We start from the raw sequence: 288358 nt of genomic DNA on the forward strand, positions 1-288358 counted from the left end.
TTGAGGAGCACTGTGAACCCAAACCACCTGGGGCCTATTTCCCAGGGGCCACAGGGCACGAGGTTCCTAGCACTTAGGGTCTCTCCAGGAAGAGTTATGGGGGCTCACAGGCCCAATGGGTGCACAAGACCTGGGTTCAATCCCCAGAATAAAAAGTGGAAAAAAAAATGAGTATAAAACTAAGTGAATTCAAATGAGGAATGAAAATAATTTACAAGTTACTGTTTTAAAAACTTGACAAATACCCACATGGAAAAAAGCTGAACAAAGGCAAAGGCCCATGGCCTCCACACATGTTCAATGCTGCTGTGTTCCTGTCGCCTGGCTGTGTCCTCCCAGGAGGCTCCTGACTTCTGGGATAGGTTTAGAATCTAACACCTGGGAGCCTCGAGCATCCTGCCAAGTCGTGTGTTCAACACTGCTGTCCATGGTAGGGGCTGTTCCTGTGTCCCTGACCACCCTTTCCTGGGGGACTGTGGCAGCTCTCACTGGCAGCAGCGTACTGGCCAGAATGGACTCCGCATGGACGTGCTTCAGCCCTCTGACCTCCCCACACCTGCCAACTGCAAAAGCTGCCAGCTCTGGCCCTGCTTCCCCAGGCTTGCTCCAGCCCTTCCACAGGGGCCGAGGGTCAGGTCTCTGGTTTTAGTGGGAGCCCTCTTGGAAGATGGGAGTGGGAACATTATATAGAACAACACGTAAAGAACCTGGGGACAGTGGTCACAGACACCAAGGCCGCTATTTCCACTGTTTCATCTGCACACCTGGGTGATGAACACCAGGCGGCAAGTCTCTGCAAAGGGTCAGTGACCCAAACATCTGCCAGGGGTGACTGCCACACTTCTGGAACTAACCTTTATCTGTGCCCAAATGGATAGGGAAAGGAAAGTGGGAGCTGGTCCCAGTGTGTCCCTTTGACTCCTGGTCACACCAGCTGACCAAGAGGACAGGTAAATGCTGGCAGGCAGCACGATGGTCTTCCCACTCCCACGGGCATGTGTCTTCACCACTGGGGTTTATGCTGGTTGCACACCTCCCGTGGTTCTCTACTGTGCATTCTTTACATTGCAGAGCACGGAGAGTTTGCACGCTCAAGTCTAGGTATGAGCTGCTGGCCCGGGAGCAGGCGGGAAGCAGCCTCACCTCTGCACTGCCTCCCCCAACTCCTGGCTCTTAGCAGAGGCCCAGATCTCACTAAAAGAATAGCATTAGCATCCACCCACCCACAGTGGATATAAGATGGGGGGGGGGGGGGTTACAAATACTGTTTTACTTAATATTCTGCATCTATTTCAGGATCTAAGACCTTCCCACACCCTCTGACTGGAAGATCATTAGGTACCACCCTTTCTAGCTCCAAAGGCCTCAGGACTAGGGGATCCTATCTACTTGCTACTCCTCAGGCAGGCAGCTGTGAGTGGGGTTGCAGAGGAGACTCCCCTCCCCCAGCCCTGCAGACTCTGCCTGGGGAGTGGAGGAGTTCTCACAGCTTTCCCAGGTCTCTCTTCCTGTAGCCACCAGACAAGCTTCTGTGGCTGCCTGCTAGCTTCCCGGCCCCGCACCAAGCACTCTGAATTTCCTGAGCATTTTCCATCACTCTGTCAACTGTGGGCTGGTGGTACCATTCTTCTGCCTGATGTACAACTTTCAAAAAGTTTGTGTACCCTGCATGCCAGAGTCACCTGCTCCTCCCTCGAGCTGTCCTGAAGGAGTAGGCAGCTGCTTCACCAGTACTGGATCCAAGTCCCCAGGTCCCAGGCACCCACACACCCATACCTGGGGTCCTCAGGGAGGGTTCCACAGACACACCACCCTGTGCAATGCCTGCAGACCTCACACACACCAGGGAAGCAGCTGATCACTGGACACTCACTGGGCAAATCACCCCAAATCCCGAGTACTGCAGAGCACCCTGCGTTGTCACAGGCCAGGGATGCAGTGCGTTTATTTCCTGGCCCCCCAGGGCCCTAGGAGAACCGCCGAAATAGACAATCCAAATATCCGTACGATTGGTTTAATTGTTTTCAGCAGGAGAAAAAGAAGAATAAAGTTACAAGAGTCTTTTAATATTTTCACAATGTTAAACTAAAACTGAGCTCTAGGCTATGTGTGTAAGTCAATCTAGGACACAACGGGTTAAATAAGATTTCCTCTTTAAAGATACAAGAATTTCAGCTTCCCTTACATTTAACAAACTTCACAGAACAGATACTGCAGGGAACAAGCCCTTCCTCCCTCACTCAGCTCTCCCAGCAGGCTTGAACCTGGCTGCGGTCCCTGGGTGCATGGTCCCCAGCACCCCATTCCCAGTGCTTTGGGGACCTGAGGGGCTATGAAGGGCACATGGTGCCTCGCTGAGGATGGCCATGTGGCCAGAGGGCTGTGGCTTGGCAACAGCGGTAAACGCTGGGCAGACCCGGCCCCCGTGCCCTGGGCTGCCCTAGAGTGAGGCGCTGGTCTGGGTCATCAAGTGAGAATTAAGGCTGGAGATTCTGCAGTGGCTCCCATCTGCCGGGTGCAGAGTGGATGTAGGGTGGGAAGAACATGATTTCTTATTCGGTATTTTGGATCAAGACATTGTACTTGCAGGTCCACTGTTCATCTGGAGAGCAGACCTTGCTCAATTACACAAAGGAAAGTCGCTGAGCTAAACCGTTCACCAGCAGCCAGGTGTGGACGGCCCCTTGCCAAGCTGGGACAGATGGCGCATGTGTGGCACTTAGACCTGATTCAGGCTTTCAAGAGAATCCCAGCATCTACCCGGCCCTGCCCACCTGACTCCTGACGGTTCTAACCAGCCCCACATATCTGCCCCATTCAGGCCCAGGCTGAGAGCTTCCTTCCACCACAGCCACCGCTCAACCTACTAGAGCGAGCCACACCACGGTCCTGTACACCCGCTGCCTTCCCTTCCTGACCCTACCCTGAGGGAGGTGGCCTGCATGGAACAGGGGAGGAGGCTCCTGCCGGGAGAGCCACACTTCCCCAGTGACCCCGATTCTTGTGGCTAGGAAATGTCTTTTTAAAAACTCCAAATACAGAAATCTGGTTGCCAAGGCCCAGGCGCAGGTCTCAGCCACAGGGCTGCCACGAGCAACACTCTTGCCCTTGGCAAGCTGCAGCCAGAGCCAGTGGGTCATGACCACGGATCCTGTGCAGAAAAGGTGGGGATCATGCGTGGACTAGTCTTGAGTGGAACTAATTTTCAAAGTGAAGTTGTCCCTCTTCTTGTGTGACGAGCTTCCCTATAACATCAGGTAAAAAGCTTCCTCCATGAGAATCTGCCCCACCCACTTCCAGCACTGAGGGAGAGCGAGGCCACTGCCTAGCCCAGCCACGTGGCCAGTCTCAGCAGCCTCCCGTGGCCTAGGCACGCGTGGCCATCAGGTCCTGCTGGGACCAAGCAGAAGTGAAGAGGTGAAAGGCCGGGCACCAAGAGTTCCTGTCAAAGCCGCCCGTGTGGCTGAGAGGCCTGCGCCTCCTCTAGTGACTCCGTCCGCTCTGGACACTTTCCGCTTAAGGCTTTTGTAAGTTTGACTCCAGCAGTGACAGGTATGTGTTGTTTTAAATCCACTAGCCATGCTCAAAAAAAATATTCTTCATGTTTTAATTTTATACAATGGCTAGCAGGCACCTTAGTAACCAGCCAGAAATCAATTTCATCCACCATCAACCCCTAAACTACAGTACCAGGATGGCTGGCTAAAGACAGGAGACGGCCGGCTGTAGTCTGACGCGTGCCCAGTACAAGGTGTCTGGCTGACTTTGTCCTAAATAAGGCTAACATTAGTGAACTAAGAACAGCGTCGTGTGGTGGCCCTGCCTGGCCTTCAGGAGCACCCCTCCCCGATGCGCTGGCAGGAGCGCCCCACTTTCCGGTCCAGTTTCACCATTTTCATGATGGCTTCCTCGCGGCCACGGCCCATGTGGTCGAATGTACAGTCGTGCTGCTCGGGGAGGCGGTGTAACATACAGAACACGTAACCTGCAGGAAGGAAGCAGAAGAGACAGATCATTGGGGGCCTCACTGACATCTGCAAGAGGAGGCTATATGGCGGGGGATGCGAGATCAGTGCAAGGCTTCACGCTGCTGAGCACCCCAACATCTAGCATGGGTCCAGCACTTCCCACTCCCAGTACAAGGAGACCTGCAGCCCTTCCCCTGCTCAGAAGCCCTGGCAAGCTGTGGTAGCCACCAGAGGACAGACCTGGTTTCCTACACAGCTAAGGCCTGGAGGGCTGGGTTGGGGATAGAGTCACACGCACCTACAAGTGAATAGGGATCCTGACTGAAACTGAGTGTCTTCCAGGCCCGGAAAAGGTAATATACAGGAGAGGAGTAACTGCTGGAGGGCTGACTGATGTCATCTGCAAGGACCCTATGCTCTAGCTCCCTGAGAGGGCAGAGATGCAGATCTTCTCTCAGGACGTCTACCTGGGCTGCCCTCCAAGCTGTGGAGCAGCTGTAGGTCCAAGGGAGACATAGGACTGGCACATGAGAAGAGGAGGCCCAGGGACAGAGGCCTGCAGAGCAGGGAGATGTGTCAGTGGACAAGGGTGCTCTTCAAGCAATGAGGAGGATCCTCTTGGTGTATGGGGGTGACTGTTCCCTCCTAGCTCCCCAGTGAGCCTCGAGAAAGGCCGGGGTATGTGCAGGAGGAGACTCTGGCAAGAGGACCACTGCCAGAGCCAGCTGCTCCCTCTGTCCTCATCCCCGACCCTGGGCCTCGGCAGTGACGGCAGGCCTTGATGGATCCAAACACATTCCTAACCTGTTCTCACTGTGTCTGGAGCATCTCACGGCGGCCACTCCTCAGCCTCCGTCCCTCTGCAACTATAGACCAGCGGAAGCTGGAGGCCAACTGGCCAGAGACAACAAGGCCCTGAAGTGGGAGGCTCTAAATGTTATGATTAACTTCACTCAGACAGTCTTACACAGGGAGATGCGTGTGGAGGGGAGGGGGCGTCTTCAAAGACACAAGTACCAGCCACCTGCCTAGCAGATGCTTGCTTATGCTGTGTACAAGCGCATGTGCATCCATCTGGTAGGTGGAGGGGTACAGCCTGGGCCGTCCACTGTTGGAGAAACACATTATTAACTGCTTCCCAAAGAGAGCAGGGCATGTGTTTGACTCTAAATTGGGACTGGGTTTAAGGAAAAGAACAGAGATGAAATCTTCATCTCCTGAGAAGCCGAGCTCCCACTTGGTAGAAAGCAAAGTTAAGATTAATGAGCTTGTGTGTTAGAGTTACTGATAAGTTCATTATTCCCAGATATTGGATACCAGTTGCCTCTCCTGAAGGATCCCACAGCAGAGCCTGTGCCCTCAGTACACATCCTCCATCTAACATGCTCAACCATCTTTCAGGAGCAAAGAGCCCCCCTGTGAGAGAAGCTACTGCCAGATGGGGGCACCAACAGGTATTTCCGTCACTAAGCCCTGGCACAGTTCTGCTTATGCAGCACAGAGAAGGGCAAGGGGTACCTACTGCCCCTCCTTCAGGATGGTGGGGGTTCTCTCTCCTGAGCTGGTGGAGCTGTGGGAAGTCAGCCAGAATCAGCTGGAGCTTCCAGGCTAGCTCAGACCCCTCAGTCAAAGCAGATCCATAGGGAACACTGCAGCATGGCCCTCGTACAGACCTATCCTACCTTCCTCTGGCAAAGAGGACACACTGGCAGTCCCTGTCTACTTGGGTGCTTCGAGCCAAGAGTCTCCATCTCACGCCCCTGTCAGAAGCATCCAGAAGCCTGGCTCTGAACTCTGCAAGCCGGAAACATAGAGAGCAGCAGCTCCTTCAGGAGAGTAGGCAACATGGGGAGGAACCTGGGGAGATGCTCGGCCACTTCTCCATGGCTACACTGTGCTTATTATGTACACAGGTTTCACTCAAGTCCTGTTATGATCATTCACTAGTGGAAGGTACGGGATGGAACTTGTCCCTGGTGGGAATGCATACTGCACTGTGGGAGTAACTGGTGGGTGGAAGTTCATTTTTTAAAGCAAACAAAACAAAACCAAGTTTATTACAAAAAAGAACTGCAGATGATGCACAGGCTGAGCAGCTGGATTAATAAACCTCTACCTTCCATTCTTGGGAACACAGACCTTTCCAGAAACTGCTGCAGGGATTGTGAACTTGGCATTACTCTAGAGATGGGTGTTCTTGAGTGACAGACAAAAAGGACTTGAGGTTACTGCCTGCTGTTGGCTGGGCCAGCCTCATACTTCTCTAAGTCATTCACTAGAAGCCGAAAGGCGGGGCAGGAAGGCTGCAAATTCTAGGAGCCTCAGAAACACAGGGAGGACAGAACAGTTTTGGGTTCTTCATTCTTGAAAAGGTCAAAGTTGACAACAAAACTGCGATGCCATCGCTGTTACTTCCAGGACACCACACAGTTCTTTCCCTCCCAGCTCAAGTGAGACTCACTCCTGTTGCACGTGGAGCCCCACCCTCCTTACCCAAGGTCCCCCTTGCTCAGCAGCATGCAGTTTTGAAAGCAATTTCAATATCATGCAGTTTTGAAAGCAATTTCAATATACTGGCCATGGTGTAAGTGCTTGAAAGGACTGGGGGGGGGGGATTGAAGAGAACTGATGCTCACCCCCAAACAGAACACCTGGAACAGCAGTATTTGTAAAGACATGACCTGCCAAGAGCAGTTCAACCCATACAACCCCCAACATGCAACATGGCACCTGTCCCGAGTCACTTTCATTACACATGCACAAGGCGCTCAGGAACTTGTGTTTGTATCTCTGCTTACTGGCTCCGGAGCACTATCTGGGACGGACCCTTCATTTAAAAAGGAGGGCAAAGATGCAGCTGGCCCTCTAAGCATCTTGTTTCCAAGGCCCTGCCTGCCTTGCTCCTCCGGACTGCACCTTCTCTATGTAGACCAGCCACTGTCCCTGCTTCTGACAGGCCACTCTTAGCATGAAGAACAAGAGCTAGGGAGGTGCAACCCACAGGTGTACCAATCTCCACAACCTAGGATGTGGGTTGGAAGGTCTCCAGAGGGGCTGGGCAGTCCCATCGGCAGCCAGAGGAGACCTCTTACCTCTGCAGGCAGCACCAGGAAGAGGAGTAGCCATATCCTGCCAAGGGCCTGCCAAGCCTGCAAGGGTGGGAGCATGAGAGGAGGGGAGGTATCAGAGGCTCAGGGCCTACTGCAGAAACTTCTGTCTAGGAGGAAGTTCGCCAGGGGCAGACAGCAGGAGCGATCAGTTGATTCACCCTGAACACAGAGGTGGGAGGAGATGGGGGCTGGAGCAATGGCTTGGTAATTAAAATCACATACTGCTCTTCCGAAGGAGGACCTGGGTTTGTTTCCTAGCACCAACCATGACAGCTCATAACTGTCCTTAGCCCCAGTTCCAGGGCATCTGATACCCTCTTCTAACCTCCATGAGCACCAGGTATGATTGTGGTGGACATATACATGCAAGCACACACACACCTTTTTTTGGTTTTGTTTTTTAAAGTGGAAGGAAAAGCCAGTGGAGGCCCAGGTCTAGCACATCTGGATTCAGACACAGGACACATGGCTCTAGCCAACAGATGTGAAAATGATGTCCTGTGACTGATGTGTAAAAATGCCATCTGTTAGAAAGTTCTTCTCTCGGCCCATGGCCTTTAGTACTCACCCAGTTAATTCAAGTGCTCAGCCATAGCTAATGTCACAATAGGGGCTCAATGTTCTGAGCCTGGACACAAGAGCATGCACAGATGCCATCGTAGGCAGATAGGCCAAGGCAACCAGCACCTTGTTGTTTTTTTCCCCCGAGACAGGGTTTCTCTGTGTAGCTTTGAGCCTATCCTAGAACTCACTATCTAGACCAGGCTGGCCTCGAACTCACAGAGATCTGCCTGTCTTTGCCTCTCAAGCAAAGGGATTAAAGGTGTGCCCCCCCCCAACTCAGTGCCTTGTTTTAAGAGTGTCCAAAGTGGCAGAACAGCATTCCCTGCTTCACCCCTGAGCAAAGACTGACACACCTGTTGAGTCCCACCCTACCTAGTGCAGAGGTGGCCTGAGGCAGAACAAGGTAGCCACCTCACACTTCCCTCTTCTCAATGTTCCCTGCCACTGACCACAGGGATGGCCACTACAAAGGGGGCAGGGCAGAGCTGGGAGCCAAGCCAGCATCTCCCTCCCACCCTGGGATCTAAGCAAGATCAGTGCTCTTTTCTGCTTAGAATTTCCTTTTGTTTAACCCACACCTGGCAGAAATGTTGTTTACTGGCTTCATCTCGGAGTAAGCACACCATTTCAAGCTGGCAAAACTAGGCAGCTCCGAACTCTCAGGTTTTAATTAACTAGGCACTTGCTTTCCTGCAGGTCACCAACTTGGAAGCCCCCATGTGCTGTTTGATTAAAGACTGGGACAGGACAAGCCTCAACTGCTTGGTATTCCTACCTCACTTTTACACTTCCTGCTCATCTGGATTTCAAATTGTCGAAGGTTCAAGCAGATCTTTAAAATACTGCCAAGCCTGAGGCCTGAGGCCTGCAAAAGGCTGTGCTGGTGTGCATTGAGACAGCAGGGTGCAAGCTGCCCACACAGCATGCTTGCTTGTCCCAGACAGTTCTGACTTCCGTCAGCCTTACAAGGGCACAGCAAGTAGACCCTAAGTAGGACCCCTCAACAGCCCCATGGGGCCATCTCCAAATCACAGCATCATAGAGGTCAAACATGGTATCTTTAGTGTCATTTTAGATGAATAGTGCTGGGGATGTAGCACCCTCTCACAGCATAAAACCAAGCACGGGGGCACATGCCTGTAAGTCCAGCAGTAGGAAGGTGTAAGAAGATCAGAAGTTAGGGCTGGAGAGATGGCTCAGTGGTTAAGAGCACCGACTGCTCTTCCAGAGGTCCTGAGTTCAATTCCCAGCAACCACATGGTGGCTCACAACCATCTGTAATGAGATCTGGCGACCTCTTCTGGCCTGCAGGGATACATGCAGACAGAGCACTGTATACATAATAAATAAATTAAAAAACAACAACAACTGGTTTCTTCTAAAAAAAAAAAAAAAATCAGAAGTTCAAGATCACCCTTGGCTACAGAGTAAGTATGAGACCAGCCTGGCTACATGAGCCCCTATCTCAAGGAAACAACAAAAACAAAAATCAACCAAAGTAAATGTCCCTGACTTCTGTATCTAAAATGACCAGGAAGCTCCTTGGAAAAACAAGTCCCATTTTTCCAGCAAGGAAGTTTCTTAAGCCTCAGGACAGCTCACCGCCCCCCTGGCTCATTTGTAAGTGCATGTTGGGAACATCGGGTGGAAAGTGTTAGCCACTTACACTCCACCAGCAGAAATCCCTATTTTGTTTTATTTTTTTATAATTATAGCATGACCCAGTGCCCAAGGCAGAAGTTGTAGCTGAAATGTATTAACAGATCTCAATGCGTTTATTTCGTCAGACCTGGGAGCACGAAAAGCAGCTGCAGGTTTGGGGAATGGAATGTCTGCTTTACACCTCCTCCATCCCTGGCTTCCCACGGTAGAGAGAAAGTCATTATCGAGAACCAGAACTGGAGCCCAGCTCAGCAAGCTGGGCCTGTGTCCTGCTGCAGAAGAAAGGCATCATCAGGTGGTCAGGGTCAGCTGCCCCGGGCCCTGGACCAAAGCCCCACTGGGTCACCAAGCAGGCCTCCGTGGTCTCCCCCCAGGGGAAGGAGGAGTTGCAAGTCAGAAAAGTTACCAAAGTTGCCAAAGCCCCCTGGGATGTTCTAAAGCAGAAGCGTTCATCTGTCTTCCCCAAATCAAACACCCGAAACACACAAATGCAAAATAGGCTAACATAAGCAAAAGGAGACAGGACCTGAACTCGGAGCACATGCATGCACTGCTGGGCTGGAACCGCCCAGCACATTCATCTCGGGCTTGAGAGCGCCCGCAGTGAAGGCCTACAGTCTGTCACACACCAGCGGTAAACGACACGCCCCACCCTGCTGCTGGCCTTCACTACTGCTTCTCCTCCACCTGTCATGAAAATGTCCTCACCACTCTCTGCCCTGTCTTAGCAGGGTCCTCTGTCACCCACTGGGGACCCTCATTTTACCTGACCTCTGTCTGACATTCACCCTCACCTCCACCTGCCATCATGGGGGAGGGGAGTAGAGTGGCCACACCATGAAGGATGCTGCAGCTTGTGAAGATTTTCCTCCAAGCAAGCCTTTTAGCCCTCATGCATGAGGAGGAGGAGCCGCTGGGCTCAGCTATGTGGAGCTGAACATTTATTGACAGGAAATGGCTCACAGAAATTTCACCACTGGAAGTTCTACCTCCTCCAAGCCCTTTAGGAGCTGAGGGCATTGGCCCTTGGGAGCTCCCACATTTCTGGCTGTTTGTTTCTTCTCTCACTGGCCTCCATCTGGGCCTGCAGTAAAGCACTGTGGGTTAATAAGAAGCTGCTCTGGGGTGACCTACCTGCTTTCAATGGGTCCTGATATGCATGGCGGTCTCTTTCTGAACCTCCTCGTCCTCTACAAGACATGGGGTACAGCTTCCAAAGGCTGGCCTACAGCTGCAGTGTAGCTGAGAGGAAGTGTGACCCTTCCAGCCCAGACCAAAGAGAAGCCACCCTGGCGTCAGCGGTGCTCAGCTCGGCCACAGGGTTCCCAGGGAACTGAGCCCCAACCAGCCACCCCGGAAGCATCTTTGCAAGCAAGAACCAGCTCATTCCATAACTCATGTCCATGGGGCAATGAAGCCAGTGGGCATCAGACTGAAAAGGCCACGGTACCCTCCTCTCCGGAGCACCTCTCACTGCCTCCCACCACGGGTTAGGTCACCCACCTGACCCAGCTCAAGTCCCTTCCTACAGGGTCCTGCCCTCTGTCAGGTGACCCATTAAGAGTGTGTCTGGGACACTGAGTACTGGCCTTGGGCTCCAGCTGCAGCTCTGACTACTGTGTGGCTGAGACTGCCCTGGGGCTTCTCATAATGGACTTCGCTCTGTCCTCACAGCTGAGGCAGGGCTGTCTGGCTCTGACAGTATCTGCCCACCTACCTTCCCTGCTCAGTGGAGACTCAGGCACCCTTCTCCTCCCCAACTACAAACCTGTTTCCATGGGCAGCTGATGCATGCTCAGTGACCACCAGCTCAGTAAAGATTCCTGCTGAGGAAATGCAAACTGCAGAGAAGCCCCATTTAATATATGAGGACTACCCAGAAGACCTGGAAAGCATGCAGTGGTCACACCAAGGGGACATGAAACTTTCTAAGGACAAGGAAGAGCAGCTCTCCTATAGAGTGAGTGTGTTTCTCAGGCAGAGGCAGAGTGTTTCCAAGTTTGACCACAGAGATCTTCACACTAAGGTGCTGGGCTAGAGAGGTAACGGATGCAGGGGAGAAGCAATGGCTGTTGTCCCTGCCACAGTTGCACGCAAGCTGCACCAGCATCAGACATTTTTGTGTGCTACTTTTAAGGTGAAGTCTCTACAGGTGTGTGTGTGTGTGTGTGTGTGTGTGTGTGTGTGTGTGTGTGTGTGTGTGCGTGTGTGTGTGTGCGTGTGTGTGTGTGCGTGTGTGTGTGCGTGTGTGTGTTCGCACACGTGTGGGCGCACATCCAAGACTGACTTCAGGAGTCTTCCTCAATTACATTCTGGAAACTTCACTCATTGAGGTGGGGTCTCTCACTGAATCCATGGCATGGCATGGCTAGTCTAGCCAGTCACCTTGCTCCAGGGACCCTCTTCTGAGTGCTGGAAGGCATTTATGTTGGTTCTGGGGGTCCAGACTCTAACTGCTAAACCATCTCCTCAGCCCCTATACATGCTTTTTGCTTTCTTCTAAAACTCAAAACGGTCACCATGAGATGTGTACAAGTACAAGCACACTTTTCAGTATTTCACAAAATCTGATTTAAGGACCATTTGCCTCACATCTGCTGTCCATTCTTGAAGATTGGGATTTGGGGAAGGAAGCTGGCCTCCTGGTCCCACGTGTTTATTTAGTTTATGTTAACACACTTCCACTGGGGAACAAGACTTAGACGAGTTCAAATCTGAAGTCAGACGCAATGGCTGTGAACTAATAACCCACTGTTCAGACTGTGAGTCTAAAGCACTGCCCTCATAGCCCTAGCTCATGGCACGAGGGGGGGGGAGGGAGATGGGGTGGACAGGGCTCACACACAAGGACCAAGTGGCTGCAGCCTAGAACTCAGCCAGCCTTCAGTTCTTATCTGGGCAGCCTCAGCCCTGAGCACCCCCGCAGCTTGGGGCACCTGCTCCTGTGGTCCCCCCTAGCTCTTGGGCAGCACCTCGATCTTGAGAGAGAAGAACTGCTCAGGCTGGGCCCTCCTTAAACCCTCTCCCCAGGGTTAAACTCCACACACATGCTGAAAATTCTGAAAGCTCTGTCTGCAACGCCACACTCTATTCCATTATTTGTTTGAGACTGGTATCATCCTAACTCCTCACACTCAATCTCTGAGTCCCATGGATGCTCTTCCCAATATTGAGTGCGCTCTCTTTTCCACAGCTACCATCAGAAGGCAGTTCCCAGGACCCCCGCCACCATGCACTGACTCCCAAGTTGCCAAAGGCTCCTCACAGCAGCAGAAGGTAGGTGCTTTCTGCCTATGACTGCCAAACTCCAAGAGTGAATCCCAATTTCCTGCTGACTGCACTGCATCCCTCCAGGGCAGCCCCCATGGATGCCTCTCTCTCACACACTGTCCTAGACACAAGTGCCCCTCCGCCATGAACTTTTGCTCACTCAGGCCTCAGCTTCAGGATCTCTTCCTCATGAAGAACTCCTAGATTCTCATGGCATCTTGGACTACTTCAATTACTTGCTACAACTGTAATTTTAAAGCTATTTGTGTAAATTTTTTTCATCTCAAGGTCTATTTGGCAAGACTTCACAAAGCCAAGGATCACAATTCTGTAATTCCCTACACACCCCTGGCACCTCAGATAGTGCTTGTTTCTTTCAAAGTAACAAGGCTTGACAAAGCAGCAGAGGTTACAATGACACTATGTCCTCTCAACCTAAGGGACAAGCAAAGGCCAGCCGTGATTTTGAGGGGATGACTGCATCCTCACTCTCTCCTCCTAGCAGCCCCTACCAGCCTGGCTCCTGGCATCTGTGCTTGTCCATGTTTTGTGACGTCACCCTTCTGACCCTCCCACCTTATTTAGACAAAAGAGGGAGATGTAGTGGGTAGCTGTTCTAACTTTGATCTTGAAGGACCGCTCCTAGTGAGGTAGCAGGTAACTGTTACACTGCCCATGACCTTGAAGTACATGCCCCGGTACATGGCTGGTCCGGACCCTTAAGACCTGGGATATACCTACGCAGCTCTCTTCTTTGCTTCCTCATGGTACTGGATGCTGAGATCTTGGACCAGGCAAACCAGCTTTCCCAGACCCTATGATAAACCTCTCATGGTAGTAAGTTAACCCCCAAATAAATTCCTTTGCTCATTAAATAGACTCTGTGGCTTTCTGGCATTAAATGGCAAATGCCCACCCAGCTACTACTCATCTCAAATCCCAGAGTCCTCTCCTTCCCTTCCCCTCACACGGGCCTTATTATTCTCATGAGTGGTTTCTTCAGACAACCTCTAAATCATGTCTTGTATCTGCCCTTCTCCCCATCACATGCAAAGGTTCCATGGCAGGAACAAGCACAGCATGCTGAAGGAACAAGAACAGGGCTGGAATGCAGAGGCCAATGACTCCACCATGGCTTGCTAGGCCCCCTCTCTTACAGCATTTAGAAGGGCTTTGGAACATATGGGCTGATGTTTAGGATAATTAAACCTGAGATCTACTTGTTTCATACTTGTTAATAATGTAATATATGAATATAATAAACTTCAAATTATATAAAATAACAATCACCAAAAAAGTCATCTCATTTTCTGTTCCCTAGAGGCTAAGCCAGTATGGCCACCAGCCTTTAAGTATTCTGGAGAGCCTATATACACCATCATTTCTGCTTCTCTCCCACAGGGGTATTTTAAAAATGCAAACCAGATCATGCCACTCTTGTGCTTAAAACCCTTCAATGCTAGGAGTAATAAAGTTGCCAATGCCGACAAGCCCCCAGCTTGTACTCTTTTGCACTGGGCTCCACCCACACCATCAGCTGTCCCACACTGTCCCACACTATCTTCTTGGTTCAGGATGCCTCCTCCCAGCTGGCCAGCGTTGACTCCCGCCCTCATCACTGTCACGTTATGATACCTTGGTGATGCTTCTACCTGAAGTAACTGAAGTGGTCCACATCCCCTCTGTGCTGCACGCCTTCCCCAGAGAACAACAGCACACGGCAGACTGCCATCCCACTCTCCTGACTCCCTGAAGACGGCACAACAGATAACTTTAACAGGGGACTCAGTAAAACAGAAAGGAGGTCCTCTAGCAGGAGGCACCCTCTCCCACTCCAGAGAAGCCTGTTCTAGTTTCACGAGTGACCAGGGTGCAGCAGGCACCATTACTGATTGATGTGACATGTGCATCTGTGCACTCACAGGTCTGTTCTGTTTTCTGCTGCTATGATTGGTCCAAGCACCTCCTCACAGATTCACACGCAGACATATCAAGATAGTGTGAGGGCTCTCAGGCTCACACTCAGCTGTGTGGACAGTGAAGAACTAACCTCATCACAGGCTCCCACTGATGTTCAATTCTCCCTCTCCCTGGTATTTTGGTCAGTTACTCCAGATTCAACAGAAAATTAATCCTGGCACAACAGTTCAGCTCCAGGGAAAAGGAATTCAATTGAAACAAGGGTATTAACATAAATCTGGGCCCTTAACTTGTAAATCTAGAGGCTTCCTTCTCTTCCTGGCTAAATCTGTAATTTGGCAGGGCACAGTAGAGGAGCGTGTTGACTCAGGTGTCCCCTCCCAAGGGCCAGGGACGACACAGATCAAGAAGGAAGATGCTGACATGTGTGGAACATCCTGGTGATCAAGAAGGAAGAGGCTTGTTGGCCTCACAAAAACTCTAATGATAGCTGCCATACTGCCCCCTGAGGGTCCACAGTTCTTGTCTTTAATTGGAGCATCCTCCGCCTGTCACCCCACACAACAACCCAGAACCAGCCATTTCCTAGACAACTAAATACTCAACAGGAACTTCTGGCTTGAGGAGAGTGTTGGACACAGACCTGCTCCCTACAGCCCTGTAGGACCTTCCTAGAAGACATGCCAGTGAGTGAAGCCTCTGGAAGGCTACAGGAACAGCTGGGGAATCATCACAGGCCCACGTGACCGTCTTGCAGGCACTTTAGCTTGTGCGGGAGTGGGGGTGGGTGGGTGGGGGGTGAGGCCTCTGATCAGACACAAAGGGGAGCCTGACAGCAGGGGAGTCTCTGGGAGAGACAACCTGGGACTGGTGACACCCAAAGAGCAGCTATTTTGCAAGCACTTCTCTGTCGGCAAAGCCTCCTGGGGAGAAGAGGGAAGAGGGTAACCCTTTGCACCATCCCATGCGGCAGGGCAGTTGCTGAGAGGCCAGCTACCTGGCTGTTTGGAGCACTCCAGTGAACCACCATGCCGACAATCACTTTTTTTGTTTTGTCTCAGAAACCGGCTGTGTCAAGTCTATCTCAGCAGACCTGAAGTGTGGAGCCCTCTTCCCCCCCAGGTCAGGGAGGGATGCAGCTTCGCAGCCGTCCAGCTCAGACCTCTCATGGCCCTTGCAGGGACTGAAAACTGTAATGCCCACCATACCGGCACCATGAGAGCCAACAACCCAGGAACACATCACACAGTGATGGGGCTGAGGCTCATGGAAGACACACTGGCCTTTAAAATGCTCTCAGGGAGATCAGTTTTTGCTGCTATTACCATAGGATAGTAGTGTTCTGTCTCCTGCAAGCAACAAGGTAGGAAAGCTGAAGTGGTTGCCTTCCTGGAGTCTGTGTCTCCAGGACTGTGTTGTGTGGCCTCATCAAGACCTTGGTCTGCTTAGGTCAAGGTACTTTCCAGAATAAGACACAAACTTTACTGACACTAATCTTGGAGGAAAGGTGGTACCAAAAAAACCCATCTAACAAAGGAGTCAAGTGTCAGAACTGGGCCATTGAAAGGAAGCAACAGGCTCAAGGAGTCAGCAGGGTTTACTGGCCATCTGCACATGGTATTCATGGTCTATGCTGGCTGAGCAGAGGGGAAAGAAGCCACTGTTTCCTGTGGCTAATGAGTGCCGAGATGCAAGAAACCAGCTGCAAACAGAATCAGCGTGATCAGGCATGGGTAATAAGACGAAGCATCCAGGAAGGCCAACCACACAGGGTGCCCTGCAAGGAGGTCCATTTTCATGGGCAGTGAGGACATGAATCAGTACTGGCAAGAACAGAACACACACGTGGCAATGCCACTGCACCGCCTATAACCCAGATGTAGGAGCGACGGCAAGGAGGGCAATGATACAGACCCCGCCCTCCAGAAACGCTGTGTTTAGACAAAGTTTCAAGTGGCAGAACACACTTAAGAACAGCATGGGAGGGTGGGGTTTGGGGACATGGCTCAGTGGTTAAGAGCATTTGCTATTCTTCCAGAGGACCCAGATTCATTCCCAGCACCCACATGGTGGCTCGCAATCAACTATAACTCCAATGTCAGGGGATCCAACAGCCTCTTCTGGCTGCAGTGGGCACATAGTTCACATACATACAACCTAGGCAAAACACTTACAAAAATACATGAATCTGTCGGGTAGTGGTGGCGCACGCCTTTAATCCCAGCACTCAGGAAGCAGAGCCAGGCGGATCTCTGTGAGTTCAAGGCCAGTCTGGTTTACAAAGGGATTTCTAGGATAGCCAGGACTATTGCACAAAGAAACCCTGTCTTGAAAAACCAAAACCCAGAACAAACAAACAACATGAATCTTAAAAACAAAAACGGTAAGCAGCCAGAGAAACCACAAACACCCCAGCAACTGGTTCTCACACAGCAGGCCTCACACATTCTTAGCATTCACTAACCTCTAAAGGCTGAAAAAAATGGACAGACTGGGCTGTGGTCACCTCTTAAACATTTAGGGTGCCCAGTGGGACAGTTTGGAGACCAAAAAAACAAGATGTGGACTCAAATCCTTTAGCACTTCTGATTACTTTATTTCAAAGTAGTGAGTACCTATTTCTAAAAACCATGGTATCCTTATTCTACAATGCACCCCCCCCCCCCACGACAGGGTTTCTCCGAGTAGCTTTGTGCCTTTCCTGGATCTCACTCTGTAGACCAGGCTGGCCTGGAACTCACAGAGATACGCCTGGCTCTGCCTCCCGAGTGCTGGGATTAAAGGCCTGCGCCCAGCTCTACAATTCATTTTTCAAAGTAAAACTGACACAACCCAAGTCCTAAACAGAGGCAGATGATGAATGGCACTATTCCCTATGTCCCCACAAAATTCCCAATCTGTTCCCAAGTTACTGCATGTTACTGTACACCGAGGATGGGGTTGGGGTGGAGCCAGCCAGAAGAATAAAAATGGCCTCCCCACCTTGCAATGCTTGCAGTCTGGAAAGAGGGGCAGTCATGCAGCCAGAGGATTTTTAGCATATGTTCACTTGATCAAGCAAGGCTGTATTAAAGGAGGTCAGCTTTGGCCAGGGCTGACTTGGAAAATGTGGAGACAGACTGAGCCCAGCACCTACTCTATCCGGTACTTGACTCAGTCGGATGCTCTGTCACCATTCTTGCAGCCCCAAGGGACTGGGATATTAGGTGGTCTAAGCCACTGTCCTTCAGTTGGTGACAGACAAGCTCAGTAAGGAGGAAGAGGCCTGGAGGGACACCTCTGGATGGCAGACTGAGTGGAAACAAGGCATGCCACAGGGTTAGTATAGATGTACCTCAACAGGCGAGGGTCTCCTGTGTTGGCAATGTGCCCAGTTGTTGGGTTACCGCAGCCAAGTATCTAAGGCTAGAGGAGGAGACAAGTGTGGTCCCACACAGCAAGCTGTGACTTCGAATTTCTGTGAGCTGAAAGAACCCAAAGTGTACTTTTCCCCAAAGTTGAAAAATTAAAGCTCTAATCATATAAAATAATTGGATTAAACAAAGCAGGCAACCTCACCCTATCTCATAGTTTAGTCCAGAGACCACTTACAGGGTCCTAGATCCTAAGCGGAGATTCAGAGACTCAACTAAATGGACGTTAAAGAGTCAAAGATACTGGTCTGGCTGAGAGAATAAAAGACACAAAGAATTCACAAAGAAATGTGGGGTCATGTGTGGACAGGAGAGCAGGAGGGGTAAGAAGGAGGTGCACCTACTGAGGCTGAGGGCAAGAGGGGGCACTGCCATAAGCACTGAATAGCCACACCAAGTACTACTGTCCACAGCGTAATCCAGGAAGTGACCACCTTTCCACGTAAACAAGTGAAGCTGTGAGATGGCAAAATCTTCCTCCAGGCCACACATGGCTTTCTCTGCTAAATCATTTGCTTTCGTAGTCTGTATGCAAATGTTTCCTACACTGTCCTTGACACATTCCTTAAATACAACTCCTAAGGCTCACTAGGGTGAGGGCAGCTATGGGAAGTGCACCCTAAGTCATGCTTAATGCTGAAAAGACTTAATTTCAGCCTAAGACCACAAAGGCAAGGATACTGGAGGTGCACTTAGCGTTTAAATCTATCGTGAGAGAGAGAGAGAGAGAGAGAGAGAGAGAGAGAGAGAGAGAGAGAGAGAAAGGAAGGCAGGCACACAGACTGGCAAAGTGCAGATGGCATTTTCACAGGCAACATGTCATGTGTGTGCAGCATCTTTCAGAACGGAGAACTAACAGGGAGTCTGGCCAGGCTTCCAGGCCAGAGATGCCCCAGGAAAATCAACTGTGTGCTAAGGGAGTAGCAATCTTACAGAAGGCACAGTGCAGTCTAAGCACAAACACACAGGACACCTGAACAAAGATATATACTGGAAATATAAAACATGGCTAAGATAATTTAAAAAACCTAAATGAAGAGAGATATTTGTATTTATGGGTTGGAAATTGTTAAGATAGCAACTCTGAGCTGTTATCATCAGACTCAAAAGCAGGAGCTGCTTCGGGGATGGGGGTGGGGGGTGGGGGGGTGTCCTGTGGTCTTATCCCACCAGCCTGATGGGTTCTGTTGTGATAGTTACTCTTTTTGTAAAATGAACAATGTTTCAAAGGTGAAGGGATGCTTCAAGATGTCTGGGCAGTCAAGCACACGGAAAAGATGCTCGTGTGTGCAAAATGTTCTCTGGTTCAAGGAGAAGAAAATTCATAACACTGGGTGGGCAGGTACTTGCTAGGCAGCCAGAGAGAAAGATGAGTACTGAGTTTGCCAAGGGCACTAAGAAGCTAGAACAGAAGCTGTGAAGAACGAGGAACTGACACAGGACACTGGGAAGGCTGTTGGCTGCAGCTGATGTCAGATGCACATTTACCACTTAACATTCCACCCCACATATTTACCCCATAAAAATTAAGGTGCATACATGTCTGTCCACCTAAAGACTTACATGAAAATGCTTAATGCAGCTTATAAACATGGGCTATCCCCTCCCAGTGTGGCAGCATCAGAGGAAGAATAACTAGCCAATAGCAACATAGATGACGCTCAAAAAATAGCATGTGACACAGACCTAATATCGTATACTGTGAATCCACTGATACTAAAATTCTAGAAAAAGCAAAACTCTGGGGCAGCAAAGTGAAAGGACCAGAGAGGCAACAGAGTCCTTCCAGAAGCCAAATGGTGATGACTACTCAACTTACATGAATTTACAAAAATTTTCTGAATTGCAAAGTGGGAGAATTTTATGGTATGTAAAATGTTATGGTACATTAATTTTAAAAAACTTTAAAAAATCTTTCTGAAAAAATAATTAACAAAAATAATTTATTATGAGATCAAAACTGTAAAATATCAGTAATTCTTTCTGGAATAATCCCCTCTTGTCTACAAAATGTCATCCAGGCAGGGTAAGCTGTCCAGCAGGCTCTAACACAGTCACAGTGCTGCCACTGAGAAGCAAACCTCCATGTCATGAGACTGGTGTCAGCAGGGGAGGGGGGGGGGGGGAGACACGGGTAGCAGACATATTCTGGATGTTCTGCACCTGAGGAGCTGAGCCTCTGGTGCTTGTTTTGCTTGGGGTAGGGCAGCACACCAACCTGGCCACATATGCACAGCAGGCTGGGCCTCTGGAGTGGGTGCAGGTCTGACACTTCCACTGCTGTGATGACAAGCAGGACAGGGACTCAGCACTCTTGCACATGAGGGGTAAGCTGCTGTTTCCCAGAAGCACAGTGCTGGGGAGAAGAGGAGGTGCAGGGCACCTCTCAACCTGCCGCGTGCTTCCTAATATCCTTTGCTTCTCTCGTGCACCCTAATTCCCACCAGTTTTTTTTTTTTTTTTTTTCCTTTTGGGAGTACAGACAAGACACATCTTCCTCTTCAGCCACATGCAGCACACACCCCAGCTGCCACCTTGGAGTCTTCATTACTAGACTCAAAAACAGGAGCTCCTACAGAGTGGATCTCTCTATCTCACCAGCTAAACCAGTTCTGGCTATGGTAGTTAAAGCTAGATCATGTTAACTACATCCAAAACCACTGATGGTGCTTACTCTGAGCCAACATCCAACCTCCTCACCCCAGAACTGGAACCTTTCTCTCTCTTCCTTCCTAGCAGCTCCTCACCACCTGATGTCAGTTCCATCCAGCTGCAGGCGCCATCTCTATAGTCTAAGCCACACTCTTCCTTAACTGCAGAAGCCAGTCCAGAGTCGTCCAGGTGGAGGGAGGCCCCGCCCACACCCTCTGAGCGTATCTTGTGACTTGGTAGCAGCTCTAGCAAAGGGCTGTCTGGTGGCAGGTTTGTCTGGTGGCAGGCTTCTGTTTCTGTTTCAGTTAAACACACACACACACACACACACACACACACACACACACACACACACACACACAGAGAGAGAGAGAGAGAGAGAGAGAGAGAGAGAGAGAGAGAGAGAGAGAGAGAGAGAAAACCATGTGTGCATGCTTTCCTGTCAGGCCCAGCAAACCACTGCATACAAAAACCATTTTACAGGTCCCTGGAGAAGCAGCTGGTTCCAGACAGGGGAGCAACCTTAAGATTTAGACACATCTTGTTAGGCCAAAGAGTAAGGACCTGCACCTACTCCTCCCTCTGGTCACTGGAGATGGGAGCCGGGCCGAAGGAACTTCAATTTGGCCAAATGTGAGTCATGAGAACACTGCAGATGGCACTGACTCATAAGCCAGTGGGGTGGAGGGAGGAGTCCACCCCAGTCACAGGTGAAAAGGGAAGGAGGAGGCCCCACTTAGAGAATGCTGCTGGCACCAAACGGCAACTGTGGAATCAAATCATTGTGAGCTACATGAGGCTGGTTCACGCAAGATTCACGACTAGGTGTCAAGCCTCAAGGACATCTTTGGTTTGTTTGGTTTTAGACAGGGTCTCCCTATGTGGCTTTGGTTGGCCTGGAACTCTACATATAGACCAGGTGAGCATCTAACTTGTCAAGATCTGCCTGCCTTTGTCTCAAGAGTACAGAGATTAAAGGCATGTGCCACAGTGCCCAGCCTCTCAAGGACATTAACCTACTGTTACAGCAGGTGCACTGCAGAAGGTGGAGAAGAGCTGGGGTGTGAATGTGAATCAAATGACGTTAGTATTGAGAAGCTGATGGAAGAAGCCTCCTACAAGAAAACTGAGCAAACCATCACCACAGTGTAGTACTGTAGCTGGCTGATAAAAATGCAACTAAAATCATTAAGCAACAGACTCCATTAAGCCGGGCAGGGTGGCGCACGCCTGTAATTCCAGCACTCAGGAGGCAGAGGCAGGAGGATCTCTGTGAATTCAAGGCCAGTCTGGTCTACAGAACAAGATCCAGGACAGGCACCAAAACTACACAGAGAAACCCTGTCTCAAAAACAAAAACAAAAACAGAAAGAATGAGAAAGAAAGGGGGGGGGGGGGGAAACAGACCCCAAATGAGGGATGATCTAATTATAAAACCCATTAAAGTGAGTGTGCGCGTGCGTGCATGTGTGCAAAGTGGGACATGCTTTAAAATGTCCATACTGTAAAACAGAAAGCTTTTAAGAATTTTCTACGTCAAAGCAGACTAGGACACTAAACCTAATGCCTCATCAAGGACAGATCGTCACTGAAGGGGGAAGCAGCTTGGGAAAAAGCATGGCACTGTCAACAGACACAAATGGAGCACAGGTGGCAACCCAGGGCAGCACTGGTGTGAGTTCCCTGAAGTAGACTTATGCTCCCGTGACTGGTTCTACACAACAGTGTCTGTCTGTGTTCCCAGCAAACAGTTTACAGAAGGGGAGGCCATGACGGTCACAACTAGCTCAGATGGCCCAAGGGGGGAACTATTTCCAAATAGAGTTGAAAACAAGCCCTGGAGACCACTGCTAATTTGATTGGATGGGCCCAGAGAACCCTTTCTTTTTTTCCTTAAAAAAAAAAAAAGCTTCTAAGACTAAGGGTGTCCAGAGTGGTTCCAATAGTAACATGGACTTGTTTTACTGAACTAGAACCTCTGGGAGTGGGCCAAGAAGCATGTCCCAACACACTGCCAAGCTAGTGCTCACGGATATCATAGTTAGCCCTAGTCTATGAGCTCATCCTATGTGTCCCCTATTCCTCACAAAACTTAGCAAAATGTTTTGTAAGGTCATCTCAACAAACACCTGTTACTTTGGTCTGTGAATGACAGAGGAAAAATGACCACAGAGGTGTGTAAAGACAACAGACTGCAGAGGTCCAGCCACAGCATCGTGGGTTTTCTGAAGAAAACAGAAAACCATCAGGAAAGTGAGATTACCATGAGGTCCCAAAAGCAGCACTGGCTGTGTGGAGTTGGCTAAGTCACCACATACTAAAAACGTGCAAAAACGTACACAGTTCTTAATTGACAGGTAATTCTGTGGTCTTGAGAAGCAATCATAAAGCCATGATGAGGGGATGGGTCATAGCACACAGATTCATGGCCAGACCTAGAACACCCTCTAGGTGGGCCTTAGGAGACAATACACCTCCAACAGGAATGATCAACTTCATCACCCTGACAAGTGGAAATGCAACAAGCAACCTATTCCGTGTGACTGTCTTCTGTCCTCAGAGTCAGGCTGTGGAAACACTCTAGGATGCAGGAACATCCCACCCATACTACATGCCTGTTCTAACTGAAACACAGGAAGATTTCACAGGAAAAGGGCGTTTCTTTGGTATTGTTGACTTAAAGGTTATCTAGTCACAGTGAGGCAGAGAAGAATTCATCTTTAAAATTCACCCCTTATTGAAAGCTCAGGGAATGTCCTGGCAATTAACAATTCCTATCACCTACAGCTGTCCTATGTGAGAAGGCTCAGAACTCGCCTTACAAATTGCTCTTTTGAAGATCAAAGGGAAGCTGAGTGTGTCTGTGTGTGCTCTCGATGAGCCTGTAATTTAATGGAGTTTCAGAGAAGGCTTCGCTGCAGTGCTGGGTGACAGCCCCGGGGCGGAGGATTCAGGGAAGCTTGGCCACTCTTCCCTTGGAGCATCTTCTCTGCCTTTAATTGGCACCTCATTAGAAATTAATGAAAATGACATCTTCTGTTCTTCCTGCTCTAGGCATCGAAGGCTACAAAAAGGCCCATCACAATTCATAACACATTCAATTTATATAGCAATGGCTCTTAAGCATTATTTATGAGATGTGAATTTCTTGTCAGCAGTTAATAACCTGTACAGAACGGAAGGGAATGGAAGAGAAGATTGCAAACATACATAGAGGAAGATTTTGCTAGAGTCGGGAAGTGTTCTGTTTTGAGTTCAACTACTTTGAGTTTTCACTTTCAGTAGTAAATACCACATTTCCCTCTAACACCTTCCAGGGCAGTTAGTGTCTTCCCAACACTCCATGCATCTTAAGGAAACCAGCACACAACCCACCCTTTCCTAGAGGCATCCAAGCAGGCAGGAGGGAGGAAGACAAAGCAGTTTGTCAAAGCCAGCCCCAGAGCATGTTCTGCCATCCTTCACCTTTTAAACAGCGGCAGGTGACTCGGTCTTTTTCTTCTGGGCTCATGGTATAAGCTCTCAGCGAACCAGAATGAACTCCAGTGCTCTGGCAAGGATTCCTCTGAAGGACTCTGATCTTGGAATTGGACAAGGCACTACAAGTTGTCAGGTAACTGAGAAAAAATGTGGGTCTATGGTGAACCCTACTTAAGAGACCCAGCCTTCTGGCCAGGAGGTGAAGAGCTAACTGAGACACTTTGATGGTACAGCTGGCCACAGTGAAAGGCACAAGGCTATCTAATAACTATTTCTGGACTTTTTTTTTTTAAGCTGGGTGCTAAGACCTTTGGAACCTGAGTGGTTTGCATCAAAGCTGCAGGGTGAATTTGGGGCTCTGTGAACTCTCCCTCGCCTCCCTCAGGAGGAGAGGCAAGGCAGCAAGCACCCAAGGACCAACTGCTTCATCTATCTCAGCAAGTCCTGCATCCTACCAAGGACCAGTCACTTTTGAGGAGAAAACAGGAACATTTCTACCACTCTGAGAAACAACCAGCCTACATAATAAGAAAAATGAACCAGGGAGGCTTCTCAACACAGCTAACAGAATGAATCACTGAAAGCCACCATAGCTCACCTCAACATAGAAGCAAGAATCTACAACCTCAAGGGATCATATAGAGCTGTCAGTATGGAGTGAAGCCACCAGACACCGGAAGTTCCTTAGCTCACCACAGAACCCTACCTTGCCTCACCAGAGCACACCACGGGATTCAGTACAAGCTGAGTCTACAACCCTGCTGATAGTGTCTGCTCCCACCAACCCCAACTCTCTTTTTTATACTTTTCCATACACATTTCACAGCAAACTGAATGCCATACTCCATCTCCCTGTCCCCACAGCTGAATGTATACCAGGGAGAGAGTGACGAACAGAGGGGTCATGCCAGAAACAGCTGTTCCAACCTAATGTCCACGAGAAGCCAGTCCATCCCCCTGTTTCCCCATTTCCACAGCACAGAAGACAGACAATGCCACCAAAGTCCAACTGTACAACGACACAAGGAACTGCTCATCCCCTCGTGCCAGCAACCATAATAGAGGATAGCCAAAAGTGAAGGGGATGGTAAAGCCCATCCATTTCCGGGAATAGAAGATGAAGAGTTCTGAGAGGCTCAAATCACGCTCAGAGTCTCCAGACGACACCTCTGTTCCTCAGATCAGTTCTTCTCATAGCATGTTTCAAAAACAGGAAATAAAAATGGGGACAGGAAAACTGTAAGTGAGCCTACAATAATCCAGCTACAATTCTACCTTTGTGGCATGATCTACGTAGTCAAGAAGAAAAGCCGCATTTGCCTATGTTTTGTTTCAGTGTGCAAGACAGAGCTTAAAAACTGCATCCATGTGCAGAGCCTTAAGAGGCGGCACTGTGCTGGAGGACGAAGGAGGAGGGGACCTTCCAGCTGCTTCAAGGTGTTAACTCCCCGATCAATCAGTGAGGGTTCCAAAAGGAAGACTCCTCATCAGAACATAGTTGAAAAGGGGTGGGGACAAAGCATCTGTTACTAAACGCTCATCCAAGGTGGGTTCAGTCTCTCAGTTTTATGGCACATAGCAGACTCTTGCTAGTCTGTTAACTTCTAAAGTCGCCAATGAGAAGGAAGCAGAATGGAGAGGAGGGAGACAGTCTTGTCTGAGACAGCATGGGATCAGAAAGGTGCTCACCACAGCGACAGGATCCCAGTTCCTGCTGGACCAGCTCCAGCTTGGTCTGGCACTGGAAGCACCTACGCCGACTCTTCTGCTTCGACCGGCTGCTCTCCTCAGGTCGCTCAGTGCTCTCTAGTAGTCTCGGCCGTTTCACAGGTGAAGCCTCGTTCTCAGACTGTGAATCTGACCAAAACACCACATTTGGGGAGGAGGGTTAGTGCCTGACTACACAGTACTGTCTAGAGTAGTGCCAAGCACACATCTGGCCTGGGACTGCTCCTGACCAGGAGCTAGACCAGTGTGAGCAACACTGGGACACGCACATACTTCAGAGCTGACTCCTGACAAGCCAGCCTGAGCTCAGCGGTCAAGAGCACTGACTGCTCTTCCAGAGGTCCTGAGTTCAATTCCCAGAAACCACATGGTGGCTCACAACCATCTGTAATGAGATCTGGTGCCCTCTTCTGGTGCGCAAGTATATATGCAGGCAAAACACCATATACACAATAAATAAATAAATCTCTTTTTTAAAAAAGCATCTCTATGTCAGATTTCTGGAACTAGATGTTTTCACAAGGAGAGCATTCCAGATAGAGATGGGTCCCGCTTTACAGCACCCCTACCTCACCAAACTCCAGTGCTCATCTGGGCTGGCTATTTACCTATTCTTGAGTACTTTGTTTTTGTTCTAAAGACAGAGTCTCCAGCCCAAGCTGGCCAAAAATCTGCTATGTATTAGAGCAGTGGTTTCCAACCTTCCTAATGCTGCAACGCTTTAATAGTTCCTCATGTTGTGGTGACCCCCAACCACCAACATTATCTCACTGCTACCTCTTAACTGCATTTCCGCTACTGTTATGAATCACAATGTAAAGTCCTCTATGCAGGACATCTGCTATGCGACCCCTGTGGTGGGAGGTCAAAGGAGTAAGGAGTTGTCACCCACAGACTGAGAACCTCTGTATCAGGAGACGACCTTGGACTTCAATCCTCTTAGTCCTGCATCCCAAAGGTAAAGATAGAGACATGTAAGTTTATGCAGAGCTGGGAGACAAATCCAAGGCCAGACAAACACTATTAACTGAATTATATCCCTGTAATTTTTTTCTTTTTTTGGAGATTTTATTTTAAACTGGGTAGGGAGGGGGACAAGGAGGGGTGGCACATGTCTTTAATCCCAGTACTCAGGGCCTAGTCTACAAAGCAAGTTCCAAGACAATCAGGGCCACATAGAGAAACCCTGTTTCAAAACAACAGTAAAGATTTTATTTTAAACATGGAGGTGGGAGACACAAGAGTATGGGTGCTCACGAAGGTCAGAAGAGGGTGTCAGATTCCCTGGAGATGGAGTTACAGGTGATTGGGAATTGAATCCAAGTCCTCTGCAAGAGCAGCATACAACACTTTTAACCACTGAGTCATCTCTCCAGCTCCAAGACTGTTAACTCTTCCAAAAAAACAAAATAAAACAAAAATTGCACACTATACTTGCTGTGCTTGTTTCGATCCCAGGGCTTATAGGATTCTGCACTCCCAGATGGGTGAGTGATAACCAGTTCTAGTGAACTTCTAAGCACACTAGCCAGGTTCTAACACAGGTAAAGCCCTACTTGGCACGAGCTCTGCTTGTTCCCAAGCACTGTCCCTGCCTGCACTGGGGGAGGGCGTGGCTGTGGCGGATGGATTCAGCACCGTAGACCTGTGACAGCTGTAGGAAGGTATGATAACCAACACTTTTATCTTCACATTACCTCAGAAAGTATCTACAATGCAGCCAGGTTTACATCAACTCCCGTCCTCGGCTCAGGCTGGCTGGTCAGAATTTGCTCTGAGGTACATGCTTATTCCAGTGAGCAGTACACCCAGGGAAGGGACCCGGCCACTGCTCACACACAGGGCTCCTACATCCTGAGCAATGGCTACACTGCTTCCTGGGAAGGAAGGCATCTCTGGCTAAAGCTCCAGGGTAGTTCTGTTCTGTCACCAGCTCTCACCTATAGATTTACTTGCTGTGGTCTAAAGCAGCCACTGCACCAAGCCTAGATCATCAGGAACCCCTGGACCCTTCCCTGACCACCTCCTTGCTTCAAACCACTACCAACCTTCCCCCAAAGAAGAGGTCTAAGTGCTTATCTGCTGTGGATATTGCTCTGTATGCTATGAATGTGCTGCTCTGAATGACTGATAAATACAATGCTGATTGGCCAGTAGCCAGGCAGGAAGTATAATATACTTGGGATAAGCAGAGAAGAAAATTCTAGGAACAGGAAGGCTGAGTCAAGAGTTGCCAACCAGACACAGAAGAACCAAGATGTAAAAGTACCGGTAAGCCACAAGCCACATGGCAACTTATAGATTAATAGAAATGGTTTAATTTAAGATATAAGAACAGTTAGCAAGAAGCCTGCCACAGCCATACAGTTCATAAGCAATATAAGTCTCTGTGTGTTTAATTGGGTCTGAGCGGCTGCAGGAGACAAGTGGACACTGGAGAAAACTCCAGTCACACTTATCAACAATCTCAAAAGGTCCTGCACAATCTGCTCTTCCAAGCTCTCTTTGCCACTGTGTCTTGAGCTGCTTTCTCCCTGTGCACCACCCACCCTCACCTTCAGACTGTCTCTTTCCTTTCAGTTCTCTCTGCACAACAGTGTCCCCCCCAGGGCTACATGGAACCCTTTAGTCTTCGCTCCACAGGCAAACTTCAACTAAGTCTGATTCCTGGATTATCACACATGAATCACACTACCCTGGTCCTCTCTTGGCCTGCCTTCTACTCCTCCTGTGACGGTTAGTCTTGTTAATCTGACTAGATAACCAGGGGTTAGTAGGGCACACTCTGGCTGTGTCTGTGAGGCAGCTCTGAGACAATCTTTGATAACAGTCCCATCCACTGGAGTTTTCAAACGATAAAGAGACTGGGTGGGAAGTGGTACAACTGTGAAAGTCAGGGCCTGGCTGGGGAGGGAGATCATTGCTGGGGGTGTCCCTTGGAGACTGTCTTGCCCTATGAGCAGGATGTGAGCTGTTCCACTTGCCCTCCCTTCTGCAACAGATGGAGACCAAGAGACTTGCCTGCTGGATGTCGGTCAAAGGAATGGAAACCACATATCCCTTAGCCCTGTTGGGGTTAAGGGGACACATTCCCCTGCTTATTGACTAATAGCCTCCCATTGCTACACTAAGCACTGGTTGAGTGAGCGAATCCTCTCCTGGCAGTCCATGTGTTCTCCTTGAAGGGCTTTCTGGGAAGCTGTGGCCCGAGGACATGTTGGCACAGGCTATCTCTGTGCCTTTCCCCAACCTGCTCGGTGTGCAATGGAGGCTGAGCTTTACTGGCTCCAATAGCAGCAGAAGGGCAGTGTGTCCACAGCTCCAGTCCCTGCCACCCAGGACATCAGCGTGCACACGCACGGCATCACTCTTCACAAGTATAAGCTTCACTGCTCATCTCATTCAGTTCTTCCAGTCCTGTATGACATTTCCCCAACACAGACCAACTAAATAAGCCCTCCAATGAAAACAACTGAAAGCAACTGCAGCCTATTTTCCAGCTCTGCTGAACAAAGCTGTCCAGACCCAGTTAGTACGGCTACTAAGGCTGCCATACAGGCCAGCCCCCTCCTTTTGCTCCACAAGAGCAAAAAGCAACAATCTAAATGTAAATCATTACAAAGCAGCCAGCCAAGAGAATTCACCTCGCATGAGCCACACTGCTCTCCTGGGGGTCTTTTTCCACAAAAATGGCACTATTTGTGATAACAACCCTATTTAGATACCTAACAAAAACCTGTACTGCTTGTCCTATTCGAAGTATCTTTTTAAGAAGTGTCTCTTAATCTGTGATTGATACAATATGGAAGCTGAAAATTTCTATATTTTAAAATTTATTTGGAGGAGGAGAGGACGGGAAAGTGTGTGTGTGTCGCCCATACTACATATATGTGGAAGCTCTCTGAGGTCAGAAGAGGGTTTCAGAATCCTTGAAACTAGAGTTACAGACAGGTAGTTGTAAACCAGCTGGTGAGAAACTACACTCCAGTTCTCTGCAAGAGAAGGAAGAGCTATTTACCTTTGAACCCTCTCTCCAGCCTGAAAACTTAAAAAACAAAAACAACAAAAAGCTTAGTATGGTGACACACCACAGTTTTCGTCTCAGCACTTGAGAAGTAAAGGCAAACAGATCTCTGGACATTCAAGGCCATCAGGGTCTACACAGCAACTTCCAGGCTAGAAGGGCTACATAGCGAGATCCTGCCCATAAATAAATAAACAAGTAAATAAGTAAATAAATGAAGCTGAGTCACATAGTGAGACCTTCCCCATTAGTGGATGAATGAATGAATGAGTCAGCAAGCAAGCTAAACACAAAAGGTATACATGATGCCAATGTACTTATCACATGAAAATGACCCTCAGCTCATGGGTCTTTCACCCACACCTCTGGCAGGTTCATATGCCGGGACATGCACAGAGCTGGAACTCAAGCTCTTTTGAGGAGTCTGGCCCAAATGGTTAAGTGCGCCATCTTCTGTGGAGCACAGTCTTTCATTGCTAGAGGAGACTTTAATTTCAGATGTCAATAGAGCAAGGGGAAAGTCCTATGGCATATACTGGCATCAGGGAGGGGATGTAAAGAAAAGCCTTTGCTTGGCATGCTGCTGTGACTAGGAACCAAATTTCCCGTCTGCACGGTCTTACTGCTAGGTGTCTTCGCTGACACTTGCTTTGGTTTGATGGGGTCCCTAAAGTTAGGACGGTCCAGGCATCAGACAATATCAACAATAACTCTAGGGAACAAATCTCCACGGTCCCTCTGACCACTCTAAACACTGAGAAGTTAATGTTCTTGTAGGCAATAGAAAGAAGGTATTCTTGGAACAACAGGTCAAAGGGAGGCCTGTGGTGCTGCCAACAGTTTCTGCTACAATACACCGTCCATCCTAAAGAACTAGTTGTTCTTCTGAGGGCCCCAGCATCTGCATCAGTTTACAACCAAACATGTGTACAAGCTGTGCTGTGAGCAGCAGTCTTATGTGACTCTACACCAGTGGTTCTCAACCTCCCTAATGTTACAACCCTTTAATACAGTTCCTCATGTTGTGATGATCCCCAACCATAAAATTATTTCGTTGCTACTTCATAACTAACTTTGCTATTAGCAATTGCAATGCAGATATCTGATATTCAGGACATCTGATATGCAACCCCTAAGAAAGGGATGTGACACACAGGTTGAGAAGCACTAGATGAACTGCCCAGCAGACTGTGTCTTCTTAGAATCTCTGCACTCTTCCCAGACACTAAGGGATCCACAGTGTTGAAGCCCTGGGGTACAATGACTTCCTCTGCCCTCACTGATGGTCTACATTAACTGGAAAGAAACCCTAGTGTCCTCTAATGTTCCCTAATGCAAGGAGAAGTAGAAGGAAGTTACCCATCCAAACTGTCTGCGGCATGCTGCCATCCAGGTGGATGAGTTGTATGCCACTTCTTAGTGAAGCAAGTCATTTTCTGACATTTTCTCACAGGTCAACTTGGTGTTTTAATTAGAAGCTAATGAAATAAACAGGAGTCTACAGGCTCAGCATCAGGCCTATGGACGAATTTTACATCTCCTTTGCTAATTAGTTAATGAAACCTTGTGCCTGGGGTGAGCTGCCTAAATAAGAGAAACAGATGTCTAGTGTAGGGATTCTAATTACATAATACTGAACTAAATAATTCAACTATTCAATTATAAATTTTAAGTCAAGTTAGAAAAAGACTACCAGAAAAGACCAAAACACGAGCTAACATTCAAAGACCCATCTACTGTTCACCTGGAGTCAACTGTGATTATCTGCCACCTGCTTCTAAGTTTCAGTCCCTCTAACTTGAAGCATTTTCAGTTTGGGGAACAATGGCAGAAACTATCTAATTACTCTATTTGCATATGCTGAACTTGGGCAGTAAGGGTTAAATGTGGCGAGCAAGGTGAACAGAAATAACTCTCACACTCAGCTCTAACTGTCAGAAGAAACACGTCCTAGAAAGGAGCATGCTCATTAGCAGCAGGAGGAGCTGCAGTGGCAAGCTAGACACGGTCCCACCCCAGGAGTCAGGAGTGACTTCTAATTAAGGTCCTTCATAAAGCGCCAACAAAGCACATTTCCCTCCCCACACCCCGAGTGTTTCCTCTTGAGAACTACTCTAGGCTGGGTATACCCACACAGGCTGCTGCACTCCCATGCCAGGCTCACAACTCTCAGCACTTTAGTCCCCTCTTTCTCAGCCAGTGTTTAACAATGACAAAGACACCGCGTGAAATCTTCTAAGGAAAATTTCACCTATTTTGCCTGTGTCCAATTTCTTGGTCTGAAGGCAACCACTGCTCAACATGTGACAGAGGAAACAAGTACAGTGTTTTTAAAAAACAAATGTCTACAGAGAGAAATTCCTCTAATTGGACTTTGCTAGCCAAGTACAGACAGTAACTAGCACCGAGTCTCTCAACTCAGGAATACATTTACAGCGGAAGCCTGACGGCAACAGGGCTGCTGCTTCTCAAACTGTTTTGTCTCCGACAGAGATGTACGTTTGTTCCCTGCTGTCACTGTTCTTGTCTTTATTACTCATGTTCTCTCCTGAAAATCTCCAAATGAACTGTGTCAGGCCTGTCAAAATTGCAGCCCGGCTCTCTTACTCTCCTGGCACTGTGCAGCTGCAGCCCACGCCCACCCCAGGCTGCTAACAGTAGCTGTGGCCTGCTGACGTCTCAGGCAGACTCTCACCCTCTGCTCCAGCCAGCCCTCAACACAGAACCCCAGAGCCAGAGCCCCAAAGTGCAACAAAGAAAACAGTCTCCAACCCCTCCGCCCACGCCTTTCACACCTCTAAGAGAGGAGCCCGGTTAATCTCAGGCTCTGTGGCAGCTTTTGAGGTACTCAATCAGTTTTTTTAGAACCTATCACAGTCTCTTGACAGATTGACATTTATGATCCCAACAGCCTGTGCAAACATCAGAAAGAGCAATAATTAATGAACCCTCACACATCACTGCTGTCTCTCCTTCTACCATTTAAAGGAGCTTAAGCTGCTAAAACCTCTGTCCACGAAAACCACCACCCTCCCTGGAACACTGATAAAAGAGACTTGAAAAAGGCCTTTTTTACAGGTTTCTTCCGATGCTTTGCTTTTGGAGCATGTAGAGGGATTAGATTCACCTTCTCCTGACATTTTGCTCTGTGCATCACAAAAACTTCAAGACCGTGAACTCCCTCATTACCCATTTAAAAAATTATTTTTTGCACTTGGTTCAAATGGGATTTCCCCTTCCTCTGTTATATTTCTAATGACCTTAGAATAATTTCAGAGTAACAAGTTCAATAAACAAACAAACAACAAAATAAAACATTGCACAGAGAGAGAATAAGATTCTAGAGGTTGATGACTAAAATCTTGTAAAGAATGCTTTCATTTCTTTAGAGATGAATTCAGCTTACATTCAGTTAGATACCAGTTCTAGATCATAACCACTTAATAGTCAACTGTTCACAACCTGCTAGACAGCACAATTTTTAGCCACAAACCCCACCCACCTTCCAATCTCACTCCTTACTTCACCCTATTTTCTCTGGCGATTTCTTCTATGCTCTTAGGTACACAGGGTGGGCTCATCCTCTTGCACACTCTATGATCTGAGTACACACCTCTGCTTCTTCCCCTGGCTGATAGTAGAAGATGGGGAAACTGAGTGGTATAGCACCATCAGACTCTTGAGAATGCATCAAACTTTGAGGGTCTCCACTCCCAGGATGCTCAAAAAGCAAACCACAACAGAAATCTTCCAGGGGTAAATGCTCTCATCTAACTGTCCACATGGCAGCACTGTGAAAGGTGCTTCTACACAAATGCTTTATTATTAACACCACCATGAAACCCAAAGCATGCTAGAAAGTACCCTATCACTAGGCTGCCCTCCATACTGTAAAGACTTCTCTTGACTAAAAGACATTTTTTACAGAAGCAGTACATGAACTTTTCAAATGTCTTTGCTAGTTTTCCTGTGGAATGTGCCATGTCCCAAATTTATGAACCTACATAGGATACTATCATTTAACTTTTAAGAAAGGAAATTAATTGCACACTTCTCCTCTAATTCATATTCAAAACCAAAATGAAAAAAAATTCAGCAGGCACTCAACAAGCCCACATAGAGCACACAAAGGGGAGGTACCCTGTAATTTGCCCAGGTCCTCTGGAGTTTGTGGAGGGAGGAGTCCTCTGCCTCCAAAGTGCCTGACACACACTGAACATGGGGGTCAGGTCATCTACACCTTGTCAAGGAGTGGATGTTTAACAGCATTTATGAGGTGACCTAACTTCTAGTACTACTTACTCATCACTCCTTCAATCTGATTATATTCTCTGTGACTAATGTAAATCACTCTTCTAAGTATCCCCTTTCACTTGGCTTGTGGAAGGCTGCCTTTCCCTCCTGAGCTACCATGTGATACTGTTCATAACAGCCATTAAACATGCATTCATTGTTAAACAGCTCAAGTTGCTTTTGGGGGGGGGGGGGCTTTCAAGACAGGGGTAATTTGTGTAGCCTTGGCTGTCCTGGAACTCTAGACCAGGCTAGCCTCGAACCCAGAGATCCACTTGCCTCTGCCTCCCAAGTATTGGGATTAAAGGTATGCGTCACCACCGCCCGGCTAAGTTATTATTTTTTTAAAAAACTAAGAAAATACTTATATTAAAAACATAAATGAAAAGCATAACCAAGTTTATTCTCAATAATCACAATCTCATTTAGTAACATCCTCAGTTTATCTGAGCTATGTAACTGATCAGGCTTCTAGATTAATGACTACTCTGTGCAAACTGACATTAAGCACCATCCATCCATCCATCCATCCATCCATCCATGGCCTAGTAAGTGGTTATTGACATATGAACAGAGTGCTAAGAACACAAAAAGTAGAAATCCTATACTTAAGAGTGAAGAGAGGGGTTGGGGATTTAGCTCAGTGGTAGAGCGCTTGCTTAGCAAGTGCAAGGCCCTGGGTTCGGTCCTCAACTCAGTGAAGAAAAAAAAAAAAGAGTGAGGGGAGTTGATTAAGGGAAGAAAGGAAATATCAGAAAAGAGTATCACCTGAGCTCAACCTTCAATGTAATCAAAAAGGAAGGTGGCTTTGGTTCCCATGTGTCACCCTGGCCATCTCTATTATGCCCACCTAATGTACTACGTCCATAGTGAGCAATCACTCCCCAGCCTTCTCTTTATCATAAGATCTAAGTGAACCATTTCACAGAGTGTGAAAAAAGGCACTTGAAGAGCACATCTGAGGGGTTTTGCTTGTTTGTATGTTTGATATGGTAAGTTTGACATGAAAATGAAAAATGTTGGTTATTTTTTCCCTTTGAATGACACCACCTAGTTTAATTCCACCCTCACCCCATCCTGGGAGTTCAACACATCTCATTCAGTATCAGTGGTCAGCTCAGTTTTCCTTCTGTGATGTTTAACATATTGATCTGTCCACACAGGCCTTCATCACCAATTTTTCTCTATCAATAATCTTAGAACTTGTTACACAGTTAGAAGAAACAACAACAACAAAATGTCATGTACTCTTTCTTCACCCACTTTCCCCAGCCAGGCAACTGATAGAGATATTTTCAGACATACAGCATTTCTATAGCCACAGAATCCTTCATGCTGCTTGTTATTTTCTTATGGAATTTCTCTGTTGCCTAAAACGACCTCAAAGCCAAGTGCTCAGATCATAGGCATGCATTACTCCGCCAGGTTTAAGACTGCTCTTTCAGAATCACATCAACTTCCAAACCCTTGTTTGCTGTCTTATTATCACTTATCTGTCATCTGTTTCTATACTTTCGTTATTTCAAGAATGCTTCCAGATGTATACACATGTATATATGAACAGAATCATATAACATGTAACCTTCTGCCCAATGTAATATTTTAGTTTTGTTTGGAGACAGGGTCACACTGTATAGCCCTAGCTGGCCTGGAACTTGCTACGTAGACCAGGCTGGCCTTGAGAAGTTACAGAGATTCACCCATTTCTGTCTCTTTCAATGATTTTTAAAACCATTCAACAAAGTAGGCAGACATATAAATGAAGAGACTCCTTTTGTTGAGCTTCTGCAATAACAGCAATCAAATGCTAACATAAAGTACATATATTTCACATAGGTTAACTAATTTATTTTCTGCAAGGCTATGAGGTAGGTATTATTATTTCCTGAATCTCACAGATGGGGACACCAAGACACAGGGTAAAGGAACTTCCCAGTTCTCGGCTGGAACTCTCTGTAGTGCAGGATTCTGAGCCGGAGGAGCCTGTCCCTTAACCATTCTGTGGTCCTGCTAGCCATGAAGACTCTACCTCCGCTCTTGCGCAGAGCAACACTACAGGATCGAGCTCCCCCTCCTCTCTACACATATAAAGGCCCAGTGGTCCCGAGAACAAGGGAGGGACAAACTCTGGCCCCAGCGTGGGAATGAAGACAAGCTTCTCTCATTGTCTCAGAGCCTGACCACAACCATCATCAATTTCTCTGGGAGAGCTGTCTGTCCAGCCACTCTGTCCACGGCTCTTTTAGAGTATGATTTACACGATGTATGACTCTGTTCTTCCCATACCTGCTAATAACGCTCTGAATTTCTGCAATTATAGTAATTTAACTTATAATAAAATCACCCCCCCACCCCCCCCCCCACCCCGTCTTTCTTTCTTGACATGTTAACTTGTACTATCTGTCACATCTTGGGCTTAATATTAGAATTCAATCACTGTCATGTTACTGTGGGAAAAAATCCACACTCAATCTTTACTGACTACTTGTAGGATGGTATAAACAGCTCAGAACCAAGTTAGGTAACTTCATTTGAAACTCTATTTTAACAAACAGGAAAGGCAAACCAAGTCACCTCAGCTTTCCATGGCTCCCCACAAGTCAAGTCAAGGTGCTTCAACTCCCTGACAGGCTCTTCCAGCTTATATGCCAAATAGCCTTATAAACACACACGCACGGACGCACGCACGCACACGCCAGTAGTCCATAAATCCATGAACTTCTGAGGCCTGTATGTCACCACCACCACCTTGGTCTGTGAAGTGCCTCTTCTATTTACAAAGAGGGCATGACCAGGTGCTAAATCCCAAGAGGTAGGTAGTCAGGAGAGTCTGTGAGGCCAGCAATAAACACAGCAGTCCTCTTCTGGGGCCTGGCATCACTTCCTGAGTTTGGCATCTGCATTAGCAAAACCATTCATGCCAGCCCAACTGAACTATATCCCCATAGACCCTCCACTTCTTATTCAGACTGCTCAACAGCCTTCAATCTACAAGCTTTTCTTCTTATGACCTCCTTGGCTAACTTAAGAGTTCAGTGTTATAAAGCACTGATTTTTACAACTATCAGCACAGTAGAGCAAACCACAGAATAAGGAGACAAAGAGAGAAAAGAAAAACGGAGAAACTCAAGGAGCTAGGGACATAGTTCAGCAGAGTGTTTGCCTAGCATACACAAAGCTCTGGGTTTGATTCCCAGCACTGTATAAACCAGGTATGGTAATCATATTTGTAATCTTAACGTTCAGGAGATAGAGGTCGTAGGGTTAGGAATTCAAGGTCAGCCTCAGCTATATAGTGAGTCTGAGACAAACCTGGGTTACAAAGGAAGGAAGAAAAGAAGGAAGGAAAAGAGGGGGAGGGGAGGGAAGAAGGGGAGGGGAGATGGCCCAGCAGACATGAGCACTGGCTGCTCTTCCAGAAAACCCAGGTTTGATTCCCAGTACCCAACAGTGGCTCACAACTGTCTGTAACTACACTTCCTGGGGATCCAACACCATTTTCCAGTCTCCTCGGGCACCAGGCATGTATGTGGTACACAAACCTATATGCAGACGAAATATCCATACATAGAATTATTTTTTTAAAAAAAAAATTTAAAGATAAACTCAAGAGATCTGGGCATGGAAGCCCAAATTTAGAACCCCAGAATTCAGGAAGTTGATGGAGGAGGGGAAGGGAAGAAGAGAGAAGGAAAGAGGAAGGAAACCCCAGGAAAAAAAATCACTACACGCCAGCCACATGCCTTCTAACTGTTATCTCTTGACTACAAATCAGAGGTGAGAATGAAAATCCAAAGATTTGAATTCATGAAAACAATCATCTTGAATTTCTGCTGTACAACCTTCTTCAATACTACCAAAACAGTAAGATTTATATCTTTATGTATTCACAGAATAGATACAGCCACAGTTATTTTCATGGAATTATGTACAGGGTGGGTAATACTGTTTGCATTTAGTTTCTCAAAACACAAATTTAAGGGCTAAGCTTCCTAAAAATGTGAAGTAAATCTTCTATGCTCCAACCCCATTAATCTGGAGGTTTTCACGTAGGCCTCTTGAGTCTTGTAACTGTTTGAGACAGTGGGTAACTCTGGTAACTACAGCAACTTCCTCCCGCTCCTGCCTAATATCTGAAGAGGGTTAGAAGGCAGAGACAGAATCAGGTTTCTTCAGAAGATTATACTCCAGTATCTTGGTCTCCAAAGCATCAATGACTTGCCCAGGTGTGAGCCTAAGCTGGTTTTTTGTTTTGTTTTGTTTTTGTCAAAAAGATTGACAACCCATCTTTTACGCAGAAACACTGACTATAGGAGCAGGGAAGGGAAATGGGTGAAGATAAATGAGATGCTACTCCAAGTTTCAAGAGTTATTCTAAAGTCACAGACACACACTTTCATTTAAACCATCCATTTTACCCTTCCTTGGAGGGCTTTTTAAATCTTCAACTGTTTTACCGATTTGACTTACAATGTAAGCTTCCAGGTAAGGTACAGCATCAGCTACACTGCTGGCTACATTGGTGCTCAACACAGCAATAATGAAGGAAGAGAAGAGTTGACTTCTGTAAAGGCAGGTTCCTCATGATGGCAATCCTGTCCTGAGAAACTGGCATCTAGGGGATGCGTGCTACAGGTTTAATGAAAGGGAAAATGTTTGAACATTTTTATTTTGCTGGTTAAAGAAAATCAGCTAGAATGCATGACTGAGTGGCTGCTAAAATTAAACAGATCATTTGCTTTTAAACTATTTCTGTTTCCAATTTAGCACTGAGCTTAATTCAGTTGCTCTTCCAACCTATCACTTAGCTTCTTCTACCCAAAAGCTAGCCTTTGACTCATTAGTGTTAGGGAAAATCCTTAAGCCTATGAATAAACAACCTAGGTGCCACATTTCAACAACTTCTGAAGTGAGGTTATGCTGAACCTAACTTCACTTTTCTCTCCTGTGCCTAGAAAGAACACTGTAGCCTTTTCTCAATCAGAGCCAGAGCAGCAGGCATTCCATACTTGTGACTGCATCAATCATGGGCTCTACCAAGGGTACCAAGTGGAGAAAAACCTTAAAACAAACAAACCAAAAAAAAAAAAACAACAACAAAAACTGCCAGACAATGGTGGCAAAAGCCTTTAATCCCAGCACTCAGGAGGCAGAGGCAGGTGGATCTCTGGGAGTTTGAGGCCAGCCTAGACTACTGGATAGTGAGTTCCAGGATAGCCAGGCTACACAATAAATTCTGTCTCAAAAAAATAAATAAAAAATAAACAAATAAATAAATAAAACAATAGTCTGTAAAGGAGAGAGAAATAACCCCATTCATAAAATAAGCTGCTAGAAAATTAAGAGGTGAAGAATTAATAAAAATTATTATTATGAAAACTGTTTGCCACACATATTTGAAACATGTAACTCTTTTTATTTATTTATTTTTTCCCAAAACAGTTTCTCTGTCAAACAGTCCTGGCTGTCGTGGAACTCACTTTGTAGACCAGGTTGGCCTCGAACTCATAGAGATCCACCTGTCTCTGCCTCCTGAGTGCTGGGATAACAGGTATGCGCCACCACCGCCCAGCTGCTCAATTTTCTTTGATGAAAGACTTATCAAGCTGTCCACACTTCGAACAAACGTACTAAAACTACTCTGTATTACATTAAAGCTAAACTTTAAGTTCTGAAAATTGTATCATAATCACATAAGACTAATTCTTGGTTTTAAGAAATTATACACACCGGGCGGTGGTGCATGCCTTTAATCCCAGCACTTGGGAGGCAGAGCCAGGAGGATCTCTGTGAGTTTGAGGCCAGTCTGGTCTCCAAAGCGAGTTCCAGGAAAGGCTCCAAAACTACAGAGAAACCCTGTCTCAAAAAAAAAAAGAAAGAAAGAAAGAAAAGAAAAGAAATTACACATTAAAGATTTTATGTGAAAGAATAGTGAATCTGCAACTTACTCAATAAGGGATATAGGTATGTGTAGAGATAAACAGAGGTAGAAACACGTGGTTAAAAACATCAACTCTGAAGAACTAACTGTATAAGAAGAACCTGGGAATTTTACACACTCCCCTAACTTTTCTGGTAAGCCTGAAATTACGTTCAAAAAGAATATCCCACACATAATATACCAGAGTAACCAAGCTTGCAGATGACTGGCAGAGAGCCTTCTGAACTTCTTCCCAGCAACACTGACCACACTTACGGTATGATGGGAAAACTTGTGATAGACAGTTGAAGCTGACAACAGGAAGGTGATCCCTTTCCAGGTTGGTGAGGGCTACTCTTACCTCTAAGTATGCTTTATGATCTGTCACAGACTTTGAAGGTCACTCCTAGTCTGTATTCCTCCAAAGCCAATAAGGATCCATTTTTAATTATGTCAATTACTACAACTTCTATTCTAGGAATGAGGACGGCCAAGATTTTACTCTTCTACAAATGCATTTATCAACAGGTGTCCTGGGGAAATGTAGAGCTGAATCAGTTACAAGACCTTCCAGTTTGTGCCAGGCTAGAAACAAATGCACCTACGATTCAGCTTCTAGTGCACTAAGCTCTCCCCAACCATGTATCTTTTAAAAGCCACCTTGTATATTTAGATACATAATTCAAACTATGATGTAATAACATTATCTTTGTAGAAGAGTTCAACTTTTTCTAGGGAAAAAAAAAAAATCAGCAGCTGCCAGTACACTTTCTATCAAGTGAACATGTGCTACATTCAAGGTATAAAGGCCATCAAGATTATGTTACATCCTCTGCCCTCACTGAATTAACAGAAACGGACACACCAAGCTCAATGCCCTACTTCTAGCTTATACATGTATGCATTTTTAATAAGTTCTGAAAGGGCAGATGAATGTGGGAAATGCATAACAGGTAACTAATTCCCCCATCTGTAGAGTTAATAGAGATGTGGTTTATTTAAAATTCCAAGTTGTGGTTCTGCTATTTGGGAATGGCTTTCTGAAACTCTGTAGGTGAACAGTGGTAATGAAACAGAGAATTCAGAACGGCAGGGAGCATAAGGCCAAAGAAGCTTTTATAGCAGAGTATGTGCATGTACCAAAAATAATTACACACATATAGCGGGAGGCTGGTTAACAAAGTCCACAGAGGCACTTGGCTGTTCAGATAACTAATCACAGTATGAGGTCCCCATGACAAAATGTCTCCAAGGTTAAACTTTCTGATTTTTAATCATAACAACCAAATTTATTGGCTAAAGTGTTTCCTCGTGTTGTTGGTTTAGATGCAAGTCTTCTTTTAAACCATGATTTTTGCCACACAAAAATGAGTAACCTTCTATGGGCCCTAAATTGTGCTAAAAGAGAAATACACAAGTGTACATGAAAAAACAGAGTTTGAGAAAGAGACATGTTTGTCTTCAAACACAGCAAGCCTGTGAAACCCTGAAAGGAATGCTTTTCATTAATATATACACTGACATTAACTTTTAAAACGAGGACTGAAAACACAAAAGCACAACAGAACAAACAAAACCTGAACAATAGAAAGTCAAAAAGGAGTTAGGGACACAGCTCAGCGGCAAAGTGCTTGATGGGGCGGGGTGACGACGTGAGTCAGGACAGGGACACTACCATACAGCCGAAATGTATTTTCTGACTCTTTCTCAGAAGGAATTTGAAAAAGCATTTAAAAAAAAAAAAAAACAAAAACATGAAGAATAAACCTATTTCAATAAAATAATTGTATGTAATTAACATATTCAACAGGCAAGAAATTTTTTAAAGGATTTTGTGTGTGCGCGTGCATGCGCTCACACCTGTTATCTACAGGTGTCCACAGAGGCCAGAAAGGGAAGCTATGGGCAGATGTGAGCTCACTGACAAGTCTCTAGAAGAGCAGCAACTTCTCTTAATCAATGAACCATCTCTCCAGCCTCAGCAAAGAAATTTTAAACAAAGTTCTAAACATGTTCTCAGTGGGCTATGGAGATTACAGCTGACTTTGGCAGCTACAAGCCACTGTGAGCAAAGAAAACCCCAAGGCTGGTCTCAGAAAAAAAAAAAAAAAAACCCAGGGTTGGGGATTTAGCTCATTGGTAGAGCACTTGCCTAGCAAGCGAAAGGCCCTGGGTTCGGTCCTCAGCTCTGGACAAAACAAAACAAAACAAAAAACAAGAAAAAACCCCAAGGTCACCCAGGGTGGCCTCTATATAGCTGAGGGCTGGTTATGAACCCCTCATCTTCCTGCTTCAACCTTCCAAATTCCGGGATTACAAGCATCTGTCTTCAGGTTCAAATCTTACTTTGTATGGAAAGGGGAAAATCTATATTTGCCCAATGGGAAAGCATTTACTATAGACTGAAGGACCCATCTCTAATATTACTTCTTCATTTGCCTGGCTTCTGACAATAAGATTATCATATATCAGGTGTCTTTACCTACTATATAGCTAACGCATCAAAGAAAAGAGTGACAGTGTCTCCCTTCAGCCTGTATTTTATACAACAAAACTACAATTTCTCCAGCAGCAAGAAGTCTCCTGATTGTGACAAAGAGCTGAACAACCAGAACACTTGACTTCTGGGATCAAACTGGGACGCCCTTCTCAAAAGCACTCCTTTGTGCTCTATGCCAGCGTGTCTCCAGAGTCTGAATGCTGGGGTTGGGAGTGCTCAGAGCTGAGCAGCACTGCATCATCTCAATTTCTCAAGCACAAGCTATTTACATGACACTCTGAAGTTTTCTACTCACACAAACCACAATCCTCCTGCTAGTCTCTGACCCCACACGCCAGTGGCCCTTTATCATGCCTAATGATTCTAGGGTTGTGATTTAAGAATTTCTCAAGCAAGAGTCACCTCTTTAAAGGTTACCTCATGTTATGCTTGCTCTTGTGGTTGACATGACCTTCTCAGTCCTCACTTAACCTATCTTATTTTATGTGTGTATGTGTGCACACATGCAAAGACCTGAGCATATATACCTGTGTACCACATGTGTGCAGGAGCCTGCAGAGGCCAGAAGAGGGCATGTGATCCCCTGAAAGAGGAGTCAAAGGCGACTGTGAGCCACCCAATGTGGGTACTGGGAACTAAACTCAGGTCCTATGCAAAAGTACTCAGAGCTATTATTGACCACTGAGCTATCGCTCTAGCTTTGGTCTTTTTGAAATAAACCTAAATTATTTGTCAGCTGTTCTCTAAAGCTGGAATTAGTTGTATTTGTTTCTGAATTTAACCTGTCTCTTTGTGGCTGAATTCCCAGGGGCAAGCAACATCACTTCTGCATGTTGTAGATTCAACTATAGGACTCTGTCATGGTGGTTATTTAACAGATAGAGCCCTACCTGACCCTAGACTCCATAGAAACATCTGCTTCTGAAGATGTGCTCCAACCACCACAGCAAGCAATCCAGTAAGATTACGGTGTTAGTTGGCCATGACAATGAAGTATTTCCAGAGATGTTTATCTCATGAGGTGATGCTTTAGACACAGATGCAGGCAGGAGGAGTATGAGCAGCCCACCCACTGGCAGGAGAGGCAATGGGACTGTCTCTCTTGAGATGGATGAGCAAGCAGGAAAACAGATAACACAACTTGTCCTGAAAGCAAGCATCAAGAAGAGGCAGTAAAACCCCATCAGCATACATCATCCTCTCATGGCCCAGTGTCATCCCAGCCTCTATTAGCTGCCGCTGCATCAGCGCAAGCCCCACACATTTTATCCTGTTTGTAATTGCTGATGAGCAGTAATAAGGCCTCCATGCCTCAGCTCCGTCCGTTCCACTTCGGCACCCACCTATTAGGTAATAACTTTTATTTACAGCCTTGCTTGATGTGCTGTTCTATTAGTATAGCCAGGAACCGAGTAGGACAGGGAAAAAAAAAAAGAGTCTCCTTAATGGGTAGTATCATTGCCAGGCACTGAAGATTTATACCTCAGTTTTGGGGCTGTTCTACAGTGCTCATTCTGGTGAGCCTGCTGGGGCCACAAGGCTACATTCCTGTCCCAATGCCTTCTAACAAGCACACACATCTAAGCAGCAGCACCTGAACAGCACTGCCTAGATCCAGCCAACACCTAGAGAACACAATAACACCAAAGGAGGAGTAAGGTAGTAAATGTCTCCACATCCTTCAGAAATGGTGTAGGCTCAGGCATCTTACCCCCGTGGAGCAAAAGAACAGCTAATCAGTGGGTGTTTGGGTCTCTTTCTCCTTGGTAAGAGTGCAAGCTATGATAAAATAAATTACCATAAATTTTTTTTTTTAAATGCTCTAAGTGTGTTCATGAACCTAAGCAAACTGAATTTGCTCAAAGCACAAGGACAGGAAAGGTTCAAATTCAAGGGTCAAGTGTTTCCTTCATCCACCCCTTCCCCCATGCCATTCTAAAACAGCAACAAGCCACATCAGATGCTAAGCTATAACACAGACTCATGCAACTGGGGGCAGGACAATGTTGCTCCCATTTAAGGGCACAGTTAAAAACAAGGACGTATTCCCTGGCTTTTTCTGAAATCCATATACCATATGTGATTTTTAAACTCAAATGCCCAGCATCAAGTCATCCACGTATCTAGCCTTAGTCCCTCATTTCATTCGCTAACACAAACAATTGAGGCACACTGACTAATAGAAAAACAAGCCAGTAATAACCAATACAAAATACAGCATAAACCACTTCCCTTTACCTTCTCAGCTATTAAAACCCACATCCTGGCTGGAGTCAGCCACTATGACATACCATCATAGACTTCAGTGGGAAGTACTTATTTAATTGGGCATAACATGGCAAGGTGGTACAATTAGGAAAAAAATTTGCAACTTTGTCAAATATTTTATATTCATTTTGCCCCCCAACTCCAATGATCAAATGAACTCCCTGAAGACCTAAGATGATGAATGCACAAGGCAAAAAATTTGTTAATACTTTTTTCCTTGCCATGGCAGATTTACTGTTTTGATCTTTCTTCAATGGTTACATTAAATGCAAATAAAAAAGAAAGGTTTATATCTTCCCTAATATTCTACTGATGGGAACTTGCGTATTACATAAGTAGGTCAAATTTCTAATTTTCTGTCTCAAATGCTGAGACTGCAGACCTAAGGATGAGCTCTATCTGGAGAACCAACAAGAAAGAAAAAGTGACATACAGTTGAGCTCACACCTGGAGAAGAGAGGACAGGATGTTATTTTTTAGCAGAGCCACCTATGGTGAATACTACTGACTACTACAGCTTGGATCACTGACTTAGTTTTTCAGGGTCCAATGTACCAGTTGAAGTGTTTTCATGAATCCTGACTATGTGGAGTTCAACTACACAACCACAGGTTCTGTGAGATGTGCAGGACACCTCTGATTCAACACGCGCCCCCCCCCCCCTTTAGCTTCTCAATCAGTTGAAAGGATTTTATAGTAGGTAACACATGGCAATGGAGTATTCCCTTTAACTGGCTTCTGAACACTGATGTGAAGTGCATTTAGCACATCAGTCTCCTCTTAACTCCCAGGTGGAAGGGGCTTCTTCTACCTTTGTCAGAACACACAATAGTATCACAAGCAGGCTTCCTAAAAGAGGGAAGAAAAGGGCTAGGGAGGAAAAAAGAAACAATGAACAATACAAGGCTATTCTAGTCATGTCATTTTGTCATTGAACTGAAAGGAAAATAGATGACCCAAAAGGATAAACATGTGTAGGGAAGAGGAGGAGAAAACCTAGCAAGCCAGGCTAAACTGCAGAGACAGTGCTTTCTGGGAAAAGTATCTTGATGTTTAAAGGGACAGTTTCTAATTCCACGTGCTTTCATCTCAGGCCCCACAAATAGTTATCTTACTGGCTACTCTACTAATTATAACTACACTTCAACATACAAACAACACTTTAAAATCATCATTTTTCAAGTGTGTTGGGAGTATTCTCTCTTTAACATGCATGCTGGAAGAGAGTAAAACGGAAGTGTGGATACAATGGAGAAAGTCTGCTGGCTGTGGGCTCCAGTCAAACCTGCCTGTCAATATTTTTTCATCTAAACTTCAAAGAAAAGAGGACTGTAAAATAGAAGGAAAAATGCCTTATGGGGTCGTCAGCTAAAGAGGGCTTTCCCTTTCCCATATGCCAAAAGGTCTACTGGATACACCTAGTGCACCAGGTGGGAGGCCCTGAAGAATGCAGCCCCCTGAATCACTGCTTAAAGACCCTGCTATATAACAGACTTTCTCCAAGGCAATCTAAAACCAGGCATGGCTCCCTACCCTACCTCTTTGTCGAGGATAGGTGTTTGTTTGTTTGTTTTTAAACCTGCCTCAAGTCAGAGTTATCTGGGAACAAATTCAGTTGAGAAATGCCTCCATTCATACTGTCTGTAGGCAAGTCTGTAGGGCAGTTTAATGACTAATGATCACTGTAGGCATAGGCAGGTCCAGCTCACCAAAAAAGACACTGCCTTTGGGCAGGTGGTCCTGGATGGTATAAGAAAGCAGGCTGAGTGCACCAGGAGAAACAAGCCAGTAAACAATACTACTGCTCCACTGCCTCTGCTCCAGCTCCTGCCTTGACTTTCTTCAGTGGTGGAGTGTGACCAGAAAGTTGTAAGATGAAATAAATCCCTTTTCTCCCCCAAGTTACTTTTGGTCATGGACTTCTATCACAGTGATAAAACCCTAAGACAATGTCCACTCCAATTTCAATTGTGAGGTTCATGAGTATCACACCCCAGAAAAAAGGACTTTTCTTTTGTTGTAGGTACAAATAAATCTTTAAACAAGAAAGCCTGAGAAAAAGCCGAGCTTCCCACCTTTCCTACGAAACACTTCAACCCCCAAAGTAAGGCCACATGGGTTTCTACATACAACTGGTCCTGCGGAAGGACGCTGGCCAGAGCTACAGCCACCACCCATGCTTTCGGTGCTGCGTGGTGACCAGGGAAGATGAAGGACAAGAGGAATTCTTCTCGTGGCTTGTTGCCAAGGAAGCAGACTCTCCTTTACAGCACATCTGATCTGGGCAGGATGGTTCTGAGAATTAACAAGGAAACGTGTACAAAACACCCAGAGCTCTCTGAAGAAATGTGGACTCTGCAGTCATCTGTAGGTGCGGTATGCTTTCACACTCATTCTCTAGCAAAGGCAACCCAGGACACACAGAGCACCTTTTAGCCCTTTGCTGACAGACCCTTTAGTGTTCAACCAAGACTGAATAACCTTTCACTTATTCTTTTCTGATTAAAAACCAGCATTATCACAATGCTGCTTATTTTTACCTACCAAGGGTTACAGTAAATATAATAATAATAATAATAATAATAATAATAATAATAATAATAATAATAGAGGCAGGGGGATGGCTCAGCAGTTAAGAGCACTTGACGCTCTTGCAGAGGACCTGGGTTTGGTTCCCAGCACTCAAATAGTGGCTCACAACCCTCTCTAGCTCCAGTTCCAGGGGACAGGATGTCTTCTTCAGGGCTCCTTGGGCCCAGTAAAACATTTGGTGCATATCCATATATGCAGAAAAACAAACACAAAAATAAACATAAAATAAATCTTAAAAAAAAAAAAAAAAGTTCTGCATGGCTAAAACCCAGATTCAGAAAGTCTTTGCAGCAGCTCAATGAGTAGAATTGATCTTTAATTTGCCATTTAGGGCTCCTATTTGCAATCTGCATCTTAGAGCTACTACAAAGGATTTCCTGTGTTCTGTCTCCTCCCTCTCCCTCTGTCCCACCCCTTTGCTCACAATGATGACTGTAAGCCAAGCCATCTCTCTATCACCACCACCACCGCACTTGCTGCCCATCCAAGTTATAACATTACCTACCCGAGCCTAACGTACTCACTTAAAATACAAACTGAGATGCCCTATGTAACCACTCAGGCCTTTACTAGGCCAGACAAAAACAAGTCTAAAGCTGACCTTCAGACCCAAACAAAACAAAAAACCTTTAATAACTGCACAATCCATATGCCTTTCTATGTTATTTATGTATACATATACACCTGGCTTAAAAGATTATGTGTGTGTGTGTGTGAATTTACAAAACATGAATTTTAAATGGCTGAGATAAAGGCTTTTATTAGTGTTCCTCATGTCTTACAAACTACATTATGTGCAAACTTACTCACAGACTACACCAGTGCCCTTATTCACATACTACACCTGTGTGTCTTTAGTCACAGACTACACCAGTGCCCTTATTCACATACTACACCTGTGTGTCTTTAGTCACAGACTACACCTGTGGTGATATTTTATTTGTATGTTAATAAACAAAGTTTGCCTCGAGATCAGAGGTCATAGCCAGAAGAAAGGAAAGAGGGAAGGAAAGAGGGAGGGAAGGGAGGGGAGGGGAAGGGAAGGGGAAGGAAGGGAAGAAAACCAAAAAACTCTTACAATTTTCAATGAGTAACAGAAAAGGTGTCTGAAGGGCAAGGCTCCTCCCTTCAAAGTTTCCACCATTTAAAAAAAAAAAAGGAAACTCAATGACACACCTTTAATCCCAGCACTCAGGAGGCAGAGGCGTGGGGATCTCTGAGTTCCAAGACCAGCCTGGTTTACAAGACAAGTTCCAGGACTACACAGAGAAACTCTGCCTCAAAACAAAACAAATGAAAAACTCAAAACTCCTTAGAGACTTCCATTAAAATATGAGTATCTGAAGAGAGATCCTTCAGACACCCTTCTGGAAAAGGGCCAGGTAGGGGTCAGATACCCAGGCACAGGGATTACCTCTTGTGGTAAGAGGGGGAACCTGGCATCATCCATGTGGTATTTGTTGGTTTTTTTATAGGCACATAGAATTAAAGAGTTATAGAGTTTGAACCAAGGTTTAAAGGAAAACCACTATTATCATTACCACCTCCTCCTCCACCACCACCACCACCTCCACCGCCACACCACCACACTACCACCACCACCACCACACTACCACCACCACCACCACACCACCACACCACCACACCACCACCACACCACCACCACTGAGCTCAGGTGTGGTGGTGTGTGAAGATGGAAAGGTGATACATCAGGTAAAGTAGAGATGCTGGGGTGTTGGAGAAGCCAGGAGCATGAGATGTCATCAAGAAAAACTAGAGCCACTGTGAGGAGCTTGTTCAAGGAAGAGACTACAAGGGATTGCAAATGGCAAAGCTGCCCAAGTCTGCTGGAGTTCAGAAGATGCCACCACAAATTCTGAATGGTGGACATGCTGCTCACAGGTTTGGCATTTTCCCGGCTGGTTTTTTAACCTGCTTTGGACCACCCTTTCCTTGCTAAATCCTCGTAACTCCCTTTGGAAAGATGTATATGTAATCTGTTCACCTGGATATTGAAGTTTGCTTGCTGTCTCAGATGAGACTCTGGAGTTCTGAATTGTGCTAAGACTGTGGGGATTTCTGAAGGTGAATTGAATACATTTTAAATTGTAGGTTGGTCATCTGTCTTTAGGGACTTGAAACAGTATGCTATGGCTGCAATTTAAAATGTCCCCTATAGACTCGTGCTTTCAACAGTCTCCAGCATTTGTGCTATTTGAAATTGGTGGCAACTTTTCTTAGAACATGGGGTATGGAAATCAGTCACAAGCAGAAGGTCTTTAGAGGCCTTGCCCACATCTGCTACCATCCAGTCCCTGGCTCACAGTATGCACTATGTAAATAGGCTCTACTTCACACATCACAGCTTCCTTGCTATCATGGATTGACATCTTTCTGAAACCAGGAGCTGTTGTAGAATATTATTTTAAAGTGTGTTATTTTGTTTATGCTGCATTTGTTTAACTCTGTGAAGCTGTGTTACTGTCAGAAGTGAATGGACAATAGCATGACAGGAGAAAGGATAGGCAGGGCTGGCAGACAGAGAGAATATATAAAAGGAGAAATCTAGGAGGAGAAAGAAAAAGAGGCAGAAGGTAGACAGGATAATTTAAAATAAGAAAAGCTGGCAAGAAACAAGCCAAGCTAAGGCTGGGCATTTATAATTAAGAATAAGTCTCACCAGGCAGTAGTGGTGGTGCACACCTTTAATCCCAGCACTCGAGAGGCAGAGGCAGGCGGATCTTTGTGAGTTCGAGGCCAGCCTGGTCTACCGAGTGTGGTCCAGGAAAAGTGCAAAGCTACACAGAGAAACCCTGTCTCGAAGAAACCAAAAAAAAAAAAAAAAAAAAAAAAAAAAAAGGAATAAGTCTCGTGTGTGATTTATTTGGGAGCTGGGTGGTGGGCCCCCCAAAAGAGCAAAAGAAGCCAATATAAATCTTCCTTCCCCTAATTTATTTCCACCACATATTTTGATAACATTAAAAAATACTACTGCAGTTATAAATAATTAAACAATGAACTATTCAACAGCTACTATGTGAGCTGTGTACAATACTCTTCTTACACGGAGCCTTATTAGTCCTACTTTATAGATGATAAACAACTTTGAAATGTCGACTTACTTTTAAAAGGAACAAAACAAACCACATTATATAAATGGCTAAAAAAGCCAGGCAGTGGTGATGCATGTCTTTAATCCCAGCACTTGAGAGGCAGAGACAGGTGGATCTCTGACTTCAAGAGCAGTCTGGTCTACACATCAAGTTCCAAGACAGCCAGAGCTACACAGAGAAACCCTGCCTCAAAAACAACCAACCAACCAAACACACACAAACACACACCACTGAAACCTGGTTTTAGAAACTGCATTTTTAAACTACATTACTAAACACTGTTACCAAATCTGTGTTTTGGTTTTTCTAAACTTCAATCGATGACATACTTTTCTACTGGGGGTTGGGGGGGGTGGCAGTGTGGTGGCACAAGCATACAATAAAAATGTGGTAAGTAGTAATATGATGTAATGTAATACAACAGGTTTTAGCATCTGCAACATTGACATTCAAGTCCTATCCACAATACTCATTAGCAATCTTACTCAGGAAATCCACTCAGTGTCCTAAGTACCCAACATCATTTCATCTATGAAAGAGAAATGAGAACCATCTTGCAGAACTGGTCTCTCAACCTCTCACTGGCCAATGAGGACAATAGAACTCACTCTAAGGCAACTGTTCTGTACCTCAATCAAGCAGAGAAATGCACTTCATCTGGTAGAGCTCGTTCACTGCGCACAGAAGTAATGATAGCATGCTAGGACTATCACATACACCTGTCTCAAAGCTGGCCATGTGGAAGAAAAAAGTAAAATCAAATTCTTTAAGAGTTCAGCACCTGGATGTGACTGAGTCTGCACAAATACGGTCTGCATAAACATCCACAGCAACCATATTTACAGGAGCTAAGTCCTTAAAGCTGCATCTGAAACAGTTTCTATTGTTTCTGTTTGACAGTTTTAAAGGACTAAATTAAGTTATGAAGACCATCTTGACTGTGACCTTTAGAAAACAATATAATATGAATACAAACCTTGAGATATTTTAAACAGCAGGTAGCATTACTAGAAAGGCAAACCATTTAAAATAAGCCATAGGCTAAGGGAGCAGTGGGCATTAGAACTTCTTTGTAAAGGGCTACAAGATTCATGACTTCATGCTGAATAAAAATATCACAGATGCAAAGATACTTGGGGCATCATCAATCTGAGAAAACTGGTTTCAGCAGACACCATGGCTTTACCAACAAGTAATTTCCTAAAACTACTAAGATACTGTAACAAACTGGTACTTACTTCTGTGATAATGCTTCCTTATGCTTTCATCATTATTTTTAGGAGATCCAGGACTTAAGACAACTGGGCAATACTCTGCATTTCACATCTTGTTTTTATGTCTTAACATCCTTGTGATATTAGCAAGCTGGTCGATTTCGATGCCCACTTACTTGGAACCAGCTACCAGCACTATTCAGTCAACAAGACTCCTAGAAACCTCACTCTCACTTCTACTCAGACTTTACCCAATCCCAAGTACAAATGTATCATTTTGTAATTGACTTGGGGAAAAAAAAAAAAAGACAATCCCCTGGAGTATGTATACCAAGTAAGAACCAGTGGCTAATTTCTGGGAAGAATTCAGGTAAGGATGGTGTACATACCTGCACCACAGGATCTTTTGGTTGGTGTGATTAACGAGACATGAGCTGTGTCTGTGCATGGCCCACCTAGAAACAAACAAACAAACAAAATACAGGCCCATCAGTCAGGTACCTTCCACATGCACATTAATGCCACCATGAATAAGAAAGAGAAACCTACAGAGGACAGGCTCCACTTGCAGATATGCTGGGAGTGGCAGCAAGGAGGTGATGACCTGCATGGATTCCTTTAAAGAGCTTGTATTTGAGCTTAGCAATGGTATCCAGAGTCCCAGCCTTTCTACAGAATAACGTACCTTTTATAAAACAATCTGAAGTCTCACATAATGTTAAGAAGTTAAAGAATAAAAATGTAATTAGAATTCAGATCCAGGAGAGAAGAAATTACCCAAATTTTAGGGAAATGACTTCTTCCACTAAGCAACCAGGGAAGCATGTGTCCTTTTTCAATCTCAGTGGTCATTATATTTGGAATTTACTGTAAAGCTTGCCTTACTCAAAGAGCATTCCCTAAGGAATAGCAAAGGGCTTATCAGAAGAAATAAGGATTGTTTTAGTATATAAAGAAAATACTGCTGATCAAGGAGGGCTATTTCCTTCCTACTAAGAAGCATGGACGAGGTGTCTTCATGAGGTCTTGGTGGGCTCAAAGATTTGGTCCAGAGTGTGAAGAGTTTGGTTAGCAGAAGGCAGCTTGAACTCTGCAGGATAAGGACTACCAACACAACATGAAGTCAATACTGACTACCTCTCATCAACGGCTATGGCCCGCCTTGGAAAACAGGAAGCTGCTGTACAAATATGGATGCCAGTATCTCTCAACTTGCCCTGTGAAAGCAATATTGGTGACCACAAAGGAAGAGAATGCATAGGCAGATGTTATGTTATTCTGAAAGGTTCTTTAAGTGACTGACTAGCAAAGGAAACAGTTAATTGGCACAGTTTTATATCATTATAGCATCTATGACAAGAGTTTATATGACATAATGGCAACAACCCTTACACGGTATAAGTCACAGAAGGAACATATGTAAGGAAGGAAGAATCAAGGAAGTGTGCTGTTAACTTCCAAAAGCACTTGACAAATACCCACGGTGTACCAGACAGGTTAGTCCCACAGAGTTTGCAATCTTATTAGGAAGACAAGCTTTATGTACATAAGAACAATACACAGCAGCAATAAATGGCTAGACAGAAAAGAATCAAGTGCCAAAGCATCAAATAGATATTGAATGTCACGTGCAATTAAGAGGAAGAACATTCACCACTGGCCAACATCACCTGAAAAATGCAAGAGTTTGAAAACGCAACAAAAGTTAGAAAAATTCAAAAGACCAATTAGAGGACAGGGTATTTCAACTGAATGTTTATTCCTACAAAGGTCACCTTCCCCAGGGAAAGCTTAAATACACTATAATCTGAGATGCTTAGAGGGCACCTGAGATTGAAAATGAGCAACAGGCAGAGGCAGTGAGCCAAGCCGTACGCAAACCAGACAGTGTCCATGTTCTCCAAACTTCTCTGAACTCTGACTTGTGGCTCCTGTACTTTGTTGTTCTTACTGGCAGCACCCCATTTGTGGGACACAACAGGCTTTTCTCGAAGATGGCATCTGCCACTCTCATCTCTTTCACAATAAAAAGCAACAGTAAAGCTGTCACTAGCCAAAGGGGTCATGAACCATCTCGGTAAAAAGGCTTCATACACTGTGAGGCTTGCTATTGGGTCTCATCACCTTCTCTTTCATGAAAATTCCTGTCATCTGTCACTGTCACCTGTTTGGTCATGACTACGTGGACATTGGACATTTAACAATGCTGGTGGATTTAATTAGGGAAGCAAATGGATTTTTAAAACTTTTTAGTGGAGGTATAATATAAAGGGACTGCAAAGAATAGAATACAGGTTGAGAATCCTTTATACAAAATACTTAGGATTTAGATGTTTTTAGTGGATTTTGGAATATTTCACACATAATGTTATCTTGAGGGTAGGAGGTCCCAAGACTGAACATCATATTCCATTATACTTCACCCAGACCTTGTACACATAACCTGAGCTAACTGTACACAGTGTCTTTAGTGGCCCAAGACATGAGATCAAATGTGGAATTTTCTCTTATGTCTTGTGTCTCCCAAGCATCTCTGATTTTGGAGCACTTTGGGTGTTTGGATTAGGGACACTGTTTTAGCCAGTTTTATGTCAATTTGACACAATCTAGAATCATTTAGGAAGAAGAAACCTCAACTAAGAAAAATGCCTCCAACATAACAGCCTGTGGTGCACTTTATTGATGGATGATTGATGTTGAAGGGTCCAAGCCCATCATATGGGTGGTATTACCTCTAGCCAGATGATAGAAGGAAGCAAGCTGAGCAATCCATGAGGAGCTACCCAGTAAGCAGCACTCCTTCACAGCCTCAGCATTAGTTCCTTCCTCCAGGTTCCTACCCTGACTTCCCTGTATGATAAAGGCCTCTCAAGCTGTAAGATGAAATAAACTCATTCCTCCTCAAGTTGTTTTTGGTCATGGCGTTTAATCATAATATTAGAAACATAAATTAAGACAGATGTTCAAGCTGTACCAGAATGAATTATGTAAGATCCAGGTTTGATTCCCAGTCAGGAAATCCAATGCCCTCTTCTGGCCTCTGCAGGCACTAGGCACATACACAGTGCTTATACATACATACATACATACATACATACATACATACATACATACATACATAGAGAGAGAGAGAGAGAGAGAGAGGCAAAACACTCAAACATAAAATAATTTTTTAAAATACAGACTCCTAAGCACTGAATATGAACTCTTGATGGAACAAGCCAAGCAGGAGACTTATGTATATTTCTAAGCAAGCTGGATAAACCACAAATACTAACAGTCCAGTAGTTATAATATATGATGGATTTTCTTTAATTCCTAGTTCAGTATCTGGCCAGGACCAAGGGTTCCCACAACATAGTAAGCTGTGGAGAAATGCTGTGGATATCACTTCTAATTGGCCAGTGGCCAGGCAGGAAGTATAGGCGGGACAAGAGAGAAGAGAATTCTGGGAGGTGGGAGGCTGGGGAAAAGAGATGCTGCCAGCCACCGCCATAACAAGGAAAATATAAGGTACAGGTGAGCCACGAGTCAGGTGGCAAAGTATAGACTAATAGAAATGGGTTAATTTAAGACAGAAGAACTAGATAACAAAAAGCCTGCCACGGCCATACAGTTTGTAAGCAATATAAGTCTCTGTGTGTTTACTTGGTTGGTTTTAAGCGTCTATGGGCCTGGCAGGTGAGAGAGAGTTGTCCTGACTGTGGGCCAGGCAGGACACTCTAACTACAGAGAAAAGTCAGTGAGAGTGTATCAGAATGTTTTCTTAAAGGACAGCAATAAACCATCCAGGGAAACTATGAGAAGGGAGAGACTGTGGAATCAAAACACTGAGAGAAATGTCTGGAACTCATGAATTAACACTCCATGCCTGCAAATGCCCAGGTAATTATCAAATCAAGGAAATTTTTACCTCTCCTGAAGGTTAAGAGTTTACCCTTTAAGCTGGATGGTGGTGGTGCACACCTTTAATTCCAGCACTCGGGAGGCAGAGGCAGGCAGATCTCTATGAGTTTGAGGCCAGCCTGGGCTACCAAGTGAGTTCCAGTAAATGCGCAAAGCTGCACAGGGAAACCCTGTCTCAAAAAACCAAGTTTACCCTTTAAAAAAATTACTCATCAATGAATTTCTGTAGGCTTTGGCAAAAAATGCAAATAACCTCCTAGCTACAAAGCATAGCTCAATATGCATCACCATACAAGTGTTCTCCAGAGGCTTGTTAAGCCAGCAGCCTAAACCAATGTATTCACTCCATTAAAGTACAAACAGAACCACAGTTGAGCCAAAAAAAAACCTGACAGCAATAGTTAACTGGCAATGATAATATATTGCAGTTTTGATAATTGGGCAATATTATAAATGGAAAGCTTGAAATTGGCAGACAGTAATTTATGAAACACTTTAAAACACAGATCAAAAGCTGGTGAGTACCATACACACATCCTATAGTAATCATGTGTCATCCAAACCACATACTCTTGAAGGAAAAAATAAAAAGGACTACCCTCTAGAGAGGATAATATCTACTCTTAATTAATTACAAATCAGTTCTTAAAACAAATGTAGGTAATTATGGGAAGGGTTTCTGTTAACAACAAGAAAAATATGGTATGTGTCTCGTGTGGTTCCAATAAACAAAATGGTACTGAGAACTGCTGGCAAGGGTCAAAATGGAGGTGTCCACTCCACCAAAAACAGGACCTGTGTTACTTTCTGGAATCTCTAACACCCAAGGAGCTGCCACATGTACCTACAGCACACTGTGAGCTCTGCTCCATTCTTGACCATCTTTATTCTCACTAAGAAGCAGGATACAATTGTGAGTAACAAAGGGTGAAGTGAGGAAGTCATTGTACAACTGTAGGTTAGGTAGGAGAGGACAGGAAACACAGAAACTAAATACATTTCTAAGCAGAGGAAATTACAATCACGATCTTGTGAAACCACAGAGGTTCAAGACAACTGGTGATGCCAAAAAGGCTTTAATATTTAGTGCTTACACTTCCAAGACAAGTAGCCCAGACGCTAGCAGAGACCAGTGTGTGTCTCACTGAGCAGCTCAGAGGACCCTTCTACAGGTATAGGAGGAAATTTAGTGCAGAGCACAGAGCACTGCTGTCTAGGAAACCAGGAGGCTCATGGAGTGATCACCATGGCACAAGCTGCAGGCACTGCCATCAATTTTGTGTTACATCTGCAGCCCGTATTATGGCAACTTCAGAAAGACAACTTTTGACTGTTTGTGTCTATGTTAAAAAAAAAAAAAAAAAAAACACAAAATTTCTTGTTTAATATGTTGGGCTCTGTGCAGGCTGGTTTTATGCCAACTTGACACACACACTAGTGCCCTCCCCCATCAATTATTAATTAAGAAAATGCCTTACAGCTGGATCTTAGGGAGGCATTTACCTCAAGTTGGAGATCAGCCTAGGCTATACACAAAAGCAGCCTGAACTGCCTTTCAGCCAATCATCATGTATGCTTTTTGATTTCCTTTGCTAAAGTGAATAACTAATTTTTCCAAGATCCTTCATTATCTAGAGGTGTTTAATAACAGACTGTCACACTGCATTTGATGTTATATTCAGAGGACTCCTTTCTAAAATGCCAACTTTCTCAACTGACTTTGTAATTTAACGCTTGGGGGAGCCTGTAGTTTGTAATCAGGAAGTCTACATATTCTTTCTTTTATTCCAGGGTTGTTTCTATGCTGGTATTAAAGGTGTCACATGTAATGCAGGCCCACATGTGAAATGTCAAGAACACTATGAAATGCTATTCCTCAGCTGTATTCCCAATAAGCAGAAACTTTTTTTTAAATAACAAATCCAACAGAGCAGCGGATTTTCCTGGGGAAACAACTGATTTCAGCTCTGTGAATTTGAAGGCATGCAACAAATTTGCGTATTCATTCACTGTAACCCAGTGGTTCTAAACCTTCCCAATGCTGTGACCCTTTAATACAGTTCCTCATGTTGTGACCCTCCAACCGTAAGATTATTTTTGTTGCTACTTCATAACTTGTAATTTTACTACTGTTATGAATTGTAATATATATTTATCTGTATTTTCCAATGGTCTTAGGAAACTCCTGGGAAAGGGATCATGACCCAGAGGTTGAGAACCACTGCTGTGACCTGTTAAAAAATCAGGACTACACAAAGGTATGCCATTAATTATCAACATTCACATTTCATTTAGAGTGAAGTAGCAGAATTCTGAGATTTTTTTTTCAGTCTCCTATAGTTGTTGAACATATCACAAAGCCGTGTTCAAGACACCTCACAGTGCAATCAATTCCACAGGCCATCAGACTCCTGTGACTGGGGGAAGAAGAGGGCACTGGCATAGAGGACAGCCACACTTGGACGAGCGACGCTCTCCAGTACTCAAAAACCAAAGGCAAACAAGTATGAAAAACAGTTTTTCTCCTTTACCTTCAAGTGGAGAACAATCTACTCTAACAGGTTTTGTTCGAACAGCTGCCATGGCTGGTTATTTTTGGTCCTGCTCCCACAAGCCTTCACTGCCTGAAGTTTAACCATGTCCTGAAGAATCATCAGAAAAAATGGGCTGTCAAGGAGTCAGTTAGCTAGAATCACCAGATACCCAATAGCCAACTATTCTACACTATCAGCCTTCCAAGGAAACTGCAAAACATTAATACACAAAAATAGCCAGTTCTCGAGCAGATTTACAACACTTCAATTTTCTTCCTTAATTAACATGACATTTACATAACAGTATCTAATTAATTCCCAACGAAAGGCACCGTGAGCTTATTAGCAATGTATCATCCGTTTCTAAGCAGCTGGTCAATCTCACTCCACATAGCCCACACTATTTACTTTGCTACGGCTCACTTTCTCAGGCTCACCATTCTAAAGGTGACCTCAGACAGACCCAACAGCCATAATTCTCTCTCTTCTCTAGAGATTCAGAATTGCTTGCTGATGAAGCTTTTCAAAGCGGTAAGGGGATCTGAGCAATGCAAACATAAAGTTGTATCTTGCTGTGGTCATGTTAAAAATAAAAACTTACAAAAATACTCAAATAATCTACTTCTTGAGTAATAAAATAATCTCTCTCTGAACGCCTTCAACATGTATGTGGTGATTTAAAACACCAAAGAATAGATATTAATAACAACCAGGGACATACCAGGCTGCAGAAGAACCAGTCACCTTTCCAGAAAAGCCCTCCCCGCCTTCCACAATCACCCTCCACCTGCAATTCATGAGTTAGTATAACCAGAAAGGACATGCCTAATCTATCTACATAACTAGGTCTGAAAAGGTCTGCTGATTAAAAACAAGTAAACATAAAGATATAATGGGTGGGAATCTAAGTTAACAGAAAACGAACACAGATGATAGCCCTCACATTTCTCCAAATGAAACTTCTAAATGGAACCATTTTTAAGACATGTTACAAAACTTAAGTGCTGATCTCTCTGTCAGAAGTTCTAATCATAACTTGCTATATGACCTCTCATAAACCCCTAACTTAGATCTGAATGGTATAAGGAGATTTTCAAAGTGGGCAAGGCCTTACTATTGGCATCTTACTGATTATATTCAACAAAATAATAGGACTATCACATCCCACCTCCCTAATAATTATAGTACTGGACGTCTCTGCAAACACTGTGAAATGTGTGTGTGCAGTTACCACCATGTTTGCTCACTAGAAATAAAATTCTTCCACAACACCTTCCCATGGAGCAGCACCCAGACCAAATGAGTTAGGAGTGCTCCCCACACGCCCAGACTCATGGATCCTTCCGAGGAGCACTATGAGCGGCCGTGCTAGGATTGGAGGAGCTATGGAAGGACCACTGTCTCCTGGTCTGTGGTAACACCAAGGTCAGGAGCCACAGAGGCAGAGGTGGTTCAAGCCATCTAGCACACCAAGTGTTCAAAAAACAGTTTTACACCAGATAAAAACAATTCAAGCCAAAAACCATGGGATAAATGGAAGAACTGTGGTGGTATATTGTGTATCCTAATAAACTTGCCTGAGGATCAGAAGACAGAACAAACCACTGGATTACACATAGAAGTCAGTCAGTGGTGGCACACACCTTTAATCCTATCACTCAGGAGGCAGAGATCCATCTGGATCTCTGTGAGTTCAAGGCCACACAGGGCTACATGAGATTGATCCAGTATAGGAGAGAAACAGAGCCAGGCAGTGGTGGCACAAACCTTTAATCCCAGCACGTGAGATCTCATGCCTTTGCTTGGGAAGCACACAAGCCTTTAATCCCAGGAAGTAATATGACAACACAGAGAAAGGTATATAAGGTGTGAGGAAACAGGAACTCACTCTCTTGAGGCTGAGGATTTTGTAGAGGTAAGAACTAGTGGCTGACTGCTCTGCTTCTCTGATCTTTCAGCTTTCACCCTGATATCTGGGGCTCTGGGTTTTTATTAAAAGACCATCTAAGATTTGAACAACAAGAACTGTCCTACTAATTAAAACAGTTGATTTTTTACAACATTTACATGTTAATCTAACATGACAGTTCCTAAACTTTCAGTCCTCAAGTAATCTTTATATTTAAAATGATTGAGGATCACAATAAACTTTGATTTACATGTACCATACTCACTATCTAAAATTTAAAAACACAAAAATACTGATATTTCATTTAAATTAACAAAAACAGTTACATTTGAATATGAAAATATTCTTTTATGAAACCATTATTTTAAAAAACTTGGAGACCCAGGATTAAAGGATGGCGTTCAAGTTCTTTGCTGCCCCTGTGGCGTGTCTGCTAGAGCTCCCCGCAAAGGGCCGCACTCTTACACCAGTAAGGACACAGAAGGACTTCAGAGATCCTGAGAGGGACACACCAGGTTCTCAGACCTCAGTTTAGAACTCCCGGCACGGCACACAACAGTGGACCCTAAGGTTGACAGATTTTTCCAATTCTCCCACACTCCTCTCAAACCAACCCTCTCAGGTTACTCTTGGCAGAGATTGATCCATGCATGCAGTGTAAATACACTGGGTTGTTTTTTTTTGTTGTTGTTTTTTGTTTTGTTTTGTTTTACTATCTGAAACTATGTTAACATGTAAGTAAATAAAGTAAAGTGACATAAATCCATAGTCACCATTTTATCTAGTTTGGCTACAATGTTTCATAGAACTTAACTGGCTCTAGGTAAGCAGCTAAATGTGTTCAGTATCAGTTCTTCAGGATGAAAGTGTGGCAAGCCTAAGAAATGAAGCAGTTAACTGAGATGTCATCTTGGGGATCAAAACCAGAGCCCCTTTAGGAAAAGTTAAAAAAAAATAAAAAAGTCATTTCTAATTTTAGACACTGCTTTTGTTTCCTCATGACAAGGCACATCTAATACGGATATGGAAATCAGGGCCTGTCATTGTCTAATTTAGGCTCTGATTCTGACTATTTACAGGTTTACCTACGGCCCAACTGGGATCTGAAAATCTGCATTTCTACCATCAGCACAAGTATGATTTTCATAACACTGCTGGAGATACTCAGCATTGGGAGATTTCTTTTCCTCCTTTTTCCTTCAAAAAAAAAAATTAACAGACTGAAAAACTTGTTCAGAGGTTAAAAGCACTTGCTCTTGCAGAGGACGTGGGTTTGGTTCCCAGCACTCACATGGTGGCTAGTCACAATTGTCTGTTGACTCCAGTACTAAGGAGATCCAATACCTTCTTCTGGCCTTCACAGACACTTCACACACATGGTAGACACGCACAGATGCAGGCAAAACACCCATACATATAACATAAAAACAAATAAAATAAAACAAAGGTAGTAAAACCATTCTCATAAATCTTGTCTTCATTGGGAATTGCAAAAAGCTGGGGCACCCTCCTCAGAAAAGGATGTGACTTGTGTATGCTTTTCCTAAGAGCATTAGGAAGAACGAAACAAAACATCTATCCAGACCACAGGTGCTATCCCATGGAACTTAGAAAAAAACCATGGATGCAGGGGCCTTTCTCTACCTCACTGCTCAGTCCCTCCAAAGCCCACTGTACTGTCAGTAGCAGTGTTCTGAGGGGCACTGAATGAAAGGCTCTACACACAGGCTACATTGCCAGGTCTTAGGGAATTGTCTTTGCCATGAGTGGCTAGGAATGTCACAATCATGTAGTCAAAGGACTGCACTGGTATTTTGAAATTTTAAAAATTCTTTACTAAAGTGGCACTCTGATAATGGACCAAAACGTGAAACGGCTTAGAAAGCGATGGAGAAAATGAGTATGAAATATAAAGTTACATGGTTTTTTTGTTTGTTTATTTGTTTTTGTTTTTGTTTTTTTGGTCCTGGCAGCCCTGAGTTTTCAGAGAATTGCATAAACACAAATTATATCTCTACAAAGATAAACTAATGACCTTTAACATACCCAGGTAGAGCCCTCTCTCAGGACTTTTCTGCTGAACATTTGCCATAAATAAAGCTTGGATTGAGTTCACAGTCGTCAGTGTGACCACACTCCCTGTACCTACACAAGGCCAAACAAACCAAAACAGCAGCACAGGCTAAACTGGTGTGACACAACATGGTTGTCCACGGTGGCCTTTACCTTTAGATAAGTGCAGAGCACTTAATCAATTAAGAGACTCTTCTGAGCCTCTGGATTTGCAAAAGGCTGGTCAGTGGCAAAAGCACTTCAAAACTGAGTCTGATCAGCAGTAACTGGACAGTTTTACAGCCATCAAGGAAGACTATGGAAACAAACCTTTTAGGTTTCAGACCTTAGAGACCCTGAACAGTAAGTATTAGAAGCTTGTCTTCTTTCTTGCAGAGAGGAATCTAAAAGGGGAAATTCAGAAGACAAAAGAAAGACCCATGAGCAGAAACTTCCCTGACAAGAGGCAGGTGGCTACCCACACAGGGTCAGACGGGCAACAGAGACATTTGTTACTAATACTCTGAGATGAACTGTCACAACGACACACACATACTTCAAAATTTATGTCTTGAGATTACTGAATTTTACCATTAAACATTAAATGTGTCATTATATATTATTAATAAATTAAATAGCAGCTACTTAAAATTCAAGCAATGAAACCTTTTAACGTATCAAAACAAAGTGGTTTTTTTGTTTGTTTGTTTTGAGACAGTGTTTCTCTGTGTAGCCCTGGCTATCCTGGAACTCACAGAAATCCACCTACCTCTACCTCCCAAGCTCTGGAATGAAAGGCATGCACCACCACTGCCCAACCATAAAGTAGCTCTAAAAAATACCGATATTAACAATCCAACTTCTCTACCTAATTAACTAAGAACTGACAGAGCACTGCCTGGACAAGTACCATGCCAGGGGCTCTGAAGTCGAGTAAAACAGAATAAACACCTGAGGCTCAAAGCTGGTAGAGAGAGATCCAAGTTTAGAAGGAACAACAAAGACAATTGGAGAGCGAGTGTCCCAGATAAGAAGTCCAGGAGTCCCTTGATGGAAACAGTCAAGGATGAATGCAACAATTCTGAGTGGAATGGTTCTATGAATGCCGGGTAGACTCTGGGCGGGGCAGAGGAAGCACTAGTTCTAGCAAGAGCAGGCAGATGAGCCACACTGAGGGCTAGTCTGACACAGGACTAAGAATCTGAAAGAGGACATGAATTTGGGAGGGCCACGTATTGTTGGGAGGTGGAGGATTTGGGGAGGGGGTGAAATGAGAAGTGAATAAGATCAAACTACACTGAATGTACGCACACAATTCCAAGAATAACAATATTACTTAAAAAAGAATCTGGATGCCCACACTAGAAGTGGCGAGTCAACAAGAGAACTTCCTATTCCAGCATGACTACCACTGGCAAGCGCATCTGACAGGTTGTACGAGGAAAATACCAGAAGCAAGAAGAGATTAAAGATATAATCCTATGAATTAAAAAAAAAAAAAAAGTGGCAATAGCAACTTCCTAGATTTAAACATTTTTCAATCTATTAAGTACTTACAGGATCATAAAGAAAGACAAACAAGGAACCATAAACAATAATACAGGTAACTTAAAATTAAAATTTAGGGCTGGGGGGGGGGGTTCAGTTGGTAAAATACTTGCTGTGTAACCATGAGAAGCAGAGTCTAGATGCCCCAGTACTCACTTGAAGTCAAGTTGCTACAAGAGCCTGCCTGTAACCCCAGCATGCAGGAGGCAGGCAGAATCCCTGGATTAAGCTGGCTAGCTAGACCAGCAGAATATGTGAGCTCTGAGGTCATGACTCAGCCTCATGAGCATAGAAGACATACAAGACAGAGTACAAATTGAAGATGTCAATCTTGGGTCTCCACATACACCCCACCCACCCTGCACACTATCCTTCAAGATCCCCCCAAAGATACTGCAGAAAGCATCCAACTTTGAATCACTGTGTTTTCCTATACATATTCACAATGAAGTTTCATTCATAAATTAGGCCCAGTAAAAGATTAACATGAACAGTAACGGCATAGAAAACTTACAGTTGCAAGAGAACTGTCAATTCAACTGTTACTGGGGTTATGTGGCTATTAGTAAATACACTGAAGGTCCCTTGGCGTAAGTACTGAAAACTACAGCAGTCAACTTGATAACCCAGGCCATGGTGTCTGCAGGCAGCAGCACACACAGCATTGTCAAGTAGACACAGGAAGGACTCCTGGGCAGGAGAAAGTGGAACTACACAAAATACACAATTTGAGAACTGACTTACCCAGAACACGTGAGGCATTCCTACACACAAGCAAGGTTGGGGAACAAACTAAGCAAAGGACATGGACAGGCAAATCAGCCATTTCTGTTACCCAGAATTTGAAAATGATGTCGTCATACTTCATATGACTACTTGAAGGCAGGATTTGAAGTTGAGAAAGAGGGAAGAAGAGCAGCAGGCGGGGAACTTGAAAATGGTGGTTTTGCTTTAGCTGGGCATTTTGACAAGTTAAAGGTCAAATGACACTGCAGGTACTTGAACAAGGTACAGCAGAAATACTCTGTACAGGGCTGGGGATTTAGCTCAGTGGTAGAGCGCCTGCCTAGCAAGCACAAGGCCCTGGGTTCGGTCCTCAGTGCTGAAAAACAAACAAACAAACAAGAAATACTCTGTATAAGCAAACACACAAGTCCTAAATCCTGACAAGAATTACCTTAAAGATCATCCACAATGATTCCTGAATGATAGCTATTTTATTCAACAAAGCACATAATGGACATTACCAAACTGCACTGCAAAGTATCAATCCTTTCAGAACAAGGCCCTAATGAAAGCAGCATGCTTTGTAGAACCAGCCTTAGGCTTAATAAATAAATATACTACAGGAAAAAAAATCTTTAAATTAAAATCAAGAGACATTTAAAGTTTGGGCATTCTTTATTACGAGAGAGAATCTTCCACTTTGAGACTATTATATATCAGAAAAGCTCCATCTGTTGTATAATTATCTCTGATAAACGGCTTGATGCTTCGAGCTTCATTAGAGAAAAAGGGAAGAGAAAGGCGCACACAGAGAGAACTGTAAATAAATCGTCCCTCCATATTTCACTTAAAACCAGACCAGCAGGAAGTCATAAAATATTTTTAATAGGTAATATTTTCCAAACACTTTACTGGAAGCTGCTAGCTTGCTCTGTCCAATATCTGCCCCACTACAGAAGCCACTCTGAAAAGGGGCAAACTGGCTCCCTTTAGAGATTACTAGAAATTTAACTGGAAAATTAAATAAAAAACTAATCTACTTGGTGGCAGTGATATTCACTTTGCAGAGAGCAGATCAGGCTTTGCTAGAATCAACAACAGACTATAAAGGAAATGGAAAAAGACATTCCAATCTAGGGATGATGATTTACCTCTGTAGTTCTAGCATGCAGGATTGCAAATATGAGACAAGTCTAACGAAGCTCACTGGTGACAACACCCACCACTATTTTTTAATCCCTGGTAAGCTAAGGTGTCACCAGAAACAAGGTTCCAGGGAAGCAAAGTGCATCTTGCTCTACCAAAATAATTTAGGCACAACACAAGAATGTTCTTATAGCATCATTTTGGGAATTAATGTCATATATTAAAGGAAAACTCAAGACTTTGAGACCAGCCTGAGCAACTTGTCTTAGTTACAGTTACTATTGCTAACAAAATGCCATGACCAAAAGCAAGCTGGGGAGGAAAGGGTTTATTTGGCTAACATTTCCACATGTAGTTTATTACTAAAGGAAGCCAGGACAGGAGCTCATGCAGGGCAAGAACCTGGAGGCAAGAGCTGATGCAGAGGTCATGGAGGGTGCTGCTTACCAATTTGCTTCCCCTGGCTTGCTCAGCCTGCTCTCTTATAGAACCCAGGACCATCAGCCCAGGGACGGCCCCACCCACAATGGGCTGGGCCCTCCCCCATCAATCATTAATTAAGAAAATACCCTACACCTGGATCTTATGGAGGCATTTTTCTCAATTGGAGTTTGCTCCTTTCAGGTGATTCTAGCTTGTGTCACGTTGACAAGACTAGGCAGCGCAGCAACACAATCAGACTCTGTCACACAGCAAAGCAAAAACCAAAACTCAAACCATAGGAAGACGTGATTCAAACAAACAAGCTAACAAGGTAACTTAAGGAGCTAGAAAAGGAACAAACCAATCAGAAAAGTATTAAGGAGAGGAAGAACCAAAGCAGAAACAAAATTAGGACAAGAAAGTCAAATCAACAATATTAAAAATAGGGGAAATTAGTCAAATAAAATCAAAGATAATAAAAAGAGGTATTTATTACTAAAGATGACCTAGAAATACAAAGGATTAGTAGGAACTATTACAAGTAACTATTCACCCACAATCTAGAAAACCTAAAAGGATGGATAAACTTCTAGATAAACCACGGAAAAGAGAAAAATCTAAATTAATCAACAATGAGTAACACTTAGTAACAAAAAAGAACTCACTGCTCAATTTTACCGAACCTCTAAAGACTATAACACTAGACATTCTTAACCCACTCCACAAACTTAAAAGGAGAAGGAATTCTCTCAAACTTATGTACAAGATCACATTACCTTTACACCAACGCCAGACAAGAACACACACACACACACACACACAAAGAAAATTACTGACTATTATCTCCGATGAACACAATCCGTAAACCTTCTTAGTACTTTAGTACTTAGTACAACCCCAACATATAGCACATCAGAATGATTATAAATCATGACCAAGACCTGCATCTGAGTACAGATGGTTCAAGATGTGCAAGTCAGTGAGTGTGTGCATCACACAACAGACAAAGAAAAGATAGTTAATAAAATTCAAGAGGTATGGTGGTTTACTGAGGGAGGAGGACTGTTGTGAGCTTCATTCAGATTCAGGCCAACTGGGTTATAGAATGAGACTCTGAAAAAACAGTAACAAAATCAACCATTTCCACAGTAAAAGCTCTGATTAATTAAGGCATATAGAAAGATTACATCACACACAGTAAAGGTCATGTGTTCCAAACACAAAGCAAACAACACAGCCAATGGGGAAAAGTCAAATCCACTTCCCCTAAGGTCTGAAGACAAAGAGTCTATTACCAACACTGTATGGAACTGTAAGCCCTAGCCAAAGCAATTATGCAAGAGAAAGACAGACCATCCAAACCAGAAAGGAGGTAAATTTAACCATCTGTAAATGACATGACCTCATAGGTAGAAAGTTCTCAAGGCTTCACCCAGAACAATTAGAATTGATAAATTCAATAAATGTTCATGACACAAGATCAAGTTAAAAAACAACAACAGTGCTTCTTTATCAATAAGAAACTTGCTGAGAAAGAAAGTAATCCATTCACAATAGCTACAAAACAAAACAATATAAGATCTAGAAATAAATTTAACCGAGTATGTGCATAATCTCAAAACACCAGTGAAGGAAACTCAAGATACAGAGAAAAGGAAGAGAAAGAGACACACCTCCTCTCAAAGAAAGATATCCCATATCATGAGTTAGAAGCACATTGTTCAAATGACTACACTACCAAAGCAATATGCAGAGTATTCACAATCTCTACCAAAATACTAACAGAATCTATTTCTTCACAGAAATGGAAAACAAAACAGAAAATTCTTACATAATTCACAAAGTATCTACACAAGCCAAAGCAACTGTAAGCAAAAAGAACATACCTGGAGGCATCATACACTCCAAAAAATGCTCACTCCCAAGTCAGCATAATGCAGGCACAGACCACCAGCACAGAATAAAGAACTCAGAGAAGGCCACCACCTACATGAACACCTAGTGTGCTGTGGAATAATCCTTTTGTATACTACAAAGATTTGTCACTGGGACTGGTTAAATATAAAGCTGACAGGCTGGTAGCCAGGCGGGAAGTATAGGTGGGACAACAAGACTAAGGATGCTGGGATGAAGGGGGGCAAAAGCAGAGGAAAGAGGAAATGTAGGAAATGAGGTAGCAAGCCTTGAGCCATGTGGCAGAGGGAAGATAAGAAACATGGTTTAACTTAAAGTTAATAGTTATCTAGTAACATCCTGAGCTACTGGGTGAGCATTTGTAATTGATATAAGCCTCAGTGTGTTTTGGAGCTGCTGGCGGGACAGAAACTCCCACCTACACTAATGGAGAAAGAAAACCATCAATAGATACTGTTGGGGAAGCGGACACTCACTGCAGCAGGACTGAACCAGCTGCTCAGCACCCTACATAGAGGAACATGACAAAGTAACTAGGCTGGGAAAGCAGGAAGTAACAAACAGGATGACATCAAACCCAAAAGCTTTTAACTGCAAAGGCAGCCATGGGCACAATTCAGAAATAACCTACTAGTGGGAGAAAACGTTTGCAGAGTATCTTTTAGTTAAAATCCAAACGATAAGGAACTCAACTCCAAAGCAAGCAAAACTTCTCAAAAGAAAATAGAAAAGTAATCTACAAATGTGTGGGGGGGGGGGGGGGGAGAGCCATTACTAAAAATCAGAAAAAATGCCAACTAAACTACAATAAGACACCACTGTTGTTTAAAGCACTGTTACCATACAAGTAAGAGGGGAAGTGAATATTGGTGAGAATATGGAGAAGGTGAAACTTTCATACTCTGCTTGTAAAGTATGAATTACTGTCCACTATGGATACAACATGGATGCTGACAACTCCATTATGGTCTACATACAAAGAAAAACTCACCATGCTTAAGAGAAACCTGCATCTTCAGGGATCAACTTGGGTGTCCATCCCTATACAAATGAGTAAAATGTGGTACATACACATAATGGAAAATGCTTATCCATTAAAAAAATGAAGGATATCCCATCACTTGCCTGCAGAACATTAAGTGAAATCACACGCACTCACTCATACACCCACCGCCGCCGCCGCCACCACCACCACCACTTCTTCCCACTTAAATGAATGTGGATACTATTTAATTTTTAAAAAAGGAGGAGGAAGAGGAGGCTGATTTCATATAAGTAGAGACCAGTGCTTCCCAAATGCAGAACACAGGTGTGGAGAAGGATGGTCAGTAGGTACGGAGGATACCTGCATAGTATCCTTTATCATAACTGGATAACTACAGTTGACAATATTTATTTCAGGGAGACTTACTGAAGAGAAAAAAAATTTGCACATTCTCAGCACAAAGCAGTGTTTGACATGAGGGCTGTGCCAATCACTCTTCTATGCATCATATACTATATGCATGCAGGTGCTGAGACATCATGCTGTATGCAACCAGTATGGCCCCACCTCTCACTGGCCCTAGGATAGCTGACCCTACCCCTTGCTGGAGACTGCAGCATGAGATATTCCCCACCAACACTTGGGGAGAGACAGCCCCACCCCTCACCACAGGCATGAAAGAGCTGGCCCAGATGGCATGGGCCTAGGAGAGATGGCTCACTCCTCCCTCACTAAAGGGAGCAGTAACAGTGGGCCAAACTAACCAGCTCAGCTACCACCTAGACCCACATCCTGGGCCTTAGGTTGGCCCACCCTAACATCTACCCCATCTATGACCTGCTGTTGCATGTGAAGGGACTGATCCTGAGGAACAATAGCCATAGGATCTCCGTAACGGGGCAACAGCAGGATATCCTAAGATTTTTGGTGAGGGTCCAGTGATGATGGTGTGCCAGAGGCCTTGAGTCATTCCAGACCAATGACTCATTGCAATGAATATCTTACAGGTGGGGTGTTGTGTGATATTTTGTGTTCTGACAAATAAGCTGGCCAGGAGATCAGATGGCAGAACTATTAACCACAGAGGCCAGGCTGTGGTGGCACATACTTTTAATCCTACAATTTTGCAAACCTGGGCTACAAGGCTGAACCAGTCTGAAAGAGAAACAGAGCTGAGTGGTGGCAGTGCACACCTTTAATCCCAGCACTAGGGAGGTGGAAACAGGAATATAAGGCAGGTGGAGACAGGATCTTCCCCCCAGTTCAGTTCAGTTCAGAGAGGGAACAAGTTTCTAGTAGCTGCTGCTCTGCTTCTCTATCTTTTAGCTTTCACCCTCGATGTCTGACTCCTACTTTACAGAGAACTATGAGGATGAAATGACTTAGCCTGTGGAACATACTTGGAATAGCATCAGGTACCTGGTGACGCACCTACATTAGGACTGCTATGAAAAGTCCTTTCATTACTATCTGAATTTTGTTTACAGTGCCTTGTTGAAAGGTTTTCAAATGTTTATATACTCTCCTACAATCACACACAGCTTGGGAAGGAGAGCTATTTGTGCCCAACAGACAAATGTTTGTTCAAAGTGTTTGTTCAATTTGACCTTTACTGTATTGTTTAAGACAACAGTTCTGCCAGGAGGTGGCAGCATACACCTTTAATTCCAGTACTCGGGAGGCAGAGGCAGGTAAATCTCTGTGAGTAGGAGGCCAGCCTGGTCTACAAAGCTAATTCCAGGACATCCAGGGCTACACAGAAAAACTCTCTGTCTCAAAAAACAGAAAGCAACTCTTACTATGTTTCAGTTGACTCCCCCCCCCAATTTATTTATTTATTCATTCATTCATTCATTCATTCATTCATTTATTATGTATGCAGTGTTCTATCTGCAAATGTCTGCATGCAAGAAGAGGGTACCAGATGTCATTATAGATGGTTGAGCCACCATGTGGGTGCTGGGAATTGAACTCAGGACCTCTAGAAGAGCAGCCAGTGCTCTTAGCCACTGAGCCATCTCTCCAGCCCTCTTGGTTGATTGTTAATTGACAGTAAGAAGTTGAAGATAGATTTAAATGACACTCATTCTCTTGATTAGAAAAATAAATTTAAAACTCGCAATAATTCCAGATCTAGGCAATTAACAAAGAATATTTACCAAATACCACAAGTTACCTGGTGCTTAGCTTTGGAATAACAAGCTCATTTCCTATCAATTCCTATACCCATCTCCACTCCTCTCTATTTGAAGCTAGGAAGGACCCAGAAATAAAACGACGGTCCTTATAAATATCAGCATAGCCTGCCCATCTACCTTCCTTACTGCTAGGCAAGCCACAGCTAAAAAGCTTTGAAAGCTGTGGCACCATCAGCCCACATAACCTTACCTGGGTCTCCACTACTTGGAGATACGTGTCTCACAACAGGACTTCTAAAATATCCACCACACCACCTTCAACAAGTCCACACTGACCCCAAACCCAGCACCCATCTCCTCAAGGCAGAAGAGTTGCTTTCACCTGGGGACAGCAGAAAAACCCATTCAGCAGAGTTTCTACAAAGGACTGTATGCTGCTGCCTCCATCAAGCCCCAAAATTGTCATATGCCTATTTGGAAAAAAACATGCCAGATCCTCTTTCTTGAAAAAAGCAGCTTAGTCGTAGGCAGATATCCAACCTTCATTTCTGTAGAGCACTTAACCTGATACCTACTGTCATGGGCTAAATACTCATATACTGACCAACCACAGTAACACTCAGCAAAGACTCCTAAATCAATGTACAAACCACAAAAACATAAGTCCAAATGGCCATCAGCTCAGGGCCTCAGCAGCCTTTTTCCATGGCAGGTGTCAGGCTGCAGTGGTTCCAAGTGCTGACCAGAAGTTCTGTGACCCTGGAAGAGGTGAACAGGCCTCTGTGCTTCAACTTTTTCATCTATAAAGATGGGCATAACTGTCCCCTTGACGTTGCAATATAAACTACATGTTACATTAGAAGAGAGTTTACAATATAGCAAACACTGTCTTTGCTATTATTCAAAGTCCACGCCTGAGGCTCACCTCTATTCCTTGGCTTCTATGATCTGCTGTCATTCTCTTCTCTTAGTTTACCTCCTCTGTCACTTCTGCTACCTAAATTAGAGGAAGCAGAAGTCCACCCTCAAAGCTCTGACCCACTGCGTCTCTCTTAGAGTTACACTGTCTAAAGCTAATCTCATTTCACGGTTTCTCAGGTTTTTAAAGATCTGGTGATTGCAACTTGCCAGTGTGGACTATGATGACTCAGTGTGTGTTGTGTTCTTCACTTAGGGAGGTTGCACTGAGTGGCGCAGCACCGAGTGGTAAAGGCTGACCTACATGGAGAGACAAGAGTCTAAGCCAGTGCTTCTCAACCTGTGGGTCGTAGCCCTTTGGGGTTACATACCAGATATCCTGTATATCAGATACTGGCATTAAAATTCCTAATAGTAGCAATGAAATAATTTTATGCTTGGGGGAGTCTCCACACCATGAGGGACTGTATTAAAGGGTCACAGCATTAGGTTGAGAACCTTCTGGGGTTCTAAGGTCTAAGCCTTCTGGATAAAATGCAAATGTACAAGCTAGAGAGAGGAAGGGTGCTGGATACATAGCAAATAGAATGCATCTCCAATCACTTTTGTGGCCGTGGACAAATTATTTGATTTATTTGTAAATAATGATAATTTGTCCATGGCTACAAAACTGGGTTGTCATGAGCAAAAAAAAAAAAAAAGGTACAAAACATGTCTTGGGCCTGAAAGTGCTTAGGTGATGAGCTTCAAGTACCTCAATCTCATATGCATTTTGGTTGACTGGTTTGTTGTGGCCTAGTCTTGGCAAATGCAGCTCAATCTAGGTTCCATCCAATGAGATCCTGACCAGCTCCAATCATTCCCTTAGGCCCTTTAGGCTTTAACTTTAGGCTACAGAGCTTTAAAGAAAACTAGGTAGAAACAGATGTAAGTGGAGAGTAGGTATTTTTCTAACATGGTCATAGCTTTCATCAGCTCCTTGATAAGCAAGTGGTCTATAATTCCACTTGCTCTCTTCGTAAATGATTTCCACACTTTTCCTAGTAGCACTGAACAAGTTATAATATTAAAGTCTCTCTTTCTCTGGAATGCTACCCTTCATTATATACCCATCTCTATTCTCAATAATGCCGTAGTGCTTCTTCCAAACAATAGTGACACTATCACCTTTTATTGATCAGAACCACAGCTATTGTTCAAAGTCCCAGTAGCATGGTTGGGCAGTCAAGCTTCTATCTCTTGGTCATAAGTAACTTGTCCAACTTCACATCCTTCATGAATGGCCCTAAAGGAGTCACTAGCCAAAGAGGAGCACCAGGCAGCTTTCCTCCACAGCTCACGCTACATGTGTAAAGCACCTCTTCACAACAGTGTCTTCAGTACCATTTCTGAGTAAGCCAGTACCCTTCAATAGCATTTACTACACAGGCTGGCCTACCAACATATGTGCAGACGGCCATGCATCAGGTTTTCAACCCCAGAATTCTGAATGATTGGGCTGGACCACTTCTGATGTAGAGATCTGTCCTGTGCAATGTAATATATTGCTCTGAAAGTGTGTGTGTGTGTGGGGGGGGGGGGGAGATGCTCACTCCTATTTGCCATCCTCTGATTTAATGTGACAAATATATTAAATGTCCCCGCTAAACAATAAATTCTTTAAAGATCTTTTTTGTTTTATATTCTCAATATAGCTCATGAAAGGATTTAAATATTTGTTCCCTGCTAACCTTCCTTAAATTAGTAGACTGGATAGCCTAAAACTACCACATTTCTAAACATTCATTAAACTTGAAACACTAAATTCCAACCTTAAACAAAGCATGAGAGGCAAAAACTGCTTTCATAATACCTTTCTAAATTTGAACAAATATTATGAGTTACAGCTGTGTCCCAAAAGAAATAGTTCTAGCATTATAAAGGTTAACTAGGCAGTATCTTTACATATCACATACAAAAGAATAACAAGAGAACCAATGGTATGGCTCAATAGAGGCACGTATACACAGGACTGACTAACTGGGTTCAATCCCCGGGCCTCACAACAAAAATAAAAGAACCTATCTTCTACTTTCTTCACACAGTCTGTGATTTTATTACCCAAGTTAAACATTTAGTCAAGGCCAGTTAGCAGAGGCAAGAGTTCAAGCTAAGGCCATAGATTCTAAATGCTTACTATACATTACAAGTCTTTGGGCTCCCTTCTTTTCAGACAAACTCAAGGAAAATAATAAAGACTAAAAGTGTTCTTTAAATCCTCAGCAGAAGGCTGATGAGATATCTCAGTGGGTAAAGGCACTTGTCACTAAGCCTGAGGACCTGAGTTTCACCCCTGGACCATGATGGAAGCAGAGAACTAACTCCTGAAAATGGTTCTCTGCCCTCCAGATGCACTATGGCAAGTGTACCCCCACACACAAATAAATCTCCTTAAAATGTATTTTTTTTCTTTTCTTTTGTTTCTTTTTTCTTTTATTTTTTAACATTCCCAGTGGATTCTAATGTGAACCCAGAGCTGACAGCTACTGCTCCAGACGGGTTCAAAAACTTCATGGCCTTATATAGTAAATGTAGAAGGCTATTCCTAAGAAGACCTTACATCCCAGGGAAGGACCGATACTCCGCTAACTTGCTGAGTACTAAACAGAACCTGAGGTTAAGCACCCATGACCAAGGCACTCACGTAAAGTTCCTGGGCTATTCTGTGACTCTTGTGGCTAGGGACTTACATTCCTCTTTACTCGGTGAAGTTACATTCAGTTCTGTCGGAAGTGACTGCTGACTGGGACTAAGAGTTGGCGTGGTTATGGAGGTATTGCTGTTGTCACTGGTGGTCTCTTCAGAAAACAAATCTGATTGGCTGTTACTTGTACTTGGGGCAGAATCATCGTCTGGTTGTTTCTTTTGAAAATCTAAAGAGAAAAGGAGGTAAGAAAGCTGGTTTAATTGAAGAGCTTATAGCCAGAGTAGTCACTAGAAAATTTATGTTAGTATCAATGTTACATGCAACAGCAACAAAGGCTAATGTGGGTAATTAAATGAAAAGCATGGAAGTAAATCACCCATTAAAAAACAAACCAAATACACAACCAAATGAATGACTTGTAGAAAATGACATAAGTTAACTTTAAATTTAAAAATTAAAACCCTTTGTTGTTCAGATGACGGTAGGCACTGACTTCAACACTGAACTTTGAAAACCAAAAGATGCATGTTAGCATTTCAGTAGAAAGAGAAAGAGGAAGAAGAAAAGTGACTGACACTAACACTGAGAGACCGGAAGGAAATGGCAGCACAGCAGACAATGTATTTTAAATGGCAGCAACTGTTTATCGTCATGTATACCGTCATGTATACCGTCATGTATACCGTCATGTATACCGTCATGTATACCGTCATGTATACCGTCATGTATACCGTCATGTATACCGTCATGTATACCGTCATGTATACCGTCATGTATACCATCAGTAACGGGGTAAACACAAAAGAAACGAACATAACAGCAAAGAAAACACAGATGAGGAAACGGGCTCCACTTAGCTTACTACAGACAAAGACACAAGGAGGGTGGTTTTCTAGTTAGGGGCCTCTGATTTCTTAAGTCGATGATGGGAATACAAATGTATTGTTACAATAGTTTCTGTATAATTTCATTTAAAGAAATTCTAGCTCTTGTATGAAATACAGACTGCATTTATCAATTTGAAGAAATGATCTTTAGAATTCTACATGGTCTTACCTTGGAAGGAGAGAAGCCACAGCTATCATGTTCTTTAGCCTTATCAGAACCACTACATCTTAACCCAGTGGGGTAACAGCTCATCTATGACACAATGGGTGTGTCTGCATAGCTCACTCATTCCCATCAGTCCTCAGGAGAGCGCTCAAGCACAGGCAACACTACTTAGTTTGTAAGTAGTTAAGAGCACGTGAAGAGCAGAGCACTTCACACTGACAACAGCTCATGGAGAGCACAGCGTGTAGATGGGAAGCTCACACAAGAAAGAGCCCTCCAGGTTAAGCCCCACCCATTTCCAGCACTGTTTCTTTTGTGTATTTCTCCTAGCCATTTCTTAGTCAATGTTTTGACATTTTCAAAGTGATTTATTTACCTTTATATTATTGTATAGTATTTATCAAAAAATGCTACATAAAATAAAATATTGCCCTTTATATTTTATAATATAAAGTATAAAAGATTTTTATATCATCTCATTAGTACTCCTATGTCAAGGATTACTGTGTCTTTTCCATAACTGTTTACCAAACAACTGGGAATGTTATAAGGCCCAACAAGACATGAAACAGAATCCAGTGCATTGAACTGGAATCTAGTACATTCTTCAATTCCTCAAGACAGACACAAATTCACTGAAGCACAAGAACCTGCTGCACTAATTAAGCATCGTTTTTTTCCTTCTGGCCGCATGCCTGCCTCAAAGCATCCCTTGCTCATTCGTTTCATCCATCACCTACTATCTGACTAACACCAAGAAACAGAGTGAGAAGACTTCCCAGCACCCACATGGTGGCTCACAACCATCCTCTGGTCCAAAAAGATTGACTTACATATTTGAAAATGGGCATCTGCAGCTTCTTCCTTCCTCCCAGGTAACTGCAACTGAAGACTGCTTCCTTACGAGACCTCCTACCCAGACCAGACAAGCTCTCCTTGTTATGCTGTACTTAATAAAACACTGGGTTCTGAGAAGCCAGGATATGGAGTAGGTGCCCTCTATCAGACGAAGGATAGCCCACTCGATCCCAGCTTTCTGGATACATGTCTGTTGTTTCTTAAATTGTCATTTCTTCATTCCTACATTTTCCCAGTCAGCGTTCCAGACCCAGCAACATAGGACAACACAGCAGGTCCTATCTGTGCACTTTCTCAGGAATTAAACTAAACTGTTTTCTACTCTTCCTACTGTCTCATGGAACTAGCAACCGCATTCACTTGCAGCTGAACTCAGATGCCTGGGGATCATGTCCTCAACCCTCCATCTCAAGCCCCAGCAGGCCTCCTCATTCACAACCGCTGACATTCCTGACCACATGCACATCTCTACCACCACTCTGCCCTAATAGCTCATCAGCCCTACTTCACAGAAATTCTTGTGTCCTCTCTTGGTTCACTGTAACCCATTCTCCACAAAGCAATCAGAATGATTATAAGAAACAAAGAAATAAAACTCCCATAAAAGCCCAAATTTTTATGTCAGTTCTGTACCTAAACCCTTGAATGTCCCCCTACCCACATTGCCTCTACAATCAAATCTAAGCATGGCGACCGAGAGACTCTAGCCCTGTGGGCGGAAGACAAATGCCCCAACTTTACAAAGGAACATTAGGTGACTGTCCAGGCTGCCAGCTGTCTCTGTCTACCCTGCAAGACTCCTGAAAGTTGCTTGCATCCTTCTCCCAGTTCTCAGGTAATATTATATCCTTCTGAGGTCTTTGATGTGGTTAAAGACTAGATAGTTATAATTTCCTCAGTTATGATAAAAGATAAGTTAGATATAAAACCTTAGACTCCCAAATATAAGATAGATAGGATATCTTTTTTAATATTTTAACTATAATTCTTGCTTGATAATTGTTTTCTTATTTGTAATTTTACTATGTAAAAGTTAATCCTCCTTTTTTAACAAAAAAGAAAAGGGGAAGTGCTGTGGATATCACTCTGTATAAATACTCTGCTGATTGGCCAGTAGCCAGACAGGAAGGATAGGGTAGGCGGGACAAGGAAGAGGAGAAGGCTGGGAACAGGAAGGCTGGGAGAGGACACTGCCAGCCGCTGCCAGGAGAAGCAACATGTAAAGACAACGGTAAGCTACAAGCCACGTGGCAAAGTATAGACTAACAGAAATGGGTTGATTTAAGAGTAAGAGATAGACAATGGTAGGCCTGAGCTAATGGCCAAGCAGTTTAAATAATGTAAGTGTCTGTATGATTATTTTATACGTGGGTTGTGGGACTGCGGGAGCTTGGTGGAACCTGGAGAGAAGCTCTCCAACTACACATCCCCTTAAGAGAACACTTGTGGGGAGAGTGAGATGGCTCAGCAGGTAAAGCATTGCCAGACAAGTCTGGTACTTGGAACCTGATTCCCAGTGCAACGAGAGAACTGACTCCTAAAAGTTTCCTCCCGCCTCCATACATGTGCAGTGGCACACAAAGTCAGTTCCTCACTAACACATCTCACACCACACACATGCATACACACAAATAATATAAAAACTGAGGGAAAATGGCTTCTGGCTACCTTTTTATCTTGAGCCACTGATCCTGCTCGCCTGTCCCTACCCGTCCTCTGACTTCTTTGGTCTTCTCAGCACTCTAGGCTTTCCCCACATGGCGTGATGGAGACCTAACCTGGGGACCCAAACCACTCACCTTTCAACACGACACAGCACTACCTCAGTATTCAGATCACCCACTGAGGGTGGTAATGAACCCAAGGGTGTGGTCCTTGTCTAGCCTTCACAAGCCCTGGTTAGAAACTCAGATCAACCAAGCATAAAGGCTTACCCATATGCAGAAGGCACTTAAGACACATAATAGACAAATGGACATCTTAAGCACTGTAGACCCAGCCCCTAACATAACGCATGCCATGTAATAAATAATCTAGATTTGTTGAGCTTAACTACTGGATTCTGGTGAATACACAAAGTTTAAGAATATCAGTCTTCTAAGACACTAATGGATTTTAAATTGCTATAAAATTTATTTATAGAAAGCAAGAATGCTTCCACTCACAGTACAAACATTAAGTATCCCTGTCAATAAACAGATAGATATCTAGGTTTACAAACTATTCCTGCCACCCCCAATCCTCTAAAAACCTCAAAAAAAGTCTTTCCAACTACTCAGTATGGGTAACTAGTGTCTCTGAAGTTGCCTCCTATATGATCAGATTCAAACACAAAGTTGTAAACTTGTGTTGAAGAACAGAGATGGCATTAGATTAGCTCCCAAAGCCTGTCCTTAAATGCTGTTTTCAAAAAGAGTCAGCAATATATAAAGCTGACACGGTTTGTTCCTATGGGCAATTAAACTTATTTTACAATGTGGTTTGTCACTGAAATTATAGAGGCTAGAAATTCTTCACTCTAGGTAGGAGACTGTTCTGAGTGTGAACTACCACAGGTGTCTGCAAGAAAGCTTGCTCCTTAAACAGGCATTTATTGTGCAGACTATACAGTTTCTCATTTACAAGGAATATATTTACATCTAACATTACAGCAAATACCTAACAGTACATTAGTATTATTGTTAACATGCACCAGAGACACACTTACCTCTTGGTTTAAAAACAGTATGTCTCAAATTGTTTGTAAAAATTGAAAATACAAGTTTTGACTATTAGGACATTAACTTAGTTTCAACATAATGTGCATTTGATAATGTATGCATATATAAATACAACTCAATAACAGACCAAAGTGTTGAGTGAAAAAAGTTAAAATGGTAAACAGTCGGGCTAGAGAGATGGCTCAGCGGTTAGGAGTACTGACTGCTCTTCTAAAGGTCCTGAGTTCAATACCCAGCAACCACATGGTGGCTCATAACCATCTGTAATGAGATCTGGTGCCCTCTTCTGGCCTGCAGGGATACATGAAGACAGAACATTGTATACATAATAAATATATCTTTAGAAAAAAAAGTTTCCATAATCTAATAAAAAAAAATGGTAAACAGTCAAGTTAAAAATCTAAAAAAACAAAAAACAAAAACAAACAAACAAACAAACAAAACACCTGCTGTGTTTTGAGACTTTTATTTGGTATTGGGGATGTGGCTCAGTGTACAGCACTTGCCTGCATATACAATGACCTGGATCCTATCCTCAGGACCAACATCACCTCCAAATAAAGTATTCGTTTGTTTTCTTTTCTTTTCTTTAATTTTTGTTTTTTTGTTTGTTTGTTTGTTTGTTTTCGAAACAGGGTTTCTCTGTGTAGCTTTGCACCTTTCCTGGAACTCACTCTGTAGACCAGGCTGGCCTCGAACTCACAGAGATCCGCCTGGCTCTGCCTCCTGAGTGTTGGGATTAAAAGGGTGTGCCACCACCGCCCAGCTTTCATTTGTTTTCTTATAGCTAATCCTGGTCACATTAGAACTGGCCTTCCTCAAGCCATTAGTTGATGCCATTCATTAACAACTGAAATGGCACAAGTGTAGTATGGGCCTAACAGCTGTAAAGGTTGGAACCTGAAAGATTTTTGTCAACTCAAGCCTAAGGTTCCAAATGCACCACAAAGATGCCCCATAAAGAACTAGAAAAACATTTTGGAATAAGTTAGAAATGAAAGGTCGTCCTCTTTAGAAGTTCACTGTTTTTATAACTGTATCCAGTTGTTAGCCTTCATTCTGATATAACTTTATTGTGTTTGCTTGAGACAAGTTCTTACTCTGTAGCTGGCTTAGAACCCAACATTATATTGACTGAACCAGTTATATCTGGAAATATGTATGTATATACAAATACATATATGCATGCATTAACAACTAATGAAAAAAAAAGAGACCATGAATTTGACCACAAGTGGGGACGGGTATATGGGAAGGTTTGGAGGGAAGAAAAGGAAGGGAGAAATGTTATAATTAAATGGGAATCTCAAAAACAAACAAGTCACATGTCCAGACGCAATGATGAAGGCCTTGTAAGAAGTGGCACGGAGAAAAGCAGAAGATGTGTGGGAGCCCAGCTGCTGTGGGAGGGTCTGTGTGTCCGATGTGTGGGAGCCCAGCTGCTGTGGGAGGCTCTGTGTGTCAGATGTGTGGGAGCCCAGCTGCTGTGGGAGGTTCTGTGTGTCAGATGGGTTGCTCTGATTGGTTAAAATAAATAAAATGCTGATTGGCCAGTAGCCAGGCAGGAAGGATAGGGTAGGCGGGACAAGGAAGAAGAGAAGGCTAGGAACAGGAAGGCTGGAAGGAGACATGGCCAGCCGCTGCCATGAGAAGCAACATGTAAAGACACTGGTAAGCCACAAGCCATGTGGCAAAGTATAGACTAACAGAAATGGGTTAATTTAAGATAGAAAAGGTAGATAACAAGCAGCCTGCCACGGCCATACAGTTTGTAAGCAGTATAAATTTCTGTGTGCTTTCTTGGTTGGGTCTGAGTGACTGTGGGACTGGCGGGTAAGAGAGATTTGTCCTGACTATAGGCCAGGCAGAAAAACTCCAACTACACCCAGTGACCTGTGCACAAGAAGCTCTATACTGATATGATAACTACTGCACACAATACTGTACACACACACAGGCACATTCTCACTGCAGAGAAAAGAATACAGCTATTATATTTTCAAGAGTGTCACAGACAAAAAGAGCCTCAAAGAAATCAGTCTGAGTTTGATCTAAGTCAGATCTCAAATAATGACGCTGATCTCAACTTTGGCTGTTCTACGATATATGGACAAGAGATAATCTAAACTTTCTATCAGGATCATTAAGTTCTATTATGACCTTGTAACATCCAAGTATGTGAGCATAGTAAGCCCATACTAAACCAATGCTTGCTTATTGACAACAAAGTCTCATTTGGGACCACTATGGTTTCCAGGCAATGTTCTAAAGTACCTGTAAAATTCTGTAACTGATAGTCTGACTCCTAACTCTAAAAATTGTGCTTTGGCTGTCATACTATGTTGATCTTACTTTGGTTATGTCTAACTGGCTGCCACTCAAGCTAATAAATGAATGTATTAAAACACTCAGATCACTATAAGAGAGAAACAAGCTATTGGTATTCCAATGTGGTACACCTGCATCCATACAAAACCTGAGAAAACTTTAAAAAGATCCTAAACACACAAAAATGGAGCCAAACATGGCTTCCAAGTCTCATGTTTCTCATACCAGCCGCAGTAACCAGATGTGTCTTCCAGCTGCCTACAGGAGGAGCCAGTCACCAGTCGCCATGCACTAAGCTAAGTTACACCAGCAGCAGCTGACATAGCAGTTTAAGATTCGTCTCAAGCAATCAAAAAACAATACAGATGCTCAGTAAAGACAGATCCAAACAAGAAAAAACTTCTAAACAAGCAGCGTGTTTAAAAATATACATAGGCTTGGGAGAGAAAAGAAAAAGGATAGAGACAGTCATTGATTAAAAAATAGTTTAAAAATAAGAAAGTCCTTAAAAAATAGAGTAAAAAATATAATAAGCCACGTAAAGATGGAAAATACAAGAGTCTGGATTCTGTCTGTTATTGTGTTGTCTTTAGATTTTTCTGATTGCTAATAAAGAACAAAAGCTGCTAATGAGTGGGCCGGGGGGCCAGACCAGGGCCATGACAGGTTTCTAATAGCCCTGTCAGGGACCAGGCCTTATGTAGCATGAATCTTAACAGATCTTATTAATAAAAACAAACCTGGAACCAGGTATTGGGGTGAATACTGGAAGATCAGAGAAGCAGAACAAGCCATAGTCACCTCACCTTGCCAATTCCTCAGCTGATCCTGTTTCCTCAGACTGGAAGCCTCTGAGTCCTCATCCGAATGGATCTCACCTGAACTGCTGCTCAAAAGCCTAAAAGCTTAGCCAGCCTAAAAGCTTCTAGTTTCTGGTCTTCACACCTTATATACCTTTCTGCTTTAGGCCATCACCTTTTGAGACTAAAGGCGTGAGTGACCATGCCTGGCTGTTTCCAATGTGGCCTTGAACTCACAGAGATCCAGAGGGATTTCTGCCTCTGGTATGCTAGGATTAAAGGTGTGAGTGCCACCATTTTCTAGCCTCTGTATCTAGTAGCTGTTCGGTTTTCTGATCCCAGATAAGGTTATTAGGGTGCATAATATTTTGGGGGCCACAATAACACCACATTTTGCCCTTTTTTGTCAAAAATTTTAAAAAGCTTATAACTAATACAAGAAAAACTATCCAATAAGTATATACAATATATACAGTCAAGAATTACATTAACAAAGTCCAGTCCAGTAACATTTGATAAATTGGCTGGAGCTGAGCAAGTTCTCAGGAAGACCACAACTAAGAAGCAACCAATCAGCAGGCGCCCCACAGCCTCTGCTAGCTCAAGATAGCTATCCCTACCCTGCCGCTGGAAAAAGTTCCTAACCCCTAGAGCTACCTACCAATCCTCTAACAACCCATAAAAATCCACCAATCAGCCCCCAGACTAACCTCTCCTCCCTGGAATTCCCCCAACACCATTTAAAAAGAGCCTGGGAGCTTCTCTCAGGGTTGCCATTTGCAACTTTGTCAGATGGTTTGACCCCAGCATGCTGGTAATTCTTAATAAATGCTCTTGATGACTATATACATAAATGGTGATCTTTTATGGGACTTCTCACAGATGCTAATAATAAGATACACTGGATTATGAAAACTGCAAATTAAACCAATTTATATATTTTGAACATCTTAACTTCAAAATGGGAAATCAAAAGGTGTGATGCTTTGGGAGAGATTATGCTTTTCTTTCCACAGAAATGAGAGGTTGTGGATTCATTCCACATTGATATGGATCAAGCTTGATCAGGGAAGACCCCCCACCCCCGAAATCCCAGCTACAGACATAAAGAAATAAACCTAGAAAACCCTACAAGACATGTCATGTGTATTTTACCTGCTCAAACTTAAGACCAAAAAAAAAAAAAAGAAAAAAAGAAAAAAAAGAAAATCTTTGACTTGTGCACACCATGTATTCCATATTGTAATGTATGTTACCTTTAAAAGTTTATGTATTTTCAGAACAAGGGGACCAAACACCAATGAAAGTGGATGGCCCAGGTTATCCAGCATTTCAGAATGCCTCTGTTATAGTCTCCTCAGAATTCTACATCAAAAACAGTTTCAAGGCTGCTGGCTGGCATGATCCAACCTCACAAACTACTCTAGCCAAGACTTATCAATTATACTGATTTTCTCAAGGTTCCCCCAAAGATATCAGTGACCACAGACAGCAAGTAGTAGTCTACAAAATGATGTCCACATTCCCAAAAGATGGGTTATGGATGTTTGTTATTTAAGTGGGGGTTGGTTACAAGTTGTTATTGGTCACAGTCAGAAAAAAAGTTAAATTCAAAAATCTCTTTCTAAAGGAAAAGAGGATATGATATAGAAATGATGAGATAAAAGGGGTAGATTATTGAATCTACTTTAATCTGAAAACAACTATTAATCTCAAAATATTTTACACTAGTATGGATTTTGGCTTACTGATACAAATTTAAAGCTAATTTTGTTATATTGTACATACATTTCTATTCTAGTTTAAGGTATTGTAACTATGCAGCTCATTTAACAATGCAACATAAATTTTTAGTCCTTGAAAGTTATTACTACAAACTATTTATGATAATAAAGAAATGCAGGTTGGTAGTTAGTCATCTAATCAAGCTTGTAGTCATATTAGGTATATTTTCAAGGTCAAACAGAGATGTATTTTAGATAGGCAGGTGGTCTTCAAATACTTCAGAGGCCTACAGAAAACAGCATTTAAAATTATTTATTAACATAAGGCTTTTCTTGATAGCGAGACATGTAGGCTCCAGACAACACTAATTTACTTCAAAGAAGATGATGATGGACATGATGGACATCAAAGAAATTCTGTATTGAGTTTACTTTTAAAAAAAAAAAAAAAAACGGTTGATTTATTGATTTATTTATTATGTATACAGTGTTCTGTCTGTACATATCCCTGAAGGCCAGAAGAGGGCACCAGAGTTCATTACAGACGGTTGTGAGCCACCATGTGGTTGCTGGGAATTGAACTCAGGACCTTTGGCAGAACAAGCAGTGCTCTTAACCACTGAGCCATCTCTCCAGCCCCCGAGTTTACTTTCTTTATGGTAAAAGCTAGCCATTTGGACAAAGAAACGGCCCTTGTCTCAATTGCTGACAGTATACTGTCTAAACTGGACCAGCAGGATGCAAAAGAAACTGCCAAACATTGCCAAGACAAGGTAGGACAGTCCTTCAAAATTCTTTGCTTCTCAAAAATGTCTCTCAGATATTCCATGCCTATAGGCCAAAGATGAATGTCTTTAGATACTAAGTCCCTTATACCCAGTCACATAATACAAATTGGTTTATCTAAATTTCACTTAAAAACAAGTGAAATCTTGTTAAACTAATATATTTGGAACTATACTATTTTTACTTGCAAGCATGGACAATGCACCCTGAATAGGAAAGGGAAAGGCAGATGCCACCCATCTAAAATTATCTTCAAAATATTGGTGGTAACACAGGCAAATTCCTCTTGATATCAATAGTAACACAGAGTAAGTGATTGTGTTCTGTGCAGGTTGAATGCTCATGATCTCTCACTCCTATTCAATGCATCCCAAAAGCTTCAATCTTGCATCAGAGACACAGTACTTAATAATCCTGGCTAAGAGAACAGTAAGGTGCATTCCAGTCCTCACCATCAGTCCTTAGATTTACATACAAGGGCCCTGGTTTCTAATAAGGGATGGAATAAACAGCCATGTGAAACACACCTTTTCTTGGTTGTTTCCAAAAACAACTGTACACTACTATCTATCTACTTCAGAGCTCATTCGATGGTCACATCATTAAACCAGTTTTGCTTTGAACCCTGGCAAGCTCAAATGTCAGCTTACACTAACCCTGATGATTGGACAGACGTCTATGGTATGCATAGTCAGAATCTTCTCATCTTACATTACATCAGAATTTTACCTTTGTGCAGATTTCTTCATTTAAAAAGAAAAAGTCATTGTTCTCAGTCATATACATATGAATCACATACACATACATATAACTTTAAAACTGATTGCTCAAGTATTTGTTTTAGAAATAGATCATAATAATCAAATAAAAATACCAAAATCCCATTTTTTAATGTAAGTGATTTCACAAAGAAAAGCATCTAAAATGGCAAATGTTAATACCTGCAACAACAATCATGGGAACAGCCTTGGGGCCAGGGCTATACATTCCACTGTCTCTTCCAGAGCAGAGAACACACTTAGAATTATCAACCAAGGTATTAGAATTTCTAATGAGAGGCCATAGTTATGGATGACTTTTTTTCTCATTTACATGTCCAGGCAAAGAATACAGGCAGAAGAAGCATCTACTAAACAGAACTGAATAGTTTTTAAGTTAAGACATGTCAGGTTTAAGTAATAGATCCAAAAATGCTCAGAAAGTACTGGATAGACACAATGACCAAAGTGGCTAAGCAGTGCAATTCCCTATGAACTCCACCCTTCAACTGTTTCATATAGATCTAAAACAGACCTTTTCACCTTAAAATGCCATCAAGAGAAAATCTCCTGGGTGCTGGAGAAATGGCTCAGAGGTTAAGGGCACTGACTGTTCTTTCAGAGGTCCTGAGTTCAATTCCCAACAATCACAAGGTGGCTCACAACTATCTATGAGATCTAATGCCTTCTTATGGTGTGTAGGCAAACATGCAGACAGAACATTGTTTATACAATAAACCTTAAAAAAAAAAAAAATCTCCCAAACACAACCAGCCCCAAAGCTCCCATCTCATGGATGATTCCAAGTTCACTCACTCAGCTAGGTGTATGAGTAACACTGTAGTACAAATTCAAGGGAAAGGGCTAGCATGACAAGGAGAGTCTGTAGCACATTCCCAATTTCCTCTCTAATTTGAATCTATCAATATGATAAATTCTATTCATGTTTCCTCTTGAAAACTAAAACAGAGAATGACAAGGAAAATCACTCTCTCTCCAGCAAAGTCCTTGCTGTGTCATTAAAGAGTCAGGAGTGAATTGAGGCTAGAGCACTCAAGCAGTCAGGTCCTTCTGCAAGACACCTAAAGGACCAATGCCACTTAGTTCAGACAAAGGTATGTCACCCCACAAAGCTAATGGAGACTGCTGATCAGTCCTGATCTCAAGTTAAAACTGCAGCAATACTTTTTAATGGAATCAATCATATCCATGAAACAGCCATCACAAACAGGAGTGTATCACTGTGTAGTGTACCAGGTCAGTTTAACCAGCAGAGTTGATGGAAATGTACATCAGTGCCCTTGGCTAGCCTGTGTGGCCCTGCAGCCTGCTTCCTGAACCACGGAAACACAGGAAGCGGGGTAAATCCGGCTTACACTAGTATCAACTGTAACGAAAGGGGCCAATTAAAGCCTCTGGAATAAAATTTTACTGTATGAGTTTTTATTAAGCTGCCCAAACTATCTACATACAAAAAGTTATTCTGACTAACTGACAAACCAAATGACTTCAAAAAATATGTTGAGCAGATTCTGACACACACAAAAAAAAACTTATAGAATTATCTACAACAGTGTCTTTGTTTTGTTTTGGGGTTCATTTTTAAACTGAAAACACTATGGAGGGCACCACCTGCCTTTTAAACAAAGAGAACAGAGGGAGAGTGAAGAGATATCTTGCTGGTTAAGAGTACTTGTTGCTCTTGCAGAGGACCCAAGTTCACATGGTGGTTCACAATCATCCATAATGCTATGACCAGGGATCCAGCACTCTCTTCTGACCTCTGCAGACAACAGACATGCATGTGATGCTTATATAAGCACCAGGCAAAACATTCATACACATAAATTTTTTAAGTTTAAAAACGAAGTTTAAAGAAGTAGAACAGAGAAATTATTAAAGTGTACTGAACACAAAAAGTTTAAATTTAAATTCAAGTTTTTGGTTTTTTTTTTTTTTTTAAGTTTTTTCGAGACAGGGTTTCTCTGTGTAGCCCTGGCTGTCCTTGTTCTCACTCTGTAGACCAGGCTGGCCTCGAACTCACAGAGATCCATCTGGCTCTGCTTCCCGAGTGCTAAGATTAAAGGTGTGCTCTACCACAGCCACAGGGCTGTTATGAAGTTTTATTAAGTACTTGAAGGGATAAGCTTGAAGGGATTTCCAGTGTCCAAAAATGGGACAATTTTAGTATCAAATGGCAATAAATGTAATGGATCATAACCAAATAAAATAGAAGCCCATGTGTTTATACAAGTCAAAGAAAAAGTTCTTCCTTACAGCGGAAAATACACTAACAAAACGAAACTATATAGCTAATAAAAAGCATGAGTGGTACCAACACTAGTGGGTAATACTTCCATGAGAAAAAAAGGTGTTTACATGGATGCAAAGTATCTCCAGTAAATTCCTTGTCAATCAGAAAATTAATGCAATGGCTTCACAGTGCAGGCACTGGTGGATACCACCTTAGTCGTATGCCTAATGACATGATGCCCTGAACACTTCAGTGATACTTCCCCCAAAACAGATTCCTTGAATCAAGACGGGGCAGGGGACCAAACACAAACTTAGGAGAATATCAAAGGAAGCAGCCTATACTCCTTACTATGAAAGTCACGAACAACAAAAATAGGCTGAGGTAATACTCCACACTAAAAGAGGCTTAAAGAAATATGACAACTGAATGCAGTCAATGAATTAAGACTTTGAGTTGGGCATGGACAGACACAGAAAGGATATAATTGGAACAAGTAGTAAAACTTATAGACTGTGGGGTTTGATAGCAGAATTGTACCAAGATTCAATTTCTGGTTTTGATGCCGATACCACAGGTATCAAGAGAGCTCCTTATTCTTTTAAAAACATATTTTTTTAAAAAAAATTAGAGATAAAATGTCTTCAACTTAAGTTCAAACACATTAGGAAAAGATGCCTGCCTGTTCATGTGCCCCATGCATAAGCATACTCACAGAATAATGAGTCAGTAAAACAAACAACGCTCAACCTATAAAAAGAATACATATGAGGCACCTTGGTGGGTTTTGGTTTTGGTTACATGGAAGCAACTTGAACATCCACTGACATATAAAAGAAAAATTGTTACATACAATGGAATGTTGAACAACCTTAAAAAGAAAACAGATTCTGTTTTATGCTATAATATTAAGAACATTATGTTAAGTGATATAAGCTCATCAGACACACACACAGAGACACACATACACAAATAGTGAATGATCCTGTTTACAAGTGGTATCTAGAGTAGAGAAGCTCAGAAGTAGAAAGTAGGAATAATACCTGTTAGGATCCTTTAAAAAAAAAAAAAGAGTAGGGAATTGTTTGATGTGATGTGTTATCAGATTTGCATGGTGAATGTTCTGAAGGCAAGTTGCAACACTCTCTGTTAAGATGACAAACTCATCTAGAACAAATTTTTCCAGAATTAAAAATGTTAAGTTGTTTTATAAGTCTAACACAAAAGCGGCTACTTCACCATTCTCTATAGTGCTAGCAACCATAATGTTCTGTAGAAGAGGCAAATGTGCATGCACAGAAATTGACAACAGTAGAACATGCAGGCTTACGAAGTGCTATCTTTAATATACTATCTCTGCATAAAATAAGGCTTTTTAGGTGTTTTCTAGAATTTGTGTGTCCACTTTTTTTCTCAAAAGTCTCAACTGAAATTCATCAGACTAGACTGATCATGTCCAGGAGAGAATGAAGAGGAACAGTAAAGTTGCATAATGACTGAGGAGGTTTTGTTGTTGCTATTTTGTTTTTACACAGGCATGGTCTTCAATACTGTTTAAAAACAAGACAGAAACCATGACAAATATGATTTGTCCACAACCCAGAGCTAAGCCTGTTCTCTGACATACTTGCACTGCACATGTGAACTGTCAGGGAGCTGTGGCTTCTTCCCTGGTGCAGCCTTGCCTTATAACAACCTTCACCACGACTGTGGGATATCCCCTGTAGGCCATGTATTCACAGCTGCATCATCTTGCACTCTTATTTGTTATGTAGACATTTTAGAGAAATGGTATTCAACTGCATGTTGCTCACTAAAACTAGCTTTCTTCAGTGCTGCATTTTACATACATCTGTACTAAATTATATATATTTAATATACTTCATTTAAATTTCTGAAAACAATTCCATTTTATAAATTTATCCATCTTCTTGCATCTTCTGAATTAAATCATTAAAAAAATGAAAAAAATTTAAAAACTTGACAAAGAATAAAGGTAGGTACGAAGCCAGGTGCAGTGCTGCACACCTTTAATGCCAGCACTCAGGAGGCAGAGGCAAGCAGTTCTCCATGAGTGCGAGGCCAACCTGATCTATAGAGTTAGTTCCAGAACAACTAGGACTGTTAAACAGAGAAGCCCTGCCTCGAAAAACAAAAATATAAACAAACAAATAAATAAATGTAAAGAGTGAAGAGGTCATTTAAGTCAGACAGTCTGCATACATTTTGAAGTTGGTTATAGATTGTCTCAGCCTTCAACTTGCTAGGAACCAATATCAGGCAAAACTCTGAGTGAGATTCTACAAACTGTTAGATCATGTCATTCTTTCCAAATAATCTCTATTTGTCCTAAAGTGAATTGCAAAGAAATAATACTTATAAAAATTCTCTTTTAAAATCTATAGTTTAACAACATACAAAGAAATAGAGAAGTATGTAATTGGCAAGCTCTTTGTGAAACTTAAGAGACCTAACCATAGAGCCTGTTGATCCCAGACTGAGAAACCTGATGCCTTCTTTCCAACCTACCCCAAATTTGTCCCATTACGCTCTGTGGTTTTACCTCGACACTAAAAACAAACCTAGCTAGATCTCAATTAGCCTGATCTTCAAACCAATCAAGTCTAAGCCAGGATGTGACCCCAAGAAGAGCACAAGCAGTGCATACAGCCCATCTGTGGTCGGCCTTGAGTGCACGCACTGCAATTAATGAAACCTAGAACATCAAAGACTGATGCTCTCTGGCAAAGGCAAATAGCTATGAAATCTCTGCTGATATCACGGAAGAACCGCCGATAGTCCTCCATCTTATAAACCATGCCAGAAATGATTCAATTAAAACATCAGGTGGGGAGAAAAAGAAAAAAGAAAAGAAAGAAAGAAAAAGAAAGGGCCCATTCCTCTTAGCAAGGAGTCTACACTATTCCAGAGTTAGGCATATAGAGCCTGGAGTTAAAGATGGCTAGGAGATTCATCTGGCCATTGGATGCTTCTGGCCTATCCAATGGTATTCCTAGACTCAGAGTTAGCCAGTAGAAAAAGAGCCCAGTATACCTCTGCACTCACCTGGAACAGACCTTCCACAGCTTGGAGCTGGTGAGAGGAGGCTACAGTTCACAGATGCCCAGGCTCTTGCTGGTCTTATCAAGATTTAATAACTTTCTTGACTAAGGATTTCTCCATTTGCTGCCTGTCCTTGGAACTGCCAGAGACTTTGTTCTGTTTATAGATAATTTTCAGTAAATGGTTGTTTTCACTAGGGAGAAAACTACAACAGCGTCCCATAAGTTTCATACTCAACTATTTCAAGAGAAATGAAAGCACAGGTCTGTGGTAGTAGAACCAACATCTTTTGTATATATTACCAGTTTACTAAACAATTTACACTGCTTTAAAAAAAAAAAATCTGTATATTTTTACAATAAGAGAATATTAACAAGGAATTCCTACATAGTAATTATAAGCAATGTAAACTTAAAATGTCTTCCATCTAAACAGAGATATTGATAACCAAGAATACAGGCACCACCATGCCGCCCTTTTAGGGATGATTTTAATGGGTTTCAAAGCTAAGCTACACAATCACTAAAATACTATATATACATTTCCAGCCATGTATCATCTTGGTTGCTTAGAAACCAGGCCTGAATAAGCAGAATTAGAACAGCAGAAGGAAGAAATCTTTGTTAAAAAGAGGTTCAAAGAAAAATGCCTAGACTGTGATTATCTGTTTTGAAAATGAGTCTATAAAATAAACAAACATAATGAGGTTTAAAGATCCAACCGCATTTTAATTCTTACAGCCCTATAGCAGCACACCATAACTTATAGCTCATCAAAGAAAAGGAATGTGTCTGCATAATCCCATGCATCAGTGTCCAAAAACCACCAAGAAAGGTCAACCTGAGACATAAAAATATTTAATCTCCATTCTATTCTGTATCATAACATTGACCAGATTTTGTAAAGCAACCATTAAATATGTATATTTAAGGAAGAATTTTAATGAGTAAAAATGCAATTTTTAAAAATGCTACAAATAATGTAATACCTTTTAATCACACTTAAAATGATGCCTGGAACTGGTTCTAGTCTGTATAATCCATGAATATATTGGATTATATCTAAGCAAAATGTGATCTTTGGCAATGAAGCAAATACAAATGCTCATGTTAGACAGTATCTAAATCAGCCTCTTAGACTATACATGTACCCTCAAAAGGAATAAACTCTAAGAATGAATGTCTAAGACAAGAAATTCTCACAAATTGCTGTTCTTGTATCCTTTTTAAAGGAGGGGATAAAATGATTTTTTAAAGGCTGACAATGGCTATAATTCCTGTAGGGAATAGTAAATTACTTCAAAAACCAGTAAGAAGTATCATATACTATTCTCAAACCTTCCAGCATGTTCTCCCTTTGAGACTCTTACCGTTCATTTGTTTGTGAGCTACAACCTTGTGAAAGTTATACAATCTGCAAGCAGTCACCATTTCTCTGGCTGTACAGAGATAAAGGAAGGACTCAGTGCACAGCAAGGACAGTGCCCTCCATGTGCCATGTGTCTATGGACCCCCTGTGCTGCTTTCTTGATGCTTGTACATCTGCAGTTCCAACTGCTTGATGTTCCCTTAAAAGCCACAGTAAACACTTAATGTCTAAGAAGATCGACCTTTCCTTGAAAAGACCCTCTTCTATTGAACCTAATTCTAGGACTATGTAAGTTTTATTTAGGGTCTAATGTGACTATCTTTGAACCACAGTAGATTCAATCAGTGGGAGCTACTCTCCTCACCTTTGTCCTACAGATGACCTCCCTGCCACAGACATCATCAAACACCTTCACCTCATTTCTTATGACATTTATCCTGCTTCCACTTCAGCTGACAATTCTGAAGACAATAACCCGATTCCTCAGAAATCTTCCACTCTCTGTTCTAGTGACACCCTACTTTCCTCCCTTATTCTCAGAGCTCTTTCCTTTCCTTATTCCCAGCTGTCCCCACTTTTCTTTCCCAGGCTCCCTCATGATTCACTCTTGCTGATCTTATACTCTTTATGTACATCAAAGCCAAACACACACGGTCCACTATTTGGACAGTGTCGTCAGTCCCCACTCCACTTATAATCCTTTCTTCTGCTCCATGGGCTCTAAAAAGAACCCAGCAAACCTAGATCAATTCCAGTATCTGCTACTAATCTTCATTTCCAAAATTTGTTAGAAAGATTTGAATGACTGGACTAGGGTCAACTCAAGTCAACAAGCTTCTCTCCCGTCTCCACATGCTGGTTCTTTACCCTCGATATACATATATATCTACATACACACACACACACACACACACACTGAAAGCTCTCCAATGACCCCCAAGTGGGCACTTCTTTGACTCTGCCCTCCAACTGTTACAATTTCATTCAAGCTTCTGGAAACAAACCCTTGCTTGACTGAAGCTGAGAAAGAGGTGTACTTGGAACTAACAGAGCAATGTTTGCATGGCAAGAACTAACAGCACAAAATAACCATCACTAGTGGCTCAAATGGACCATGCCCCAGAAAGCAAACACGGGTTGAAATGTGTTTTCACATTTCTTTAAATGGGAAGTGATTTCTTTTTGTAAGGTTCAAGGAGGACTAACGTCCCCAATGCGAGAAACTCTTCCACATACCAGAGGAGAAAGGTTCGGAAAGCCTCGTGTTGGGTTGAGGGCACAGACTGGTTAAGGATGTGACAGGTATAAAGCTCTGCTCCTGTACCTCATTCTCTTTAAGAACTCTGGGCTCTGGAGACTGCCTCACAAGCACAAGGGCCTGAGTTCAATCCCTACTGCAACCAAAAAAAAAAAAAGCCAGCCATGTGGCCTACACCTCTAATCCCAGCAACGGGAGACAGAGACAGGCAAACTCCTGAGGCCCGCCGGCCAGCCAGCCTAGCCAACCAGTGAGGTCCAGGCCAATAAGAGATCCTGTCCTGAGGGAGGTGAGTCAGGGCTAATGAAATGACATCTAAACACACAACACATAAAGAGAACATAAGATTCAGAATTGTAAAATGCCTTGTTAATTTCTCGTTCCTTGTAGTTTGATCTTCGAATTCATAACATTAATTAAAATATAGTCATTACTATGATTTGTTTAATTTAAAATGGTTAAAAACACTTGTCTTCCTTTAATTAAATGTCATAAACGTAAAATAAATACCACTTGATGAATAAGCTGTACTTCCTCTTCAATTCCATTCTTCCTTTTAAAAATGTCTAGATCACAGGAATAGTGGCACACACCTTTAATGTTAGCACTGCGGAGGCAGAGGGAAGTATATTTCTGTGAAATAGAAGTTAGCCTGATCTACATAACAAAGTCCAAGCCAGCCAGGGCTACACAGTAAGTCCCTGTCTCTAAATTTTTTTTTTCTTTCTGAGGCTGGAGGGATGGCTCAGTGCTTTGGTTTCCAGCACCCACACCAGTAGACTCACAACAATCTATAACTCCAGCCCCAGAAGCTCCAACACTCTATACTGCCTTCCTCAGGTGCCTGCATGTATAAGGTGTGCACACACACAAACACACACGGAGACACATAAAATAAATAAGTCTTACAGACCAAAAAATGGCTTGATCACATTTAAGTGCCTTGTAGAGAGACTCACTACATTTTGAACACCATTCTTTAGAAGCTCAATGTTTCTCACATAACTAAAGTTCCCACTTGGGGAAAAGATCAACTGTCAGCTTTTGACAACAAATCCTTTAAAACATTTTTCCTTCTGATCTTATTTCACAATAGTTTTTAAACCACAATAATTTTTTTTCTTTTTTCCTCCCTTGGACTTTGGTGACGAACCCTTCAAAATACAGTTTTCAAGTTGTTCTCACAGACATTGGATGTGCACCCTCTGCTGGCTTCACAAAAATTCTCTCAATGCTCCTCTGGATTCCTTCCTAACCAAATGGCCACATAAGGGTGGCAATCACATTGTGAGATATTAGACAACCTTCAGGAAAGCAATTTAGTGAAAATCTACTAAGCCAGTCAAATTGGACTCCCTCCATCTGGGTTAGTCTTATACTTGAACATCTCCAGCTTACATAAAGAAGAAGCAACACCTCTACTAAACAAAAATACTACAGAGTAATCTGGAACATTTGAGTTCCAACAAAAGGAAACAAAACAAAGTGGCACAGGTAAATTCAAACCTGTTGCAAAAATTACAAGAAAGAACTTGGGAGAAAATTCTTGTTGTTTTTCCAGAAGTTCAACTTTGAATTAATGGTCTTTCAGATCTAAGAGGACAAAAAAGCCAGAAAATTGATGCACAAAGGCCATTAGAAGCTATTCTTTTAAATTTTATGTCATTTGCCAAATATTCATTTTAAATAATAAAAAGTACCTTTCTAAACAAAAGTTTCAGTTCTGCTTGCTTCAATAGCCAAGAAATAAATTACGATTATTTTGCCAGTGCCACTAGTAAAATTCCACAAAAATTGTGCCCTATGATGAACTGAACTATGTCTGAAAGACTTCTAGAGAGAACAGAGAACATGAAAAGTCTAAAGACTTCACACTCAAGGCATAGTCACTATATGTGAACAAGAGTTCGATCAGTTAGGAGTATTACCTTAGAAAACAGAACATGGCATAATTCATTGTCAAAATATACATTTACAGTCTTAATGAAAGAGGGGAAGGGAGGGAGGGAGAGGGAGAGAGAAGGGGGAGAGGGAGAAAGAAAATGAATTAACAACTGATTAAAAAAAAAGGTAAGGGACAGATGTCACAAATATACAATCTCAAAAGTAAAACTCAGCCGGGCGGTGGTGGTGCACACCTGTAATCCCAGCAGAGGCAGAGGCAGGTGGATCTCTGTGAGTTCGAGGCCAGTCTGGTTACAGAGCTAGTCCAGGACAGGCACCAAAGCTACAGAGAAACCCTGTCTCGAAAAACAAAAACAAACAAAAAGTAAAACACAACAGTGTGGACTGGCATATAAGAATAAGAATAAACAGAGAAATTGGAGTGCACTGAGTGGAAGGATGAATGATCTTTCCAAACAGAGCTGGGTTACCACTAGCTATCACAAGCATACTGTTCTAAAGACCTGGTTAAAGCACCCATGACCCATTCCTGTGAGCCTTGAGCTACTTCACAGGTTAGGAAAGAAAACACTGCAATAAATGGAAGCTCCATTAACTACATCAAACAACTGGCTAGTACAATGACATCAATTCTAGCTAGAGAACATTTTAATTTGATTTATGCAGAGAAAAGGCAAAATGTCTAAATCCAGGGACATAGAGGCAGTTTTGTGAAAAAGCATGGACTCTTCACTTGGGTCTGTAGATGTCCACTGGGTAACTCAAGCATAATGGAAGCTTCACATCTCTACATTTATTTTGCAACTATTTCCTTTGCTACTTTAAACTTTGGTCAGATTTATGTTAAGCATGTATGTAGGTGTGTTAAATCACTTAAGGAATCAGAGTGCCTCCTCAAGCAACAACTGTCTGTCCCCTGCATGCCCCCTACCCTCATAACAACAGGGTCTTGCTGAAGCAGACAATGATCACTCAAGAGCACAGCCTGACCAGACTGCTTAGCTCTGCACATGCTTCACACCCTCCCTAGTTCTTCCTACAGATCTATAAACCTGAACCTCTTGCTAGGATCCTCAAGGACAGAGCTGTGAATGAACACTGATCCCCTTGTTTCCTAGTGTGGCCAGAGACTACCTATCATTCCTTTGTTTATTTGGGACTTAAGTGCCCTGGTCTACTGGGATTCCCCAAAGACAAGTGCCACCAATGGCCTAAGACTCAGTATGTGCACCTTTTGTTAAATAATGAAAACTGGCGAAGCTGAATTGATAGTTCCTAACCTATCTCTGATTTCATGTGACCATTTTGCTATACATGAGTCTTCTATACTACAGGATGTTTTGTTTCTGTAAAGAGTAAATAAAAGCCAAAACTCTCTCTGGTTTCCCATATTAGATCTAAATAAATTATTTCAAATGTAGTTCCCAGGATTAAACTCTTGGCTATTCCTGACAGTCATTTTGACTAATGTATTGAAATATTTTAGTTAGCAAGTGCCTCTGTCTTAAAAAGAAAAAAAAAAATCCCATTGTCTTTATAGCCAATAGTCTTTAGACCAACAAAGTAAAGTAGCTGTATTTGTATCCAAATGTTTTGATGACAATCAAGATTTAGCTGTATAGAAGAATAACAACATAGGTCCCGTCTAAAACATTCACAGAATAAAGCCAAGACTTTTCTTTCTAGTGACTAAATTACTTATCCACTCCGAACAACTCTGAAGTCACTGGAATACTGCTCACACACAAGGGTATCTGCTTGGTTCCAAGAAGAGAGACAGAACATATTTTGTGGTGTTTCTGAGCTAAACCAAGGCCAGGGACCCCACTGGACTTTACCTGCTCACCACTGTCCCCCAAATCAGGTCATTTTTCTCAGCTATTCATAACAAGCTTTTGAAGAGATGCAAACAGTTAACAAACTAGGTCTCTCAATACATTTTAAAGGAAAAGTTGTTCAGAGTTTTGTTTTTTGTTCTTTTCACCTTTGAGTAATATAATCCATGTCTTTCCACAGTTTGCTCTATCATTTAAGGCCTTTGTCATTGTATTTCCATGACTACTGAGCAAAGGCCAAATGGTATTTCTGATATAATGTAATTGTTCAAAAGATGCCCTTTACAGTATTATTACTATTGAAGAAATTTTCAAACATCTGACACACTCAGTGACAAAATGATTAAAGGTTAACATATCTGCATATTGTGAAGCCTGCATTATTGATACCATTAAGAACATCCTAAGTTGGAGGAGCCTGCCTGGCATGTGCAAAGACCCTGGGTCAGATTCCCTGGGTGGGTGGGTGAGTGGGTAAAGCAGGAGGGAGGGTGGGATCTTTGGGGCTGGAGGTATAGCCCAGTATTAAGAGTTTTCCAAGCACACACAATGCTCTGGGATCAATCTCAACCAAGACAAAATGGGGGTGAGGGTGGGAGTGGTAAATATGGCAAGATGTGCCTATGATCCCAGCATCTGGGAGGCTGGCCTGGGTACAAGAGCAAATTCTTGTCTCCAAAACAAAAACAAAAAACAAACAAAAAAAATCAAAGAACAACTTCAAAGAAATTCTTTGCTATAACATGTAACTGTTTTAGCCATTACATTATAAGTATACTTTTGAGTATTACTATAGTAACATAGAATGATTATTATGTACAAAAAAATACAACTCTTAGTAGAACACTAATCTATAAATAGGATTCCAATGAGGCAAAACACACATAACAAAGGAGGTACATTTCTTTGGATGTGTTGCAAGCATCCAAATGGGAACTCTGCAACAATTAAACATGATTCAAATTAAACTACCACCTTTGGGGAAGGTTATGATTATCTTAGTTCACAGTTGGGAAAACTCAAGTTCCAATTTTAAGAGACAGGTGTGCAGGCAGGTCTTGAACTGAAAACAGGAATGACTGTACCAAAGAGTCTATTTTATTGTTTCTAGAAAAGCAAGGTGAAATGTAGGACTCACTAGCATAAAACACAGGTTTGTTAAAGAGCCAGAGAACAAAGTGGTAAGAAGAGTAACTATGGAAGGTGAACATCAAACTACCAAGTAGTAAAATAATGAATGAAATCTGTAGTAAATCCAAGAACCTACGAATTAATCTAGAATTATTCTGAGAGAACAAACAAGGAGACAAACAGAAGTATGAAGCACAAAGAATAAAAAACAAAGTTAAAATAAAAATAATAAAAATAGTTAAAACCCAGCAACTTGAACTATTGAAAACTTGAACTAGACTTGATCTTGGCGCTATAACCCTGTCCACTGGTCTTATTCTTGATCTATCACATTCTTAATTGAATTTCTGTCAGTGGGTAGCCAGCCATTCCAGTCTTGGCCTGCAAGTTCCAACCCCCACTGAGGCTTCATTAATGGTCACGCCTACAAGGCAGAGCTGAGAAAGGACGCTGAAGATCCAGGATCCAAAGGAGAGGGATCTCTTGGTGCCAGGACCCTGGACGCTGGAGGTAGACCGAACAGAGTTCTCCAGAGAACACTGCCGGACTGCGCCATACCTTTGCCAGACCCTACAACCTACCTATCCCTTCATTTGTAAGTTACGCCACAAAATAAACTACGTGGAGTGGCCTTAATAATTTCACCAATATTTCTGTTTCAATGTCACTCCACGAATTTAGCAAACTACGTGCTTCTGCACCGTCCTCCTTCCTCTATGTTTCTGTCATCCATTTGGGGTCTACATTCAACAGTCAATATTCATTTTACAATTCTGTTGCCCTTCTTCATTCCCTCTACCAACTAGATAGCATTCCCCCATCCCTTGAGGGTTTTGTTTGTTTGATGGTTGGTTTAGGGGATTTGCTTTTGTTTCTTTTGGTAATTTTTACATGCAAACCTGCAGGTGAGAGGATCCCTCAGGTTTTATTTGCATGAAAACATCTTTTTCTCCTTTCATTATGTTTGGATTCTAATTTGACAATTACTTTAAAGATGACATCTCACTGACTTTTTGGATTTCAAACTCTGGGGAATAATCAGTTGTTGATTTTATTTTTTCTTTGAATAAAATTTGTCCTTTTCCATAAATGCTTTGTCTAATTATGATTTTTCTAAAATTCCCTGTGTACCGCCCGCCCCAGCCCCTGCTATCAGTTTTCCTGTAAGCACTGGTGTATTATTTCTGAGTAGTTCATATTTTGATGGCAGATCTACAGAAATTACCCAAACTGGATCACAGTGCGAGGGAACGACAGAGACAGCAACATTCCAAGGCAGCTGTATAAACTGTCTCATGTATCTGCAACTGTACTAACAGAAGGGCAAGAGGAAAGAACAGACATGGTCCCTGAACAAACAAAGCCTTTCCTAAACTTACCAACAAGATGCCAAATCCCAGTCTAACACACCAAGAGGACGTGAGCCAGGACAAACACCAATACTAAAACAGACAGACACACATATATGTGGTATGCCTTGGTGTCTTAAATCTCTCTCTCTCTCTCTCTCTCTCTGTGTGTGTGTGTGTGTGTGTGTGTGTGTGTGTGTGTGTGTGTGTGTGTGTTCGTGTTCATATCCTATTTAAAAGCTGAAAGTGAGGTAAAAGAGAGTCGTGAGGAAAGCTAGAATACAGACAGACAGACAGACAGACAGACACACACACACACACACACACACACACAGTCTAAAGAATAACCTAAGGTTGTTGTATAAAAGCCATAACAAAGTAGAGAGTGTCACATTCAATACTGAAGACAAAAAACTGTCAACGTATATTCCTAGAGCCAAATAAAATACATAGATTTTAGTATGAAGGATAAATAAAGACCTCAAGTAAACCTGGAAAAAAATGTAAAGAAGAATTTATTGTCAACAGAAGAAGCATGCAATAAGAAATGCTAAAGGAAGGGGTTGATAAAGGTGTTTGTCCTCAAACCTGACTGCTTGAGTTTAATCCCCAGAACCTAGATGGGTTGAAGACAATAGGATCCTTCCTGTAAGCTGTCCTCCATACACACAGCATGGCATGCATACACACACATGCACATAACTAAATAAACGCAATAATTTTTTAAAAGAAATATTAAAGGAAGTTCTTCAGGCAAAAGGAATTTGATGCCAGACAACTCAAACACTCCCAAATATGTCTCAATGTAAGGTAAATGTTGTTGTTGTATTCGCTCTGGAGGCATTATTATTTACCATCTTCAGTGCTCTGGCTAATGCCTTTCAAGAGGCAACCTAAGGAGGAAGGGTATCTAAGCTTATAGAGCCCAGTCCGTCAAGGCAGCCAAGCCACAGGAACATAAAGCTTCCGGTCACGTGGCATCTGTACTGAGGAGGCAGAGGAAGCATTCCAGTTCAACTCTTTTCTCCTTTTAATTCAGACTAGGGCCTGAAGCCCAATGCAGAATGGGTCTTCCTCAGTTAAATGGTCTGGAAAACCCCTCAAACACACCCAGTATGTTTCCATGGCAATTCTAAATCCAGTCAAGTTGACAATTGGTTAATCCTCACATAGATACAAAGGATGTAAGGATACCCTCTTGTGTTCAGAATGCTTAAGGATTGTTGTTACATTACACCCTCACCAGCACTTCATGTCTTCCCATCTCCCTGATGACTACAAATTATTCTGCATATGCATGCTTAACCAATTAGATATCCTCATTGTTAGGTGCTCACATCTTCTACTGTTTATACAGTTGTTAAAAATTTTAATAAATTTCTACTTTTCTTTGGAGTTTTATTTATTTGATTTTTAATGTATGAGTGCTCTGTCTGCCTATATACCTGCAGATCCTATTATAGATGGTTGTGATCCACCATGTGGTTTCTGGGAATTGGACTCAGGACCTCTAGAAGAGCAACCAGTGCTCTTAACTACTGAGCCATCTCACTAGCTCCCACAGGGTTATTTTTTTTTAAGAGGAGGGCTGTGTCAACATTTAAATTAATATATAGATATTCTTTACATATTCTAGATATGTGCCTTTACTCACTAAGAGATTAAACCAAACATAACCAGAATGCCATGCTATTAAACAGCCAATTGTATATATTACTGAGTAAGAAATCACAAGGAAGATAACTCATTTTTACTATTTACTTATTAGTTCTGAATAACTGATAATAATGTAAAGATAAAGTGAAAGGTAAAACTAAAATCAGAATTCTTATTTTTCCTGATATCAAACAGCTGGAAATGTTAAAAATCTACTTGTGAAATAACTCTCATCGTGGGCACCAGAGATAAGTCAGGAAGGTAGCTTGTGAATATACAGTTCAAAAACTACTTTTAAGAAAAGCACTGTTCATGTTTAAAGCTGTCAAAGGATAAATAAAAGACCCTCTATTTAAAAACATGTGTACTGTTGAAAGATGATCTACCTCAACTCTACAAGGTATGGTTGTATGGCTCTGTGATCCCAGCACACAGGAAACAGTTACAGAAGAATCTGTTTCCAAGGCATCCTTGGTTATACACCAAGTCTGAGGCCAGCCTTGGCTACATGAAATCCTGACCCAAACATAGAAACAAAAAGAGAGGAAGGCGATGGTGGTGATGACAAATAGGGAGGCTTGGTTACACTTTCATGTGTTTTCTATTAACTGTAATTTTTCTCTAGGGTAGGAGTTCAGGTCCAACTGAACTATCTATATGGGCTCAATATTAAGAGTCCTACTGACTCCCTATTCCTATGACTGTCTAAGGCTCAAGGACAACTAAGAAGAAGAGAATTAAAGTCAAACCCACTAAAAATACCCATTAAAGTAATTCCTTACCAGCAGAAAAGGAGGTTTGATTCTCTTCCATGCTCCCTTCAGAGAGGAAGGAAAGCAGCTGAAATCTACCCTACATAAGCCAGAACAAGATCCAACTGCACACTTCAAGCCAAGAGGAGAAGCTGCAACTTGGAATTCCCTCACCGGCACCTTAACTTTGATATTATTTTGTTGCCGTGCCACAGAGCGAGATCAGTTCAGTGAGTGGATTATTCACCGAAGAACCTCCTTAGGTAAAACAGCCTTTAGTTAGAGTAAGATGGTGCCTGCTGATTCTAACCATGCAGAGCTGTAGTTTGTGCAGGAAAGTAACTCAGAACAAAGACATCTTGACTAGACAATAAACAAGTGTGAAATATAAGTAATATAATACAGAAAATTTCATGTAATGTTTTGCTAAAAACTCTCTTAATATGTTTTCCATACAGACATTTAATGCCTACAAACCCTGCTCAAAATTTATAAAGGAAACTATACAGTTTTGTTTTCCAATCCACAAATGCCACTGTCTTGTAAAAGGTTTGTGTGCAGAGTGTGTATATAAATTAAAGAACAGAGAGAGGGAAAGGCAGAGCCTTCCTGAGATTGATGGCCTTTCTGGGATGTTGGCAAGGAGCATACTCACAGGCTTCTCTAGTATAAGGACCACTCCTGCAGAAGAGGCCTGCAAAAGTAACACAGGAAAGGAATGCAAGCAAGACTCGACAGCAGGAGTACTCTGCTCCAGAGGGCTTAGCTGTGATTACCCAGGGACTGCTTAGGGACTCCCTAAGACCTTTTGCTGAATCAGTATTGTGCTCACTGTCATGCCCCTGCCCCTCCTAAGACATGCAGATGGGTTTAAAAGCATTTGCAGGGAGCAACAGCCTTTTTGTACAAATATTAATATTTTATGCCTACCAAGGTAGCTGGTCATGAAGAAAACTTTCTCTTCAAAATTTTACTTTCTTCAAAATTCCTTGCTCCTCTCTCAAAGCTCCTGAAAGCTGGAAAGTTCTATACATCCCACTGGATTTTTTAGAACTGTCATTAATACTTAAAGACTAAATTCCAAAGCAGCTAAACAACATATTCCAAACTTAAAATGCACCATTTAAGAAGAGTACCATGAAAGATAAGGCTGTTGTCTAAAATACATTTACAAAACCAGGTTAGCTTTCTGCTATTCAACTGTGGTTCTTTTGAGAGGGACCTTGAGGAGTCTCCAAGTCCTACACAGACTGCTGAACAAGGAAGGACTGTGGGAAAGATGACTGTCAACTATGAAGCATTCCAAACACTGCTACTTTCAGAAGAAGTATTTTCAAAAGCAGGAGGAAAAGTGACATGGAATGCAATCCCCATGTTCTGCGCTGCTAACCATGGCTAATCCTGAGCAATCAGAGCAAGGAACTAGCATGCATCTACAAATAAAAGCCTTCTGCTTGAGGAAAGTGTCCATTATGCATCACAAGGCTCTTGGCTTTAGAGCCCTGGAGCCATGAATAACTCTTACCCAGAGCAGGGAAAATATGAAAACCAGGAACTCCTTATTTCCACAAAAAAATTAAACCAACTCCCTACTTAGTCAACACAAACCAATTAAAAAACTTGACCCTAGAACTTCGTCTACAGTGAACAAGCTAATATCAAGATAGAAACTGAATCTAGTATTATACTACTCATAGACACAGACACACACACACACACAAAGAGAGAGAGAGAGACAGAGAGACAGAGACAGAGAGATAGACACCATTATTTTATAAAAATGCTGTAAGAGGTACCATACATAATAGATGTTCACAGTCAGATGTGAAAACCATTTTAAGCTCATCTGAAAGAGATGTGCTACCTCAAAACAAAGTAGATAGGAAGAACCAACTCTTGAAAGTTGACCTCTGACCTACACACACATAGTACATTTCTCCTCCCCTCCCTATCCTCCGTCACTCCCTTGTCCCTTCCTTCCTGTGAGTGGTAACTCCCACTCCCAGCTCTTAGGAAACACCAATCTAGCTGACTTTTTAAAGTTGTTTGGAAAGGTCATGGAAGTGAAATCATACACTATATGGTCATTTACGTCTTCCTTCTCCCACGCAGTGTTTCAATATTCTATCACTTTTTATTTCCACATAACATTTTATCTATTGGTATTACTCTGGTTTAAACACTCATCCAATAATGGCTATATTGGCTAATGTCGCCTCAGCTATTATGAGTGGCATTGTCAAAACAAACACATATACACACTCTCTCTCTCAAATACCTACCTACTGTTCAATTCTGTTGGATGTACCTACCTGTTAGCTCAACGACAAGGTTGAGCAATAAATTTTTGGAAAAAGACATATTAAACACACTGATGTCTTCAATTGAAGATCATGAAAACTAAAAGTTTTTCTTTGTCCCTAATAATAGAATATTGCACAGCAACAGTACATACTGGAGACCAAAGACAGAGTAGCAAATGTGAATGCTCAATGTAGCCACCACTTACTTAAAATGCTAAAGCCACATTATTATTATTATTACATCTTGTTTGTTTGTTTCTTTTTTGAGACAGGATTTCTCTGTGTAGTTTTGGTGCTTATCCTGGATCTCCCTCTGTAGACCAGGCTGGTCTCAAACTCAAAGAGATCCCCCTGCCTCTGACTCCTGAGTGCTGGAATTAAAGGCGTGTGCAACTTTTGTCTTGACCAAATACTGACAGTTTTCTTATAAATGTATGAAAGTGATCTTACATTTAAATATTTTTCCTCTTGCCAAAAAGAAATGCTTCCTTGTTGCCTATGTCAAAAAGTTGAATTACAGGGCATACATCCTAGATTCTAAAACTTTCTAATTTTCTTTCTGAATATTTTAAATTGAGAAAATTACATATTTAATAACATACAATATGTTGTTTTGAAACAGGTACTATGTATGGCTAAATCAAGCTAAATAACGTGTCACTCATGTACCTCTGTTTTTATAACTTTTTAAAGTACTAAACTTCCATGTTGTTAGTAAAATGTCTTAGGACCATCAGCAGTGATGCCTCATCAGATCAACTATGCCCAATGAAAAGAGGAATGTCTAACTGAAAATACATTTCACACACATGCACAGGTCCCCCACTCGTGAAGTTTTCTGAATAAAAACAATAAAAAGAACACACATACACACACCCCTTGCCTTACAGGCTCATGTTGAGTGAGTATATGGCTAGGCTAACACGTCCCACAAATCATACAATACAGAGGGTGACACACATCTCTTTCTACAGTTCTGTGAGAAACTTATGGGCAACTGCAGCCGAGACAGCAGAGAGTCGCAAAGCTACCAGAACCCTCAGCTCCTGTAAAGTTCTTTCGGTCTACACTTAATACTATCAAATCGTGCTCTATCAAATAGGACCAAAGTAATGGCGACCCTAAAGTCAATTATTACAAACTAATGAAAAGTATTTTCTTTTTGCCTGCTCTTACAAAAAAATCTGACTAACTGGCTAAGAAGATGAAATGCACTCTAATCAGTCTTTAAATTCAAATAAAGCATATCTGAATTTCATTAAGACTTAGGAGTTACGTGAACTAACAAAGTCCCTTTAAGTTCTCTGAGCCCATTTCCTCATTTATAAAAAAGAGAGTAGGGCTGGGGAAATAGCTAGTTGGGAAACTGCTTACCCTGCAAGCATGAAGACCTGAATTCAAGCCCCCAGAAACCATATAAAAAATGCTAGATGTGGTGGTACATGTTTGTGATCTCCACAGTTTTAAGCCACTACTGAAAAGGCAAAGAGAGGAAGACCCTTGGGGCTTGCCAGCAATCCAGTCCAGCCTAATTGGTAAGTTCTAGACCAAAAGAGGTGGGGCTGCATTCTTAAAGGCAACTGGTAAGGTTGTTCCCTAGCTTACACACACATACACTTATGAGGATACAGGAACAAACAAAGACAACCACCACCACCACCACAAAAAATGAACGGATAGGGTGAATTACTTTTTAAATTTAATGTGTCTGGAACATAATAAAACACTCAATAAATGGTAACTGTTGTTCTAAAAATGCCTGCAAAGCAAAGAGCTGGCTTGTGTGTGCTGTAGGCTTAGGTAGAAGTAACTACCTTTATACACAGCATCTCCAGGGACAAGCAGAAGCAGCCCCAAGCAGCATGGCACTGAACTGACATTAAACTCACAATCAGAGGCATCTCCTTCTCTTTTCTTTACAGCCTTCTTGCCTGCTTTGGACAAAAGGAAAGTGCAGCAGATGCTAACTTCAGAGAAGCAGGTGTGGTTCATTACAGGGCCTCTCAAACTCTGATGTGCAATAATTCTAACATTTTGTTAAAATGCTCGCTCTCCTTATGATTTATTTGGGTAGGTCAGGGACAGGGTCTGAGAATGTATTTCTAACAAGATCCTGGGACAAAGGGTGTTGTTGATATAGAAAGCAGTTTGAACAAGAGTTTACAGGGTGCCACACCTTAAAAAATGTAACAAAAAAAGTAATTTTAGTCTTGATAAGGATACCTGATGTCCAAATCCCAAGGCTAGAAAGGTAGGGACACTGTCCTAAGTCCACTATGCTATACAGACTCATATGGAAGTGCTGATGGCTCATCAAATGCTCACCTAAGCTCATCCCTGTCTGCCAGGGAACCATTGCACCCAGTGGTGAGGATGCTACTCTCCCCACTTCAACAGATGGTCTCAAAAAACAGAGGTGTTTGTAACTGACTGAAGAAAGCAAGGACTGCCTGGACAGTGCTTTGGAGTGAAATCTAGGTGGTGTAATGGCATCCCCATCACCATTCAACTTTACCTTCAATGTGGTATGTGCAATGGGTGAGGAAGTGAGGCTTTCCCTTTGCTGCTGGTCATGTTTCACCCATGCATCTGCAGATGTCTACTCCTAAAAGAAAGATTATAGAACCACAACCAACCTGAGAAAAAGAAAAGGGAAAAGTACACACAGACAGGAAAACAGAAGTGGGACTCTGCGCTGTCACTTAAGGAGGCAGTTCCCTGCCAGGGTGTACCTTACCCTTGGGGGTATAATTGAAAGTTAAAGTTGCTTGGTTTTATCAAGAGAAACGCGATGTGGAATCACTATCATTCCCCTCTCTGACACCTCTCTCACCTCAACCTTTTCAAACAGGGCACTGAAGCAGCAGACTTAATGCTCACTGGCTTTCACAGACAAACCATTAATCTTCTCCACATTACTTATCACCACAGCTAGGATAATATTTGCTCTAATCTAACAGATTTTCATTTCAAAACCAATTGTAAAGCTCAGCAGGGTGCTATATACAACTTTAATGAGAGCTTCTAACCCAACACTCCTCCAATATGTGCTGCTCAGAACTGTTGAATATTACTGGTTGCAAGTTGTGGAAGGAAGCAAGGGAAAGGTTAACCAAGACCCACAACGTAAGCAATTCAGTTCCTTCCCTATCTTTTCTAGTTATAGAGGTATGAAGCTCTAATAAACCTGACCCACCTGATGGCAGAATTTACATTTCCCTTCCATGCCATCTACGACAGCTTGGCCAACTCCTTCACAGGTCATCCTACATCTCACCCCATGGCTCCCTAATTAATGCAGAGCAAGAGGGCAAATCTGCAAATCTGTGACAGCTGTTTAATGGGAGAGGTGGAAAGGAGTGGACACATCCTGGCAGTGTGCTTAATGGCTACACAAACACCAGTCATCAGCCTCAAGTGATTCTGGCAGAAAATTAACTTAGAGATACAAAACTCATTTGGTGAGAAGACCTGCAGCAATCTACACAATACGAGACTGTGTAATGGGGAAAAGGGGCAAAATGAGAAGAGGTGCTTTCTAAATTCCCTTTAAGAAAGAAGCCCCCCCCCCCCCCATTTTTCTCACATGCCACTGTGTGGCTCTCTTACCTTAATAGCAGTGATCTTCACTCTGGAAAACAGGTGCTACTACTCAAGTGTAAACAACACCATCAATGACATTGTGCAGATTTCTTTGTTATTACCACAGCGTCATTTAAGCACTGTACTTTATGAGATAATTTGGAACATGCTTTTATCATCAACTTATTCTACTGTCTAAATTGTTTGTCCAGTTTCTGTTGAGGTTACCGGAAGGAAAGAGAACTGATAGGTACTGAACACAAATTATGTTCTGGCTCTAACAAGAGTCAACATACCTATTATCTTGCAATTTCCATAGCCTTGGAGATAGTTACAAACATCCTCATTTTACGAGTTGGAAAATAAGATGCCTAGATACATTCACGTTTCCACTACATGTAACAGTTCACTAGCAAAGCTATAGCCGCTGTTTTTATCTAAGGGCCACTCCACAATTAAAGACAGGTTTGGGGGTCTTTGTATTTGACTCTCAAAGGTACAGAAGAAGGCAGAATTAAGAAAATGAGAGAGAGAGAGAGAGAGAGAGAGAGAGAGAGAGAGGGGGGGGGGAGAGGGGGAGAGGGAGGGGGAGGGAGGGAGAGGGAGACGGAGAGGGAGACGGAGAGGGAGAGGGAGAGGGAGACGGAGAGGGAGACGGAGAGGGAGACGGAGAGGGAGACGGAGAGGGAGACGGAGAGGGAGAGGGAGACGGAGAGGGAGACGGAGAGGGAGACGGAGAGGGAGACGGAGAGGGAGACGGAGAGGGAGACGGAGAGGGAGAGACTGACTATGCATGTGTGTGAATTATTCAGGAGTCCACTCAAAGATGACATTATTTGACCTACTTTATTTTGAAAGCCACATTTAACTTGCTATAAGATTCATGCTGTATTAACAAAGTGGCTTCTTGGGCACTAACAGTGCAGTCTTAGTTCCCCAACAAATATAGACTCCCCGTGTCTGCAAAGGAGAGATCATACACACAATTTCCCAGGAAAAAATACACTTTAAGGGGAAAACAGAGGATTAAGCAGTTGGAAGGAGAGAACAAAATTCAAAAATAAGGATCCAAAAGTGTTGACATGGAAATCATTTTCTACAATTTGAAAAAAAAATAGTTAATAAATATTTATATAAATCAAATAGTCCCATAGATTTGGCTGAAAGGTAAAACCTAAAGGAGGTAATTAAACCCTGAAAGAAAAAAAAGAAATGTACATCAAGAAAAGGATTGGTTTTATTTGTTTAAATCAGTAGAGATATCTCTCTCCAGGAGGGCACAAACATCAGGTCTTTCCTTCAGGCAATCTTGCAAGCATCAAATATGGAAATTCTAAAGGTGTGTTTTCAAGGAACAGTTTACAGTTTAATATAAAACGAACAGTCTCAACTAAAGTGTCATTAGAACTATGTGAACAGTAGCTAAGTGAGACTAAGCAAATCAAGCTTTCCGACTTCATTTTACAAACACTGAGCTAGCTCAGGAACTCATGGCTCACTGGACACACTAATAACTACCTTCAAATACCAGCTGAAATCATTGTGGAATGGAAAGGCAGTATTTCTAACTGAATGCCAAACACTCTTTTGAGAACCTGCTTCATTTGGTTCTTCAAACCGTATATAAAAAAATACCCCCACATATACACCCTACCACTCACCCTCCAGCCCTCGGCCTCAAGTTGTGAGTTACCTTAGGGACAAGTGTTTGATCAGTTCAGGGAAAGATGCATGAAGATAATGCTGCATTCCCACCACACAGCTGGGCTCAGAATCTTTACCACCCTTGGCTGTGGGCACCTGTCAAAAACCAAAGCTTTAAAATGCCTACAATTCTATCAAGGAGAACTTTTAAAATGAAATGTCAAGGGCTAGAAGCGATGGCTCTTCTAGAGGACCTGAGTTCAGTTCCCAGCACCCACACCAGGAGGCTCACAACCTCCTGTAACTTCAGTCTCAGTGGACCTGATGCCCTCTTCTGGCCTCTGTGCCCCTGTATTCACATGGTACACACACACACACACACACACACACACACACACACACACACACACACACAAATCCTTCTTTAATGAAATGAAACTTCAGATGGAGTGCACTTCCTCACATCCAAACAGGATGAGTCTGACCAGGAGGTCAGCAATGGCATGTTAGAAAAGAGAAGAACAAGAAAATGAGGGAAAACAATAATAGTAACAGTTCTACCCACCTCAGTGCAGCCTGAATCTCATGCAAACAAGGTTTCAGAAGGACTTTATGATCCTATACTGAAAATCACCATTAAAAATAACTACCTCACAAGTTTTCTCCCCATCCATGAAACACCATTTCATTTTTTTGCACCTATATCAGTTTTACTTAATTCATAATCTTCTCCAGATGTCTTATTTAAGGTTTCTATTGCTATAATAAAACACTGACCAAAATCGATTTGAAGAAGAAAGGGTTTGCTTCAGCTTACAACTTGTAGTCCATTACCCAAGAAAGTCAGGACAGGAACTCAAGCAAGGCAGGGACCTGGAGGCAGGAACTAATGCAGAGGCCATGGATAAACACTGTTTTACTGGCTTGCTCCCCATGGCTTGTTTAGCCTCCTTTCTTATAGCACCCAGAACTACCAGCTCAGGAATAGCACCGCCCATACTGAGCTGGTCCCTCCCACATCAATCATCAATCAAGAAAATGCATCACAGGCTTACCCAACTGCGAATCTGGGAACATTTTCTCAATTGAGGCTTGTTCTCCCCAAATAACTCTAGCTTATGTCAAGGTGACATAAATCAGCGTGCACACCGGACCAGCCCACTAAAGATAGAAGTTTTAACTAATAAAGATTGTAAATACCTGATTTATTTTTAAGAGTGTTTCTTTTGGGGGTGGTGCTTAGGAAAGCACAGTAACTAAGATAAGTTTAATGTTGTCTTGTAAGATTTTAATTGTATCCAATTACAAAATGGGCTAAAGAGCTAAACAGAGAATTCACAAAACAAGAAACACAAATGGCTAAAAGACATTTAAAGAAATGCTCAACATCCTTAATCATCAGAGAAATGCACATCAAAACGACTCTGAGACACCACCTTACACCTGTCAGAATGGCCATGATCAAAAACACTAATGACAGTCAATGTTGGAGAGGATGAGGAGCAAAGGGAACTCTCCTCCACTGTTGGTGGGAATGCAAACTTGTACAACCACTGTGGAAATCAGTAGGGCGGTTTCTCAGAAAATTGGGAATCGATCTACCTCAAGACCCAGCCATACCACTCTTGGGCATATACCGAGGAATGCTCAACAATTCCACAAAGATACATGCTCAGCTATGTTCATAGCAGCATTATTTGTAATAGCCAGAAGAACCTGGAAACAACCTAGATGCCCGTCAATTGAAGAATGGATTAAGAAAATGTGGTACATACACACCATGGAGTACTATTCAGCAGAGAAAAACAATGACAGCATGAAATTTGCAGGCAAATGGATGGAACTAGAAAAGATCATCCTGAGTGAGGTAACCCAAACCCAGAAGGACAAACATGGTATGTACTCACTCCTAAGTGGATTCTAGATAGAAAGCAAAGAACAATCAGACTGCCACCCACAGAACCATAAAGCTATATATATGACACGGAGGACCCTAGGATGACTGCTGCTTATAAGAAGATCTGGTTTTACTCAATTACTGAGCAACCCTCAATGAAACATTACACCATTAAGGACAATGAAATTCCTCATTGGGTTTCTGAGCACTGAGTGCACCCTGTGGCTGCAACTGAAGCCCAACATGGCAGAAACCTATTGGGCCTTCGTGAAAAACTCTCCCCTTCCGATGCCAATGGGGATTGAAAGCCCAATAGGGCCAGCTTTGGCAAGCATTAACGTAAGCCTAGGAACTGCAGCCATGCAGCTGGATTCTCCAGAAGAGCTGCCAGCTTAAGTCGTGCTGGTATCAAGAATAATGGGCCTCGGCAGTTCGTGTCCCTGGAGTTGTGTCCATGCCAATGGATACCCACATGCTCCAAAAGAGAATTTGACATCACGGCTGCCATTGTTGCTGTTATAACAGTGATGACCACTGCTACTACTGTTTGTGGGATTGCCATTTCATAACTGGTTACTACAGCTAGCACAGTGGAGACCCTGGCAGCAAAAGTAGCTACCACAGTTAACTAACATTTCATCCTACTGGGCATGACAAATTTAAATCAATATTTATATACATTTCGATTGGCTTTGAAAGTTATAAATTTACAAACTCAAGTTCCATTTGCTCTCAGGATACCATCTTACAAGGTCTCCAGTTTGCAGTAAGGCTCGTTAAGGAAGAGAATGGCTCAGCTGTCTTTAGCCTACTGGCTATGGGTGGGTTAAGACTTCTGTTGGTCTTTTCTGGGTCGAACACACAAATTGCAAGCCCAGCACCACTTAGAGATCTTTGGCAACAGTTAACTCTGCAGCTCTCACAGGACTGAGCCTGTATGATAATGAGTATTCAGAGACGGGTAATACCTTGAGGGGGGCAGGGCGCTCACCAACCTAAGACAGAACACCTGTGTGGCATGGACAGGTGTCTCCATGACGGGTAAGGCGACCTGCTGACATCCCATGCAACCTAAGTCAGAAGCTCATTTTTTATTAAAAGTGGGGGACCTATAGGTCCCTGGCCCCCGTTTTGGGTAACTGTTGTATTGCTTGCTGACTTTGACCTTGATATCCTCCCTATGCTAATTCCCTGAGAGATTCCACCCTCCTGAATGCTTAAGGGAAGCTCCTTGTCTGTGTATCCAGCATATTGGGCGTTAACAGCTTAGATGCAAGATTGTAAACATCAGAAGCGAGGTTGGGGACTTAGCTCAGTGGTAGAGCACTTGCCTAGCAAGCGCAAAGCCAGAGCCTCAGCTCAAAAAAAATCAGAAGCGAACTTCTGCCATCCGGGGTTCTCCCATTGTGCTGTAAGCCTGTATTTAAGACCTCCTCCCTCCTTCAATAAATGGCATTCAAAAAGAAGGAAGAAGGAAGGAGGAGAAGGAGGAGGAGGAGAAAGGGAAACCCACAAAGACAGCTGACCGGTACTAGTTGGTAGTTGGAGCTCACTAACTCACTGGCAGCTCAGGAACCTACATGGGACCAAACTAGGCCCACTGAATGTGGGTGACAGTTATGTGGCTTGATCTGTTTGTGGGGTCCCTGGCAGTAGGACCAGGATTTACCCCAGGTGCATGAACTGGCTTTTTGGAGCCCATTGCCTGTGGTGGGATACCTTGCTCAGCCTTGATACAATGGAGAGGGGGCTAGGCTCTCCTTCAACTTGGTATGCCAGACTTTATTGACTACCATGGGAGGCCTTACCCACTCTGAGGAGTGGATGGGGGTAGAGTGGGAGGGAGGTGGGGAGGTAGGAGAAGGGGACAGAGGGGGAACTGGGGTTGGTAGGTAAAATGGAAAAAAAAAATTTAATAAACAAATATATTTTAAAAAAATATAGCAAAATCAAAAAAAAAGATTTTAATTATAATTGAATCTGAGGTAGCTTTGATTTCAGAAAACAATTTAATATGTTCTCTGAGTGGGCATGGGTTTTGTATTTTAGAAATCTTTACTTACGTAATCTGACTGAAAACAAACTGCATACGTGTTTGTGTGTTAACACACTGTCCCTTCATTAACACAGCAATTAGAACCTAGAAATTACCATCACTTAAGGCCATCAACTATATCCTTTGTAAAGCTAGAGTATACTGACGGCTCACCACTTTGAGTATATCTTTCTCCATTTTCAAATCTTCTGGCACATCCCTAGGTTAGTATAATTACTATTTCAAAGATAAGCCCAACAAGGCTCAAAGTCAGTAGCTAGTAGGTGCACAGCTAGGATTTGAATCTAACACCTAAGTGTTGAACCACTGCCTTTGGCTTCACAGTTAGCATTCTCTGTTCAATATACTAGTGGTGGCTGAATTTGGGGTCCTTTCCAACATATACATCCAGTTACTCCACCATACATCTTCTAAAGAAAGGTATGACGAATAGCATGATTATCTGCACCTACCATGCACCTTTGTTCCGTCTTAGTACCTCACTCTATTTGCTTTCACGTCTCAAAAGGGAAGAACAGCCAGCAGGTCAATCTAAGGCTCAACGTAAACTACCCTTCAGGCCTATTCACTTCTCTTGTGCAGAGGGAACTACTCTCTTGAAAATCTGAGTCAGGACAAGGTTCCAATCTCTGGTCGTACCTATTTCTAATAGTAAGCATCCACAAACAGGCAGCCACAAAGCATGATTTTTGCATTTTTCTAAACTACGATGCAGTACATACCCCATCATTCAGAAACTTTTTAGCCATGATTCTAAGATGCAGTCCATGTAGACAAGCTGCATGGTGTTCAATCTACAGATAAATTCACCTGCTGCTAGACAGTTTGCTTCCAACTTTTCTACTAACGCAAATCCTCCTTCTGTACATATTCTTATACTAGTCTTGTATGTACAAACATTTCTGAGGCATGCACTTAGAAACACCAGGCCAAACCAAATGAAAGCTTCCCTCACCAAATACTGTCATGCTGCTCATGGAACAGTTCTCAATTCCCAGCCCCAGCAGCAGAGCCCACTCAGTGCTCACAGATAGCTGGTATTGCCAGACATTAACTTCTGTGGGTATAATAGTGTGAAATTATCTAAGTGTTGTTTTAATTTGCATTTCCCTGATTAGTAATGAGATTGGGCATGTTATCATAATAGTTGTATTTTTAAAAAGAAACTACAAAGCACAGCTAACTAAGCATCAAGGGTACAGGTACAATATTAAATGGATTAATATGGAATTTTTGCACCCTACTACAAACATCAAATAGAGTTAAATTTGTATCATCAGTCTTGGTCTAGTCATTGTATTGTTCAAAAGGAGGAGATTAAAAATCCAAGGTATTTGTCAACTAAACAATGTAATTTAAAAACCATCCAAGCTCTTCTATGGGAAAAAAAAATCATACACGAATGAAAATCAAAGAAACAAAAAATACCACTATCCCTTTACTCCAAAAGGCAAACAAGAAACGCCTCCTGAGGCATTTGCTTGTTTGGTTTTGTCAAGACAGTGTCTCTCACTAAGAGGCTGGCCTTGAATTGACAGAGATCTACCTGCCTCTGTCTCCAAGGTGCTGGGACTGAAGGCAGGTGCAACCATGTCTGACTCCTACTGGTATCTTAACAAAAATGCCTCAAGTACAAATCCACATCTGTTAAAAAAACAAATGCCTTAAAAATGTAAATTGAGGGGGCTAGAGATGGTTTAGCAATTAAAAATACTTTCTGGTCTTCAGAAATATGAATGTCTGCAAGTTCACAAAAAGGAAGATATACACATGCAAAGCACTTTTAAAGGTTTCAAAAACAAAAAGCCAATTTATTGTTGACATATGGAGAAGCATCCAGTCACTTTTGCTTACCACATTCCGTGTGAAACAAGTCTTATTTTCTGTGTTCTCATGGGCATCAATACTACATGGGCTAGCAATCAAACCTCAGAAACACGCTCAAGTACACCACACACTGAGTCCTGATCACAAATGGAGACTCCAGTCACCCCCCTCTCCAGGCTCTGCACTAGTTACTGAGTTGAGCAGCATAGCATGGTGCTATGTCACCAAAGTCACATTTCTCTCTACTCTTGACATGATGCTCATATACCCACCATTAGAGTCATTCCTTTCAGTCAAAAGGTCCTAACTTATTGTGCAAATATGTGGCTAGGGATACAGACTAATTCACAACAATACAGTGTATATAGTCTATAGGTACCCAAGATGGGAGGTGGAAATACGCTGAGCTAAGATGGTGGTGATCGGGGTGACTGGAATCACCAAAAGCTCTAAATGAATTAATTTTAAGGAGTGTGAATTATCTTTCAACAAATTTCTTTGTAAAACATCAACCTAATTTACCATAGTAGTTGAGAGCTGAACACTGGAGCCAGAAATTGTTGATGTAGCATGAAGGCACAAGTAAGGAAACATGGTTAGTGCAGGAAAATTCAGGTGCTGGGTTTCAGAATGAGCACCAGAGTAGCAATACAGAGGTCAGAGGAGAAGGAGACAATGCACTGACTCACAGCAGAAAGGGAAGTAAGGTCTTAAAAGCATGCTTTACAAAGTAAAAGGCAAGGAGGAGGCACGTGGGGGGAGGGGGCATCCAAGGGCTGGTCATGAATATCTAATTTCCTTAATATAAACTATTACTAACATTATTGTTGTTCTTTATCCACTGACTTCCTGATTTTCTTAGTTTTACTTCTTCAATCATCTTAGTATCTTAGTACTAAAGTATCTTAGTCAACCAGCTTCTTGACCAATAAAACTACCATTCACAATGACATAAACACACAATATTAGGACACCTCAGACAATAATGTTGACAACTTTCCTTTTTTAATAAACAAAAAATATTAGTGCAGAGAATTGACATGTCCAAGGATATTAAGTAAAAACCAAATAAAAATTAGAACAGGTTTCTGACCTAATGCTGACTCTACAGCCCCCTATATATCACTTATCTAAGAATTTAGCTAAGTTCAATTACTTCTTAAAGTCACATAGTCATGTACATATACATGTGACTCTTACATATAATGTATACACACATCACACACAGGTAATGTTTTCTTAAATCTACCCACAAAGAAGTACAAAACAGCCAAATCTTGTTTTAAGCACACCCAGACATCGGTGCTGTCACTCCCAATCCAGAAGCAAAGAGAACTCTGTCGTTAGGTTGCAGTTTATCTGAGGATAGCAGTAATGTCTAGGTCCATACACTCTTCAGGGCTCTGAGATCAACTGTTAGATATGTAAAACAAGCTGGTGGGAATCTCTATCTTAATGTGACTTTGCAGTTAAGCACTCACCAGCTAGTTTTTATGTTCAGAAAAGTGTTTAGTTAGACAAATCTCTGCCTAAATTAACAGTCTACCACAAAGAAGTTAGAACTTTTTATCATCTCTCATTCGTACAATTCTACTGCAACCCACAGGTATTAAAAAAAAAAAAAAAAAAAAATCCAAAGGCTGCAGACAAAAGCTAGAAGCACACCCTGAACCTATCATGCAGTATAAACAGAGTCCCAGATAAGTCCAGCACAGAGCCCTGTTGACGTTCAGTCAACCTCATCCCAGTCCTACTCATTTGACTGCTGTGGATATCGCTCTGTACAAATAAAATGCTGTTTGGCCAGTGGTTAGGCAGGAAGTATAGGCAGGACAAGAGAGAAGAGAATTCTGGGAAGTAGGAGACTGGAGAGAGACACCACCAGCCGCCGCCATGAGAAGCAACATGTAAAGACACTGGTAAGCCACAGGCCATGTGGCAAAGTATAGACTAACAGAAATGGGTTAATTTAAGATAGAAGAAGTAGATAACAAGTAGCCTACCATGGCCATACAGTTTGTAAGCAATCTAAGTTTCTGTGTGTTTACTTGTTTGGGTCTGAGCTACTGTGGGACTGGCGGGTAAGAGAGATTTGTCCTGACTATGGGCCAGGCAGGAAAACTCTAACTACATTTGACTGAAATGAAAATCGACGTTCTCACTCTCCCGTACCACCCCTTACAATAGTCACATTACACCAGGAACACCAAGAAGTGATAAAACATAAACTTCAAGTTTCAGAGTAGGGGTTGGGGATTTAGCTCAGTGGTAGAGCGCTTAAGAGCAAGCGCAAGGCCCTGGGTTCGATCCTCAGCTCCACATACAAAAAAAAAAAAAAAAAAAAAAGTTTCAGAGTAGGTAACACCATCCTAGTTACACACTGTAACGACCACTCATTACATCTGATCTTCTAAAATGTATCCAGACCCCAGCGGAGAAGTTGTGGCACCAAACACTGACTAGAGGAGACCTATCTGGCCCTAAAATCCTCTGGGAAAGCCCCCACAAAGGAAAATAACCACATTCATTTCCAAACTGAATCTAGATGGTGGCAACACGTGTGGGGCTATGGCAAGATCCAGCAAGAGTCCCGAATGCATTTCTGGCAAGTTCTCACAGTCTAACAGATGCATGGGAGAATTTAGAAGATCATTTTGTCTCTCCTGATGTAAGTATTTTCAGATATTTATACTGTGGGTTGAGGGTGGGAGGTAAATACTGGCTCTTTTATAACCTGATATCCAACAGCGTTTGGGCGTTATTTGCTGCTGAGAGATGGAAAAAAGAATCAGATATCAGTGGGAAATTAGGCCAAAAGCATTTACCCCCTTGTTAAAATGCCACCTACACTTTCCCTACAACAGTGCCTGGCAACACAGACCACACACTCAGACTCAAAGAGGTTAAAATTTTTTCTTTAAATTTTAACTATTCGTTAGGATTATAATTTATTGGGCTCAAAACTCACAAGTCACAAAAAAGAATCTAATGATGACTCCCCTCCCTCAGACCCTACAGTAAAGCAGTTCCCCTCCACAGACGCAGCTCCAATACTTGCTATGATGATAGCACAGATGTCCAAGGAAACCAATTCTAGTTATGAAAGTCAAAGCTGTTCTGTGAAGATTATGCCTGTAGGCAAGTTTCACTGGACTTCTTAATTATCAACAGACTAAACCCTCTGAATCCTGGATACAAACTTATAAGAATGATTATATATTTAAATTCCTATCAGTAGTAATTCCATTGTGGCTTTTACAAATCATGTATTACATGTACATAACAACTCCAAATCTGTGCCTTCCACGTGAGTCTTCAAAATGAGTCTAAGGACTGCTCAGGACTTTGCCTGCCCCTCAGATGCTTGCTTAGTTAAGCTTCCAGTGGTAAACATGTGGGCTGAGGAGAGAGAAAAGAGACAATGGAGTGAGAGAAGAGCTGAGCAAGGAAGGCAGATCTCTGCTTAGAGGACAGTTCTCATGCTCAAAATCCTCTCTCGCAAATCAACTTAATGGTTTTGACAAAAAATGAGATTACTTTCCTGCTTTAAGAAATGTTCCTGGATTTGAAATTTTACCTGGGTTTTCTTAAATATAAAACCCAGTACAAAAATATACACTTTCCCCCAAATCTTATAGATTCACCAGTTTGTCTGATTGGTAAAGTAACTGTACATCAACCACATTTTCAATAATGTAGTTCTCAAGGCCTCTCTCATACTGTGTCTTTAGGTTAGTCTAACTGGCCATTTTTAAATACTGTTTCCTCGAATAATCCTGGTTAGGGAAATGTGTGTGTGTGTGTGTGTGTGTGTGTGTGTGTGTGTGTGTGTGTACACATACATATATATATACGTATATATACGTATTATATTTATATTTATATTTATAAAACTGAAGTCCCTGCTTCCCGAAAGGTTCCTAACCCTGTATCATTAGCCTGAAAGGCCCAGAAATTACCTGTAGTGTGTCAGGAAAGCAGGTTCTCGTTGGCAGGTCTGGGGTGGCACTGCAGACTCTCCAACAGCCCACTCAATCTACTGCAGCCGCCACCTGGACAATCTCAAGAGAACTGCATGTCAATGGATGGATACCACCCATCTCTTAGAGGAAAAAATCTCCATTGAAATGGGCAGAAATTGGTTTACTTGGTCATTTGTTCCAAGTTTTCTACCTTTCTCTCTAGCTGTTGAGGCTAGTATTAATTTTAACAATAATCTTACCACTAGCCAGAATTAACAAGGCTGACACTTCAAAATTTTTATTTTACATTGTTATGTTATTGTTGAATTTAACTATGATCGTTTCAATGTCGATTCCTAAATCCTGAGCCAAGGACTAGATAACATTCTATAACTAAGTAAAGTTAAATGGAAAGACTAAGGACACCATCCTCTTTTCATCTAGTTAGTGTTGTCTAACTTACCCAGGCTGTAAGTCTATATTGAGAGTCCCCTTTTCAATGTCCAATTGAACAAACTTAAAGTCAGAAAACCTTTGCTGGCCTCTACCACCTCTCTTAAAATTTCTAACTACTTAATGCTGGACAAAAGCCTGGGAGGCCCCAAATTCTAATTACTTCACACCTCTGCCTTCTCTGAGAAATGGACTCTTACTAGGACTGGTAGGAACGTCTACATAATCTATGAAAACTACCGTGGCCTCTGAAATCCTCCCAATTCCCAGGTATGGCTTACTTTACTGCACGCTATGTTGGCTCCAGTGTGCTCAATGACACACACAGGCTACAACTCACTAAGGTCTTACATTCTACACTCCCTCCTCTCTGAACAACCCTCCAGAATCTAAACCATCCTCAAAACCTCAGCATGTGTGCTGTGGAGAAGCATGTAAGAGTGTAACAGCCTATATGAATCACAACACTGAGAAACTGCTTTAGCTGGGTGCATCAATGACCCTGAACAAGGACAAAAGCACTAAGAACGGCAGAGTTCCAAAAGAAAGCCAATTTTTATACTTATTTAAAAAGGACAGCTTTTTAATCAGGCAAATTCACATGTTCTCTCTCTCTCTCTCTCTCTCTCTCTCTCTCTCTCTCTGTGTGTGTGTGTGTGTGTGTGTGTGTGTGTAATAAAAATTATTTAGGGTGAAAAAAAATTGGTGTGAAATTTCTCACCATCCCATATTCTATTACAACAGAAGAACAGACACAACAGCTGGTCAGTTTATCTCAAGTCCACTGAACTCAATGTCTTACAGGCACGTGTGTGTATGCTGTGTATGTGCTGGGTGCATACAGAAGATGATCACTTCTCTCTGGGACACGACGATCCATGTTGAAACGCTCTCTTCAAAGAAAGAAAATTTAACCCATGTTATGAATCCTCAGTGTCTATCTGGCGGGGCAGATGCTACAGCTAGCTGGTCTGCTTTCAGTGAGGACATGCTGCACACCCTGAGGAAACTACTGTGACTTAACAACTCTGATTACATAACAGCATTTCTAAAGGATTTCAAAGAAGCAAAATTATAGGCTTAATAAAACTGCCTAATGCCCGGTGGTGGCAGCGCACACCTTTAATCCCAGCACTCAGGAGGCAGAGGCAGATGGATGGATCTCTGTGAGTTTAAGGCCAGCCTGGTCTACAAAGCAAGGTTCAGAACAGGCTCGGAGAGAAAACAAACAAACAAACACACACACACACACACACACACACACACACACACACACACACACACACAAAACTGCCTAATATCTACATATTTACATACATACCCTCTGATCTATACATTCAGTTTAAGAGATTATAACAACATCAAAATAATCTACTTTTCCTGATATGCGCTTAAGAGCTGTTTGAATCCTACTTTTTAATATTCTTGAAAGCTAATCAAATTAAAAAAAATCTTAGCTGTAATAAAGCTCATCTTCTGGCAAGTCATATTTTATTACCAATGAAGAATTCAATAACTATAATAACTTTAAAGGAATTTTTAAAACCCTATCTCTGCAACTGAAGTGATTATTTGATTTACTGTATCCAGATTCCTGTGATGTTCTGTATGGACAGAAAGTCATGCATCCTCTGGCTAAGGATGAAGACTTGCTCATTGCAATGTTTTGAGAAAGACAGCATTTGCCAACACTTTCTTGCTTTTAACAGTAAAGAATTTTACCATATATGCTGAAATATATATACAAATAGTGATTTATTTATAACCAAGTTTAAAAAAAAAAAGAGTTCTTGATGGGTTCTCTATACAACCATAGTGCACACCCTTAAGAAACATCTAGCACCAGAAAGCCAAGTGCCACAGAGAGTAGATTTAATCAAACTAATATTTTAGCCTGCTAAAATATAGATTATGCCAGGCGTAGTGGTGCACACCTTTAATCCAAGTCTCAGGAAGCAGAGGCAGGTGGATCTCTGTGAGGTCTAGGTTAGCCCAGGCTACATAATGAGACCCTAAATAAATAAACAAGTAAATAAACTCTAGAGTATACTGCTAGACATGTATTAAATGCTTTTTTTCCAAAAACGTCCATATCTTATAAGTGTGCAAGACCAGTTTTTAATCCTTTATTTTCCTTCTCTTCAGACAGGGCCTCTCTATAAAGCCTTGGCTGTCCTGGAACTGCTCTGCAGTGCTGAGATTAAAGGTGTGCACCACCATGCCCAGCTCCCAATCCTTTTGTTTTAAGAGAAGGAAGGAAAAAAGCACATGGGTAATTTAGAGCAATAAGGTAAAATCACAACCAATATGGTTTGTATGGAGCAGTATGGTACAAGCAGAGCTCAAGAGCCATAGGCTGCAGCACTGAATATGCAATGTCTGGCTTCGTGAGACCTCGCTCAGCTTCATTAATTCTGAACCTCAAGTGTAGGAACTGTTTCCACTGGAGTTTTTCCCCTCCCCAATCAAAAAAGGATCTTATAATAACCTTATGGTCAAGAAATCCTTACCAAAATACTGAACAATCCAATTAAAAAATGGGCTAAAGAGCTAAACAGAGAATTCTCAAAAAAAGAATCAAAAATGGCTGAACATTTAAGGAAATGCTCAACATCCTTAGTCATCAGAGAAATGCACATCAAAACGACTCTGAGACACCACCTTACACCTGTCAGAATGGCCATGATCAAAAACACTAATGACAGTCAATGTTGGAGAGGATGAGGAGCAAAGGGAACACTCCTCCACTGTTGGTGGGAATGCAAACTTGTACAACCACTGTGGAAATCAGTAGGGCGGTTTCTCAGAAAATTGGGAATCGATCTACCTCAAGACCCAGCCATACCACTCTTGGGCATATACCGAGGAATGCTCAACAATTCCACAAAGATACATGCTCAGCTATGTTCATAGCAGCATTATTTGTAATAGCCAGAAGAACCTGGAAACAACCTAGATGCCCGTCAATTGAAGAATGGATTAAGAAAATGTGGTACATACACACCATGGAGTACTATTCAGCAGAGAAAAACAATGACAGCATGAAATTTGCAGGCAAATGGATGGAACTAGAAAAGATCATCCTGAGTGAGGTAACCCAAACCCAGAAGGACAAACATGGTATGTACTCACTCCTAAGTGGATTCTAGATAGAAAGCAAAGAACAATCAGACTGCAACCCACAGAACCAGGGAGGCTACATAGCAGGGGGACCCTAGGATGACTGTGGCTTATAGTAAGTTTTGGTTTTACCTAATTACTGGGCAAGCCTCAATCAAACATTTCACTATTAGGATAAGAATTTATACTGTATTAAGCTGAAAATAGAAAAATTAATTAATTAACTAAAGACAAAGAAATCTAGTCTCAAAAAAAGAGCCAATACAAAATGCGCTGGCATAAACAATAATTGTGTCAGTTAACTGCATTCAATTGGCAGACAGAGGAGAAAAAAAGAAAAAGAAATCCTTACATATTTTCAGTTCCAATATGCAACTTATTTTTTATTTCACACAAGAATTTTACAATTCAGATATATCACTATAGAAACAGGCTACCTCTCAAATACATAAATGACTTAGCTGAGATTTGAAGCCAGAGAGATGGAGCCTTGTGGACCTTGCTTAAGAGCTGCTCTTCCTATATGACATGATCTGATCTGGGAAAGTATGGTGCTATTACAGCGTATTTTTGGCAGGCAATTGCTAGTTATTATTGGCAATGTAATAATGAATGCCTATAGTCACTTTTATATACTGGCACTATAAAGAAATTAAGATTTGATTGCAAAGCATTATTCCTAGAAACCATCTGTCAATGTCTAACATCTTTTGATAAAGCTATTAGAGCTTTATCTTCAAGACTTAAGTTCCACCCTTCAAAGCATCCTTAGGTAGGTCTATATAGGTACATCCATAATACAACTCAAAATAAAATCATCCCACATGGGGCTCCTGGGGTTTGAAACGGCACTAAAGAAATTCTGAGCCAATCTGCTGAGCAGACACTCACTTCTGATCTTGCTCTGAATAAAGGATTCCAAGCCATGGAGCCTTCAGAGGCTGATTATCTCACTGGAAGCTGTCCATCAAGTCTGTTACAGGGCAAGCAGTTGACTGTCCACACATACCTACATGTATTTGTGACGTCAAGAAAATAACCAGCTTAGAGTTGGAAAAGTTCAAGTCTATATTTTACATGTTTTAAGTAAGCCCTAGATAACTTCTAAGAGAAGATCCTCAGAAGAAATGCCACTCTCCTTATATCTTTACAAACCGTGATCAGCAGAAAAAACAAATGTTTGATCTTTAAATGATGCAACACAGAGGTTGTGAAGTAATTATAGATTCACTTTTCATATCCTTCCCATTCTGCAACAATGTTTTAGGCTAAAAATGTTAATTTTGGCAGTTATTAACATTTATCTTCTACATTCAAATATGCCAACTTTTAGAGTACAGGGTAAGAAGTGCACACGAAAGCAACTGTAGTGACCACAGTCTAGTTCCATCTGAAGGAACCCTCGTGCCTTGTCCACCTGACATGGCCCCAACAGATACACAACAGAAAGCAGACGGGAAATGAAACCCACAAAGGAGGAACACTGTTCACCTCCAAGGCAGGGGACATGCTATAAGCCATGTGCCAGAAACCAGATTCCTCCCTTGCTCATACTCTTCCAAGTATGTGCAGATGTCCATCCCCTTGTCCACAGTTTCACCTCCTATAGTTTCATGTACACATAGTCGGCTACAGCACAAAACTAAGTGAAAAACTCACAAACCAACAGTTCCTGACTTTTAAAACTCTGTCTCATTCTAAGTAAGTAGTATGATGAAATCTCACACCATCCTGCTGTCATGAAGTAACATGCCTCTTGTCTGGCACAACCCATAGAGAGCTTGCTCTCCTTCCTCCATACCAATACACTCAGACATTTAACCAAAGGATGAAAATATTTTTTAAAGCTGTAGTGTCTGGGGCGGAAACTTGGCTCAGTGGTTAAAAGTACAAACTGCTCTTCCAAAGAATCTTCCATCATCACCTACATGGAGTGCTTCAAAACTACCTGTACATCCAACTCCAGAAGATTCAACACCCCCTCATGGCTTCTAAGGGTGTGTGTGCACGCACACACAATCTTATTTTAAAATGTAGTATCTGTACTAAGTCTATACAGTTTGTTTTTTTTTTTGTTACTAGTACCTAACAATGTAATACAGCAACTACTTATATAGCATTCAAAGGTATCAGGTAACATAAATAACCAAGAGATGATTTAAAATATGTGCAAGTGTATAAATTGTAAACAAATACCGTGCCATTTTAAATAGGAGACTTAAACACAGCCAGATCTGGGTACCTGTGGGGATATCCCATGTACATTGAGGAATGGATCTATGCATCACTTATCTGGTATTTATAGATTTCACAGGCAACCTGGTTATCAGACTGACTCGTAAGCATGGTGCTTGTATAGAAGCTAACGGTGTAACAATGCTCATGCTGTGTGCCTCTCAAGAGTACTGTTACAGTTATTCTATTTACTGTTAACCTCTTGCTGGGCCTAACTTACAAATTAAGCTTTATTATAGGTATGTGTAAATAGTAAATTATGTAGTGAGTGTCTTAGAACATATACATCAAGAATAAAAGAGACCCCATGTTACGAGAAATCAACTTCAAAACACTTAAGATTTCTGTAATGAATTGCAAAGCTGAATACACCTAAGAACTAGGATACTCACTTGAAGCCTTCAGTGGCTTCTTCTCCAACCTCTACATTCAACATTCCTATTATCACATGTATTAAACACAAGACTCCAAAACTCCACCAAGAGACTTCTACAAAACCTACAAAGCTGAAAGGCAGGTATAAACCCACCAATTGGGAGACTGAGACAGGGAGAGGGGCTTACACCCAGAAAACCAAGCCTGGAAAGCTAGCTGATGACCTAGGCCATCCTCTGGCCTGACGCGAACTATGAAAGAATTATGAAAATAGGATGTTTCCACTTCAACAGCATTAGAGTCCAGAAGAAACCAGTAATGTTCTGATTTAGGCTACAGATGACCCTTTAGTGACAGACAGTGTTAACAGCAGCCCTTGGAGCTAGAGAAAAATACATGGAAAGGGGATGCTAAGATTGTATTTCTGAAAGATAAAGATTCACTCAGTGATCATTAATTCTACTTGTAATCCAACAGAATGTATGGCTTGCTGCAATTATAAACTTAATACTATAGTTTAAAATAAAGCCATACACTTCTGCAGATGTAATCTTGACACCTACAATGTTTTCACAAAGCATGGTAAGTATTTATTGTTGTACTATGCCTACTTCGTTTATAATTACATAGTACTATATTAAGGGAAAACCAAATTTCTGAGTATTCTAGAATTCAAACTTTTATTAAATTGTACAAAACTTCTGAGGCTTCCATCTAAAATGCTCACAGCTGGTGGTACTTTCACTACTAAAAGCACATACCCATCTGATAAAAGAACATGCTAAATCAAGTACCCTGTGTCTGGTGATCAGGGACTGCAGGCTTTCCTCCAAGAGTGGGAAAAGAGCTGTCTACTACCAGATGATCACTGTGTATCACATGCACTGGCCATACCTATGGAGCACTCTGTCAGATAATCTCACTTTCAAGGGTATTGTAATCCAGCCAGTCAAACATAGCTAGTTCCATTTACACATGTCAGCCAACTCTCACCTCTGAAATATTCTTTTTACTTTATTATGTCAATGATTTCAAACACAAAGAGAAATAAGTCTAATAAAATATGAGTGACTTCAAACAAAACTGAACCTAAAAGATTCAAAGCTCACCGTGAGCCCTAAAATTTTTACTAAGTTTGAGTTGTCCACATTTCAAATAATGAGAACCTTAAAACAAACATCAATCCAAAAAGCAAAAAGGAAGGCAGAACATAGTTCCTAAATTCTTCACTCACTTACTCGTCGATAGTTAGCCTAACAGAAAAGGCATGACATGAACTCTTTCTGTATGCTGCTAGTTTTTAGTCCTAAAACAGAGAAACTGACTTCACTTTCATTAACTGACCTTCCCCTAAGAGATTGCTATAGATAAGGAATACACAGATACATGTGCATGTCTGGTTTCCAATAAACCAGACCTCTTGCTACACTATCAGCATCATGCCAATTTAGGGAATTTACATATGACCACAGAATGAATTAGTGGCTGAAAAGGAACTAACAATAATAACCCTGTCATTTCAGAGTCAAAAGTGATTGTATTCACTAAAATCCAAAGGTCAGACCCACTTGCCATTAGCTTTCTAAAAGACAAAATTCTAGTATATTTTACAATGCTCTGTTCTACAACAAGATACCTAAAACACGAAGTAAGTTAGACACACAAGAACATCAAGATGGAAAGCATGTGATCTGGAACACAAGCTCTCTCTCCTAAGATACATTTGCATTCCTTTCAGGTTCTCACACCAGAGTGCTGAACTCTCTGTTTCTACAAGATTGTATTTCTTAACTTAAAAGTTGGTACTATCCTTTGAGGTAAATACAGTACAATCTATTTCAGAAGGAATAAAAATGAATTCAAACACTTTCCATTCTAAGGTTCTAAGTTCCTTTGGGACCTTTTTAGACCTCTTTGCAAAGGTATAAAAGGTATAAAAGCAGCACTGTGATTCTCAAGTGTCGACATGCTCCAAGTTTACAAGTGGACTCAGAGTAAACTTTAAGTCTTGCCCAGTGCATGAGAGAAAGATTTGATGCTTATGTTTTCATGTATGGACATTTCTGATATTTAGAAAGGAAGAAGCCTTAAGTAGAAGGTAAGCAAGAGGCCCACAGTAAGCACCTATGTACTTTCCATTCCTTTATCAGCCTGTGTGAAGGGCAGATGAAATCCTTTTTGTTTCTTAATTTCAAAATGAGACACCTCAAAGCTGACCCTCAGTTACCCCCTCCTTCAACAATGGCACATCTCCTAACTATTCCTACAGAGCTCTATGGACGAGTTATGAGCATATGGGGCCATATTCTCATTCAAACCAGCATGTTAGGTTGCTTTTATTTAAACATCTTTTCAACTTTCTTCTGGAGACAGACATAAACAACTGGAGCTCCATTAAGGTGGTGGTTTGAATAAGAATGGCCCCCATAGACTCATACCTGAATGCTTAGTCATCAAGGAGGAGTTGGTGCTACTTGTGAAGGAGTAGGAAGTGTGGCCTTAGTGGAGGAAGTGTGTAACTGGGGGTGGGCTCTGAGGATTCAAAACCCCAAGCCAGGCCCAGTATTACTTCTTCCTGCTGCCTACAGATCTGGATGTAGAACTCTCAGCTACTTCTCCAGCACCACACCGTGCTCCTCGCCATAATGATGATGGACTAAACCTCTGAAACTATAAGCAAGCCCCAACTGAATGCTTTCCTTTACAAGAGTTGCCATGGTCATGGTGTCTCTTCCCAGCAACAGAACACGGACTAAGACAGTAGGTTTCTCCGTTTGAAATTTACTTCCCCACTCCTTCCCATACTGATGTGAATTCACAACAAGCCCCCATGGTTGGGACCTAGACACTTCTGCCTAGTTATTTCCGGTTCAAAATAGCCATTTCCGGGTAAAAACATCTCGTGTGACTAGGACCCATGGCTTTGCGTGGTTGCGTAAAGCGCTCGCAGCCATGTAATCTATGTGTATGCGTGGAGGAGCCACATGGGTTCCTGTTATAAGCCGGCGCCATGTTCCCCCGGCCTCACTCTTTCCCTTGACCACGTGTATTTTCCACAGGCCTGTTCACATCTGTCTCTTTATTTCCTATCTTAATAAAAACTCTTGTTAGTGGATGTGTTTCAGAACGTTTCCTGAAAGGGTAAGAACACCACCAAATGACTAACACATACCCCCACACCCTCTTTTTGGAAGGGAGTCACCGCCATACACAGGCCATGATCAAAAGCAGAGACTCTTTCTCTACTTAAGGATGAAATTTCTAAATAAATTATTTAGGATTCTAAAAAGCAAATGTTTCTCTCTCCCTTTTATTTAATGATTATACTTACCTGTAGAACTGTGAGTGTCCTGTATACTTTGAACAACAAACTATATTGTTAATTCTGTTGCTAAGACTGTTAATACTTAGGTCACTGGAAGCTCATTCAACAATCCTACCAATGTAGAGATTTTTGAAAAGCATTCCCCTACTTGCTGGCAATGTAATACACTTCCATTTCATTTTGTATATTTTTGCCTGAACCTATGTGCAGTTCCATTACTGTATTATTGTAATAGTATTAGAAAGAAAGATCTAGGCTTCACTATGATCTGTTCCTGCGACATCATCACCTTAGCCCTTCTCCATTAGGGAAGTAAGAAAATGTCTGTGCATGCTAGTTTGGGAGAAATGCTACCTTTTTTTTTTCTTCCTTACAGGGGTCTGACGTGTCCTCCTCCTCCTCCTCCTCCTCCTCCTCCTCCTCCTCCTCCTCCTCCTCCTCCTCCTCCATCACCACCATCACCACCACCACCACCACCACTCTAGACTCCACCCTTCTTCATCTTGTCTTCAATTTGAATGTACCACCTAACCTTATCCTGCCCTGCCTTAGGCCAATGAAGTTTTATTTATCAACCAATCAGAGCAACACATATTCACAGCATCCAGAAAGACATCGGACAGAAGGAGGAGTTGCTGCTTTGGGCTTTATTCATGCTTCAATGTGTGATGCTGAGGATATATGTCTCCAACACCTGAGTGTATATTCACAACTATAAACACCCTACACAGCCATCTGCGTCCATATTAAACTATGATAAATACAGTTGCACTGATGCCTCCCCTCTCTGTTGTCTTACTACAAAGACCATCCTAGCTGCTTCCCCTTATTCATCTGTAAACTCCCCCACAAACAGAGGGAAATATGGTTTTCCTATCCCTCTCATTTACTTAAGTTTTCAGCTCCAGAATACATGTAAAGCAGAGTCAGAATCATTCCTCTCTCCATGGAAAACATCAGTACCAACTATAGTTCAGTCAGTACTTAAGAACATTTCCTGAGCTTTTAGTATTAGAGGCCCCACTTATTTCTAGAGTTACAACACTTTCTTTTTTCTCTACCTTGCCCTACTCAGTAAGGTGGTTATATACAGTAAGGCTGATTTGTCACATGCTGCATCCTGGGACATCATAATTTCCTAAATGATTTATTTCTTAAATTTATGGACATCAGGCTTACTCTCTGTACTGCAAGGTGTACATATTAACAAATGCCATGTGCCTGTCAATCAATGTCACAGGTAACTGGTGGTATGTGTTCCCCGAAATATTGTGCACCCTAATAAACTTATCTGGGGTCACAAATAGAACAGCCACAATATTAAACATAGAGGATAGGCAGTGGTAGCACACGCCTTTAATCCTAGCATTCCAGAAGCAGAGATCTACCTGGATCTCTGTGTATTCAAGGATACATCCAAGCATGGTGACTCACGCCTTTAATCCCAGGGAGTGATGGCAGAAAGCAGAAAGGTATATAATGCGTGAGGACCAGAAACTAGAAGCTTTTAGCTGGTTAAGCCTTTAGGCTTTTGAGCAGCACAGTTCAGCTGAGAGGCATCCACTCTGAGGAAACAGGATCAGCTGAGGGATTGGCAAGGTGAGGTGGCTGTGGCTTGTTCTGTTTCTCTGATCATTCAGCATTCACCCCAATACCTGGCCTTAGGTTTGATTTTATTAATAAGACCATTTAAGATTCATGGTACAGGTAACTGCTTCACCAATCTGGAATTCTGCCATGCTTTATGAACTCAACCCTTGTCTCTGCACTAATGCTTTGGTTTTCCATTTCCACAATTATATCAATGAAATCACATGAATACAGCCTTTCCACATAAGTTCTTGCCCTTGGAAATCTACCATTAAGATTCATCTGTATCTAGATCTAATCTCAACAGGCAGGAAGCAGAGGCAAGCGGGTCTCTGTGAGTCTGAGGCCAGCCTAGGCTACAGAGTGAGATCCAGGAAAGGCGCCAAAGCTACACAGAGAAATCCTGTCTCGGAAAAAAAAAGAAAAAAGAAAAAGAAAAACTTCATCTGTATCTAATTGTGGCTTGGTAATTAATATTCCATCATGCAGATCTACTACAGCTTGTATTTATTTACCCATATTTTAATGGGTGTCTGGGTTGCTTCTAGGACTTGGAGATCACAATAAAATTTATCTAAATATTCAAATGTAGATTTTGTACAGATCCTGGTTTTCAGCACTATCTCTTCTTCCTGGACAATCTTCCAACTCTGCTTTACCCATCCGTGAAGTCATCAGTCTTTTCCCGTCAGTATAATGAATCACTTCAAGAAGCCTCTAGCTAGCTAGGACAATTTCCACGGCACATCTGCCAACTACTCATTTCAAAGTTCACCTGTTAATTCAATACCATTAAGAAGTATTTACAAAGAGCCTACTATGTGCCAGGCACTACATGATTACAAGTGAAAATGTGATCCTGTCCCTCAATGAAAGAAAGAAAGCACTTCCAATGAGTTTACCTGAATCACAAAGCACCTGAAGAATACATCAGATATTCCCAAGCTTTGCCAGCAGTCACCCCTTCCTGCAGCTGCTGCCTTAACCTCAAACAGAAGGCTTTGAGGAGAGAGGTAAGAGCTGCCTGTGTGTTTCCTTCAGACTTTGGTCTTCTGCCTACTACGCGTGTCAGCTGACGTCTGCAGTCGATAGGACCCGCTACCGTTCTTCTCGCCAGTCAGCAGGCACTCCTGTGCGCTCTGTCAGGGCAATGCAGTCCTTCTCCCACCTTGACTTTCCTTATGAGGAACAGACTCCTAAATCAGCTACCTCCCTAAAAACATAACATATTGAGAGCTGCATATCATCTCTGCAATTCTTCCTTTTCTCCTTACAAACAAGAAAACTCAATATTTCCGCTCTCTACTAGTATTTATAAGCAAAAGGACTAAATGATACATTTCTTTCTGACCATTTTCTTCTCCTTATCTATGTTATATAATAAAGGTAACAAATTTCCATAACAAGTTAAACAGTTTGGACTCAAATTTTGGAGAAAATGTGACCTACTTCCAGGAATTTACCCTACAAAAGTAACTCAACAGCTGAATATGGTGCCTCAGACTTGTAGCACAATCCTCAAGAGGTAGGAACATAGGAGTCCTGGGTCAGCCTGGGCCACATAAGACCCTTTCTCCAAACAAACAAATGCAGACAATGTTCATTTGACATTACGTATAATAATAAAAGTTTGAAAACAACGCCAATATAAAGAACAGTAGCTATATGAGGTCAATAGCATGATGTGCAACAATTACAAATAATTTAAAAACAAAGTAGGAAACATGCCAAGTATCTGGCCCAAGAGACTGTAAACTCAAAATCACATTTATATAATGGAAGAATGTATATATGCAATCAATTTTCTCCTTTAAATTTTCAGTAAGAGAGAGAGAGAGAGAGAGAGAGAGAGAGAGAGAGAGAGAGAGAGAGAAGTGAGTGAGTGTTTTGGGGGGAGGGTCCTTTAGTCTGACAAACCACAACTCAAAAAATTAAAAAACGCAGAGCTTGGCATGGTGGGATTAGGGGTTATAAATCCAGTAAATCAACAGAGAAAACAAGATCCTACTGCCTGGCTGAATTCAGGCTCTCTAACTGAGAGATTCAATAATCTACCTGCACACAGGTACCTTCACATTGAAGACACCCACCCTTCCAGCAAGAAAGAACTAAGCACATCCAGAACAAGCACAATCAACATTCCATGTGCTCACCAGGTGACAGAGTTCAAAGAAAGATACTATGAATACAGCATGTCTTAAAGCAGTTGTGTTGCCTGATATGGCAAAACCACAACTTTTAAAAATGTATTATCAAAAACAATTCACCTTTTATGAGTGCTTGCTACATATAAATTTTTTTAGATTTATATTTAGGATAATTTGAAAACATACTTATTCTAACTTTTTGATATTTCAAATACTTTGGCTACTCATTTTATTGACCAGTTATTTTATGTTTTACTTATAAGTTTTTGTAATTAAATTTCATTCAAAGAAGCCTGCTTTATTCTTGTGCTCCCTAGCACCAGTCACAGGACGTACCATATATTCAGCAAATATTTATCAACTAAATTCTTTAAGCATTTTTAATTCCCAACCCAGTTACATCATATAACAATGTGACTAAGAGATAATTATCATTGAACATTACTAATGTAATTCTCCAAAAGATAATTGTTTTCTTCTAGAACCTTTCATTAATACAAACCCAGTATGGTGTACATAAGAAACTCAGTGCTTGCATAGCTAGCTACTTTGGAGGCTGAACAGGAGACATGCGTAAGCAAGGAACTAAAGACAAGTCTAACCAACACATCTTCCTTTTGTCCAAAATGGAAAAAAAGAAAAGAGGGAGGACAGCAAAGGGGGAGGGGGGAAAAGGAAAATCAAATGTACATAATTATAAAAAAAAATTAAAATAAAATAAAGACTAGGCTGTAAATGGCAGATCAGGCTGATGACTTATTGGCTGAAAACGCAGTTAGAAAGGCAGACAAGAGAAATTTCCCTCCATCTATGACAGACGCTACCATTTTATTCAGGTCATCTCAAGCAGATGGGGACAGTTTATGAAATGTGACTCTGACTAGAGGAACAGCAAAGACGGCTCAGTGATTTAAGAGCACTAGCCGCTCTTCCAGAGGACCAGAGTTTGGCCTCCAGTTCCCACATGTCAGCTTACAATCTTCTCTAACTCCAGTTACAGGGCATTTTGACACTCTCTTCTGACCCTCATCGGCACCAGGCATGCTGCACATACATATATGCAGTCAAAGCAATCATTCACGTAAAATAAATCTTTAAAGAGAGAGGGGGAGGGGGGAGAGAACTGACTGGAGTCAACAGTTGCACACTGCAGCCACAGAAGCAGACCCACTCAGGCATCTCTATCATTGCCATGCTGTCACCTTCCTGTTAGCTTCCCACTGGCTCTCCTGGGATTTCTCCCTATGCACAGAGCTGTCCAACCCATCCACTGACAGGGCAGTCAGAGCCAGGGGGTCAGCTGGAGAGCACGCTCTAAATCACAATCACTAGGATCACCCCTTCTCTGCTTAGATAAGCACATCTACTGGCCATCAAAAATCTGTGAACCCTGCTTGACATGTGGCCACTAAAGATGAATGTTTACTAGCTATAGAATAGCATCTGCAAAAATCTGGTGCTGTAGACTCCTGGTAAATCTTCATTGTTGAAATTTCTCTAGGGAGCCACATGGCACAACAAACTGCTTAATCCATTCTGATTTGTAACTAAGCAGCTGTGCTTTATTGACGAAAATTGTAAGAGTTACAAATCACATATTTACTATTATAAAGGCATCTACATTGTATTTGATAAATATAGACACCCTGAAGAAGTATATAGACACCCTGAAGAAGTTTAAAAAAAAAAAAAGTACACCTTACACCCTGTCAAGCACACAACGTCAAAACAATGAAGAATGCTAACACTCCAACTCATAATTAGTCATTCTACTGCTGGGGTTAGTGACAGGCAATTTCTGGGGGGAAAAGTAATGTCTGAGTTTGTAATAAGCAGCCTCTCTCCATCACACAAGTGGATACTTAACTGCTTCTGCCGGCTCATAAATATTTCCATTCACACACAAACACAAGGTGGTCTACCTAACACGGTTTGAGCGTAAACTACTAAAGGAAAAATACAACTAAGTCCCTTGCTCAACCATGGGAACAGACCTTCGAACACAAAGCATACCCCATACCACACCGCCACCAGTAACTTTAAATTCCAATTTGGGATCACAACATTTGGTATCATAACACTATAAGCACCATGTTATTTTTTTCTGACAGAATGAACACATACCAACACACACCAAGAACTTGTTCACTGACACACACACACAAATCTTGTAAGTAAAAATATACAAGTCAAAAAATCAAATTGTCGAACACCTTTAATCCCAGCACTCAGGAGGCAGAGCCAGGCAAATCTCTGTGAGTTCGAGGCCAGCCTGGGCTACAGAGTGAGAGCCAGGAAAGGCACAAAGCTACACAAAGAAACCCTGTTCCCTTCGCCACCTCCCCCGAAAAAAAAAAATCAAATTGTCTTCCTGACTCTAAAACATGCCACCTTATTTCAATGGTAGTTAATAATGAATTTATCTTTACTGGTGACATCCAACCTTTAAAGAAGGATTTTCAGTTTCTTTACAAAAGAGAAAAGAACTCAGTTATTTGATAAATATATATTTAAAGTAGTCATTATTTTCTGAAAATTTTGATTTTTCTAGTATGAAAATGATCAACTAAACATTTTAAAAACAATTCTTAAATACCTGAGTTCATACCAACACCTTATTGTTAGTGATAACAGATAACAATCTAACAATTCGGTGTTACTGAGACTTTAGAAGGGCAGCAGAGACGGCTCAGAAGTTCAGAGCACTCATTCCCCTTGCAGAGGACCCAAGTTCACATCCCAGCACCCAAATGTCAGTCACAGGCAGCTGTAAGTCAGTTCCAGGTGATCTGATACCCTTTCTGATCTATGAGGGTGCTGCACACATGTGGTGCACTTACATATTTGCAAGCACTCATACACATGTGGTAGTTTGAATGAAATAAACACCCCACACCCCCACCTCACCCCACACCCACATCCCCAGTTAAGTCTATAATTTTAATACTTTGTCCCCATTTGGTGGCCATCTGGGCAGAATTAAACAGTATGACCTTGCGGGAGGAAGTGTGCCACTAGGTAAGGGCTTTAAGGTTTCAAAAGACTGGGGTCATTTCAAGTTTGCTTTCTCTGCTGTTTGTGGATCAAAATGTAAGTTCTCAGTTGCTACTCCTGCACCCTGCCTGCCATGCTCCCCTCCATGATTGCTGTGGATATCGCTCTGTGTAAATAAAGTTCTGATTGGCCAGTGGCCAGGCAGGAAGTATAGGCGGGACAAGAGAGAAGAGAATTCTGGGAAGTAGAAGACTGGAGGGAGACACCGCCAGCCACTGCCATGGAAAGCAACATGTGGCAAAGTATAGACTAACAGAAATGGGTTAATTTAAGATAAAAGAAATAGATAACAAAAAGCCAAGGTAGATAACAAGCAGCCTGCCACGGCCATACAGTTTATAAGCATATCAGTCTCTGTGTGCTTTCTTGGTTGGGTCTGAGCGACTGTGGGACTGGCGGGTAAGAGAGATTTGTCCTGACTGGGCCAGGCAGGAAAACTCAACTACACATGATGATGATGAACTCCTTCCTACTCCTCCAGAACTGTAAGCCCCAAATAAAATCTTTCTTCTCTGAGTTACCTAAAGTAACTAAGACTATATAAAACAAAAACAAATCTTTAAGAATTTAGAGTGCTAGATGTGGTGTATATATCTCTAATCCTAGCTACTTTGAATATAACAGAGTGAGGGTCACTTTGAGCCCACTAATTTAGGACCAGCTTGGGTAACACAGCAAGAACCTCTGTACACATGCAAACACACAGACACACACACACACAGACACACACACACACACACACACACACACACACACACACACACCACAATATATCCAAGTTGTTTGGGAGATAAGGAAATCACAAGTTCAAGGTGATTAAATGAACTAGAACATATAGAATAGAACACTATAGAAAATTTGACCAAAACGTCTTCAAACCCTGTCAAGAAAACTGAAAGTCAATCAAAGTTTTTTTAAAAATAAATAAATAAAAAGTACTATGATCAGTCAGGCGGTGGTGGCGCACGCCTTTAGTCCCAGCACTCGGGAGGCAGAGGCAGGCAGATCTCTGCGAGTTTGAGGCCAGCCGGGACTACCAAGTGAGTTCCAGGAAAAGGCTCAAAGGTACACAGAGAAACCCTGTCTCGAACCAAAAAGTACTATGATCACTGAAGATTATAAGCAAGTGCTGAATCTCTGATTGGAGTTTAAATTCAAAATCAGTTCTAACTGATGTAAAAGAAGTGTTGGTGGAAATATGAGTAGTAACTGAATACCAGACATTAACGAAATGACTGACATTCTCTGAGGTGTAACAATGACATTATCGTCCCATGAAGGAACAGCCTTGTTCTCGGAGTGTATGGACTTATGGATAAAGCATCAGAACGGCAACAAGGCAGAAAAGCAGATCACAGTCAGAAGAAGGGAACTCATGGGCTGAATGCTAACACTGGCTTGTTATAATCGGTGAGTATCTAGGCACTCACTGCTCCAGGGTTTCAAGTTTTCTATAGGCTCAATTTATGTGCAAAGTTTTGGAAGGGGATTACCTGCCCCACCCCACAAAAAGTTAAACCACCAACCAGTGATTATGTTCTAGATGGAAAAGAAATTCTTGACTATCTAAAAATTAAGTTCAAAAATTAGTATGAGCCCCAAAGACTACTCTCAAGAATTAAGCTGTAAAGTAGGGGAAAGTAGTCAATCAATCGAGTTCTACTCTTCTCATTCATTACTGTTCCTACTCCAAATGCCAAGCAACTAACTCATCAACAGCAGAAGATGAGAAATTAAATGCTGGTGTGTGCTGGGCAGCTGAGATATCAAATTATTTCTATTTTTATAAGCATACCAAATGCTGTCTAGAAATACAAACCCAAAGTCAGCTCTTCAAGGATGAGTGAGTGTTGAAGCCTGGACTGAAAAAACAACACCATTCCTAAACCTTAATAGAAGAAAAGCATCAATTTAAAGAAACCCAGTCAGGAAGAGAAAGGTCTTTAAAAACTGCTAATCAAATTGCTCATTATAACTTTACAGGAGTTATCAAACAGTGCAGTACTGTGAGCAAAAAAAAATCAACAGAGTTCATGTTCATCAGATAGGCTGAGAAGAAAAGTCGCCTCCTGGGGGAGTCCATGAAGTTGCTTCCTGCATCTAAATGCAAGACTGAGAGCAATCTGCCTAGTCTGAAGTAAAAGGGGCTGTAAGTACAAACAACATTCGGTATTTTTATCTGCCTGTGTTCATGGACGTAAACACGGGTTACATGCAGAGTGCTCAGAAGACAACATGCAGGAGTCAGCTGCCTCTTTCTACCATGTGTGTCTCAGGAACTGAACTCATCACCAGGCTTCTGGGTAAGCACCTTTACCCACTAAGTCCTCCCACCAACCCCAAGTATACCCAATAATAAAAGATTTCATTATGAACAAAAAATGTTAAACCCCTCCAAAGTTGTATTTGATTATATACTGAAATCATTCATTCACCATGGTGGGTTAAAACCATTAAAGTAAAAATTCACCTTCTTTTGCTTTTGCTAAGGTTTCAACTTGAGTACTAACAATATTATGAATGCTATCACATACCTGGATAGCAGCAGCAAGTCAGACATTCCAACCAAAGATAGCATGATAAAAGAAGCATTGCCAGGCAGTGGTGGTGCACACCTTTAATCCCAGCACTTGGGAGGCAGAGGCAGGCGGATCTCTGTGAGTTCTGTATGCCAGCCTGGTCTACAGAGGGAGATCCAGGACAGGCTCCAAAGCTACACAGAGAAACCCTGTCTCGAAAAACCAAAGAAAAAACCAACAACAACAACAAAAAACAGACCAGCACCAACTGACATTTACTAGATGTATGAAGCAGATCTCACCTTTATTCTGGTCTTCAGAGGACACTAAGAAATATAGACCCTGAGTGCAAAGCAGGGGAACCCTGGCAGGGGCAGGGGGCAGGGACACGGACACATAACAAAGGGCCTCAACTCACACAGCTAGTTAATATTAGAACAGGAGTTTAACATCAACCTCTGGATTCTGGGACATAAGTCAGGTCTACAGCAGACAGCCTTGTGCTGTCCAGGATTCATGTTGCTGTAAATGTGCTACAAAGACCAAACTCTGGAGGTAGGTGTCAAGCAACAGCCTGCATTTTAACAGGCTTCCAAGTGATGCCGGCCCAGCACTGGGGTTTGTCCTACATTAATGACCGTCATCCAAATCGTCCCCAAGAAAGATAAGGATGGGAAGCCAGAGAAAAGCTTAGTTAAAGCCCCTGCAGTGTGCTGGTGTTCCTCAAGAGCCTCTATGCCCCAGGCTGAAGAGCACTGAGGCTCTGCGGGTGCAGCCTGGACGCTCCAATTTTCCCTTCATCAGGCCCATCACCAAGAGTAACATGTCACTTCATTTAACAACCAGATTACAGATATAAATGCCAGAAATGGTAACTTTTCTTTAATGATGTTAGTAGGATAAAGGCCTAAGTATGAAATGATCCCTGGCCTAGGAAAGATAAATTCAATAATATTAAATATCTTCTCCACCTCCCCAAAATAGTAAGTTGAATAACAACATTACCAAAAAGATTTAACAAAATGTCCTCTCCTCTCCCCCTCAAAGCAAACAAAGCCTTAGGGTAGTGTACTTTTTGCAACAAACATCACAAAGGGCTAATTCTCAGTTTTTAAAACTGATTCCTTAAGTCAAAGAAAAATTATCACTTAGGGGAAAAAATGAAGTAGGTGGGTCATGCAGCAGACTGTAATTGCTCAATTTTGCTCCAAGTGTTTATTACATGTTGTGTAACAGTTTCCTCTGAGATTGAAACATTCCAAGCTGCAGAGAAGTCCCCTTAAACAGGAAGGTAGACAACTCAAAATAGCTTCAGGAAGTCTCTAAAACTGAGCAGATCCACTAGGCCCCTCCTTGCCACAGTAAACAATAAAAGCTGAGAGCCCCTCTCAGACAGAGCAAAACTGCAGAGAATCTCTGACAAGCTGAGCTTCAAATAAGACTGAAACCAGACTGGAAGACTCAGAAACCAGCTCAGCTGCATGGAAGAGGTTTAAATCAACTGAGACACCTGGAAAGGACACTCTTCAGCCTGCTGAGCTGCCTGCAAGCTATGCAGTGTACTCCAGGTTCCCAGCTGTGTGAGCCACCACTCATGCTGGGATAAACTTCGGAGATGCAGCTATCTTGGAATCATTTCTGCTCTAGTAAGTAACCCCATTAAAACTCATTGGTTCACCAAGATGAACTTAGCTGGTATCCATACTTTGATCTGTCATGGGTTCCCTATCTGGGGTGAGCTGACATGTGTGTTGCATGTCACAGGGGAAGTTCTGTCACATAACAGTAACGAAAGTTAAAATTATTTCCCTTCTACCACCTGTACCAAACAATTTGAAAACATAGGTAAAGTTTGGTAAGCCTGGTTGGCTGGGGGTGTGAATAGTGAAACACCTGCCTTGCAGGCTTCAAAGCCTAGGGGAAGAATAAAGGAGAGACGGAGGAGCCTTTAATCCCACCCAGCACTCACTTGGGAGGCAGAGGCAGGTGGATCTGTGGGTTTGAGGCCAGCAAGTTTCAGGACAGCTAGGGCTACACAGAGAAACTCTGTTTTGAAAACCAAAGAAAAAAAGCAAAAGAGAAAAAAAAAAAAAAAAAGAGAGAGGGGGAGAGGGAAAAGGAAAGAAGAGTCTAGAGAGATAATTCAGAGGTCAAGAGCACTGGCTGCTCTTCTCGAGGACCCAGGTTCAATTCCTAGCACCCACTCACAAATGTCTGTAACTACAGTCCCAGGGAATCTGACAACCTCATACAGACAAAACACCAATGCACATACTTTATTAAGAGGCAAACATACTTAATATTAAATATTGATTTGTTTCCATAGTTCTGCCAGCTTATTCCTCTCACTCATTTAGGATTTGGCCTCTGCTTAGATTATTAGTCTTTTCTCTATCCTTTTCACATTTATTGTCTACTCTTTGTCAGGGACTCTTAGGTCCCGCAAATGAAGCATAAACAGCTTCCTCTGTGTGTGTGTGTGTGCTTGTCTGCATGTTTTTATAAATTATTTTTGCCTGCACCACCTGCATGCCTGATGCTTGCAGAGACCAGAAGAGGGTGTCTGATGCCCTAGAACTAGAGTCACAGATGATGGTGAGCTACCATGAGGGTGCTGGGAATTGAACCCAGGTCCTCTGGAAGAGCAGCCTCCTAACCACTAATCCTTCTCTCGTGTCTAGGTTTTATTCATCACGAAGGTATCTAGGTGAACATGTATACCCTTAAGGAACTCATCAGAAAATGAAACTCCCAAGGTCTGTAGCTTCAAAGAGTCTATATTCTCGTGGGAGAACCAGTAAATAAACAGACAGTACATAAATCTGTAGTATGTGATGGTGGTGGGAGTTACGGAGAAAATAAAGGGAAACATGCTGCCAGGGAAGGGTTGTAGAATGTGTGTTTTTCTGTTTCATATAAGGAGGGCACTAAGTGTCCTAATGTGGTTCTTTTAACAAAAATGCCATACTGTGTAGCTTGGACAAGAACCACATTCTTCACAATATAGAAAGCTAAGCTATCCACCATCAAGGTGGTAGCCAATTTGGTTCCTAGTTTTCAAATAGAAAACAGGAAGATAGATCCTTCTCTATCTTCCTCAGGTATCTTTTCATAAGGAGAGAAATCCCTATTTTAAGATGCCATCCTCATGATCTAAAGAGCCTACTCTCAATATCATCACACTGGGGAGTGAGGCTGTATTTATATTCTTGGTGAGACGCAGCATTTATTCCTTGGCAGTAAATAAAGACCAGGCCACGTGGTCATTTGTGGAAAGAATGTCAGGTGAAGGTGATAATAGCAGCTGAGACTGGAGATTGTTCCACCATATTCTCTAGAACAACAGTGAAGTGAACTAGTATTCCAGGGTGCAGTGTGAGCAACCGAGAGACACAGGTAAGATGGGGTCAAGAGTAGTCAGAGGCTTGGTTAGGTAGGTAGGCCTTGTCAGCCTGAGTGACAGAAGCCTTGACTGTGGATAAGATATGAAGTCAGTGTAGAGTTTGTATAATGTGATCATACTTAATTATTTGAGCTGTGTATGGGACAACAGGATATAGAGACAACATTGAGAAATTACTGCAGTGATTCTGTATCACAGTGATGTTTTGGACCAGAGCTCTGGACTTGCTAGGATTGTATTTTTACAGTGAAGGTAGACCCAGCAGGTGATGAGATGTTAAAAGGAACCAGGATGACTCTTATGATGTTCACAGTCAGAGAAGGAGTTATGAAGAGTTAGGGTTGGTACATAATAAGTTTAAGATGCTATTAGATTTGGGTAGAACAGCTAACAGTTTTTGATGATGTTTGCTTGGAATTAACTTTTTGTTTAGGCAGAAATATTGTAGTAATAATATTTGTTGTGCTTTAGCACATCTTTAATCCCAGCACTCACTCGGGAGGCAGAGCCAGGAGGATCTCTGTGAGTTCGAGGTCAGCCTGGTCTACAGTGTAAGATCCAGGAAAGGCGCAAAGCTACACAGAGAAACCCTGTCTCGAAAAACCAAAATGAAATAAAACAAAGCCTGGCTTCAAATGAGACAAGGAGATGAAAAAAGCATTTAGAAGGTAATATATTTTAATTTAAAAAAAAAAAAAAGGCCCTATGGACAGAAACTATATTCAGAGAAAATGAACAGCTTGAATTACATGGAGAAAAATAATGTAGAATGTCAGGAATGAAGAGACAAATAAGCATGTTTCAGAGCAATGACATTTCTGGGGGGTAGAAATGGGACAGTCTGCAACAGATGCAGCAAGATACCACAGGAAAGACAAAGTTGGCAGGAACAGAAAGCAAAACGTCAAACTGGAGATGCATACTGAGCACACGTGTTTACACAGCTTACTGGGGAAGCAGCATTACAGTTCACAGTCAGTGAAAGAGAAAGAATCCTATATGTTTTACCGTTATCAGGAAAAAGCATTAATCACACAGTCCAATGGGGTAATGGTGCAGCTGTGGAAGGCAAAGATAATGTCACGGCGAACTCTTGATTCTAGAGTTTTCTACATTTTGGCAAAATGAATACATTCATCTAATATGACATTTAAAACATGACAAAAATTAACTTATAGTTTATTTTTCTGACTCCAATAACTTTCACCAACCAGTGGTTTTCAAAATATGCTCTGTAAGTCTAATTGTGCTCAAATAATTACAACAGTTCTGGCCTACCCTGAGAAGCTTGAATTTAATCCATCAATTAAAATTGCTAAAACTGTGTAATTTAAAAATTTAAGCCGGGTGGTGGTGGTGGTGGTGGTGGTGGTGGTGGTGGTGGTGGTGGTGGTGTGGTGCACGCCTTTAATCTCGAGAGGCAGAGCCAGGTGGATCTCTGTGAGTTCGAGGCCAGCCTGGGCTACAGCGTGAGTTTCAGGAAAGGCGCAAAACTACACAGAGAAATCCTGTCTCGAAAAACCAAAAAATAAAAATAAAAGGCATATTCAACAGTATTAATACTCCTTAAAGGAAAGGCAGTGGATACCAAATAATGGGCAAGAGTCACTATACCTTTTTGCCAGTTTCCAGTGAGAGTCTGAGTGTGAACCATCTGGACAGGCTTATCTGGCTCTGGCTCCTCTCACTCACCAAACCAACATTGCTAAGGAGTGACCTCAAAAGTTCTGCAGTGGTACAAGCAGTGCCCAAACAGGGTGAAAGATTTAGATTCTTTGGGGCAGGACTAAAAGGCATTCAGTTTACTATATATTACAGGTTACAGCAATCTGGAACTGCCACTCCAAAGGGACAATTTCACTGATATGATTACTACATAAGAACATACTTATAGTCACATCATTACCAAAAGGAGTCTCTGTTAAAGTTCCTACAAAATGATGAGGCTGGGCTACAACTCAGTTGGTGTAGATAAATAACAGCCCTCTGGATTACCCCCAGTATTTTCTGCAACAAGTGTGGTAGTACAGGCCTGCCATCCTGCCATCAGGCAGTGGAAGGAGGAGGAACAAAAGAAGTTCACGATCAGAACATATCCAATCCAACCTGACAGTTCTTGTCTCAAAAAAACTGTATTCTACAAAATGAAATTATTTCCCTACTAACTTCTCATATGATTATAAATCTTTTGGGCAACAGTCACCAACTAAAAGCAATGAAAAATACTGCTACTGTACCATCTTTCTGAAACTCAGAAACTCGCCCCTCTGAGTACACTATGCTAACCCTGACTCATCAGAGCTTGGAGCTCCTCAGCTACTCACCTGAGGCCTGCCTCTCCTTTGTCCTGTACTTATTGCCTTCTAGCAACTGAATTTAAACTTCACTGTAACTACCACTATTTGATGGAAGTCAACTTCCATTCCAATCCACTGATTCTCAAAGCTAATACCTTCCCTACAGTCAGGAAATATAAGTTTTTCAAACTAATACATTGTAGACTGGATACCTCTTATCTTTATATTTCCTGTGCCTTGAGCATGTAGTAAACACTAAAAAATAATCTTTTCACTGACGCAGCTGTGACTTAGGCTTCTTAATAACAGGATAAACATGGTGGGGGGGGGAATCTTTGTTTTTAACTAAATACTATATATTAAGAGACTGATGAATACAGAGGGAAAAATACTCTCCTCGGTAAAGGCTGGCTCAATAATTTGATACTTATGCTTTCTTCAACTATTTCCTTTTCTTCAGTAATGAAATTTTCTTGGACAGTAAGAGAATAAATGATTGCTCAAAATGGTCCCACTAGTATACTACCCAAAATTCTGAGGAGACAGAGTTCTGGCTTGTTTTGTTCATTAAAACACTTATTTTTACCCACTAAAAATCAGGCTAAGAAACCTGCATTTGGCAGGTTAAGACATCTGACATTCAAAACTGGTGACATTATTTTTCACACTCCAAAGATGGCATTCCTTATGCATTGAAGACATTGATGGTAACTTATAACAATCTTCACTATCATCCTGAAAGACCTTAAATTTTTTCCTTAGATAGCACTGATGGAATTAGTGACTAGCACAAGTCACTAAACATACATAGGAAATGGGCAAGTAACAGGTTAATGGTGGGTCCCATGACATGAATAACAAGAGCTAGACCAAGAAGAGGACCTGTGGGAACCCAAGGATACCTGCCCAATTGAAAGAAACAACATGTATTCCACCACAGACAACCACAGCCACACAGAAACTTAAAAGGTGGGGCCCAGGAATGCTATTTTGCAATGAGAAACCAAATCTTCAGAATTTATATGAAATTTCCCCTATTTTAAAATGTCAGTCATCAAATCAAACATACCTGCAGAAAATATCTACTTTTATGTTTCCCATTAAAGTACAATACTCCCAGGAGAGCTAGTTATCAGTCTCTGTCTAGAGATACTAGCCAAGCGGGGTTTCCAAAGACTTGTGGGACAGGTGGTACAAAAAGACAGAGTTCAAGGCCATTTCTCAAAGCCCCAGAGAGGTACTGTCTCTCCTGTCAACTATAGTGATATTTTATTTGTACTGAAATGTGATTTTATTTGTATATTAATAAAGTTGCCTTGGGGTCAGAGCAAGCCGTAGCAGAAGCTGGGGGGGGGGGGGGGGGGGGTGGCGGTGGCGGCGGTGCAGGTGCAGCACACCTTTAATCCCAGCACTTAGGAGGCAGAGCTAGGCAGGATCTCTGAGTGTTCAAGGATACATCCAGCATGGAGACACACACCTTTAATCTCAACACCAACCATAGAAGACCTGGCACTGAAGAGGAGGTCATGTGGCTGGGTTTATAACCAATGAGAAGGCAGAACAGAAAGTCTATATAAAAGACAGGACACAGGAAATAGCTCTCTTACAGAGAGGAAAGACAGAGCAGCAATGAAGGGTAAGGTTTTCAGCTCTCAGCTATTGCTCTGACCTCTTGTCTTTTTTTTTTTCTTTTCTTTTTTTTTGGGGGGGGGGGGGGGGGTGGGTTCCGAGACAGGGTTTCTCTGTGTAGCTTTGTGCTTTTCCTGGAACTCACTTGGTAGCCCAGGCTGGCCTCGAACTCACAGAGATCCGCCTGGCTCTGCCTCCCGAATGCTGGGATTCAAGGCGTGCGCCACCAACGCCCGACTGACCTCTTGGCTTTTAACTCTGCAACTGGCTAGGTGTTTCTTATTTAACAAGATGGTTACATAAACATTTGGTGCCCAACGTGGCAAGAATTCATTAAAAAACCACTTGGCTTGGCAGTGGGTCCAGCTTCCCGCCTGGGCAGGCCTAGTTCGGGCCTAGCTCAGCTTAGGACTCGGGCCCAACCTACCTTAGCTACAAGCAGTTACCGCAGTTGGAGTTACTTGCTTAAAAAGCCAGTGCTACGAACAACTCAGGCCTGCAGGAGCTACCGCTAATTGCAGTAGCTACATGCAACTGCAGATAGGCTGCTTTTGGCTGAAACGCCAGCACTCAAGCGGGAACATGTGGTTGGATTCAAGCTTTTAGCCAGAACGTGGCTACGCTTTCTCTCTGGATTTCCACCTCAGAGGCTAGGTAGCTGTTTTGAAACTCCCTCGGGTTTCTGCTGTTCTATGCAGAATTCGTAAGTCAATTATATCAGATATTTTCAAGGAAACTATTTAAAAGAGATTTTTTTTCCACATTTAAAAAAAATGGGTTTTATGTGTACATTGGAAGAAAATTGGGCTTTGTTTGAAATTTTAGGCAGGCTGATAATGGAACAACTATATGAGAAGATTAATGTTGATCGAATTATGTAAATTATTATTATTATTATCCTTATTTTACAATTTAAAAAGATAGTCAATTTAAGTGCCAGGATAAAAATTTTAGAAAAATTTGTTAAACCTGTTAAAATGAATTATACAGAAACTCAAACAGAAGAAATTAACAGTGAAGTTGTTTCAGGATTAGATTATAAGGTTACAGAAAGAAAGCCTATTTACACACAATCACCCTTAATTTATCCGGTAACCATACAACAGCTACCTGGTCAAGTGAATACACAATATGTTTGGACTCCAGTTGAAATGTTAGACTTACTAAAGTTTAAGGAGGCAATAGAATCTTCTGGCATGCATTCCCCACATGTAAAGCAAATGTTAAACTCCTGGTCAATTTATAATAGGATTATACCACAGGACTGGTGGGAGCTGGCACAGGCGGTTCTGGAACCCGGACAGCTGCTCCAGTGGCAAATGTGGTTCAAAGAGGAAGCTAAAAACATAGCATAACAATGTAGGGATAAAGGTATACAAGTCTTCCAGGATCAGCTTGTTGGAGAAGGCTAATATGCTGTAGCACAAACACAATGTTTACATGATATCCATACCCTAATTCTATGTCGAATGGCAGCCTTGAATGCATGGGACAGAGATGAGGAACCAGGAAAGAAAACTGAGTCATTTACAAAGGTTATACAGGGCCCAAAAGAATCTTTCACAGATTTCTTACGAAGATTGACTTCAGCAGTAAAGAGAATGGTCCCAAATTCAGAAGCTAGCCAGATAACAATCGAATCTTTGGCTTTTGAGAACGCAAATGCAGCATGCAAGAAAACAATCAGGCCATTAAAGGCAAGATCTGCACCCTTAGAAGATTGGATTAGAGACACGGTTAATGTTGAGGCTCATGATCATGATAATATGTGGATAGGAGAAGCAATTTCAAGAGGTTTGAGGAATGTCAGATGTTTTGGATGTGTAAAGCAAGGACATCTGAAAAGGGACTGTAAACAGGGCACTTCTAGAAACAATGTTTCTTCAAGGAACAATGGCAACAGAATGCCCCTGGACCAACGAATGTAGATCAACAAGGGACAGACGAGGTAATACTTTGCCTCAGTCTTCGGGGAAACTCCCAGAGGGGCCTCAGGCAGGCCCTACAGTGAATCCAGTTCAGACCTTTCCTGCAACTGTAGAGGAGACCCCTACTCAGAAGCTTCCAGTCTGAGGAAATAAGAACAGCTGAGGAACTGGCGAGGTGAGATAGCTATGGCTCGTTCTGCTTCTCTGGTCTTCCAGAGTTCACCCCAATACCTGGCCTCAGGTTTGTTCTTATTAATAAGACTCTTTAAGATTCTGCTACAGTCAACCTGCCCTTACGCAGTCTTAAGTCTCTTCTATCTGTTCCTCCTTTTCTCTCAGGGTTGTTCAGGCTTTCCTATTCTGCTGTACTTGTGAACTTACAACACCAACTAAAACATTTCATCTTAAGTTAAAGAATTTCTAATTTACTTTTATCCCAGTCCAAGACCGTTCTATAATATATTTCCACTTATTTTTTTAAGATTTATTTATTATGTACACAGAAGAGGACGCCAGATCTCACTACAGATAGTTGTGAGCCACCATGTGGGTGCTGGGAATTGAACTCAAGACCTCTGGAAGAGCAGTCGGTGCTCTTAACCTCTGAGCCATCTCTCCAGCCCCCCCCCCCCCTTTTTTTTGTTTTTTGAGACAGGGTTTCTCTGTGAGCTTTGTGCGCTTTCCTGGATCTCACTCTGTAGACCAGGCTGGCCTCGAACTCACAAAGATCTGCCTGGCTCTGCCTCCTGAGTGCTGGGGTTAAAGGCATGCGCCACCACCGCCCGGCTTCCATTATTTCTTTATCCCTTACCTCACTTAGTTTTTTATATATCCCTGTTTTCTTTACAGAAATATTTAAAACTTGTTTTTCAAAAAGCTTTTTTGGGGCTGGAAAGGTGGCTTAGTGGTTAAGAACACTGGTTACTCTTAACAAAGACCCAAGTTTGATTCACAGCACCTACTTGGTGACTCAAACCATCTGTAATTCCAGTTCTAGAGAATCTGACTCCCTCATATCTGACTCCAAGGACCCCAGACATGCACCTGCTACACAAACATACATGCAGACAAAACATTCATACACATAAAATAAAAAAAAAACCTAAAAAATTTTTTAAAAACTTTTTCAAATAGCTCCTGAAGCTGACTTAGCAGAAACAGTGATTTATTGAAATCAGTGGACTACCTCCTGTTAATTTCTAGGTGTCCAACATGACTCCAGTCTGAGGGTGAGCTGCTCTTCTAGAGAAGGTAAGGCTCTATCTCCCTAGGAGCATGTGGGATCCTGGGACCTGCCCAGTCTCTTCCCAGACGACACTGCTGAATGCACCTGCTCTTGAGACCTGTCACAGCTGTGTTCTTCAGTGCAGTCTCAAAAAGCTCAACATGAAACTGTCTAAAACCAGGCTGCACCTTTAGCCGTTCTCCATGTAAGATTTGAAATGCTGCTGTCCTACTTGGGTGGGTAATGGGCATTTACTGCACTGAGCATACCCAGGGATGAGGACTCCAGACACTCGGAGACATTTTTGAAAAAGTCACTGAAGCTACATCAGGGGAAGCAATGCTTTATTCAAACTGGGAAATCACACAACTCTAATGGCTGCAGAAAGTACAACAGCTCAGCCTATCATCAAACCAAGAACCCCAGGAGTGAGGACAGTTCGGATTCTAGTTTGCTCTCCTATATCATCTGGTGTAGCAACTAAAACTGCAAACACCTGAACCTACCTTACCATAGTCCACACTTCTGCCACTGGAATACACTCCTGAGACTGTACCTACAAACTGTTACCCTTAGAGCCTTAGACCCAGCTTTGGTTTTGAGTATTTTCTGCAGCAGTTCTGAGAAACTGTTCAAAATGATCTTTGTTCTTTGTTAAGAGTCACGCTTTCCACCCTGTTGGAGCCTGCTAGGTTTCCTGTGGGCTGTACCCAGCAGCACCGCATAAGAGGTTGATTGGACCATGGGCCTGGGCACCAGGGGACTGTAACTAGCAAGGGGAAGTCTTTTGCTCCACCCCTTGGCATTGTTACAAGTAGACCTTTGTAATAAAGTTCTGGGCCGGTGGATAAGGATCCAGGTCCACCTGCGTCTATCCTGTGTTTTCTCTGTTTCTCTCTCCTTATTTCTAACTAAGTCTCTTATCCCTCATTCCTCAAGAGTTCCTGGGGTAAGTAAGTGTGAGGGCTGGTTCCCCACAACACCTTATCTGGTGGACAGAATGAGAATGGCCTCTATAGAGTCATAGATTTGAATGCTTGGTCACCAGGGAGTGACACTATTTGAAAGGACTAGGAGGTATGGCCTTGTTGAAGGAAGTGTGTCACCAAGAGCAGCCTGCGAGGTTTCAAAAGCCCATGCCTGCAGATCTGATGTAGAACTCTTAGCACCATGTCTGTCTGTCTGCCTGCTGCCATGCTCCCCACCATGATCATAATGAACTAAACTTCTGAAACTGTAAGTGAGCCAGCCCCAGTTAAATGCTTTCTTTTCTAAGAGTTTCCTTGGTCATGGTGTCTCCTCACAGCCATAGAGCACTTACTTAGACACCTTCTAACTGTCATATTAATACGCTGGATTCATTTTATACAGCCACAGCACTATAAAAGTTCAGTGATCTTGTTTTTCCTGTATCTTTAAAGCATTTTGTTATTCTGGTAGTTATTTTATCATTGCTTGTCAATTCTATCAACTCTGCTTTTCAAAAGAGGACAGTGACAGCAAGAAAGAAATGACAAAACTGCTACAGCAGACAATGAGAGAGAGAGACAGACCTCATCCTGTAGCTTTCGCTACAGTGCCCACGGCATTTGCATCATCTTTCAAGGGGTGGAAGCAGCCTGCTGACATTGTCTCTGCTGCCTGATTTTAGTATCCACGGAAGATCACTAAGAACACAGAATTTTTCATTATCTGCCCATGATGGCAACAGAGGAAGATGGTGTGTAATTATTAGACAAGCAAGATGAATGCAAACAGAAAGCCTCCAGGCTAAACTGTGGTCTGCTCATTCAGTCAGTCATCGACAAAGCTCCACCATGCAGCACTTCTCAGTGTGGGAAGAGATCACTCAATTCTGCTCAAACTATACAAAGCAGTATTTATCCATCTTTTTATGACACTAGCATACCCAAATTTACCCAATTCAAAAGCCTACTACATTTACACTCTAAAGAAAATTCCTAAAGGTTTTCATTACTGTTCATTACTTTTTTTTTGTTTGTTTGTTTGTTTGTTTTGTTTTTCGAGACAGGGTTTCTCTGTAGATTTGTGCCTTTTCCTGGATCTCACTCTGTAGACCAGGCTGGCCTCGAACTCACAGAGATCCACCTGGCTCTGCCTCCCAAGTGCTGAGATTAAAGGCGTGCGCCACCACCGTCCGGCTCATTACTCTTTTATAATTCATTAAAAACAAGAAAATACACCATGTTCAGATAGTGAACCCAGAAGATTTTACACCTATTTTCTTTCTCTAGTCCCGACCTTTGTTCTCTTGAGGGCTGCTATGGTCTTTACGTCACAACAAAATGTATATAAATGGCTAAATTTTCTTTTATCCTGAGAAAGTGTTTCTCTGTGTAACAGCCCTGACTGTCCTGGAACTCATTTTGTAGGCCACGATAACCTTGAAATCAGAGATCCTCCTGCCTCTGCCTCCTGAGTGCTGGGATTAAATGTTTTATCATACAAACCAAGCAACCAAAAAAAAAATAAAAAAGAAAAGAAAACTTTTAACATAAAAGTATTTCCTGTCAGGCAGCAGTGGCGCATGCCTTTAATCCCAGCACTCTCGGAGCCAGGAGGATCTCTGAGTTTAAGGCTAGCCTGGTCTACAGAGCGAGCTCTAGGAAAGGCACCAAAAGTACAAAGAAACCCTGTCTCGAAAAAACCCAAAATAAATAAATAAATAATTATGTCCCTACAGTGCCACCACCCAACATCAAACACTGTACGTTTGGTGTTTTATACCAAAAATATATACACATGTATTATATAAATGCTTCTTTTACAAAAACTGAAATATAATTATCTTTCAGTTTGCTGAACTATTTCAAAGTAATTCTTCGAGTATTTAAAATGGTTGGAAACTGTAAGATTCCCCCTAAAGTAACAATCAGCATTTCTGGGAATGCACTGAAATGAAAGACCACTGAAAAGACACATCTAGAGATTAATATGGGACCCACATGAGTAAAAACAGTCACCACACAACCATCTCCAGTAGCTGGAGATGAAGCTAGCGGCAGAACACGGGGGTCCAATACAGATGAACTCTAAATTCAATCCCCTTTGGCAGGCTCTACCCACCCACAAGAAGAGATACCATTTACAGAGACGCATCATTCTGAAATCACAGTAAGATTCTCTTCTTACCCCAGATTTCTGAGTATGCACTGCCCTTTGTAACACATGATCTGTTTTTTGTTAAGTATCCCAAATTTCTTGGAATACAAGTTATCTATGAACAAACTAGAAGCTCCTAACTCAGCCCAAATTTTTCTTCCCATAAACCTATCACCCATGAGCACTTCTATCATCTTGTAGGCTCAAGTACCAACTTAGATTTGGTTCCTCCCTAGGCCACTGATTTTACTGTCATTTTAAAAAGTGTGTACTTTAAATTAACTCCTGTCCCGTCCCTTTGCTATGCTCTCTTGGTTCCCTTAGATGTATGTACCAATTGTGTATATACAAATTTGCAATCATAAGTGTGTCGGGGTGTGTGTGTGTGACAGAGAGAGAGAGAGAGAACACGCAGAAAGTACAGAAATAATTCCTATTTTATTTTCCAGGAAGATTCTACTTTACCAAGCATGGTACTACTTACCTTACAATTAATTTTAATATTGCAGCAGGGAAATTTTTTCCCTTTATGTTTTAATCTGGGGACAAGAGCAAATCCAGTAATAGAACGTCAGCATTAATTTGAAGGAAGATGAAAAATGACTTAATACTGCAGCAGAATTAATACTGTACAATAGATCATGGCACCATAAAATTTGACAAATTCATCTTTGTATCACTGTATATTCCTGCTAATAGAGCAGGGCATACTGAAACATTGTTAATACTTTACTGCACAAAGGCCCATCAAACTGCACTGCAAGAGGGTGTATGTTCTTGCAGGAGGCAGGAAAATTACTGTCCTCAGCTGTCTGCAACTTGTACTTCAATGCAGGAGGGAGGAGGATAGAGGCCAAGTGACTTCAAGCAGAAAGCAACACTTGCTAGAAATCAAGTGGTATAATTCAGAAAATGAGTTGATGATTCCCAAGGAATCTGCTTCCACTTGAAGGCCCTTAGTCCAGGAATAAAAATTGAAAAACAGCAAATGATATGAGAGATTCTACTTCAAAGAGATCTAAACAAGGTACCAAGCCAACAGGCCAAACAGGAAAAAGCATCTACTAGGGTCCTTAAACAAGCACATACTACAGATTTCTGTTTTTGTGTAAGATACACTAACACAAACTGGATTTGGCCTCCTGCCTGAGAAAACCAAATAATTCAGACATGATGAGGCAGAAATTTCTAGGACTCTGGACATCTGGCAAAAAGAAAGCAAAGTACACAGTAAAAGGTGAGACACAGCTCTCCAATTGTCTTTGCTCCCTCCAGTCCTTGAAGACAGTTTCCAGGCCTTACACAGAGAAAGGAGGATGAGGAGGAGCCAGCAGGAGATCTGCTTCACAAACAAGTGACCTGGCCCTGTAATATTCTGTTGTGACTCTCTTAAAATATGATCTCAGCTAAAGAAATAAGGTTAAGAGTCTGGTGAAAACAAAGTAGAATTCATAGGACAGAGTAACAGAGAAACATTTCCTATGGATGGACACACAGAATGCACCCACGGACGTTCGCCAGGAAATTCACAGGCTGCAGACGACTGCATGTATGTGAGATCACCATCATAAGCCTGGAAAAGAACCAAAAAGGGGATCTCACAGAACAGCGTCTCAGTGTTGCCTGTCCCCAAAGTCAGACTACAGAAACTGGTGCTGCACACATGGCACACTTAACCTACCTCAGAAGTAAAGGATAGCTCATCCTTGACTAAGCACCACTCAGGAGTATCATATACTCCTTTGAACAGAAACTGAAAGAAGGATTCCAAAAGGTGAAACTGTCTCCAAGTCCTTGCAGTGAGCTCTCCACAGTTTTAGGGAGTTAACCTGCATCCAAAAGACTCGAAATTCCTCTAACTTTCTCACTCATATCATTTCCCACATATATTGTTAAAATGATTCTAGTATTCATTACTGTTAATTTCTATCCCCTTTACAAATCAAACTCTTAATAACTTTTAAAAGGTTATTATGACACTGAATAGGTTTGGGTGCATTAATAGAAACTCTAGTTCTGATACATTTGGGAGCATCTCCTCTTTGGTAAGTCCTACCTCCCTTATTGAGGCTTCTCAAAACAAGTAACTTACGCTGCTTTGTTCAGCTTACAAGACAAGTGTAGGAGAACAAACTGTCAGACAACAGCAGTCTAAGATACCAACAGTGAACTTATCAGCGCAGCATCCAAACGTGCTGTGCTGTACATGTTGGAACAAAGGCCTCCCTGCACCTCCACCCCTACAATAGAACCCGGGACCTTGTGCATGCTAGCCAAGTAGTCAACCACTGAGCTACATCCCCTACCATATAAATTAAACTTTAACATAGTGTACATAAGGGGAATAAGTACTATATATGAAAGATCCAGAGCTTCCCACAGCTTCAGACATCCTTGGAAGTCTTAGGAAATGCCACCCATGACAAGGTAAAGCTGCTTAACTGTTAACTGTTCCCCAGAATAAAGCAGAGTAAGAATTTTGGTACATAATGCTATGAATAAACATCTGTAGCCAAACAAAGCTGCTAACTACACAGAGGGAAGTAAGGCCCATGAGAAACAAGTAAGCCACAATGGCAACCAACCTGACCCAGGTATAAGGATCAGCAGAGGGAGGGGTTAAAAGAGCAGAACAGCTTTAAAGGGAAATATACAGCATTCAACGTCTTCATTAGGAAACCAAACAGCAAATCGATACACAAAGTTTCTGCATTAAGAAACTAGAAAATGAAGAGTAAATTCAATTCAGAGTAAGCAAAAGGAAAAATATAAATATTAAAGTGGAAATCCATGAAATAGCTAACAACACACACAGATAGAAAAGCAATAGACTCATAGCTGATTCTCTGAGGCTGATAAACTTAGACTGATAGAGATGGGGAGGAGAGCACAAACTGCCAGGACCAGAAAAATGATAGGTATTTTCATAATGGATTTATGGAGAGTAAATGTGTAATACAATTATGAACTTCATACCACAAAAAAAAAAAGTCACATCAAAGGGATACATTCACTGAAAAACAAACCCCAGAAGAAGCAGGTAACTTGAACACTTCTTTATTAAAGTAACTGCATTATAGTTTTTAAATTTAAAAAAACTCCACAATAAGGGTTGGGGATTTAGCTCAGTGGTAGAGTGCTTGCTAGACAAGCGCATGGCCCTGGGTTTGATCCCCAGCTCAAAAATTAATAATAATAGTAAAAAATAAAAATAAAATACCAGATGAATTTATTAGTGATTACCAAAGAGTAAAGAACTATTAAGAATTACAAATTTCTCACATATAACGGAAGAGTAGAGATCCTTTCCAATTCATTTTATGAGGTCATAAGTTTTTTTTTTAACAAAACCAAAGATAATATAAAATAAATCTATAGGAAAAAAATTCATAAAGAATATAAATGCAAAACTTCAAAACAAAATTTTAGTAAAGTTTTGATTAGGAGTCGCCAGCTTGAATTTGCTGGCAGTGCTGAATTACTCAGACTGGCTTGGGTGGGGGGAGGAGCAGGAGGTGCACAGAAGCTGGACTGCAGCATTACTGCTGGGACTTTTAGAGCAAAGCCACTTTTAGAAAAGACTAGCAGACTTTGAGAAGCTAACCATGTACTCACAGTATGATCTAGATGTTCTTCCTAGACACAGACTAAGCTCAAGAAAAGGAGTATGTATCCACGTAAAGTCTGTAATGAATATCCACTGTAGCTTCACATCCATCAATACACAATGAACAAGCACTCTGAGGACTGCAGCACAACAGACACCACCAGATGGATCGACCTTCTGTTGCTGTAACACAACACCTAACAGCAGGGTGATGCTTTGAGCTCACATTTGTTAGCTCACAGTTCTGAAGGCTTAAAGTGAAAATTCAGATGTCATCTCCTGAGCCTCCTCCAAGTTCAGTGGCTACACATAACACTGTGGATAGCATCATAATGGGAACAGGAATGAGAAAGAAAGACAAGTAAGCAACATGTGCAGATAGGTTCCGAGGAGATTGACAGGTGTTGTAGAATAGTTTAAGATGTGTTACATTTGTTTATGATGAGGAACATTTGTTTAATGATGCAAAGATGCATTGCATTCTGTTGTTGTTGTTGTTGTTGTTGTTGCTGTTTCAGGACAGGATTTCTCTGTGTAGCTTTGGAGCCTGTCCTGGATCTCACTCTGTAGACCAGGCTGGCCTGGAACTCAGAGATCCGCCTGACTCTGCCTCCAGTGCTGGGATTAAAGGCATGCGCCACCACCATCTGGCACGTTGCATTCTTTGATATTGCATTTGTTTAACTCTAAAGCTGTGTTTGTCTACAACACCTGATTGGTCCAATAAAGAGATGAACTGCCAATAGCAAGGCAAAAGAAAGGATAGGTGGGGCTGGCAGGCAGAGAGAATAAATAGAAGGAGAAAAAGAGCAGAAAAAGGAAGAGAGAAAAGAAGGGGCCAGCCACCAAGCCACACATCTAACCACGGACTAAGAGTGAAAGAAAGATACACAGAAGTAAGAAAAAGGTAAACCCCAGAGGCAAAAGATAGACGGGATAATTTAAGAAAAGCTGACTAGAAATAAGCCAAGCTATGGCTAGGCATTTATAAGACTAAGCCTCTGTCAATTTCATAAATATCATCTAATATGATTCACAGTGAGTTATGTATAATGGTCACCAAGTTGACAAGACGCCACTACATTGTCACATCCTTTCATGGCTCTAGAGACTGAGGCAGCGAGGGAAAAACTGGGATGGTATGTGCTAGGCTTTCTGATGAAGAATCATCAAACCCTGGAACCTCAGTGTGTTTATTATATATAGTGAACAAGAGGCAGAGTTACTGTATACAGCTGAACAAGGTTAGCTAATCTAGGTAGAAGCTGTCTCAGCAGGAAGCAGTCTTCAAGTCATAAATATCAGGGGAGAAAGCTGTGGTGGACATTTTCTGCACACACCTTCACAATTCACACTTGGATGTCCCAAGGTAGGCTATGCGAACCCTCTGAACCTTGTTGTGGAAGGGAGAGACAGGGTTCGATTTTTCCCATGGTTCTGAGGCTATGGGGTCCTGGCATGGCTGTGCGCATGTCAACAAGACACATGCACTCAACACTTCACTCACTAAGGCTTCTACAATACACTTTCTTTGATTTAATCACATATGGTGCTCAGTCAGCCATCATCTACACAGACTAACCAAGAAGAAACACTAAAAGACATTTTCTGTTCTAAGTGTTACTTACTTATGGGAGTTTTGTTTTGTTTTTTTAACTTTTTTTTCTACTAAGATGGCTTGTTCAGTAACTGTATAACACTTCACTTGTGAATAATAATTTTTTTAATTTATTTATTTTTATTTGCTTTAGTGTTTTGTCTGCATGTATGTTTATGTGAAGGTATTAGATCTTGGAGTTACAGACAGTTGTTAACTGCCATGTGGGTGCTGGTAATTGAACTGGGTCCTCTAGAAGAGCAGTCAGTGCTCTTAACCACTGAACCATCTCTCCAGCCCAATAACTTTTTTAAGATTTATTTTTAAATCATGGAAAATAAAATTATATTCAAACTACAAAACATATTTTTGGTCATTTTCACTGTAGTATGTCTGTCACATGTCTAATATTAGTCTAATGTCAAGATAGTAATTTATCTTGAAAACTCTTTACCTTCCCAAAATGACACCCTGTATCCATTAGTAAATTCCCATTCCTGACATCATTCCCTGGCAAATACCATTCTACTTTATGTATCTATGAATGGACTAGTCTAGATTCCTTGGGTAAGTCATACACTTGTCCTTTTGTGATTGCTTATTTCACTTAGCATAATGCCCTCCAGGTTCACATATGTGGTGGCAAGACAGCACGAAGATGTTCAAAGCAGTATGAAGGTGAATTCTTTGATAATGACGTCAGGTATTAAGAACTGACCAACGAAGTGATCTGACTTGAGAAAAGGAATACTAACTTTTTATGCTCCCCTTACCATAACCATCAACACACAAAAACAAGTAGGAGAGGATATTTTAAAGGAAAATGCATCTCAGGGAATGGAACACTTGATCTTAAGTTAAAATGTATATCTCTAATAAAACTTCTGTTACATCAGAAGGAATTTTCCCCCCTCCCCCAGGCAAGGTTTCTCTATGTACCAGTTCTAGCTGTCCTGGAACTCGCTTTGTAGGCCAGGCTGCCATGAACTCACAGAGATCCGCCTGTTGTGGGGGCCCACAGAGGCTCCCTAGTAAGACCTTACTCAAGGTCAGAGATTCTGAGCTTGATTTACCCAGCAGGGCTGCATAATGGGATGATTTGTCCACAGGCGTGGTTACTAGGTGTTTTGAAGGGTCTACACTTGGCTGTATGCTGTGCTTTGATCTTGAAAGGGGGAGGTCTTTTATCTCTCCCTTTGGTAGTGTATAAAAAGCCCATTAGAATAAATCTCGAGGCAACTGGATGTTGACCCAGGGTCCTCCCGAAGCTATCCTGTGACTCTGTCTTTCTTGTTGTCTCTGCCTATATTTCTATCTAATACTTCCTCATTCCTCTCTCCTCCCCCATAAGAACCCTTCAAAAGGTGGGAGCTGGACTCCTACCACCTACATCTGCCTCCCAAATGCTGAGATTAAAGGTATAAACCACACCACCCAGTCTTTAAGGGACTGATAATGTAGGACATTCAAATCATCTTTTAATTGATGCATGCAAAAAAAATCCCATCATAAAATGTAAACAACTCTTATCTGAGAAAACATTAATATTTCAAAAAGTAGCACGACTTTAATCCTAGCACTTTTAAAGCAGAGACAAATTAACCTCTGTGAATCTACTACCCTTTGTAAACTGTTTTCTCATCCACAGAAATTTCTAACCTGACAGAATCTAAAGATTTCTAGTATCTTAAGATTACTAACATGGCTCACGGTAACATCTGAGGAGTGGGAGGAGGGAGGAGGGGGAACGCGTGGCTGATATGTGAAGTTAATTATAAAATAAAATATTTATAAAAAAAGATTACTAACATAATATACTCACACAAGGAGAAAGGAAACTGATGCTGAAATATACATATATATATTTTAAAGATAGATCTAACCGACAACAAAAGAAGACCAAGTGGCTGTTTCCCAGCATCACCTCAGACCACTTTCAACACCTTTCACTTAGGAAACACCTGGGAAGAACACTGGTATTTTACACCTAAAGGCTCTAAAATTCCTTCTCTCAGGGAGTACTGGACTAGATTTCCTAAAAACAGAAACAATGCTAGGCACTCAAATGTGCACAAAGTAGACAAGCTGGGCGACAGGAGCAACAAGCTTTCAGCTGCCAGTGTAACTTGGGACCAGTGTTCTAAGAACTCCTGGTTACAATGCATGGAAACTAACAGCTTGCCATATCACATGCCATGAATCAAAGGCACACCACTGTCACTTCGCATAAAGCTGGCAAATCAGCAACTTCTACAGATGTCAGATACTTTCAAACAAAATCATCTGCCCTGGTCTGTTTAACACCATATTGACCTATTGCTAAGCTGTTTATCAATATAGAACAGACTTAAGCCTTACTGTACATTCACTAAGAAAACTAGTGGGATAATTATCAATAGTGGGTGTTAACATCCAGAATGAAGAATGGGGCACTTAATGATATCCTGCTACCAGGACTCTTCAAAACATTAGGAGATGGGGCCGTAGTGATGGCTCAGGGATTAAGAGAACTGTCTGTTCCTCCAGAGGTCCTGAGTTCAATTCCCAGGACCCACATGGTGGCTCACAACCCTCTGTAACTGTAGTCCCACGGGATCCGATGCCCTCCTCTGATGTGCAAATGTACATGCAGACAAAACACCTATATACATAAAGTACATAAATGAAAGTAGTTTTAAAAAAAATCAAGGGGACTTGCAAGATTTTTATAGGACAGAGCTAGAAATATGATGTTTAGTTTAAGTCCAATTAACTAGCTGCAGCTCATTTTTTTAGAAACTTTCTTTAATACGTACTTTTTAATTGAACTGCTTCAGAGATGTATTCTTACTCTCCCTACATGGGTTCACAAGCACCAAAATGTTGAATAAACTCATTACAAACTAGTTACTCATCTAATTGTTCTTTTGACATTATTATTTCAAAGCAATTGATACAATACTATTTTTCAAAATAATCCCTGTGCAAAACAGAAAAATATATGCAACAATACCATTTAACTGGGCCAGTGCTAAATTCTAGTTTATTTAATATATCAGATAAAAATAATTCTGTTTTTAGAGTACATGCAAATATAATACCAAAGTATGGTCTTTCTTGAGGGTGAATTGGTAAATTATAACTAGACTTCTAGTCTTAAGTCATTAATACCTAATATTTGCCACTATCAGCTAAAGATAAAATAGTATCCCACAAAATCTAGGACTTCAAATTAATTGTCATAATTTCATGTATCTCTGGAACCTTCATGTGCTGGGACAATGACATCTAAACAGTTACTAGTTTCATATGTCCACCCTCCTCAACAGCAGCAAGCAAAACTCAAAAACTACAGCAGTCATTGGCTGAAGGTCTAGGAATTTAGAGAATTGACTACCCATGTCTCAAAGGACCACAAAGAGAAAAGGGCAGACTTGTAATGGCAAAGCTTTAAATTGATGAAGTCACATGAGGAAAGTTATAAAACCACTCTATGGAGGTAAGTCCTTATACTCTTTTCCCCCAAAGTACTGATCTTTCCAACAGATCTTTGTGAGTCAGAGCTAAAGCCGTATCTTTTTATTCCCAGATGAGTGTCAGTCCCACTCAGGGGTACAATGTTTTATTTAAAATGTATTCTTGCTCAGTAACCACTTTGTTCTAATTGGCAAGGCAAAGCCAGGTCTCTAAAGCACATAGCTCGTTACATTCAGTTTGGATTACAAAAGCATACGATGAAACAAACTGCACCGAAATGTACGAATTAACAGCTCAGGAGTATGGGACAGGGTAGTGGAATTAGACTGCAATTTGGAACAAACTCCACAGGGAAGCTGGGGAACAAATCACTAGTGTCCTTATAAACCATACAAGGTTTCCAAATGAGCAAATACACAGCCAGAGGACAGGCTTTTCCATAACTCAACCAAGCTGCTAAATATGGATATGAGGAAACCAGTTTCTTGAACATGATTATGCATATATGTATGAGAATGGGAATACCAACAAGGCAGTTTAACAATCAAAACCTACAGTTACTCTGTCTAAATAGGAAACTCCTTTTGCCTTCCCCACTGACAACGCACCAACAAGCCCACAATTAAATCACATTTCCAAACATTTTTTTTAATCTTTTGAGAAGCTAAACACAGGAGACTAAATTAGAAATAAAGCTTTGCTATGCAATACAGAGAAGAAGGTTAATGAGCTAAAGTTACATGAAAAGGCACAAGAAAGAAGTTAAGAAATGAAAATCTCACCACAAAAATAGAAAATGCTTTAGACAAAAACACTCCCCCATCTCTCTCCTCCAGCCCCCCACACCCTTCCCAAATTAGCTAATCTGTGAAGCTTCCAACACACTTCTCTGGAGATTTAGAGACAAATTATAACTGAACTCAAAGAAAGGAGCATAGAAAAAGCAGGAACTCTATGCTAATGCACTGGCATGGCTATAACCTGCTATTCAATGTTCTCTAAATCCACTTCATTGGAGCTTTTACAATTCCATCTACTCTATCGCCATCATGCCTAGTCACTGCATACTACGGGGATGAGGAGGAGTTCAAATACCTAAAACCAACCTTAAGTCTTCACTCTAAAATCTTATCTTGGAGTCGTGACCTGCAGTTTCCTTCTCTGTAAAATGGAGATAGGAACCCAGTAACATTCTGAGATCATATGAGATGACACTGTACAAAGAAAGGGGCGTCATAAGATAGAAGAGCTGCAGCAATCTTTGTCACCAGGACAATGACTTCAGACCTGAAAGCAGAGATGTAACTGTTCATACTCTTCCTTCATCTTTTTGTCACAGTTATTCTTGTTCACTCCCAAGTGCCCTCCTTCTTACACTGTTTGATGGTGTACTGGTTTTTATTTTTCTCGAAACAGAAGTCCTGTATTTCTATCAAACCCAAAGTCTTAAGGGTCTTTTTCATTCTTGTATCTAATATAAGAATAACCCAAGAAAGTTTAAACCACCCTTTGATGTGAGTTCAGACTGATCTACTTTAGACTCTAGGAGTCAACAGACACTGTGGGCTTATGATATAAAACTTTATAATAGTAAACATCAAATTTTAGTTATACGTTAGTAGCTGAAAGATAATGTCTTTTTGTTTCCACTTGAAGTCCCTTCTGCAGGTAAAAGATTAATTTCAAAAGTGTTATAATCAGGGAAAGTATCCAAAAATCCACAATGTTAAACAAATCAAGAAATGCTCTGAGCACCAATAGCTATTGGAGTAAAAGCCACAGCACACACAAAAAGAAAACCCCAAATCCCCATGGTGCTCATACCACCCTGAGTCTACCACCACTTATTCCCATTCCAGTCAGCTAAGAGGACCCCCTACACCTAAGCCTGCTCCTCCTGATCCCTCACTAGTCTCCTGAGTACACACAGCACAGGAGACCTAGCAGTTATGTCAGGCTGCTCTTATTACTTAAGAAGCTAACCAGCTCCAAACCAAGCAATTCTCAGATCTGGGAGGTCTCTGGAGTACAAGCCCCCTATTTGTTTTCTAAGTAGTTACATATTCCTAAAGTGGACTGAGTGATGTAATACTCCCACCTCCATCTCCAAAATGTCCACACACAACCTGTAAATATGAACCCTTTTTTTTTTTTTTTTTAAAAAAAAAGGGGGGGGGGGTCCTTGTACATGTAATTAAGTTAAAGATTCCTCAATAAAAATAATCCTGAATGAGGAACAGTTCTAATTCCAGTGTCACTTGTCCTTAGAGACAGAAGACAGACTCACAGCAAACAGAAAGCCAACAGTAGAATGCCAAGGAACATCAGGTTATTGGCAAAACATGGGGTGATCTGTTTCTGCAGTTCTAGGAAGAGCCAAGCCTGGCTGATACCTTGAGTTAGGATTCTCAGCCTCTAGAACTGAGAAAAGAAACCCTGTAACAGGATACAGTTAAAATGGCACAGATGATAAAAGCCAGCAATATAACTGAAGCAGAATGAACACTGTGTAGCATCTTGCCATTGAAGGACTCCTGCCTACCATGTGTGAGGTCTAATCCCCAGCACTATAAGAGAAACATCTTAGTAAAGTACTTGCCATACAAGCATGAGGACTTCAGCACTCATGTTTATTAAAAAATAATAATAATAATAATAATAATAAAACGCCAGGCATAGGGGCACAAACTTGTAATCCCAGCACTGTGGAGAAAGAGACAGAAGGATCCCTGAACTGGCAAGTTCCAGGTCCCACTAAGAGATCCTTTGTCAAAAACCATGCTAGACAGCTCCTAAGGAGTAACACCCAAGACTGACAACTGGTCTCTGCACACACTACGAGTACACATACACAGAAAAGGAAATGGATAAGACTGATTTTTAAAGAATGAAATTTCATTATGACTTTAAAATTTAAAGGTGGATCTCTGTACGTTAGAGGCCAGCCTGGTCTGCAGATCAAGTTCCAGGACAGTCAAGGATACACAGAGAAACCCTATCTTGAAAACCCAAAAGACAAATAAACAATCAAATAAACAAATAAATAATGTTTAGCTACATTTTAGACTGGTCAGCTAATAATCAGTAATTCATTAAGGCTTATTTTTAATAGAACTATTCCATGAATACTAAAAAAAATTGCTTTCACTATGAATAATCATCTCTCCCTGGGTTACTCAGTTTTATGTCAATCATGAAGGAGTGTATGTCTTAAGTTATTCTTAAATGGTAAATAGGTCTAAATTATCGTTATCATTTAGCTGTGAAATTTTCTTTACAGATGCATGTGTTTGAACACTTGGTCTTTCATTGATAGCTCTGTTTTGTGACATTGTGGAACCTTTAAGATGCTGGTTCTAGTTTAGCCTGTGCGTCACAACCCCTTTAAAGTGGAATGCCACTCTCACAGGGCTGGCTTAAGGCCACTGGAAAACACAGATATTTACAGTATGACTCATAACTAGCAAAATTACAATTATGAAGTTGCAATGAAAGTAATCTTGCCGGGCAGTGGTGGCATACGTCTTTAACCCCAGCACTCAGGAGGCAGAGGCAGGCGGATCTCTGTGAGTTTGAGGCCAGCCTGGTCTACAGAGTGAGATCCAGGAAAGGCGCAAAGCTACACAGAGAAACCCTGTCTCAAAAAACGCAAAAAAAAAAAAAAAAAAAAAAAAAAAAAACCAAAAAAAAGTAATCTTATGGTTGGGGGTCTGTAGTTAGAGTTTTTAACTACAAATGGTGCCCAACATGTTGGCAAGAGTTTCCACCTAAAACCTGAGAAAAAAGATTCTAAGACGGAGCTAAAAACAGCTTCCTAGTTGTCTCCCTCAAGTTAGCGGCAGCCTGCCGGTTTGAGCTACTATGGCGGATTTCTGACATATGCGTCTGACCTGCAGTGTGGCGTGAATGAGGAGTCTACAAGCAACATTTTGCTCTGCTGCATGGTGGATTTAGCCTTTGCGAGTTAAACAAAACAAAAACAAAAAAGGGTTTCTGGGCTATGCGCTGCTTTGATAGAACTGCTTCTGATAGTTGATGGTACACATGGCTCCAGACCCAGAGCTGGCAGTAAACTGTACCATCGCCATGTTGGGAAGCTGAGGTGGGTGGAGCCAGCAGCCACAGCGGCATTTCAATCTTACAAAGATGGATATTACACAAAGAATCTGGTTTGTGTTGTCTTTGGGATTTTTAACTGCAGAAAAAGATTTGACCGTAAAAGCTGTTGAGTTAAACAAATATGTAAATTTTAAAGGTACCTTGACTTCAAAATTTGGATATAAGGATATGTTGCTTTGGAAAAGAGTCTCTGCTTTTGTTTCCACAGAAAGCCAGAGGCTGTGGATTTGTTCCAGATTAAGATACATCAGAGATTTGATCAGCCAAGACCACCTGAAAGGTCTCCGATGACACCATAGCCCAGATGATCCAACATCCAAAATGGTTTCAAGGCAACTGGCTCAAAAGACTCACGGACTACTCCATCATCCTAAAATTTTCTTGTGTCCCCATAAGATACAGCGCCCCCCACCAGCAGGAAGTAGTAAGAAAAACTACGCCCACATTCCCAAAATTATCAAACTGGCTTTGGAGATGGAATTGGCTCACTCCTTCTCTAAACCCAGACATATTGCTAAAACAAAAGGTTAAGAGATTCTTGTGTCCCTCTGGTGTGGGACAGAGAAAAACCAATATTTTTATTTAAATCAGTTTGATTATAAATGAGATCTCTTTCTAAAGAAGAAAAGGGGATATGATACAGATATAATAGGATGAAGGGGTAGATTAAGGAACTTACTTCTAAAGAGCAACAACTTGTTTAAAATGTTTTACATTGGTATAGATTTTAGTTTATTGATACAAACTTAAAGTTAATTTTGTTATACTGTGTGTATATTTCTACTCTTGTTTAAGGTATTATGTTTGTATAGCTCATTTTAAATTGTAATGAACAATTTAAAATAGATTAATAATTGATCATCTATGATAATCATACTCATAGCCATGTTAGTTAAGTCTTCTAGGTATACATAGAGATATTTCAGATAGATAGGTAATCTTCAAATACTTCAAAGACCTACAGAATATGGCATTTAAAATACTTTTAAAATTTAGACTTTCTGAACAGTGAGACATGTCTGCTCCTGGCAGCACCGATTTACTTCAGAGAGGAGGATGGGCATTGAAGACACTTCATGTGGAATTTATCTTCACCTTGACAAAAACAGCCATTTGGGCAAGAAACTGTTCTTGCCTGGACTGCTCGATCAAGTGGACATGCAGGACCCATACAAAGGTGACCACTGAACTTTGCTTGACATAATGGTTCTTCAGGTTCCTGCTTCGCAGAGGAAACTGCCAGACATTCTACAGGACACTGAGAGAAATGACCGAGAGACTCTAGCCCTGTGGGCTGAAGACAAATGCCCCAACTTTACATAGGAACATTAGGTGACTGTCCAGGCTGCCAGCTGTCTCTGTCTACTCTTGCAAGACTCCCGAAAGTTGCTTGCATCCTTCTCCTGGTTCTCAGGTAATATATCCTTCTGAGGCCTTTGATGTGGTTGAAGACTAGATAGTTATAATTTCCTCAATTATGATAAAAGATAAGTTATATCTAAAACCTTATACTCACAAATATAAGATAGATAGGATATCTTCTTTAATATTGTAACTGTAATTCTTGCTTGATAATTGTTTTGTTATATGTAATTGTACTATGTAAAAGTTAAAACCTTCCTTTAAAAAAAAAAAAGAAAAGGGGAAGTGCTGTGGATATCGCTCTGTGTAAATAAAGTTCTGATTGGCCAGTGGACAGGCAGGAAGTATAGGCAGGAAAAGGGAGAAGAGAATTCTGGGAAGTAGAAGGTTGGAGAGAGACACCGCCAGCCGCCACCATGAAAAGCAACATGTAAAGACACTGGTAAGCCACAAGCCATGTGGCAAAGTATAGACTAACAGAAATGGGTTAATTTAAGATAGAAGAAGTAGATAACAAGAAGCCTGCCACAGCCATACAGTTTCTAAACAATGTAAGTTTCTGTGTGCTTTCTTGGTTGGGTCTGAGCGACTGTGGGACTGGCGGGTAAGAGAGATTTGTCCTGACTGGGCCAGGCAGGAAAACTCTAACTACAGGGGTCACATGAGGAACTGTATTAAAGGGTCAGAGCATTAGCAACATTGAGAACCACTGGTTTAGATGGAGGAAGTGGTTGCTGGGGTGGACCTTACTTAAGATACAAGCAAACAGCTTCATATTCTTATCACCACAGTGACAACAGCTACCACGTCATGCTCCTCACTGTCACAGACTTTTGCCTCTCACACTGTAAGCAAAAATACATATTTGTAATTAAAAACAAAATAGCCCCTTCTTTAAGTTGTCTGTCAGATACTCTGTCACATCAGTAAGAAAACTGTCTACTATGATTGATTGTTCAGAGAAGTATTTTTCTTTTGGCCTAGAAATAGTGAGCACGTTAGTGTTGCTTTTTTAATTTATTTTATTATTTTATGTGTATGGGTGTTTTGCACATATGTCTGTCTATACACCACGTGCATACATGGTGCCCTCAGAAGCCAGAGGAAGACCTCAAATCCCTGGAACTAGAATTAGACAGTTCTGAGCCACCAGGTGGTTTCTGGGAATTGAATACAGGACTTCTCCAAGAGCAGGCAGTACTTTTAACTAATGAGCAGTCTCTCCAGCCCCATAAACAACACACTTTAAAAAGCAATGTCTAGGTATCTTTTAAACTAGGTTACCAGTGCCTACGAGCTATTCTTTCAGTGATTTCCACTTTAAAGTGTATAGCTCACCTTGTTTGTTTGCTCTGCTCGTTTTGTTTTGTGTTTCTCTGTAGCCCTGACTGTCCTGAAACTTGCTATGTAGATCAGACAGGCTAACTCATAGATACCTGCCCCTTTGCCTTCTGAATGCTGGGATTAAAGGCATTCACCACTATGACTGGCTTTTAATGAGCATTTAAAATTAAAATAGCCAAAGCAATCTTCATGCTGTCTTGTATACATCTCGTGTCAATAATATATTTCCTATGCTTTTCTATCTTCATAACGAAACAATACACAAATGTATTTTTAAAGTTCATTTTAAAGAATACAAGTACTGCATGAGTAGGCAAAAACAGAGAACAGAAGAGAAAAGTCATTGAAAAACTTGAAAATACTTTTTTTTTTTTTTAAACAGAGTTGTTGTATGGACTCAAACTTGATAGTCAGTCAAGGATGACTTTAAATTTCTGAATCTCCTGCCTCCACATCCTAGGTGCTAATTTATACCACCATGTCCAGTTTATCTGGCTTACTAGGGATTGAACCCAGGGCTTCATGCATACTAAACAAGCTCTATCAACTGAACTACATCCCAGCCCTCTCCTAAAATTTTAAAGGAAACCTGTATAGAAAGGATGGACAGCCGGGTGGTGGTGGCGCATGCCTTTAATCCCAGCACTCGGGAGGCAGAGGCAGGCGGATCTTTATGAGTTCAAGCCTGGGCTACACAGTGAGTTCCAGGACAGGCTCCAAAGCTACACAGAGAAACCCTGTCTCAGGGTTAAAAAAAAAAGGACACAGAACAGCAGCAACAAATAACTATAACCAAAGAAAGTAAAACTGTAACAAATCTAAAGAAACATGAAGACCACAAACTGACTCAGTTGATTTTTTTTTTTAAGCTGAGGATCGAACCCAGGGCCTTGCGCTTGCCAGTCAAGGGCTCTACCACTGAGCTAAATCCCCAACCCTGGGTTGATGATTTCTTTAAACATTCTATTCATTGGGGACCTGAGACAGTTCTTTATACACATTTGCTGTGAGCTACCTTATTCAAAGGTATCTGGTCTTCTCAAGGGAAGATCACTACAAACTACAATGGAGATCACTCTGAGGGATAGATCTACAATCTACTGCAAACTAGACCTGCTATGTTCATCTGTCCTGCTAAAGTTCTCATCACTGAAGAAATATTTCTTTATATCTGTAATTACAGCTATCAACAGAATACAGCCCTCCACAGAACCTGGCATGATGTGTTTAAAATTGGACAAAGTTCAAATTTACCATTTCTTTTAAAAACCTGAAGTATTGACAAACTGTTAATTTTGCACAGATGCAAACTGACAGTTTCCCTACCCTTACACACACACACACACACACACACACACACACACACACACACACACGCCCAAACTTCCCATCTATCCCCTAGTTTAGGTGCAAATGTCAAGGTATAAAGCTTGCAGGATGACTGTTTATTTGCCCAAATAGCATAATAAATCCAAGATGAAAACAACAACAACAAAAAATGCCTTTGAAGAAAAAAAAAACCAAACAAACAAACAAACAAAAACACTTTGATTAGATTCTTCTGAGCCCTGTTCTTGACTGGGCTTTCCCGCTGCCTATATAACCATAACAGACACACACCAATATAAAGACTTCAACATTAACAGCGTTCTAAGTAAAAAGTTTGCATCCTTAGAATTACCCCCATGCACAACCACCCATCAAGTTTGCCTCTTCAAACCTAATGACTGACTACAAAAAGAATGCATTGTTCTAGTCAACACTCACAGGCATGTCCTAAACATTCTCAGAGCATTTACTAAAAAGGACTTAGAATTATGAATTTTTCTATGTCCCTTTGAGATATGTATGTATTTCCTCCAACAACTTGAGAGTGTCTTTCTCAAGAACTTGAAAGCCAAGTTTTTAAAATGTAATTACCAAGTGTATCCATCTCACAGATCTCTAGAAAGGCAGATCACTAACTTTGCATACCACCAGCTCATACAGAGTTGGCCTGTCAACATACTGCTTCATTTCTGTATTTCTACAGAACCTCTGCTTTGTCATCCATGCCCACATTCTTGAACTCTCCCTTTAAAGGTCCCTGCCTCCACTGTGTAATCTGTACTTGAGTTCAGTTTATGATATACCCTGTTGTCTGCTCCAACAGTGTATCACTAAAATCTATCCATAACACTCTACGTAGTATCCAGCTTTGCTTACCTTTAACAAATTAAAGAGAAACTAAACATATCTCATCAGTAAAGAGTGAACTGAGTTACAGAATATCACTGGCTATAAATTTCTTTTTCAGAAATTAAACTGGAGACTGTAAGTTCAGGAAGGAGTCACAATGCAAGGACTCAATCAGTATATGGGGATGATAAAAGTCCTTGGCAAGTACCAAGTCCCAATCCTATGTTTACAAATGATGGATCTAAAGTCCAAAACAATGAAGTGACTTACCCAAGATGATTTCAAGGAGGGATCTGATTAGAAGGAGCTAACTCAGCATGACTCGCTTTCTGACTCCAACATGAAAATATTCTTCCTGTGGTATTCTCATTGGTAAAGCAACATTTACTATTAATCATTTAAGTCAAGATCAGAGATTAATATACAGGACCTTACTAAACCAGATATGTTTTAAAAATTCCTCTGCACCCCAATACAGTGAGCAAACTATATTTGATGTAAGTACACATGAATTCCATTTCACTCAGAGAGGAGAGTTCAGCAATCTTAACCAATACATGAAGCGCCCAGTGAAGAGAATCTGCTTTCACACATAAAGAAAACAAAGCCCCATGCAAAATCTATAGGAAGGCCAAATAATTTAGATAATCTTAAAATAACCAAAGAGAAAAAAATAAATTGTTGGGAAAAATTAAACAAAACAAAACAAAACAAAAAAACACCCAAACCCTTTTCTGCACTTACCAGCAAAGCATTTGGAACAGAGATTCATAGTCTTGCTGGACCTGGGGCAAAAAAAAAAAAAAGAAAGAAAGAAAAGAAAGAAAGAAGAGCTAAAAATTCCATATCACTCTAATCAAAACAAAAAATTAAATGCAGGCAAAGAATTGACTGGCCAGACAACTGCTCTAATAAGCTAATTAATAGCAAGTCTGGCCAGCTGTCTATCCCATCCCCAACAAAACAAAAGCAAACAAAACTAAAGTAAAATGCATGGATTTTATTTTTTACCTTTGCATGAGCCAATGCTTTATTTTATTTGCTGTAATTAACAGCTGGGGCAGCAATAAGTTTAGGAGTCAATTTATCTCACAGAATTCACCACAGCCTCTCTGTGATGAGCAGAGATGCCTACAATGGAGTTTCAAGCTTTCTCTCATAATCACAGGCATCTGCTTTCCCCATCTCTACAACTTTTATCTCCTCTTCTTTCCTCTCATTCAGATCCTGGTCACATTATGACCTTGTTGTTTAAAATTCTTCCTTCAGCTGCTCCCAATCAAATTATTTTTCATGTCCTTTCATCTGTTAATAATAGCTATAATTCACTGAATACTAACTTGGATGGGTATTTAACATACATTATCTTATTAATCACCGGTCTCCCTAAGATGGGTATTACCATATTGCTTGTTTCACTTGTTTAAAAATTTCACATTCCTCTGTATAACAAGGAAACGCTCACAACTGGCTACAAGTAATGAGTATTAAGGAAATGTTCTCCAAGATATTCTTAAACTGAGGGAGTCTTAAAAACCACAGCATACTCTCTCATCCCCACCTGACCTATGAACAGCTTTCCCAAGATCCTCATCTAGAGACTGCAGATGATGACCTATCTGACCTCCTCCTTCACAGCACAGCACCTGATAGCACACAGCCATCCAAGGACTACAAAGACCAACTTACATGCCAGGTGCAACTCCCTGATGTGTACCTGACCCAGCCTGTTCCAAGCATACTCATTCTCAGAGCTCCTCCAAAGACCTCTGAGAATACTCTATATCAGGCAAGCTGGCCTATTTGCAGCTTCATTCCTAAGCAATTTTCCCCCAACACTAAGCCTTTGGCCAGAGTTGCCCTGACAAATACAATAAACCAATTTCTTCTGTCCTTTTTACTAAATTTTACAATTTAAGCCTAAGATCTGGATGTGGTGGTGCATACCAATCATCCACCACTTGGGAAAAAGGAGGTTGATGCCAGACAGAGCTCCATGATGGAATCAATGTCAGCCTGGAATACACAGCAAGGCTCATAATACCAACAACCACAACTTTAAAGGGAGGAGGATGAGAAGGAGCCTCCCACACAAGTATTCACTATCTATGCCAAAGATTTTAGAACAGTAAACAAATGGTTCTCATCTAACTCCAGAGTCTGTTCTTTTCACCATGAAAAACAAAGGCTTCTGCTCTCAACAAAAGCTGAAGGATGTACACCAAAATACCAGCCTAGCATATTAGCAGTTCATGAAAATGATCCCACATCTACAGATCTGGCCTATGAAGGACAAGTCTGCTCTCTAGAGGATAAAGGACAGCAAACGCTGGCCTTCACCTACACAGGACTAGACTACCGCTCATTTCTGTGAACTGAGGCTGAGACTGAAGGATTCTTCTGTTACCTTCCCCTTCCTGATGTTTTCCCTTCTTAATGCAGTATCTAAAGAGCCAGCGGCCAAGGTCTACGGGAACCTTGGGCAGCCTGCACAGGGCCAGCAGCAGTGCAGTTGTGCGCGCTAGTTTAAAATCTTGTTCCACAAAACTGGTAAGGAAAAAAAATTCAGGGGGGACCAAACAGCATTTTTTCCTCAGTCTCCCTGACCTCTCTTCAGATAGTTTTTTCAACGTGTCAAAATAGAACTCCCTCTGAGTTGGCTGACTCCTCTTACACCTTTATAAACAGCAACACTTCTTCCCAGTTGCTCAAATCAAAATCTCAGGTGCAGCTTTAACTCCCTTCTTTTCTGTTTTCTGGATGACACTGAGCAAGACCCACCAGCTCCACTTGCAACTGTACTTGTTACAAACCTCTGTCCCTCAAATCCTCTGGCCACCACTAACTCTCACACTGTAAATGACTTTCCATTGTCTACTGCCTCCTTACAGCCAGGGCAATCTTTTAAAAGATGGGTTATCACCCCCTATCCCTACCCCCCCCCCCCCCGTCAGGGTTTCCCTGTGTAGCCCCTGGCTGTCTTGGAACTTGTGCTACAGACTACGCTGGCCTTGAACTCACAGATCCGCCTGCCTCTGCCTCCTGAGCACTGGGATTAAAGGTGTGCACCACCACCCAGCCCAGCTTGCTATTTTCTTAATCTAACCATTTGCTTCAGCCATTCGTTTACAATCTTCTTTTACAGTCCGTACGTCCTCTGTGGTCTGGCTCTGCCTACCTCCTTTCTATTTTAACCACACTGGCCTTTCTGTCCCAGGATGCACTGTAGAGCCTTCCTCGTGCTGTTCCTCCAAGTCACTGTGAAGTGGCCCTACGTAGTTCAGAATTCTCAGCAGTTTCTCAATAACTACTTCAATCAGTTCCACTTCTTTTCTCTCACAGCCTATCAAAGTATATCTCAGCACTTGTCTTTTTGATGTTTTGTTTTTGTTTTGAGGCAGAGTAGCAAGAAGCCCAGGCTGGCATCAAACTTGCTGTGTAACTAAGGATGACCTAAAGTCCTGATCCTCCTGCTTCTCACTTTCCAAACCCTTTGATTAGAGGTTCATGTTACTACATCTGACTTGACGATCTTTTAACAATAGGTAGTGCCATTAATGTCATAAAAGCAACAATCCTCTTGATCACTTTCATTTGTTATTTTCTTTATTTCATGTGTATATGCATAAGGACATACAGGTAAAGGTCAGAGAACAATTTACAAGATCAGTTCTCTCCTTTCACCAAGTAAATTCTGGACATCAAACTCGGGTAGTTAAGACTGGCAGCAAGAACCTTTACCAGCTAAGCCATCTTGCTGGCTCTCATTTGGTATTTAACAGGCAACCAAAACATACAAATAATATTGAGTTGAATCCTTTCTGGATGCCTGAAACTATGAAAAACCTACATAGAATGTTTCATGTATATTGTAGAGTTAAGCATTACCTAAAACTCCTGTGGTTGTCAGGCTCCCACCCATCTAGAGCTCTAGGGACAATGCCACACTATTCATGAGTCAAATGGCAGAAGACACTATAAAAGGTTTCTTTGTAACAAGACAAGGGTTTAAAGCTAGGTTAACAATGTTACTGTTTTGATAAAATTATGTTTAATGTTCTTCACTGGTTGTACAAATACATAGTTCTTAATACAAATTGGGAGGGAGGCAAACATGTAAGCAAAAACTAAAGACAGGTTATAATTCTACCTCATGTCATTCTACTAACATGAAATGCTTGCTTCTTTTTTTAGGAATAGACATGTATAACTAAGAATTTACTATATTTAACAATAAGTTATGTGTAGTGTGCTCACACCATAGGGCCACGCTTTCAAATATAACAAATATTTCATAAAGAAACCCATCCAAATTCATGCTTTCATTTTACATGCACACTGACTACTTCTGGCCCACTTCTCTTGCTGCTCTGTAGTGCCCATGCCCTCCAGGCGAGACAGTGCTGTAGACCCTCTTAGCCCCCTGGATGTTCACTGTATTCAGCTGCACTCTCACCGTTGCACGTTCTCCCAACTATCTCTCTACTATAAACACAGACGTTCAGACATAAGTCTCTGGTAATGAACCTGTGCCTGAATTCTTCTTCTTTAAAATTGATTTTCAGAGTTTGCTAGATGAAAAAGTGTGAATTTTTCATACATGCTGTGAAGTTACTGTCTGGATAAGTTTTACATACTTCTTTTAGTACATTCTCACCAATACTAAGTATTTCTAATTTCAAATCTTTGCATTAAGGAAAGAAAAATTATTATCTTGTTTAATGATGTGTTTTCCTCCTCCCCAATTTGGTATAAAGAACAATTTTAATTATATCAATTTGACATCGATTTTTGAGGATATTAATTTTTTTGGACATTAATTTTTCAACCATGAAAAAAAATCTCAAAATGGAGGCAAAACTGCTCTCTGGTTCTCCCAAGCCCCAGCCCAGATCCAGCCATCACCTCCCCCCACACCAGAGTGGGAGGGAGAAGTACCATGATTCAGAGGAACTCAGGCAGGTGAAGAAGTTGATTATTGGCCATCTGAACTTTGAAATTAGAAAACAAGGGTTTTTGGATCTTCGTGTTATATACATGGGAGAAGGGGGAGGTGCGTGCATGTGCATCTATGTGTTTGCATGAACATGCAGGTAGAGTGAATGGAGAACAGCTGCCCTCAGAGAGGACCTAAGTTCTGTTTCCAGCACCCAGTTCCAGGGTATCCAACAGGCTCTTCTGACCAGAGGCACCAAAACATATACGAGGTACAATCATACATGCAGGCAAAACGCAAACATACATGCAGGCAAAACGCTGGTTCACATAAAAATTAAAAAGGCAAGGTAGCAGAAAACAAGCCGTGTTGACCTTTAGCCTCTGTACACTCAGGCGTAGGTGCAGACACCCGAATCCAAAACAACCCAGCAGCTTTGGTCTTGTAGCTTGGAGAGGTGGATACAGCAATGTCCACTCAAACATACGAAGCCGACTGGGTGCAGTGGAACAAAGAGCAATTGCTAGAGAAGATTCTGTAAGGCTTGTTGGCCATCTAACAGTGAAGACAACTTTTATTGGTGGTATTAAATGAAGACAGAGAAAAAAAAAAAAATTGAGCCGGGCGGTGGTGCACACCTTTAATCCCAGCACTCAGGAGACAGGCAGGCGGATCTCTGTGAGTTCGAGGCCAGCATGGGCTACCAAGTGAGTCCCAGGAAAGGCGCAAAAAGCTACACAAAGAAACCCTGTCTCAGAAAAAAAAAGAGAGACTATTTTGAAAAGGATATCAAGACTAAAAGACAAAGTTTAAAAAAAAAAAGGATCTGCTTTTACAATATCTGATGATCATGATTCAGCTGACAAGGTTTTGTTTAGAAATATCACACTATTTTTGTTGTTTGTTTTTCAAGACAGGGTTTCTTTGTGTAGTCCTGGCTGTCCTAGAACTTACTCTGTAGACCAGGCTCACCTTGAACACAGAGATCTGCCTGCCTCAGCCTCCCAAGTGCTGGGACTAAAGGCGTGCACCACCACTTAGAAATATCACACTATTAACAGGCATAACTGCGGTGTGAGAAGGCCATTCTCAACAAGATGTGCAGTCCACTGAATCACCCAGAAGTCATAGGAATAGATAGATCTAGCAACTTTTGAGTTGTAAAAGAAACTTTAGTAGCTGAGGAAGTAAGTTTGACTATGGGAGAAACTGTGATGATGTGGAGGCTACGGTAGAAGTAATGGAAGAGAGGCAGTTAAGAAGAGCGTGGTGGGTACACCTACAGCTATAGTGTTGGTTCAAGTGATAAAGGAGGCCACTGTGGAGACCAGGACATGAATACCAAGGTGGAGGATAGGCTATGAAGGTAGAGGAGAAAACGTCTATATAATAAAGCAGGAAATGTTGGTACAATCATGGTACTAGTAGAAATATGAATTCAGAAATTATAGTGGACAACAGCAATCAAATTATGAACTGGGGAAGGGGCAGTTTTGGTGAAACTGGTAATTTTTGTGACAGATAGAGTAGCAACAGGCTTTTAAAACAACAGGAAAGGGCTCTGGTTCTTACCAGGAGAGAACATGGAGAGCTGTCAACAAAGCTGCAGGTTACTTTAAGACAGTTAACTCAAAGACATTTAAGAAATGAATCCTAGTTAGAGCAGCTACTGCAGTTTTCAACAAGAACTTCCTTGTTCAGGACTGTCACAACAAATCTGCAGCAATCACTTACTCCAGTAAAGTGTTAAATTGATGCCACTCTTCAAGGTCTTGTCATTTTTCCTTTTGCTCTGGCTGCAGTGATCACACATCCCTGTAAACTGTGGTACTGTACCAGGATTGAATACTAAGGAATTTTTTTAATTTATTTTTATTTTATTTATGTGTATGTGTGTTTGTGTCTGTCACATGTGTGCAGGTGCTCTTAGAATCAGCTTGATGGAGGTGCTGGGAACCAAACTCAGATCCTCTAGAAGAGCAGCAAAATATTCCTAACCACTGAGCCATCTCTTCAACCTCTACAAATTTTTAACTTTAAAAAAACAAAAAACAAAAAAAAAACAGGGGTTGGGGATTTAGCTCAGTGGTAGAGTGCTTGCCTAGCAAACGAAAGGCCCTGGGTTTGGTCCTCAGCTCCGGGAAAGAAAAACAAAAACAAAAACAACTTCAAGATAATTCATTGTGGGAAATTAAAATAACATTTTCTAATTAGTCTGAATTCTAGAAATCTCTATGATTTTTATGAAGAGTACTATCTCTCTGTACCCAAAATGCAAACACATGCCATTGCCAAGCCCTCCCCAAAACTGTCAGTATAAATATAGTGATAAATAATCTAGTCCCCCTGTGCATTTTCCTCGGCAGCTGTTTTCCTGTAAAGGGTAAACCTGGAACACTAGAAAACTGAAAAATAAAACATGCCAAGCTCACTGGGCAATGGTGACACACGCCTTTAATCCTGGAACTGGAGAGGCAAAGGTAGGTAGATATCTGTGAGTTCTGGGGCAGCCTAGGCTACACAGAGAAACCCTGTTCAAAAAAACAAAACAAAAAGCAAAATTAAACAAAAAACATGTCAAGCTCTTCCAATATCCTGGTAGTAACTTTTCTAGGCTAGAAATGAGTCTAAAACAAGAAATATTTAGATTCTTCTACAAAGGGACTTCTTTCTGGTTTTGTTTTGGTATGATTTATGTAGTCTGGTTTTGGTTTCCTGAGACAAACTCTCACTCTGCAGTCCAAGCTGACTTCGGATCTGTGGCACTCCTCCTGCCTCAGCCTCAGAAGCACTGGTATGAACCAACAGGACCAGTGAGATTTCCTTGTTCCACAGCAAGCACTAATCTCCCAATGCTGATCTTCCTTTAACCTCCTTTAACAGCTGGCAGATACATGAGAGGATGAAAGAAAGAAAGAGGACAAAAGGAAGAAGAGGAGGTGCAATGGAACAAACAGGTTCACTCTAAAAATAATTTCAGTTGCCTTAGACATGAGATTAGATGATTAAAGACTAGTGACAATCTGCCTTGCCACCTAAAACTGCAGTCTCAATCCTACAGCAAACAGGAAGCAGCAGTTCTACTAAATTATCAGTCCAGCTCGTTCCAGGCAAACAAGAAAAAAGCCAGTTCAAATAGACGGCATCTTAGCTAGGGATGACAGGGGAGGCTTTAACTGCTGGTCACCCTGCTGAAACTGTTGTACATCACTCAGCCATTCAAATGACGGCTGCAAATTCTTCTTTCTACAGGAATATTCAAAGGAAATGACAATTTGTTAATAAGGAGGATTAGTTCTAAAGTGCAACAATGCCAATCCTGCTCATTTTAAAAATTAATTCAAATTAAATACAGCAAGACTAAGGAATAAATCGTTAAAATTCTAGAAAGATAATGTACAGCAAAGCAAACGATCAAGAGTAACAAAACTACCAATGAAATAGGTAGAAACATTTTCAATCCACCCATCTATTATGAAGCTAACATTCAAAACATTTGAAGAGCAGGAACAGCAAATAAAACCTGAAAGAAAACTGGGGAAAGGACTAAATGAGATATTTCTAAGGCTGGAGGGATGGCTCAGAGGTTAAGAGCACCGACTGTTCTTCCAGAGGTCCTGAGTTCAATTCCCAGCACCCACATGGTGGCTCACAACCATCTGTAATGAGATCTGGTGCCCTCTTCTGTATACATATAAATCTTTAAAAAAAAAGATATTTCTCAAATGGCCAGCAGGCAGCCTGGCATGAAGGTGCATGCCTCTAATCCCAGCACTTGTAAAGCAGAGGCAGGAGAATCTCTGTGATTTGGACCTTTCCTAAAAAATGATGGATGGGGGCTGGAGAGATGGCTCAGAAGTTAAGAGCACTGGCTGCTCTTCCAGAGGTCCTGAGTTCAATTCCCAGCAACCACATGGTGGATCACAACCATCTATAATGAGATCTGGTGCCCTCTTCTGGTGTGCAGACATACATACAAACAGAATACTGTATACATAATAAATTTTTAAAAATGATGGATGGATGGACGGATGACAGATGGATAAAAATGGCCAGCAGATACATAGAAAAAATAAGTAGCCAGACGGTGGTGGCAACGCCTTTAATCCCAGGCAGAGGCTGGCGGATCTTTGTGAGTTCGAGGCCTGCCTGGTCCACAGAGAGAGATCCAGGAAAGGCGTAAAACTACACAGAGAAATCCTGTCGTGAAAAAAACAAAAAGAAAAAAGTACCAAGCTAATATAAATCCATCTTCTCACCCCTCCTAGATGGCTACTGTTGAAAATAGAAAAGATGACAATGGAAAAAAAATAGAACCCTGGACAGTTAGTGGGATGTAATTAGTACAATCAATTGTGGAAATCAATAGTATATGTGTGAGGAGGTAACAGAACTGTCAGTTATCTTGCTGTGGCCATTTCACAATGAATTATCAGAATGTCAAGTCATAAATCTGTCAAATTAAACCATTTCTAATAATCTAAAATTTTATTTTAGAATCAAGAAAGAGTATCTTCAGACTACTCCCAAATTAGCTTTAGTCTCCTTTGTACCTATGCCTGTCAACAGCATGATTAAATGAGTTATCATTTTAAGATAGTATGTGTTGAAAGCTTCCATAGTTACTGACTCTTGTTACTAAAATCCTCATTTTAAAGGGTAGAGTGGATGAAGGACCTCAAAGGGTGAGACATTTGTGGAGGCTTACTTGCAAGTAAAAGAGACAGTTAAGGTTTCAGCAGATGAAGCCTGATTCCATCAAGTGCATTCCTACTATACTAACTACACAGTTAGGAAACAAGTATGTACATGTCCTGTGCAAAAGTAAGTGTGTGGTTCTTAAATCAGATGACAGATGTGTCGAGGAAGTCTGAGGCTTCAATGAAAGACACAGAGATCACATGCATTCACATTTATGCTAAGGTAGCCAAGTTATATTTAGGATTCCATGTTTTAACACATTGTTTCAATTATCTATCAGTCTCATCATGAATTTGAATGAAAGACTTCCCAAGCTAAGGTAAGCTAATCTGCCCTAAACCACAAGGGCAAAGCAAATAGCTCCGTATTAATTACAGAAATTATTGACATAATACATTCTCACTTCACAGGCTTAGATGTAACCTTCCAGAATTCTATCCATAATTCATCAGCACTATAATGTGCAGTTTCAGAGATGAAGAGGGAAGAAACAGGCAACTTTACCAGAGCTTTAAAAAAAAAAAAAAGGGAAGGAAAAAATTCAAACCAAAAATGGAAAACCAATCTAGTCTGATGGGTTAATTAACTGGTCTATTCAATAGGAGATTATTTACTGTCAAGAAAGTTGTTTACTGAATTCAAATACCACGTTAAAATCAAAAGCAACTCCTACAACAAAGTCCACTCCACACTTTGCCACAGTAACTCTCCTCCACTTTGAAGTGCAAGCCCAGGACCACCTGTGGGACAGACTCAGGAAACAGGGCTGTGATTAGCACTTCTGCTTCCCAACTACAGCCCTGCTGCATGTGTTCTCTAAGGTGACCTTTGCACTTCTCCAGGGAGGAGAAAGGGGCGGGGAAGAGGCCGTCCAGCCATCTTCCCTTTCTCCTACGCTCTTTTTCTTTATTACCTGAAGAGGCTTTTCTTGGTCCAGAAAAATTCCTTCTCTAATTTATTTCCAAAGTTCTCAAAGATTAAGTAATCTAGAAAGAAATGTTTCCTCTCTCAAAATACTAGAGTCCCTGGCCACTAGCCACATTCCCTACCCCAGCCATCTACCTCTGAACCAGCTTTTGTCAGCTGATTCTCTGTTCCACATATCTGAATTTCTACACTTTCTGCCTGAGCCCTCTTCTGAACTGTTCTATAAGAAGTCCCAAATACTCCCCTTACTCTTCATAGATCTGGCCCTAAGTTTCAAAGCAGCCTTACATAAAATTGCACTTATGTGGTATATTTACCAAGATCTCTAAGGAAGAGAAATGGGCATCTTTTCAAGTGCATATTTATTTAGTGTGCATGAGCCTCCAGAGGTCAGAGGACAGGCTGCAGGAGTCGGCAGCCTCCTTCACGATGTGGGTTCTAGCACTCAAGCTCAGGGTGCCATGCCTGTCAGCAAGTGCCTTTCCCAGCCCAGCCACTGCACTGGCCCAGGAAGCCTTGTTACAGTAGTCCACATGGCCCTCAGTGTATAATTATTTTAAGCAATGGAAACTCAAAACAATTTGATAAAACATTACTGAAATAGGATACTATATCGTCAGAAAGTTTCATCCTAGACATTACTTACCAAACAAAAAAAGTACTCTATGAGTTTTGGTTAGTTTTCAGAAACCTATAAGGTGGGTAGCTACAAAAGCTTGTTTTTGTATGTGTAAGAAACAAAGCCCAGAAAAACAAAACAAATGAACTAATTAAAGGTAGAGCTGGGATTCAAACCTTAATATTGCTCAAGATTAATTCAAACATAAAAAGGAAATAAATTGCTTCTGTTAATACCTTTGTAGCAAAAATCTCTATGAAGAAGCAGCTATGTGAGAAGAAGAAAACGCCATCTTTCCCAGCCTGTCTTAGTAGTTTTTCAGTTGCATACATAATCCAGAAATGACATACAGCATTACTTCCTTCCATAAGAACACTGTTCATTTATTGTTCTCCTTACCACTTCCAGAAAAACCAAACCTAAGATAACCGGCACCATTCATTTCAAAGTCAATCAACAAAGTGGGAGGAGAGGCTCTAGCTGTATAGAAGCACCCAAAGAAAGGAATTGTTTGTTGTTTTAATTACAAGCCGTAAGCCCCATGTGGTAGTTTGAAAGAAAATGGCCCCCAAAGGGAGTGGCACTATTAGGAGATGTGGTCTTGTTGGAAGAAGTGTGTCACTGTGGAGGCGGGCTTTGGGGTCTCATATATGTTCGAGCCACGCCAGTGAAGACCACTTCTTGTTGCTTGCAAGTAAAGATATAGAGCACTCAGCTACTTCTCCAGCACCATGTCTGCCTGCACACCATCATGTTACACCAGATGATAATGGTCTAAACCTCTGAAAATGTAAGCCACCCCAATTAAATGTTTTCCTTTATAAGAGCTGCCGCAGGGTCATGGTGTGTCTTCACAGCAATAGAAACACAAACGAAGATAACCCACAAGACACATGTGAGAACTATGATTGGTATTTAAGAAATAAAAATAAAAAAACTTATTAGCATTGCTCTGAAGTACAGGAATTCAGCATTTATAATGTAGCTATGATGTGATATGTTGTACCTTTCAGAGCACAACTGAAATCAAAATATGCTTGAGTATTTGCATTAACTCATGATACTCCACTATCAAATTGTACCTACTCTGCATTTGAGCAATCTTCTATGAATCAAGACCAACCACCTGTGCGTGTAAAACACACACACACACACACACACACACACACACACACACACACACACACACACTGAACTCTACAAAACATGTAGGATTGTGCCTGACAAACCAGAATGAAAGAAATTTCCCAATAAACAAATCTAAGTAAGCCCAATATCTACTAAGACTTCAACCATGTGCCTGACTCCGTGAATACAGACAGAATGAGACCCATCTAACAAAGCTCATTAGCCAGGACACCAGACACTAAGTGGGCTGCTATGGAAGCAGCCATCTCTTCTCAACACAACCCTTATTTTACTTTTAGATATGAAGACTCTGCTTCACCCTTCCCTGCGGCATTATAGGATTCTCACTTTGTCATTATCAATCCCTTAAAATTCCAGTTTTCATTTCACATGGAGAAAATGTACATCCAGGCAGTCTCTATTATTATTTCAAAGCAATTGGAAAATCCCAGACTCCCTATTTCCACTGGGCTGAGACTTTCCAATATGCCTAATAATGATACTTTATGACCCAGAAGTTCCAATGAATTGGTAGTAAGAAAACATTGATCTGCTTCAGTGGCACTGTAATTGGAATGGTGATTAAATGCATCATGTTAAATTTACCCTGGGCCTTTTCCAATGTGGCAAATATAAAATGAGCTCTCAGCACCAGCAGACCTAAACTACTCTCTTTCCTTCTAAACTGATATTCCTCCTGCATGTCAAAGGTGGTCTATTTGAGTGTCCCCATTAATAATTAGGTGGTATAACATAACAAACTATATAGACCCATACAGGCTTCCACAGAATGTACACTGTCCAACATACTATGCTGTATTTAGCAACTTGGGACAGCCTTGTGTGTGTCAGAGCAGTGCATTTGCACCACTATAGTTAATGGTCTGTCAGCATTTCCATTATAAAGCAATTTTCAAAGGTTTATTGCTCTGCTGAAGAATTTGCTCTGAGCTGAAATCTGGCATTCCAGAAAAGCAAAAACTGTAGCCTGTAGCTGTTTATTCCTTTCCAAGTAGGCCAAGTAGGTTGTTTTTGCTTTCCTTTTTTTTTTTTTAAGTTAGTCTGGTTCTTTGTTTCAGAATTTCCTCATAGAGCCCTATGGGAATATATATAAAACAAACCCCACACCTCACAAAGAGGCTACTGTTTCATAATAGCAACTTGTAACAATGTGCAAGGTATAGAGCATAGATCCCAACTCATGTATAAAAAGTAATTTTTTAAGTAAGTCTATTTCTCATGAACTGCAAATTTTAAAAGGCTTTTCTCCAACCTATCTAGTTATGATGAATTTATTCATGCTGTGACAGTATCTGACAAGAGATGTGAAAAAATCAACAGACAACTTCACCATCTCAGTTGCAAAGCCTCCTTATCCTTCCCACTCAAGAAACACACTGCACTTGGCCTAAGGTGCACAACACCTGCTCAATTCTATCTTTGGCTACTAGTTAAAGTCAGTAAAAACTGGTAAAATTGAGGGAGCAAGAAAGAGTAGTAAAACAGGAGGGGGGCCTTGAAAAGAAAACTAGAGTATTTGGAAACCAGACAATCATCCCCAAATTGGAAAAAGTACAGAGAAAAACTGTGGTAATTTTAATTGTGGTGCATTTGTGTGATAAACTACTGATTTTATTCTTTGAAAACATTCCTGCTAATCTGAGAGCTTCTCAAACTATCTTATGATCAAATAAAGTATAAATATCAGCTGTTCCAGCACTTTAGTTTCTGGTTACTCAACCTAACATGAAAACATAGATACTTATATATTTCAAATTACAGTATTTCTCAGTTACATCGTCAATCCTGATACTACTCTACCCAATGCATACAAGACTTGTAAGCTAAGCACTTTTAGTTGGAGATTTATTGGGTCTTTGTGATTGTCCAGCAAGCTCAAGGCCCCAGGTTTGTTCCTCAGTACCTAAAAGGAAACTTTTCTAAGCTTTAACATTCTCATATACAAAGATTCTTCAAATCTAGGGACTGCTGATCAGAGCAACCTTTTAAAAGCACTTTTATTGGGCATGACTCATGCTCTTGGAGGGGGCTGAAGTAGAAAGATCGTGCCAGGTTGAAGGCCAGTCTGGGCTACAGAGTGAGGTCCAGGACAACCAGAACTATAGTGTCTTAAAAAACAAAACACTGCCAAAACACAAAAACAAAAAACAAATTCATTTTGTGGAGCCCAATAAAGATTGATACTTGATGACACAAATACAGCCTACTATGCTTTGCCAATTTCCCAACTTGTCACTAGCTGAAATTTTTCTAACATGTCAAACTATTTTCAAAGTAAAAAGAAATAAATAACAATTCAGAACAATGTCTATACAAGTAAATTGTGATTCATTCCTGATTACATATACTGTGAAGAAGGGCATAAAGGCACCAGAAAGAAAGAACTAACAATATAGTCATTGGAGTCACAGGACCTATAGGGCTGGAATGGAGCTCAGTGGTGGATGATTTGCCTAACATGTACAAGGTCCTGTGTTCAATCACCAAACTAGATGGATGGATGGATAGATGGATGGATGGATCGATGGATCGATGGATCGATGGATGGATGCTTGCTTGCTTTATAATCCTTCCTCATACGTTGCTTTTAACAATATTTCTTCAAATAAATACTTTATAATTCAATTCCAAATTAACCCCACCTTTGCCTTTGATGACATGAACGACTCTCCAAACTTACAAGTGAAAAATGAAAAAAAGCAGGGGGCTGGAGAGATGGCTCAGTGGTTGAAAGCACTGATTGTTCTTCCAGAGGACCTAGGTTAAATCCCAGCACCCACATGGCAGCTCACAACTGTCTATAATTCCAATTCCAGGGGACCTGACACATGACAAAACACCAATACACATAAAACAAAAATAAATAAATTAAAGAAAATGGTTTATAGCAAAGAAAAGTGAAAAGCAAATGTACTGGATCTGGAGAGATGGCTCAGCAGTTAAGAGCACTGGCTGCTCTTCCAAAGTACCCAAGTTCGATCTCCAGCACCCACATGGTATAATACCCAGGGTATCTAATACCCATTGTGGGCACCAGACACATACCTGTTGCACAAACATATATGGAGGCCAAACACCCATACACATGAAAGAAAGTAAGAATATTTTTAAAGCAGATAAAGTAAGATAACAAACTAGAAGAGTAATCAAGAATGGTCTTCAGTAGCTATAATCACTCCTAGTCAACTGACTTAATTCATGGAATCAGAGGTACAGATAAAGATAAATTCTATCTATCAGTCCCCAGCCAGCAGGTCCCTCTAGTACTGAGCTGAGTGAAAGCTGTGAATCCTTTTGGCTTCTGACAGAAACCTCAAGTAAGGCTCAACTGGCTGTTCAGATGCACTAGACTACTTCAACCAGCTTCACAACTTTCCTTTAAAAGGTTCAACTTCTTGCCAGGTGGTGCACGCCTGTAATCCCAGCACTCGGGAGGCAGAGGCAGGGGGATCTCTGTGAGTTCGAGGCCAGCCTGGGCTACAGAGTGAGTTCCAGGAAAGGCGCAAAGCTACAAAGAGAAATCCTGCCTTGAAAAACCAAAAAAAAAGTTGAATTTCTCTAAAAGGCTAGCTGAACACTGAGGAAGTTACTGATTGTTTCATTTCTATGTTCAAAAGACAAACAGCCTCATTAATGATTAAAGTAACAGCAAAAGTTTTGTAATAGCCTTTCATTTCTCAGTCATTTGCCAATCAAATCTTTACTTTCTCAGGAGGCCCCTTTCCATAAGTTCCAAGTAGGAAACCATTTACTATCTGTTTTTAAGAAAGAAGGTTCTGGCTACAATGATAGAAAGAGAATAAACCACTCAAAGTGGGATGGCTCTATTTTCAACTTCAGCTCTAGGGAAGACCACAATGGCATTTTCTGCAATAAAACTTACATGCTTTAAAAAAAAAAAAAAGTGTGTATAAAAAGGTATCAATCAAAGTTATGATTCATCCCAACACTTGGCTACTAGATAACACAGACTCTCCCCTATAGAAGCAACCATTCCTTGTAGTTCCTTCCGTGGGATACATTCTATTTTAAAATGGAACTCTCGGATTCTAAAACTTGTAGTAGCACTTCCTAATTTTTCTTCTTCATCCCTAATCATCAATTAGGTTGCAAATATTTATTTACATTTGTTTGTTTGTATGTTTTGTTTTTCCAGACAGGGTTTCTCCGTATAGCCCTGGTTGTCCTGGAACTCACTTTGTAGACCAGGCTGGCCTTGAACTCACAGAGATTTGCCTGTCTCTGCCTCCAGGGTGGGGTGCTGGGATTACAGGCATGCGCCGCCACTGCCACCACCACCATCCGGCTTTATTTGTAGTATTTATGATTAGACAATATTTTATTCCTATTACATCACCACCTGAAACTAAAATAAAAGCTTCACAAAAAGTATGAAGAGCACTGAATTCCTAGGGCATGAAGCACTGCCCAGAACAGAATGCACCCTTGACAAGAACTGGCCAGGTGAGTTAATAATCTTGTTATTACAAGCCCCCCAGTGAGGCTGTATGCAAGCTACTTGTTCGACAGAACACTGGCACTTCTCCATAAATAGGTTAAGACTATAGAAACATCACACTCTACTTAAGGAGCTAAATAAATTTAAAAGCAACTATGATTGTGACCACTCAATATTACCCATTAATTTCAACATAAAGGAAGTCTGCTCAAATATCACTTGTAAAATTACATTCCCCTGAGGCTTTCTTGAAAATGAGATTTCTTCTACAAGTCTACGCAAAACAATAATTTATAAACAGTAATTTACAATTTCAGGAATAAAATTAAAAAGGTAGTTTTCCTGATCAAGGTACAAATAAACCACATAAATCAAAACATTAACTGTAAGTATGGTAGCCAGGTGTGGTACACACTGTAATCCCCACACTAGAGGAAGCAGACACAGGAGCTACACATCTGAGGCCAGCACAGGCTCACTAACAAAAACCTTATCTCTTTAAAAGTATGGTAAGAAATTCCCACTTATATGCACAAAGGTGTACAATAGGCCTTCTGTTTCAATGTTAAATAACTGAACAGTGAACTGGTAAGTTGTGAATCAGCAGCTCCATTGGTAGTGTGCTTGTCCAGCATGCAAGAATGGGGTTCTGATACCTAGACCTGAATAGAGCCAGGTATGGTGGTGTACACATGTAATCCCAGCCAGAAATTCGAGGTCATGCTTGGCTATATATTGAGTTTGAGGCCAGCCTGGGCTGCACCAGACCCATCTCAAACATCAGTAATGAGGATAAATAGCCATAAAACAAGACTGGCAACAAGAATAAAGTGTGTTGAAACCACAAAATATACATTGCAGCTATCTAATTCTACTTACATATAATTACATCTATGCTAGCGTGCAATAATCTATAAAATGTATCACAAGATATTCAAGAGTATGTATAATACATCAAAGCACAGATCAGTTAATTTTGTAATTATTCATTACAGTATGATACATTATCAAAGAACACTGGCTGAGTCAATTTGATACACAATAAAAAAATGGAGTTTAGGGTTGGGGATTTAGCACAGTGGTAGAGCACTTGCCTAACAAGCACAAGGCCCTGGGTTCGAGTCTCAGTCCAAAAAAAAAATGGAGTTTCATCATTATTCAGCATCAAATATAAATATGCACAACAAACCCAAAGGAAATAAACCAGAAATAATAAAATTATGTATTTTTAATTTTGAAAAACAGTAAAAGTTAACACTAACCACATAAAGATTGGTAAATTATATTTTGTTAACATTAGAGAATAAACAAATCAAATTAAGGAAAAGGCTGCAATACATATATGATGTGTGTGTGAAATATAACCTTAAATTCCTATAAAATTGTTAAGAAAATTATGATCTCACTTTAAAACAAGCAAACACCTTGACCAGGTTCTTTTCAATTGTGAACATGTATGTAGTCAAAAAAGACACATGGAAACCAGCTCTAAATCACTAGACATTAGAAAATCTAAGTTAACAATCACTGTCAGATTGGGGGTGCATCTTTGATACAGCCTCTACCAAAATAACTAAAGCAAAGAATTGAAAACAAATGTTGGCAAAGGTGTGCACTAGAGTATTAATATACTAATTCTAGGAGAGTGGAGTGATATAGCCATTGTGAAGAAGCTAAACATACATAGCCTACAGCTCACCAACTCATTCACAAAACTAAGAGCAACATTCACTGCAGCATTATCCCTAACAAAGGCTGAAACAATGTCCAGCCACAAGAGAACATGTAAGCTGCTCTGTAGTCATAACATTCCATAACTGGTACAACAAATAACAATAAAGACAAACCCTACTGAGATAATGCTGAATAAAAAAGGGAGGGGAAGGACAGTAGTGATTCCAGGTATCTGTTTACAGTATGTAAGCTTAAATACATGGTGACAAAGATGAGAACAGTAGTTCTTTATGGAGAGGGTTTTGAGTACATAAGGCTAAAAAGATTATATGAATGACAGAAATACTCTTTACATTGATTTGATTAATTAAATGACTATATTGACACAGATAACAAAATAGAAATGTGCATTTTAAAAAAAATTCATGAAGTTGTATATTTAACATACTATACATTAGAAATCATACACAAGCTTATAAAAGAGGATTCGGTCAACACTATACCAACAAATGTAATTGTTTAAAATGTAAAAGTTTAAAATATAAACTTCTAAGATTTTTTTTAAAAAGCTAGCAAAAATTGAGACTAGAAAATCTAACCCATCCTATAATATTAAAAAAAAAAAACTTTAAAGCAAATTTCATATGATTCTAGGGGGTTTTACTGGCAATTTCTACAAATAATATAGTAAGTCAACCAAACATACAAACAAAGAACAGAAAGGAAGTGACTCATGTGAGGAGACCAGCATAACCTTGACGACACCAAACTCCACAAGGGCATCATACGCATGAAAAGGAAATTTACAGACTATTTTCACACATGGACAAGAAAAAAAATTTTGAAAAGCAAATTAACAACAAAAGACAACAGCCAATGAGGTAGAGTTTACTCTCACAATCCAAAATTGGTCTAGCCTTCAAGCATTAATGTAACAGACCATATATTAACTTAATAAAGGAACAAAAGATATAAGAATCAGTTAAGCACTATTATGTATTCATGATCTTCAAAATCACAGGCACAGTAAGAAAACAGAAAAGGGGCATTGAAAAAATTATGCAATACCAACAACAAACACCAAACTTAGTAACAAAAAGCACTGAGCACTAAGCCAGGAACGGTGGCACACGCCTTTGATCCCAGCACTCGGGAGTCAGAGGCAGGTGGATATCTGGGTTTGAGACATCCAAAAAGACATATAATGCTACCTAGTGTGTATAAGCTCTAGATGGTTTCACATGGCAAATAACCATATGAAAAGATGCTCAGTGCCTTATTCGGTTAATTAAAACAAAGAGACACCACCACACTTTATTAAAATGACCAAACCCAAAACACTGAAACACTACAAGATGCAGGTTAGGACGTGGGAGCAACAATGCAAAACTCTGGGAGAATGCCTGACAACTTCTGAAAAACTAAACTGTACCATGCAAGCCAACGAATGTTGCTACTTACCTAAGTGAGTTGAAAACTTAAGCCAGCACCATACCTGGCACACCAATATTTACAGAAATTTTATTCCTATATGACAAAACTTGGGCCCACCCAAAATATCAAGCAGCAACAACAGATGAACTGGACTATAGCAATGAACTATATCAGTCATTGCAGAAAGCGAGAGCGGGGAAGGAGGGAGGGAGGGAGGGAGGGAATGATAGATAGATAGATAGATAGATAGATAGATATAAAGTAGGTAAGTAAATAGATAAATGGCTAAGGTTACAAAAAGAAGTGGAAAAGCCTTAAATGCACGCTATACGTGGAAGAAGCCAATGTTAAGAAGCCACACACAAACCACTCCAACTGTGTGACACACTGGAAGAAAACCTAAGGAACCAATACAGTCCTTAGGTTTTTAGAGTCACTGCCAGGGCTTAAGTGAGAGGGAAGAATAGTCAACACAGAGGACTTAAAGAGCAGTGAACTACTCTGTGTAATATGAGATTTGTGTTATAAACATCTGTGCAAACCCAAAAAATGTAAACACCAACAATGAACCCCATGTAAACTCAGTGGCAGTACTATGAAAGCAATACAATCTAATGGACACTGGGGGCGTACTGACAGTAGGCAGGTGGAATGTGAAGCCATCATGTGTATGATTCTGCTCAATTTTGTTGTGAATATAAACAGCTCTAAAATTTAAATCTATTAATAACAAAACATTTATAATAAATATACATCTCGTTTATATAACACCCCACAAAACAAATATCTAGAAAAATCAGTGAAATATTAGCAAGATCTCTATTCTACACACCATGAAATTTAACTGATAAAATTCAAGAAAACCTAACTATATGGAGTGAAATATGATCAAAAATATGATGAAAGAAGATTGCTATCCCAATCAAAAGCTTAACAGGATTTTCTTAGAAAACTAATAAACTATTTCTAGAAACTTACGTAAATGTAAATGGCCAAATATATATAGCCAGGACAATCCTTAAGTTGGCAGACTTATTCTATCAGGTACCAAAACTCTGTAAACTGTAGGGTTTGTTCTAGAGTAAGTACAGATAAACTAATGGCAGCTATAACATAGTACAAAGAAGCTGGAATATCAAACCAATCCAAACAATTACTAGAAACTCATAGGAACAAAAATGACATTATCAGGAACAAAAGGCATCAGAACAAGTATTCTGTTTTGCATATGTTCAAAAAGTTAAACTCAAAAGATATTACCACAACATTTGCTCTATAATGAACTCATATATTCACAATAAAACATATGAAGCAGGGTAACAAAGAGGCAAAGTGCCTTCGAATGCCTTAATATATGTGCAACTGGAGTAAGAGGCAGAAAAAAAGTACTTGAACATAGCAGTAATGTTAGAACTTTGATGAAAACCACAAAATTACTCACCTGAAAATCTCAGTGAACGAACACACACACACACACACACACACACACACACACACACACACACACAGAGATTTAAGACACCAAGGCATACCATAACAGCATTGCTTAAACTCAGAAACACAAAAATTTTTAAACAAAATCACATTAAACACAGTACAAAGATGGGAATGGCAGTAGATTTTCCACTAGGAACAGCACTTCCAGCTCCCTGAATAAAAAGCTGCTAACCTACTATTCTATGTTCAGCAAAAATACACTCAAAGGGGGACCAGCTTTTCAGGACATATGAAAACTGAAGTAATTCCTTCTCAGCAGCCCTACATAACAAAAAATTTAAACTATTTCTCAAAATATTCAAGGAGTAAGATTACATCAAAGGGAAATATGGACCTACACAAAGGAGTCAGCCCTGGAGAGGTCAATAAAGTGGTAATTACCCACCACCCTTTTGAGCAAAACTAGTAACAATCTCATGTTGGCTTTATTACATATAGAAGAAGAAAAAAAAAATACTTGATGAAACGCTGATAAACTGAAGAAGTAGGGGGTGAGACCTTCTCAGGCCATACAGAGTTGCACAGAATCAGAGATTAAAAAGATTAAAGCAGTCACTAAAAATAACACAACACAAAGCTACACCTAGATGCCTTTCACCAGGCTAATAAAGTCAGCTTCTACTGGTAGTTTGGGGGGCATTTTTATTCAAGAAATGACACTGAACTTTATTAAGTTTTGTCATCTTTTAATACTATCATGTTTTTTTTTTATTCTGTTGACAAGATACTATAGTAATTTACTTCTGGAGATTAAACCGACCTTATACTTCTGAAATAATCCTGTATGAACATGATATGACTATTTATTGTTTACTTGATTTCCCAGCATTTTGCTGAGGATTTCTGAATCCATATCCCTAAGAGACAATGGTGTGATAGCACTGCCTGGCAATTCATGCTCTCTCTCCTCCCTTTCTGCCTTCACTTTCCTTTCCCACACTCATCCCTTCCCCTCTGCCTCTCCCCTGACTTTCTCTCATTCAAGCACTCCCAAGCTCTCTGTGTTTTTAAAAAATGAATATTCATTTTCCTTACAACCGACTGGTAAAATTCCTTGTGATTGCATCTAGCAATGTTCTGGGGGGCACTTTGATTATCCAGTTCATCTATTAATTTTTTATAGGTCTTTGAGTCCATAATAGTAGTCTAAGAATTTGTAGACTCCTTCCTGTGTTACTTGTTACCATGCAACTTGATTACATAGTGACCTTTCTAATTCTGTAAGGCTGGCGCTAACATTCCCTCTTTCATTTCTAAACCTAGTATTTTAAGTTTTTCTGTGAGCCTCATTCAATCCAGGGACTTATTTGCTAATTTTGTTGATACCTTCAAAGAATGAGCTTCTGGATTCACTGATTCTGATTGTTTTCTGCTGGCTATTTCATTCATTCTTTTCCATCTTTATTACTCCCTTCCCTTTGTTCACTCCTCTTTTTCCAGTGTCTTAAGGGGACTGAAGAGGAAATGGATCTGATATCTTCAATATTAATATAGGCCTTTTCCCTCTTGGCATTACTTTAGAGGTACCTCACATGGAGTGGGGATTTAGCTCAGTGGTAGAGCACTTGCCTAGCAAGCGTAAGGCCCTGAGTTCGGTCCTCAGCTCTGGGGGGGGGGAAAAAGAGGCATCTCAGACATTTTGACATGTTGTGCCTTTATCTTCATTCTCCTCAAAGCATTTCCTGCTCTATATTTTAGTTTCTTATCTGATTTATTGGTTATTCAGGAGTACTTTGTTTAGCTTCCATACTGTTGAGTTTCCCAAATTTCTTCCTATTACTTCCTAATTTCATTTTTTTTAAAGATTTATTTATTTATTATGCATACAGAAGAGGGCACCAGATCTCATTGCAGATGGTTGTGAGCCACCATGTGGGTGCTGGGAATTGAACTCAGGACCTCTGGAAGAGCAGCCAGTGATCTTAACCTCTGAGCCATCTCTCCAGCCCCCTAATTTCATTTTACGTGGTCAAGGACCATATTGTGTTATTTCTATCCCTTTTAATATTTTAAGGTTTGTTTCATCATCTTATAAATAGTCTGCCCTGGAAAATGTGCCCCTGGAAAATGTGCCCATGTATACTCTGTTGAAAGGTAAGTGTGCTTATGTTGGCTAGATCCAGTTTGTCTACAATGGTGATCAAATCTTCTTTTTCCCTAAAACAACCTGTCTGGCTGTTCTCTCCATTCCTAGTAGGGAACCAAAGTCTCTATTACTGTTGATTCACCCATTTTTGTCAGTTTTGCTTAAATTATTTTGGTGCTATATTATATGAAATAAAATACTAATTAATAAGTAGATAAACTGTAGTATATATGCATACAATGGAATCACAGTTGACCATAGAAAAGCAAATACTCTTATGTTGCACCCTATAGTAACAATGGTGTAAACCTGAAAACATACCAAGTAAAAGATGCTATTCACACCGGGTGGTGGTGGCACACACCTTTAATCCCAGCACTGGGGAGGCAGAAGCAAGTGGATCTCTGTGAGTTCGAGGCCAGCCTGGGCTACAGATTGAGATTCAGGAAAGGCGCAAAGCTACACAGAGAAACCCTGTCTCAGAAAAAAAAAAAAAAAAGTCTGATTTATTTTTATAAATTATGCTATTATAGAAACTAGAATAAACCATTCAAACATTTAATTGAATTTAGAATAATTTCTGCTTTATCATCTGTTAATACTCAAATTCTCAAAAACTTCAAAATACCAGACCAGTGCTTATTTTAAAATGGAGCAGGCTGATAAACAACACTGCTTCGTAAATTAGCAAAGTTAACAGCAAACCTTACAGAGGTGCTGGCCACTCTTCAGACGTTGTAGGTCCAACAGAGTCTTTACTTCATAAAAGTTACTACCGATGAGAAAAAAGTTTATAAAACCTTTGAATTACACCCAAACAGCCCAATGACATGAAATGGTAAGGTTAACTGCTACAGAAAAGCACCTGTATCTCAAAGAGTGACAGGCTTTCTTCACAGCCATGCATCCTGGAAGTCAGCAACAGAGGAACAAGAGACAGGCTACCAACTCTCAGGCCTACGTCCTTTCTATCCAAATGCAGTCCCTCTTTATAGACAGCTTAAAGTCCAAGTGTGAGTAATCAAAGATAACTCAAAAGTACTAACACTGCAGGGATTCAAACAACGGTGCCACTTACTTAACAGCCAAAAATAAAGGAGCCTAGAGAGATGGTTAAGAGCACTTCCTGCTCTTCCCAGAGGTACAAAGTTCAGGTCTTAGCAGTCACATCAGACAGTTCACAACAGCCTGTACCTCTAGCTCCAGAGGATTCAATGCTTCTTTCTAGCCTCCACAGGCACATGCATACACAAAGCATATATTCATTTATACACATACACACATACACACACACACACACACACACACACACACACACACACACACACACTTAAGAAATAAAGCTGAAGGAAGTTGGAGAAATGGCTCAGTAGTTAAGTACCTTCACTGTTCTTGCAGAAGGTCCAGGTTTGATTCCAAGTATTCACATGGTGACAATTCCTAACCAACTGTAACTCCAGTTTTGAGGGATCCAATACCCTCTTCTGACTTCCATGGGCACCAAGACAGCAAGCAAACACATGGTGTGCATACATACATACAGGGACACTCACACATAAAATGAATAAAATTTTAACGAAAATCGAGTTATATTAATTAACTGAGGAAGGACTTACAAATGTGTATGTGTAAAGTTTTCACTTAGAATTATCAATTACAGAATGATTACTGCAAAGCAATGCCTGTTTTTGGCTGAAATGTGAATACAGAAGAAACTAACGTGATTCCTGTATTATGAATAGCTAGCTACATTTCTTGAGCAAAAGAAAGATGAGGGCTAAATTCAAGCAGTAACAGCAAACTTAGGGAGTAACTATTCAAACATAAAGCCTATGGGGCCACTTTACACATGGACATAACAAGGCCTAGGCATAGCAGCACAGAGACACCAATACGGCAGCGTCACCACTCTTTAGCAATAATTCATGTAAAAATGGCTGTGACAACAGTTCTGAAAAAAGAACTAAGCTTTCTCTCTTTAAGATTTATTTTCATTCTCTGTAGTTGCGTGTATGGGGAGGGTACACTGCAGGTGCCAAAGGCATTGCTGGACCTACTAGAGCTGGAATTAGGTGGGTGTGAGTCATCTGGCAAGGATGCTGGGAAGCGAACCTGGGTCCTCTGCAAGAGCAGAGCACACCCTTAATCGCTGAGACATCTCTCCAGCCCCAGAAGTAAGAGTGAGAGATGACTCCACAATCACAGGAGAAAGCTTTATTCCCTAGTAAAAGAAAAACTGCCAAGAAGGAAGGTCCCTTCCCCCTTTCCTTTCTTCCAGCTTCAGAGGCCCTCATTTGAGGATGGGCATCTGGAACTGTACCTACCAAGAGGACAAACAAACTAAAGAGCTGCTGAGCCCACTCTAAGTCTTGGTTTCTTACTAAATACGTGAGGTTTAAGCCCATGCTGCTCAAAATGGCAGTATATGAAGTCTTGACAGTACAAGTACGCTCTGTACAATGAGGGAGACCTTTAGACCCTTCCACTCCCACACTGCCAAATTATTCTACCATCTAAATGGAAATTAAGACAGAATGCACTTTCACCACATTAGAAAAAGCATTTAGACCATGTTATTAACCCACCTAAGCAAAAACTCAACAACATCGAAGAGAACAGTTTATACAAGTCCTCTTACAACTACACCCACCCCATTTTAAAGGTTACCTTTCTGTGGATAATTAAAATTGTAGATTAATTTAAGCCAGGCATGGTGGCACACACCTTTAATCCCAGCACTCAGGAGGCGAGGCAGGTGGATCTCTGTGAGTTTAAGACCAATCTGGTCTACAGAGTTCCATGACGGGCAGTGGTGGTGCACACCTTTAATCTCAGCACTGGGAGGCAGAGGCAGGTGGATCTCTGTGAGTTCCAGGAAAGGTGCCAAAAAAACACAGGGAAACTCTGTCTCAAAAAACAACAACAACAAAAAAAAAAGGTCACTATTCAAAGTGAGTTCCAGAACAGCCAGGGCTACACAGTGAAAGCCTGTCTCCAAACTAAAAATAAATAAATAAATAAATTTTAAAAAGTAGACTAATTTAAACAAAAATAAAAATTAACATAATCTGAAGAATAGCATTATTCTAAAGAGCTGTCAAATTACAAATTTCCAAGGGTCCCAGAAGAGTGTAGGACAATATAAAGGAGTCTAACAAGTAGTCCCATGCATGTGTAATTCAAATAGTACAGAAACAGTACACCCTAAAAGAGTAAGTCATAAATGGGTGTGCCATTATGCGTTCCTACAGATAATGCCATAATTATGCAACTACAATTCAGATGTTAATTCCCTTAGAATATAATATCTGACTTCATTAGACTATTCCACAGCTCAGCTCAGCTGATCTAGTACATTATCAGAGACTGAGCTATATTACATTTAAACATACAAGTCTGGTTTTAAGAAAATTTGAACAATGCACAATGAAACTATTTTTCATCCATCTATTAATTTTTTCTAAAGTTTCTATAAAACTTTAATCATACTTTATAACAGAAAAGCTGAAATGCACATATAATACGCATAGATGTCTAGCTGTGAACTTGAGTTGCTTCTCAGAAGATAAAACACAAGAAAAGGCTAATTTATGCTCTGTTTTGTAACTCTTCTATTTAGTAAATCACAAGAAAAAAGAATTTATGAATATCTTTTTAAAACAGTAAAAGAACAGTAAGAACATGAGCTGGAAGGTGCCTCAGTGAGTAAAGTGCTCATTCTACAAGCACAAGGACCTGAGTTCAGATCCCCAGTACCCACATAAAAAGTTGAGCATGGTGGCACTTATCCATAAACTCAGCAATGCCTATGTGCTGGGGCTTGGGAGTATACCTACAACACAGTAACCATAACCAGTCTAGTCAAAACAGCAAGGTTCTAGGTTTAATTAAAGACCATATCTCAAAATATAAGGTGTGAGTTCAAGGCCAGCCTGATCTACATAATGAGTTCCAGGCAGGATTACACTCTAAAACCCTGTAGATTAGATCGAATTGGATTGGATTGGATTGGATTAGATTAGATCAGATCAGATCAGTCAGGGATAAGGCTATTAGTGGTCTCAATGATAGATAGATAGATAGATAGATAGATAGATAGATAGACAGACAGACAGACAGACAGACAGACAGAAGGCTGTTAATGGTCTCAATTTGCCAAATCAAAAGCAGAAAACAGGGCTAGAAAAATTAGTTTAGTTGTTAAGAGTATTTCCAGAGGACTCAGATTCAATTTCAAGTACCCACATGTTAAGCTCACAGCGTTCAGTAACATCAGTTCCAAGGAATCTAACATCCTCAGTGCATAGACATACAGGCAAAACACCCACACACATGATAAATAAGGTGGTGAGCAACAGAGAAAGACACCAGTGTTAACTTACCTTCGCATGTGCACTGGTGCAGACACAAATCATAAACATCAGCACAATTTAAAGTGCAGTTGTACATGAGACAGCACAATTCTGTTAAGTGTGCTGGTCAAGCCACTGTTTTCCAAAGATCTATACATGAATTCCTAAAACAGATAAATAATCCATATTCCTTCTATAATCACCAGCTAAATGAATTTATTCCAAAAATACAGCTGGTGTTCAAAAAGCATCTTCAGAGACTAGATTATTCTCACTGATTAAGCTGTTATTATTCAATAAAACAGAGTCAAGCATGGTGGCTCACATCTATAATCTCCACTTGGGAGAGGCCGACTCAAGATGATGATTGAGATTAAGGAACAGCCTGAGCTAGAGCAAGATTTTATCCCAAAAACACACAAACAAACAAAAGCCATGTTTTTTCTAAATACATACATCTAGTGTCAAATAAAGTTATCCAATCTAAATAAAATCCAATTTTTTATTTGTATTGACATTGGTCTTTACAAGATTCTTCCTATCAGGGAATACAAGTTTTTAAGGTTTTCTTTTTATTTTGTGTACAGTGTATATGTACATACACATGTGTACAAATATGTGTGCATGCAAAGGCTGGAGGTCAATACTAAGTGCCTTCCTCAACTACTCTCCACTTTATTTGTATTTGTATCTATAGATACATATAGGCATAGACACAGTTTTTGTTTTTGTTTTTTTAAGACAGGGTCTCTTACAGAACTTGGAGCTCACTAACTGAGCTAGACTGGCTGGCCAGCAAACCTCAAGGATCTTCCTGTTTTCACCTCCCATAGGTGCTAAGGATCTGAACTCAAGTCCTCGAGCACTTTACCAACTAAGCCATCCCCCCAACCCCAGATCATACTGTAGATGTATCCGGCTTGTTAAATAAGAAACACAGAACCGATTGCAGAGTTAAAAACCACGAGGTCAGAGCAAGAGCGGAAAACCTTACCCTTCACTGCTTCTGCGGTTCTTCCTCTCCGCAAGAGACCTACTTCTGTGCGTCCTGTCTATTTAAAGACTTTCTGTTCTCCTCCCTCATTGGTTGTAACCCAGCCACATGACCTCCTTGTCACTGCCTGTTTGTACAGACCTCCAGGTCTTCTATGGTTGGTATTGAGATTAAAGGCGTGTGTCTGCCATGCTGGCTGTGTCCTTGAACACATAGAGATCCGCCTAGCTCTGCCTCCCAAGTGCTGGGATTAAAGGCATGCCCCACTACTGCTCAGCTTCTGCTCTGGCTTGCTCTGACCTCAAGGCAACTTTATTGACATACAAATAAAATCACATTTCAATACAAATAAAATATCACTATATCATACTATTTAAGGTAGCTTATTTTTTAACAGTCATTCTCAGTACCCAAAGCTCCAATCTGATTGTGAAACTTTTTCATAGTATACATAAAGTTTAACTGACTTGATATCCCTTTTAATAACCATAACAAAGAGCAACTACTTAAGTTGATAGAATATTAATTTTAATTTTAAAAAGTCATGACTACATATTTAATACAATCTTGCGTATATCAAGAACAGTAAGTATGTTTCTTTCAAACTAAGAAGTAACTCTGATGTTTTTACAAGAGAGTGAGTTTCTTTATTGTACAATTAATAAATATTGTACAATTCTACTACTTTCAAATCCAAAAACAACATTTATAGCCAGAATGACATTTAAAAGAAAAGTCAAAAAAGGGGATTTTCCGTCACATTGCCACATGTGTTCCTTAGAGTATTCAATGTGCTTCATGACTTTCACTGGTTGAATAGTTACCAGACTCAGGAACTGGAGCATGGTCTAGAACCAGCAGCTTGCTTACAATGCTGTGACAAGGAATTCTGACTTTGGCATGTGCATATGTACTAAGCCACTCATATTTTAAAAGGTCACAGCTTTACTGAACATAAGTGTGTAGAGATAAATGTAAAATCTGCCGTCTACTATGGAAATCACTAGTCCTCCCAAAAAAACTAATTACTCTTTCAGGATTCAACCACTCACACTAAAATCAAGTCTAACTTCTAACTATACAGACAGGAAAATGAGGCTAAGAGGCACTTGAGCAAGATTTACCTAAGATGATATTATTCATCAATTTAAATCTAGCATTTCTTTGCTTGTCTCTCAGTTTGGGTGTAATATTCAAGGCTTAATTATCAGCATATTCTTTTAACTTAAAACATTTATTGCTGGGCGGTGGGGGCGCAAGCCTTTAATCCTAGCACTCGGGAGGCAGAGCCAGGCAGATCTCTGTGAGTTCGAGGCCAGCCTGGGTTACAAAGCGAGTTCCAGGAAAGGCGCAAAACTACACAGAGAAACCCTGTCTTGAAAAACTAAAAAATATACATCAGAAGCAGGGTTGGGGATTTAGCTCAGTGGTAGAACACTTGCCTAGCAAGCACAAGGCCCAGGGTTCGATCCTCAGCTCAAAAAAAAAAAAAAAAAACCAGAAGCAAACTTCTGCCCTCTGGGGTTCTCCCATTGTGCTGTAAGCCTGTATTTAAGACCTCCTCCCTCCTTCAATAAACGGCATTCAAAAAAAATAAAAAAAGAAGAGGGGGTCAAGATCATGATGGGAAACCCAGAGACAGATGATCGGTGCTAGTTGGAGCTCACTGACTCTGGACTGACAGCTCGGGAACCTGCATGGGACTGAACTAGGCCCACTGAATGTGGGTGACAGTTGTGTGGCTTGATCTGTTTATGGGGTCCCTGGCAGCAGGACCAGGACTTATCCCAGGTGCATGAACTGGCTTTTTGGAGCCCATTCCCTGTGGTGGGATACCTTGCTCAGCCTTGATACAATGGGGAGGGGCTAGGCTCTCCTTCAGCTTGGTATGCCAGACTTTGTTGACTACCATGGGGGGCCTTACCCACTCTGAGGAGTGGATGGGGGCAGAGTGGGAAGGAGGTGAGGAGGTGGGAGAAAGGGAGGGAGGGGGGGCTGGGGTTGGTCTGTAAAATGAAAAAAAAAATTAATAAATAAATATTTTTTTTAAAAATTTAAAAAAATTTGTTTAGCTGCTGTGATCAGAATTATTCTTTTTTCTCCCTTTTCCAACAAACTCTGTGCACAACTAAAATGCTGTGTTTTACAGAAGTAATCTCAAATAAGTTATTCTAGGAAAAGAGAATATTACTCAAAGATTGGAGTCCAACATTATCCTCAGGTCTACCTTTGTAAGCCGTAGAAAGAACTAACAAAAGAGGAAGCTAATTACAGACCAGATACCAAGTCCCCCTACTTCTCACAACCTTCTAGGACAGGGAAGGTTTCACTTGAAATATGAGCAAATCAAGTTCAAACAAGTGTCTGAGACGCACAGTCCCTACACAGTCCGTGGCCCTTCCTCAGTAGAAACAAACCGTAGATATTCTTCAACCTGATAATCACCCACCCTTTTGACCCAATCTTATCTCTGAAATTCATACTAATATGTCCTACTCAGAAGATATAAGCTCCAAAATATGACTGCCAAAGAAATGTGCAATCACTAGATATAGACCTGAATCCCCCAAAACATTCTGGGCATTAATGGTCATGTTTTCAGGGGTCTGAAAAATAATCATGTGGTTATCTGTCTATCACAAGAATCTTTTTTTTATTTTTTTGGTTGTTTTGTTTTGTTGTTGTTTTCAAGACAGGTTTTCTCTGTGTAGCTTTGTGCCTTTCCTAAAACTCACTTTGGAGACCAGGCTAGCCTTGAACTCACAGAAATCCGCCTGCCACTGCCTCCCAGTGCTGGGATTAAAGGCGTGTGCCACCACCACCCAGGCACAAGAATCTTGTTAGAAGTTCTATTCCTCTCAAAATGAAACCTGACAGCAGGGAAAATAAAAGTCAAAACTCCTTCCCCAAAATTCCAATGTGGATTTGAAAACTCCTCTCTGGAAAGAGCCTGAGTAAGGAAACATGAACTATGTTCTCTATGCAACATGAGCTTGAGGAATTCAGTCATTTGTTTTCTCTACTCATATCTCTTAGGAACGTGCACTGGGCAGAATCAAGGCATATATGGAATGCCCCCAAAATAACTTGCTTGTTGGTAACCTTGCCCTCCCACTTAATATTATGGTGCCAATGAGAAACTGTCTCATGTATCTTGGCTTAGAAACAAAATATTATGGTGCCAATGAGAAATGGTGTCATGTATCTTAGCTTAGAAACAAAAGTCAAATGGAATTACATCCTAGCAATCTCTCAAAGGACATGCAAGGGTCCCCACTTCTCAATGAAGTAATCCTCACTTCTCAATGAAAACATACCTCATTTTCAATCACTTGTAAAATCCCCATTTAAATGTGGTCAAGTTCCAAACTGACCTCTATTTAAAAGCTACATATATAAGGGAATGCAAAACATTTTTTGTCTGTTTGTTTGTTTAAACAAAGGCCCTCTTGAGGCCCTATCCACAAAGGATGACTGGAACTTTGAAAATTCTCCTGAAGGAGGCTGACAGGTCTAACAAGCCTCTTGCACATCAAGTGAGTGAATGAGTGAGTGAGTGAGAAGAAATATAATGAAATAGATCATTTAGATATGGGGTATATTTCTAATACATTAACCAGTTAAAACTATCTGCAAACTAAACTCATTGATAATCTGGGTATTTTCTATATAGAGGAAATTAGAACCTGAGAATTAAATGTTAATTCTCTTCAAGTGACAAATTATACCATTGGTAAAGTTACACTAGAATGAACTTACCCTCCAGATGTCCTCTGAACTAGGCTATTTGTAACTCATAGTACCGATTAATCAGAATTGTAAACTACTTGAAATCTAACTCTATGCTGGATGTGCTAGTGAAACATAAGGCCATCACTGGAATATCCTAAGCAGGATTGTGTTTCTTTCTCTCTCCTTTCTTCCTCCCTCCCTCCCTCTCTCTCTTTCCCTCCCCCCTCCCTCTTCCTTTCACTCCTCCCCCTCTCTCTCACACACAAAAACACACACATATTCAAAGAGTGCCATACTCAACAAATATAAACACAAAATTTCTAACAAATGCCTAAAGAATTGACGAGCTACTTACTCACTATTTTTCCTCTTATGCCCAAACCAGAGGTGGAACTGTCTAGTCCTGGCCCTCAATCTCTGCAGTGAAAAAAGATGAATCCACACAGTCTCCATGCTAAACCAAGTAGGGTAGTGGGAAACCATGCAGAATCGTGAGGCTAGGATCGAAGTTCCCGCCGTGTCCCCTCTCTGGGAGAGGGGTGCAATGACTCTGACTCACAGCACTAATGTATGAAAGCATGCCTTCCCAGGCAGCCCCTCGTGGAAGCAAGAGACAAACACTAAGGCCTTCCTTATGTATGACTTAATGACAGGATGTATGTGTCATTGAGCAAAGGAAAAAGAAAACAAGAAGAGTGAAGAATGCCTCTGCTTTGCCCTCTGCTCCCAATAAACAGCCCTGAGCAGCCTGTGGTTTAAGGTTTAATCAGGGCTGGCCCCTTATTCCTAACTACTAGTGTCATCAGCCCAGTCAAGGCAAGACCACAGTTTGTCTTTTGTACTTCAAAGAGACTGAACTGCTTAGGCAGAATACCAAGTGCAGTGTTTTTGGTAACAGGTCCACAGGCCAGGCAGAAACAGGTCCACAGGCCAGGTCACTGTCTCCCACATTCAGCAGCCTGGCTACACAGCTCGTCTATTACTGAAAAACTCCCTAATGTCACAGTTATCTTAGCTGTAGAAAACCCAACACTGGCCACTCTGTTGTAGCTAAACTAAGCCATTGTCCTAGGAAAGTGCAATCTCCTCTGACAGGGACCACTTGCTAAACCTAGTGATCTGTGGTCTCCACGTGATTATAAAGGGAGCTTTCGGAACTCATAACTTCTATCCTAATAACAGTACACAAGGAACAATTTAAAAAAAATAGTCTTCAACTCTTTCTGTATCTTAACCCCCCTCTGCATTCCTTGCTTTTTCAAAATTGAAACATTTTTTTCAATCTCTATGAAGCCAGGAACAAAAGTCTCTACAAAAGCCCCAATGGCTGCAAAATTCTTGGTTTGAGTGCTCTACTGTTTTATTTAAAAGCCTATACAGTGGGTTCCTTCTGGCTAAGGAGGTCTAAAAACTGTATAAAGTCCCAGCAACCCAGCTACTTTATTTTCTAATTAGAGAAAAGAGAACGTAGGAAGGATTCATGATTCAGCTTTGCCCAGAGCTAACAGCCTCTTTCCAGCAGCAATCCTGCCTCTTGCTGGCCTAAGCAGAAAGAGAGAGAGGCAGTCACATGTAACAGGAAACTTAAAGAGTCTTATTAATAAAACTCAAACCCGAGGCCAGTTATTGGGGTGAATGCTGGAAGATCAGAGAAGCAGAACAAGCCACAGCTATCTCACCTTGCTAGTTCCTCAGGTGATCTTTTTTCCTCAGACTGGAAGCTTCTGTGTCCTCATCCCAAAGGCTCTCAGCTGAACTGTGTTGCTCCAAAGCCTGACCGCTTAACTAACCAAATGCTTAACTAACTACATGCTTTTTCTCCTCACTTCCTGGACCTCACGCCTTCTATACCTTTCTCTTTCTGCCCCAACTCCCTGGGATTAAAGGTTGGGTTTCTGGGATTAAAGGCGTGGGTCACCATGCTTAGCTGTTTCTAAAGTGGCCTTGAACTCAGAGATCCACCTGGCTCTGCCTCCCAAGTGCTGGGATTAAAGGTGTGCACCACCACTGCCCAACTTCTGTTAGGGCTTACTCTTCCTATTTTCTAGCCACCATTTTTGGCTTTGTTCTAGTGGCTGTCTGTTCTCTGACCCCAGATATGTTTATTTCGGGGAACACACAATATTTCAGGGAACACAATACCCACCACAGTCACATCTAGCTCTCCCAGCACTGGCAATGACTGGCATTCTGGCCAGGCATTCACCTAGCTCTTTCATTTAAAAGCCACACAATCTCAGCCTTCCTTCCCTTGCAGACTTTTTATTTAATAACTATTATTATTATTATTATTAATAATAATAATAATAATAATAACTGCTCAGCCATTAGCTCAGGCTTATTACTGGCTAGCTCTTACATCCTTTTTTTTTAAACAAATATAACACATCTTTACATCATTAACAAAGGCAGCACAAATATAACACTTTCACATAGGTAAAGTAATATTCCACAACTTAAATGTAACATATCTTTGCCTAGTTAAACAAATATTCCACAACACCAGCCCCTAAATAATATTTCTTTTTTTAACATTAATTGTATTGATTTATTATATTCATGATATTATGCCCTAATACTATGGTCCATTTGTGGGATTTTTCCATCACACAAAACAGAGATTCTGCACTTAGGAAATCATTGTTCTATATTTCTTTCTTCTCCATCTTGAGATAACGGCAGACTATCTTTCATGAGGCACTAACTAACATACACAGTCAGAGACCTAATAATGAACTTATCAAAGCACATATGATGAAACAATCATTTCTGGTCTAGACTTATGCATCTTTTAAAAACGCTTTCTAGGGGTTGGGGATTTGTCTCGGTGGTAGAGTGCTTGCCTAGCAAGCTCAAGGCCCTGGGTTCAGTCCTCAGCTCTGGGGGGGAGGGGGAGGGAAACGCTGTCTACTACTAAGTATATGGTACATGAAAAATATGCAATGTACAGAACATTCAGACAATGAAGTGAGTCCTGAATAGTTTATTTCCAGGATTTTTTTCTCAAAAGTTTTAACACAGATAAACTTCTTCTAAAAGCTTAAATTCAGAGAGGTTGTTCAGGATGTGTTCAACTCAGTCTTCAGGTTCTGAGAGACTCTATGTGGTCCACTCTGGAGCATGTCAAAATTCCCCCTGAACTTCCTAGCAAGTGGTTCTGCTGTCTGAGATTAGGACATTATTCTTTCTCAGTTCTAGAACAAAGTCATTTTAAGATCAAAAACAACTGCGGCAGCGTCCTTCCTACACAATAGGGTGGAGAAGTAGAGAACAGCCTGGACTCAGTCCGCTGCAGTCTGGGAGGGAATTCTGAAATAGGAAGCTGAAGTAACCCAGACAGCTACGGACTGTTTGTTGGTATGTTTTTTTTTTTTTAATTAAATCCTTTAATGGTTTTTTTCCTTTGTCTATTTACTGTCCTTCAAAAACTTAAGAGTGGAGAAAAGAAAACATTTCAACTTAGTAAATGTTTTATTGACCAATCATCTGAATAAAAATAACCCATATCTCACAACCTCTAAAAGCTTGTAAACTTTTTATAGATAAAGAACAAAACATCACACAGAAAAATTTGGCTTTTAATCCTAGGATACAGAGAGGTGGGCACCTAACAGCCTGCCTCCATACATAGCTGGCTCCTCAAAAGCCCCACAGCAAATCTTCACACCATACTGACAGCAATAGAATACTCTGTTCAAAAGAATTAAATGTCACACACACCTGTTTCTAAGTGCTGTTTAGTATTTCATACTCAAACACGTATTCTGAAGGTCTGTAACAGCAAGATAATCTTTCACCAGTAATAAACTATCATTCATACTGAAAAAAAAAAATGTTCACTCATCCCAATTATTTAATATTCTTCTAAAATATTTACTAATGACAAGCAAAATAAAGTTTTGGCCACATCTATGCCTTTAATGGAACAATTAATTCATTTTGTTTGGCTATGAAACATGAAACTATCTATATATTTGCTACATACAAAAAAGAATATTTCACAACTACAAAAACTAATTATCCACAATGTAAGTTATGATGATATCAAGTTTCCATTTCATTTTTTCCACTTTCTATGATCAATCTTCTACTTGCCCCCTTCAAAAGCTTTCTGCATTTGAAACAAAACTTAAGTGGTAAAGCTGAAGACTATTCTTGCCTGAGCGGAGATGAACTGTCACCAAGACAGTTTGAAGTGAGTGTCACTGTCACTGCCCCCACTCCTGAGTCCTGTGTTCTCACATTCATTTCTCTAGTGCACACTCATAAAAACATTAAGAATAAGAGCTACATAGGTCACTTTAACAAGCTAAATGTCAACTACACGTGAGTTGGGCATGGCGTGTTTCCCTACAAAGTTCCAAGTCCAGTTATGACCAGAAAGAGCATGTGTCGTAGGCAGACGTGTAAAATCAACCTATCATGCCATGTCCTTAGAACAAACTCACAGGCGGGAAAGCACTGCCTTGTGTATACAAGAGCCTTGTACAGTGGCTGACCCCAGGCAGGAAGAAGACACTTCCCTCAGCTACTTAAAACAGACTGGCCGGGCGGTGGTTGCGCACACCTTTAATCCCAGCACTCAGGAGGCAGAGGCAGGAGGATCTCTGTGAGTTCAAGGCCAGCCTGGGCTACACAGTGAGTTCCAGGAAAGGCGCAAGGCTACACAGGGAAACCCTGTCTCAAAAAAAAAAAACAAAAAACAAAAACAAAAACAAAAACAACAATCCAGACTGGGATCAAAGAGACTGGACAGCACAGGAAACAGATTCCATGTCTTCCTCTCCTCCTACCCCTTGAGTTGCCAGGAGCCCCTTCTTCCTTGCCACTCTGAAAAGCACTGTTTTCAGAAAGTGGATACAATTCAACCAGTCTAACAGCTTAATGTTGTCCCCCACTCTTTGCTTTTCCAGATACTAGGAAACTACCCACACAGCAGGAACCAAGGAAAGAACCCATTTCTGCGGTAAGCTGAAGCTCCTTTTACATATTGCTACAGAATATATACAAGAATACTACACTAAGGCTAGGGCTATGGCTCGGGGTAGAGCACTTGCCTAGCATGCATGGTGCTCTAGATTCAATGGCCAATACATGCATGGATAGATACAAATATACATAGCACTAAAGAATTTTCCCCCATGAAACAATGGTCCCAAAAAAAGAAAGTGGCATTCCCTGTCTATTGTCTGGATAAACAATAAAACCATCACTGATGAAATAAATTTTCAAAACTCTTTAAAATATGTGTATATGTTAATGTGTGTACATATATGTATTGTTGTACATGTATACAGAATTCTTCAGCCTTCCTTGTAATATGCAGAGTACTTGCATAAATATATAAACATTAATATCTGGGATTGTTTCTAGAACCTCTCAAAATACCTCTACCAGTCTGAGACCAAGTGTTCAGCATGAACTATAACAACATTCTGTATTCAGTTAACATTTTCTTTTCCATCTTTCTGATGCTCTTCAGCATCCTCCCTTTCTTCTGAGAACTAGGTCCAGAACAACTACAACAAACCTATTTTCAAAACACCTGTGTGTAGATTCAGTGAGACTGTAAGTGCAAACCCCTCATTAGGCTTACAAGAGATAGAAACTATACAATTCCACCCCAAAGCAGGAAAAACACATTGCAACAAACCTAACTTCAGGGCAGCAGACAACTTACCCTACCCCATGAGAGGACAAACTCATTATGGCAGCAGAACTTAGGTATGTGGGAAAGGATATAAAATGCCTCGTACAACTGTCAACAACAGATCTAGTCACTTAAATTCAGTAAGCTCTAGTGAGAGGACAAACAAGTGATTGTGTATAAATTAAGGTTGTTTGCCTTCTATTATCAAAATACCAATTTATTGACCAAACACTAGAGGCTAGCACATGGAAAGAATGATAAACTGTATTTGCTTTAACTTAGGTTCCAATTTACTGAAGCTAAAACTTCGTAGAGCTTACTAGTTTAAAAATAAATAAACAAAGGTGGGCAGCAGTACTGCACGCCTTTAATCCCAGCACTTGGGAGGCAGAGGCAGGTAGATCTTTGTGAGTTCAAGGCCAGCCTGGTCTACAGAGCTAGTTTCAGGACAGCCAGGGCTGTTACACAGAGAATCCCTGTCTAGAAAAACTAAATAGAAAAAAAATTAAGTGCCACCATTTGGTCAACTTTATGAAAGTGTCCAAAACGACATAAAAAAATACTAAACTCTGTGTACGTGTTGTGTGCATGTGTGAACACTCTCGTAGAGGGGGTGTAGGAGGGGTGTGTGCATGTGTATGTATGCTGTATGTAGTGTGTGTAGGATGTGTTTGTGCACTCAGTGTGGAGGAGTGTAGGAGGTATGATATGTGTGGTGTGTATGTGTGTGCATGTATGTATATGTGCATGTGTGTAGCAGATGTAGGGTGTGTGTGTAGTGTGTATGTGTTCCTGTGTGTGGTGGGTGTAGGGTTTGTAGGGTGTGTGTGTGTATGTGTGTGTGTGTGTGTGTGTTTAATCAGCTCCAACATAACCCAAAGCCATTTGACAGCACAAGGGTGAACTCTGTAGTAAACTGAGGCAATGAACTCTCCAGCAGTAAGGAGAGACTACTCACATGCATACAGTTTAGAACAAGCACCAAGACAGAAACCAGACAAACACAAAGCATCGACAACAAACACACCTCATCTATGGCACTAGAAGGAAGGTAATGGCTAGTCTAGAGACACACGAGAACAGTGGCTGGCAAGAGATATCAAATGGCCTCGGGGACTGGTAATATTCTCTCTGTCCCCAAGTCATGTCAGTTTGCTCAGACTACCAGGCACTGAGTTATGATGAAGTACTATATGTGCCTGCACATCCATGACACACCACACTTCAATAAAAAGGCTAACAAAATAACTCCCACTTTCTAGAAGCTAAACTGTCCCACTGATTAAAAAGAAAAACATGGACAAAATATAAAAAGTACTTCAAGGCACTGGTCAGCAACCAAAAACAGGTGGAAACCATAGAAGAACTCACAATAAAAACAAACGAACAACACGAGGGAGGGAGAGGGAGAGGTAGGGGGAGGGGGAACATGTTTGTATCTGTACAGATCCTCATGCCAGTACAGCAAGTACTTTATCAACTAAGCCATTTCCCCAGCTCTCAGTTTCCTATTTTGTAACATCTGACTGAATGTAGGCTCAATTAAGCCATCTGAATAGAAATGAATCCCACTGACAAGAATTATCAAGGGCAACATTCAATGTCATCAGATGGAAATGGAGGGGCTGGAGGGACCATCAGGAAGATAGGCAGAGAGCCACAAAGAAGAGAGTCCAAACTCTGCATACGAAGTTAACAAAATCAAACTCCAAGTAGCTAGGGTTACAAATGAAGGTGCCGAGGGCTGAACATATGTGAAGCGCTCAGCTCAATCTCCACCACTGCACCAAAAAGGACTGCTGTGACGGTTGTACAACTCTAGATACACAGTCCTGTGTCACATAAGGACAGGATACAGCCTGATAAAGCATCACTGGGCAATTTCAACACTGTGTGAGCATCACAGAGCATACTTACTCTTTAGACTTGAATGTGAAATGCCGCTCTACCTACATATGCTGACACACACATACACACCATAAAGGACCTGTGTTTCAACAACTGATCCCTCCTGGGGGAGCTATTTTGGGAAGCTATGGGGCCTTAACAGGAGGAGATGAGTCACTGAGGGTAAGCCTTTAAAAACTGTAATAACCCAGCTTCGCTTCCAAATTCTCAGTCATTGCTACACACCTACTGACATGTGAAAAAGTCACACCTGCCACCATAAACAGGACCTGCTCCACCATGACTTCCCAGCCATGATAGACTGAAATCCTCTAGAACCAGGAACAAAATAAATCTCCCTTAAGTTGTTTCTTTCACCAAAATAAGGCAACTAACAAATTCACTTACACAAACTAAGATGGCACCACCTCTGAGTGATGGACTCTTTTTTTTTTTTTTTTTTTTGTTTTGTTTTGTTTTTGGTTTTTCCGAGACAGTGTGTCTCTGTGTAGCTTTGTACCTTTCCTGGAACTCGCTCTGTTGGCCTCGAACTCACAGAGATCCTCCTAGCTCTGCCTCCTGAGTGCTGAAATTAAAGGCAAGTGCCACCACTGCCCAGCGAGTGATGGACTCTTACAAGATCACTGTCCCATATGTAGTCATGTGGGGCGTTGACTAATCCAAAGTACTATGCTACACTTGAAAAAAGTGAATTATATATATACAAAATTTTATCTCCAGAAAGCTGCTCACACAAAATAGAAGGTAGAGCAAAAGTATCTAAAGTCAAATCCTAGATACCATCTATTAACCAAAAAGCATCAGGAAAATGTGAAGAAACAAAATGGCAGGAATATGTAAAACAATTACTAAGAACAGACTATGACTGTGTTAATCCCAACAACCAGGAGGCAAAGGCAGGCTGTTAATTCCAAGCCAACCATGACTACACAGTGAAATCTTGTCTTTAAAAAGGAGGAAACCGTAGCTTTGGAATATAATCTGGAGGCAGAACACTTATATGTAAAAGGAAGGTCTTGGTTTCAAATCCTGAACCATTACAACAGAAAAAAGGTAAATGCAAGTTCAACCACACAATAATTACAATGTTAATGGATTAAACATTCCAATTAAAATCTCAATTTTTTAAAATCTAAGACTACACACTTTAAGTTCTAAGACTCAAAAGACTGAAAATTGAGGCTATGCCAATGTGGAAATAAACCTAAAGTTTGACATTTCAGAGGAGCAAACTTAGATTCATATAGTATGGTAGTCAGTGTTCTATGCTGTGAAGAGACACCACAACTGAGGCAATTCTTATAAAGATAATTGGGGCTCTCTTACAGTTTTAGAAGTTAGTCCATTATCACCATGGTGGGATATGGAGGCAAGCAAGCAGGCCCTGGAGCAGCAACTGAGAGCCACATCCTGATCCACAGGCAGGCAGACAGAAACTGACATGGTGTGAGCTTTTGAAACCTCAAAGCCCATCACTCAATGACACACTTCCTCCAACTAGGGACACCTCCTAATCCTAATCCTTTCAAAAAGTTCTGTTCCTAGGTGACTAAGCAGTCAAAAACAAGTCTATAGGGTCCATTCTATTCAAATCATCACATATAGTACTGCTGAAGAGAAAAAGAAACATTTTTTTTATGGTCAAAGAACCAATTCCTAACAGAATGAGAAAAATAAATGAAAAATAAAGGCTTCAAAATGCAAAAAACAAAAATTTCTAGAACTTCTATGACAGAAAGGCAAATCTCCACAGCTGGAGATTTTAACACTAGTTAATAGAAGCGGGTCTACAACACAACACAGAAAAGCCAATAACAGCATGAACAGCCTTGAACTAGATGACATTTACTCAACTGCAGCCTAAGCAACTATGTGCTGAACCATGAATAGGCCAGGCCTCACTGTTTCAGAAGATGAGCAAGCTCTAATGACCCTCTGCCCAAGACATGCTACTCCCGTTTCCTTCCCCTCAGAATAACCACAAAGCTCCAACTCAACCAACTGTGCCTTCAGGCTTCCTGATCCTGTCAGCTTGGTTTCATACTTCCTGTCTCTAAAATTCCCATTGCATCTTGGAACTCAATTGTAACAGATATTATCATTTCTTTATTTTTTTCAATTCAACTATTGCTCTTAAAAGTTATAGGCTGAGCCGGGCGGTGGTGTCACATGCCTTTAATCCCAACACTCGGGAGGCAGAGCCAGGCAGATCTCTGTGAGTTCGAGGCCAGCCTGGGCTACCAAGTGAGTTCCAGGAAAGGCGCAAAGCAACACAGAGAAACCTTGTCTCAAAAAAACAAAAAACAAACAAACAAACAAAAAATAAAGCCATAGGCTGGCCGGGCGGTGGTGGCACGTGCCTTTAACCCCAGCACTTGAGAGGCAGAGCCAGGCGGATCCTTGTGAGTTCGAGGCCAGCCTGGTCTACAGAGCAAGCTCCAGGACAGCCAGGTCTATTATACAGAGAAACCCTGTCTTGAAAAAACCAAGTCATAGGCTGGATTTTTTTCATCACATTTATAGAAAACAGTATAATCACTTTAATACAATTTTTTTTTTAAATCTGACAAAAGTCAATATAGATTTATGGAAAAAAAATTGAAGAAATTAAGAATTGAGGGAAAGAAATACTTTCAACCTAATAAAGACATATAAGAAAAAAATCTACAACTAACATTAATAACCCAAACTGCACTAAAATCAATACAAAGGCTCAACAAGCACATGTGCTTATTTACCCTTCACTAGTTCTCCTAGGAGCAGAGGGAAAGAAGAGAGAAATGGACTTGTTATCCCAATAGATACAATAGCAACTCTGGGTCACAATTGTGAGGGCATGTAGCCAATTAAGGAAGCCAGAAATTTCGTCTACAAATACTTTTCCTGTATGGTAAGCAGCCTCGCTTTCAGATACAAGTCCCACCCACAAAGTGAACTGGGTAGCCTTGTCAAAAAGTGGGATTTGGCCCTGCTGTTAGAACTCTTAAGGTCTCTTAGCAAAGTTTCTGGTTTGGATGACTACAGTAAATGTCTAATAAGACACTCAAGCAATTGTTACTTTTCATTAGTTGATCAAGTAATACAAAATAAACAATTTTAAACCCACCTAAAGGGTACAAAGAAGAACTTCAAATCCCCTTTCTCCAAAACAGCCATGGTACAGATAGAAGACACCTGGGTGGTTTGACAGCCTTCCTTTCTCTAGTCAGAAAATGGCAAACCCAGCCCAGGTCTTACCCAGAGTTCTCTAACTCACCCCCAATTAGGGCCTTAACTGAGCAGCTAGCTGTCAGCTAGAGGTTAGGACCACAGCTCCTTAGCAGAGAAAACTAGGGTGACACAGAGATTCAGAAGTCTCTGATTCATATGGACTTTTCATGCAGGAAAATATGAGCATTTCCTTAAAATTTTTCTATCTATGATACATCAGAGCAAGCGAGTTTTCAGCGAGGTTGGACTTGCTTCCTGATTGCATAACAGGCTTCATTTCAAACCCATAAAAGGGAATGCACACCCTTCAAACCTGTTAACAGAACAGCAACAAAAAAAAGACAGGAAGACTTTTTCTTCTTAAACTAATTCCTATGCCTGCAACAATCACCTATGCCTATCCTCCCTTACGTTTCCTAAACTGCACACTTGGTTATCATCATTTGTCTAGACCAAAGTTTAAACAATGTGGATAAATGGAGCTTCCCCACTAACAGAGATGTCATCTTCCTAAGTATCCCAGATCCTTAGCACAAGTCCAAATATTTCATGGTAACACGGTACCCTTTACTGACAAATTCCTAAAAGACTTGGTGAATTCTGGCTTACCCTCACAAGTGTTAAAAGCCAGTGACCTCAAAAGCAGTTCTTACTGACATTTACAGTGACTGAAGTAAAAAATGGACCTCTTTTCCCTAAGTGACAGAGAAAATTCAAGTCACTGATCATCCACTATGAAGTGCAATGTACCTCAGCTATGTCTGCTTCTAACAATGGGGATAGCCTATTAAAAAAAATTAAACAGTGACTTTGTAGGAGAACTAAAATTTAATTTCAAGCTTCTCTTTAATTCCAAAAAGAATTCATAAATATTCTTTGTTGTTTCAATACACGGCCTCACTATACGTAACCACAACTAGCCTAAAACTCACTACAAAGACCACGCTGGCTTCAAACTTGGGGCAATACCCCTGTGCCTGCTTTCAAGTGCTGACATTACAGACATGCACTACCACTTGGCTTCTAACAATGTCTAAAATTAAAAGGCCATTTTTAATAAATCTTTATATATATGTAAATGTGTATATAGTAATAATATGTATATGTATATATTGTTTTGTTTTTTCGAGACAGGGTTTCTCTGTGTAGCTCTGCACCTTTCCTGGAACTCAGTAGTCCAGGCTGACCTCGAAACTCACCGAGATCCGCCTGGCTCTGCCTCCTGAGTGTGGGGATTAAAGGCGTGCATGTGCCACCACTGCCTGGCTCACACTTGCCTTTTAAACACTTCTTTTAAACCTCTCCTAGCTGAACCCTCCAATGAGTCCTCTCTGACTAAACTTAAGGCAGTATTTCCACCAGACAGCTTTGGGCACTCAGCCAAGTAGAGCGCCAGAGATGAGACTGGAGATGAACGCTCTACTCCCGGTATTACTGTGGCAGCAAACAGTCATTTATTTCTGTGCTAACCATCGGACCCAAAACTGCCTACAGAGCACCTCATCTGTGGCTCGCTCCTAGTCAACTTACCCTCTACTCTCAGTGGCATCTCTTTCTCCTACTTGCTTAGCATCCAGGAAGGTCTAAACAAGGCCATTTAGTAAAGTCAGAAATAAAAACTGTCTATTAAAACATAACAAGCCTCAAGGCCAAAAATCTCTTTTTGATTTAGTTTTTAAATCCAATAACACAATGTTTAAGTTGTTGCTAACTGGAAAGGACAGTTGTATCAACTTTGTAAACCTGGCAAACATTTACCTTTAAATGACTTAGTAATGCAGAAACTTTCAAAACAAAGTATTTTACAGATTAATGCTACCAAATGCATGAATAGTCCTTGATTTCCAACTGTTCTGCACAAAGAAACTTTATTTTCATAACAGTGAACTACTAGATGCAAATATTAAATATGAATTCTGAAGATGCAAACTAACTCACAAACTTTTACAACAAATAAATGCTCGGTATGTCATCAAAACCTCATGTGCAATTCCTAACTTTTTCAAAAAAGAAAATGTCATTAACCAATCTAGTGAGCAGTTTTATGCCCAACAGGCTTGTGAAAAGATTAAAGTGTTTACATCTAATGAGATGGTTTACAATTGCCCACTGGAAAAAATAAAAGTGAAATAACAGAATATTTATCTCAAACTTCATTGTTTTAGGCATATTTATGCTGGCAAATTAATCATACCACTCATTAGGTCCCATCCATTCCACAAATACTTTTTTGCATGCCTATAATGTTTCAAACACTGAATATACAGTACAAAACAAAGCCCTCCCCAGTGGAACTTCCTGCATGTTACCAAGCCAATCCACCCACTCACTTTAGACAAACATGATGTCACAGGAGGACTTGGCACATGGTCCAAACACCCCGAGCCTGGCGAGGAGGTTGTTACAGTCAAAGCCTGACTCCTTGTCTATTTAACACTGTGTTCGGGTAAGGCAGAATGCGAAAACAAAAGCTGGTCTTGGTGGCGCCCACCTTCACTCCCAGCAATCCAGAGCAGAGGCAGGAATGTCTCTGTGAGTGGGGGAAGTTTCTGATGCACGCTATAACTAAGATCCCAGCAATCCAGAGCAGAGGCAGGAATGTCTCTGTGAGTAGGGGAAGTTTCTGATGCATGCTATAACTAAAATCTAGTTTAACTTTTTTTAAAAAATGTCAATGGACATCCTCTGGACCACTGCAAAGAAGCCTCAAACAGAAAAACAGAATATATTCAATCACCCCTTCTGCAAAATGGAGTCCCCCTGTAATTCTACCCAACTGAACAGAGAATATGAAATTTGACAGTCTCAAGACTGAACTGGAACTCTGCTTTTTTCTCACACTTATTTTAAAGAGTCAGCCAGCAGGGGGAGTGCAAGTTCATTACCACTACAGTCCCATTTTGTAGCCAACAAATTTCCAAAGTTAGATGGAAAAAAACTAAACTTCCGAATACTGCTCCTGAAAACCAGTGAATCACTTGTCTCTTTAATTATGGCATTCCACAATCATCTCTTCTACTCTGTACAGACACTCCATAAAGCTGCTACCTCAAGTCCTTCTGAGATGGGGGTATATCCAAAAAAAATATAAACACATGCCCTCTTGAACCAGAAAAGTAAATCAATATTAATCAAAATTCACTTGACAATGTTTTAAAAAATGTGCTTAGCCAGGAGGTGACTGCGCACACCTTTAACCCCAGCACTTGGAGACAGGCAGACAGCTCTGCAAACCGACAAAGGCACAGGCCCACATTGTTCCCAGGCACTGTCTGTACAGTCCTCACCTGTCACCACCAACAAGCCCTTCCTGCAGGTTTCTAGGGAGTCAGGATTAACTCAGGTATTAAAAATGTAGCTGGCCCGTTTCCACAGAAAGAGATTTTAAAGAAAAAAAACCAGACCCATGAATAAAGCATAACATGTCCAATACTGGCCCTAATTGCAAATTTATTCTATTTTGCAGTTAGAGTATGGCTTGTCCCCCTCAAACTTACGTTACAGTTAAACCACTTCTGTGAGGGTTACAATGGTGGGAACTGTGTTCATAGTTGAAGTCTGTGAGAAGTAGTAAGGCTTAGATAAGGTCACCAGTATATAACTGCCATGATTGAATACATGTGTGTTTAGAGATGAATGAAGCCAGAAGATATACACGCCACATCTCTCCACGTTACCATGTCTCCACATTATCATCTCTATCTCTAACACATGCTCCCAACATAATGGCATCTAACAAGAGGACCTTGCCAATATCAAACCCATGCCAGTAGCCATTATTATCCTAATACCACCAAATGGTGAACTAAATAAAGCCTTTCTGCTTTATAAAAAACTCATCCTCAAGCATTTTTGTGATAGAAAACATATACACTAGCAAATGCAAAAAAAAAAAAAAAAATGTGATTACAAAAAAGCTAAGTAAGGAGGAGCTGGAGAAATGACTCAGCAATTAGTGTACTGCTTGTACAGATTAAGAGTGCACACCAAGTCCGGGCGGTGGTGGCACTCGACTTTAGTCCCAGCACTCGTGAGTTCAAGGCCAGCCTGCTCTACAGAGCCTGTCCCAGGATAGCCAGGGCTGTTACATACAGAAACCCTGTCTGTAGCAGTTTGGAAGACAGCTATTCGATATAAGGAATACTTCTTCTTCTGTTCCTAACAAAACAGCCTACCATCTTTATTGAATGGCTTCACTTCCCTACCACACCAATGGCTTCTTCCTAGCTAGTTCTGTTGTTTTCCTGGGCTTTCACTGCCATTATCATAATTTACACACCTGCCTGGACATTCTTTTAGGAAACTTCCACTTAAGACATTCTTCACTTCTACACACTGCTTCTACTCTATCCTATCTTTTCTACTGTCCCAGATCAGCTCAACTTTACATTTCTTCAGTAAACGCACATCTGTCAACATTTAGGGAAGACAGACAGCTCCTTGTGGATGTAAGGGCCTGACTGGGCTGGCTGAAAGGGCAATCGCTAAGGCAATGCATGTGCTCAGTATCACTCGGGAGACAGACAACATGGAATGTCATCTACTCCTTTCTCCATTCCAATACCCACTGGGGAGGGGACCTCCACAGCCAATCAGTTTTTGTAAAGCAACTGTTTTTCCCCACAAAGAATAAGAGAGAAGGAAGGAAAAAAAAGGAGGAGGAAAACAAAGAAAAATACAGAAAGAGGTATCTACAACACACACACAAGTAGTTTTACAAGTCTACTTAGTAGGCCTGGTTTTATAACCAATACATACTTTGATGGCCTTTCTAGAGTAACTCCCCTGAGAAAACTTCCAGATCAAATCAGAGATAGGCATGACATCCATTATGGCAGAACAATATTAGAAAATACTAGAAATAAAAAGATGAATCAATGACAAAAAAAGTCCCTCAAAGAAACTATGGCCCTAGCTCTCAAAGTATGGTTCCCAAAGAACATCTGCCCCACAAGGGAGCACATCAGAAGATGTCTGGTCCTTTCTTGGACTGTTACCAGCAGCAATCTGTCTCAACAATGCACTTTGAAGCCTGGGAATTAACCAGGGATAAACACTTGCCAACTGCTAAGGTCCTCAGAGCCTTCCTGAATTCAGACCTACATGGCAGACAAGTGCCAGTTTAAGAAGCATATTGCAAGGCACATGATGGATCCTGCTCTTGGACTAGGATCAGATGGTCCCATATTCTAAGAACACCTAGAATCTCACAGGCGCTATTTTCACTTCCAGAGCAAAGATTGCTCCTTCTGCTTAGGGATTTGGAAGCCAGGCTGATTCTGTTCAACCTTGAAGACAGTTTAACCACTCAAATAACACAACACCATGAGTAACAAGCCTCAAGACTTCTGTCAAAGTTTTTGTTTTGTTTTTCCAGACGAGTTTCTCTGTGTAGCCCTGGCTGTCATGGAACTTGATCTGTGACCAGGCTGGCCTCGAACTCAAGAGATCCACCTGCCTCTGCATCAGCCTCCCAAGTGCTGGGATTAAAAGTGTGCGCCACCACCACCAAGCAGGGCTGATTTTTATTTAAATTCCTCTTCTACATAAAAACATGTTGATGAACCTCACTTCCAAAAACAGATCAGTTATAAAAGTTCTATACAAATAGAACTTTAAAGAAGCTGACAGAGCTCCTGATAGTTCCCTCATCTTCCTATAATATTCTTCAGAGTCTAATACACAAACTCCCAGCTTTAAGACAGCAACACAACCTCATTCTTTCACACATCTTTTGAAGATGGCCAGCTCCCTCTCCAGTTCTGTGGCTAGGTTATGACCAGTCAAGCAGTTCTACTTCTGAATTTCCTAGCTAAAACCACAAAAAAAGGACTAGCAAAGAGTGATTCGTGAGGCTCCAGAGACAAAGGGAATACTTCATGTAAGGAGAATAACCAGTTTCTCTATTCAGTCTGCAAGCTCCAGGAATCTAATGACTCTTCATTTATTCAAAAATGAAAACGGTAATAAAATTCCCTGACGTTGACAGCAGGTGATTTTTAACTTCACCACTGCCTGACAAGCACCCACAGGCTTTACTTGGCCTCAATCTGTCCATGTTGAAAGTGCCAATTAGTAGCTTCTCAAAAGCAAATCCCAACACAAGCCATTAGAAAAAGTGCTTTCAGAATGCCAAATACAATGGGCTAGTCAAGCTCACCATGCAAGGACAAAAGCTGTATGTCCATTCTGGGCTGCAGTTGTCCAAGCCAAATGACAAGCAAGGAAAGGATCAAATTCTCCAACCAGTTCTGATGCTCACTCTCTTAAATACAAAGACTGTTACAGCAACCTAACAGGTGTCTCCGCTCCTCATCCAACCATTCTCCTCTGGGGTTACACAGAAAAAGAACTAGCACAGGAGGGCACCAGCAAAGACTTTCTGTAAATAGTTCAGGCTTTTTGGGGGTCACCATCAACAGTAAGTAAATGAGTGATCATGAGCACGTTCTAAAACTTTACCGTCACTGGAATTTGAGTTCTGTGTAATTTTCCTGGAAACATTCCCTTTTTTCAACAGGTTAAGATATTCTTGTATTAATTTTTAATTCATCTGCCAGATTTGGTCCTGAGAGAGAACCTGCTACATGTTTCTGAGGAAGCTACTGACTTCTTTCCTATACATCTAAAGTATGAATTATGTACAATATAATGGAGAAATGATATGATCTCAAAGGACTTGCTGTGGGAGAATGCACAAGACCTGTGCAAACTCAAGCCAGACAAAATCCCAGCATGGAGAGAAGTGATCACAAAATCCTACACCTACCAAAGGAACTTTTGGTAACTGACAGCTGCCAAAAAGGGAGAGTGGGCTCCTAATAGGCTGACCAGGTGGGTGGCCACACATCCAAGAGTTACATGGGTAGCACTAATGGACTTGATGGTTTAAAAAGAAAAAATGCAGACACAAAGCTATGTGGGGAGGGGAAAGGGATGATCTGGAAGGTGAGAAAAGGGGGAGCTTGTGATCAAAATAAAATGTATGAAAATATCAAAGAATAAAAACAGACTTTAAAAGGAAAAACATAAAAATAGCATTCTTCCAGCCAAGCTCAAACTCTTCTCCTGAGCAGTTGGCACACACCAAGCCAGCCAGTTCTCTTATCTGCAAAATTCAGGTAACTGACCAAGCTGAACACACTTCGGAAGATGAAAGACAGACAACCATATATTTGAAAATGGTAAAAGTTCTAAATAAGTGTAATGTACAATTGTGCTTCTATAAGAATACTAGGAATTGTTGGGAATTTAGCTCAGTGGCAGAGCGCTTGCCTAGCAAGCACAAGGCCCTGGATTCGGTCCTCAGCTCAAAAAAAAAAAAAAAAAAAGACGGGTGGCGGTGGTGGCGCAGGCCTTTAATCCCAGCACTCGGGAGGCAGAGGCAGGCGGATCTTTGTGAGTTCGAGGCCAGCCTGGTCTACAGAGCGAGATCCAGGACAGGCGCAAAGCTACACAGAGAAACCCTGTCTCAAAAAAACAAAAAAAAAAAAGAATACTAGGAATTTCTCAAAACTAACCATTAGACAAATAGGGGAAAATATAAGTATTATAGTATAAGCTAGTTCTTACTATAAAGGAATTAAGACCATTTAAGAAAGCTTGATGGCAGCAATGTTTGGTTAATACTAACTCATAAGAATAACTCTATAAATCAAAACTACCCCCAACTTGCCCCACAAATCTTTTTCTTCATCCATATTCAAGCACAAAAAGTAATAGGGAAGACAGACATTACTGGTGCAATGGCTCAGGGGCATCCTTGTAGGAATACTACTAAATACTTCCAAATCAAGTCTCTAACACTATTAAGCAATGTTCTAGGCCCTGACTTGAGTAGGCATCAAGTAAGTTACCTTATAGATTTCATATTCCCAGAAAGATCACTTCATACCTGAGGATTTGCATCAAGACCTTATTCTGAGCCTGGCGGTGGTGGCACACGCCTGTAATCCCAGCACTAGGGAGGCAGAGGCAGGCGGATCTCTGTGAGTTCGAGACCAGCCTGGTCTACAGAGCTAGTCCAGGACAGGCTCCAAAGCTACAGAGAAACCCTGTCTTAAAAACCAAAGGAAGAAAATGACCTTATTCTGGCTTTGAAAGTAAACTTCTCTCTAATCCCTGTGGCTACTCAGCAGATACAACATGACTTTCATGATATCCATTCCAGTGAGACACAGCATGAGTTGACAACAAGGGCACCTAAGAACACTGAAGCAGTGTCCCCTCCCTTCTTCCAGTCCCTCCTCCCCGCCCTGCCCATCCACCACTCCTCCTTCTCTTCAAAGAAAGGCAGGCTTCCCATGGATATCAACCATCCATGGTATATCACGTTGCAGCAAGACTAGACACCTGCTCTGCTGTTAAGACTGGACAAGGCAACCTGGTAGGAGGAAAGGGTCCCAAAGACAGGCAGCAGAGTCAGCTCCCACGATGGCCCATAGCTATTTCTTTGATCACAAGTTAAAAACCACCTCTTCACATTTGTTTCCATAGCTATTACACACAACTACAAAACATGGCCACAAAGTAGCCTCCTTTTTAATCACTACCCAATCATTCCCTTCCACGTCTCCACTCTCTGCCCCTTCCACATGCTTCCACATGCTTCCACATGCTTCCACATGCCCATCGCCCAGTCTCTCCCTGACCACCTTTGTGCCCTTGTCCTTGTAACGACCTCAAAATGTCTACAAACCTGCCGTGACTTCTTTGTACCCTAAGTTTAAACAAACAAAAAAATTCATTCTTCCTATCCCTAACTCCAACCAAAGACATGTACAGTAGTAAATTCACATTTATAATATGAAACTATCTATATCAATTAGTAGGCTTTCTACAATGAGACAGATCTAAGCAATTCTAGATACCACGGGTAAGAAAAGCAGTCAAAAAAAAAAAAAAAAAAAAATCCACACCTCTAATCCCAGCACTTGACAAACTGAATCAAGAGAAACTGGAGTTCACAGCAAGGCTGGGATAGATACATGATAAGTTTAAGGCTAGCATGCAGTATATGAGACCTTGTCTCAAAAAGTAAGACTAAGGGCTGGAGACATGGCTCAGCAGTTAAGAACATTGACTGTTCCTCCAGAGGACCCAAGTTCAACTCCTAGAACCCACATGGCATCTAACAATGGCCTGAAACTCTGTCCAAGGAATATGAAGCCCTCTTCCAGCCTCCAAGAGGTATACATATATACATGCAGGCAAAACACACATACACATACATTTTTAAAACCATATTCTTATTTGTGCTCCCCAGGAGAAAGCCACTGAGTGATGAAAATATAGCTGACTACCAAGACTAAAAAACTAAATCTTTAAGTTTTATCTGAATTTATACTGCTTCCTTGTAGTTGGTGTTATCATAGTTATACAGTGTACTTTAAAATGTAGCTCATTAAAAAACTTGAAAGTGAGCCGGGAAGCAGAGCCAGATGAATCTCTGTGAGTTCGGGAGTCCAGCCTGGTCTACAAAGTAAGATCCAGGACAGGCTCCAAAGCTACACAAAGAAACCCTGTCTAGAAAAAAAAAACGGGGGGAAAAAAAAAAAAAAAAAAAAAACTTGAAAGTGCCGGGCGGTGGTGGCGCACGCCTTTAGTCCCAGTACTCGGGAGGCAGAGCCAGACAGATCTCTTTGAGTTCAAGGCCAGCCTGGTCTACAGAGCAAGATTCAGGACAGGCACCAAAACTACACAGAGAAACTCTGGGGGGGGGAAGGGGGGGAAACACCTGTAAAGTTCTTTAAGCTCCCTTGTGCATGTAACACATATATAAGAAATTCCTGTGTCTAAATGTCATTCAGCATGTAGCTCTGCCTTACAGGGTGCCAGCGTGGACAGGCTGGCTGTCCTCAACCCCTAGTAGAAGTGTCGCCAATGTAAAGCACACGTTAAGGTGAAGGCCCTCTTCCAAACCACAGTGATACAACCTGCTTCAGCATCCAACAAGCCAGGCGTGGATTTTCTTTTAAGTGTTTCATTAAAATTCCAGTGTTCCATGCCAGGTGGTGGTGGCACACGCCTTTAATCCCAGCACTCGGGAGGCAGAGGCAGGTGGATCTCTGTGAGTTCAAGGCCAGCCTAGGCTACAGAGTGAGTTCCACAACATGATAGCCTTGCCTGTTACAGCATGAGGTGCTACTGAGCACATGGTGGGAGGGCTGGTAAATACTGGACAGAAGGGGGAACGGGTGTGTAGGAAGAGCTTTATTACGTTTGGCTTCCAATCTTAGCCACAACAACTCCACTGTTTCAATCTTGATCTGTCATTACTGAAGGATTTCAAAATGTTACAACACTTGATGGCTTAAACAAATCCTAGTTTTAAAAAAAAACACCTTTCTGGGGGCTGGACAGATGGCTCAGAGGTTAAGAGCACTGAGTGCTTTTCTAAAGGTCCTGAGTTCAATTCCCAGCAACCACATTGTGGCTCACAACCATCTACAATGAGATCTGGTGCCCTCTTCTGGCATGTAGGCAAAACACATAATAAGTAAATAATTTTACACATAATAAGTAAATAATAGCTTAAAAAAAAAAAAAAACCCTTCTGGCCAGGCATGGTGGCACATAGCTTTTCATCCCAACATTCAGAGGCAGAGACAGGAGGATCTCTGTAAGTCTGAGGCCAACCTGGTCTACACAGTGAGTTCCAGGCCAACCAAGACTATAAAACCAGACACTGTAATAAATAATATATATAATCATCATCATCATCATCACCCTCTTAATACTCCAAGAAAATTATTATATATATATATACAGTTCATTGCTTTCTTATATAAGGATTTAAAAAGTACTCATTTCAAAAATCACTTTAAAATATTTTTAGTTCTCTGATATTTTACCAGTTCGGAAAAGGTTAATTTGTGGAAGCTAATGTTAACTTTGACACTGTTAGGGATTATGAAGAGATTCTTAGTTAAAACTTGAGACTGCTCACCACAGGTAAGGGAGACTGATGGCACGGGCTGAGGGGAGCTCTGCCCCCTCACCTGAGGCAGATGGCCCCAGTGGCCCAGACTGACCAGCTCAGCTACCACCCAGGTCCACCCTAGCATCTACCCCATCTAGGACCTGCTGGAGCTCATGAAGGGACGGGTCCTGTGGACCGACACCAGCAGGATCTCCAGGACTCAGGGTGGCTTTGGGGATATCCCAGAGGAGTTTCGGTGAGGACCTAGTCATGATGGTGTGCCAGAGACCAGAGGCCTTGAACCAGACCACTGGCTCACCGCAAAAAACACTTGCTAGTACAGCTTATTGGGTGGGGGTGTACTGTGTGACACACCACTCCCAATACCACCAGGACAAATGGAGAGGCAGCAAAAAGAGAGAAGCAAAGAGGGTTTTTTCCCTTTGTTTTGTTCTTGTTCTTGTTTGCTTGATTGCCTTGTTTTGGCTGTTTTTGTTTTTTGGGGGAGGGGCACTGCAGGGCTGAGGGGAGGATGTGAGGGGACTAGATGTGAGGTACATGATGAGAAATTCCCAGGGAATCAATAGAGAAGTTGTGTTGAATTAGGAACCAAAAAAAAAAAAAAAAAAAAAGCTTGGGGCTGTAGAGACATCTCAGCGCTTAAGAGTTAGCACTTTCTTCCAGAAGCCCCAACTTTGTCTAGTGGCTCAGCTGCAAAGGACTCCAACATCTCTCTCTCCAAGGGTACACACCCTCACATGCACATACAGACATGCACACGAACATACAGTTTGAAATAAGGGGCTTAGCAGTTAGTGGCACATTTCTCCTCCAGAAAATCTGAGTTTGGTTCCCTTGGTTCACAACCATCCATTTCAGGGAATCCAATACTACTCTGATACACTTAAAAACATGTAGGCAAAACACTCAGATAAAATAATAATAATAAATAATAAAATAATCTCATAAAAATAACAAAAACTCAGAGCTGTTACACAGAAAAACCCCATTTCAAAAAAATAATCAAATAAAAAAAATAAATAAAAGCTTAAAAAAAAAAAAAACTTACTGCCAGGCAGTGGTGGCGCACGCCTTTACTCCCAGCACTCAGGAGGCAGAGGCAGGTGAATCTCTGTGAGTTCGAGGCCAGCCTGGGCTACAGAGTGAGATCCAGAGTAGAAACACTGAATTACCCTCTTTTTCTTGAGGGCAGTATTCAGAGAACAAATGAGGAAAAGAGGGTAATGGAGAAAAGAACAGTCTACAAAAACAAGCAAATACCTGTGTCAACTAAACCTAACTCTTAAAAGTGACCACCTGAAACCAACAGAAATAAATACCACAGTTTGGTTATTCTAGTTTGTTTTTAATTATGTCCTCACATTTTATCATGTCAAGGAAGCAAGTGTTACACTTTCTGAATGTCTCAAATATAACCAGGAAAATGAGGTAGGCAGGTAAATGTGCTTTGAATGAACACTTCCTTCAGACCATGTGGCAGCTTCAGACCATAACACCAAAGAAAGACGCACAGACAAGCTGTTTTGTATTTTGGGGAATGTTTAAAAAGGGAGGTTATGATCAAGAGATAAGAAGTGACATCACTGACATAAACTGATTACCCAGTGATTCACACTGTGTCCATGCGAACTTGAAAGCCCAGGCTAAGATTATTTAAGTGTGATTCCAGGACTAATGAAGCAGGAGGAGTCACCCCCTCACCCTTTTACTACCAGGAGCCAAGCATACTGGCAGATGAGACACAGAGCAATAGGAGACAATGAGATACACTGTATGTTAGCTGAAAAGACTGGGCGCCAGGACAGGGAGAACATATATACATAAACATGTATACAAACATATATATATATATATATATACACACACACACATATATATATATTTTATTTTCTACTGAAGCTAACAGTATCTTTGATTACTAAAATAAGAGGAAGAAAATAAATTAGGTTTCAATTACTTTCTACTAGTAACCACTTCAAATACAGATTTTTGGCTGGACATGGTAGCACACACCTTTAAATAGAGCACTCGAAGAGGCAGACGCTGGCAGACCTATGTGAGTTTGAGACTACCTGTCTCAAAAAATAAGTAAATAAAAGAACAGAATTTATTTTGTGAGATTATTTCAATCTAAGTATCTGCCTAACTACACTTAAAAAACATCCACAACCCATCACATCTAGTTCACACACAAAACACTTAACAGAACTAATCACAAAAATGAAATACAAATAGCCTACTTCCTTTTGCAATGTAACTATGAAAAGGACAGCAGAAACTGCAAAGGAAGTGCCGCTTCTCGCATACACAAGACCCGGAGGGCCAAAGGTGGTCAAGGTGGAATGAAGTCATAAGGAATTACCAGGAAAGGACTTAACCACCCACACACACCAGAACCCTGAGAACAATGGGGCCTCAGAAATCACTAGCTCTCAACTCAACCTTGAAACCTACTAAAGCCAGAGGGTACCAAGATGTCACCTTTTAAAACTCAGGACAATGATGCCAGCAATTCCCTCTGCAAACCTTCTTCTTATTTCTTATTTTCTATCATTTAATTTCCACTCATGCACATGTCTCACGATGGCTCTGCTTTTGTTTTTGTACTGCTCAGGTTTGAGGACTCTTGCATGTCTCTCTAGCAGTTTATTCAAAGGTATTCTTCACTATTTTCTTCAGTCACACCCTACATGCTCCCCTCTCATTCTTTTCTTCTTCCTCTCATCCTTAACCCTTCTTACTTTCTTTTTTTTTTTTTTTTTAAGATTTATTTAGAGCTGGAGAGGGGGCTCAGCTGTTAAAGGCTAGGCTCACAACCCAAAATGTAAAGATTTATTTATTATTATGTACACAGTATTCTGCCTGCATGTGTCCCTGCAGCCCAGAAGAGGGCACCAGATCTCATTACAAGTGGTTGTGAGCCACCATGTGGTTGCTGGGAATTGAACTCAGGACCTCTGGGAGAGCAGTCGGTGCTCTTAACCACTGAGCCATCTCTCCAGCCCCCTTCTTCCTTTTAAAAACTTCATATTTATAACCTTCCGTACCTCTAAACAATTTAACTGCTGTGGACCCTAACAGTATCTCATCTTTTCTTCCTAATTCCCCCATCTTGATTTTTTTTTCTGTTCAAAGTTGATCTAATACTTAATCTTTATCCTTACTCACCCTACTTCCCTCCCATTCTTAATCTTATTAACTAAAATCCAAGTGCACTCCATACAGAATTATCCATGGTTGTTTATCCTCCAACAATTACTGAAGTAAAATGGGCCATTGTTATTGTTAATTGGACAGTAGGTATCTACATAGTGTTAATATGAAATAATCAAGGAATAGTTATGAAATTTGTATCAGGCACCTGCAGCTCCTACATTAACAATTTTCTCAACTATACACTCAACTCTACCCACATCCACATTCTGTAGGGACACTCCAAAATAAAAGAACATTCTAGTAAATAAAAATAATTAACCATTGTAAAGAAATAACACCAGATGTGTAAATCCCAACACAGTAACAAAATAAAACACAAAAAAAACAAGACAACATAACTCAAAACTACTAATCTCAATGTAATGGCATCTAGTCAGAGTGAATTAAATGAACTAAATGAAATCTCAGACAGAGATCTCCAAAGTATATAAAAAACTCAAGAAACTAAACATCAAAATACTGAACAATCCAATTTAAAAATGGGCTAAAGAGCTAAACAGAGAATTCTCAAAAGAAGAATCAAAAATGGCTGAAAGACATTTAAGGAAATGCTCAATATCCTTAATCATCAGAGACTCTGAGACACACCTTACACCTGTCAAAATGGCTATGATCAAAAACACTAATGACAATCAATGTTGGAGAGGATGTGGAGCAAAGGGAACTCTCCTCCACTGTTGGTGGGAATGCAAACTTGTACAACCACTGTGGAAATCAGTAGGGCGGTTTCTCAGAAAATTGGGAATCAATCTACCTCAAGACCCAGCCATACCACTCTTGAGCATATACCCAAGGAATGCTACATCATACCACAAAGATACATACCACAAAGCAGCACTATTTGTAATAGCCAGAACCTGGAAACAACCTATATGCCTGTCAATTGAAGAATGGATTAAGAAAATGTGGTTCATATACACAATGGAGTACTACTCAGCAGAGAAAAACAATGACAGCATGAAATTTGCAGGCAAATGGATGGAACTAGAAAAGATCATCCTGACTGAGGTAACCCAAACCCAGAAGGAAAACATGTTATGTACTCTCTCCTAAGTGGATTCTAGATATAAAGCAAAGAACAATCAGACTGCACAGAACCAGGGAGGCTATATAGCAGGGGGGGACCCTAGGATGACTGTGGCTGATAATAAGTTTTGGTTTTGCTCAATTACTGGGCAAGCCTCAATGAAACATTTCACTATTAGGATAAGAATTTATACTATATCAAGCTGATAATAGAATAATTAATTAATTAATTAATTAATTTAAAAAATTTTAAAAACCAGAGAGGCTAGGTAACAAGAAGGGCTTAAGGAGGGACACTCAGATCTACCTGGGAAGGGGAAATAGAAGAGATTTTGGGAGATCTACAAGGATGAGCCCAGTTAAGTCTCCTAGCAACAGTGGACACACAGCCTGAACTGGCCACTTCCTGTGATCATGTAAGACTTCCAGTGGAAGGTCAGGACACCAACGCAGCCACATAACCCTTGACCTACAGTCTGTCCTGCCTATGGGATGTGCTGGGGTAAGAGTAGTACAGAGACTAAGGGGTGTGGCCAACAAATGACTGGTCCAGTCTGAGGCCCATGCCACCAGAGTGAGCCCACCCCTGACACTGCCTGGAGAGCTAGGACCCAGAGGCTGAATAGCCCAGAGACCTGGGCTAGAACTGAACACGACTAGATGGGAAAAATGTCAGTCTAATGATGCCTAGTGATATTCTGCTCTACTCATACACTGGTGCCTAGTCCAATTGTCATCATAGAGGCTTCATTCAGCAACTGATGGAAAAAGATGCAGAGACCCACAGCCAACATCAGGCCACATTCGGGGAACCTGCTAAAGAGAGAAAGGATTGTAGAAGCCAGAGGAGTCAAGAACACATAAGAAAACCCACAGAATCAACTAACCTGGGCTCATAGTAACTCAGAGAGCCTGAACAGACAACCAGGGGAGCCTACATGGGACAGATTAGGCCTTTTGCATATATGGGAGCAGGGCCTAGCTACAACTCTTGCTGGCTTTGGGACCCTATTCCTTATACTGGGTTGCCTTGCCCAACCTTAATACAAGGGGAGGTGCTTAGTCTTACTGCAACTTTGACATGCCATGTTTTGTTGCTATCCATGGGAAGTCTGCCCTTTTCTGAACAGAAATGGAGGAGTGAATTGGGTGAGGGGGGTATACAGAGGAGAGGTGGAAGAGGGATTGGGAGGGGAGGAGGGAAGAGAATGGCAAACAGGATGTAATAGAAATAAATTTAAAATTAAAAAAATAAAGTTATACAACTATTTTAAAAAATACTAAGTATGCTCCAAGAAAATAAGTTCTAGATTGAGAACACAAACAACTGAATGAAATAAGGAAGATGATGCAATATAGGACAGAGGAATTCAACAAAGATAGAAACACTTAAGAAAAACCAATCTGAAGCGGGGTTGGGGATTTAGCTCAGTGGTAGAGCGCTTGCCTAGCAAGCACAAGGCCCTGGGTTCGGTCCTCAGCTCTGGCAAAAAAAAAAAAAAAAAGAAAGAAAGAAAGAAAGAGAGAAAGGAAAGAAAGAAAGGAAGGAAGAAAAAGAAAGGAAGGAAGGAAGGAAGGAAGGAAAGAAAGAAAGAAAGAAAGAAAGAAAGAAAGAAAGACCAATCTGAAAGCCTGTAGTAAGAAAACAGTAAGTCAAAAAGTTGCATGCAGTCTCACCAACAGAATGGCTCAAGGACAGGAAAGAATTCCTGAGCTTGAAGAAAAGGTAGAGAAACAGGATTAAACAAGGACAAAGACAAACTAATGAGGTGCCAGAGAGAATTCCAAGATATACGAACACTCTGAAAAAAAAAATCAAACCTAAGGATAAGAGGCACAAAAGGAAAAGAATCCAGTTCTAAAACTAGAGAAAGTACTGGAGAGATGTCTCCCCAGTTAAGAGCACTGACTCTTCCAAGGACCTAAGCTCAGTTCCCAGAACACATGTCTGGCAGCTTCCTGTAACTCACCTATAACTCTGTCTGACTCGAGGGGATCCAAGATACTCTTCTGGCTACACATGGCAAACATTCATATATAAAAATATATAAACACACATTCATATACAAACACACATAAATAAAAATAAATCTTTTAAAAGGCATTAAAAATGTTTTTAAAGTATCATAACAGAACATTTTTCCAAGTTTGGAAAGAGACATTAGGGCACTAAACAGACACAACCAGAAAAGAACCATCCCTCCTGCTATAATTAAAACACTAAATATAAAACAAAGGAAGTGGATTGAAAGCAGCAAGACAGACACCAACTCTCAAATAAGGGGGTACCCATCAGAACAGTGGATTATTCAAATGGAACTTGAAAGCAAGAAGGACTTGGACAGATACTTCAAGTTCTGAAAGACAACACTACTATAACCAGCAAAGCTGTCTGTCAAAACGGAAGGAAAAATAAAAACTGTACACAATAAAAAACAGAGGACTAAAAGAATTTATAATTACTAAGCAAGTTCTACCAAAAAAAAAAAAACTTGACAGAATCCTTCAGAATGAAGAGAAAAACAAATCCATCTGGTAAAGGATAAACCACACTAGAGTTAAGAGATGAAGAGCAAGAAAAAACTAAACAGTACTTTCAACAAATGACAGGCGTCAATACAGAATTTTCAATAATAACTCTGAATATTGCTAATTGTGCTGATACACACCTTTAATCCCAACAATTGCAAGACAGAGGCAGGTGGCTCTCTGTGAATTCAATGCCAGCATGGTCTACATCAGTGGTTCTCCACCTCCCTAATACAGTTCCTCATCTTGTGGTGACCCACAACCATGAAATTATTTTCACTGTTACTTCATAATTATAATTTTGCTACTGTTATAAATAGTAATGTAAATAGTTATATTTTATAATGGTATTAGGCAACCACAATGAAAGGGTCATTCGACCCCAAAGGGTTGAGACCCAGTGGCTACATAATGGGTTCCAGGCCAGACAGGGCTTACACAGTAAAACCCTGTCAAAAAATAAATAAAAATAAAAGGGGGTAACTGTTAATGGTCTCAATTTCCCAATCAAAGAACACAGACTGTAGATTATATCAAAAAATAGAAACCAGGAGTGATGGCTCAATGGTTAAGAGCACGGGCTGATCTTCCAAAAACCTGGGTTTAATCCCCAGCACCCACACTGGAGCTCACAACCAGTCCCTCCAAGGACACTGCATGCACATGGTACAGATACACATGCAGGGAAAGCATTCATACACACAAATAAGAAAAATATTTCTTAAAGCAGGTATATCATCTAGCTGCTGCTCCACGAAACACAACTCAGAAAGGATGAAGAGATATCCTCATAGACTCAGGGGTCACTGAGCATCTAACATGCCGTCAAACCACCTTCCAAACAATGTGTTTACCCCAAACACTTCAGGAGCTTCCTCTGGAGCGGGCAGCAGTTAACACAAAGATTCACAACTAGTCAGACTGCTAAGAACGACCGCTGAGTACTCAGTCCTAAATGGGACATCTGTAACCACACACACCCCAAAGCACAGGGAACATGACAGAAGAGGGAGGACAGGGAGGAGTCCTGTGAAACACCATGACAGAGCCATGAACTCCTCACTGCAGCTATGGTTAAATGCACCAGATAATCATAAAATAAAGCCATTAAGACCAGTCAACATTCCAGCAGACAGCAGTGACTGCACTCAGTGGATTACCAAAACAAAGAAGTTACAGCAGTGAGGAGAGGGACTGCATGTCAGAGGTGAGGGTTATTCCGGGGGAGCGAAGGGGTTGAACTGGGTCTGTGATCAACACACACTGTAGTGTGTATGAAACTGCCAAAGAATAAATAAAAGATATTCTTTTTTTTAATGTATCCACATTTTCATGATTTCTTAAAAGTTTTTTATTACATTTATTTGTGTGTATGTATGACATGCATGTCATGACACACATGTGGAAGGCAGAAGAAAAGATGCAGGAGTTGGTTCTCTCCTTCCATCATGTGGGTCACAGGAATTGAATTCAAGTTATCAAACTTGACAAGCAAGTACCTTTATACACTAAACCATCTCATCAACCTAAGCTTCTTTTTTATAATCTTCAAAACAATCAATAGTTTACACAGTTAAACCTCATATTTAAATCATTATTCTATAAATATCAGACTAAATTTTTATGACCGCTACCCTGCAATGTTTATTTACTGAAAAAAAATTACATAGTGCTTCTCAGAGTTTCCATCATATTTCATTGTGACAGAGACTATCCAATTGTGAAAACAAAATGTCAATATAAGTAACTGCATTGTTATACTAAAAGTAAAATCAGGGGAAAAAATACTCTGATCTTCTAACTAGCCTACTATCCCAGAATATATACAGTATTGTTTTATATATGTGTATGTTATATACATATATTGTGTGTGTGTGTGTGTGTGTGTGTGTGTGTGTGTGTGTGTGTGTGTTCTGAGAAGCCACCAGGTTACCATGTAGATCAGGCTAACTCTGAACTCACAGAACTGCCTACCACACCTCCCAAGCCCTACCTAGGATTAAAGGCATGGGCCAGCACACCCATCTATCTGTTCAATAATTTTCTAAAATATTTATGAAAAATTGTACCTCAGTAAATTTGAAGCATATGAACAATTTTAAATGCATTAAATACTACTTGTATCTAAAAGTCTGAAAGTACTTTCAAGCTAAGCACAGTGGTAAGTAAACACCTGTAAACACAGCACCTAGAGAGTGAAGTCTGGATCAGCCTGAGCTACAGAGTTCCAAGCTAGCCTGAGCTACATAGTAAAACCCTGTCTCAAAAGAAATGAAAGAGGGGAAGGAGAAAAAGAAGGAAGAACTCAAGTATATTAACATTAAAGAAAGGTACTGACAATTTTATTTCAAATAAGCCAATTATCAGTAAGTGCTTTTTTAACTGATTACAAAATGTCTATAATGAACCAAGACAATGTTCATATTTCACTAAAACTTTAAAGTCCAAGTTATAGGGAACAAACTGTTTTAATCCTAAAAGGCACAGTAACTCCTATTTAAAGAACTTTCCAGTTCTATAAACAAAGCAATCTTCAACAATCTCCAAGGCAGCAAGTTTCCCAGTGAGCAGACAGTCTCTATAAATTACCCCCATTACCCATCCCAATGACACAAGTCAACAGACAGAGCTGGAAACTGCCTGTTCTAAGCACCACTGCATTTGAACTGTGTGCTCCCCCTGGCACTCTCCTTTCTATTGTGTGCCCACAAGAAAGAGCTCTAAGCTCTCCGATTTGCCAAGCCCTTGTGATTGCTGTCCTGACTAGACAATGCTCAGCAGCAAATACTGACGCTTGAGTCACTGGAGAAAGCAGCAATTCTGCCGAGAAGGCTCCTCTGAAACTGCCTGGGTGTGGGCCCTGGCTAGCTGATTTTAAAGACCTGCAGCTTCCAGAGTACAGTGCTGCACAAAATTTCTCAGAAACGTATTTTTTTGTTTTCATAAAGAGAAAAGACAAAGATATTCCTTGATGACTTTCAGTCCACCCACGTTTCTGTGTTCTTCCCAGTCAAGACACACCCATACCACTGCCATGGCTAGCCCAGATTACTACTTCTGACAGGTGTTCTCTATCTCCAGATCTGGCAACATTCCATAAACACATATACTACATTCTTTCAAACATACAATCACACCCACACAGCTGGCTACTCTCTAGATCAACCAATAACCTTTCCTATCAAAGGTCATCACCTCAGTCCAAGCTCAAAGTCCTCTGAGCTCAGACTCCCCCACTGTAATCATGATAAAAGCCCAAAGGCCTCAGCACTGCCCCCCCCCCAGCTGTTATCTCCACTTTTCTTGATTCCTCAGCCTCACCCCCAGCTGATTCCTCTTCACAATCTAGCCATGGCCCACTCAGTTCCTCAACCTCTCCTTCACCTGTGCCTCAAACACTCCTGCTGCTGCTGCTGCTCTTTCCTCCTCCTACTCTTCTTACAGCTCCTGGCTGCAGCGGCCCTTTCTCCAGGACACTTCCATCCACCCTCACCTGACAAGGCAGCTGCCCCTCTCACAGCGCCCTCAACAATCTAGACAACTATACCCAACAACGTCTTTGCCTCATATCCCTGTGGATGTGACAAGACTCTCATCCACCACCAAAGGCCCTCAAATATCTGTTGGATATATTCAAAGTTTCCCTGATAACATAGTAGTATAATTATGGCCCATGCAATGATGAACATTATTAAAATCAGCTATGACATAAAGAAGACAACAATTTGGTTATTCGGCATGAAACACAAACTACACAGAGGTAGTTACTGGGAGCTACTTTCTTCTGGCCACATGTCCCACGGTAAGTTACAATCTAGGGCTTGTAACAGTAGATTTTTCCAAAGTGACATCATAATATGATGGCATTAAGCACTCGGAAGCACTCACCCACCACACCCTGTACTCCCTAGCCGAAGGGGCAAGTTACCCATCCCCTGTGTGGATTGCCGCATCCAGTAATAGATAATGGTCCCTCCCTTGGAAGGTTCCTTATGAGAGTTGGACTGTCCATGCAAACACTTCAGCATCTCACAGACAACCCAATTCCTGCAACTCTAATTTTATAGAGAAGTTCACTGAGCTGGAGAGTCTTTGGATCTGCTTAATTTTGGTGTGTGGTTTTTTTGTTTGTTTGTTTTTGCAATATAATGTAAGTTCAAGGTATTTTTAAATGTTTTAAATCAAATTAAAATGAAGACTCTACAGCTAAAATACTTTTACATGTTCATAATGTTTGATACTGCTACAACTTACTCTTGACTAATGTCCTTCCACTGAGAACTTTTTGAAGAGGATTCACTTAGTGGCGAACTTCCACAGAAACCTACTTTAAAATCCACTTACTGCTCATCTTCACTCTTAAACGTATCTTTAATTTCTAAATTAACCATTCCTAGCGTACAGACAACAGCCATTTCCTTCAAAAAAGGTCCCAACACAATCTTTAAAACAGACAAAAAGCCTGAAGCACAGAAGCTGCTCTTTAACGTCTCCAGTTTCCTAACACAGAACTAGTCCTGAGGTATGATGACAGCACCTGTTAGGTTACAATCTATAAACTCCAAAGTGTTCCAAAGACAACTTAAAACTGTAACTGGAGGGGGGGGGTGTCCCATATCTGTCCGTCTCTGTCTCACACACACGAACAACCCACCCTAATGCTGTATGCAATTAATTGTACACTGTGCTGTGAACTTTTTTTTTTTTTAAATAAAGAAAGAGGAATTTGAGAGCCAATGAGGAAACCGGCTCTCACATTCCACAAGCCAGGCTGGCTTGAGGTTCTGTTGGGAAGTTTCTGGTTTGGATTCGGTTTGGTGGAGGGGGTTGGGGGGGGGCGGTGTTTGTTTGGGAGGTTTTGTTTTTTTGTTTGGGTTTGGTTTTTTTGTTTTGTTTGGACAAGGAATTTTTACAGACTCCCTGCCTGGTGTTTTAGATCAGCGTGAGACCCTCAACAATCCTATTAAGTTGACTCTCCAAGCCCGAAGAATTCCGGGCTGTGGATCTATCTGTTCAAACGTACGACCACGAGTGAACAGCTTCCTAAAAGCCAATGGGGACTGAGATATAATTTAGGAAGTGATGAGGCGACTCTCCCGGGGAGCGGCAGGGAAGGAGGGGAGGTTGAAAAAGTCCGAGGAAATACCCTCCTGGGGGTGGCTGGGCACCAACTCCTCGTACCAAGCCGAGGGGGAGGCGGACTGGCCTCCCTCCACGGCCCAAGGGGAAGGGGCAGCCCTGCCCCACCGCCAAGTGCCAGCGCCGCCACCTCATCCCTCCCCGTCGCCCGTGGCCCCTCACCCAAAGCCGGCCTCGGGCCAGCCAGTCCCACCGAGGGCAGCGCGGCCCGGGCAGGCGGCCTCCTCCTCCTCGGCCTCCTCGGCCTCCTCCTCCGCCCACCCTCAGCGTCCCCTTGCCCGCAGCCCTCCTCAAGCCGAGGCCGCGGTCCCCGCCCGCTCCCCCGAGGCCCGGCTTCCGCGGCCCAGCTTCCCGGGGCTCCGGCCTCCCTCGGGTCCCCCAGCCCACCCCACACCCCGAGGCCCCGCGCCCGCGCCCCAGCCCCCACACTTACCCCCAGAAGCCGCAGGGACAGCGAGGCGGCAGGCTGGGCGCTTTGCTACGCTCGCTCCCGGCGTCTCCCATGGTGCTCGGCGGCGGCGGCGGCGGCGGCGGCGGAGCTCGGAGGCGGCGGCTGGGCCTGGGCCCCGCTCGAAGGAAGCGGCGGCGGCGGCGGCGGCGGCAGCGGCGGCGGCGGGGGGGCGCGGGCCGGGGGGAAGGGGGAGGGAGCGGGCGCGCAGGCGGGCGCGAGTCCGGGGCTCGGAGCCGGGATTCCAGGCCGGTCAGCTGGAGGCGGGCGGCACCACTCGGCCTGAGGAGAGGGGGGGGGCGCGGCGAGGAGAGGGAGGGGAGCTGCGGAGGAGGAGCTGGGCCTGGGCCGTGCGGGCGAGGCAGACCCGGCGCCCTCAGCCGCTCTCTCCGCCGCTCCCCAGCCACAGCGCTGTTCCGTGCGGCGGAGCTGGCGGGCTCGGGACTGGGTGGGGAGGGAGAACCCGAGGCCCCCCCCCGCCGGCTGTGGAGTCGCAGCGGCCCGGCTGTGACGCCCGGGGCCCCCGGCTCGCTCCGTAATTCCCTCCCCTCCCCCCCGGGCTGTGCTGACCGGACAATGGCCGCTCCGCCCCCTCCCCTCGGCGGACACCCCTCTTGAGGCGGTGCGATGGTCTCGCCCGGGCCGGCGGGCGGGGCGGGGCGGGGCGGGGGAGGCGGGAGCGGCCGCTGGAGCCCCGCGGATCAGCTGGGATCGGGGCGTGCCACTTTGTTCAGCGCCTCGGAGGCGCGGGGCTGGGCGCTGCGCACTCGGCCGAGTTCCTCGAGCGGGCGGCTCGTCAGACCTCCGTCTTGCCACAACTTTTAAAAGCGAAAGCTAGCCTGAGGAAGGGGAACGGGTTCCAGAGTCCCCCGTGGGGGAGCGTCGCCTCCCACCCACCCCACCCCCCGAGTAAAACAAATGGTACGCCCCGAGCGGGCAAGCGAGCAAATGAGTTGTTTAGGGTAAGTTGGGCCGGTCCCAGAGCGACGGCGCATGCGCCCGGAGACCTTTCCCGGCCGCATCCCGAGGAGGGTGGAGCGTTTTCCAAACCCGGAAGTTGTCCGGGTGTCCAGTGTCCACTGCTGGTAGGCTGGGTCTTCAAGGCCTCTCTCTCTGCTCGCGCTCCTGGTCGATGCTGGGAAGCGTTTCTCCCCAAACTGCTGGCCGTCGGAGAATCTCCGTTCCCATTCCTCCTCCATTCCCAACCTGCTCTCCCAGTTCTACCCGGAAAACTGCCCCCCCACCCCCCCACCAACATCCATGAATTCATGGCAAATGTATACTACCTTTCTCAATAGCGAGTCCAGGGCAGAGGGACCGTGGGAAAGGGATTCACCCTGCTGATGTCCTCCATCTCAGAGTCCCAAAGTCCGCCACTCTCAGTGTCTTGACTTGGAAAACTTAACTTCTCCCTGGCAGATATGGTTGGTTTGGGCAACAGATGTGACCTTTTAACATGCATCTATGATGTATATTAATAAGCGGCCAAAGAAGCCTGAGCCATTGAAAGAATCTTTAATATTCCTTATCCACGATCCTGAATTCTTTCTGTTCTACAGTCAGTGGTGACCAGAATTGGCCACTGCCGATCACTAATTTTAACACAAAGGAAACTTCTATCAGAACTCTTGGAGAACTGACCTGGCCCTAAGGGTTTTGAAGCCAACTTTGAAAGTCCAAAACTCCCAGGAAGGCTAGCATGTACCCTCTCAATCTCAATCAAGCCCCAGAGAATATTACTTAGATTAACTTTATTATCAAATGGTACTTTTTCTTTCCTTTATATCAGCTTGTGCATTCCTGGATCTGTTAACACTGGCATCTATTCTCTTGGCCTCTAAACTTCTAAAAACTAGGAATCCCATTGAATTAATAATCCTTGCAATGATGTTACTGAAGGTGAAGACAATTGCAAAAATTAAGACATTTAATGCCACGGTGTTTAATTCTGATTTTGTGGACTTTCACATGCCTTCCATAACTACTTGCCAGAAGTAATAGGAGCAGGGCGTGGTGGTGCAGCCCTTTAGTCCCAGCCCTGCAGAGGCAGAGGCTGGCAGATTTCTGTGAATTCGAGGCCAGCCTGGTCTACATAAGGAGTTCCAGGTTCACTAGGGCTCCATAGAGAGACCATGACTGGGGTTGGGGGGGGGGGGGAGATAAACATATACAGCATTTCTCACTCTCATTGGATTCATCACATAACCTTTTAAGTTTTCACTTAAATTCACACAAATTGCCACATAATGAGAGACAGCCTTTGAGTTTAACAAAGTGAGAGTAAGTCGTTGTATACACACACATACACACACACACACACACACACACACACACACACGCCTCTATATTGCCATCTTAATGGTTGTCTTTTCTGGGTAGAAGAGAAAACACAAAGGAAAGTTGGATGTATAGAGTATTGTTTGTTATCTAACAAACTGCTTGCCTGTCTGTCTGCCACTAATTCAACAAGCGTGTATTGAGTGCCCAGAATGTCCAATCCCTCTGAGACTAGAATGATTCATAAAATGTAGCCTAGCAGCAAGGTCCAAACTCCCTGCATACAGGAAGTTATATCATTTGCCTTTAATTTTCCTCTCCACTCCATTTCCTACACTCCATCATGTCCCTGTGGTAATTTGAATGTAATTGGCCTCCATAAGCTCACAGGGAATGGCACTAACGGGAGGTGTGCCCTTACTGGAGAAAGTGTGTCGCTGTTGGGATGGGCTTTGAGGTCGTCTATGCTCAAGAAACCGTCCAGTGTCTCATTTCACTTCCTGTTGCCTATGGATCAAAGACGTAGAACTCTCAGCCCCTTCTCCAGCACCATCTGCCTGCATGCAGCCATGTGCCACCATGACAATAATGGACTAAACCTCTGAAAGTGTAAGCCAGTCCATTAAGTGTTCTCCTTTATAAGAGTTGCCCTGGGGATTGGAGATTTAGCTCAGTGGCAGAGCGCTTGCCTAACAAGCGCAAGGCCCTGGGCTCGATCCTCAGCTCAAAATAAAAATAAAAATAAAAATAAAAAGAGTTGCCCTGGTCATCATGTCTCTTCACAGCAATGGAAACCCTAACTAAGACAGTCCCCCCCAAGTCAGTCACTTGTTGCTATTTCTTAACCGCAGCACCTTGCTGGATCATGCCCCAGTTCTTCTGTCGCTCCTGTTCGCTCTGCCTCAGCTGGCCTTCCTCCCTCCAGCCCAGCACATTCCTACTGCTTCAGGGGTACCTTACCCCTTCAATGCCCTTTGACTCTGCCACAAGAGAATTGGGTCCTTTCCCATGGGCTCACGATAGGACAATCCAGCAATTCTCTGCGCTTACAAAACTATCTTCAAGCCTGGTGGTGATCACAAATCCCTTTAATTTCAGCACTCAGGAGGCAGAGGCAGGCAGATCTCTGAGTGTTCAGGGCCATGGCTACACAGAGAAACCCTGTCTCAAAAAAAAAAAAAAAAAAAAAAAAAAAAAAAAAAAAAAAAAAAACTGTCTTCAAAAATACCAAGATTGGAGCAAAGTTAACTCATATTTGCTGAATGGAAAAACTAACTTGACAAAAATCCAGTCTTTGCCAAGAGCCTCGTCTTTGCAAGTCAAAAAATTACATTTCTCTGTGCAAAATCAATCTCCCTCCCCCTTCCCTCTGAGTGTGTGTGTGTGTGTGTGTGTGTGTGTGTGTGTGTAACCACATAGAACACAAGGGTAAAGAGAACAAGATTGTGGACCAGCAAGATGGTTCCGTTGGTAAAGGTGCTTGTCAACAAACCCGATGGCCTGAGTTGGATGCCAGGATACACACGGTGGGAGGAGAGAACCAACTTCTGAAGGTTGTCCTCTGCCGTCCACATGCTAGCCACGGCACAAGTGCACACATGCACATACAGGAGGACACAAAATAATGTAGCAAAAGATTGAAAAAAAAGAAAAAAAAGAGCTTGCAAAGCAACTGGGCTTTGCAGACACACCTGTAATTCCAGCACTCAGAAGGCTGGAGCAAGAGGATCACAAATTCAAGGCCAGCCCAGGCCACATAGCAAAACACTATCTCAAAATCTAAAAATAATAACAAGCTCACAACAGGCCAATCTCACACAACGACCTTAAATATCAACAGGAAGCCGTGTGGCTGGTCCCTCAAATCCTTTTCCCTCTGGTCACATGTTCTTTCATCTCTGCTTTTTTCCATTCTCTGCTGACCTGCTTCTCTGAGAACATACTCCAGGCTTACTTTCCCTCATGTCAAGAGCAAGCTAAGACTCATGAAAATTGGCAGGTTCCAGTTTCCAAGGGAAAGAAACTGGTCAGGCTAGCTTACATCAGGTTGTCAGATCTTGGTCCTATGCCACCTTCTGCCAATATAACGGTGCAGTCGGCTAGAGTGTGGCCGCCAGAGACCCATCCTTGGAGGCTCTGGTTCCCAAGAGGGTCAGCTGAGCCAGGCTCATGGCAGCACATGCCTTTATTCCTAGCACTCTGGAGGCAGATGCAGGAGAAACTCTGTGAGTTTAAGGCCAGCCTGGTTTGTATAAAGAGTCTCAAGCCAGCCAGGACTATATAGTGAGACCTTGTCAACAATTAAAAATATAGATATTGCAAAAAGTAAAGGACCAATAATCTACTTGACAAAAGGTGTCCAGAACACACCAAAAAAGGAATAAACTGTAGCATCAAGTTAAAAGCATAAAAATCAATGGGCAGGATCAAGTATGTTCCAAGATTGGCTCCAATTTAAACTACCCTGGGCCTTCACTTAAGTCACCATCCCTCAGAGAAACCATCATGGACACACCCCTCATTATATAATCTTACAAAACACTCATCGTCCTAGTAAAAACCTGTCACAGTTTACAAGAAAATATTCATGAGTCTTCTCTACAAGCATCATGTTTGTTTTGCCCACCATGATTTACCTAAAGCCGAAGGCACATTTGGTTTTACATCCAGTAGATATTTGTTGAGGGTCTTCTACATGGTTCAGTGAGTAAGAGCGCTTGCCACGAAGCTTCACCATCTGAGAGTTCAATCCCGAGAGTGAGTCGTTGTACGTAAAATTAAAGGCACAGCAGCAGTTGGTTAATCTATGTGAGATCCCCACTAGGCCTGATGTTGCTCACTATAATTCCAGCTACTCTGGAAGTAGAACAGGATGATCACAAGCTCAAAGGAAACCTGAGCCAGGAGTGAGTCAAGGCCAGACTAGACAATTCTGTGAGACCTTATCTCAAAAATCTAAATGGAAGGGGCTGAAGAGACAGCTCAGCAGTTAAAAATATGTACTGTTCTTGTAGAGGACCCGAGTCCGGTTTCTAGCACTCACAACCAGTGGCTCACAACCACCTGTAACTCCAGGTCCAGGTATCTGTTGCCCTCTTCTGGCCTCCTTGTACACCCACACTCACATATTCACACACACACACACACACACACACACACACACACACATACACACACACACTTTAGAGTTTTGTCCTGGAACTCGATCAGTAGACTAGGCTGATCTCAGACTCAGAGATTTGCCTGCCTTTGCCTCCTGAATGCTGGGAATAAAGGCTTGCACCACCACAGCCCTGCTAATCTTAACCTCTCCTTCCCCACCCACCCCACAAAAGATAAAAGGGTCAGGGAGGTTGCATATCAATGCTACAGCACAAGCTTAGAATCTACCAGTGAGGAGCTGGGCTATGGCCAATGGTAGATCCCCTGCCTAGCACATACCAGTGAGGGACTAGAGGTGTGTGTGTGCTCAGGGGTATTTTCAAGGCCATATATAGGCTCAGTCTCCAGTACTGCACAATAAATACATCAACAAAAAAGTAAGACCCATAAACATATTGGCATCTTAATTGTTCCACAATAAAGGTCTGACTCAGTCACAACCTACTCTCCCTAGAAGATGGTGGAAGTGCTGGTTTTGGGGGGCCACATTGGAGTTGGATGAAATATGGCATCCAGCTTAACTCTTCATCCTCGGTTCCCAGGGTCTGGATTGGTAGAGCCCTGGTCCAGTTCCCACTAAGTGCTCTCCTCACTGGATGAAAGCTCAGAGAGGGTATAACATTTCAGGGTACCACCAAATTAGGAGGCCAAGGTGTGAGGTAATTGGCACAAGTGCTTCTGTTATGATTGCCTTGACTGTTGTCTCATATGGAGTACATTCCAGATGAACCTGGGATGTGGCTCTTGAGAGTACTTTGCCTTCACCACCGGCCCAAAAGGAGCCATCAGATATGCTCAGTAGGAGCTAGGGAAGAATAGCATTGCCTCAAGTAGAAGCCAAGCTTTTGGGGAACAAGCTTGGTGTGTCTCAAAGGGAGAGCTGCACGAGAGTCCAGGAGACCTTGCTTAACCCTAAAAAGCAACCACAAAGGGGCCTTAGGGAGCTGAGAGGGAGCAGATGATCCCCCTGGTTCTAATCCTTAACCCCACAACTCTATCCCGGATTTAAAGCCCTTCACCGCTGTAATTCATTCTAACCTGGTATCAGCCCCAGTGTCCAAACCCTGGGTCTTAATCCTAATCCCCATATTATCTGCCAAACCAAGTCCCAGATTTCAGACCCTGCATCAACCCTGATTCCAGGAGCTTAACAGAGATTCCTTGCCTGGCCGCTGACTAGTGTGCCCCCAGTTCCTCTTTACTGTGACCCCCACTCACAGGAACAGGGAACCCCAGAATATCCTATATCCTTGGGAGATAAGAAGCCAGTTTGGGTCATCAGAGAAAAGAAAAAGGCCTTGGCCTGCCAGGAAAGAGAGCATGGGGCATCTCCCTCCTAACCCAGCAACCATATGTCCTATGCTCTCATTCAGAGACCGCAGAGCCCTGTAAATCCAGAAAAGACACTACCCAAGTCCCCATGTGACTCTGGTCCCAGGGGTACAGCTGACAGAGGGCACAAGATCTGAGGCCTTCTATAAAACAATAAGATGTGCAGAGGTGGGCAGATCTCTGCTTATGTGGCCAGCCTGATCTACATAGAGAATTTCAGGCCAACCAGGAAAACATACAAGGATGTCATGAGACACTTCTTCCAAACACATCTGAGGGTTTCTGCTCTTTCATTGGAGTTTGGTTTTCCTGGGTGGGGTTTTGTTTTGTTTCACTTTTTTGTTTTGTTTAATCCATTCTGTGTAAGTTTCGTCCCAGCCTTCAAGTTTTCTGATGTGCAATTCATTCTTTGAGTCACTTACGGTCCAGTTGGCTTGGATAAACTCGCAGAACCAAGGGGAAAGAAAGAAGGCAACCATGCATGCCATCCCCAGCCCTTCTCCAGAAACTAAAAATAAATTACTAAAACGAAAACTTGGATCGGGGAAGAAGGGAGGAGAGCAAGAGAGAGTGCCATTTCACATTCTGTGTTCCTTATGGTGGTGACATCACTGATCTCCCTGCTGCTCACACCCAGTCTCGGTGTGAAATTTGATTTTACTGACTTTTCAATTTCTCTACAGGAATAGCAATAATCATTTCTCTCAGAAATTTTTGACCTTTGTAGAAAGAAAAGTTCTCCCTAGCACCCCCTCCCCACTCCCCACTCTATCCCCAAAAGATACCCTGTGCTAACAGCCTGGTGTAGCCTGCAGAACAGGTATTTTGTGCGCAGTCATACGAATTAGATCATACAGGACATAGTATGCTCTCAAATGGATGTCATGGCATCTTCCATATTTCTGAGCATAGGTTTATAGTATGGTCTTCTCATTTTCAATTATGTGTATGTGTGTGTATCTGTGTGTGGTTATGTGCACATGAGTGCAAGTGCCCAGGCAGGCCAGAGGGGGGTGTCAGAGGCTCCTGGAGCTGGAGTTAAAGGTAGTTGTGAGCTGCCCATTGTGGGTGCTGAGAACTGAACTTAGGCCCTCTGCAAGAGTGGTGCATGCCCTTGACCACTGACCCATCTTTCGGGTCCTACCGTATAGTCTAAAGATAAGGTATTAATGCTGGTGTTCCAGAGGCACAGGAATGACTAGGGCTGAGAGAGAGGATGAGAGGGGAAGAGAGATTTAGAGCATCAAAAGCTATCATCCGAAGGCCTACAACCAGCAGAGTCCTACTGTAAAGTTGTTGGTCTGGGTCTGATGGCAACCAGAAGAACCGTATCCGGACTCAGATGCCATCAGCCAGAGAGAAACTGTGTCTTATTCCATTTTTTGTCCCACTCAGAACTTCAACAGATTAAAGGAAGTCTGCCCACATTGGGGAGGGCTATTTGCTTTATTTAGTCTACCAAGTGGTTTCAGAACATTTAGGCTACTGTAACAAAATACCACAGACTGGGTAATTTATAAACAACAGAGATTTATTGCTCACAATTCTCTCTTTATGGCTCTGTGTGTGTGTGTGTGTGTGTGTGTGTGTGTATGTGCACATGTGTGTATGTGTGTATATGTGTGTATGTGTATATATGTGAGTATGTATATATGTATGTATATATGAGTGTGTGTATATGTGTGTGTGTGTGTGTGTGTGTGTGTGAGAGAGAGAGAGTGATTTTGTTACTTCCCCTGCCCCCTCAAATTTTAAAAAAAATTTTTTATAAATTTTATTTTTAATTTTTTCTAAATTTTATTATTTTTTAATTTCTCTCTTTCTGTGTGCATGTGTATATGAGTGTGTGTGCATACACACACACACACACACACACACACACACACACACACACACACACACACACACACGTGCCCCTTTGGAGTCCAGAGGAGGACATCATTAGCTTTCTGAGACCTCCTACTGTTACAAGTAGATTTGAGTCACCAGATGTGGGTGCTGGGAACTGAACTCAGGTCCCTCTGCAAGAGCAGTATTTGTTGTTAACCCCTGAGCCATCGCTCCAGCCCTGCTCCCATCCCAAGCTTTTAAGACAGGGCCTTGTTATATAACCCAGTCTGAGCTGGTGTTCTTTGATAAGTCATCTAGACTGTTTATAACACCCCAATTGGCATTCCTTTGCCTCGGCTTCCTGAGTGTTGGGATTACAGGCATGCACCAACAAGCCTGGCTTCTTTCTTCTTTTCTTTTAAGATGGTGTCTCTCATCATGTTGCTGGAATCAAACTCTTGGCACAAGTGATTTCCTGTCTCCACCTCCCAAGTAGTGGAAACTGCAGACATGCACCACTGTCTCAACTTTTGAACATATTTTTCTAAGAAGGAAGATAGTTGCAATACTGATTCCCACTCATTTTATGTGGTCAAACATCCCATCAGAAAGTGCGTACCAAATTACACTCCCTCCAGCAGTCAATGTGAGGATAGGCCTCCCCGCCCCTCAGTAGCTTTGAGATATCATCACTCTTAATTGTTAACCAATGTTGATGATAAAAGATGGCCTTTAGTGGCTATTTTTATTTGCTTTTTGGGGCTATGTATGTGCACTCTGTTGTTTTATTTATCTCGTTTTGTGTAGAACTGTCTATTTAGGTCGTTTGTCCACTTTTCCCCCTGAAGTTTTAATGTTGATATGAAGTCTAGCCGCCCTTTTCCCTATGTGTGCATCCCAAGTGGAAACCTTTCTCATTCTACCCTGGGATTCGAACCCAGAGCTTCATATATTCCACGCAAGTGTCCTACCATGAGTTACATCCCTAGCCACTTCTGTATTTTATTTTAAAAATGGAATCTCACTCCGTGAAATTGTGATCCTCCTTTCTCAGCCTTGTGAGTCACTGTGATTCTCCAGGCCTGTACCTCTGGGCCTGCCTTTGTCGGCTGTCTCTTAATTGTATCTAGGCTTTTGATTTTCAAGAGTCTAGAATGTGTTACCGGGTGGGGAGGGGGAGTAAGCCTTGGCTAATTTACCGTTGCTGGTGTGGCTTTTTTCTAGAGCCCTCTGTTCGTCACCTAAGATTAAAAACAGAAAGAGGAGAAGACAGGAAGTTGTGAGACAGGAAGACCGCAGGCTGCAGAAAGGAGTGCTTTCCCCTCAGGCTGCCCTTCTTCCCTGCCTCGGGTCAGGCAGTCCGAGGCAAATGGACAGTCATCCATGGGTCAGGCCAGTCCCTCGGGCCTGGTGCCCAAGCTCCCCGAGGCAGGCTGTCCAGGACTTGTGCCCTAGCCTTCCTGATTTTCTGTCTAGAGGTTTTCAGAAGCAGCCAAAAGCCATGACCTTATAGCTGTGGGAGTCCCTAGAGACCTGAAGTATCCCATCGAGTCCCTTCCTCAAACTAGCACAGATGGTTACCAGGGCCCCACGGCACTGTGGGTAGCTGAGCTAGGTCAGCAGAACGCACTGAGGATGCCAAATGGAACAAGGGGCTGGGGAAAACGGCAGGGAGAGGCCCGGGTGTCCAGGATGGGGCTGAACAAAGAGAGCAGGAGTCTGAGTTTGGGTCTCCAGAAGCTGAGGAGAGGGCAAGGATTGGCAGATGCAAAGGTCATAGGCAGGGACTGCAAGGTGGTTAGGGGGAGGGGTGCCAGAGAGCCAGCTGTCACTGGGCCCAAGCAGGGCTCAGTCCCATGGGGGCCGGACAAACACCAGACCTTAAAGTCATCCTACCTGAAGAGCAGGACCAGTGACGGACTGAATATACAGCCAGGTGACATAAATCACCACACTTCTGCCTGGTCTGTGACAGAATCTACAATCACCTGGGAGATGGGCCTCTGAGCACGCCTGCAGGACAGTCTTGACTAAATTAACAGAGGTGGGAAGATTCAGCTATGGACAGTACCTTTCACCTGGCTAGATCTGGACTGTCAGAACATGGAGGAAGTGAGCCGGCCACCCGCACTCTCTTCCCCCTCTTCTTCGGACAGGGGAATGTGACCAGCTGCGGATGATTCATGCTCCTGTTGCCTTTGTCCCCGTCCCCACCCCCACCACACTGGACTGTCCCTCGAAATGTGAGCCGAAATAAACCCATCCTGCCTTGGGTCCCATCTGCCAGGTATTTCTTCACAGTCATAGAAAAGCAGCTAAGACACACTCTGAGAAACTGTAAGGGTCAAAGGCCAGGACAAGACACTAGTGAGTCCACAGCAGCCAGGTAGTGTGTGAGTGTGTGTGTGTGTGTGTGTGTGTGTGTGTGTGTGTGTGTGTGTGTGTGTGTGTGTGTGTGTGTGTATGTATGTGTGTGTGTGTCTGTGTGTGTATGTATGTGTGTGTGTGTCTGTGTGTGTGTATGTATGTGTGTGTGTGTGTGTGTGTGTGTGTGTGTGTGTGTGTGTGTGTGTGTGTGTGTGTATGTATGTGTGTGTATGTGTGTGTGTGTGTATGTGTGTGTGTATGTGTGTGTGTGTATGTCTGTGTGTGTGTCTGTGTGTGTATGTATGTGTGTGTGTGTCTGTGTGTGTGTGTCTGTGTGTGTGTGTATGTATGTGTGTGTATGTGTGTGTGTGTCTGTGTGTGTATGTGTCTGTGTGTATGTATTATGTGTGTGTATGTATGTGTGTGTGTCTGTGTGTGTGTCTGTGTGTAGGTCTGTGTGCGTGTGTCTGTGTGTGGTATTAGCAGGGGCTTCTTCCCAAGGCTGGGAGTCATTTCCAAGTGGCATGCACGGGGAGCTAGAAAGCTGAGTCAAGGCTACAGTGGGGATGGCAGAATCAGGTTTCTAAAAGGTCAAGGAACCCAGAGATTACTTTCTCCTGCCTCAGCTTACACAGAGGCCAGGTCTGTGTCGCTCCAAGGCAGACTAAAAGGACATAGGAGGGCACGACGGCCCTGTGGAGGAAGCGTGCTTTGTTCAAGATCCCCACTGCCAGTAACTTCTTCCCACTGCCAGCCAGGGACCCCGGCTAGACCGAGGCCGCACCACAGCCATCTGCTCTTCTGGCTCCACCGCCTGGCAACTGCCTGCCTGTGTCTGTTCTCCACCCTGGAGGAGGAGGCAGCATTCCTCCACGGACCATCAGGCAGCAGTGGCCTCGCCAGGGCCTGGCCACATGATGGATTCACTGATTATAACTTTCTGATGTGGGGGCTGCTCAGTCATGTAGCAGACCCGATTCCATCTGCTGTGTGCTTCTTGAAAGAGCTGAGAAAAGGAAAAACCCCACACGCTGGCTGCTTACACTGGCAGAAGCATATCTTTGTGCAGGCAGGTGTGGGAGGGTGTGCATGAGCAGGTATGATAGTATACACTAGTGGGAACCTGTGCATGTGGTGTGATTGTGTGCATGCCCGAAGGTGTGGGCATAAACACCAGAAGTTCAACACCTCTGTGATCCCATTTCCTTCTCAAAGAACACTCAACAAATAGGGTATTAATAAATAATAATGCTACTCTCCTTTTATACCGTCTAACGGCAGTAGCTGCTTTGCACACACTAGTTTTGTCTTGTTGTTATTGTTCAAGATAGGGTCTCATAACCCAAGCTGGCCTCACACTAGCTTATGTAGCCAAGGATGAACCTTGAACGCCTGATCATCCTGCCTCCCCTTCCAAGTGTTGGAATGACAAATTTCCCTCACTTTGGCTACTGTAGTCTGCAAGAGAAATCTTACCTTCTCCACCCTGCAAATGAGGCTGCTAGAATCCTGGAAGCCGAATGAACTGCCCAAAGATTCAATTTGTAAGCAACGTAGTCAGAATCCTAGATGCTGTTTCTCATTTCACAATGCATGATATTTCATTTCTATCCCCTTCCTAAATCTCATCGAATGAGAATAAACAACAAACTACGCCATACACAATAGGAATAATTCACAGAAAACAAATGCCAAGCAAAAGAAGCCAGGCCCCGAACAAAATAGCTGCCGCCTTGTTCTGCTTATGGGAAGGTCAGAGATGCACAGGACTCATCTACAGTGTTGGGAATGAGGAGAATGAGCTGGGGTGTGATGGTTTATGCCTGTAAATCCAGCACTCAGGAAGTGCAGGCTGGAGAATCAGGAGTTCAAGGTCATCCGCAGCTACATAGTGAGTTTGAGGCCATCCTGGGCTACATAAAACTGCCTCAAACAAAACAATTAGGAGAGAATGGTGGTCTGGGAATGCAGCTCAGTGGTGAAGTACTGCCTGCCCCAGTATGAGAAAAAGCCCCTAGCTTCACTCTTTGGAGGTGGAGGGCAGAGAAACAGGTAACTTTTCAGGAAAGGACTAGAAGAGAACACCAAGGTCATTCTCGGGGACTAGTCATTGGCAATATTTTACTTATGGATCTGGCTATTGGTTACATGAACTTATTCAATTGGCATGAATCCACTAAGTCATGCATATATGATTTGTGCATTTTTCTATATGAATGATTTCCCTCAATTAAAAAATTGAAAATGCCTTTAATCCCAGCACTAGGGAGGCAGAGCCAGGAGGATCTCTGTGAGTTCCAGGCCAGCCTGGGCTACCAAGTGAGTTCCAGGAAAGGCGCAAAGCTACACAGAGAAACCCTGTCTCGAAAAACAAAACAAACAAACAAACAAACAAAACAACAACAACAAAAAATTGAAAATGAAGATAAAGATCTTGCTACTATGAGAAATAAAGACAAGCACTATATAGCCTGCATTTAGGGTCTTCACAGGAAGCCTCAGAAGATTCAGAGTTCTTAAATAAGGGAGAGGGGGCATGAGGTTAGCAGACTCCAAACTGAGCGTTCTGGATGAGCTACCAGAAAAGTCAGTCTAACAACTTTGATAAAGTGCTTGTGTGGCACCACTTGGGGTCCTGTGTTCCATGCCTAGCACTGCATAAAGTCAGCTATGGTAGCATTACCTATAATCCAGACCTGGGAGGTGAAGGCAGGAGTTCAAGGTCATCCATAGCTACATAGGTAGTTTAGGGCCAGCTCTAGTTCATGAGACCTGTCTCAAAAATAAACAAATAGGCCAAGTGTGGTAGTATACACATTTAGTCCCAGCACTCAGAGGTAAGTGGATCTCTGCAGGTTTGAGGCAAGTGTGGTCTACACATTAAGTTGTCAGACAGCCAGTACTACAGAGTGAGACCCTGTCACTAAATCAATCAATCAATCAATCATCAAAAGACAGACTGATAAACAGACAGGAAGAAAAGAAAGGACTATGGCCACTGTGTACTGACCAAGAGAAAGTCATGCCTTTTGAAGGCCAATACACCTAGGTTGACTCCTTAGGTCCATCCCCAGCTAGCTGAGGGATACTGAAAAAGCTATGGAACAGCTCCAAGCCTTAGTTATCTCTGCAATGCAATGGGGAGCCACATGGCAGGAGGAAGGAACCGACCCCCACAAAGTTTGACCTCCACATGGGCTCTGTGGTGTTTACATGTGCACACACAGACAACTAAAATTTTAAACGTTAGAAACCAAAACCCTATTCTGAGCTGATGGGTGAATGACTGAAGAACTTCTTGAGTCATCTAATCCAATGCCAACCACCAACACGCTTCCTTCCCCAAGGACCCATTTAGAGTTTCCCACTTCCTCTTTCAGGCCCTCTAGGCCCGTATGGTGTGGCCCCTGGGAACCAGTGCAGGCACACAGCCTTATTTTCCTGCAAATAAAACGAACTCACTGCACCCCCTCCCCCAAATGAAACAGTGCCTTAAACACAATAGTCATTTACTTGGGTTTCCTTGGAAGAAGTCCATTAAAATGTGTGTTATTGGGGACTGGAGAGACAGCTCAGTGGTTAAGAGCACTTGCTACTGCTCTTCCAGAGGACTTGGGTTCAGTTCCCAGAACCCATGTTGGATGGTTCATACCCACCTATAACTCTAGCTTCAGGAGATCTGTTGCCTTTTGGCCTCTGCAGGCCGCTGCATAAATGTGGACACACACACACACACACACACATACACACACACACAAATAAATAAAATAAAATAAATTAATAACTTTTAAATCTTAAAATATGTCTTTCAAAAGATTCCATCAACAAAAGGCAAAGACATGGCACAGCTCGAGACCAGGGAAAGTCCTGTATCTGATAAGGAGCTGGTGTCTAAAATATATAAAGAGCTGATGAAATTCAATAGGAAAAAAGACAAAACGATACAGTTGAAAAAAAGACAAAAGATTTGAACAGTCATTTTCCCAAAGACACATGAATAACTAGGAAGCAAGTGCAAGGATCAGGCCTGCAACATTAGTCATCAGGGAAATGCAGATCATCACCACAGGGGATATTACCTCACAACCACCAGAATGAACATTACCAGAAAGACACACAAACAAGTCTTTGTGAAGATGTGGAAACACCCAAAACCTTATTTGGGATTTAAAAGGGGTGCAGGCACTTTGGAAAAGTCTGCTCTTGGGTATCTATATCACACAAGGTCCACACAACTTGTACACAAAGGTCCAGGGAAGCATTATTCCTAACAGCCCCGAAGTGAGAACCACCTATTCATTTTCTAGTGAATGGTGTAACTGTATACTGAAAGACTATGTACCAATAAGTGGGGGAGGAGCGCTGACGTGGGCTACTTCAATGGTAACAAGCCTCCCAACCCTGTGCCCAGTGCCAGATGTGAAAGCCCACATCTATACGTCTGTACACAGGGAACATCTAAAGAAAGTTTGTGATTAGTGGGGTGGGGTGAGGGTAGGGGGTGGGGAAGGGAAAACCTGATGGTATAAAGATTGTGATGGGGGACTCGAATCTCAGTAGCATTATAGCTGTTCTTGCTCCTTATTTCTGTTCTTTTGCCAAGGTGTAACATACCTCCAGAAATGCTAAGGAACCTTAAGTGGACAGCTTGATTTATACAAGGACACGCATGCTCACACACACTCACACACTGACACATGCTCACACAGTCTCATATACAGTACATATTCACACACACACATGCTCACACACACATGCTCACACACAAGCTCACACACATCCCTGAATAATCACTACCCACATAAAGATCAAGAAGGCTCCCAGCATCTAAAGAAAGCACTCCCGGCCAGCCCCACTCCCCACAGAGCAGGCTCTCAGGGGGTGCCACCAGCACAGCCTCACTTGGCAATTCCCTTCCCTGGTTATTCGGGCACTGTCTCCTTATCCCACTCCCCGGACATTGTGTCCCCTCCCCGATGTCCTCAGAGTCCCACTCACATATTACCATTGGGCCGATTTCACTACAGCGTTGGGGTCCATGGAGAGTAAACTCCAGCTCCAGGCAGGCAGGAAACTGAAAACCCTTGGTAGGCACACTTATCCTAGGATGACAGTGGCCATCCTCTGTGTCACTGGTGGGTCCTTCTGTCAATGCCCCTCTCCCTGGGGAGAATCACAAATTCTGAGTCCTTCACAGGACAGGAAGTAGCAGGCAGGAGGAACATTCCAGTCCAGCATCCCTAACACTGCAGGGCCAAGGTTAACAAGCATGGCCTGCCTTCATCCAGAATTTGTTCTAGCAGCTCTTCTCTCCTTGCTCCCTTTCTGTGTCTCTACTCTCCCATCGTTCACCTCGAGCCAGGCAATTCCCTCAGCTCAGGGCTCCCCTTATAGGCCAGGCCCTCCAGCCTCCTTTCCTAACCAAATCCTCCACCACGACTTAACAAACACATTTGTTTACCCTGCTTTCCTTTCACTTTAGAGACTGAGAAAGTCCTCAGCTTGACTCACTAACTGCACCGCCCCCCTTTCTTTTGGGAAGCAGTTCCTCAATCAATCTCCACCTTAGTTTTGGAGACATCTCCAAACCTGGAGATCCTTAGCTCCACTGGCCAACAAGCCCATCCTGTCTCTGCCTCCTAGGCTGCAATTCTTCAACATGGGTGCTAGATCCAAACTGGGGTCCTCATGATTTCAGGACAAGCACTTTACTGACTGGGCCATCTCCAGCCTCTCTAAACTCTTTTTATTTTATTTATTTGTTTGTTTGTTTAGTTAGTTAGTTAGTTAGTTTTTTTCAAGACAGGGTTTCTCTGTAGCTTTGGAGCCTGTCCTGGACTAGCTCTGTAGACCAGGCTGGCCTCGAACTCACAGAGATCCACCTGCCTCTGCCTCCAGAGTGCTGGGATTACAGGCGTGCGCCACCACCGCCCGGCACTCTCTCTAAACTCTTAACAGGAGACACTGGAAGCTGAGCTGACTTCTAAGTCCCACAAAGGGTGGCTTGCTCACCCCCGTATGGCCCAGACTTCAGCAAAGCCCTCAGAACATGTGGTCAACATTCGATTAGTACATATTGGATTTGGATCTAATTAAAAGACGGCTTTGGGTGAGTGGAGGCTTCCTGGGGCTCGGAGGAGAAGCGAAGCAGGGAAAGGAGTTATTTAAGGAGGGAGAGGAGGGTGACAGAGACTGTGGCTGGTCCCGCCAGCCCCTGGGATTCCTCTCCTCCCGCCTCGGGGCGGCCACTGGGACAGGCAAAAGCTGCCACCACCATCCATCACACTTTGACAGCCCAAAGAAGCATGCGGGGCCCATCCTGGAGGACACTTTCAATCAACTTTGGTTCAATTTATTCCTTCTAAATGACTCCGGGATGTAAATAAAATTAAATTAATGCTGCCGTTTGCCTCTAGCTGGGGTGGTAATGGACTACAGAGATGCTACCCCTGAGAATGGCAGGAAGGAGAAACAGCAGCCTGGGGGGCTTTTCACCCCATTCCACGGCTACCTTCATCTCCTACCAGCATGGGGAAGGGGGATGACAGCCAAGTACCAGACAAGTCCAAGTCCAAGATGCCACCTGTAGCTACCTGTGCCGCTGGATATGTAGGAATACGAACCAACAAAAAAATCATCATCTTAATAACAGTAATAATAATAATAATAATAATAATAATAATAATAATATTTTCATTCTTCAAGACAGGGTTTCTCTGTGTAGCCCTGGCTGTCCTAGAACTCGCTATGTAGACCAGGCTGGCCTGCAACTACCTAATTCCTCTGCCTCCTGAGTGCTGAGATTAAATGTGTGTGCCACCACTGCCCAGCTTTCAACACAGAATCTTACTTATTTTAAAAAGTCATCAGAATTTTGTTTTGTTTTGTTTTTGTTTTTGTTTTTTCGAGACAGGGCTTCTCTGTGTAGTTTTGGTGCCTGTCCTGGATCTCGCTCTGTAGACCAGACTGGCCTTGAACTCACAAAGATCTTCCTGCTTCTGCCTCCCGAGTGCTGGGCAGAATTTTTTTAATGATTTTTAAATATGTTGTAACTTAGTTGCATGACTTTGCATGAATCTTTTTGTGTGGTTGTTTGGGGGTTTGGTTGCTGTTGTTTACTTATTTTGTTTTTGAGAAAGGGTCTCTCTGTCTCTGTCTCTCCCCATATCCATGGCTGTTCTGGAACTCACTCTATAGACCAGGCTGGCCTTGAACTCATAGAGATCTGCCTGTCTCTGCCTCCTGAGTGCCAGGAATATAGGCATGAGTGGTTCTTGCGTGTCTACTTTGAGAGGACAATGTCTGCCACAAAAGGTTGGACATGTCAAAAGGTTGGACATGTGAGGTAGCCATCAGTTTGGGGGGCTGAGAGGTGGTATCACTGTCAGTCCCCCTCTACCTCAGACTCGTCCTATATGGGTGGCTTAATTGCTTTCCATGGACACCCCAAGATGACTGTTCCTTACTGAGTATTTAGCACTCTACAACAGGACTGAATACGATCTACTTTTTCTCTTTTGCTTACTAACTCAAGAGCACACACTGAAGAGGCCAGTCTGTGGGAAGCCATGCCCAGTGGCTTCTCATCTGGACTTGATCTGTGGTTCACTTACCTCCCATCTCTCTCTCTTTCCCCATGGGCACCATCATCCTGGCTTAACTTCCACACTACTTACCACATAATTCTTTGTTGTGAGGGACTGTCCCAAGTATTGCTTAGCAGTGCCCCTGGTCCCTATTCACTAGACACTAGTACACTACACCCCAACCGACGACATCATCATCTCTAGGAGCCACAAGAACTACTTGAGGAAGGAGGGCACCTGGAAAAGGAGGGGGTGTTTTGGGGTTGGGGGTGTTGTGAGAGACATAATTCTATAACATACATCTTCTCATCTCCTGACCCCCACTTCAGAACAGTGCCAAGTTGTTGGTTGGTCGGTTGGTTTTTATTTTAGACGAGGTCTCATTGTGTAGCCCTGGATGACCTGAAACTCATAGAGATCGACTCCACCTCCTGAGTGCTAGGATTACAGGCACATACCACCATGTCTGGTCCCATATGAGCATCTTAAAATCTACTGACACTGTTCTTCCTTTAGTGACAATGACCCATCGGGCTTTGGGCTAAACGTCAATAATCCCCAGCTTCTTTGTGCCTTCTATGCCACCACCAGCCCTCAGTTTACCCACCCCAGTTTCAAGGACTACCCCAAGAAACCTATTGTTATGGTATACATATAAAAAGTACCCCTACACACACACACACACCCCTACACGCACAGGTCCATGTGTTTGAACACTTTTGATGATGTTTGCAGGAGATCACAGAACCTTTAGGTGGTGTGGCCTGATTGGAAGAACTGGGATGGTTATGGCATACTACTTCCGGCCTCAGTCTCTTTGCTTTCTATGACGATGTGAACAAGCATCCCTGGGCTCCCACGCCATGCCTTTCCCACCACAATGGACTGTACCCTCTAAAGCCCACAGCCAGACTTTCTCCCTTTAAATTGTTTCTTTTAGTTTCTTACTTTTATCTATATGTCTCTGTGTGTACCATGTGTATAGGTGTCCACAGAGACCAGAAGAGGGCTTCAGATCCCCTGGCACTGGAGGTACAGGCAGTGTCGGTGCTGGGATCTGAACTCAGGAACCTCTGGAAGAGCAGCCAGTATCTCAACTGCTGCGTCATCTCCCTAGTTCCTTCATACACACACACACACACACACACACACACACACACACACACACAGAGAGAGAGAGAGAGAGAGAGAGAGAGAGAGAGAGAGAGAATCTTTCCCACCCTTGCTTTGATGTGATTCCATCAGTGAAGGTCTCAATTGATTGTGATCCTCTCTGCCCATGAGGCACTGCACCCTCACGCTGTCTCACCAAACCTAGGGTCCAGAGAGAGAGAAAGGAAGGAGGGAAGAAGGGAGGGAGGGACGGAGGGCGGGAGGGAGAGAGGGAGGGAGGGACGGAGGAAGGAAGGAAGGAAGGAAGGAAGGAAGGAAGGAAGGAAGGAAGGAAGGAAGGAAGGCTTCCTTAGGGTTTCTTCCCAGACAGGTTCCCTCAGGTAAAGGCCTCACTAGACTCTGATTCTCCAGTGAGGAAGACATGCTTGTCCAAGGAGAGATTCCATAAAGAACGGCATTCCAGAGCAGAGGCAATGTTCCAATAGCAACAGCCTCTACTTGTGGAATTTGCCCTGATGGAGAGGCAGGCGAGGGCTAAGGCCCCGCCCCTGGATCCTTTCACCTTTCTTTTCAACCATCTCCATTTACAGAGCAAACTGTGGGAAAATAATCCTGTGATTTCTAACTCTATTTATAAATCTCCTCAAGCTTTCATGTGGTCCAGAAGGAGGCCTGGCCAGAACATTCCAGATCACACAGGAAATCAAAGAACATGTTTATTATAATCGTGGGACAAAGCCTGATTACAGAAGTCTCCCAGGCCCCTGGGGATGGGGGTAGGGGTTGGAGATCACAAAAAAGTAGCATCCCACCTCCCGTCCTTGCAGCCCCTCCGAATCTGATGCGTGTGCCCACCTAAGTCGGTTCCCGGCAGGATTTCCGATAGCTTGAGCCAGTTAAAAGCCTTGATCTTAAAGTGCATCTACAACCTGGAGAATGTCCACTGCCAGTGTCCTGACTGTAGGCTGTGGATGGGACACCTGGCTGCCCGGTTCTTTAGCTTAGCGGATCGGGTCTGAGCTCTGCTAACTCTGCCACACCAGGGGCATCCGGGTACAGAGCCTGCAGTCACTGACAGGGACAGATGGGTGAGGGCTTCAACCTGCATCTTCCACTGCTTGTCCCTTAACCTGGCAGGGATCTCCCAGTGCAGCCTGCCTCGTCCAGGTGTGTGGAGTGCCCCTGGCCAGCGGGGTCTTCAACAGGGACCTAAAGTGGGGGCCGGTGAATGAGAGGGACAAGAGACACAAAGAATGAGAGCAAGACAGGATGTCTGATCAAGCTCCAAAATTTTATTTTTCTCTCAAGGCACACATAGGTAGGCAAAAAGGGGGTTGCAAGCAGGAAGGGACTTAATTATGGGCTGTTCGGCCAGCAGGAAATATTGCTTTGAAGGTTATCTATCTACCCTTTTCTAACTGCCTAATTGCTTAACTGCAGCTCGTTCACCTGATATCTGAGAAGAGGTTCTGGTGCTATGGAGACTTAAGCAAGGCCTAGATCTAAGAAAAGAGGAGAGAAGCCCAAATATGGCAGCATGTGTGTCAAGGGTCGCTTAGGCTTATGGCTCCCGTCAGTGGAGCCCACACTTGGCCAGCCCACACTGTGTGCCACCCTGCCGAGACTAGGTGGAGGCTCTAGAGACCCATCCCCTCCTCTACAGAACTCCTCCAGGGCCGGGGTCACAGCAGGCCCCAGCAGATGATGGCCTGTTCTCCCAGCTGCAGCCCTCGGCTCAGGGCTGGGCTTGGCACACAAGAGATGTTTCCTGGGCTCCGGGCTTCCCTCCCACATTCTTCCCTCCCACATTCCAGCAGTTCCAGGAAGTGGCTGGAAATGAGAACTGGAGAGCAAGGGACCATGATGGCTTTCCAGACCCTTCTGTAGAGCTAAGGTTTACATCGTTCATTTCAAAAGTCATTCAGGCCAGGCAGTGGTAGCGCACTCGGGAGGCAGAGCCTGGCGGATCTCTGTGAGTTCGAGGCCAGCCTGGGCTACCAAGTGAGTTCCAGGAAAAAGGCGCAAAGCTACACAGAGAAACCCTGTCTCAAAAAACAAAACAAAACAAAAGTCATTCAGGGCAAATGGGATGAAACAAGACTCTCTCTGCCCATGGGGCACTGCCCTCTCATCCTCTCTCTCCAAACCCAGGGGTCCAGGTCCTTCCCTCCAACGTGCAGCATTGACATCATACCGATGGCACCGAACCTGCCTGTAGAGCCACCGTCCCTTCTTTAGCTCTGGTGAATGATCAATGATTGGATAGGTGTGTGTGTGTGTGTGTGTGTGCGTGTGTGCACGCGTGCACACGTGCACACACACACTAAACAGATGGGGGAAATGAGGCAGACAGAAACAGATAGGTGGGAAACAGGGGATAGAATGAGAGACACAGACACAAACGCTCACTGAGGGAGAGATGGCTCAGAAGTCAAGAGCGCCGGCTGCTCTTCCAGAAGACCAGGGTTCAATTCCCTGCACCCACATGGCGGCTCCCAACCGATCCCTTCTGGTCTCTGAAGGCACCAGGCACACAAGTGGTGTGTAGATACACGTGCAGACAAAACACCCATACACATCAAAACAAAAACACCAAAGGCCCACCAAAGAGATGGTAAGACAGAAAATTGGAAGGGGGCCAGAATAAAATGAGATTCTCACCAAGGCTTGGGAGAGCCAAAAGAGCCCCAGAGGCTGAATTTCATCATCTCTCCATGCCTGTTTCCTTATTTAAAAACGGGGACAAAGGTGGGACCTGCCTTAGGGAGGACCAAACAAATTAATATACCTGAAAGTATTCAAAGCCACGCCTGGCTATTTTAGTCTATTGAACATAAATAGTAACTATTATTACCACCATATATGTGTGTGTTGCTATGTGCACATATATGTACAATTGCGTGTGTTTTTTTGAGAAAGGGTCTTGCACTGAACTTATCTGGCTAGACTGGCTGGCCAGCGAGCCCGAGAATCCTCCGGTCTCACTTCCCCGGCTCTGGAATTATAGGTCCATGCTACGGAGCCAGCTTTTTTACCTGAAGGTCAGTCATCCGACCTCACATTCTCCCGCTTGCAAGCGCTCATTGACTGAGCCATCTCCCCAACTCCATCATATCTAGGTCTCAGGTGTAGTTCCCCGGGAGGAAAGAGTCACCCTGGCTCATGGTTTCAGATAGATTTCAGTCCACGACCGCAGGAAAAGAGGACAGAGGGCTTAGTCCGTGGACACAGGGACGTGTGGCAGTGAGTGTTCACCGGGCAGAAAACAAGGAAGCGGAACAGGACAGCAGGAACTAGGGTAGGATGTAACCTTCCAAGTCCCGCCCCCTGAGACCTACTTCCTCCAGCCTGGCTCCCCCTTCAAAACAGCGCCACCAGCAGGAGACCCGCTGTTCACACTAGGAGCCTGGGGAAGATATTTCCTATTGAAAGCACAACACCAGCTTTTAGGGGGCATGACACAGTGGGAAAAAGAGAAGCTTCGGAGCCGGGCGGTGGTGGCGCATGCCTGTAATCCCAGCACTCAGGAGGCAGAGGCAGGTGGATCTCTGTGAGTTCGAGGCCAGCCTGGTCTACAGAGCTAGTCCAGGACAGCCTCCAAAACTACAGAGAAACCCTGTCTCGAAAAACAAAAACAAAACAAAAAACAAAAGAGAGAGAGAGAGAGAGAGAGAGAGAGAGAGAGAGAGAGAGAGAGAGAGAGAGAGAGAGAGAGAAACTTCCTTTGCTCCCTCTGTCCAGTCTTTCTGGGGCCTGAGTCCTTTAGTCAACCACACCCTCTGTTCAGACTTCTCAGAACCACCCTCTGTGTCTGGAGACGCTTTATTCCTAAACACTCCCCAAACTCTCTCTGCCCGACATTATTACCTCACCCAGCTAGACAGCAGCTCTGAAAGACACGTCTAAAGTAACTAATGGGCACTGGGGTGTATGGAGCGAAAGATAAGGTTGGAAAGAGTTTGAATTTTGTGATAGAGGACCTTGAATTAAGATTCGGGGATGTTGTATGGGCTCTGTTCTGAAATAAATGGGGAGCCACGGATGGTGCTAGAGAAAGAGAATGGTACCGTCTGAGCTAAGCATCCATAAATTGCCTCTCTGGGGACTAGTAAGTGCAGAGTAGCATTTTAAGCTCTTCTTGGTCATTTACATGCTGGTGAGAACAAGTCTCAAGTGCTTTCCCTGGAGCAGGTTTGATGGAGGAGATAAGGCATGGGGCTTGGAAGGATTTGGCCTGAGGATGTCTGGTTTTGATGTGAGGATGATGTAGGCCCTCTAGCAGCTGACCAGGCATTTCATGTCAGACACTTTCTGCAATTTCACCCAGGCTAGAAGCCAACTATATAGACCAATACACACCGTGTATTGTGTGTTACGTGTGCCTATGAGTTGGGGCCAGGACTCAAACATGCACTTTGGGATACATGGCAGAAGTGCAGGTGACAATGTGGGGCAAGCATGGCCACCAAAGTGCAGTCTGACATCCCAAGGCCTGAATTCAAATCCTGCCTTCTAAACACAGCACCTGACCCAGAAGGCGTCCCCTTCTGCAACGTGGATGGGTTGTTGGGGAGAGAGGATGAGGCAATACATTTAAATAGCTTGGGACAGCACCAGCAGCAGCCCAGGGCCTTAACACCCACCACACGGGTCTTCCCGTGACTGTACAATCAACAGGACACTGGATTAAAGAACAAGGGTTTTAGAGGCAGGTGACCTTCCGTTGTCCCCAAGCCCTCCCCAGGCCCCACTTTGTTTTACTGTGGTGGGGATTGTACTAGGGGTGGCGACTGTGCTGAGCTCTGAGCAGTCAAGGTTCTAGCTAGGAGTTTGACATTGGGAGAGAAACTGGGGGAAAAGGGGAGGAGGGGAGGGGAGGAGAAGAGGAAGAGGAGAAAAGCAAAACCACAGGAGTTTGAGTCAGACTTAACCAGAGGCCTATCTGTAATCTGAACTCATTGGAGGCAAAGATCTTATCGTTTGGGGTCCAGCTGTGCTGGCAGCTGCACAAACCACAAGCCAGACCGTTCCTCCTCCATCTTAAGGATAATAAAGTTCTTGCCGAGGGTGTGGCGCAGGGTGGAAGACCTTGCTGAACATGTGCAACCACAGCTGCTATCCCCAGGACTGCAAAGAATGAATGGACGGATGAATAAGGACCAGCAGCCAGCTGTGGTGGCACGCTCCTCTAATCCCAGCACTTGAGGCAGAGGTCAGAGGAGCTGACCTCTTGAACCCCAGCCAGAGTGACACTGTGAGACCTTGTCTCAAATGGATACGTACACGAATTTCACCTCTTTCTTTCTTGAGTTAGTCTCTGTTGCTTGGGAGCAGGGTACTCACACACATACACTGTTCAACATGCATGTGGTCTGATTCATATTCCACTCCACTCCAATACACATACACACACACACACACACACACACACACACACACACACACACGAACATACACAGACAAAGACACACACACAGACACAGACACACACATACACAGACATGCACACACAAAAACCACATAGGACTATACACACATACAAAGATGTACATAGATATACACACACATAAACAGATATAGACACACAACACGTAGACACACACACATATATATATATGTGTGTGTATGTATATATATACATACACATATATATATATATACATATACAAAGACATATATAGACAGATACACATACATACATAGACATAGACACACACATACACAGACATAGACATACACAGAGACATACAGATACACAGACACACACACACATAGACATAGACACACACACACACACACACACACACACACACACACACACACCTTACTGTATTCACCCGCCATTGATCAGGGTCTGGCTGGGACTCCAGTAACCAGCCAAGCCTTCACCTCTGCAGCACAATCTTCCTGCTTGGGCCTCAGCCAGGTTGGCCTTGCTCACAGGCATGCAAGGTGTCTTCTGGGCTGTGTGCAGCTCCCAGACTCAGCCCTAGTGTCCTCTACACCATGGAGCCTCACTGGGCTCTCCCTCTCAGCCTAAGTCTGAGCTTTGGTGACACCTCCTTCCCATGGCCACTCCACCCACAGGGCCATCAGGGTGTCTGGTAGCAATCGGACTGGGCACATAGTCCAGGAACAGACTGAGCTCAACTTTTCTGTGTCTCCATCATGTGTGTGTGTGTGTGTGTGTGTGTGTGTGTGTGTGTGTGTGTGTGTGTAATATACAAGATATATGGATATATAGTTTTACAGTAGACTTTTTGTTTTTGTTGTATTTTGAGCTAGGGTTTCTCTGCATAACCCTGGCTGCCTTGGAACTCTCTATGTAAACCAGAACTCAGAAATCCACTTGCCTCTGCCTCCCTAGTGCTGGGATTAAAGGTGTGCACCACCACCTCCCAGCTTTCCAGAAATCCTAAGAATGACTTCCTTCCTTCCTCCCTTCCTTCCTTCCTCCCTCCCCTCCTTCCCTCGCTCCCTCTCTCCCTCCCTAGCTCCTTCCTTTCTCTCTCTCCACACCCTGGGTTTGGAGAGATAGGGTGAGGGGGCAGTGCCCCATGGGCAGAGAGGATCACAATCAATTGAGACCTTCACTGATGGAGTCACATCAAAGCAGGGGTGGAGAAGATGCATGGGCAAAATGCATGCTGTTGCAAGCATGAAAACCTGAGTTTGTGTCCCTAACACCCACATAAAACTAGGCATGATGATATGCACCTGTAGTGCCAGCACCAGTGCCAGCCAGTCTGGAAAGTTCAGTGAAAAACCATGTCTTAAAACCAATTTGGAGCAGGGCTATGATGGCACAGACCTTTAATCCCAGCACTTGGGAGGCAAAGGCAGGCAGATCTCTGTGAGTTCAAGGCCAGCTTGGTCTACAGAATGAGATCCAGGACAGGCTCCAAAAGCTACACAGAAAAACCCTGTCTCGAAAAACCAAACCAAACCAAACCAAAACAACAACAACAAAAACTAATTTGGAGCCCAGATGGCAGTACACACCTTTAATGCCAGCATTCAGGAGGCAAAGAAAGGCAGCTCTCTGTAAGTTTGAGGTCAACCTGGTTTACATAGTGGTTTGCAGGACAGCTGTCTCAAAACAAACAAACAAACAAACAAATACACACACACACACACACACACACACACACACACACACAAATCCCCTCAAACAAGGTGGAGAGCAACAGGGAGATTCCAGAAGTATTTCTGAATTCTGGCCTCCAGACATGCATGTACTGGAAAACCCACTCACAGGCAGACATGTACACATATGCACAACACACACACACACACACACACACACACACACACACTCCAGGTGGCCGTGTGCTAAGATGAACATCAGAGGTCTTATTGTTGTAAAGAGCTGCAGTAATCAAGGCATAGTAGCCCGTACCTGCAATCCAAGCATTTGGGAGGCTGAGGCAGGAGGATTGCCACAAGTCGGAGCTCAGCCTGGGCTGCACACTCATTTATTATTTATAATAAATACAATTAAAAGAAGATAGGCAACAGTAGCAGCTTTTGCCATACAGAGTCCCAGGAAGCCACCTCAGGTCACACAGCAGAGGAGGTACCAGAAGTGGGACTTGAGCCCATCTCTGCAAAGCATCAGCAGGACTTCCTTCTGAGAACCCAACAGCATGAGGAGCTGCAAATAAGGGGAGTCCTGAGGTCCAGTTCATCACAATCTGAGTCAGGCCCTATGGGGATGAAGACCCATGGAGTTGAGAGGTCGTCAAATCCTAAAGTGTCACAGTGGCTTCTAGAACTGGGGTTTCTTCCCCCCCTCCCACCCCGACAGAGGAACTGGGCATTGTGTGGGGGTGCAGAGAGCAAGAGGGAAGGAAGAGAGTAGCTGGGGAACAAGTTCACCCCTGGCCTCGGGCATCCCTCCAGGTAGCCCTGGCTGGGCTAGGCAGAGGGATTAGCAGATGCTTGTAGAAAATTGCTGGACGTAGCTCCGAGAATTAAACCTCAATCACTTTCAAACAAAGGTTTAAGCCTTTACAGTTGTGGGGGAGTCTGTTCTCCCCGGGAGTCCTCCAGTTAGAAGGGGTGGGAACAGAGGTGAAGAGGCTTGCTGCCTGCAGCTGGCTGTGATGGGGAGGTGGGAGCTGGGGTCTCGCTGGGTGTGAGGTGCAGGCTGGCAGGTGCTAATGGGGGGGGCTGGGTTCCCTGGAAAACACACACACCACACTATTCTAGCTGTGGGGCTTTGGGTGTGTCAATCAACATCTCTGAGCCTTGGCATCATCTGTGCGTGACAAAAATACTATTTTGAGGTGGGATGAAGATTGTTGACTGGGGTTATTGACAAGGGTGAAGCAAAGCCCCTGTGTCTACCTCTGATCTCGCATGTGTGCATATGTAAGATTCACCAACTATGACAGCTATGATGACATTGGGCTATGACACCTATGAAGGGTAAGCCCAAGCAAAGGCTCTGCCATTAAAGCACTTGCATTTCCCAGCCACGAAGACAATGAAAAGCCAGTCTGGGCTACATGGAACTGTCTAAACAAACAAAACAGAACAAAGCCTGGATAAGCAAACAAAGAAAAAGACAGCCCACTTCATATATAACCTGCAGGGTGTGAGCATTCCATTAAGGACCCCAGCACACCCAAGTACTGTAGTGGATAGCCATCCCAGCATTGGCCTGGAAGTTCCAACCCCCATTGAAGCTTCGGTAATGGTCACGCCCACAAGGCGGGGCTGAGGGAGGAAGCTGAAGACCCAGGATGGAGAGGAGGTCTCTCTTGGTTCTGGGACCCTGGACGCTGGAGGTAGACCAAGCAGAGTTCTCCAGAGAACACCGCCAGACTACGCCATACCTTTGCCAGACCCTACAACCTATCCCTTCATTTGTAAGTTACCCCACAAAATAAACCTCCCTTTTAACTACGTGGAGTGACCTTAATAATTTCACCAATAAAGTACCACCATCTATGGCGTGTACTAACTCCCCCAAACCTAGAGAGTGCCTGGGCTAGAACCCTGGGCTCTGTACATACTAGGCAAACGCTGAACCAGCTGAGCTGCAGCCCAGCCCCTGGACACCCAGTCAGGAGGAAAGAAGCTGACCTAAGACTTTCAGGAGATCAATAGCATTATAGATCGAGCAAGAAGGCTCCCCTGATTTAGGAACACAGAAACACATCTCTCAATGAGAGATTTCAGTCCTGATTTTAGGCAGGACTTCCGTTTCGGATCTAGTGGAGGCACAGGGTTCCTGGGAGGCCCAAGAAGCATCAGCACTCCTCCCACACAACCCCACCCCCCCCCCCCCCCCGCAGACTCTCAGTCCAGTGCTCTTCCCAGCTTAGGATCCTCCAGATGGCTGGGCTGCTGGGCCTGGCTCCCTCTCGCCCCCCTGTGGTCACAATTGGAACAGTCCAGAGGCCTTGCAGCCAGCATCTGCTGCGAGCAGATGGATGTGCCCAGGTGTCCTATCTTCTCTGGATCCCTCTGCCATGGAGGACACCACAGCTGATGAGTCACCCTGCAAGCAGGGGAGACCTTGTCACCAGGAGGCAGGCAGAAATTCCAGACTGCTTCCTGGCCTGGCTGCCACACAGATCCCACAAACTTGAGCTTTCCCAGGAACAGAGGGGGGTGGGGGCCTGAGGTGTCTTTCAGATGTCCTGTCTAGCTTAATCCATACATTATGTAATCCACACATCCTGGCAAAAGTCCTCCTCGATATCCTGTTACCTCATCTCCACCCCAGATCTCCTTCAGGCACCGGCCACTAAGACCAGTATGTGCTCAAGGCAGCCACCTTCTCCCTGCTCCCTGATGTCACTCTGTGACCCTGTCTCAAAGAGCACCCTTTCTGGCTCACATAAGAACTAACCAGTGGCTCACTTGGGTGTTATTGGCACGGTTTCTGCATTTCAGGAAATTGCACTTGGATGCCAGTCTGAAATCAGTTTGGAAGGTTTTGTTTTGCATTGTGTGTGTGTGTGTGTGTGTGTGTGTGTGTGTGTGTGTGTGTGTGTGTGTGTGTGTATACACCATGGAAAGCATGTGGAGGTCAGAGGACAACTTGTGGGACCTGGTTCTCTCCTATCACGTGGAGCCTGGAAATGGAACTCACGTCACGAGCCTTGGCAACAAGCACCTTTACCCATGGAGTCTTCTTCCCTGCCCCGAGACAAGGTTCCTGGAGGCAGATTTTGGTGGGAACCTCTGTATGTAGTAGTCTCCCATTGAATACACATGTATTGTTGGCCAACTGTCTATTAAGTACTGGGCTAAGGCATGGGTATACAGACACACACAGTCATTGTCCACAGACCCTGATTTGGCACTGGGAAGTATGCCTCCCCGCCCCCAACACCCTTCCTTTCAAAAGCTGCTTCCAGAAGTCTCTCTGCTTGCTAACTGTGTGACCTTGAGCAGAAAACAAACAAAGGAAAAACCAACACAGTTACAGGTGTGGAGAGCCATGCCTGGTGATTCACGTCTGTTAGGTGATCCTGGAGGTAAACCTTACTCTTCCCAGTTTTCCAGGTAAGGAAATGAAGCCTCAGAGGACTGGAACTGTTGAAGCCCATAGAACTAGCAGGTAGAGGAAGCATGATCTGAACTCGGAGCTGCCAGCCTTCCCAAGCCTGCATCTTCATCGGCAGGCTAGACGGCTTCGAGTATAAAATCCCTGCCTCTTCACGTCTTTGTCTGTCCCTATGATGAAGACACCCTGACAAGACAGCTTAACGGGGGAGGATTGTCATAGCTCACAGTTCCGGGTTACAGCCCATCATGGCGGGCACATCCCGGCATCAGGAGCTTGAAGCCCCCGATCGCACTGCATCTCTCACTGCATCTGCAGCTGGAAGAGTGTGGCGAATGCATGTGTGCTGCAAGAGAGTGGTGAATGCCATGTGTGCTGGTGCTCAGCTCGCTTTCTGGATCCCTGCACAGCCCAGGATCCCCTGCCAGGGAATGGCCCCACTCACTTCTATTCATGGAATCAAGACAATCCCCCACAGGCATGCCCAGAGGCCCATCTCCCAGAAGACTCCCGTTCTGTCAGGATGAACAATTAACTCTAACTCTCACAACAGTCAACCAGCTTTTATAACTTCTTCTGCATTTTCTGCTCCAGCTCCAGGGTCACGGAGACCCAAGTCTGCGGTTGGAGGCTTATGAAATCTGTCAGGGGGTGGGAGGCAAGACCGGAGGCTGCTCTCTTCTCCCATAAACGGACCCATGCTATGGAGTAATCTCAGCCCAGCATGGAGCAGTCCAGCAGGAAGAGGTGGAAAGTGCTCTGTTGTGGCGTTTAAAAGTCAAGTACGTGTCTGAAAATAATGTTAATGGATTCCTCAGCCGACAGATAACATAGATATTTCCAGCAGCTTTGCTAATAATGGCCAGTGCTGGATGTGGTAGTGCAAGCTGGAAATCTGAGCCCTTGAGAGCTGGAGGATGGATAGCCTGGGATTAAAAAAAAAAAAAAAAAAGGTAGAGAAAGGGTTTTGAGGAGGTAGCCCAGTGGTAGGGTGCTTACGCAGTGTGCACAAGGCCCTCAGTGCAATTCTCAGCACTGAAAAATAAAAATACCAATAGCTTCAGACTGTTTCCTGTTTCCTTCTTTGTGTGTGTGTGTTTTTTGTTTGTTTGGTTTGGTTTTTTGAGACAGGGTTTCTCTGTGTAGTTTTGAGCCTTTCCTGGATCTCGCTCTGTAGGCCAGGCTGGCCTTGAACTCACAAAGATCCGCCTGCCTCTGCTTCCCAAGTGCTGGGATTAAAGGCAAGCGCCACCACCACTGGGCCTTCCTTCTTTGTTTTTGGTGGGGCTAGAGATCAAACATGCTAAGCACGTCATTTACGGCTAAGCCATGTCCTCCAACGCCCAATATATACTTATATTTGCATATTTCTACAATGAAATTCTGCTCAGTAATGAAAAAGAATTGCTATGTCAACAACTGGGGTGTGTGTGTGTGTGTGTATGCATCTCACTGATACAATGTGAGTCAAAGGTATCCGGCAAAACAGAACTCATCCTGTAGGATTCCATTTACATGAAGTTCAAGGACAGATAACAGAATTTTCTAAGAACAGATTTTATAACTGTGGCTGTTTTGGGCTGTGTGTGTGTGTGTGTGTGTGTGTGTGTGTGTATGCATATGCATGCATGGTAGTCTGGGAGAGGGCATACCTGTTTTGAGGTACTGGAATGTGCACATATTTTGTTTTTGTTGTTGGTTGAGACTACCCTGTATAGTCCTAGCTGTACTGGAACTCCCTCTGTAGACCAGGCTGGCCTCAAACTCCTGGAGATCCACCTGCCTCAGCCTCCCAAGTACTGGATTAAAGGCGTGTCCACTATACCAAGTGAACACTTTATATTTTGATCTTGGTGGTGACTGTGTGAGTGCATTTAAGCTGTACATTTAAGCTTGTGTATATTAATACATATATGTTGTATCTCAATAGAAGCATGATGAGAAACTCCCCAGGGGGTCACAAATGTCTCACCAATTCCCCAAGCCGTGGGCTTTTCCTAAGGGAAAGTCTGGTCTACATAGTGAGTTCTAAGCCAGCCAGAACTACACAGTGAAACTCTCCCTCAAAAATAAAATAAAATGAATAAATTTTTAAAAACAGTTTTTTGAAAGATTTTGTTTTAAAGTGAGTGTTTGTACACATGAATTCGGTGCCTGTGGCAGCCAGAAGGCAGCATTGGATCCCCTAGAGCTGGAGTTGGTAAAGCACTCTAAACAGGTACTGAGAACAGAATTGGGGTCCTCCTAAACACTGAACCATCTCCCCAGCCGTAGGAAGTTACTTCATGTGGATTTAAGAGACAGGGTCTCCTGTAGCTCAGCTAGCCTCAATTCATTCTGTAATAGCGGAGGCTGGCCTTGAACACTTGCTCCTCCCACCTCCACATCCTGAATGCTGAGATCACAGGCATGGACCACTGCACCCAGCTTGGGAGGGAAGCGTTTTGAGCGAAGGGACGAGCTTGCATCAGAGGCCATCAGCAGACCTTCCGGGTACTTGGTAATTCAGTGTGGGGGCCTGGTGGGGAGCCGGTGGGGCTGGCCCTGTCAACCGTGAAGGACTTTCGCGGTGATCTGTACAGCGGGGGAGCATCCAAGAAGCTCAAGCGTGACTGACAGGACCGGGCTTCTGTTTTGCAAAGATCCCGGTAGTGGCTGCTGTGCAGTGGAAGATGGATGGGACCAGGGGCCGCAGGAGCAGCGGGAAGGCCAGCTGGGTGCTCCATCCGCCCAAGCTCCAAGCTCGGTGCTCTCTGGCTCAGCAGCCCCGCCGCCCCAAGGCTAATCACAGCCTTTTCCTCTGCACGCGAAAGGAGCAGACTTAGGCATCCATCCGGAGACCCTGGGAACACCACACAGCCTCCTGCCGGTCGTTGACTCTTCTCCTGAGTCTGTATCTCTTCACAAGTCTTCCCACCCAGGAGTTTTCGTGCAGACTGTGAGCGGGTTCTCCTTCCTCCATCTTGCTGGCTCCTCTTCCCACACCCAGCCAGTCTCCAACGCTTGGTTATCCAGCCACTTATCTTGGTTCCAGCCAGGAGTTTTCCTGACATCCAGGTACAAGGACCCCCACGTGGTACCTCTCCCAAGAAAGAATTCTTCTCCATCAGACAGGAATTCAGTTCCAAGAGTGGGGTTCTCTCTTCCCTCCAAAGTCCCCAGAGTCTTGGACCCACTTGACCTTCAGCAAAGCCTCTTGGCTGAACTTGACTCAGTGCTAATTATACACCTCCTCTTCCATCCACTTCCGATCTCCTCCTCTTTGCTTGGTGGCCCTGAAGCACACCTGGTCCTCCCTACAGCCTTGGATGTACTTGCTTGATGGTTTGGGTTACCCGTGGGAGGCACGGGCAGATGTGAGGGCCGCAGGAGAGAAAGCCAGATGTCTTGTTCCATGCCTCTCACTCTCTGGCAGGCCCCTTGCAGCTCTTCCCTCCTAAGGCCCAGCCTCCACCCTTGCTCTTACAGCCAGTGCTCCCATCAGGCTCTGAGGCAGACCTTCCTTTTCTCTTTACACCTGCCATGGGATCCAGCCCCAGGCACTACATCATCCCTCACCTCTTCACTTACACTCCTTCCATTACGCCTGAGAATGAGCCCCGGGTTTCCTGCGGTGACAGACACTCCTCAGCTGAGAGCTCTGTCCGCCTCAACCTCGGTAATCCTCCCTTTAGGTGTTAGCAAGCCTTAGGTTGCTGACATGATACACTCAATTACACAGGAATTGGTGGCTGACTTCATTCCTAGCCAGTTTCCAGGACTAAACGTGTGCCCCTGAGTCAGAGCCCAGCACAGAGTCTGGCAGATGGTAGCGCCAAGGTTATCGTAACATACCTACCCTTTTCAGGACAAGGGGTGGTGACCTGGTCTCCACCTACACCTCCTCTTGAGCTGGGGACAGCACTCCTTCCTTCCAATTGAAGGTTAGGAGCCATATTCCTAGTGACAAATTCTCCCTTAAAGAGTACCTGTCTGTGACTATGTTAACCCACAGAGTGGCTCTCCAGGCTTCATCTGCCCTTTAAGCAGATGGAGGTGGGGGGTGTTCTGCACACTACCGGAAGTGTCCACTTGTGCTCTGTGCAGCCTGGTCAAAGGTCGCTCTCACTCCATTAGCCTCCAGGAATCAAAAGAATGACGTCTTTAGTCAAGAATAATTATTTCAACCAGCTTTTCCCCCTTTCGCTCGCTGCTGCACCGGCTGGGCCACGTGCGCCGGCTGACAAATTAATTTCTATTATTTATATTGGGCTAGCCCGGGGAGTGGGGGGGAGGAGGCAGCCGGAGAAGCCATGCGAAGTGCAGATGGAGAGATAGCAACAAGGGAAATGGAGAGAGAAAAGCAGAGTGCGGGGGGGGGGGGGGGGGGGGGGGGCGGCGGAGAGGATCAGAAATACAAACAGAAGTAAACTCAGTCGGGTTATATGGAAAGGAGCAGGGAGGAAGGAGGAGGCCAAGGGGGACACAGGCGGGGTGATCTCCAGGCGTGGGAGGCCGGGCAAAGCCTGGGAACTATGGGGTGGCTGGGCATCCAGGCCAGCAGTTTGCATCTTAGTGAAGATCCTCTGGTGAGCCGGCCTCTGGGTCCTCCCCAGCCGAGACATGCACTGGCATCTCATTGAGCTCTCAAGGCGGCTGCTCTTCATGATCCATCAAAATGCATAGAAATGACTCTGCCTCCCCCAGCCTCCCAGGCGCTTGTCAGTCCAGTGCTGCCTCCCCACGGGCCTAGAGAGGTCTCATTAAATGGAGCCCATCCAATTCAGGACCACTGGAGGCTTCGAGCAAATGAGCTCCTGCCCACCCACAGCTGGCCCCTCTCTCTTCCTGCTATTCTTTCCCTCCTATGTCCTCTTCTCCTCCTTGGCCAGCTCCTTCACTTGGGGAGAGGCACTGGGCAGTCAGGATGCTGATCTAGCCACAGGGGGTGCAGATGCAGGGACCTGTCTTTCCAAAGAAGAGCAGGGAAACCGGACAGGGTCTACCTCCTGACCTACACTCTGCCAGGCTGCAAAGTCAGTTAACTTGGTGGGTGCCATCTTAACTGGGCATCTTTACTTTTTTTTTTTTTTTTTAACATTTATTTATTTATTTAAGTGTGTACAGAGGGTGGGGGGCATTATAGAAGCCAGAGAACGATTTTCTCTCCTTCTACCTATGGGTTCCAATGACCATACTCAGGTACCTGGTGACCCACCTTACTGGCCTCAGCTGTGCGTCTTTGAAGATGGTAAATATCACAATTAGTTGCTTTATCTTAAATTTTTAAAGCATATTTATTTATTTGTGTGTGTGGAGGTCAGAGGACAACTTACAGGGGTAGATTTTTCTCTGAGGTTTGGTCCCAGGGAGCAAACTCAGGCCATCAATCTTGACAGCAAGCGCCTCTACCCAATGAACCATCTCGCTGGCCCTCTTTGCTTTGCCTTTTTTGAGAGGAAACTGTTAAGGGTGCAGTTGGATGACATTTTGCACATGCGCACACACCAGTACAACCTTGGAACTCGGAGGTGAAGATAGAACCCTCCCCCGACCCCCCCCCCCCCAGGACCTCAAGAAGTTCCTTCACATCAGAATGACAGTCTATGCTTCCTCAGACCCCAGCTACCATGGGGGAACCGCCGATTACTTGTTCCCCTACGTCACAGAAACCCTCAGACAGTGTGGAGCAGGCTTCTTTGTTTGCCATGACGTCTGCTGTCCATGCTGCTGCTGGTAGCTGTCACCCCTTTTCTTTGTCCTAAAGTCCTCCGCTAAACTACTGTTCATTAAAGTGCTGTCCTGGTGGTCGATAGCTGGGCCTTTTGTTTGTTTGTTTGTTTGTTTCTATAAATACAGCTTCATGACCATGCTTGTACCTGTTGGTGCTCGGCACATCAGGGGCAATGTGACCTCAGACAAAGCACTCAGCGTCTCTGAGCTCTGATTTCATCATTCATAAAGCGGGAACGAGGGAAAGATATTAACTATTGTGTCTGCTAACCCACGAGGATTAAATGAGCGGACGCGGTGGAAATCATCTAACAGGGCGGCTGGCAAACGGGCGGTGCTTAATAAATGCCATTCCCCGTAGGGAGCCAGGAAAAGAGGTAACGGTATATTATTTTACAGGCTGGGACCCTAGATCAGCAGGTGACCCCAATAGCATATTTTCCCCCTGATTCCTGCCGTCATCCACAGCTGTTTTCTGAGGCCCAATTCCCTGTCACCTCTTGAGTTTCTTAGAGTATCAAGTCAGGTAGCCATGCTGTAGGCAGGAAAAGGAGTCTCGGAACGATATGGGAGATTTGCCACGGGGCTGGGGAGACCATCTGAGGGGTAAAGAGCACTTGTTGTGTAACCCAAAGATCTGTGTTCAGGTCCTCAGCACCACATTAAAAAGCCAAGTATAGTCACTCATGTGTAACCCCGTGCTAGGAGTGGGGCAGAGACAGGAGGATTGCTGGACCGTGGGTGCCAATAAAGCCAAAAGACAGTGAGTTCCAGGTTCAGTGAGAGACCCTGTCTCAAGAGAATATGGTAGGGAGCTAAAGCGGAAGGTAGCCAGCCTTAGACAGACATGTGATAGGTACCTGTGTATTCAAATGCATCACACACACACACACACACACACACACACACACACACACACACACACACATAGAGAGAGAGAGAGAGAGAGAGAGAGAGAGAGAGAGAGAGAGAGAGAGAGAGAGAGAGACTCTCATATATTAGTTGTTGTTGAGACAGGCTTTGTCTTTGCAGCCCAGGCTGGCCTAGAACTATAAACCCTGACGTGAATGTCCCTTAAGTGAAGGGGTTACCAGCCTGTGCCACCATACCTGGCTCACTTGTGTGTTAAAATTTTTTTTTAATTTATTTTTATTCTAAGTGTATGAGTGTTTTCCTAATTGTATGTCTGCATCATGTGTGTATAGTGCCCCAGGAAGCTAGAAGAGGGCACCAGGTCCTCTAGAACTGGAGTTACAGGTGACTGTGAGTGGCCGGCCTTGTGGGTGCAGGGAATGAACCTGGGTCTTCTGGAAGAGCAGCCGGTGTTCTTGACTACTGAGCCATCTCTCTGGCCCTCACTTATGCATTTCAATGGGTCATTACTGAGAACAAAACATGTTTCTTACATCTTTGTGCCTTTTGGTGGATTGCAGAGGACCTGGCTCCGGGCCTTCAGTTTGTGGAGCAGGAAACAATTGCAATCCCCTGGGCAACAGCAATGGTGAGCTTCATAGCCAGTCCTGAAGTCAGTGGGTCTTGCTCAGGACACTGAAGGACTCCAGCATCCTGGCATGATGAGGAAATCCCAAGGGCTGTCACATAGGACCTTGGGCCTTAGTGGGTATAGCCCTAACTAGGTCAGTGGCCTGCCTGCCATCTAAGTGTCTTGTGGAAAAATATTTGCTTTCCCCAGTGCTGGGGGAACACAGAAAGGAGAGAGACCTGAGGCCGGGAGTCTAGATGCAGGTCAGCTTGTCTTGCTGAGGCCTGGGTGGCCTTCCCCAAGTCCTGATCTGGACGCTGCTCTCCTACTACGCCCAGACTCTTTCCTGCTGAAATACACATTCAGGAAGCAAGTCAGCATGGTTCAGCAAGGGTGTGGGATGGGCGGGTGCAGGCTGCAGGAGTTCTGTTCAGAGCCTGGGCCTCCCCTCTCCCCACTCCTCTGCCCCTTTGTTGCCATTTAGAGAAGAGGCCCCTAATTGCAAGGTGGAAGACCACTAATGAGTCTGTTAAGGACCTCAGAGACAGTGCTGATGGTCCTAAAGGGCTTCCCTGAGTTTCCGTAAAAAGCCCTGGTGGCGGAGAAGCCTCCATTAGCGGGAGGATTAATCACCAGGCAGATCTCAGCCACCTCCTTGCAAGGTGGCTCTAGCTCCTACAGCTGCCCTGCTGAGCCCTCAAGTCAGAAAGGATGAGGCCTGAGGTTGAGAGACAGACACACCATTTGTGATCTCCCCCACCTGTTCCCAGGTGGGACCTCAGGGCAGAGAGATAGGGGTTTGTGGATCAGGGAGATGAGGGATGCTCTGAACAGAGGGATAGAGCCCTGAGAGACAAGGGAGGGGCCTCTAGGGAGTGATTCCGGAGAGCCTCAGGAGAATGCAAATGATATGCAAAATATGCAAACCATTAGTGATTAGTTGTGGGTCAACAGCTCCCGGGCCCTCTGAGTAATAAGTTGGCAACTCAGAGTGCTAAGCATAGGATTGGGCCCAGGGGAAGAAGCAAGGGCTGGCCTTGGTGGGCCTGGACTAGGACCTCTGGCCCTTCAGGTCACCAGTCCTCCTGGGGATGATTCTAGTCCTTTCCTCATCAGTGAGGGGTTCAGGCAGCTAAAGGCTTACAGAAACCCCTGTCTGTGATACAAACTGCCCCTCCATGCTTCTGCAGAGCTAGGGTGGCCCTCAGACCTGAGGTGGCCACATCAGGCTGGCTTGCTCAGCAGGTGCTGGAGGGAGTCGCTTCCCATCCTCCTCTCTCCTCATCGCACATGTGAATTTCTTTTCTAACCCCTCCCTCAGCTCTGTCCTCCCCTTCTAGCCTCCCACCCCTTGCAAAGCATCTGGATAGCCTGGTCCCTCCTCCCTCCCTCCCCATCTGTTAGTGAGACGTGGTCTTAGTGACCTTGTGACTTCGGCCAGCCAGCTTTGGAGCATGGGTAGAAAGGACCTACTCCATCATTTCAAATTTTGGAGAAAATATGACGTGGGAGCTGCCAATCATGCTGGTCTCTGATGGCATGGAGGAAGGGACTCCCCGCTCCCAGGAGCATCTTGCTAGCTAGCCCCTGCCTCTCATCAGGTCTTCAGTGCAGACAGGACCCAAGAAGTTGCTGCCTTCTAAATGCCTGGGCCTCTTCCCAGTACTTCTGTGGAAGAAATTTTTTCCTTGGGGCTCTGCCACAGCAGGGGTGAGAGGAATAAATTCAATCAATACCTGCCTGGTGCCCCGCAGCGTTGGAAGGTACCTTAGAATGCAGAGTGCAGGTTGGAGGGGGGGGGGGTAGGTAAGGGAGGTGGTCTGGGCCCAGTGGATTCCCAGAAGCCACCCGGGCTGAAATCCTTCCCTCAACCATCTCAAGCCAGCGCCCCTCTGCGCGTGAGGCTCACCCTCTCTGGAATGGATCCTCAGAAGTGACCAGTTCTTGAAAACAAAGCAGGAGGGGTTGCCCAGAGGTAGGGTGGTCAGGAGGCCACTGCCCCAGCTATTACCCAGGGCAGAGACGGTAGGGACCTGAGATCAGTGACCGGACGCCATGATCTGAGCCTCAGTCAATGGGGAGGCAGGTAACGGGGCTGGCAGTCTGAGCTGTGCGATGGAATGCGCATACGGGCTTCTCCCCTAGACTCCAGCCAGCGTTCTGGGGTGCGAACTCTTGGGGGAGAGCTGGTCTTGGCACACACTCTGCGCCCACAGTAACACTTGCAGTCAGCCAGGCAAGGTAGCGGTGTGGAAGCTTACTCCAAAGTCTTTATCCTTTTCCTGTGTCTTCCCGAGAGGGATACCAAGAGGCAGGAAGAGAGGAACTGGGGAGCCCGGGGGCTGCCCGAAGCCGACGCCGACGCTGACGGTTGTCACAAATCCCAGACCTGTAAAACGGGAATGACTCCACCAGCCTCCGCCAGCTGAGGCTGAGGCGAATGAGGGAGGAGGAGAACGGTTAGGTGCAGGGGGAGGTCTTCAGTGCACAGGCTCTGAGGTTTGCCAGGCAGGATCATGGAGGTGTACAGGTTGTTCCAGCTCCACCTAACTTCCACTCTGAGAACTCTGGCTGCACCCTGCCTCCACCTTGAATTGTGTCAGCCCTCCCCTCCCCCAGCCTCTCCTTTCTCATCCTCCCCCCTCCCCATACCCCCCCCCCAGCAGTCTCCTTGGTGACATTGTCAGAGTGGCTGGGACCAGACCCCTGCCTCCTGGGGCCTCTCTGAGTGGAGAGCAGCAACCTCTTTCTAATGTTCCTCCCTCCCTCCTCCTTGCGGTGGCTCTGACACCCGCTGGCTGCCCGTGACCTTCAGACTGTCCCAGGATTCGCTTTCAGTTCCCCTCCTTCTCGCCTCAGCCTTCCCTGGGTGCCATCAGTCTGTAAGGCTGCTAACTCTGCAGCCACCCGGGGAGGCTCGGGTGTACGTGTAGGGGGCGGGGCGCCCCTTCTCTGGATGCCTGAGAAACAGAATTGAATCTGAATAGCTTTTCTTCCCATCGTGGACTCAGTAGCCTGGGCCTTCTACCTCTCAAACTGGAGCCGAATGTATGGCTGGGAAGTGGCCTGCAGAACCGGGCTGGATTCTGGCGGGATGCCCCACACCCACCCCAGCTCCTACTCCCCTTGTTGGATTGGGCTGGGCTGAAGGGGGGGGGGCAGGAGGAGATCCCGGCAGGGCCTACATTAGGGTGCCTTATTGTCCTGACTAGTTTTATGTCAACTTGACACAAGCTAGAGCCATTTGAGAGTGGGGAGTCTCAATTGAGAAAATGCCTTCCTAAGATAGACAGGCCTGTGGGGCATTTTCTTAATTAGTGATCAATGGAGGAGGGTACAGACCAAGGTGGGTGATGCCTTCCCTGGGCAGGTAGTCCTGGGTTCTGTAAGAAAGCATGCTGAGGGGTTGGGGATTTAGCTCAGTGGTAGAGCGCTTGCCTAGCAAGCGCAAGGCCCTGGGTTTGGTCCTCAGCTCTGAAAAAAGAAAAAAAAGAAAGCATGCTAAGCAAGCCATGAGGAGCAAGCCAGTAAGTAGCACTTCTTCATGGCCTCTGCATCAGCTCCTGCCTCCAGGTTCCTGCTTGGTTTGAGGGTTTGAGGGTTCCTGTCTGGGATTCCTTTGTTGAACTGTGACATGGGATATTTAAGGCAAATAGACCCTTTCCTCCCCAACTTGCTTTTGGTCATGGTATTTCTTTTTTTCTTTTTCTTCCTTCCTTCCTTCCTTCCTTCCTTCCTTCCTTCCTTTCTTTCTTTCTTTCTTTCTTGTTTTGTTTTTAGAGACAGGGTTTCTCTGTTCAGTTTTGGTGCCTGTCCTCTGTAGACCAGGCTGGCCTTGAACTCACAGAGATCTGCCTGGTTCTGCCTCCCAAGTGCTGGGCTTAAAGGCATGTATCACTGCCACCCAGCTGGTCATGGTATTTCATCACAACAGTAGAAACCCTAACTAAGACACTCACCTCAGGAATAAAGTTCTAGAGCAGGGTGTTTGTGTGTGTGCATTTGGGGGTGTGGTGATTTGTTGTATTCTAATAAAGCTTGCCTGAAGATCAGAGGACAGAACCAGCCACAGAATTAGCCATGGAGGTCAGGCAGTGGAGTCACACATCTTTAATCCCAGCACTTGAAATCTCATGCCTTTGCTACCAGTATTTGGGAAGCACACACACACCATTAATCCCAGTACTAGGAAGGTTGAGACAGGAAGTGACGTGGCTGGGTGGAGAAAGGCATATAAGGTGTGAGGAGACAGGAACTCAAGGTCCTTTCAGCTGAGGACTCAGAGGCATTCAGTCTGAAGATTAGTGGAGACAGGATTTCCCCCTTTTAGCTGAGGAGTTGATGAGGTGAGAAGTGGCTGTGGCTTGTTTCCTATGATCTTTCAGCATTTACCCCAATATCTGGTTCCAGGTTTTTATTATAAGACCATTTAGGATTTGTGCAACATGGGGGATCTTCAGTAATTAAGACAAAAAAAATTTTTTTCCCCAAGACAGGGTTTCTCTGTGCAGCTTTGCGCCTTTCCTGGAACTCACTTGGTAGCCTAGGCTGGCCTCGAACTCACAGAGATCTGCCTGGCTCTGCCTCCCGAGTGCTGGGATTAAAGGTGTGCATCACCACCGCCCAGCCAAATATTTTTTAAATACAATACTAAAATAATAAAAATTAGGGGCTGGGGAGATGGCTCAGTGGATAAAGAGCTTGTCACATCAGCATGAGGACCTGAATTGGGTCTCCAGCACCCATACAGAATAGCTAGGGCATGCTGGCAAGCACTAGTGATCCCAGTGATGTAGAGGTGGATATCTGGTGCTTGTTGGCCAGCCTAGTCTAGATCCAGAGCCCATGGGTGACCTGTCTCCAAAAACAGAGTTTCTAAGAAATGACACCTGAGGTTGACCTGTGTCCTTTAAACACATGTGCACCTGTACATACATGCACATGTGCAGACACAGAGACACAGAAACACACACACACACACACCCGGCAAACTTAATACTAAACAAACCCCACGATTGTGATAGTCAGAGGGAAGCTCTCTTCCCTAAGAGGTTTATAACCTGATTCCCATTCCTGTGAATCCGCTGAATGATCCTGGCTTCAGGCAGGATAAAGGGTTCATCAGCTGGTCTTGACAGGGAGTGGAGCCTGCATCTTCTAGGTGGGACAGGCATCATCTCAGAAGTCCTTAAAGGGGAGACATGGCTCAGTGGTTAAGACGGTTCTTGCAGAGGACCTGGATTTGGTTCCCACAGGAGGTAGTTCATAGCTAACTGCCTTGTAAGTCCAGTTCTAAGGGATCTGTCGCCCTCTGGCCCCTGTGGCCCCTGCATTTACATGCACAACATACACATAGCTGCTTACACGTACATATAATTAAGAAGCACTTTTTTTTTTTTTTTTTTAAAGTCCTTGAAGGAGAAGAGGGAGATGGGAGAGCCAGGACCAAGGATAGCAATGCACTATCGGTCCGATGCAGTCTCAGGACAATAACGTGTATTTTGGGTTGCTAAGATGGTGATGGGGCTGCTGGTTGAGGGATGCCAGCAGCTTCTAGAAGCCCAAAAGGACTCACTCCCCTGGGCCTCCAGAAAGCAGTGAAGCCCTGCTGGCCCCTTAGTTTGAGTTCAGTCAGATCCTGACTTACAGAACTGTAAAATAATAAATTTGTGTTGCTTCGAGGCGCTAAGCTAGCGATTTTAGAGCAGCGACGGAGAACGTAACAACGAGGAACGCCCATTCTCCCTCGGTGCACACGAGGGACTGGTTCCAAGACCGCGTCCAGATAACAAGATCCGAGGACGCTCACGTCCCTCACTTACAGTGACCCAGTGTTGCCTATAGCCTGCGTGCACCGTCCTGTATGTGCTAATCCTCTGCAAACAGTAGTTTTACTGTATCGTTTAGGGAATAACGAGAAGAAAAGGTCTGAGTCTGTTTGCTTTCATCCTGATTATTTTGTATTTGCAGATGGCTAAATCTGCGGGCGCCGAAGCTGCAGATCCAGAGGGCTGATAATAGAGATGGAAGAGGAGAGTCTAAGCTGGCAGAGACTCCACCTTGGCACTCCTGACATTCACTGGCTGACAGACAGTTGGACTCAGAGTGCATTGGGGGAGGCACAAAGGGCATCAAGGTACCAGGACCCCACCCAGAGAAGGCACCACAGGGGTTGGGCTGGAAACCAAAGCAGGGCCAAGGTTAGAAATGTCACGTGTTTCTGTTTGCTTAATATATTAGTATGATATTACTGTTGTTAAGACAAGGTCTCATGAACCCAGGCTAGCTTTGAACCTGCTTTGTAACTGATTCTCCTGACTCCACCTCCCAAAAGCTGAGATTACACCGGTATGCCATTGTGCTGGGCTCTACATGCTGAAGATGGAACTCGGGGCTTCCTGCATGCTAAGTTAACCTAAACGTTATGAATTGATGCTTCTAAACATAATGAATTAATGAATTAAAAGAATGCATGCACGTAGTTAAAAATCATAGGCCTCATAATAAACCATGTATTTTCATCCTAGCCTTTCCCACCCTGTAGCCCTGCCCCCCCCCCAAGACAGCCAGCCACTTTGAACTGTTTTTGTTTTTCGATGATTTATTTCAGATATTTTAAAACAACAACCAAACATATTGCTCATTTTCCTTTTTTACGGTTTTGAAGTCTTGATTCTTGGTCTTGTACTATGGAAGATAGAATGTTACATTCATTGGCCCATCCTCGACTTTTCTTCAATTATGATTTTATCAGTTTAAAAATTATATTTGTTTATTTATTGTGTGTGTGTGTGTGTGTGTGTGTGAGAGAGAGAGAGAGAGAAAGAGACAGAGAGAGACAGAGAGAGAGACAGAGAGAGAGAGAGAGGGAGAGAGAAGGTTAACAGCACTGACTGCTCTTCCAGAGGTCCTGAGTTCAATTCCCAGCAACCACATGGTGGCTCACAACCACCTGTAATGAGATTTGGTGCCCTCTTCTGGCCTGCAGTCATACATGCTGTATACATAATAAATAAATGAATCTTAAAAAAAATTTTTTGTCAAGAAATCAGAAGACAACCTTTGTGAGTCAGTTAACATTCTACCATGTCTTGAGTATAGACTTCAGGTCGACGGCCAGTGCCTTTACCTGGTGAGCCATCTCACCAGCTTAATTTTAACACTTTTAAATCAATATTTGATGTTTATTATGGCTTCATACATATTTAAGGCTGAGCAAAATAATGGGTCCTGGTTGTATTTTTAACTGTATTACTTCTCTCATTGAGTTAATGATTATTTCTATTTTTAAAAACAATCTGATTCATAATCTCGGTATTTATCAGGAATTCTATTTCAAATTAAAAAAAATGTGTATAGATACTTTGTCTGCTTGTAGGTCTGCGTCTTCAGAGGGCATAGGATCCCCTGGAACTGTAAGTATGGATGGTTATGAGCCACCATGTGGGTACTGGGAGTTGAACCTGGACCCTCTTGCAAGAGCAGCCGGCCAGCTCTCCAGCCACCCAGCCCAGAAGTTTTGATCTATAAAAGCACCAGGCAATCTTGCTGTTTGTGTTTTGTCAGTGAAGCTCTGATTGGCTGTGAGATGGGGGTCTCATTATGCTGCCCAGGGTGCCCTGGAGCTCCTTAACTCAAATGACCCCCCCACTTCTGCCTCCCACGGATCTAGGAGTGTCTGTGTGCCATGTCACCTGACTCTTTGGGTGATATCTTTCCTGAAAGCTTTCATCCTCTTGTGTTTGGGGCAGATGCTTCTCTGGGACCACTGTCCAGCCCTAGTCCTGAGATTTCATCTGACAAGTGCTTCCATGTTTCTTCCCTGTTGGATGGAATCTTTCTCTTGAACTATAAAATTGTCCATCTTGGGCTGGAGAGATGGCTCAGTGGTTAAGAGCACCAACTGCTCTTCCAGAGGTCCTGAGTTCAATTCCCAGTAACCACACTGTGGCTCACAACCACCTGTAATGAGATCTGGTGCCCTCTTCTGGCCTGCAGGGATACATAATAAATAAATAAATGAAAAAAAAATTGTCCATGTTGATTGGCTCCCTCTTTTTGGGGGAGTGTATTTTCCGTAGATATTTGAGGAAGTGTCTACAGGAGATATTACCTTGTGAGCTTGTATATTTGAAAATCTTTCTTGCCCCTGGTTGATAGTTTTGCTGGGCATACAACTTTGGAAACTGTTTCAAACTTTAGAATTTGATCTATTGTCTTCAGGTTTGCACTCTTACAACTTGACAATTCTGAGTCTATTTTGATTCCTTTTTTTCTTTGTAAATAACCCATTTTGTCTCTCTGAAAGCTTTTAGACTTTTAAGAAATTATTATGACATCTATTTGTGTGCATGTGCATATGCATGCACGTCGTGATATGTGTGGAGGTCAGAGGACAACCTACGTTCTTTCCTTCTACGGGTCCTCTGGGGGGCCAGACTTAGGTCATTAGGCTTGGCAGCAAGTGCCTTTGCCCACTGAGCCAACTTGCTAGCCCCCTTTTGAATTTTTTTTTTTAAATCACTAGTGCTTTTGAAATTTCAAGTTAATAGACCTTTGTAAAATCCCTTTTCTGATCCCTATTTCAACTGATTTGAAGCAAGACTTTTAGTGCTAGGAAATTTTCTTGTATTATTTCTTCTGTTTTTGTTTTTTAAATATTCATAGTTCATCTCTCTCTCTTTCCCTCTCCCTCTCTTTGACACAGGATTGTACTCTGAAGTGCAGGCTAGCCTCAAACTCCTCTAGCCTCAGCCTCCTGTACGCTAGTATGACAAGTGTGCCTCCATGCCTGACTCTGATGCTTTATGACTATCCTAGAGGTCATCTGCTGGACCTTCCCAGCTGATCTTGGATTATTTTTTCTCTCCCTTCCTTCTCCACTCTTTGCTTGTTTTGCTTAGTGGGAAGCTCCCACAAACTTACCTCTTAACTCTCATATTGAATATAAGCTACCTCTTCTGCATATTTTAAAAAACAATGTTTTTCTAAATGCCTCTATAGTTTTTGTTTGTTTTGAAACAGGGTCTCTCTGTGTATGCCAGGCTGGCCTGTGACTCAGGATTCTCCTGCCACAACCTCCCAAATACTGGGTTTACAGGCCCGTGACACCCAATCTAGCTCCTTTCTATTTTAACTTTATTTCGTAAATACAGCACACATGCCTCTCTCTGTAAATAATTTTTTAATATATAATTCATTTTAATTTTATGTGTATTGGTGTTTTGCCTGCCTGTATGTCTGTGTAAGGGTGTAAGATCCCCTGGAGCTGGAATTACAGACAGGTGTGAGCTGGCATATAGGTGCTGGGAATTGAACCCGGGTGCTCTGGAAGAGCAGTCGGTGCTCTTAACCGCTGAGCCATTTCTCCAGTCCTCTCTGTAGTGGGTAGCCATCCCAGCATTGGCCTGGAAGTTCCAATCCCCACTGAGGCTTCGGTAATGGTCACGCCCACAAGGCGGGGCAGAGGAGGAAGCGGAAGACGAAGGATCGGGAAGAGCTCTGTCTCTTGGTTCCCGGACTCTGGACGCAGGAGGTAGACCGAGCAGAGTTCTCCAGAGAACACCGCCGGACTGCGCTATACCCTTGCCAGACCCTGTAACCTACCCCTTCATTTGTAAGTTACCCCACAAAATAAACCTCCCTTTTAACTACGTGGAGTGGCCTTAATAATATAACCAATATCTGGCGCTCACGTGGGGCAAATTCCAAAGGCCTAGGCGGCTCCCTCCCTCAGCCTCCTCCCCGGCTGGCGGGTACCTAAAACCGCCTGCAAAGTTCCATTTAACCAGGGGACACCTACACGGTTCCATTCCCGAAAAAGGGAGCAGCTAGTCCAGTCTCAGTTCCCTAGCTTATCCCCCAGACCAGCGAAAACCGCTGTGAGTGAGATCTTCCCACTCCTCCGAGTGCCGTTTCCCCGCCATCTTGGCTCCTGCCTTCAGCTGCTGCCAGACAAGGTTGCCAGCAGGCCCTGCTTTGGAGCTATACCAACGCCTCCTGCTGGCTGAAAAGTGCTATTGCACCCCCAAAAACCACGGAAAGGTAAGCTTCTTTCAAGTAAAAGTACTTGATAATTTTACACCTTAAAACTGACTAACAAATTTTGAGTAATTCTTGTAATATGGCTGACAACATTACCTCACAAGAATTTAATAACCTTTTTGCCTGTATGCTGAATGACATTTTCCTGGAAATATACGACCTCCCTAAGACATATCTGGCCTGTACCATTTTGACATTCATTGTAATAATTCACACAGTGTTCAAACACTGGTTTAATAATAAGAACAAAGATGAGTCATTATTGGGACTGATACAGGCTTTAAAAGATAACAATGAAGGCTTACAGAAAAAGATTCTGTCTATGGAATCTGCTGACCAGGACTTACATAAAAAGATTCTCTTTCTGGAATCTGCTAACCAGGATTTACAGGCTTTAAAAGTTAGCAATGAAAGCTTACAGAAAAAGATTCTGTCTATGGAATCTGCTGACCAGGACTTACATAAAAAGATTCTCTTTCTGGAATCTGCTAACCAGGAATTACAGGTTTTAAAAGATAGCAATGAAGGCTTACAGAAAAAGATTCTCTTCCTGGAATCTGCTAACCAGGATTTACAGGCTTTAAAAGTTAGCAATGAAGGCTTACAGAAAAAGATTCTGTCTATGGAATCTGCTGACCAGGACTTACATAAAAAGATTCTCTTTCTGGAATCTGCTAACCAGGAATTACAGGTTTTAAAAGATAGCAATGAAGGCTTACAGAAAAAGATTCTTTCTCTGGAATCTGCTGGCCAGGACTTACATAAAAAGATTCTCTCTCTGGAATCTGCTAACCAGAATTTACAAAACAAGCTTGTACCCAAAATTGCTTTTATTGATAATAAATATGAGTATTTAATGGATAGAACACTAACTCTCCAGAGTGAAGTTGTAGCTACTCAGACAATATATAAGGAAGAAAAATTATCATTACTTGATAAGATAAGGTCCATGGAATCATGTGTTTCAGAAGAACATAAAAACTTCCATGATTCCATGAAAAATCTGGAATCCCTTATAAGAGAAGAGGTTTACTCCCTGGAACAGACCCTAGGTGCTCGTTTACAAGCCCTGGAGGAAACTCTAAATAAACATGACAGGGGACCTAATAAGCAGAAGGGCAAGACCATACAGGTTGTAACATCTCCAAATGGCTCTCATACAATGGCTTATCCTGTTATCATCCATGAGAAGCCAGCAGATGACACACACCCCGAGCCATATACAACATATACATTACAACCAATTTCAACAAGGGACTTTAAAAATATAAAGGAAGCAGTAGTTACATATGGGATACACTCCACATACGTAAAACAGATGTTAAATTCGTGGTCTACCTCACATAGAATCATTCCAGATGACTGGCATCAGTTAATTTCAGCTGTTCTAGAATATAGCCAGCAGTTACAGTGGAAAAGCTGGTTGAGAGAAGAGGCAAGAAATTTAGAACAACAAGGTAAACTCAGAGGTTTTGAGATCTCCCAAGATCAAATACTTGGTGAGGGATGTTTCGCTGACAGGAATGTACAAGCCATTTATGATGAGCATACAATATCCCTATGCCGTACAGCAGCTCTAAATGCTTGGGAAAAAATTCCAGAACCTGGAAAAGCAACTGAGGTATACACAAAGATATTTCAGGGACCACATGAACCCTTCACTGATTTTTTACAAAGGCTGAACACAGCTATAACAAAAGCTGTATCAGATAAAGAATTAAGAAAAGTATTAACTGAGTCCTTGGCATTCGACAATGCTAATGCAGAATGCAAAAGAATACTTACACCATTAAAGATCAGATCAGCTCCTTTGGAAGAATGGATTCAGTATACTAATAGTGTTGAATCTCTTAACTACAGTAATGAGGCTTGGATAGGAGAGACAAATCCCAGAGGTGTAAGAAGGCCTCGTGGTACCAAATGTTTTAAATGTGGTACACCAGGTCATATAAGTAAAAACTGTACATGGGGTAATCCTAGAAGTAATACTCCTTCTAGGAATAGCCTAAACAGAAGACCCCAACCACCTCCTGGATTATGTAGAAGATGTGGCAAAGGCCGACACTGGACCAGTGAGTGCAGATCAAAAATAGATATACGAGGCAACCCTTTAGTAGCGGGAAACGCCTCAGGGGGCCTCTTGCAGGCCCCCAAATCAAATGTGGTAAGAACATTCCCAGCCACTGTGGAAGACATTCCTCTCCAGGACAACTGAATAAACCAATGTCTAATGTAAAAACTGATACTGCAATGGATGATAAAACAGCTCTGATAGATGAATCACAGTTTACAAAGAACACAATAAAACAAATATTTTGGCAGACTTCCATAAATGAACAAAGGCCAAAGCTTAGAATTCGAATTAATGGCTTGGTTCTGGAGGGCCTGGTAGACACAGGTGCGGATGTGACTGTAATTACACCAAAATCATGGCATCCAAATTGGCCTCTTCAAGAGGTAGATGTCCAACTTTTAGGAATTGGCACCCTATCTCAGATAAAACAGAGTTCGAGATGGGTTGAATGCATAGGGCCAGAAGGACAGAGAGGAAGGCTGAAGCCATATGTAGCAAATGTAGCAGTAAATCTATGGGGCCGAGATCTGTTACAACAGTGGAATACCCAGATTAAAATTCCTACACTCTCAGAAAAGGAATACAGGCCAATGCATGTTTCTAGGAATAATCTCATAAAATGCTATAAAAAACAGTCACCAACCATTCAGGCTGTACACAAACAGAGCACAACTGCTGTTGAACTCTCAGAAGTACCAACTGCCTTACCTTTAAAATGGCTAACTAATAAACCTGTCTGGGTTGGACAGTGGCCTTTGACAAAAGAGAAGCTACAAGCTTTAGAACAGCTGGTTCAAGAGCAGTTAAATGCTCAACACATTGAAGAATCTACCAGCCCTTGGAATTCTCCTGTATTTGTTATTAAAAAAAAGTCTGGTAATTGGAGAATGCTGACAGATCTGAGAGCTATTAATAAAGTAATTCAGCCAATGGGCTCCCTACAGACTGGGATGCCCTTGCCCTCTCTGCTACCCAAAGAATGGCCTATAATAGTTATTGACTTAAAAGACTGTTTCTTTACCATACCCTTACAAGAAAATGATAGAGAAAAATTTGCCTTCACAGTTCCTAATTATAACAATTCTCAGCCAGTCAAGAGATATCAATGGAAGGTCCTCCCACAGGGAATGTTAAACAGCCCTACCTTATGCCAATACTTTGTGCAAAAACCATTGGAGTTAATTCGTGTAAAGTTTCCACAATCCATAATTTATCACTATATGGATGATATCCTATTAGCAGATCCAAAGTTAGACACATTAGAAAGCATGTTTGAAGAAGTAAAAAAAGTTTTGCCTCGCTGGGGACTGCAAATTGCTCCTGAAAAAATACAAAGAGGAGATTCTATTAATTACTTAGGATATAAGATAGAGTTACAAAAAATTAGACCCCAAAAGGTACAACTGAGGAGAGATCGATTAAAGACTCTTAATGATTTTCAAAAGTTGTTAGGAAGCATTTCCAACTTATTGGGTATCATGGGAATACCCAAAGATGGACTACAAAATTTGGCTAATACTCTAGAAGGGGACAAAGAATTAAATAGCCCAAGAGAATTATCAGCCGAAGCTGAGAAGGAATTGGCTCTAGTAGAAAAGACAATTCGAGAAGCACATGTGGATCGTGTGGATCCAGAACTTAAATGTATTCTTGTCATATTCCCCTCCAGACATTCCCCCACAGGTATTTTGATGCAGAGGGAAGATATTATATTGGAATGGATATTCCTACCACGTAAACCAAATAAGAAATTAAAGACTTATATAGAAAAGATCTCTGATTTGATTCAGAAAGGTAAATTAAGACTTCGTCAGTTGACAGGAATGGACCCAGCAGAAATTGTAGTACCTTTAACTAATGAGGAAATTTCGTCACTATGGAAAGATAATGAATACTGGCAGAGAGCCTGCAGTAACTTTTTGGGAGAGATTAACAACCATTATCCCAAAAGCAAGAGAATAGAATTCATAAAGAAGACTGAATGGGTCCTTCCTCACATTGTACGACACAAGCCAATTTCTGGAGTCCTCACATTCTATACAGATGCAAATAAATCAGGGAAAGCAGGATACAAATCAGGAGACTTAAGTAAAGTAGTACAAAGTCCATACAGCTCTGTACAAAAGGCAGAACTGTATGCCGTTCTTATGGTACTGATGGACTTCACAGAACCCCTCAATATAGTCACTGACTCTCAATATGCAGAGAGAGTTGTTTTACACATTGAAACTGCTGAATTTATTCCTGATAATACAGAATTAACTTCATTATTCATACAATTACAGGAAATCATCAGAAAAAGGGAACATCCTATATATATAACACATATCAGATCCCATACAGGTCTGCCAGGACCTCTAGCACAAGGTAATGATGAGATTGATCAGTTACTAATAGGTAATGTGCTAGAAGCCTCAGAATTTCATAAGAAACACCATGTAAATAGCAAAGGTTTGAAGAAGGATTTCTCCATTACTTGGCAACAAGCTAAGGATATTGTGAAAAAATGTCCTACTTGTTCCTTCTATAACCAAACTCCATTACCTGCAGGAAGCAATCCAAAGGGTATACAAAGAAATGAAATTTGGCAGATGGATGTGTTTCATTTTGCAGAATTTGGAAGATTAAAGTATGTACACCATACCATTGACACCTATTCAGGATTTCAGTGGGCAACTCCTATGAGTTCTGAAAAGG

General features: G+C 42.7%; 1 protein-coding gene across 2 annotated transcripts; it reads right to left on the reverse strand.

The window, feature by feature from the left end:
- Positions 1–1998: 1998 nt before the first annotated feature.
- On the reverse strand, positions 1999–236700 carry Zfand3 (zinc finger AN1-type containing 3). 2 transcript variants are annotated; one of them, XM_036167964.1, is made up of 6 exons: positions 236145–236697; positions 170276–170316; positions 74620–74802; positions 52081–52146; positions 25729–25896; positions 1999–3985 (listed from the first exon to the last, which is right to left on the reverse strand). In XM_036167964.1, exons 1-6 carry the CDS (start codon positions 236213–236215, stop codon positions 3831–3833), a joined length of 684 nt encoding a protein of 227 aa, XP_036023857.1. In that variant the 5' UTR covers positions 236216–236697; the 3' UTR covers positions 1999–3830. The 2 variants fall into 2 exon arrangements, with proteins under 2 accessions (XP_036023857.1, XP_036023858.1); XM_036167965.1 differs by lacking the exon at positions 74620–74802 and having other exon boundaries at positions 236145–236700.
- Positions 236701–288358: the final 51658 nt, after the last annotated feature.

Source organism: Onychomys torridus, chromosome 18 (genome assembly GCF_903995425.1).
Source record: "Onychomys torridus chromosome 18, mOncTor1.1, whole genome shotgun sequence".
NCBI lineage: Eukaryota > Metazoa > Chordata > Mammalia > Rodentia > Cricetidae > Onychomys > Onychomys torridus.

What these genes read in the sequence shown, in the direction of transcription:
- Zfand3 (XM_036167964.1), bottom strand. Translation starts at nt 236,215, where the DNA reads ATGGGAGACGCCGGGAGCGAGCGTAGCAAAGCGCCCAGCCTGCCGCCT. An exon ending in TTCACCGAGTAAAGAGGAAT is followed by an intron (nt 52,147 to 74,619) that starts GTAAGTCCCTAG and finishes GTTTGTTTCTAG; the next exon opens with GTGGGCCATGCACAGACACA. An exon ending in ACTGGGATCCTGTCGCTGTG is followed by an intron (nt 3,986 to 25,728) that starts GTGAGCACCTTT and finishes TCCTTCCTGCAG; the next exon opens with GTTACGTGTTCTGTATGTTA.